At 39.8% G+C, this 288,358-nt stretch overlaps 7 protein-coding genes and 1 long non-coding RNA gene across 11 annotated transcripts in view; 4 read left to right on the plus strand and 4 right to left on the minus strand.

Annotated features, from left to right (window-relative positions):
• Positions 1-2,088, plus strand: part of PGRMC2 (progesterone receptor membrane component 2) — a 7,353-nt gene extending 5,265 nt beyond the window's left edge. Inside the window, exon 3 of the mRNA XM_075199923.1 lies at positions 664-2,088. Within this exon, the coding sequence (XP_075056024.1) occupies positions 664-761 (98 nt within the window). The 3' untranslated portion in view covers positions 762-2,088. The remainder of the gene's footprint in view (positions 1-663) is intronic.
• Positions 2,089-12,323: 10,235 nt separating this feature from the next.
• LARP1B (La ribonucleoprotein 1B) lies at positions 12,324-58,453 on the minus strand. The gene is made up of 20 exons (XM_075199933.1): positions 58,197-58,453; positions 57,329-57,768; positions 49,292-49,344; positions 45,833-45,892; positions 40,808-40,952; positions 40,090-40,230; positions 36,807-36,944; positions 35,197-35,356; positions 34,926-35,070; positions 30,852-31,026; positions 30,450-30,622; positions 25,254-25,613; positions 23,876-24,002; positions 22,983-23,113; positions 22,612-22,718; positions 20,507-20,667; positions 17,524-17,668; positions 15,251-15,360; positions 15,041-15,168; positions 12,324-13,769 (listed from the first exon to the last, which is right to left on the minus strand). The coding sequence occupies exons 2-20, from the start codon at positions 57,624-57,626 to the stop codon at positions 13,650-13,652; spliced, it is 2,877 nt and encodes a 958-aa protein (XP_075056034.1). The 5' UTR covers positions 57,627-57,768; positions 58,197-58,453; the 3' UTR covers positions 12,324-13,649.
• A 12,178-nt stretch (positions 58,454-70,631) lies between these two features.
• Positions 70,632-93,563, minus strand: ABHD18 (abhydrolase domain containing 18). Its single transcript, XM_075199983.1, has 13 exons — positions 93,380-93,563; positions 86,047-86,153; positions 84,677-84,761; positions 83,067-83,167; positions 80,802-80,880; positions 79,276-79,362; positions 78,734-78,759; positions 77,364-77,502; positions 76,188-76,277; positions 75,895-75,996; positions 73,220-73,553; positions 71,329-71,491; positions 70,632-70,731 (listed from the first exon to the last, which is right to left on the minus strand). The coding sequence occupies exons 2-13, from the start codon at positions 86,136-86,138 to the stop codon at positions 70,680-70,682; spliced, it is 1,350 nt and encodes a 449-aa protein (XP_075056084.1). The 5' UTR covers positions 86,139-86,153; positions 93,380-93,563; the 3' UTR covers positions 70,632-70,679.
• Positions 93,564-93,569: 6 nt separating this feature from the next.
• MFSD8 (major facilitator superfamily domain containing 8) lies at positions 93,570-114,710 on the plus strand. 4 transcript variants are annotated; one of them, XM_075199954.1, is made up of 13 exons: positions 93,570-93,660; positions 94,606-94,724; positions 97,573-97,658; positions 98,121-98,164; positions 98,755-98,995; positions 99,150-99,263; positions 99,354-99,498; positions 102,012-102,070; positions 102,939-103,044; positions 103,720-103,854; positions 104,090-104,193; positions 109,737-109,972; positions 112,889-114,710. In XM_075199954.1, the coding sequence occupies exons 2-13, from the start codon at positions 94,666-94,668 to the stop codon at positions 113,087-113,089; spliced, it is 1,530 nt and encodes a 509-aa protein (XP_075056055.1). In that variant the 5' UTR covers positions 93,570-93,660; positions 94,606-94,665; the 3' UTR covers positions 113,090-114,710. The 4 variants fall into 4 exon arrangements, with proteins under 4 accessions (XP_075056055.1, XP_075056063.1, XP_075056071.1 ...); XM_075199962.1 differs by lacking the exon at positions 93,570-93,660 and adding an exon at positions 93,873-94,037; XM_075199970.1 differs by lacking the exon at positions 93,570-93,660 and adding an exon at positions 93,873-94,015.
• A 7,236-nt stretch (positions 114,711-121,946) lies between these two features.
• PLK4 (polo like kinase 4) lies at positions 121,947-138,307 on the minus strand. The gene is made up of 16 exons (XM_075199997.1): positions 138,092-138,307; positions 137,297-137,392; positions 137,088-137,183; positions 136,886-137,000; positions 135,659-136,682; positions 132,985-133,082; positions 131,938-132,254; positions 131,707-131,811; positions 130,989-131,091; positions 129,538-129,687; positions 128,385-128,518; positions 127,846-127,937; positions 125,681-125,828; positions 124,988-125,113; positions 124,205-124,311; positions 121,947-123,806 (listed from the first exon to the last, which is right to left on the minus strand). The coding sequence occupies exons 1-16, from the start codon at positions 138,119-138,121 to the stop codon at positions 123,707-123,709; spliced, it is 2,841 nt and encodes a 946-aa protein (XP_075056098.1). The 5' UTR covers positions 138,122-138,307; the 3' UTR covers positions 121,947-123,706.
• A 23,118-nt stretch (positions 138,308-161,425) lies between these two features.
• On the plus strand, positions 161,426-163,376 carry LOC142105639 (uncharacterized). The gene is made up of 3 exons (XR_012679712.1): positions 161,426-161,476; positions 162,892-163,009; positions 163,305-163,376. It is a non-coding gene; the product is annotated as an uncharacterized LOC142105639 (long non-coding RNA).
• A 5,708-nt stretch (positions 163,377-169,084) lies between these two features.
• On the plus strand, positions 169,085-186,972 carry LOC142138316 (cilia- and flagella-associated protein 337-like). The gene is made up of 14 exons (XM_075194942.1): positions 169,085-169,188; positions 176,297-176,391; positions 176,495-176,549; positions 176,634-176,679; positions 177,679-177,741; positions 178,146-178,308; positions 178,743-178,832; positions 178,949-179,007; positions 180,672-180,813; positions 181,255-181,294; positions 181,454-181,542; positions 183,320-183,468; positions 186,064-186,122; positions 186,426-186,972. The coding sequence occupies exons 1-14, from the start codon at positions 169,085-169,087 to the stop codon at positions 186,586-186,588; spliced, it is 1,317 nt and encodes a 438-aa protein (XP_075051043.1). The 3' UTR covers positions 186,589-186,972.
• A 15,833-nt stretch (positions 186,973-202,805) lies between these two features.
• On the minus strand, positions 202,806-251,337 carry INTU (inturned planar cell polarity protein). Its single transcript, XM_075200040.1, has 16 exons — positions 250,971-251,337; positions 240,898-241,463; positions 238,956-239,041; positions 235,962-236,165; positions 229,768-229,886; positions 224,391-224,480; positions 220,235-220,312; positions 219,776-219,965; positions 211,985-212,038; positions 211,840-211,902; positions 211,093-211,311; positions 209,527-210,030; positions 209,178-209,278; positions 204,438-204,627; positions 203,881-204,026; positions 202,806-203,223 (listed from the first exon to the last, which is right to left on the minus strand). The coding sequence occupies exons 1-16, from the start codon at positions 251,075-251,077 to the stop codon at positions 203,112-203,114; spliced, it is 2,829 nt and encodes a 942-aa protein (XP_075056141.1). The 5' UTR covers positions 251,078-251,337; the 3' UTR covers positions 202,806-203,111.
• Between the last annotated feature and the right edge of the window lie 37,021 nt (positions 251,338-288,358).

Raw genomic sequence — 288,358 nt, forward strand, 5'->3', positions numbered from 1 at the left:
GCCATTACAGGAACTGTACATGTGTGTGGTCACATGCAATAATGATTCATTATTTGTTTATAGAATGTGCTTTTAGTTGTCCCCTGTCTTGATAGAAGATAAGACCTGCCAAATTCACTGCCCTTTCCTCAAGAAGGATTCTAGCGGTAGCTTGAATGCTAATGGAAAGAATAGAATTTCAAATTGATATTGCTGAGAAGCTTTATGACAAGGAGCTTGTTAATGAATGGATAGGGTCCATTTTCATGGATTTTGGTTTAGCCCACAAAAATGTCTGCAATAAATTATGTTCTGTTTTATTAAAAAAAGTCTGAAGAAACATTTGTTCATTTAAAGAAACACTAAACCTAAAATACAGGTTGCCTTGTATAAGCGTTCCTAGTAGCATTTATTTATATATATATATATATATATATATATATATATATATATATATATATATATATATAATATGTTTGTTTAGTATTTTAGCAATTTTCTCTGGTTTTTTTTTTGTTTGTTCGCCTTTTCTGTAAAGAAAATAGAATGTATATCTGCATGTCTTTGGTAGATCAAACATTGCTGTAATGTGGAAACATAATTCCCATCCCATAAACTATTTTTTTCTCTTTTGTGCAGTATCTAGCAACAGTACAATTTTTAAATTTTAATTTCTATTAACAGAAAAGTATGAATATGTTGGGCGGTTACTGAAACCAGGAGAAGAGCCATCTGAATATACAGATGAGGAAGATGTTCGAGATCATTCAAAACAGGAGTGAACTTTGTTAGCAACCAAAGTCGGGGCCTTTCAGAAACTGTAACCTGTTATTTCCCAACAAGAAACACAGACCTTTTTGGTGGAACATGTGCTCAACACTATTGTCCAGATTTTGTACAAAGAAATAAGAAAATGTAATAATATCTCAAAGGAAGATTTTAATATTAGGCATTCTGATCCTTACTGCCAACCTTTTCGCACTCGCCGTTCCCCATCAAGGAGTTTCTGGTTCAGTATAATGAACCATGGTCCAGAAATACCGTTTTGTGAAAAACGTGTGTATAGCTATACCTGTTTTTTTTTTGTCAGTAATTTCAGACGTATTTAAAACTGTCAGTTGCTCCTTAATTCCTTTTGTGGTCTGTAAATGTAGCCAGGCATTACCATGCCATGGTGCTAGCAGGCAGATAATTAGATCCATTACAGAGGAGCCTTGACACTATGAAGTGTGTGCTGTCCCCAAGCTATTTAGAAATGTTCTGTTTTTCCTTTCGCAACATTGATCAGTCTGCACTACTTAAACCAATATTTGTATGTCAAGTCCACAAATTGTTTCGTATGTACATTTTCACTAGCAAAGCCAGGTATTGCCATCTCATTTTTTTGCTGAAAGACGTTCAGGTGAATCAAGGTTACATTTATTGTTTTTTTTATTTTTAGGGGTGGATGGGGTTAATTTCTCTTTTCCACTGTCAAATTGTTGGACACTTCAATAACAGCAGCTGTTGGCCTGGTTATATTTGTGGGAGGGAGGGAGTATAAATCCACTTCTATTAAAGGCAGCCTTTCCAGCAAATGGTAGGATAATGTTTAATCTGCACTCCTCATGAAATCAATTTGAACCACTTTGCTGCTGCAGAGGCCTCTACCACATTGATAAAGTGCATCACAGTCTTCTGCAGCAGCACAGCTGTTCTCTATGTGCCTTACTTCTTCTAAAGACTTGAATTGCTTTAAGGGAAAAAAAAACCCATTATGTATTAGTTCAAGGTCACTGCAAGCAGCTTTGATACTGAAGTTGATGTTGTGTATTGACTGGAAAACCTTGATGTCATTCTGTGTAAATAGAATGGAAAAAAAGGAATCTTCAGTATTACTGCTATATATATGTTTAATATACATAAAGGTAGCATTGTAATTGGCAAAAGCACCCCTCATACCCCGGCACTGCTTTATTTTGCTCAGAAAAGAAGTTCAGTCTACATGTTTATGTGGAGTAGTTAGTATGTCTGGGAGAGTGTATGGAGATGTGAGAGATGTGAGCGGTGTTTTCTGAGGAAACTGTAAATATGGGTACCATTTTAATAAAGCATGTACATTAAACCAAATTAGTACTTTTTCTATCATGTCATTGTAAGTTTGTAATAGCGACCTGGTAAATTATAATGACTAGATTGGCACTTGTAAAGTACATGTTAACACTAGATAAACTACACAGGACTGAGGATATGTACTTAGTCACAAGTAAATGTGTTTTGGTTGGCTTATGGAGAAAATATTGCATATTGTATATGTTCCAAACATCTGTACAGATAGAAAACCTTTATATTGGCTTAAGATTGAGTCCAGGTGCCATCTAACAATCTGCTGAAGCAGTGGTGCTCCCTAGCTGATCAATACCTTGCTGATAAATGAACTCTACAAGTGGTGAAAGGGAAGAAAAACACAAGCAGTTGAAAAGTTAATTTGCATTCACTTTAGATAACTAATGCAGGCTGCTCTTGAAACAATGACTTGTGTCTCAAAATTTTTCAGTGTTTGGCCTCAAAACCAAGCAAGTTTTTGAAGAATGATCTTTTACCTGTAGATCTCAACAGTGGAATCCTACATGTGATCCAGCAACATATCCCAAATTCTGACTGTACAGATCTGTAATTTAGCTAGCTCTGTGTGTGAAACAAGTTTGGCCTGTTTGTAATATTTATAACTTGTGAAGGAAAATTCCTTGTCTAGCCACTTACTAATGGGCTGTTTTAAACAGCTGTTTTGGATATTCTATATCATAAGCAGCCATTAAAATTGGTGGCTATGCTTTATTGAGCAAGCTGCTGTACCTGGACCACCACTGTCAATGACATCCTGAGGGCTGGTCTTTCGACCAGGAACTATTTTATCCAGTTCCTGGTCTGTTCACAACCTAAAGTTTTCGAAAATTAACTATTAGGGTCTTTGACAACTCTTCATACGACATGCTGTTCAACACCCTGTCTGATGCAAAGATATCTCCTGCATGACAGGAAAAAAATGTATACAGTACCACTGGTCATTAAGAGGTTAACATATGAGTATAGTCATTATTTATAAAATAATAAAATGTACTATGGCTTTGTGTACTGAAGTAAATTACAATGGGAAAAACATAGTGCATGTTTTTCCAGCACACTATAAATCTGTGATTCGGTAAGCTAGTTGTTTGAAATAAAATGTTGTTTAAGTAGTAGACCACTGATGAGGCAAGATCTCCAAGCTAACACGAGTGTATTGGTCTGATCAGGCAAGGTGGAGGATATAAAAGCGTATGATAAATTAGATTATGAAAAGTTAAGGAAATTTAACATGTACTATATTTGGGAGTTGATATGTGAGTCAGGGGTCAATCTCTTGGTTATTAAAATGTATAATTAGGATGCAAGATAACTTTCACCCAACACAAAAGCACATTGACCATACTATAACCTGATGATGTAAAGAGTAAAAGCAACACATTATGCTATGCAACAATTGTCAGTTGAATAATCTCCACATCAGGAGAATAACAGTTGTTTAAAACAGTTTTACTCAGCGGTTGCAGTAGGTTGAAATTGTAATGCAGTAAATAATTCTGGATTCCAGAAAAAAAGGGGTAAAAGTGTCGTGACAACAGTCAGGACGTCACTTCCGAGTCCTTCGTCCCAATGGCTGGAATGCTTCTGTAATGAGCTCTATGTTCCGAACTCTGGGCTAGCCACGCGTGTGCGCAAAACTAGTTAATTAGGGGCTTATTAGGGTGTTCCCTGCCCCTGAACACTATTGGCCAGCTTCTGTATTTAAGGCAGGGAGGGCTTAGCCGGTTTGCTGGTTATAGCTTCTGAATTCCTGTTGCTGACCTGCTCGTGTGTACTGTGTGCCCTGTTCTCTGGCTTTGACCTATCGTTGTGACCTCTTACTTGTTATTGGACCTGTTTCTTGGATTCTCCTGTTTGCCTCCCGCCCTGATCTAATTGCCTGTCCTATCTGCTACGGATACCCTGACCTCGGCCTGCCTTCTGACTATCCGATACCATCCGGATTTCCTCCATCTTCCATCTGTTTTGGTGTTGCTTATAAACTTAAACTACATTAGAGTTAGGACCTGGGGGCATCCGAGTACCTGTGAGCACATCAAGCTACCATAAGTTCTGTAAGTTTATGACAAGACCCGCCAGCATTACAAAAAGAAACAATCTTTACAAAAAGATACAATAAAGGTAAGCAATTCTAGCACCTGGCTGTGGTGAAACAAGGTATTTTTTATCACCCTAACCAGGCTGTCCCTCATTTCTCACAAAATGTGGATTATAGCATGTACTTTTCATAGCCCTTGCTTTTGTTCCCCAGTTCAACAGAGAACAACTGCAGTGTCTAATTACATGTGGATAAGGGAACATTGTAGCTCATTGTAAATATGTATATTGTTTATTGTATCTTGTTGATATTGTATGGAAGCTGTTAGTTATTGTCCTGAAAGTGAAGCCAGGTGGGTTATGGGTAAATATCTGATTTCAGGATACAGGTGAGGGTTAAGGCCAATTAGTATCCATTGTTCTCAACATGATTAGTTCAGACATTCTCTTCTGTGGAAGTACAGCTCCTCTCCAGTCCCCCTCCAACCCCCTGATACAGCAACCACCAATGGTTAAGAAGGATAGACCCAGGAGTTTGCCCAGGGAGAGAAAAACACTGGAAATTAGACCGTAGATATAAGGAGCCAGTTCAGGGGGAAAGGATATGCATTCTGGGACTGGAAGCTGCAGGGTGGCTGGTTTTAGAGCTACCATTCTCTACCAGTGAAATACATTGGCAGATCGTCAAGTCCGGACAGCCAGGTGACTGTAACTCATTAAGCTAGTGGGGTAAGGGATGGATAATGTGGTGAACCTGCCTGGCATTTATTTACTGTGTGTATATAATAATCTAGTGATTGTTTTTTGTTGCAATAAAAAGTGCTTAAGAACATATCTACACCTATCAGTAAATTGTATAATCCTACATATAAAGCCAAGAGCAATGTGGGGTACACATTTAAAACTGTTGGGGTGGGTTGCTAAAACTAGGGAAAGAATGGTCCACAGATGCTATCGGGTGAAATAGAAAGGAGCCTTTACTGTCTAGAACGAACTCCTGCCTCCATGAAGTATGAGACCTCCAATGTCTCCATTTCAAAACTAAATTTGATTTTAACAACCATTATTTGGATAGTAGGAGGAGAGGGGGTATTTCCAGAGATGTACAATCGCTGCCCTGGCGGGAATAACAATGTGTCCTATAAGGCTTTGGTATATGTTCTGGATATAAGTGAAAGAGGGCCACAGATGGGGAGGGGGACAGTAACTTGTATGCCAGGGCAAAATCGTCCGCCCAACATGGTTGAAAAACAGGGCAAAACCAAAATACATGGAAAATATCTCCCATGCCACCACAGTTATGTCAGCAGGCCAGATTTTGTGCAGTCTAGCCGGTGTAAGTTAGAGGTAATACAACAGTTTGTACAACATTTCCAAATGGTTAGCTCATTTGTACATCATGTGTAGGTTAGTAAAAATAGTTTCCCATTGGGATGGGGGTAGAGAAATATTAAGATCCTCCCAAACCAAGTGGGAAAGTCCGACAAAAGGGTCAAGTGTTGGTACCAGAAAGAATGCCGCCGTTATTGTTACCCTTGGTCAATTTAACATAGAGCAGTGGAGGGGGCAAACAAACAGGACAATTGTGGTGAAGGAGGTCATTGAGCCAATGGCGCAATTGCAGGTATTTATAAAAATCTGTTGAAGGTATGTGGAAATTCTCCTGCAGTTGTGCAAAGGAGCAAAGACCCTCAGTGAAAATATTGGTGAGAATGGTAATTCCCCTGATGACCCACTGGGATATGTTAAGATCAGAGATAAGTTTAGCTAGGCCGGGTAAGGAGAGATTTCTAGTTTTGGGACTAAAATCTTTAGAAAATCCAAGTGTCCTGTCCCATACTCATAGGGTATCTAGGGTGGTGGATGGGGTGTTTAGAAATTTAGGCCTGTAAGTTTTGGGAAGCCACATCAACTCTGCAATAGTTAAGGAGGGAATCGGGGCCCGTTCCAAATCAACCCAGGGCTTACAATGGGCTGAAAGCACCCAGTTTCTGATCTGGGGAAAAATACATGTCTGCTGATATTTGAACAAACAGGGCAAGGGCTTCCAGTCGCTTGGACAAGGTCAGGCCTTCCAGATATATTTGATCATGAGCGAATGAAGGGTGAAGAGAGAAACTGAAATAGGCCAAATATCGGGTTAGAGTGTTTGCCGCATAGGACAGAAATCGTCAGCAGCCACCCACATCTGTATAACAAAAGAAAATGGGAAAATTAAACTGTGTGAACACAGATCATCTGGGCAATCAGCAAACGAGCTCGGGGGTCTCTCCCTGAACTAATAGCAGTAACTGCATATCTGGTAGTTTCACTTTGTTGGGAAATATAGATAGAAGTTGAACAAGGGAATCAAGCATTCTATAGTGACATGAACCATAGCACTTAAATATTAAAAAAACACCCAACACAAGAATATATCCATAACAGTATAGACAACATAATACTCATTGAGGAACTAATAAGAAAACTATCAACATTAATGGTAGTGGAGAAACAGACATCTCTAAACCATGTTTCGGTAGCTGGTGAGGAAGGATCATCCTGATATCCAAACTCATCAAACCATGTCTTTGTAGTCCTTGCTTTGTGCACTGGGGCACAGTCATGTTGGAATAGAAAAGGACCTTCCCCAAACTGTTGCCACAAAGTTGGAAGCATAGCATTGTCCAAAATGACTTGGTATGTTGAAGCATTAAGATTGCCCTTTACTGGAGATAGGGGGCCTAGCCCAAACCTAGAAAAACAGCCCTATACTATTATCCCTCCTCCACCAGGCAGGTAACGTTCTCCTTGCATCAGCCAACCAAGACTCGCTCATCTGACTGCCAAACAGAGAAGAGCGAGACGTCACTCCAGAGAAGATATTTCCACTGCTGCACAGTCCAGTGTCAGTGTGCTTTACACTACTCCATCCGATGCTTGGCATTGTTTCTTGTGATGCGAGACTTGCATGCAGCTGCTCAGCCATGGAAACCCATTCCATTAAGCTCCCACCGCACAGTTTTTATGCTTACAAATAATGGCAGTGGAAATTCGGAGATCTTCATCTTTTACGCACCATGCGCCTTAGAAGTCGTTGACTCCACTTTGTGATTTTATGTGGTATTCCGCTACGTGGCTGAGTTGCTGTTGTTCCTAAATGCTTCCTAATAATATAATTTACAGTTGACTATGGAATATCCAGCAGGGATGAAATTTCATGAACCGTCTTATTGCAAAGGTGGCATCTTATCACAGTACTATGCTTGAAGTCACTGAGCTCTTCAGAACCCATTTTGTAGTACAAATGTTTGCAAATGAAGACTGGATCGGTGCTTGATTTTATACACCTCTGGTAACGGGTATGATTCAAACACCTCAATGCAATAATTAACAGGTGTGGCCAAATACTTTTGTCCATATAGAGTATTATTTTCCATCTAAAACTGGCTGAATGTTTCATTTTTCTTTCTTTCTCTAAACACATCTATTTACATTATATTCACCAACTATCAATTCACAGTATTCTAAACTAATGGGGATATGGGTTACCTCAATGAATAGATCTACAGAACAGAAAGTAAATGCTGTAATACACTCACTGCTTCTCTGCGGAGAGGTCAGTCAATGCACCATCTGCTAGTTCTAGCTCATAAGTTTAATGAAAGTGGCCTGTTTACACATGCAACGCATACAGTGGACAGCAACCCAGAGCTTAGAATGAGATTGCTGGTGCGGGAGATCATTTATTGAATTAAAAAGCTTAAATGAACTTGCTAACAATTTTGGAAAATACAAAAATAGAAAATGATAAAAAAAAAAAATGAAAAAACAAAAACAAAACCCCCCCCAAATTGGAGTGATCTTGGAACCAATTGTTTCCAATGTCGCCATACACAAACACACATTTGTACCTTTATTCAGGAGCATTGTGTTGTCTGCTCCATTTTTAGTGTCCAGCGCAGGAAGAACACAAATACAAGTACCTATCAACCACAACATGTCAAAACACTTATTTGACATGCTGTCATTAGTGCTTAAATTTGTAGCTTTCATACGCCAGTTGATATAAAGCCTGAAAGAGGTACAGCTAGTTTCTAGACAAGTGATTGAAGCAGCTACAGTACTTGCAGATGAACTGAAAAAACAAGTATTCAGCATTAGCTGTGGGAATGATGAAAGTAAAGGAAATAACCTTTTTCAGAAAATCTAAAGAAGTTATTCTTACAAACACCTCCTGAGGATGGACAGCGTTTAATTTATACCAAAAAAAAAAAAAAAATGTATGCAAAGTCCATACATTGAAAAAACATACTGAATAAATCTGGGTCTCGGTCATGTGCATGAATCAGAGAAACTGAATAATGAGAAGAATGTAAGAGCATTCACTGATGCTGCTGAACGTCTAGCTAAGGTGACGTATATACGGGCATTGAAGAGTAAGTAACTTCACCTTGAATCAGAGAAGCTTTGTGTCATGTTTTATTAACGCATATCAAAGCTGCACTGCATCATAGAGTTCTATAGTGTTTTTAGGAGTCATACAAGTCCATACATTTTACTTCGTGTTAATCATTGTAAACACTGCAGCCAAAGCAGCGGCGGATTGGGAAGTTAAAGTGGCCCTGGAAAAAATTCTTGAAGTGGCCTCATGTGGACGGGTCCAAATCAACTGTAGGTAGGGCCAACACAAAAGTAGGCGGGATTTAGAACTACTGGAATTCAGTTGCAGTAACATCTAGGTAAAGCCTGGAAGTGATGACTTAATACAGTGGGTCATTGCTAAAGCAATGCAGGGAAAAAGCTGCCAGTCCTGTTATGCAAATACATGAATCCTTTTACATTATCTGCAACTGATTTATGTCTGTGCTCAAACTTCTTTAGTTGCCTACTAACACATCCTTCCAATATTCCCTTCATAGAAACATATCTGACTTTGTTTAATAAGTTTAACTATTATGAAACATGTTGGCAGAATCCTATTTGATCAATCTGCCAGAGCAGCATATGAGTACCTCCACGCACTATTGCATCTTCACGGACGACATGAGAAGCAAACTACCAGTCATATATCTCTCTTTAATATATAAAAATGTGTACCTTGTATTTTTTTAAAAAAAATAATACTTATATTAAATGGCTATCCAGTATGATCACCACAAGGTGAAATGCTTCAAGCATCTACAAGAAAACACTTATTTTGTAACAATTGTGTATGAGCTCTAAATGTGTCCAGTGATTGGTGGTGGTTTGATTTAATAACAGTGCAGTGGGGTTGGCAGACAATGGTATAAGTGAAGGGGAGAGCTATTCCAAGGGTTTGCTGGTGATAAAGTAAGTGCAAAGGAGGCAGGATCAATGATATTGTCAGTGCAATTGCAGCAGACCATATGTTCAACAAAGGGATCTGAGAATGGACCAGTGCAAGGTAGAAGGCGGGCAATCAAATCAATGCAAGAACAACTAAAGTATTGCTAGAGCTGGAATAAGGCTCTGGGCAGTCTTGGTGGCTATCATTTAAGAAAAATACACAGGTCAAACGGTGTACACTACTGTTAGTTGCACGCAGCTCTGCCTTCACGAGCAGTACAGTGTGTAGCGGGACATATCTCCCAACTGTCCTTGTTGTCAGATCAAATCCTGACTTAGCGAGACAGTCACCCAAATTCAGGACTGCCCCACCAGATTCAGGACAGTTGGCAGACTGTCCTGCTCTCTCCTACCTGTTCTTGTCACTGTCACCACCAGTGGCTGCTGGTTTCTTTAGATCAGTTGCTGCTTGTCTGGATCCTGGAATGTTGGAGGCCCTATGTGGCATTTAATCAATAGCATCCACATTTAATAATTAGGCCTTGCCCCAGCCCAAACATTAAATTAATAGTATACACATCTAATAAATAAACCTATTTCCTTCCTTCCAAACAGCCCCAGCAACAAATTAATAGCATTTACATTTAATACAACCATTTCCCAGAAAAATCCCCGGCATTAAAAAAATTAATATTCACATTTAATAAATAGCCCCCCCAGCTCAGCCCCACATTCAATTATTAGTCCGAAACCACCCCAGCATTAAAGGTTCCTTCACCCCCTATTAATTTAATAGGCCCCGGTATTAAATTAAATTGTACCACCAATAAATTAAATTACCCCATCACCCCACAAACAATAGCACCCATTAAATAATTAGTCCCAACCTAAACTCCACCTTTAAATTAATAGCCTACTTCCCACCTATGTGCTATTAAGACAGCCCCCTCCCTTCCCTCATATCACACAATATATTAAAACCCTCCCATTCCACACTTTAGCAACCCCACATTTACATTGTTCAGACTCCTCTCTCTCACACATGAGACTGCAGCTGTCATGTGACACATCCCATGTGACCTCTGTATGGAGACTGCAGCCAGCCACAAAGGGGAGAGACAGATCAACAGACGGATCCGCGGCCACATTAAGGTTGTTGGCTGGTACCGGAGCAGGGGCCAGCCGCCTAGTACCACACTGCGACCCCCCCACGGGCATCCAATTGGGGGAAGGTGGGCGCTTCACATCATTTTTTTTATTACTATTTTTTTATTTTTTTTAAAACCTCTTAAAAAAAGATACCAGTCGTCTTCCTGAGGCCATCAGCCTACGGGGAAAAGTCCCAGTAGTTTACATGGCCAATCCCCCCCCCCCCTGCCGAGACAGTCAAAATTGGTGCAAAATAAAAGCTTTTTAGGAAGTGGGTATATTAGTTTAAATTATGTTTTAGCGCCCTAATCAGAGAACATTTATTAAGTTTTGCTTATGTGCATAAAACATACTTTGACCGCTCGATTTTAATACCTGAACTTGCACCTGTTTCATCTGAGTCAACAAATCTCCTGGTATCTTCCTGTCCCTGAGGTCTCTTCTTACCATTTCATTTGTGTTCCTTTTCCCACTATTTTAAAAAAAAAAATTGAAAAAAAAAAGAAAAAGTGGTATTCTGGAGCAGCGATTCTTAAACCTGGTCCTCATGCCCTAACAGTGCAGGTTTTCCGTATCGCATTGCTTTAGCACATGTGTATTCATTACGGACTGACACATTGTAACAGATCCACGGGTTGTATAATTATTTTCCTTGTCACCTGGAAAACCTGCACTGCTAAGGGTCCCAAAGACTGGTTTGAGTAACTCTGTTCTAGAGGAGTAGTATTGTCCTTTATAAATCTCTGACCCACTTTCATATCTATAATTGGGGGTAGTTTATTTATAGAAGAGCCCAGGGGAGGGCTGGCAAATTTTAGCCCGGGGGGCAAGACTCTATTAGAAACATTTTAAAGGCAAAATAATGCAGGTGGCCTGTCGACCCAGCCCAAGGTAGCCCACTATGGGACCGGCCTGGGGGACAGATGGCCCCCCAAGCCCAGCCTGCCCCTGGCAGAGCCCCATTGTCTCTTGGTTATGTGGCAGTTCTGTATTAGTTGCAGTGGCCAGGGCTAGCTATTGAGCCTCTGTACCCAAAAATTACTTTTAGATCCCTATAACTAGTACGGTTAACAGTTTCTTAGTATATTATCAGAGCTCCTGAATGTATAGGGCTCTTTAGGCGGTCTTTTTTTTTTCAGTATCAGTTTGCTATAATTCCTTTTTTGCTACTTAAAACAAATCCAGAAACTATGTATCAGAATAACACTTTCTGCTTATGAACTGATCACCGCTGTTTTTTGTTCAACCAAGCTGTTTATCAATGGGGTCTGTTTACTATAATTTTATGCATTTGTTTCAAACATTTATATGAGCAGGTTATAGCATTATAATGCCTTCAGTGTTCATACTGTAGCTTAGAAATGTTATATTATAAGTTATGTTTTAAATTCATTTCAAACAAACATCAAGCTTCTACCAATAGATGTGACAATATCGTCTCTGTTTAAGAGGGATTTTTCCCTTAAGCTTTAAAGTTGAATATGTAATATTCCTATTCCATTGACTCCCGATACAGCGATTAGAATTTATAGCATTATATTTAACAATCTGCTGTGGGTTTCTTCTTTCTATTTAAATACTTTGATACCTTCTCATGTTCTCTTTTCTTTTATGGCAAATTTTTCAGTGGTGGAATTATTAATTGGAAATATGCACAATACAATGGAAAACCTGAAGCCTGTAGGTTCTTGCATATACAACTAGTCATTTACAGGAACCTATCACTGTCACACTGTGTGAAAAAAAGAAACAAACAAATTGCATAAAAATATAGGTTTTATTTTTATAAAAAGAAAAAAATGCAACAATTTCACACAACTTTATTGCAAAGCAATAAAATACTAAGTTGTATTATGCTTTATATACAGGTATAATAGAAATAAATTACTTTTGCATAATTTTTGGGAGTTTGGCTAAAAATATAAATGAGGAATTCCGCAGACTGCTGTACTTACCTGCTGCCCCGATTGAAAGCCCAGAGTTTGTGTGTAAATTTTACACAATGCAGATACTAAAATGTGCATCAAGTCAACACCAAGAAAGAAATTTCAAACAAACCACATTGTTAACATTGGTTAAAAAGGACTACAAATAAAGTTACTTGTCCTTAACGGTATCACATTTTTTAACAGCATAGTTTACGAGCAAGATTTATGGGGACAGAAATCTGTATGCCGTCAAAAGGAAAAACATTTATTTATCGACAGCTGGCTGTACAAGATTAAAATAATACTGAATAACATTAAAGGAAAAACGTGTCTTGCTATTGATAACTTTTTCCATTACTGAAAAGAAGAAAAAAATAGAAATCTGCTGCTCACAAGATATAGTTCATGGAGACAAATAACTTTTTTTCTAAAACAGGAAATAAACAGTAGGAAACAAATTGCTCTTTAGTCAAAATACATATTTGCAAGTAATTCTGATGGCAAAGCAAGATCATTAAACATGTAGTAATAAGGAACAACACAATTAAGACATTTAGATGAAACTATTTGATGAAATGAACAAGCATGTTGTATATTTACTCTCATCAGCATCATGCATAAAGCAATGTTTTAATAAAAGTCTACCAAAATCTAATCAGGTTTCTACATGTAACTACTTCTTGAAATGCCAAAAATAAGCAAAAACCTACCATTACCAAAACCTTTTTTTTTTCCTTTCTTTTTACAATTAAACACACAAGTTGGTAATGAATAGCTGAAAATAGTACTAATATGGCTTGTTTAAAAAAAATGCTTCAAAGCACCTGCACAGCATCCCAATACTTGCACATTCTACAAACCATCTCTTACCGGTGCCTTCATAATAAAATCACTTTCTCACAAAACAAATCAATACATCATATCAGAACTGAAATAACTTTCTTAAAACTTCATTGTGTCAACAGAAGTAATGCGTTACTGGTCTGTGTCTTGCTAATAAAGCCACCGCTCTTGCCTCTGAGATGCCTTAAACTGAAATACTGCTGCATAATCTGTTATCCTGGGCATATCTCAGGTACCCTGCCAATAGTTCGTATAGATGGCATTGTTGTCACAGCTTTTGAGATGGTAATCCGTGCGGCTCTGAGCATAGCTAGCAGCTTAGTGTTTAGATGCAAGGCTGGTCTTGGAGGAGCCGGTGCGGTGTTTTCGACGGCCAGTATCTTCATCTGCAGAATTAGATGGATGTCTGCGCCGTGCCGATTCTTCAGCTATTGGAGGCTGTAATGAATTCAGATCACAGTACGTGAGACAAATCGATTACAACAGCAGGCCAATTTAGAATTGAGATGAATGTTTTTCTACTCAAGGTCTCTCCATGCTATTTTCCCGAATTACATGACTTAAGTGTAGTTTCATAACCCCGCCTACGGAGCTATAATGCCTCTCTCTAAACGGTTGGCAAGCAGCCAAAAGAACTTGGAGTAAATAGTCACCAAGGTTGTGGTTTTTGCCAAAACTCCAAAAAGAACTATAAGAAATAATTCCCGGAAACTGTCAAAAATAAATTAAAATCAAGAACCTTAGGGTTAACATACTTTACTGCTTTATAAAAAACAAACAAAAAAACAAAAAAAAACAAAAACGCTCCTCCAGACAGCACTGAAGACATCTGAAATTGTAAACTGATGGGAGGGAACATAGTGAGAGATAAGTGTACTAGACAATGCAGTCAGAAGCAAGGCAGAGTGCCTGAGTATGCAGATTTCTAACTACATACAGCCTACAGCCTAACGCTAAATCAGAGCAGTAGAAATAACAATCCATGATTTGTCATTCTGAATGAGGCTAGGCAGATGTCAAACAGAGGCACTATCAATTTAGATAATGGTACAAGCAATAGAAAAATACACCAAAAAGTAACTGGACAAGGCTATATTATTTTTTTTGTGTGAAAAAATACTTTTGGGTGGATCATGCAAGTCCCAGCTCAAAACATAACCTGTGCTACTGTGATCTCCTAGAGGCAAAGACGGATATTGCAAAACTGGTGAAAGTGGTTTTAGGGCCAACACTTATTCTCACACCTGTAACTTCAGTCTGCTGCTCCCAACCTAATCATCCCCTGCTTATTAACCCTACATAGTGCCTAATCCAGGATCTTTTCTCCTCACAGTTTAACTTCTGAGAAGCAGCTTCCAGGAAAGCTGGTAGCAGTAGCTGGGTTGTCATATGAAAAAGCTTGTGAGCTAATGTCTGGGAGTACTTGTACAGATTCTCCACAAGTGTCTCTAAGCTAAAAATATAAGTTTATATTTCTAATAAATTGTTGCAGGAGAGGAATTGTCAGCATATTGGTGCAAGTCTCTTAGTATTGCCTGTTTGCTACCTTTCAGTCAAGCCACCCATAGTCCGATCCTGCTGCACAAACAGAGAATCATGGAAGGGGCCAAGTGGGACATTATCCAGCTGACTCTCAGTTAGAGAGACCGGCTTTTATGTGGATTGTTATATGCAGTTATAGGGGTAGTTCAGTTCTCTCTCTTTCTTACATCAACTCTGAAGTCTTCCAGTCTTTTGAATTTGCTCAGGTGGTTCTGTAAGATAGGGTCTACAGTCATGTTTTTTGATTGTGAATATTTAAGATAGGCCCAAAATTTCTCCAGTCCATACAGCTGGCCTAAGAACAAACAAGACAGATTTAGAACACATCCGGAATCAATAGATCAGAGATAGATACATTTTATTTATTTATTTTTTACCGGTTTGATAATCTTTCAGAGTTTCTTCTTGAAAATCCTTGAAGATGTCTGGCCTGAATTTCTTTTCCAATCCATAGCTGAAAAACCTGAAGAGGCACTCCAGTCCATATCTGTGTGACCAAAATAGGTGCAGGAATGATTATGTCCATAATAAACTGTACAGAATGTCCACAAAAGTGGAGTACAAGATAACTTCCTGTTTTGACATAGATTCACATTATAATAATACATATGAAATATGTACATAAACACAATGTGGTTTGTGTGTTTTTACTTGTGTTTGAAACTCATTTCAAACACCAGTGTGTACAAAGCCTTATGGAGAAAAAAAAATATACCAACTACTATATATATACCCAAGTGGGTTCTGTTGCATTAAACTGCGGACTTGTAGCGGCCTGGAGGTCATCCTCTACCCACACCTCTTTACCAGGAAACTTACCTCACACTATGCTCCAGATTAATTTATTCCCACAGACTTTTTTTTTCTCTTCTGCACTGACTAAACAAATGGCAGTTGCCATCCTCATCTGTAGCCAAGTCCCTTTTACTGTTGAGCATTGTAATCTGATCCTGAAGGTATGATTTTTAATTAACTGGTTTCTGCCTTTACCCCTAACACCAGCCAGCTCTCCCATCTTGTTTTGCTGTTTAAACAAATAAATAAATATCCATTTTTTCCCATTTTCAATAACAAGGAAGTTCACCTTTTATTCTGCTCCTCATCGGGTCTTTCCCGTATCGACTTCGTCTTCGTGGGTTCCAAATATTCCCCCAGGGTTTTTCATAATGATATTGTACTGTTTTCACGCACTGACCCATGCAGTCAATCTAATATTCCTAGATACTTTGTATTCTCCTCCTTCTCGTTCCTCTTGGGAAACTAAACGAGACTATGTTACTTAACCCTTCTGCGTGCTCCGAAACAGTCAAGGGTCTTACCGAGTACTTTACCATTAACTCTACTCCTGACAATTTCTCTTTTGCTCTCAGGGATGCCCATAATTTTATGTCTATCTCTGCGGTTAAAGGACATCAGGAATGCAAGTGGATTAAAAATTTGGAATCCCAAATCCGTTCCACTCGTGCCCTCCATCAGACGACCTCCTCAGAGGAATCCCTAAAGCTCTTGATGTCCCTGAGGAGTCAACTCAATGCGATCCTCTCAGTGAAAGCGGCTAAGGCCATTAAAGTGGCTGAACCAAAGGTTTTATGAGAAAAGTGATAAATCTGACACCTATTGGCCACTAGATTCAGTCAACGTTGAATGCGTAACGCCATCGCATCCCTTACAACTTTGCAAGGCCCTCTCACTTTTGATCCTCATAAACAACTTGGACAAAGTGTTTTTTTATAGCAGCAGTGTACCCATCTATGCTACACGATAAAAGGGTAGAAAAGACCTGGAATGCTTCCAGGAACAGAATGAATATTGCCTAATTGAGTGGTCACCACAGTCATCAGGCATCAATCCAATTGAGTGTGATGTGTGGGATGAGAGACCATCACCACCTAATTTGTAATAACTATTGGAACATAAGGAAATATTAGAGTGGACAAGGGTCGGCATCCCTGTGCTGGAGGTTTGACCCCTTGTTGATCACACTTGGAGAAGAATTCAGTCTGTTCTGAAGACAACTGCGGGAGCAATTTACAACTCAGTAGAGACTACTTGTGGATCTGTGTACCCTTATAAAAGGGTTAAAGATTGTGATGCCTTAACCTGACAAGAGATCCTAATATCCCTCTACTTTGGGCACACTAATGCATAGGACATAAGTAACACACTTATCAATTTGAAGGTCCAATCTCTCCTACACTCTCCACGCCGTTTCAGCCCATGTATCTATTAGCCTCCCACAACAGAGAACTTGATTTGCAAATTGGCTGCAATGTACCCAAGTCCTGTCTCCTGCTCGTCATAGTGCTGCTTCAGGCAGCTGATGGTTCATGTACAATGTATCGCTAGCGATCACGCAGGGACCATTGTATCGATGCCCTGAATTAACACGATGATGAGAGCATCAGGTTGGGACAACATGGGGCTTGCTGCATAATCATCTGTACAATGCTGATAAATAGGTTTGAAGGGGTTTGCGCTTTAAATGATTCAATATAAAAGTGGAAATATCTGCACTATGCCATTATATTCCCCTGGTATTGGACATGCCATATAAATTGATATTAAACAGAAACAGGACAGGGTGGAGCATCTGTTCTTAGGTATGGCTTTATCTCCTATGTGAGGTGGTAATAATGGCTGCATTGGTTACCTGTAATTTTCTTTGGCCTCTTCCACAGCGAGCTGTTTAAACTCCTCATACATTTTCTTGTTGAAATGATCTCTGAGAAAAAAGGACCAGAAACGGAACAGTGTGTTCATCTCTGGGGACTGTCCAATTCCCAATCTTTTTCTCTCTAGCAGAAAAAGAAAAACAAGAGTCAGACAAAACACAAATACCAAGTTTCTTCATGCGATACTCATTAGTAGAAGATTATTTTTAATTTTGCTTTCTGTGACCGCTATACAGTTCAATGTAAAAATAAGTAATTGACACCTGGGGGTAAATGTATGAAAGTTCGATTTCTGCAAGTCGCTGGAAATCGGCAACTTTGCAGCTAAAATTTAAAGGGGCGATGCATTCAACACTGTTGACCACTCTCTGCTCATACAAACGGTACAATCCCTAGGTCTTGAAGGCACTGTCCTATCCTGGTTCTCATCCTACCTATCTAATCGCTCTTCCAGTGTTAATTTCTCTGGAACAACCTCCACTCCGCTTCCTTTATCAGTTGGAGTACCACAAGGCTCCGTCATAGGTCCTCTGCTATTCTCTATCTACACCACTTCTCTTGGAAAACTAATAAGCTCCTTTGGATTTCAGTATCATCTCTATGCAGAGATACACAAATTCTTCTATCCTCTCCTGATCTCTCACCATCTGTGTTATTTCGCGTTCCTGTCTTTCTGCCTTTTCATCTGGATGTCTTCTCGCCAACTCAAACTTAATCTTTCAAAAACAGAATTAATAATATTCCCACCAAACAATAGAAGCTTCCTGCCTGACATTTCTATTTCTGTTGACAACATGACCATAAATCCCACCCCACAAGCTCGCTGCCTAGGTGTAATCCTTGACTCGCAACTATCCTTTGTCCCCACATCAACTCTGTATATACATCATGCTGCATACATCTACAAAACATTTCCAGAATACATATCTCACACAAGACACTGCAAAAACTTTAATTCATGTACTCATCATCTCCCGCATCGACTATTATAATTCCCTCCTTACTGGTCTTACCAAAATCAGACTTATGCCCCTACAATCTATTTTGCACACAGCGGCTAGATTGATTTTCCTTGCAAATCATTTTTTGTCTGCTGAGTCACTCTGTCAGTCTCTACATTGGTTGCCTGTTTTTCAATGAATCAAATCTAAAATTAATATAAAATTATTCTACCAACTGTATATACAAGGCCATCAACAAAATTGCACCGACATACATATCTTCACTTGTCTCAAAATATCTCCCAACTCAACACCTCTGTTCTGCGCCTCTCTTCCACTCTCATCACTTCCTCCCATTCTCGGTTACAGGACTTTTTTCGGGCTGCACCCACTTTATGGAATTCACTCCCTTGCACCACAAGATTTTCCTCTAGTCTTCAAACCTTCAAGCGTTCTCTGAACTACCTCTTCAGACAAGTTTATAATATTCCTCTACCACCCACTTAATCTCCCTAGGTTACTCTATTACCATCCGCTACACAGGTAACACAAGACAACAACACCTCTGACCAACATAGTTGTGTGACTGAACATACAGCCCACTCAATACTTTGTAACCTTTGCATTCTAGCTGGACAAATATTCAATATGATGTAGAACTTACCCTTGTGTATCAAACCATTGTCCCATAGATTGTAAGCTTGCGAGCAAGGCCCCCTTACCTCTGTCTGTATGTATTACCCAGTATTGTTTTATTACTGTTTGTTCCTAATTGTAAAGCGCTACGGAATCTGCTGGCGCTATATAAAAAATGTTGATGACAATGATGATGCGGTGGCTGTGCTGATAATTATTAAAGGTTATCATTTAGTGTCAAAGTTAACATTAGGTTCTACAAATCCATGATCCAAGAATTAAGGTTTGGTAAAACAGAACAATATCGAAGGATAACATGAACTGATGAGATTATGCATGATTTCGCTGGTCAACCATAAAATACCAATTTACACTACTCAGTGGAAACTCCTTCATTTGTCCACTAGAGGGAGAGAAAGTCCCAGGTTTATGGGTTGTAATAACTAGAAGATGTACTCACAGAGTAGAATATTTCTGTTCATCCCTTTAGATTATTTGTCCTCCCGCTCATATACCCCTCTGCGGACATTTTACTCATTGGTCTGCACAATAAATTACCTTGCAGCATTACACAGCTCCTAAAAATATGTATTTGCTAAAATTGTGCTGCATTATCCCCGATTACCTGAACCTAGGTTGGCTCTGTAGCCTTAGTCAAAATAATCGAGTTCTATTTTTCTTTGCAGAATTGTGTCTAACACTAGTTTCAGAAGTAAAGATAGTTGTATAGCACTAGTATTTAGTAACAGACTATGATTTAGGTAGCAAGCAGAACACTCTATGATAAACCGTTTCTCCACCTGGCCATATCAATAAACTATGGAACCTTTAGGAAGAGAGGATCACAAAATATGGATTATATGCACGATCCTATAGAATTCAAGGTGAGGCTGCTCTATTCCCATGTGCCAATAACCATACCTTTGTGAAAATGTATGAGCCAGCAGTTTAGAAATACACAAATTACTATTTCCTATAGGCTGCAATGGCTGAAACCAGGGGGTTGTGAGCACCAAGACCAATCACAAGCCCCTCAAGATGATGAGCTTTATTGCTTTGCTAGTTCTGTATTACAGAACCATCAAAGCCCTCAGAAAAACAGAGCTGCAGAGAGCAGTCCAAGGGGCTACATCTAGGGGAAGCTGGTACGTCAGGAAAATATTTCCATAGGTGGTTGTGCAGCTTTTTAAGGAAGGACCAATGATTCAAAGCACAAAATATTTAAATTTTAACTTTACCTTAATTAGGGAGAAAAAGTTGTGTGTTCGCATTTACTAAAAAGTCATATCAGCATCTCTAGTCTCAATCCTTTCTCAGTCCATTCTGAAAAGAGGCACAGAGATTAGATCTACTCCTGGTCCCAAGTAACGTATTATGAACATACCATTTAAGCACCTTCGTCGATATTTATAGTACACTTGCTGCGTAAATCCATTTTCTTTTAACAATTCATGAGAAGGGTGCTGAAACTTGGGTAGAGAATGAGGGGTGCACCCATAGCTTCCGACAAGTGGGGTGCCATCTGAAGGAGAAGCATTTGAACTGCTGAAATAGAAAACCCAAGTTACATAAGCTTATAATAAGTCTGTGTGTTTTAATATTCTGTCCAAGAAAGGAGAAAGCCTGCAGTCTAGCCTAAGCAAAGCCTAAAGCTATTGTATCATTTTACAGATATGGAATTACTCCATTACAGGAATTTCACATTTAAAGGGACAGAATCATGTTTTATCTTAATTTTTTACAATAGAGTAAGAGAATTTTTACAACACAAAATGATCTAGTCTAAATGTAAGTAGAAGCACAGAAAATACAAGAAAAAGAAATGGTAATACAAGGACAGTCTACTAACCAGAAATATATCAAATATACCATGTCAAAACACTCGCCTGGTTCTGGGTATACAGTGCCGTAGATTAGAAATGTAATAGCTTGATATTTGACTGTAGTCTAACCAGGCCCCAAGATATTACATCTTCTATACAAGCGTAAGGGAATGTCTTGTACTCCATGCTCCACTCCTATAAGCAATGTTAATAGGGAACCTGGGAGAGTGTCTAATAAAATATGAGTCTCTCGTCTATAATATTTTATGGAATGTGGCAGTAAGGTGGTCATGTTTCAACCAACTCCTCACAGTTATTCACTTGGCTGCTGACAATATATGCAGAATTATTTTTCTTGCAAGGGCTCTATGGGGCTGATTCAATCCACTCATGAGTTTAGGGTAAACGAGATGTGCAGCACATGGCTCACAAGACATTGTGTTCTGACAGGTGGGAATTAAGGGAACAATGTAACTTATGCTGGAGTATTGGAAAAGTAGCTAGCTTTTAACATCCTTTTCATGATTTAGCATGAGTTTTTACAAAGGTTTCTACATTGAACAGCCGGCGCCTCCTTGCATTACTCCCTTAAGAGCAGGATTATTATTATCGGCCTTGAAACTGATGTCATTTTCGGGTGCCGGTATGATCATTTATCTGGTATGTTGCAGGTCTGTTTTTCATACATTCGGTCTTCCCAGTCTGCCGTCAACGACAGCTTCGGACTTGTTGGGGAAAGTGTTGTCGTCATCACGCTAAGGTGATCTTTTTTCTTGTTAACAAACCTCCAATAATTATGCATCTGCCATCAGTGTCCTGGATTATATTAATCACTATATACGGATCATCTTTCTCAAGAATATAGCTACTAAAGTGGGAAAATTTAGATTCTTGGATCATTATAATATCTGCAGCCAATTGGTAACAAAGGAAAGCAGTTCATGTCAAGTGGACTATGTTCTACTTAATTGAGTTGATGTGTACAAGTAGTACAATATGCTGGGTCTCTCTCACCTGGCAGTGCAGGCTCTCTTTGCATTATTTATATGATCACTTGAAAAGTCAGATTCACTCACATGTTTCAGAAAGTAAAGACATAGTGCTTCAAATGAAGATCTTACATCTATTTATCTTCTCATCCAGGTATTCCATGAGAGAAGCCACAGATGTATGATCACTAGCAATCTCTACCTCCTTAAGGAAAACGCTGTTAGCTAAAATAAGCTTAGCATGCTTGGTCTCCATCTGTTTTAATGCAGAGAGTTGGCATGCGATTCGAAAGGTCATGTTTGACCTTTTGGAACTGAGGTAAGTTCATAGAAGAAATCTGGAAACATCAGGAAGAAAGGGAGGACTGGAGAGAATAGCAGAACAAAATGAACGGAGAGACACTCAATACACTCTGTAACCAATGCACTAGTTGCCATACTACTGAAGTTAGTGTTCGGATAGATAGCTCTTGCAAGTTTGTATTCAGTCATTTTAAAGCACGTGATAGTATCCTACAATGAGATCGAAAAAACTAAAAACTGTCCATTTAATATTTGTGTGTTATTGATTTTTTTTTTTTTTTTTTTTTTTTTTTATCATTGTGTCTAAGTCTATTGTATTTCTCCAGATCATTTAGCAGTAGTCAGTCAATCTCATTATACATATATCATTTTACCTAACAGATGAGGTTCGTGGCCTGTGATCCCTGGAATCCATTACCCAACCAACATGACATTCAAAAGGTGGATTTGAGCTGTGACGGGTCTTTCTCTTTCTTGGAGTCTAGAATATAATAACACATATCCGATTATATGACACAATAGGCCATGCTTAGTTGGAGACCCCAGATTAATATTAACCACATTAACTGCTGTGTACAGTTGAACATTATCCTTCAAGTCATGAGGTCATAGTGCCTAAGCAATGGTGTGTAAACAATAAAAAAAAAGGTTGGTGGTTAATGGACTAATTCTACTTAACAAAAAACAAACAAAAAAACTAATTTTTATAAAATCACATTAAATGAAAAGCGCTAGTACACTTCACCTGGGCATCAATAGATTGGGCTTCTTTCACCACAGGGTAAAACCTTGGTGTTTTGGTGGGATTTTGCACACGAGGTGTACGTGGAGTTTTGGGTACTCTAGAAGGGTAGGAGACCGGCGATTCTGGAACATCTGTAGGGGTAAGAAATTGCATTTAGATCATATGGCACTTAAAACATGCAAATTTTATCTTGTGTATGTCTAATACATGGTTTGTAAAAAGACCCAAAAAGTATCTTCCACTGCTTTGTGCTACTAGACTTTGACACCTTTTACAAAAAATCTTAAAAGCAGCAATGCAGTACGATAAATAAAACTCATCCTGCTCACACATTATTACTTCTACAAATGCAGAACAGGTCTAGTAGTTTTGGTGAATATTGCCAGTTCTTAACAGACCATAAATATGCGACTTCTGAATGTTTAAAAACGATATTCACTTAAGTGATAATAGCAATTAACTCCAAAAAGACATCAAAGGATGACGAAGAATGTATACCCAATAAATGTTTTGTCCATGTTAAAGTAATGGCAAAACACATAGTTAACTACACAATGTCAACCAGTGTCATGATATTGAAACAGAAAACCATGGTGTATGAAGTTTGGATAGACTATAAAAAAAAATCATCAAGTTCTCTTTTTAATGCCACTTATGGTCAAAACCCCACATTTTACATCTGCAGTCATAAAGGAAAAAGAAATAATATAAAGTGGGATGTGATAAAGCACATAAAAGCTGAATATATGCATAAGTGCAGCAAGCAAGTATCCGTATACGTCTCTGTATGAAGAACTGTTAGATAAAACGTTTGTTAAATAAAATTGTATACATGTATAGAATACAAAAATGAAATGAAATAAAAGTAGCATGAAAGCTACATAATAAAATACCTTGAACAAAAGTGGGTATATTTGGTGGGGACTGCACAAGATTTGGTTCCATTGCTGCTTCTGGTGCAAGACTGTCAAACTCTTCTTTACTGATGAGATTCAGTTTTCTGAAGTTTTCTATTTCTTGCTGAGAGGTGAAAAATAGTTATCAATTTGTATTTACATCTACAAGTAGTCCAAACTTTAGCAATCCATATATTTCTACTACATTTTTCATTAAATTAGAGTCTTATTATACATAGCCAGTTGTCTGCATAGAAAATTAAACTATAAATTAAATAAAAGAACTAGAGTATTAAAAGAGGTATATGGTAAAGTGCAAATTCTGGGTGTTTGGTCCAACCAAACACCTAAAGCTAAGTGTCACTTGGGGATACCACTTGTCCCATTCCCTAAATTAATCTGCACCCAAGTTATCTACTTAGCTTGATTATTTGTAGCAGAAAAAAAAGGAAGCACCTTTTGATACATAACCAAACACAAAAAGGTATGTATGTTAGACCCCAGAACCATTTTTACATATATAAATTATTACATCCCAACAGCGGTACAAATGATGGGGGTTAGTGAATACTTATCAGTTATCAGATTATTATAAAAGCAAGGATATTGTATTTTTATTTAGAGGCCAATGATAGAGCGCTTCAAAAGAAGTTAAATTTCTAGATGCATCATCCTTGGAGAGAGATTTGATAAAATACTTTACATAATCAAAAGGGACTTATATACTCTAGTTCATATCTTTCTTTTAAGTTAGCACATCTGAAACCATCCCAGGTGATCTCTTTCCAGCATTTATGCCTAGAATCAAGACTACATATTAATGCTTCCAATGAAAGCCATTTTAGAACTTGTATAAAAGGGAAAACCATGCCACCAACAGGACAGATAATAGTGTCTAATGTCAGGAAAGTCTCTTCCTCGGTTTGTCAATGGATAGTGGCAGATAAGCCTTCTTTGGCCAAATTGAAGCACTTTCAAGCGCATGGTCTCAAAGAAATTCTTAATAAGCTATTAAATGACCATGAGCATTTTTAAAAAAGAAAAAAAACCAAAAAACACATGTTGATCTGGATGTAGCAGTTGGTAGTACCAATAACTATGCCACGTCTTTATACAGGTAAATCCTCAAAAAATTAACATTAAGAATACTTGAGCATAAAACTGAAAAAGCGCTACGGTCAGCACATTATATCTACAATGCTTTCACAGAGCAGTGTTATCAATGTAAAATGCAGCCATGTATTCTAAAAAAATTATATAAAAACTGTTATAAACTGTATTCTATTAAGTATTGGGAGCAAGTTTATCTTGTTATTGGCTATACAGCGTGATGTGAGATGTTCCAGCTGTCCCAGAGTAGTTGAGTGCTCCATACCTTTGTTGCTAGATGATCCTGTTCCCCTTCTTCCATCCACAGGTCCTGCTCATAATAATAAAGACCATCATTGATAACCTTGGCAAGTTCAGAAGTTATTTTGGCTCGAGACTCGTGGTTTCCTGTGCGATCACCCCCAGGATGTTTTTTTAGGTGAGGAGGAGTCTGCATTACAATAAGTATTTTGTTGAGATCTTGATCATCGATTTCATAATCGGAGTCCTCATCAGACCAGTCCGTGAAGTTGTTCTTGCGACCCTGTAGATGCTGAATCTCTTCATCAAACATGAAATCTAATTCTTCTTGTTCAACTTCTTCGGTTGCTATGGATTTGGTTGTCACTTGAGAAATTTCAACTTCCTGCATACAACAGGTATAAATAGTTGCAGAAAATATTATACTTTAGTTCTACTTTCAATAATCTAAGTGGAACTAAAGTACTACAACATGTCTGTAGTAGAGCTGTAGTCCCATATTACACACAATTCTAATTTTATCACTACAAATCACAACCAACATAACAGAAAAGATTGCATCTCAAAAAACATTTCACAATGTAGAAATACACCACTTGATCAGTACTTTATCAGTTTGGCCAGTAAAAAAAAGGGCATAAATGCCAAGGAGAATACTAATGCAAAAAAAATATATATAAGAAAATGTGGAAAGTACTTTTCATCCAAATAAGAAGATGTGACGAAATGAGTTTGATAACACATTAACCAGCCTATGGATGTGGATTATAGCATGTACTTTTTATAGCTCTTGCTTTTGATCCCCAGGTCAACAGAGTACAACTGCAGTGTCTAATTACATGTGGATAAGGGGACATTGTAGCCAGGGGCAGATTGGGCAAAGGCCGCCTTGTAAAACACTTTTTTTTTTTTCTAATTTCTTTTTCCTGGAGTGGGGCGGCACAGGGTGCGAGTACTAGGGGGCGATCAAAAACATTGGTGGTCAGTAGACAGCAACAGGCAGCCAATCGCTAGGTTGCCTGTTGCTGTATGGGGTGCCAGAGTACTATGCGGTCGACAGGAAGTCTCACATCACTTCCTGTCTGCCCGATGATAGGCTGGCCAGAGCAACTAAAGGTAAGCAAGTGAGCAGGAGTGGTGGGGGCTGCCTATACCAAACTATAGGTAGGGAGGTGGGGGCTGCCTATACCAAACTATAGGGAGGGAGGTGGGGGCTGCTATAATGTGTGAGGGAAAAGGGGTGTATGTTGCTATAATCTGTGAGTGAGTGGAGGGCCTTAATATATTGTGTGATATGAGGGAAAGAAGGGGGTAGATTTAATAGCACTTCGGTGAGAGGTATACTTAATATAATGGTGGTGTTTAGGTGGGGGCTAATTATTTAATGGGCGCTATTTTATTTGTGGGATGATGGTGGGTCAATTTAATTTATTGGTGTGGCCTATTAAATGAAGATGGGGTGACAGGACCTTTAATTTAATGCTGGGGTGGTTTTGGGCCATTAATTGAATGTGGGGCTGAGTTTACAAAAGAGGGCTATTTATTAAATGTGAATATTATTTAATGCCTGGGATGGCTGTGGGAAATGGTTATATTAAACGTAAATGGATTAATATATTGCTGGGGCTGTTTGGAGGGAGGGAAATAGGTTTATTAAATGGGAATACTATTACTTTTATGTCAGGGTTGGTTGGAGGGAAATAGATCCATTTGTCAAATGTGAGTACTATTATTTTAATGTGTGGATTGGAGGGAGGCCTAATTATTAAATGTTGGTGCTATTGATTTAATGCCATGGCTGGTTGGAATTTTCTAAATTTCATTTACACATTTTTTTTCCCAAATATGGCCTCCAGACAAGCAGCAACTGATCTAAGCAGCCACAGGTGTTGACAAGAACAGGTAGGAGAGAGCAGGACAGTCTGCCAACTGTCCTGAATCTGGTAGGACAGTCCGGAATTTGGCCGACTGTCTTGCCTAGTCAGGATTTGATCCGACAACAAGGACAGTTGGGAGATATGTTCTGCTTCACACTGTACTGCTAGTGAAGGCAGAGCTGCATGCAACTAACAGTAGTGAACACCGTTTTGCCTGTGTATTTGTCCAAAATGTATCTAAAATGATAACCAGCAATCACTTGGCCCATTTAGGGCTCATACACAAATGTTACAAAAGAAGTGTTTTCTTGCAGATGCTTGCAAAATTTCACCCTTGTGGTGATCACACTGGATAGCCATTTATTATAAGGATTATTTTTAATGCCTTTTTTGAAACACACAGTACACACATTCATATATTATATATAGAGAAATTTGACTGTTAGTTTGCATCTCAGGACGCCAGGGAAAGATGCAACAGTGCGGTGAGATAATCATATGCTGCTCTGGCAGACTGATCAAATACAATTGTGCCAACATGTTTCATAGTAGTTAAACTTATTAAAAAAAAAAAAAAAGTCAGATATGTTTCTTTGAAGGGAATTTTTGGAAGGATGTGTTAGTAGGCAACGAAACAAAAAACAGTCACAAATCATCCAAAAGGATTCATGTATTTTTACAGCACAGGACTGGCAGCTTTTTCCCTGCATTGCTTTAGAGATGACCCACTGTCTTAAGTAATCACATCCAGGTTTTCCTAAATGTTACTACAACCAAATTCCAGTAGTTCTAAATCTTTTGTGTTGGCCCCACCTCCAGTTGACTTGGTCCCACCCACATGAGACCACTTTAAAAATTATTTACAGGGCCACTTTAAGTTCCCAATCGCCCCTGATTGTAACTCATTGTAAATATGTATATTGTTTATTGTATATTATTGATATTGCAGTGAAGCTGTTATTCATTGTCCTTAAAGCGAAGCCAGGTGGGTTATGTGTAAGGATCAGGTTGCAGGATACAGGTGAGGGGGAAAACCAAGTATCCATTGTTCCTCCACAGGACTAGTCCAGACAGTATGTCTGCAACCAAGCAGGGATCTTTTGTGGAAGCACAGCTCATGTACATTCCCCCTCCAACCCCCTAGTCCAGAACTCACCAATGTTTAAGAAGGAGAAACCCAGGGGGTTGCCCAGGGAGGGAAAAACATTATGAAAATTTGACCATAGAAATAAGGAGCCACTCCAGTGGGGGAAGAGATGTTCATTCTGTGATTTGATTCCTGGAAGGTGCAAGATCTGGTGTTGAGCTGCCATTCTCTACCAGTGAAATACACCGGCAGATCCATGGGTCATCAAGTCAGGACAGCCAGGTGACTAACTCCTTAAACTAGCGGTGTAAGGGACAGAAAGCATGGTGAACCTGCCTGGCATTTATTTACTGTGTTTATATAATATTGTAGCGATTGTTTTTAATATGATAAATGTATTTACTTTCTAACTGCATTTGCCTGAGCGACTATACGAACCTTAGAAGGTACTGGGGTAGGCTTTCCTGGCATAGTCAGGCACCCCTAGGTGGCCAGCCAGTGTGAAGTGGGTATAATTGGGCCAGAAAATCCGGTATTTCACAGTAGACAATGCTATCAAACAGGACTACAAACACTTATCTGCCATAACACTAGGAGCATAGGTGCCTTGTGTATAACAAAGCCTGGCAGTTGTATTCTATACTTGAGAATGGAACAAGCTTGTTTGTTTTAAACCTACTTTGTGTTTCTTAAAATTGATATTTTTATTTTTCGTTTAGTTGTTTGAGTAGTAAATTTGGATAAAAAAAGCCGCCAATAAAACAAAAGAAGAGATCCATCATCCACGGGGTCACTCGGTAGAAATATTTGACCTGATAAATTAGGTCACAAGCATGAGACTTTAACCATATCTTGACATTGCTCTACTCCACCGTTACCTCCCACAGCTCCAGAAGCTTAATAGATATCTAACAGGTCAAATCTAGAGCTGCAATAGCGCAGCATTAGAAAAACTCAGCCTCTCTACTTCTTTCTTAAATCATATTCAAAATTCTGAGAAGCTATGACATGGAAACCATTGGGTTCAAATACTCAACATCAGCATCTTCTACCCTGATAAGTGGAATCCATGGAATGTCTTCTATGCAGACCATCTGTTCCCATCACACTCCCGCACATCAGCTTACTGAGAATTCCTGCACTGTTGCTTGTCAAATTGTTATGCTCATATTTGTCTTCTCAAAGAGGTTAATGTTATACTTAATATAATTTTGCCTCCCCTCCCAAATTCCTCCCCGCATGTTAATGTATTGTAAACATGGAACCGAAGGGTACAGTGATAGACTACTGACGCAGCATCAGAAGTTGAAATTAGGCACTCCTGTGCAAATCAATTAAAATTGCTAATTGTTCAAGTGTTTGTGTATACCGGGACCTAGGCACCATTTCTGTGCAAATTCATCAGACTACAATCATATTGTTAGTAAGGATTTAATGGTGATGTGACCAAGGCTAAGAGAAGAATTCTGCTTGTATGTCCAGTGAATCTGCATTAAGCTGCCTGCTTCCATTGAAAATGAAAATTTAAAATGTGTATATTGTTAGTGAGACTGTATCTAGTTGAGAACACTGGCTATCAGTAGTCTTATTGCTTAGACTTCTAGATTTAGGTGATGTATTGCAAAAGGTAGTTATTAATAGCCAGTTATCCATGTCACTGCAGTTCATCCTTATGATGGATGAACCACTCCACATTTCCTCAAAGCGACATAAATTGTCCAGGACATCTTACAGAGACTATGGTGTCAGCATCACCACCTGAACCATGAATCTGAAGAGTACTGCCTGCAATATTAGGACTGAAAATTGAGGGGGGGGGGGGGGATTCCGGTTTCCCATTTTTGGCTATTTGAGTTTTAGCAGCTGCAAGGATATGGGATATTAGTTTTCAGTTTGGGTATTCATGTCTTGTGGTGGACGAGAGTGTAAGAATATCCAGGGACCTTTAGATTTTGGTTGTTCTGATAATGAGGACAAGTCCACCATATGGAAGAAGAGTGCCCATGTGGCTACGGTTTCATCTAACATGAACATTTAAAAAAACTATTTCAAAGGATTTTTTTAGGCACCCCATTTCCTTAATGGCAACACCAAGAGAATTAAGTGCCAAGCACATCATTTACTACAGCAGTTATTTGCCTACATTGCTAAATCCATACATAAGTCTTTCAGGGCAGTGGTATCATTTTAACCTCGTATCTGACTTCAACAAGCAAGTTACTCACTACCTAGTCAGGTAACTCTTCCGCAAGTTTACCTTTGGTTTTACAGGGGATGCTCGATGTCTTTTCTTAACTTCTATCCATGGCTCAGAATCCAGGGATGGTAAACTTGTCGATAAGCTTTTTGACATAGTTTGTAAATTGCTTGGCTCTTTACTTTCATCCTGATACAGAGGACTTCCCTTCCTTGGCGAATTAGGAGCAGATCCTAACAAAAAGGAGATTACAAATAAAAATGTCTGAAATATGGAAACAAAAGCCGTTTATATAAACACAATCTAAATAATTTCTTTGTCTACTACACGATGAAGAATGAACTTATTTAAAGCTTCTTCTACAGTCATCTCCTATTACTTCACGAGGACTGGATTAAGGCCAATAACATATTTCCCCAAAAACGTATTAGTGCTTTGTAAAGCTAAATATAAATACAGTACCAGTGTGATAGACCTTCATTTTTCCAGGTATAAACTCAGGACAGTTGATCAATCTAGTAAAGTCCGTCCGTTTCAAGTCTTGAGCTGGAAAAGCAGCAATAGGCCAAATTTCTGGATTAATTTTTCTTCTTATTTTATGGTCTATTATTTCTATTTCTGCACTGTCCTTTAAAGCCTAAAAAAGAAAATCAAATATAAATTTAATAAAGCAGAGACATAAGTAATGCGAGATAATACATTTTACAAAACAGTAAAAAATGTAATTCAGAGTAATGGCTGTTCAACAACTAAGTGGACAAAGGAGGATTCCTCATTGTGTAATGTTCTGACAGCAGAAGCGATATTGATCAAAGTATTTTATGGTGTGTCTGCTTTCACTCATGTCACTTCTGGAACATGCAACATTAAGGAGTCGTTTAGCATCAACCACCCCTCTTTTACATGGCGATCCTAGCATCAAGAACACTGGAGGACTCTAGAACTGCCTAGTCAAAGATCCCCTGTCGAGTACTGATCCTGTTACCATTGTGTGAGGCTACAGCAGGTTTGAAAGTACCTGTTGCACAAACAATATGTATTAGGACTTTTAAACTTAGTAAAGTTACTGGAAATGCAGTTTAGGGCATCTGAAAAACTGCCACTCTGCTACCAGTATATTGAGTGGGGCACAGTATGCTGAAAGAAATATTCTTTTTTTATTGTCAAAAGTAGTAAAAACAACAATAGTGAACCATGTCTAATCTTACTGTTTAATAGCATATAACAACATTTCCCACATTCCACTACAATACAATGTATCTCATTACAAAGTAATATTTGCAAACCGACCATTATACAATTTGCTGTATTACCGATGTCACATAACAAATATTTTAGATGTCTCCTGAAGTGCTACAGTTGAATAGAACTATATTACATTCTCTGTACATCCCCTACACACATGCATTCTATGCCACTGATAGTCTGAGCAGCCATGTTGCACAATACAGTCAGCACATTCATCCACTCACAGATACGTGGGAGCAGGGAAGGCAGCCCAAATACTGCTGGTACCCGCCATCCGCCATGGTCCAGATCCACTGGACCATGGCGGATGGACCCACTGACAACACAGCACAAAATGGAAGCAAAATACCGCTAGAAGTGTCTCAATTCCCACTGGACCACTCCTAGGGCAGTGCATAAAGTAGTAAAATTTGTGACATCTCTTAGAGAGTCACATGTTAGTGAATTGTCTACAAAAATTGCCCAACTTCACCCACATTATGCACTACAGCAGTGTCGCACTTACAGAGCGTAAACCAGTGCGTACATAGTTTATCAAGCGGAATCACACCTCCAGTCATGGCAAAAAAAAAAAAAAATGATGTGGAGAAAAATCAGTCATATTGTGCTTTGGAAGCTTATTACAGCATGCCCAAAGATAGCTAGTTTACATGCACAACACTATGGCTTTTCTGATCTTTTAACATGGGGTAGGTTTTTACAAATCATTTTAAAAAATACACTGTAATGAACCAGGATATTAAAGCTGGAGCTAATGTGATAATCCTGGTCTCTTAGGGTTCTCAGTTCATACAGGCAAGACAAATAGGAAATATTACTTTTATTACAGAGTCTAGTACTATAATATAGAGAATAGCAAAAATAGATTGGAAGGTGAGTCACCAATCTTTTAAATCAGACGCTTAGACCACAATGCATGAAACTGCCAATTTGGAAAAAGCCTCAACTTCAATGTCCCAGCTGCTCTGCCCTCTATCAACAGGATAGGACTCCTGACCAGGTCTCCTTGCTCCAGCAAGCTTACCAAGGTGTCAGGGATTGTGGGTCTACCAATGGAGTCAGCACCAACTCTACAGAATGGCTGAACCTGGCAGAAGCTGGTGCTCCAACACCAGTGTCCTGGTACAAAGCATCAGCAGTAGCACACCTAGGGTTTCCCAGACACCCCCCATGCTTTTTCAGCTCTGATGGGCTTCCTGTTTGAGAGGAGGGGTCATAAGGGATGCAACTTGCATATCTGTATACTACATACCGGACTGTGCCAGATTTACCCACAACCCACCTAGCTCCATTTAAGAAAGACAGATACAAATAACCAACATTAGCATAACTGGCCATAACATTGCAACATCATACATAGAGTATGAATTCCAACTTCTGCCTCAGTAATCAACAGTAGCACAAATACACAAAGAGTACAGAGAAAGGGTGTCTAGGAGCTGTAGTCCATGATAGGGAGTGCGACAACTCGATCTCATCAGATACACGTTTCACAAAAAGTACCCACCCCCCAAAAGTTACAAGTATTTGCATTCTAACACAAAAACCATCTGCTTGTCTTAAAAAACACCCTCTGCACTAAATTATGATTTCCCACAAACAAGTTTACAAACACGGATAGTAATCCCAGATGGTCCTGCATCAATATGCCAAATCTCATCTTAATATCTCAGATACTTTGAGATCTAGACCCACCAAAACCATGCCTTGTCTCATAAAATGTATATGGGAGAATGGGCCTTATTAGACTTTGTGGTTAGATTTTAATAGGTTGTGCTCTTACACCAAGCCTAAGATAATAATTATAGTAACTTTCCACACTATGGGGTAGATGAGGATTGCGCATTATTACAGTTACTATGGTAATTTCTCGCAGTTCTATGAGCCGCAAGCAAAAATCTGGAGAATTTACTATAGTAATGGTAATGATGCACAGCCTCGTTGTTCTAGAGAACAACGCTGCTAATTGATTGTGTGTACATCCAAATATCACATACATTAGCTTGGAGAAATGTATTGGAATCTCTTTGTTGCTGACCTACTAGATGGTTAGATCTGAACAAACGTTGTAAAATAATAACCTGGATCACAGATATTTTGTGGGAATTTTAACCAGAGGCTTGTTAGGTGCATATATATTTAACAATATATAATTATGCAGCCACCAGTCAGGGAATGTTCCATTTTAACTTTATAGCTCCTCCCCAAAATAATGATATTGTGAAAAGGCTGCTAAAGTTATTATCATTAATTGATATACACAGGTTAAAATAATAGTAAGAAATGGCTTATTCTGGGAGCCAGATAAGAATTTCCGTGAAAATATTCACGCAAGCCCTATCTTTTATATCTATTAATCTGTTTAGGTACTTTCTCCCTTACAGAATTATTTTCATGACCCCCCCACCAATCTGTTTACAGTCTGTCAATATCATTCTTAAAGTCTGCTTGAATTCAGTATTTTTTTTTTTTAAAAAGTGGTTAGCACTTCTGCCTTACAGCACTGGGGTCATGAGTTCAATCCCCGACCAAGGCCTTATCTGTGAGGAGTTTGTATGTTTTCCCCATGTTTGCGTGGGTTTCCTCCGGGTGCTCCGGTTTCCTCCCACACTCCAAAAACATACTAGTAGGTTAATTGGCTGCTAACAAATTGACCCTGGTGTGTGTGTGTGTGTGTGTGTGTGTGTGTGTGTGTGTGTGTGTGTGTGTGTGTGTGTGTGTGTGTGTGTTAGGGAAATTAGACTAAGCCCCAATGGGGCAGGGACTGATGTGAGAGTTCTCTGTACAGCGCTGCGGAATTAGTGGCACTATATAAATAAATGGTGATGATGATGATATTAAATCTCAGAGCTTCATCAGTAAGAACGTTATTTTGTGTCTGTCTGCTTTCTTTTAGCCCATCTCTGTGGCATCCCTTTCATAATCTTTAAACACTCTCTGAAAACCCATCTATTACTCCCACCTATACTACTCACACTAATGCACCCTCACAACTGTCCCAATCTCCACTCTGGAAGAGGGCACAGCTGAGACAGGAGGGGAGTGTGGCTCACTTAGAATGTAAGCCCTCATGAGCAGTGCCCTCCTACCCTTTCATGTCTACCTTGTGTGTTCCTGTTTTATGTATGTCCTGTTTTCCCTACTGTCCAGCAGAGCATTGTGGCACCTTATAATAATAATTCTCATGGGTGTAAAATAACCGGAAAAGCAAATAGCCAGGTGCTAGATCGTTTCATAAAGGAAATATAGTAATATACGTGGTGTACATTAGTGATCAGTAGACATTACCTCACAAATCAGATTGATATCTGTAGTCAGAGACTGCACTCGATGGAAGCCTGCAATCAAAGAAAGGGGTAAAAATCCTTCAACGTCCATTTTTCTTCTGAGAAAGAAATCTCTTTCCAGGTTTTCCAAACTGAAGTAATATTCACTACAAGGGAATAGTGATATGTTAGTGAGTGTTCAGGTCATACATTACACATACTATATATTTAAATCACAATACAGAGGTCACAACAGAAAGCCACCATAACACATCATACAAGATTATACTTACATCTGACGCTTAATGTATCCTTTCAATAGCTTTTCTTCCACAGGATACACCTGCACCCCAGTTCCACTGTCATAATAATACATCATATTGGTACTATTTTCAGGAAGCTTAGTCTGGAAGGATTCAGTACTTGTACTGTGTTCACGACTACCATAGTGAGCTTTTGCAAAGAAAAAGAGAAAAAAAAAAAAAAAAACATTCAAGTTAGATCAGGAATAAATAAACCCCAAATAACATGGAATTTGTGATTTCAACTGACAGGGCATGTGCACCAGCCTGTTGGATGATCTTGTTACATTCTGCATCTACTAGATTTCTCTGTGTTACATTAGTATTTCTAAAAGGGAATCTCTCCTTTACCAATACATATGGAATAATGGAATACGCACAGTGCAGTAGGATGCTCCAGTAAAATATATTACATTTTGAATTTTAAGCTTTTAAAAAATGCTTTTACAAATAAAGTCAACATGGCAAGATAAACTTCTCCATCTTATTTTTATCTCTCATGTAACTGATGGCATAGAGAAAGTGTTAGTGGTAGGTAAATGTTGGTAATTTAGTACATGTATAGATGCTTTAAGTACTTCCATTCTTATAATCCAATATTAAAATAGGTTATGAAATACTAACTAAAATCACATTGAAAAGAAACTCATGAGCAATGGTAGATAGGGAATGTATTAATCATCATCAACATTCATTTATATAGCACCAGCAAATCCCGTAACGCTTTACAATTAGGAACAAACAGTAATAAAACGATACTGGATAATACAGAAAGAGGGGTAAGAAGGCCCTGCTTGCAAGCTTACAATCTATAAATCATTAAAACATGGAAACTGAATATGGAATTTTAGTGCAGCAAATCTTAAAATGTTAATATGTAGAGCATAGCACATTGACTTGAAAGTGGACAGGAAACATTCAAAGTTCAAGAATAATGTAGATGCAGTTGAAGAGGAATGCGTTTTCTTAAGATTTTAATAAAATTGGTATAATGAGCGCTAGTGTAGAAAGAATGACCTCTGACAATATTAAGGGCCAACTTAAATTAACAATAAAATGTCAAGCACATCATAATACCCCTCCCCCCACCGAACCTATACTTGTGAGACTGGCATGCCTGCAAGGTAATAGAAATGCTTTACAAAGGCTTTTGATAGAGGGAAGGGAACACAGGGAAGGGAAAAGTGACACAGACTCGCTCTGCTTGCTTTGATCCTGCATCTAGTACTATTAGGTCAGTATCCTAAAGAAGTGGGCTATGGCCACAGATTTTTTTAATTGAGGGGAAGGGATACAAATTACTCAACCATAAGGTACTCACAGTGAAAAGTCAGTAAGACTGAACAAGGAATCTTTACCTTCATATATCAAAATATTTGGTTCGAAATGTCCTTTAAAAGGGTAGCCTTTACTGAAACGTACTAGATGACAATTTGGTATCAACCTTCTCTCTTTTTTCCATTATATACAATTTATGTCCGTATTTATTATAAAGATGTCATTTTCAAGTTTCCTCTGTATCATTTTGTAATATACTGTATACATTTATATAAAACACCCCAAAGAAAAAAGAACAAACAAAAAACCAAAACACAACATACTGTGATAGCTTCCTCTCCCCCGGCCTCTTCCTCTGCCTCTGCCTCTCCCTCTGGAATGGCCTCTAGATCCTTCTCTTATACTGCTGGACTCACTTCTTGTGCTTGAGACTTCATCCCGGTCACCATCTCGTCGCCAACCTGTGTAAAACACATGATAATCGGAAGCTAGAATATAAAATATGCTTTATATATTTAATGGTAAAATATGTCAAATAGAGTAAACTAATAACCCATATATAAACTTACAATGGTATCTTACATCAAAAAAATAATAACTTATATAGAGAAGACATGCTCAACATGTGTGTTGGGACCCCAAGTGGTATCCCAGAATCTGTTTTTTTCTGTTCTCTGAATGCTAGATATACAATTCATTCTATTACAGACCAGCTCTCTTGGGATCACAAAACAAAGGCACACAGACACACTGCATCCTAGCTTTAAAAAAAAAACAAAAAACAAAAAAAAGTACAGTTGGACCATGTGTTAAAAAGAGAACTGGTGCATTTTCCGCTCATTCATCCATGGGGATATTGTAACACTGGGGTATAGAGTGCAGTGACATGAGCTTGGGGGACTTGTATGTCTGTCTATGTAACTTCTGTACTTTTTAATATGATTGCTTTATATTTTTTCATTGGTATTTTACTTGAATGTCAGCCCTGCAACACCTGTTGTCTGGTGTGACTTTCCAGTTAGGCAAGCACACCAGAAGGAACTTACTGGGGTGCTGGTTTTCTGTGGGCTCTTCTTTTCCTCTGGCCCAGGTCTTTTGCAGCTCCACATCCTCCTAGATTGTGCAACTGCACCTGTCTTCTCTTTATCCTATTTTTTTTTTTTTAAGCCTGGGAAGGGAAGTACATCCAAAGCCAAGTCTGGAGGTGGCACAGTGGCAAAGCTTTTTGCCTGCACCAGATGTCACTACAAATCTCCATGCTCCCAGTCTGGGCAGATGTCCTGTGAGCAACTGAAGCGGAAGATTAGCGGCCACACTCACTTATGAATACACCCAAGTCTCTGGTCAAAGTTATTTAAAAGTTCGCACCTCACTGCGTGTGTGCCCTAAGTAGCAGAGCAGGAATGCTCCCTTCTCTGCCCCTCCCATGGCAGCCTCTGGGAGTGCAGTTTTGGTCCCCTGTGCCTGGGACTATAATTTCAGCCTCGGTAGTCTCGGCACGATGCTCCCTGGCTTTGGAATTGGGATGCGAATGTAGAGTCCAAGAGGACCTTGCAGTCTCTTTCACACTCTGCGGAGGTTCTGTTTGGTCCTGAACTAGATAAAATCATTTTCCCCCTGTGGCATGGGAAGAGTTCCTTTCTTCCAGTTAATGACCCTATGTCAAAAAGCCTAAAGTATCACTATCATCTCTACGGGGAGTACTGCAAAGAGGAATACATGTTTGGGCAGGTAGGCATCCAGCTGCCAAGTCCTCTAACAAGCAGTCACCATGAAGGGCAGGCTGCCTCCTGGGATGCCCATGGTGGGAGCCTATCAGCTTCTATTCTGGGACCAGTGGATCAATTCCACCACAGACACCTGAGTGAGAGGCATTGCAAGACCAGGGATACATCATAGATATCCTGTAGTACCCACCCAGGCACTTTTTCATCACTTCATACTGGAAACATAGCAAAAAATTTGGCTCTAAGGAAAGCCATTCAACCCCTGATTTCTGTGGGAGTAGCTATTTTTGTTCCAGAACAGCAGACAGGATTGGGTTTTTGCTCAAATTTCTTCCTAGTCCAGAAACCGAACTACTCCTTTCGGCCTATTCTGAACCTAAAATCCTTAAATCTTCAGTTATTGGTAAACAGGTTCAAGATGGAGTCCTCAAAGTGGTCATCAACTCCATGGAACAGGGCAAGTTCATGATGTCCATGGACATCAAGAACACGTACTTGCATGTTCCAAACTGGAAAGTACACCAATGGTTTCTCAGACTTGCGGTTCAGTCCCATCATTATCAGTTTCAGACAAGTGGCGGATCCAGGGGGAGGGGGGGGGGGGGAGGGATGGGGGGGCAATCACCCTCCCTAGCAGGGGCTTGCTGCCGACGGCTGCACACTATGTGCAGGTCTGTTTGGCAGTGACAGGCAGGGACAGTGTGCTGCCCGGCCGCTCTTATTGTGTTTTAAACACAACGTAGTTAAGATCACTTCTTCGACAGGTGGGCTACTTGCTATTGTGTGACCAGTGCTTTGTAGTAACAAAATTGCCATTCAGATGCATCCAACTTCTATAGCAAACGAATGTGTTTGGGCAAGGTAAAAGTTGCTATGAATAAATGACACATTTTCTATGAAATCACTGCCATATAGAACCATTTGTCCACCCTAAATGTAAAACCCCAGCAGCTGTTGTGCAGCTTCAAAGTGTGGTTCCTGAATAGCAAACTGACATCTAAAGCTATGGCTGCATCCAGCAGCTTGTGTGTCAGGAACTTGAAAGTTACATTGCATGCAAGGTGACAGTACGTAGCGCGTTAAAGTGCTGGGCTCCCAAGGGCTGAAACGGGTGGGTGCTCAAAGTTCGCGAGTATAGCTAGGGCCAGTGGAAGCACCTTGGATGTTCAGATACCACCTCCTTCTCAGGAGACTCCACCTGTTTCTTACCTTATGTGGGACAGGTTTGAAGGTGGCTCTTCAGCGTTATAGGCGTCCCTAAACCTTGGCACCATAGAAGCCTGCCTAAGAATGGTTGCACTGGCCTTGTGTGTAATTAGCCTATCAGACGGATCAGTTCCGTTTTGAGGGTACACTCACCAAGTAATCTCAGTGTAGGGGTACTTAGCAAGTTTCAGGGTCAGCAATCCCGAAAAAATTATACATACTACAAAATTTATATAGATTTTGTAGAATCAATTATTCTAGCCGTGCGATTAGCGGAAAATCACAGATGTGTCTAACAATTATGGAAATTTAGACACAAAACTACCACTACAAATAAGATCATTTGAAATATTGTTATGCTGTCAAAGCATGAATAAGTGTTTTTACTTTGCATATGGTGATACACATTACAAATTGGTTATTTCTGCAATTATATTGCATAAAAAGTCCCTGGAAGGAGAGCATTTTTTTTTTTTTACCAATGTATTTCTACACCTCTCTAATGACAGATGTCCATCAGTGAAAGAGTAACAATTTTTCGCTGGTTTATTTGACTTTCCCTTTGTCTTTATCACATGCTTACCTTTGAGATAAATCAATGAAACGGATATTATGCAAGTGCATACACATGCTCTGATTACTCACTATTTTACAAGTGACATACTCTACTCACTGTGAATATAACGTCCTTGTTTGGCATTTCTGGATTTATTGGTTTCAGGTGGGGCCTGTAATTCCATAGGAGAGCTGGGGTTTTTCTCGTTATCTTCTTTCTTGTCTTCCAGGTGTAGTGGAACCCATTTCTGTTTAACAACTACAAAATTAATAGAAAAGCAGTTAGCTATGCTGGATGGTTTACTGGCGTCTTCAACTTTGTATATTTGTCAAGGTAGAAACCTGCTGATTTCTGTAGTTTTCATAAAGGTAATGCTGTAACAGATACAGTATAACAGATGTCAATTTTAACTTCATTAATTGTAATTCTTTAAATGTAGCGTAGAATTAGCCGCTGACTGTGGTGGTCTAGTGGAATTAAAAAAAAAACAACAAAACAAACAAAGCCATTTTAACCTTAACACTAAAGTTAAAAACATTAACAATATATAATGCAGTTACATATCATATTAATTAAGTTGAATGTTTTTTCTTAGTAGCATACTATCTTAGCATTATTTACCCACACTAAAGTTTAGTGTAGGAATGCAGAATATCAAAAGCAGAGTATGGAAGCAGCTCAGAAAAACAGAAGCAACCCAGGATTGACCGCATACATTTAAACTATTGAGGGAAGTATCATCCTGCAAAGCACCAGATTGACCAATAAAATTCATTATTAAAAGAGCAAAAATCCATGCTGGATTTCCTCTAGCCTCTGTCATAGTAATGCACACCTTTTTTCTTTTCAGCTGCAGTCTGGACATCCACCTCACGATTCTCTTTGCTTTCATGGTCATCTTTCCACACCGTCTTATCATTACTCTTCTCCTTTATAGCTGGTGTGTTTTTGTTTGGAAGATTGCTAAAAATTTGTTGGCACTGTAATATATAAACATACAAAAAGTTGACCAAATGCCTAGCAAACTTCTTTGAGAAGTCCAGGTAAGAGAACAATTTCAATTTATAGGTCCCGGTGGATTAACTTTTATCCAGGGCCAATATTATGCCAAAAGTATACTAGTTTTCGTTTCCAAATTGGACTGAGATAATCCCTTCGATGACATTTTGACATCCAATCCTCCTCATAAACGGACGATCTCTTTACATTATAATTTCCTAAGAAACCTTCAACATCACACCACAATCAAGACAGGCCTTAACCAATGGTCATTACACATTCCAGAATTAAATGGTGACATACTAATTAAAACCTTGAGTACTTCCATTAAACTACTCCCTGCATCCACATATGTAGAAATGTTCTCCATGGAAAATATTAAGAAACATCTATCACTCCACCATAGTCCCATAATAGATTTCTCAGATAACTCAAACTGGCCCAAGTGTGGTGGATTCTCACCTTACTTATTCCACTGTTTTTGGACATGTCCTGTAATAAAAAGCGGAATTGCCAGGAGGAGATTTACAATGGCAGAATTGGTAAACTATTTGACTTTGTATGCTGAAGCATTAAGATTGCCCTTCACTGGAGATAAGGGGCCTAGCCCAAACCCTGAAAAACAGCCCCATACCATTATCCCTACTCCACAGTTTGCATAATGCAGTCAGGCAGGTAACGTTCTCCCGGCATCCGCCAAACCCAGACTCGACCATCTGACTGCCAAACAGAAAAGCGCGATTTGTCAATCCACATAACACGTTTCCACTGCTTCACTGTTCAGTGTCTGTGTGCTTTACACCACTCCATCCAACACTTGGCATTGGTCTTTGCGATGTCAGGCTTGCATGTAGCTACTCGGCCATGGAACCCAATTCCATTAAGCTCCCACCGCATAGTTTTTGTGCTTCCATTAATGCCAGTGGAAGTTCGGAACTCTTCAGCTATCAGCAGAGAGTTTGCAACTTTTACGCACCATGCGCATTAGCAGTCGTTGACCCCGCTCTGTGATTTTACATGGTCTTCCGCTTCGTGGCGGAGTTGCTGTTGTTCCCAAATGTTTCCACTTTCTAATAAGATCACTTACAATTGACCGTGGAATATCCAGCAGGGTTGAAATTTCATGAACTGTCTTATTGCAAAGTTGACATCACAGTACCACGCTTGAAGTCACAGAGCTCTTCAGAATGACAAATTTTGTATCACAAATGTTTGCAAATAGAGACTACATCGCTAAGTGCTTGATTTTATACATATATATATCTGGTAGCGGGTCTGATTGAAACACCTCAATTCGATAATTAACAGGTGTGGCCAAATACTTTTTTCCAGTGTCAAAAGTAGTCCTATACTACTATTTGGGGCATCTTCTAGCACTTAAGCAGAGCGCACATTTAACAATAAAATATGCATGACTACTTTCTCATTTATATGCAAAAAAAGTTAGGAATCGTTCACTAAAACAAGATTTATGCATGTATTCAACGCATGTCCAGGCAGTCATTCTGTTTCCGAATGGAAAAATAATTACAGCTAATGTTATTTGTAGTCTATTGAAAATGTTATGTTGTAGGCTGGTAGTCAATATTCATGTGGTTACATGGCCTCTTAATTTGGAGCTGATAATCTGTGCAATAGGCAGGCATGTAGCCAGCCTAGTTCAACATCATTAAGGAAAGTTAAGAACACAATTAAGCAAGTTTTCTTACTCAAGTTTTCTGGACAAAACCATGCTGCAACGCAAAGGGTGCAAGTTAGTTTATTATTTTGCACATAAGTTAAATACTGGCTTTTTTTTCATATAGCACACAAACACTTGATGGCTTATGTGTACAGTGAAATTTAAAGTTGATCTAGGACATGCCCTACCCCAAATATAAATCTGCCATCACATTTTAAATTTACCTCCCCCTCCAATGCAACATTGTTTTGCCTTACTTACTTTTGCTTAACTTTCTTTAAAGAATCAGGCCCTATATGGTTAGGATAGGGCTACCATGTGTCCCAGTTTTCCCAGGACATGCCCCTTTTCTCCACTGAAAATCTTTTAACGGACAACAGTTATTTCCCCATAATTTAAACTCCTGTTAAAATCAATTAATAGGACATTTTGTAAAGGTTCTGTGGCTGGATCACGTAAAATAATTTCTTGTAGAAATTTATTTCAATTAGTGGTGCAGGCTCCTATTTATATAATTGCAAATGTACGTATTTTTTTTAAATATATTTATATGTGTTTGTATGGAAATGTGTTGATTTTGGAGACAGTACGTCATGTTTGGGTTTTGTAACTTTTCTATAGGAAGTCCCAATTAAGCATCTGAGTGAAGGGGATGTGTTTTTCTAACTGTCTGGAGACAGGTAATCTCATGTTAATTAGACCTTTTCATTGCTGAATGACCAACACGTCTGTTGATTCTGAAAGCAAAGGGGGGTGTAATTAGACTTACTGGTAGACTAACTGTGTGCAGGGCCGGATTAAGACATTATAGGCCCCTGGGCTAGGGGTACTGTGAGGCCCCCCATTTGTCAAGCAACTTATGCCCAATCCGATATTGGGGGGCCCCCCAGTAATATCGGATTTGGCATGTCTACCCCCTCACAGCCTAACCCTAATTTTTCCACCGCATCTTAAACCTAACCTCCACCTACTGCATCACAACCTAACTCTAACCTATTCCTACCTCCTTTTAGTCTAACCCCATGCTTTTACCTACTCACAGCTCCCCTATGCAACCACTAAACTGCACCCCAACTTCAAATGAATCTGCAGCCTAATCCTAACCTAGGAAGAGAATATATTCATAAAGCTCACTTGTTTTTCTGGATAACATGTCAAGTGCAATATATACAGACATTATATATATATATATATATATATAAATAATCGCTGTGTGCTTCTCCATAGACCTGGAATAAAACAGCATCTGCTGCACTGCGGTTCTCCTCCTTACTATGTCAGAGTCATCATCTTGTGTTCCCTGAGTTTGTAAGTCGCTTTTCCCCTCACTTTTCTCTCCTTCTGGTGGCTGTCACTTCTCCAAATGGCTGTCGCACCAGTCTAATTACTCTTTACCATCAGTGTTCCAAAAATGTCTGCGCTGTTTAACCTGCCCCTAACGTAATCTATCCAATATGACCAAGCTTCTATGCTTGTGCTATTTTATACATGCTATTTCACTATATATAAACTGACCATAAAATATCTGCAAACATTTTTAAAAATCCAGGGAACATTAACACACACCCTCACTGTCATTGTCACACACTTTTTTGATTAGTTACTAACTACTTACCTGTGGTGGCGCGCGCTCAGCTCCGTGATGGACGAGACATCCGTCTGGGCTGAAGTGAAGTGAGTCACGCGAGAGCCTCTGCAGTTCCCTCTGTGACAAACAGCCTCCTTATTCGCTGCCGGGTCCGCCCCTTCAGGACAAACCAAGTACGAAAGATTCCCCTACCACCCAACACCATCCCGCGCGCCGACGGGAAACAAATTAAAAGAAAATGTACTGAAAGTAAAAAACGCATGAATCAGTGTACGGATGGCCAATCCGCCCCTAGCCCCGACCCGATGAAGAAAAAGTCGGCGTTTTTTTTTTTTTTTTTTTAAATAAAGAGACCCATTTTAAAATCTTTAGGGCCCCCAGGTGCTCGAGGCCCCTGGGCTGCAGCCCAGAAAGCCCCCGGGTTAATCCGGCCCTGACTGTGTGTGTAAGACTCATGCAAGTGATCACAGTTTAACGTGAATTTTGCAAGTTAAATTGCGAGATTAAAGAAAATGTTATATACTGATGGTAAACATTAAATATCCAACCTCAGACCCTGTGCTAGCAGCAAAGTAAAGAGGTGTTAAACCCCTCTAGGCTGAGTTATGTGCAGGCTGCATGAAGCACCTGGAGTGGTAAGAGGAGCAGGAGGCTGGATTACCTCCTGCCAGTGAATCTGTATGAAAAGCGGACTGTTTGACCAGGTAATGTATCAATATTCCATCTGTACCTTTCTGGATATCACTAGTATCTCAAAATAATGTATGTAACTGCCCTTTTTAGGGCATCTTAAGTTAATAATCATCACTGTTTAAGTAACCTGCCTTGACACCTACTTACCTGCTGTGACCACAGATTAGACTAATCTAATCCATTATCCGGCTGTTCTGAGGTTGGGACACAGCATTCCAGTACGAAAGGTCTGCCTGCTAACTTGCAGCTCTGGCCAGTGTGATAGGCCAGGAGGAACCATACACAGCAATCCTGATCTAAATGAAGAGGTCCAGGTGCCCAGTGAGGAGGTAAAGCAGCAGCGAAAGGACGCGGTTCTAGATGTTGGTGTAGGAGCCTAGTGGTGGCAACAGGGTCCTCCTACTGCGAAAGAAGGGTGTATTTGAAATAAAGAAAGGGGACGATGGCAAGGCAAGCCCAGCCGTGCCCCAGCAACACAACAGACAGGGTGGCATAGGAGGTCCATCCAGTCACAGGTGCTAACAGGTTTGACCATAAAAGGAATTACAGGGTGGATTATACAACCTGGGCAAACTTCAGATGACATAGATGTCCTGGTTTCTCAATTAAATAGCCCTAGCTTGAAATAAGCAGGATACTACAGTATTGGGAAAAATAAATCAAATATTGAATAAAAATATTATGAACTACTCTAACTCCATGTTCTCAAGAGGATGGGTAGATAGATCTTTTCAAAAGAGAGATGTTCTCTCTTGCACAACAGAGTAAAATAGGGTGCAATTACTGCAAATCATATCACATTGCCTAAGCATGCAAGGATTATAGCAGATCATAATTCCTCTCCTTACAAAGATGAATGCATCATTAGGCCTTCTTGAAGGGCTTGAATATACACTTACCGCATGGTTGGCAATTTCACTTGGTGTTGGCCAGTTTGTGATGTCACTGAAGTCACTAGACTAGAGAGAATACACAACACAAGTTTATGGTCATTCTGCCCATCAGCTATTCCAATTGCATACAGAAAAGCATTCTATACATAGCCAACATACATTAAGCATAGTGGCGATTTTTCAACTGGGATAAATAACCAACAAATCTCAACTTAAAAAGGTTTAAAACATGTTCTAATAGACAGGCATTAAATGTTATTGGAGGGTGTCTCCCCAGTGATTTTACTGTAGCGATTCGTGTCACCGTTGTTAGTCCAGTGAATAAAATGCTACTGGAAAATCCAGCTTTATTGAAATTAAATTGTATTTAACAACAATATGGGGATGGGGGGGGGGGACAAAAACATAATTATGCTCTTAAATACAGGTTTGCAGATTTAAAAAAAGAAAAAACACAAGAGATCCAAATTATATTTTCATGTCTCAACTCTTCTCATCTCTCAAAACTTCATCAGGATAGGGGAAGGGGGGGGGGGGGGGGCGGGGGGGTCAGAGAGAGATCCAACTGGTCCACAGTACATACGAAAGGAATAGGAGTCCTGCAATTTCTCCATTTCCTAGTGGTAACCAGTAGTGACTCCTATTGCTTTTTAATCAGATACGAGCATTTCCACTTTTATGGTGATTTTTGAATAAAATGTTTTAAATGCACTATGGAGCACAGACCATTTTTCCCAAGGAAAGAGCAGGCTTTTGCAAGGTGAAGCTAGATTTTATATGTTTTAGTGCACGTGAAGTGAAGCGCACCATTACAAAAAACACTTATGGCCAGATGTGTCACAAGAATTCCTGGATAACAGGTGTAAGTTCTTAAATATATCCTATAGATTGCAAGCAGTGCCCTCTTACCTCTTTGCCTGTATTACCCAGTATTGTTTATTACTGTGTTTGTCCCCAATTGAAAAGCATTACAGAATTTGCTGGCACTATATAAATAAATGTTGATGATGATAAAACAAAGCTGTAGATATAAAACAGAGATTGCCAACGCTAAATACTGTGTTTTGCAAAAACTCTTTGAAGAAGAATGTTAGAGGCTGCACACTCTCCGATGGAACGCATTTGTACTTCAGCATTCACACTTGTTCTCAGAGACAGGATCACAATCTCAGTGGAAGGAGGGGGTGGAGAGTTTATGCTATGAAGGAGCATGCCGACAAGAAGGTTGTTCCAAAGCCTCTCGGCTCACTACTTCAAGGTGTCATGCGACTATGGTTATCAAAAAAGACCACTACTATGTATCTTCTCGCACTAGAGTAGTAATGTTATGTATATTAATAAAAAAATATTTATTAAAATATATTGCAATTTTAGCAATATTTTAAAATACCTTCTAAAAGTGCAGATTTTGGCAGGGCAGTCCTGATACAGGACTGTCCTGTAGTCCTGTATCAGGACTGTTATTTAGTCTCTTTTGCTTTTCCCCCCCAATTGCATGGAACACATGTTATGCAATTGTATTTGGTTTTCATTGGATTTAATAACAGTTTTTGGTCATGTTTATTACATGTGAGAACAGGTGTGTTGCAACACCAAAACGCTGGGAACCCCTGACCCTCACCTACATACAGGTGCACATTACACAGATATCTGAACAGAACATATTATATTTAGGCGCAGATGCACACTATGTGCGAAGATGGATTTGATTAGCATATATGGCTTCCTTAAATTATGAAGCCACAATTTTGTTCAAGAAGTCTAAAGGAGCAGATGGAGTAACACAATCATGCCATCTAAAGGTGCAAGAACAGCTTATGAAAAGATTACGGATTACCTTCAATAACAGCATGTGCATTGTGACTTGGAGGAGGAAGGGGGGTGAAAAAGTGGAAGGGTCATTGTGCAATAAAAGATCTGAAGAATATTTGGAAGTTTATTACTGCTGTACTGAGTCCAAGCTGAAAGATATCATTAAATGTATTAAAAAAAGTAGGAGCAGCGGTGTCAGTCCCAGGTGAAATGGTAAACACATTAGAGAAAAGTAAGAAGAGCAGGTTTGAGAGCAAAATAACTTTGACATCTGCTCTCTTTGATTTGTTTGTGGAATATGCTAATTTCAAAAAGATTATACAGAGCCCATAGGGCCCTCAACCCCAAGAGCGATTCTCAAAAGAACATTATTACTTGGTTCTGTGGTCTTAAGAAAGATTTTGTTTGGCAACTGCTAGGGGGGGGGGGGGGGGGAGCGCGGAATTCCAGGTTTTTAGGACTATCCTCCTCGAATGCTGCCACAGATATCTTGCAAGCTAATTATAATTACAGGCCTTCCTGTTCAATTTGATTGTGAATAATGATGGAAATCACACTCATTAAATCCCTTAAGTGAGGGTAAAGGTCTTCTAGCTAAACTGGGAATTGAGCTTCATTATCAAGCACCAGAAGTCTTCCTGCAGACTTGATAGAATGTGGCTCCAGGGTGGTCACATAAAGGGTCCTCTTTCAAGCAATCTCTTACAGGGCAATTTAACAACTGACACCTATTAGCCCAGTTGGACCAAATTGGTTCTTGCTGTTTGTTTCTTATATGTGATCCATGATAATAACAACCCCTCCCCACCCCCTCCTTTTGGGTGGCGATGTCACATTAGCATTGAGATGATTATACCATACCCATAGTCAGTTCTTTTCTAAAAACAGTCAAGATTTTAACACTACCTAAACATAACCTACAATTGTAATGTCCCTCACTTCTCCAATGGCCCGCACGGTGCAGGCTCTGGGACAAGTTTTATTGCCACGCCACATCAAGATCACATTTTTGCATCAAAAGTAGCTACAATTCACAATGCACAATTAGAGGCTACCATTTTCAAGTCATGGTCCTACCTTGGTCATTGGAATTCTGTAGTGGCCAAAGCTTTATAAAAACAGTCTTAAAGGATATCCTGGGGTTCCAAATCCTTTCAGACCAGAATCTCTCTTTTTTTCTTGGTAACCCAGTCCAATCCCTTACCAAGAGGGTGTGCAATATATCTGGGCTATAGTGGAAAAGTATGGGATGGGGCATAGTGGATAGTGCAGTCTATAATTCATAGTCCAGAGCAAACAGTAATACAGCAAACATTTACAGGTGAGACCAGACCCTATAGCCTTGTGAAGAAGCAAACACAGTGGTGCAGTATAGAAATCCCAAATAGAACAGAAGAAACAAAATCATGATGGGGTCTTTAAAAGCTGCAATCCCAGATATAGTAAAAGAAACACCGTATTCAGCCCCCTCCCTGCTAGGGGCTACTCAATGCAGCTAATTTTCCAGGGCTCTGTCTCACAGCCCCGCTCGAGATAAAGGTCTGTGTAACGGTCTGAGATTATTTCTTCTCCTGCTCAATAATATTCTGTATTTGTTTATCCAGTTTTTACTTAACATACTTTTTTTAATAGTAAAAAAATAAAACAAACTACCTTCTTAGGAGTAGGTTTCCCAGCACGTATAATCTTTGCAGAGAAGGGCAAACCTGAAAACAACAGATTGTATCTGATAAAACATAAACATTATAAAAAATTATCACAAAAATGTTAGCATTAGAGAGAAGACTTTTATAGGTTACTTTATATATATTTTGGGGAGCAATATAAGGGATCATGCAGTTCTTAATCCACCAATTTGATACACTGAATTTTTTTTTTGTTTGTTTTGGTTCTTAATTAAACATTTTTCACCATGAAGTGCACTTTTTTTTTGTATAATACCCTATGTAAAAGTGCGATTTATTTTTCACAGCTGTGTTAATTATGTAGATATGTAAAAACAAATTGATTATGTACCAGAAAAACTACAATTGAATAGCTGGAAGAGAAAATAATCTAGGTAAAAATAGAGATCTCAGCCGCGAGATGATGTGGTAGGACCTTCTGGGAGTTGTCCATAAACAAATGCCCTCAAACATCAATGAGCTGAAGCAGTGTTGTAAGGAGAAGTGGGTTAATATTGCTTAAACACAATGTAGGAGACTGCTAAACTAATGCAGACCACCAATAACTTCCGAGTTGTTGCTGCTAAAGGTAATTCTGCAAGCTACAAAATAGTGGGGTATAGTTACTTTTTCACACATGGCTTCTTTAGGTTGGCTTATTTTTTGTTGAATAAAGACAAATTCTGTTTTGTTGGATTTGTCACAATTTAAGGAATGGGTGAGCACTGAAACACTAACATGTCCAGTAGACTCATTGACAGCAAAATGTAAATCTTACATACTTATCTCAAGGTAATGTTAATTAATTTACAAAGAATTTTAATCATACCTCATAAAACACTGATGTGTTTTATATGTGCAAACCTATGCCAGGAGAACAAGATATAAGGAACACCTTATATACACTTTGCTTAGACTCAGTTCCCCATATTTTCAGCATAGTGGGCAGATGGAAACGCCCTGGGCACCTTAGCGTCATGCCCTTCTGAGAGCATGGCACTGGGTTATGACATCATCCAGCGCCACACCCCAAGCTCATTAGTGATATGGAAGAGCAGCAAACCCAATCCCAGGAAACTAGTTTGAAAATACAGTAAATTCTCCTCAATATTAGGAATGTAAATCAAAATTAATAGTCATGGGCAAAAGTTTTTAGAATGACACATATTGGTTTTCACAAAACTTGCTGCTTCAGTGTTTTTAGACCTTTTTGCCAGATGTTGCTATGGTATACTGAAGTAAAATTACAAGCATTTCACAATTGTCAAAGGTTTTTATTGACAATTGCATTAAGTTTATGCAGAGAGTCAATATTTGCAGTGTTGACCCTTCTTTTTGAAGGCCACTTCAATTCACCCTGGCATACTGTCAATCAATTTCTGGGCACCCATTCTTGCCTAATCAATGCTTGGAGTTTGTCAGAATTTGTGGGTTTTTGTTTGTCCACCCGCCTCTTGAGGACTAACCACAAGTTCTCAAATGGGATCAAGGTCTGGGGAGTTTCCTGGCTATGAACCAAAAATGTTGATGTTTTGATCCCTGAGCCACTTAGTTATCACTTTTACCTTACGGAAAGGTGCTTTATCATGCTGGAAAAGGCATTGTTTGTCACCAACTGTTCTTGGACGGTTGGGAGAAGTTGCTCTTGGAGGATGTTTTTGTAACATTCTTTATTCATGGCTGTGTTCTTAGGCAAAATTCTGAGTGAGCCCACTCCCTTGGCTGAGAAGCAACGCCACACATGAATGTTCTCAGGATACTTTACTGTTGGCATGACACAGGACTGATGGTAACGCTCACCTTTCCTTCTCCGGACAAGCGTTTTTTTAGATGCCTCAAACAATCTGAAAGGAGATTCATTAGACAAAATGACTTTACCCCAGTCCTCAGCAGTCCAATCCCTGTACAATTTGTAGAATATCAGTCTGTCCCCAATGTTTTTCCTGGAGAGAAGTGGCTTCTTTGCTAGCTTTCATGACACCAGGGCATCCTCCAAAAGTCTTCACCTCACTGTGTATGCAGATGCACTCCCACCTGCCTTCTGCCATTCCTGAGCAAACTCTGCACTGGTGGGGCCCGATCCACAGCTGAATCAACTTTAGGAGATGGTCCTGGCGCTTGCTGGACGTTTTTGGGTGCCCTGAAGCCTTCTTCACAACTATTGAACCTCTATCCTTGAAGTTTTTGATGATCCGATAAATGGTTGATTTAGGCGAAATCTTACTTGCAGCAATATATTTGCCTGTGAAGCCCTTTTTGTGCAAAGCAATGATGACTGCATGTGGTTCCTTGCATGTAACCATTTTGAACAGAGGAACAATGATTTCAAGAACCACCCTCCTTTTAAAGCTTCCAGTCAGTTGTTCTAACTCAATAGGCATGACAGAGTGATCTCCAGCCTTGTCCTCGTCAACACTCTCACCTGTGTTAACGAGAGAATCACTGACCTGATGTCAGCTGGTCCTTTTGTGGCAGGGTTGAAATGCAGTGGAAATGTTGTTTTTGGGATACAGTTCATTGTCATGGCAAAGAGGGACTTTGAAATTAATTGCAATTCATCTGATCAGAATGTCATGAAGAGTGGAGTATATGCAAAACTGAGGTATCAGACTTTTTGAAAAATAATACTTGTGTCATTCCAAAGCTTTTGGCCATGACTGTACATTTGGCTGGAACAACAACACTGCACAGAGCAAATTGGGAACCTGCTCGATATACGTGCGCCCCTTCAAACGTGGACTCCACCCACCTTTCAATCCAGGGATGATTCGCTTATCACAGCAGAGAATGGAGGACCTGCTAAACAAATCTCTTCTCACTTTAACCGCTCTCTCCACCCGTCACTGCCCAACTGTTTGAACAAGGTGTGCAGTGTACGGGTATACGAGGAAGTGGTAGATAAATTAAGAGAGCTACAAAGGGGAAGTTCATCCTCCATGCCAAGGGCCGCAAGCACTCAAGATAATCGAATAAATATAAAGCATGCAGGAGGGAGCTTTACTTCCTGGACACCCTAGCTGAAACGACTGGTGGGCAGAGTCCATATTGCAATCAGCACCTATATAACTTACATGTACCTCAGTTTGTATATGAGCTCAAACAGGGGAGTTGAGGCATCAGCGTGGATGGGTTTCTCCTGAAGTGTGGAGATGCAGTGCATGGAAAACCCTGCAGTTCTACTTCACTGATGATGGTACAATAGGGGAAAGCAAAATATGTACATTGAGTACTCTATATTAATACTCTACACTGTGTTAACCAACACATTTCCCATTCCCTTCCCACCACCTTTTAAATTCTCACTAATAATTCTCCTATATGCTAGATGAATGCCTGGAACAGTCATTTCCTGGATGTTCTGTGCTCTGAATCCACAAGTTGGTCAAGCACGTATCTTGCAAGAAAGAAGAAAAACAAAAACAAAAACAACCCAACAACAAAACACTTCTATGCATTACACCTGAAAGGACCGACTTCTGTAGTATGGATGTGGTTCATGTAAGCTTTATTCTAATTAGAACCAAGTTTATAGAGAAGCATGCCTAGTGTTCATATGAGGAACGAGGACTAAGGGCTAGATTTACTAAGCTGCGGGTTTGAAAAAGTGGGGATGTTGCCTATAGCAACCAATCAGATTCTAGCTTTCATTTATTTAGTACCTTCTACAAAATGATAGTTAGAATCTGATTGGTTGCTATAGGCAACATCCCCACTTTTTCAAACCCGCAGCTTAGTAAATCTAGCCCTAAGAGTCGATGGCAATAAAAGCAAGTTAAATTACTTCAGTTAGTTACTGTGTACGCGTAATAAGCAGCAATCTTTTTGTTAGCAGTACCAGACATGTTTTGCAGGATTACATTTGAGTCTAAAAAAGTGCAAACCACATGTGAAAATGCATATAAAAGGCCATGCATTTGTGTACGTGGCCAACGGATATGCAGTTCATATGCGCTGGATACAGGTCTGCGTTCAGAACTCCAGTGGTACAGAGCTTTTCATAATTTCAGTGGATGTGCATTACATGTAAACGCCCCATTAAAATTAACGTGGAAGGTAATAAATATTGTCAGTGTAGCAAACATCCTGCTCCTCACAATTTATCCTACTAGACAGTCTGGGCTAATTCACACTAAAACAAGAGGACAATGAGCATTTGTTTGCCTACTAGTATGGAAACTTACCCCAGGTTGATTTTTTTGGGGGGTGGGGGCTGGAGCCGCTCAGTAGGGGGAGGGAAGCTATGTGTCTCTGCAAAAACAGTGTGCCACACACTCCTCACTGGTTGCTGGGGCTATGGCAATGAGGAATATTGGGACCTCTGGAGTGGCAAACCCAGTGACCCAAGTATAATGGAAAGCAGTTCGTAAGACCCCTTCAATTATACTAAAGTTGCAAAATTAAAAAATAAAAGGGAAAAGAAATGGTGAAAATTGAATAGCCTATAGAACTGTATGTGGAATCCCTGATGAAGCGCTATTCATTGACAGGTGAAATGTATAGATTTGAACCTCATTTACCGATCGGAATTACTGATTCATCTAATCTACTGTATGCTCACTGGTACGACCTGTCTATTGTGCTATATTACATCTAAAGCTAGCAGTGTACATTCAGTTACACGGACTACAGGGCGTGACCATCATATGACCTATTGGCAGTTCCTGCTTCTCGCACGCTGCCGCCGAGTACATGGCAGGACACCCGTACTGCATATCGTTTCCATCGAACGAGTATGATGTTCACATCCAGAGGTTCGGGAGGTGACCCCTTTTTCAACTGAACTGGACTTTTATTAAAGAGGACCGAGGAACTTTGCCGGGGACAACATAACGATAGCCTCTATGGATAAAGAGGTAATTACCAGTTCCTATTCTACTCTCCTCGAGATCCGCAGACTCACCCAGAGTAAAAGCATTGATTTTTTTTATGAACTATCTTCTTCTGCCTGTAATATCAGTTTTCTAGTATTATACCTGGACATTTGTGAGAAATCACAAGAGACTTTTTCTCTATTTGGCCTTTTGCCTATACTGACATATGTATGCTGGATTTGTTGTGTTTTCTCGCTGCTTTTAACAGTACTTGCTTTCTGGCCAAAATCTCTTCTAATTGTTTATTAAATAATCTTAAAATGCAGATGTATTTACCTGGTTTATGCACAGTTATCTAATTGGGAATGAAGCAGCATATATCTGTTTAGTTCACACATATATACAAATCCTTCTATACCAAGCGCCTGGGAGGTTGTCTTTGTATCCGCTATACAGAATGGGTTTTATTTTCACATGTGGTTGCATGTTATGAAATGTACTAATAGTGATGTAAAAGCTGAGAAAATAAGGGGTAGAAGCATACTTGCCAACTCTCCCGGAATGTCCGGGAGACTCCCGAAATTCGGGTAGATGTCCCAGGCTCCCGGGAGAGCAGGCAAATATCCTGCAAATGGCCTCCTGCCGTCAAAATGACTCGATTTGCTGTTAATCATGTGATTTTTCTTGGCCCCTGCCACCGTGACATAAACGACATTTTTGTCGCAGGGGCGGGGCCAAAATGACGAGATTCTCCGCACCCCGCACCCCAACCACGCCCCTGCCTGGGATCTCCCGGAAGGACCTCTTAAAAGGTTGGCAAGTATGGGTAGAAGGCCTTACTACTATTGGACTTTGTGAACAAATGCACTGAACAGAGAGCACAAGGGAAGTATCATGGTCTATCATGGGAACCTGTATGAAAGTCAGCAGTTAGTGGACAGCAAAAGCAGGCTACAGCCTGCTAAAGAAGCATGTCCCTGTTCCTAATAACATTTACAAAACATATAGGGCCCACTTAACCAAAAGGTTACTACTTATCCAACATACATAAATAACAGACGGAGAATTGAGGAAACTTCCAAAAAAACGTCTGTCGTCCAAATTAACCAACAGGAGACTTCTATCCCATTCTGTCCCAATTCTGGATTCTTCACAAACCAAGGACTTAGTTGGTAATCCACTAGAGTACAGAAGTGAATAAAGGGACATTTATAAAACCAATGCAAGAGAAAAAGAACCAAATTGTCAAACCAAGAGAAGCTGCGCGATGTTACACCACTTACATGTGCATACAGATTTACTGCTTCTCCGAATATGGATTGCTACACTGTTTGCATAATGACTTTTGAAATAAATTCAGTTTGCCATAATGAACAGTCAAAAATATGGAAACAAAGAAATTGGGGAACCATTTAAAAGAAATAAACATGCTGGGTTAGAGAAAGCTTGTCTCTCTGAACAAATGCAAAGTAGTCTAGAGTCTTACAATATATTGTGCTATAAAGACAGCAAAAGAACTCATGCTACAAGAACTCAGAATGTGAAAAGATTTATTTAAGTAACATAGTAGCCCATAAACAGTGGCATGATAGTCTTTAGGAGTTTTTATTAGACAACCGATATGGAGAGCCAGAATGAATATAAAGAGTTGGTAGCAAAGATTGAAGGTTTAAAAGGGAACAAATATCAGTTGGCAGGGAAACTGGAAAACCGACATGTCTATTTGAAGAAAGTAAAGTTAGCTTCTGCCCAGGATAAAAACAAAGTAAACATCAAATTTTCAACATGTGAAAGATGATTTAAGAAAAACCAAGACACAGCAACAAGTAAAAAAGGTTAAATGTAAAGAAAACAAACAACCTATATAGCTCTTTATGGTGGTACACATATGACTGGGTTTCGGTGGTCCAGACTAAGGCAAAAATAAAATCGTAAACCATAGTCCAATTCCCCTCAAGGGGGGAGGGGGGGGGGTATCGATACAATTTACTGGATCAAATTCCATGCAAATGTCATATTAATGCAAGAAGCCCTGTATTTCATGATTTGCTAGGAAGTCTAATTGTTTCTTAAACCTACAGTATCTACCAAAACTATATCTGGCAGGAGTGCATTGCCAGAGATTAAATCTATTTTCTAGACTCTCTCACACAATGTTCTGTACGGGCCATGAAAGTGATCCTATCCCACCTTAAACATCTGTTCTGTAACTAAATCTAGCTGCAATAGTATTCCTTTTAGAGAGATGTTCCATACTCTATTAAATTAGTTGCCATTTTTCTGCATTATTTCCCTATTCCTGGACGCCCTTCCTCTGAACTGGAGACCAAAAGAACTGCATATTCAAGGTAAGGCCTCAGAGGTTGCATGAATTTTGTTGGTTAAGGATGAAAAGAAATAGGGTTTTTCACTATATATGCATTTTTTTCTATTAAAGTGTTTATCCTGCTAGGAATATGCTGGCTGAAAGTTATTACAAAATAATGGAGTGATTTCTAAGTAGCATTTGCTTGCTTGTTTTAGCTGCTAACCCCGAAGGTTAGCTGCAACAAGAAAAAAAGCATCATTACATAAACATTCAAAAAAAAAAAAAAAGTGCAAAAAGTCAGAAGTTCCAGAAAAGAGCATAAAATAGACTTGAACACTATAAAGCAACCCTGTTGTCAACAGCAATATCTACTGATGACCTACGCATTAATAAAGCATGTGCCATGCTCAGTCACCAGAACTGTGGATCCTGCTATCAACCATTTAGTAAAGGCTAAAAAGTTGACAGTTTAGTGTTAATTAGGCAATAGAGGTCTTTGAGCTTTTGTACAGGACGCAACTCGTAATATCTTATTATTAGATTATTCTTTATAATGTAGATGTTTTCATTTAAAAAAAATCAAGTTATTTATAGGAGGTGACCCTCAACTCTTGGCCGGTTGATCCCTTGCTGTGATAAGGGACATCGCTAATCACCATGGATATATTTTAAATTGTTTTTTAGATACATTTATGACCAGGACCAGGCTGGGTTGGGGGGGGGGGGGGGGGGGCAGAATGGTTTTGGAGACATGCAGGGAAATAAAAGCAATATTTTTCATATCTCCTTGCATCAAGTACATTAGTGAGGTCACATGTATTAACAGCCAGCCTGATATTAACAAGAAAGTCGCTATAGGATACCAGCTACACAGAAAAAACAGGACATGTTTATACACATTCCTTACCCGAATGTTCATGACCAAGAGATGAGAGGGTATAGTTGGCTGAGCCCATATTGGTTTTCTTGGTCCAGGGGTTCATGCTTGGAGGTGGGGCTTCAATGGGCTTACTTTGGTCACTTATGCAGCAGGCCGAAGGCTGATTAGCAGATCTCTGCTGGTCATTCTCCTTGTTACACCTCTGCCCCTGTGGTATCTGTGCTGGGGGCTTTGAAACCAGCACCATCATGTCTTCATCGCCCCCCTCTTCCATTTGCTCACAGACAGATGATACAATCGGTTGCTTGTGCACCTCCGATGACATCTCCAGAGTTCAAGGAGCCTTGTATGGTGTATATACTGAACAGTAATGTGTGGCAAGATTTATATGTATATGATTCATGCAGAAGTGTGCGACTTATATTGTAAAATGAACTAGAGTACTTCTGAACAAGCAGTGACCATGACTGAAACACAAATGTATGTTGTAAGGATGCAAAAAAAAGAGGAAAAAAAAAAAGTTTCCAATGAGTTTTACACGGTTGTAGAATTGTACATGCTAATAGTTACTTTGTAACAGTGCTGTCATTAAGCAACTGACAACTGTATATGTAGAGGTCAGGGTTGACAGCTAGATACAGTAAGAGCAGAGTGTGCAATAAAATATGTTGTGTACAAGGTGAGGTGAGCCTAGCTCAGCAGCTGCTCGGGTTACAGGAACACAAACAGGGAAGGAGGAGTAGGGTTGGCACTTACAGGGACCACTGACAGGACACAACCACCACACACAGAGCCAGCACCCCCTGACACAAACAATCGGTGAGGTGTAAATATGATCGGTACCCCCCCAGCTGTTCGTAGAGCGTTCACGACACAGCAGCGTTTATTTACTTACAACCCGTGCACGTCCCCGGAACACGCCCATTCGCTGGTGCGCGCTCAGCTTGCAAGAGAGCTGGCCTGATACGCGCATGCGCGATGAACTATTTCATGTCCACGACGGTCCTTCCAGCTGTCGGGCCATAGAGGAGTGCTGAGCGGCTGCTTTGGTCATATAGTTGTCAGTAGTGATCTACCCCTCACCATTTATCCCTACAAAATAGGGAACAAATAAACCACGCCCCCAATTCGCCGAAACAAGACCTAATCCGGGCAACCAGGCTCACTGTGTGGTCTCCACCCCTCAGTGGTCGGCGAATAGGGACAGAGGGGGTAAGGCAGTGGGGCTGGAGCCGCCCTTGTGTCACTTCTCTGACATCTTTATATCTGTCCGTGACACTGTAGAGTCGGCGGCGTTACCCCAGGACATTGCTGGCTGCAACCTCTACGTTATTTAAGGAATAGTATTATTAATAGCACTAGTCTGTACTCATATTTACTTATCATTTATTTATATAAATAGTACAATATAAAGTACACTAACTAGTCAGAAGCCAATTAAACCACCTTATTATTGGATAGAAACCCATGCAAACACAGGGAGAGCTACAAACATCACACCAATAGGTCCAAGGTTGAAATCAATCCCATCATCCCAAGGAGGCAACAAAGTTAATGCTCATGTCAGGGGTAAATGTAATTAAAGTCATACTTGCCAACTTTTCCTCGTTGGCTTCAGGGAGATCCCGGGGGAGGTTATCGTGCGGGGAAGGCTTGACGAATCACATAATTTTGGCGGGGCTGAGATGACGCAATATTTGCATCATTAAGCCCCCCCACCACTTATCTATCTCCCGGGAGCCCGGAAGGTCTCCCAGAAATGCATGAATCTCCCGGACATTCCGGGAGAGTAGGCAACTATGCGTTAAAGAAAAACAGCTAATGAATTTCTAGAGACTGAAGTGTCTTTTACATTTCTGTCTCCATTACTGAAGTCATGTTGTCTTACTTGTCAGTGTTTGATTAAATCGTGGTCTCCATGAAAATGGCCACCTCCATAGGCATCAATACATGGACATAGGACATCATTTCTGAACTGTGTCATCATGCGACAGATGGCAAAGCCAACCACGTCTTGTACTGGCTCAGCATCAGGGAGAATGCCAGACTCTTCAGGGAGTGAGGGAGATCACCCCTAGTTCAGGGAGTCTCCCTGACATTCAGGGAGAGTTGGCAAGTATGATTAAAGTGTAGGTCTTATGGCACTTTGCAAATTGCCACACGACACCATTGGTTTTCACCTCAATCTCAGGATTTACTATCTTTTGATTTGGAGAGTGACAACGCGAACCTTTGGTGATGTGCATGGTATCTGGTCGGATGGTACCAGGGTTAAAATTAAATGTACTGCAAGTGTTGGCTATAATTCTCATACAATGACGTGTTGTTGCAACCCAATTGTGAATCTGAAGACTGACAGATTAGTCTGGCTATGCGGAATTGGACTACAAGGTACCCTGCTCAGGAAAGCCTTTTAATACAGCCTGCAGTAGATTTTTTTACTACAAGTGTCCACATGCACTCCCACTTTTAAATTAAAAAAAAAAAAGCAAAACTGCAATTGATTACATTTATTTCTGCATCTTCACTAATACATGCCAAATAGTAGATGTTACACTCTTTCAAATCTACTAGGAGGATAAATAAATTAACATGTCTGTCAAGCAGCAGGCATTTTACAACCAGAGCTAGTCAGTGGCACCATATAGGTACTTGTTATAGAAATCATTATGTTAGGCATAAAGCTGAACTTGTGTACACTGGAGCCAATAGACAGAGTTGCTAGAGTGGCGCATTATCAGGGCCTGATCAACCAATAGGCTGATCAGGCTGCAGCCTGGGGGGCGCAGCGTTGCCGAGATTAATTTACTTTCTCCCTGACATCTTTTTTTTATTAAGGCAGCGATGGGGCTGGAATAATCGGGACCGCCCCTTGTCTAAAGGGGGCACCCCGACTGTCACTACTACATGACAGGCAGTCTGACAGCGATCGCTGCTAACTGCCTGTCAGTGCGGCCACGGGAGCTTCTTACTGTGGTCATGTGAGATCAGGACTTCCACACCTCAGTTGACCACAGTAAGAAGCATCCGCGGCCACACTGACAGGCAGCTAGCAGCGATCACTGACAGGCTGCCTGTCATGTATAGCACTGGAGAGGACTGCTGCCCAGGAACAACAGGTAAGTCTTAATGTCTGGGGGCAGAGGGGCTGGTAACAATGATAAAGGGGCAAGTAAAGGGGCAGGTGAAGAGGCTAATGGGACAGGTAACAATGCTAAAGGGGCAGGTGAAGAGGCTAATGGGGGCAGGTGACAATGCTAAAAGGGGGCAGGTGAAGAGGCTAAAGAAATGGTTGAGGGGGCTATTTAAAAAAAATAGAGCAGCTTTAGGGTGGGCATAATCTTTGTATTGTGTGGCGGTTATGAGGATGGTCTCTTTGGTTCTAAGGTTATTAGAATATTACATTTTAGTCAGGTTGTGCAGTTAGAGGTTTATATTTGATTATAGCTCTTTGACAACAATTGTCATATATTTTATTGCCTACATATGCCTGTGCAGCACAGGCTGTGCTATTGGGTAGTTTTTTCTGGCCACAATGGACTGTTGTGTTTTGGAGCCTAATCATTCAGGACTTGTTAACATATTCAAAACAGGACTCCAACTTTCCAGAAGCCAGCTAGAAGACAATAAAGCTGCAAGAACAGGGAACAGAGAAGAGCAAGAACAGGTAAGAGAGAATGCACAATCTGTCTAAATTTGAATCATGGTGAATTCTCCTGAATATACATATTCAGGAGTATTCCTATACGCTTATATTGGTGGGGGGGTGCTGCGACAGTAATAGCCTAGGGCGGCTGGAACCCTTAATCGGGCCCTGCGCATTATGGTTAAAAAGTGCTCACACGTGTTGAACATTGGTCAGATTACGGATACAAAACTGTTTGTTCCCAATTGTAAAGTGCTACGGAATCTGCTAGCGTTATATGAATGAAGTTGATGATGGGCCAGAAAATAATATGCATGCCGTGCACATTATCAGACCAGCATTCACATACATTGGATGCTTTTTTTTCTTGATAGATTAATGAAATGCACTGATATTATGCTTATCCATGTATTGGAATATACCACTGTGATGAAAAGTACCTTTGCGTGTACAAGCCCCTAGTTATATAAGGAAGCCAAGGACCAAGACTAAAGTCCAGGGCTTATATAGGGCCTGCATCATAGGAGCAATGCTCTTTTTAATCAATCATTAAGTACCAGTATTCAACTGGATCACATCTAATGAATAAAGCTTATGTGACCATGTCTACTTAATATTTTTCATTGAATGAAAGCAGCAGCACATCTCTACTAGGTCTTGCTAGAGACAGGGATAGGCTGCTCCTTGTCCCTGGTGGGGTGCCCTAGTGATCAAGAATTCATCCATGAATGATTTTTGAATATTGTTTTATTGTAATAATTATCTAATTAATGCTTTGTTATTACTAAGTTATATGTATTTTATGTGGCTATTCTTATATACTAAGTTGGAGATATGGCAAACTTCAACACCAGTTCCCACTGTTCTGTCTCTTTGAGCACACATGCTGTGGGGTTTAGAATATGCTGGTGAATGCTACATTTTCCTACACTTTCCAACATGGCAAGATAAATATATCCCTCTCCCCACCATGTGCATAAAGATTCTTGACAGCATAAATATCCAAATACTCCAAAAACATACTAGTAGGTTAATTGGCTGCTATAAAAAAAAATTGACCCTAGTCTCTGTTAGGAAATTTAGACTGTAAGCCCCAATGAGGCAGGGACTGATGTGAATGAGTTCTCTGTACAGCGCTGCGGAATCAGTGGCACTATATAAATAAATGGTGATGATATCCCTGCTCCATCTTATTTTTTATTTACCCTCTGCAGGGGTGAATATTCACTTGTGTGGGTTCTCTCAGCACTGCTTACCCGTCCTCTGCGGTGGCAACATCCCTTGGTGTATAAGACATGGTCACTGTGCTCTCTTAGCCCAAGCTCCAGGCATCTGTCAGGTACATTTTGTTAGCTATATCACTTGTACCAACTACAGGGCCAACTGATAGTGATGACTGACCTGCATATATGCCAGAACATGTGTATACACGTAAGAGACACTATAAAAATGCATTGTATGTACAGTACACATTAAGAAAAACTTGATTTATGTTTTTTTATGTAAAATATAACATTTAATTTAACTTTTCATACATGCGCAGCAGCTGACAAACAAAAGGTCACCATAGAAGGCAGCCATCATGCTGAAAGTAAGAGACTTTATATCCACAAGCATGGGTGAAGCCTTGTTGAAAGGCATTTCACTACCATTAATATTAAGTTGTTTTGTGGCATTTTTTCACATGTGATTGTTATAAATGATTGCCCTAAAAAAAAAAAAAAAAAAATTATATATATATATATTCATTCAGGAATAACTGAAAAGAGGATTTATGTACTTACGTTAAATCCGTTTCTCTGATTCCGTCTGGGGGACACTGCTTACCATGGGTTGTGGAGGGGAGCACGGGAGTTGGCACCTAGCTAGTTAAGTTTAGCAGACGCCTCCCCTCTACAATCCCCCTGCCCCTTCCTGTTCAGTTAATTAAAAAGCCCAAGGAGAAAAGGCCAAACAAGAACACACAGAAGAAAAGCAGAAGGGAGGGATCGCAGTGTCCCCCAGACGGAATCAGAGAAACGGATTTAACGTAAGTACATAAATCCTCTTTTCTCTTTCATCCAGTCTGGGGGACACTGCTACCATGGGGACGTTCTAAAGCAGCCCCCTAAGGGTGGGACTACTCTGAAAGCCCCGCTCGTAGAGCACTATGAGCGAAATTTGCATCCGCGGATGCAAATACATTAAACTGGTAAAATTTTGTAAAGGTGTGGACAGAGGACCAGATGGCTGCCCTGCAAAGCTGGTCTGCAGAAGCCCCATTTCTCGCTGCCCATGACGCCCCTACCGATCTGGTGGAATGGGCCGTAAGTCTCTCTGGCACAGGACGGTTAGCCTTAATGTAAGCTTGCTTAATGGTTGCCGTAATCCATCTTGCAATGGACTGTTTTGAGGCTGGCCAGCTTCTCTTATTAGCATCATAAAGAACAAACAGAGAATCTGTACGTCTAATCTGAGAAGTTCTTTTGACATAAATGCGGAGAGCCCTAACCACATCTAACTTTTCCATAGACTGTTGATCCGAATGGGAAGAAGATGAAAAGACCCGTACTACAATTTCCTGGTTCAGATGGAAAGCCGAAACTACTTTTGGAACGAAGGAAGGGAGGGTTCTTAACACCGCTCTGTCCTCGTGGAAAACCAGATATGGTTCCCGGCAAGCCAGAGCTCCTAATTCTGAAACCCTACGTGCAGATGCAATAGCTAAAAGAAAGACGACCTTACAGGTAAGACACCTAAAATCTGCCGTAGGTAATGGCTCAAAAGGAGGCCCTTTAAGCATATCCAGTACCAGGTTAAGATCCCATGGTGCTGTAGGCGGAACGTAAGAGGGCTGAATATGTAAGACTCCCTGAAGAAAGGTCCTGACGTCAGGCAAGTCCGCTAACTTCAGGTGAAAGAAAACTGAAAGCGCTGAAACCTGAACTCTTAATGAACCTAAACGGAGCCCTGCTTCCAGCCCATCCTGAAGAAAGGCCAATAAGCGAGGGAGACGAAAAGAAGATGTGTGACAGGACTTATTTTCGCACCATCTAATATATGCTCGCCAAATCCGGTGATAGATGCAAGCTATTAAGCATCCACTACACTGGGGGAAAACCCCCTAGCTCTCCAGAGGCTGGCTTCAACAGCCATGCCGTTAAACTGAGCGGAGGTAAATTCTGGTGACAGAAGGGACCTTGAAGAAGAAGGTCGTCTCGTAACGGAAGACGAAATCCCTGTCCTTCCGCCAGAGATTATGTCCGCGTACCACACTCGGCGCGGCCATGAGGGAGCTATTAGAATTACCGGCAGACCGCCTTGCCTTACCCGCCTGAGCACGCGAGGAAGCATGGAAATCGGAGGAAACAGGTTTCCCAACCTGAACTCCCATGACATCGTCATTATGTCCACTGCTAAGGGGTCTCTTGCCCTTGCGCAAAACCTGGGAACTTTCTTGTTGTGTCTGGAGGCCATGAGATCTATATCCGGAAGACCCCACCTCTGAACTAGAGACTGAAATACTTCCGGATGGAGTGACCATTCCCCCGGCATCATTTGATTTTGACTTAGGTAGTGGGCCTCCCAATTCTTTATTCCTGGAATGAATACTGCCGATATTGCTGGAACATATTGTTCTGCCCAAACCAAAATCTGAGCTGCAATTTCCATTGCAGCTGCACTCCTGGTTCCTCCCTGCCTGTTGACATATGCCACAGCCGTGGCATTGTCGGACTGAACTCTGACAGGGTGGCCCTGGAGGAGAGACTGGGCCCCCCGAAGGGCTAAAAGAATTGCCTTCAACTCCAACATGTTTATTGATAAGGCTGATTCCTGAACCGACAAAAGTCCCTGGAGCTGGAGGTGCAGGATTACCGCCCCCCAACCTTTCAGACTGGCATCTGTCGTGGCTATGATCCATGACCATGGAGCGAAGGACCTGCCCACCGACAGGTGATCCTGATTCAGCCACCACTGGAGCGATTCTCTCGCCCCCGGAGACAGCGAAATCTTCTGGAGATCCAAGTGTATGTGGGATCCTGACCATTTTCATAACAGATCCCACTGGAAGCATCGAGAATGAGCCCGGCCGAAGGGGATCGTTTCGAAGGAGGGCACCATCTTCCCAAGCAGCCGCATGCACAAACGAATTGAGGGATTGGGAGAGGACAAGACCTGAGATGTTATAGCCCGGATTGAACTGATCTTCTCCGTAAGCAGGAACACCTTCTGCCGACAGGTATCCATGATCAGCCCCAGGAAGACCATGCGTTGACACGGAACCATCTGGGATTTCTTTAAGTTTATCAGCCACCCATGGCTCTCAAGGACTGCCAAGGTGAGGGATAAGTGCTGACGTAAGCAAATCTGAGGAGGATTTGATGAGTAGATCGTCTAAATAAGGAACGACCTACACTCCCTTTAGGTGAAGACACACCGCCATGACCGCCATGATCTTCGAAGACCCTCGGAGCTGTGGAGAGGCCGAAGGGAAGGGCCCGAAACTGATAGTAGGAGAACCCCACTGTGAATCTTAGGAGAGACTGATGGTCGCTCCAAATGGGAACATGGAGGTATGCGTCCTTTATGTCTATGGAGGCCATAAACTGATTTTCCACTAAGCCGTTTATTACCGACCTCAGGGATTCCATCTGAAATCTGTCCACTCGTAAGTGCACATTGAGGCCCTTTAGGTTTAAAATGGGACCCGTCCAGCTTCTTGACCAGAAACAGATTTGAATAAACTCCCTGTCCCTTCTGGTTGTCTGGGACCCTGCAGATGACTCTTTGCGAAAGAAGAGAGGCGGCACAAGCCTGTATTGCCTGTCTTCTTGTTGGATCTCGGGGTAGAGGGGTTACAAAGAAACGATGTGGTACAGGACCCAGCAGGTCTATCATGTACCCCCTTGATATAATGCCCCGAATCCAAGGGTCTTGGGAAGACGCTGCCCATTGTTCCCAAAACAGAGACGGACGTCCCCCCACCGGCACCCCCTCCTGCAGAATAGAGTGGCCGTCAGGATGCAGGCATCTCCTGGGTCTTGGAGGCCTGGCGCATACGAGCTGCAAGCGAGGATCTACCCCTGGCAGAGGAGCCTCGAGCATTTGGTTGTCTACCTCTAAATGACTGTCCCCTAGGCAAGGAGGTCCCCCTAAAGTGCTGACGAAAGGAGCTGACACGAGAAGTCCGGCCCCTACTTGAAAATACCGGCAAAGAAGTGCTTTTGCCCCCTGTTGCCTGGGAAATCATAGTATCCAGTTCCGGGCCGAACAGACCTGCTGTTGAAAAAGGAATGGCTTCAACAGACTTTTTTGACTCCGCATCTCCTTCCCAGGATTTCAGCCATAACGTTCTTCTTGCTGAAATAGACGCAGCCTGAATTAAGGAGGACACAGACGCTGTGTTCTGGGTCGCCTCATAAAGGTACCCCCGATGCTTCTTTCAAGTGCAAAGCCAGGGGAAGTAAATCAGAGTCTTGTAAGGCCTCTGCCAGTTGGTCTGCCCATGCTTCCATGGCTCTAGCAACCCAAGCTGAAGCAAATGTGGGTCTAAAAGAAGAACCTACAGCCACAAATATAGATTACAGCTGGGATTCCACTCTGCGATCATTGGCATCCTGCAGAGTTGCTGAACCTGGGACTGGTAGCAAAGTGTGTCTGGCCAAACGGGCTACTGGAATATCCACCTTAGGAATACTCTCCCAGCGAGCCACGTCCTCCTCCTGCAATGGATACAGGGAAGAGGACCTTCTGGGAACAGAGAACCTTCTATCAGGCTGTTTCCAGGCTCCCTCTGCAATATCTCTGAGTTCTACCGAAGGGGGAAAATGGGAAGCCTTCCTTTTGGCCTTCTTAATTAGACTTCTGTCTCTAGGAGTAGGATCCTCCGGTTCTGGGAGGTCCAACGCCTGTCTCACCGCTAAAACCAAATCATCAATAAATTGGCTTTTAGAGTTCTCTTCCTGTCCCAAAGGTTAAACCTGGTCAGGATCAGAATTAATTTCCCCCTCCTCCTCTGAGAACCCCTCAGAGTCTGAAAGGACCATAAGGGTATTATCGGATCTATGCCACTTTCTTTTAGCAGGTGGGATGTTTGGGGATTCAAGTAACTGGTTCAGTTTATCCAAACCCTTTATAAATGCTGCAGACCATGCCGGTTCTGTGGGAACAGGGGCCTGGTCCGTAAGCAATGAGGAAGGTCCTGGTATAGACGTTCCCATAGAACCTGAGGTAGCGGGGAGGGCCAAAGGTGTACTAGCATTTTTAGCCACTGAGGCTGCCACATTAGATAGCAATTGATTGGATTGTAAAACCATCTGTGCTAAAGAGGAAACCGACTGTGTCAGGGAGGCCACCCAGGCCGGTTCCTCCATCAGTGGGGCTGAAATAAGCTGTGTTTGCACAGGGGGGACCCCTGCTTCGCAGACAGAGCAGAGCGCCAACGGGTCCTTCTGCCCACAAGGTAATTTTACATTACATCTTGAACATGTGAAATATTTTGCCATAGCGCCCTTTCCCTTATCTGTCATTTTTATAAAGGAAGGCACACCAAACACACAGGCTTAAGTTGTAAATTTAGCTGAGAGAGAGAGAGAACAGTGGAAAAAAAAACAAGTAATCAACTAATCTGACATAAAAGTTGTACTTGTAATTTGTTAAACAACCAAATAATATATTGGCAAGTAGGAGAACTATAATATAACCCCTACTAGCCCACTTTGCAGTCAGCAAATACAGTAAAATGTGTTTAAATAATCAGATACTTAGCCCACAGGCCAAACAGGGGAGAAGTCCAATAGCAGTGTCCTTTTCCCGGGCTTCTCCTTGGTGCCAGAAGACCGGGCTAGTCAACTTTTCTCTGGAGGGCAGGGGAGCTCTATGTCTTAGCTTTCCCCCCTCTTAATGCTGTATCTCTGTAGATTTTTAGAGGCCACCTTATAAAAATAAATAGGTGGTATATGGCAGAGTAGTGGAGACCTCAATTGAGGTCTCCGCAGCGGATTTGCACCCAGATGCCCCCTCCTATGCATGAGGGGGGATCTTGGTATGGCCCCTTTCCGATTTCTGTCCTCCGCAGAAATCCAAGATGGCCGCCGGCATTTTGTTTCTTCCAAAAACCGGCACTCCATGCCCACAGTGGCAGCGCCGGTTATCGGGGAGGCCCCAAGGGTGACAGCGGTCCGGAGAGACCACCTGTCACTCAGTATTCAGGCACCCTATTTACTCTGCCAGTGAGAGCCTCTGGCTCTCATCTGACAGAGCAGTGCCTACGCTGCTGTTCTGTGGCGTGTGTTCTCTATAATAGAACACACTCCCAGTCTGCCACCAAAAAGGAGTTCCTATAAAAAAGGAATTAAATGAAATAAAATAAAGTGAAAAAAACACTAACAGTACTAAAACACTGCCCAACTCCATGGGCACCTAAAATAAACTGAACAGGAAGGGGCAGGGGGATTGTAGAGGGGAGGGGTCTGTCAGCAGTGCTAAAGATTAACTAGCTAGGTGCCAACTCCCGTGCTCCCCTCCACAACCCATGGTAAGCAGTGTCCCCCAGACTGGATGAAAGAGAAATATGATTTCTATTTTTTGCTATGTGCTAGTATTTTTAACTGCTGTTTTCAATTATTTACATGATGTTCACTTGAGATTATCTATGAAAATGTGTTGCTTTTGCAATTCAATACTTTTCCTTTATGAGGTATTATATTAATGTACACTATCCTTGTATTTACTGTTCTATTTGCTATTAATATTTATCTTTATACACAAATAGGAACAAACAAATGATCTCAAGGTGATACTTAGGCTAATCAAGTCCTCTTTGGCAAGTGGTTCACACTACTCTGGAACTAGATTTCAGGATGCCAAATCAAAATAAACGAAGGGCTTCCCACAGGCGGTCTCTCTCCATAATTGCTTTTACTTCTACTTCATATTGACTCACGTGTACCCGTTTATACAGGTCTCATATCATATACTTAATTCTCTGCCACAGCCCTACTCCTGTCTGGTGTAATACGTCAGTTTTTCTCCAGGTTGAGCGGGAGGTTCTATACCTTCACTCAGTATTTACTGAAAACCATTCCTCTTGCATATACTTGCAACTTGCTATGGCAGCCACTGTTGCCATTTATAAGCAATTTGTCAGCTGAAGCGCTTCAGAAACTATTTACGCTAGGGTCACTAAATTATTTACGATAGGGTCACTAAGATCTTCAGTAAACAACTGTTTTCGTGGTAGAAAAGTGTGGTGTACTAAAACAACAATATCACTCAACTCCTAGAGCAGACTCTAAAAGATGTACTCTAATGTTAATGTGCTAGAACAGGGGTACCCAACCAATAAGAAAATAAGGGGGCATTCAGTTCAACACTGTGTTTCTGGAACAGTCCACAAAGACACATCGTGCCAATGTTGAGAAAGGAATCTTGACTCATTTTTCCATGCACCCCATGGAGGTAATGGCCAGCAATCGGCACAGCTGGACAATGCAGTGATGTCCAGTGACATCACGGCCAATTGAATCTCTCTCTAAAAAACAAAGAATATCTTCTAGATGCCACAAAGAGCCATGCCTCTTCAGATGCCCATCATACCCCCTCCTATGCTCATCACACCTCCCCCACTTACCACTACAGCTGAAGCCCTAGGACTCAGCAGTGCTCTCCCTCCAGAGGAAGTACACACACTACACTCATTCCTCCTCCTCCAGTATGCTGTGTGACCTTCCCTGCATTGAGCAGAGAAGGTCCCGTGATGTGGAAGTCGTCTGCTGCGTATCAATTGTTACTCTCTGCTTAAATAGCACCCCCCCTCCCCTCCCATTCCTCACCGCTGTAAGCCACATTTAAAATACAAAAGAGTCGTGGGTTAGTCACCAATGCGCAACACAAACGTAGACCACAATTTTTGAACCTACATCATGTTTACCAATACCTTAAAAGGAAATGATCATTAACACTCAAAGAAAAAAAACAACAATATACACAACAAATTCGCTGCTCCAGTTAAGCAACGCTCTGTGTTTTCTGGAACACTCCATACATTATTCCACACCTCTTTGCTAAGTGGCAGCATTGGAAATTCTCTTTGAAATAGGAACCAGGTTATTGGCTTACTGAAGACCATGATATGATATTTGAGATAAACTCAAGTGTATATATACATATAAAATTTATTTTTTTATTTATCATTTAGGCACTTTCTTGACCAGTGAAAAAAATCATGCTGATGTGACATAAAAACACGGTAAAGTATATTCTTGACAGTAAACCATTTACATTCAATGATTATATTACAGCCACGAGGTATATTTGAGTTTTACATCCTTCTTGAATCATTAAATTTTACACACCAGGCTGTTAAAGAGTTAGAAAAATGAAGTACAAAGCACTCAGTATGTTTATGAAAACAAACAAGACATGTTAAGCAGTAATTTGCCAAATCTACTTAAAAACAAAACAAAAACTTTAGCATTAAGGAAAACCCGATCACACCCTTCAAAGAAAAACCTGTTCATATAGACACACACAGACATGTGCTTTTGTATGAATCGCATTTCAAAGGCTGTGCCTAATGATCAGTGTATATTCCCTTCTTTTCAGACATCTGGAAGAGCAGCACCATACTGGAAAGTGTCATGATTTTTTAATACAAGCCCCATGAACTGTGCTTAATACAGTCAGTGTCACAAGTCTTTTAGGAGGACGGAATGGATGTAGAAACACAAAAAATACCAAAAACACAACAAATCACATAGGATACTTATGAAGAAATCGATTAAAGGCATCGTAGATTGCTTGCCTAGAAAGAAAGAAAAAAAACAAGTGAAATACTCAACACAAATAAAACAACCAACCATAAACTGGCTATTTGGGCCATAGCTTCAGGAATTAGCGCTGTGTAGCCACCTGTTAACTATCTAAAGAACCTTTATATTTTGATAGCGGTTGTAGGAAAAAAAATAGTACTTTGTTTTTAAAAATATTCGTGTCTGCCTCATCCCCAGGGCTTTATTGAGAAGCCCTCCACTCAACTGCAGCTTCCATAGCAAAAGGAGTCTGTGGTGGCGTAACAGCACCATTTCCAGTATTCCCTGGAACAGTCTTTAAGGGTTCCGAGGACATACTTCATTATGTGGAACTTGTTATATGTACTCTACACAGAGTACCGTTCTTTTACAATGTACCACAAGTGCAAAGCTTTCCGGATAACAAGTCTTATAACCGGTGTAAGATAAACGTTATGAACATAAGCAAGGCCAAATATAATATTATATAATAATATATTAATCACCAGTGTCTCAGTGATATCACTGGTCCCCTAGCATATAGCCATCAAAATGGATGCCACCTCTGTGTGAAGGTGACACAGGTTCACTTTGAGGGACCTATTCATTACCTGAAAAGCCCTTGTTTGAAGAGATAGGCACTAACATGGCCTCCATCGAGATATCGAATCTCACACCCTGGCCAAATCTCCTGGAGGCTGCGTACACCAACCCTTGGGACATAAGCATCCTCTTTGGCTTGAACAACTATTATTAAGCTTGGATCCACAGGAACTGAAAAGGAGAAACAAGACAAAATGTATTACATGAACATTGGTAAATGAGTAGAGAACAATAAATCGTCAGTGAATAGTTGAGCAAAAAAGCAGAGAATAATAATAACGGGTCTTTGTATTGGAGATGATAACATTACTAATTATTTACAAATACTTAATGCCATATAATTCAGTACATTTCACACAATCACTGATAAGAAAAAAATCATCACAATTAATCTGTTCAAATTACATAAGGAGAATCCAGAGTATGTGCAGAATATACTTATGGGGTACCCTTTACCTACACATTAAACATATATGAGCAGACAGCACATAACTTATACAATTACATTTACTGTGTCTTACAGCTATATAGTTTCTACTATATTCACTTTTTTACAAGTGTGCATGAAGTTGGCCATTTTCTGGCCAGCTGTGAATTAAGAGTATTACGATGTGAATAGCACATGTACTGGCAGGAGCATGCTCACTGTGCTGTTGATAAACATGGGTGACATCGTGAAGCAGCCAAATTTCAATATATGGGTTCTGCATGAATACATGACATTAGTGTCACAAGAACGGCCCTCAGTTTGTTTGTGCATCATAAAAGGCTTGGGCATTGTTCACATTCCCTTATCAATATTTTTACTCTGGTCTTCATATCATTTGGGATGTTTAACTGGTATTCCCAATTTATTATGCGTCTACCAGAGAGACAGTCACCTTTCCAGCAGGTTTGGTGGATAGATTCAAATATTTGAGGAAAAGAAATAGAGGTTTGTTACAGTTTATCACACTGAATTTGCAACCTGTCATTGGGACCTTTGTAAAAAAGAAAAAAAAAAAAAAAAAAAAAGATAGTGTGCAGAATGACCCACATTGGCTTTAACGAATTGGGGTCGATTTACTTAATTACCAATTTAACATAATATCTCATACATGAATAGACTCTCAAAATATGTTCAAGAAAATTAATTCTATTTTGCTCTCTTTCATTTAGCCCACTGTCCTGTTTCGGCTTGCTCTCTCAACCCTGCAATTTGAAAAGTTTAAAGCTTGAAACATGATATACTTGACAGCCCTTTTAGTTATGGTTAGGTGGTGGTTTGTTCATAGCCTTCAAAATCCTGCAATGATCTTGGATTGTATCTGATCTTTTGCCACCCTACTTTTAATGTCTTCCCCTGTATCCCTTACCTTCTCTATGAAACTGTACAGAGTGGTGTATGAAGTATTCTCACTGGTACAGATTTACCCACTATGGAGAAACCTCAGTTGACACATATTCTGACCATTCCAGTCTTATGGGAGCAAAACAGTACTGCCTGGATAGATTGGGGCTCATGCTTCGACTCTGTGGTCTAGGTAACATTACTGTGATGTGTGGCTAGGGTAGGTGGCAGAGTGTCGCGTCTGTTGCGATGTTCCTGCTTATAAAAATAACTTAATAAAAATAAATCATAATGTAAAATAATTTTCTCCTCACTGAGAATATCACTCATTATCAATGTGAGTACATAAATACTCCTGAGGCAACTCCCTCCCAAATTTCCAATATTTATGCCAACCTTTATTTAAGCCAGTTACGATAATCCTAGATTCTTCTAACTTGTACAGTGCAAAAAAAAATCAATCCAAAGTGTGTGCAGAAAGTGAGTGTAACTTTCAGTAGCATACAGTTAAGCGAGGACTATTGTTAGTATTCAGGAAATTTATGGAAGGGAGAGGGCAAGATTTATACCGGAGAAGTTGGCCACATGTGTACACTCATCCATGACTCCTTTCATAAACGAGAAGGACTCCGTCTGCAGAGATTCACTTCTCTTTGTCGCTTCTCTTTTCAGGCAGCTGTTCATACCATCAGACATTGCTTGTCCAATGTACGACTCTTTAGATTCACCTCCTAAACTCAGTCCATGGTCATTGTTACTTGAAGCTTGAAGAGGGTCAGCAGATAAGGATTCCTGGGTGCTGTTAAATCTTAGGAAACTAGTGGCAAGTTTTAGGTGGGTCAGGCTGTCAACACTTCTTGGAGAATCTTTTACAAACTCCTGTCCCATCTTGAAGGAATCATTCTAGTGGGAAGGAAAATAAAAATAAAAAAAAAAATAATACATTACATAAAGCATTGTAAGCTTGCAGGCAGGCCCCTCCCACCTCTCGGTCTGTATTACCCAGTATTGTTTTATTACGGTGTGTTACCAAAAAAGCAATACGGAATATGCTGGAGCTGGATAAATAAATGTTGATGATAATAAAGCTAACTAACTACAGTAATTCCATTCCTCTCATAAAGCTTAGCTTTACCTGTCTCTAAAAAAGTTTTTCTAACAAAGGTTCTGCCTCAATATGAGTTTTAAAGCAAATACAAATGATTACGGTACTTCGTAGAAGTATCAAGGTTTCCGTAAATTAATAGTACATAAGATGTGTGTTGAACTGCTCCTTGTGGGGAACCAATTATGTTCTGTCCTCATAACTTCCTTGTTTTATTTCAGGCGAACTACTGTTCTACTGTGGAAGTACATCAATTTATGGGATATGTATTTAGAACTTTTCTCTAACAGCACGGTGGCTAAGTGGTTAGCACTTCTGCCTTACAGCACTGGGGTCATGAGTTCAATTCCCGACCATGGCCTTATCTGTGTGGAGTTTGTATGTTCTCCCCGTGATTGCGTGGGTTGCCTCCGGGTGCTCCGGTTTCCTCCCACACTCCAAAAACATATTGGTAAATTAATTGGCTGCTAACAAATTGACCATAGTCTGTGTATATGTGTCTGTGTGTATGTTAGGGAATTTAGACTGTAAGCCCCAATGGGACAGGGACTGATGTGAGTGAGTTCTTTGTACAGTGCTGCGGAATTAGTGGCGCTATATAAATAAATGATGATGATCAACATGAAAAGTTCAAGAGCACAATTTAGATTTTAATTTTATTGTTTAAAATATCCCCAGGCCTAAAATGCAATCATATAAAAGAGCTGCTAATAAATTTCTATGGAAAATGTATCCAGAGGGGATCTATAGTAAAATTTAAAAAACTGAATTTGCAAATTCTGGTTAAACCAGCAGACTACTCCGGAGACTGCCAAGTGTCTAGATTAGTACAATGTATACCCTGAATGAGATCGATCAACCCAAGTTCTCAATCAAGTACAATATGCAGACCAGAGACTGGATATGCAGGTACACATAGGACACACTTTCAAAATCAATTATGTTTTTTGCAAGAAAAGAATCATATAACCCTGGGTTAGTAGGCTGTGAACAGCTCTGTTGTCTACAACAACTATCCAAAATGCTGTACTGTAAAAATGGTGTACTGTTGCTCCAGCAACTTGCTATGTTCATCACTCGCTCTTGCACTTACGGCTCTTAACAAATAATGAACCCATCAACAACATTGTTTGTTCAAAAGGGTTCAATCTGGTAATACACAGGTTATATCCCAGGCTTACGTTAGAAGTGGCATGGAGATGTTCTGCTCTAGAGTATACGCCCCTGCCAAGGCTTTATTCTGCATTCTAACAAAAAAAAAAATCCCCCAAGCACTATGTTGTTAGCTATTCCCAGTACAGTTTTATGGGTCCCCAATTGTAAAGCTCTATGGAATATGTTGGTGCTATATAAATAAATGATGATGATGATGAGTTTTTCTTGGGTAAAACCTTTCCATTGCATACTGAATAGAAAATATGGTGCACATCTAGTGTAGTATCGCAATATAGAATAACATGTAAAAAAAGACAATAGGTAAGAGAAAAGCAGACAAAATCCCTAAAGCCAGTCAGGTCCACACATTAAGTACAAGCGGTATTAATAGACCAGTTACCAGTAATAGAGGGCCCCACACCAAAAAAACTCTAAAAAAAACCCAAAAACCTTAAGTTTTAGTATTGGGTGGAGTTCACTATATTAAAATCAAATCTGGAGTTTTACTTACCTGGATACACTATTGTGCCCATCCATTCAATAGCTTTCCAGTACTACTTTTCTGTATACATTTTATGCTCATTTAATTCAAACAAATGTTACCTATGTCACTGAACTTGCCAATCCGAATGAAAACACTCCTGTCCATTTACAACAGACACGCAAAGAAGAATACAGCACATACCAGACAAGTAAAATATCAGATTTTACCTTAAACAAAGTAGTTTCCACCAAATACAACAGGTTACATTCTGGGTGGTGTTCTGTAAGGATTATACTATTACCCTGTGCCCTCTTTAATATTTATATTTCATTAATCTGCCTGAACTTGAGGCTCTACCCTTATTTGTATATGGGATGTATTTTGTTTTTAATTTTTTTTTTTTTTCCAAGATTGTATTATTTTGTGGACTTCTAAAGCGGAATTATATGAATCTCTCTATGATGATATTACACCTTTTCAATACAGTATAATTTACCTACCCCACAGTACTCAAGCAGATGCATTATTTCCTCCTCATATGCTGCTTGTGTGCAGTATTGCTTTTCCAGCTCTCTCCAGTTCACAGCTTTGCTTAAAACACCCTAAATCAGACAATGGACAAGGGGAGAAAAAGAAAAAAAAAACTATAAAATTACAATGTAGCTTTATTGAGGCTTCACAAATCTGGATACTTACTGCAACTTTTGTGCGCAGATGTGCCACAAATGAAGGACGTTTCAGAGATATGAAAACAATATAGAAGCAGAGATTTAGAGTAAAAAAGGACACTCACTGTTGTGAAGACCCCAGAGGCTGTTGACCAGGAAAGACATGGGACTAATGGAATTGGCTTTGGCCAGTTGGTCACTGCCAATGATGCCATCTGAAAATATACAGGAAGAAAAAATTCAAAATGCAACAAAAACCCGCGCTCCTAATTAAATCTGACATATTCTATACACAAAATGGACACAAGTGACAAACATGAAAAATTGACACTTGCCTAGTCTGTTAAATATCTGTTATTATTGGCTCACTGCAGGGGGCGAGTGGGACAACATAATCCTGTTATGTAAAGCAGGGTACTACCAATTATCTATTTCAGTCAGAGGATTATAAATTGCTGGGAAGGATAAGGGAATGAAGGCTAATTCATGTAATAATGTCTTAGGTGCTCTCTGCACAGCTATCCTCACTCAGCTGGAAGAGTGATATACAGTCAGAAATCAACAGGCGGAAGTAAAGTCCACTCATGTTTGTCACACTATCCTACTGATAACCTGGCCTTTTTTCTTTTTACCCCCCATACTTTACTTGCGCCTGTTGACTTCTGACTGTATATCACTCTTCCAGCTGGAGTGAGGATAGCTGTGCAGAGAGCACCTAAGACACACTTATATAGTCATGTGAAAAAGAAGCTTCATCCTTTTTCAAATCTAAGATTTAACATTCCAAGGGGGGATTTCAATAGACAGTGTTATTTGTGAGAATAACGCGGCCTACGCACGGTTACCGTTACTACGGTGATAGTGCACATTATTACCGTTACTACAGTAATTTCAACACTAATTTTTGTTCACAGCTCTGAGAGCCGCGTTAAAATGACTGTACTGTACTAACGGTAATAGTACGCGTGCCGCGTTATTCTCATGAGTAACGCTGTCAATTTAATTCCCCAGCAAGACATGATTAACAACCATCCTAAACAAGCTCTAAAATTTAATAATGATCTAATCTCATGTGACAAGTAATCCATAACAGATTAAACTTTTTCATTCAACAAAATGAACCCATGTGTGAAAAAGTACGTACACTATTACTACTTCCATTCCAATAAAGGTCATTTCAGCCAGGTGCTGCTAACCTAATTATTTGATCATAACAAATTACTACAAAATTATCCATTTGTTTTTTAGAATGATGGTAACGTTTGGAAGTGATAAATGTACAAAAGAAATGTCTGACTTACATGGCCCCCCATTGAAATGCCAGTCAGTCCCAGAGGACCATATCCTTCTCTCTCCAGCCAGTGCAAGAGGGCAGCAGTTTCCAGCACAAGAGCTCCACCCATCACAAACAAGTCAGAGACATTCTTTAAGCTTGACCTCCTTTTCAAACAGGTAGGAAGAGAAAACACATTGTTTGTAGTAATCCAGATAGTAAAGACTTTTCTCCTGCTCGCCTGACATATTTTCAGGATCAGTGTCCAAGTTGGACACACATTTAGGTAGCCAAATTGGATGAGATCCAGGTGTTTGACTCTCTTCCGGCTTCACAGGGGCCTGTTAGATCAGTCAGAAGATCACCATACCCACATGCTGGTGGTTGTACTCTTCCACCAACATGCATGAAAATGATCCATTCTACTACGATCAGATTATTATTGGACATTGCTGTCATTTTACAGACACATACCGCAATATCAATCCAAATGCTGGGTATTAGCTGAATTATGGAAGTGTGTCGTCAGCATTAGCTTTTTCTCATACTACGCATGAGAAACATGGGAACATGCACCACGTCTGTTAATGAGCCTATATCACCAAGACGTTCTGAGACATTGGGGAAGATTCAATTGGCTGCGATGTTCCTCAGAACATCTCAGCCGTGCATTTTTACTGGTAGTACGGTAAAAGTATGGAAACGAAACGAGGTACCTCACACAGTTTTTTTTTCTCAATTGAATCTGCCCCCTTATGTCACATATTTAAAAATGTTCTCCTAACATCATCATTCACTGCAGACATTATATTATCCCTTATGATACATTAATGGTACAAATAACATCACAATTTAGATTTACAGTTTTATATTAATGTCCCTTGCAAATTATATCCCAATTCACAGACAACAGGAACTTGCCAGCTCATATGTGTTCAAACTCAGTCCTCAAGGGTTATACCAGCAGGTCATGTTTTCAGGATTTCCGTTTGTAGAAACAGGTGGGATAATTACTGACTCAGCCAAATAGATTAACTCACCTATGAATGGTTACAGAAATCCTGAAAATATGACATGTTGGTAGCCCTTCAGGACAGAGTTTGGACACCTCTGCTTCAGAATAATGGAATAATGCATCTTATTAAAACAGAATTTTGATTAGTGAAACTGACAGAAAAAGAGGTTGCTTGTATGAGGGCTAATTCTACATTTAATCATGGACCATCAAGAGGAGTTTTTAGTCAGAAGTGGGAGGAGCCTGTTTGAAGTACCAAAGGGTGATAATAAGTTGAACACAAAAGGAACTGCTTACCTTGAGCAAAGCACCTTAAAAAAATAGACAGCAAAATAATCTTAAAAAGTAGCTTTCAGTGTAGGAAAAACTCATGAAATACTTACAGTTGGTCCTTCGGTTTTCTGCAGCCATGTAAAAAAATGGAGTCAAGGAAAGGTATTAATGTGTAGACAGAACACACAATGCAGTGAGCAGTGGCACTTTATCTAATGGTCATGATAAACTAATGGAGCAGAAAAATCACAACCTGAGCAAGCAACAGCTCACTCATTTCATAAATCAAAAACTAACTATTATAACTATTTATCTGTAATGTAACGCTCCTGGAGATTCAGGGAAAATGCTTTTTACAGGCAATCTTTAGCAGAAAGAGATAACCATTAGGTGTCACCGTACCTCACTGCAAGTAGTGACAGGCATTACACTACATAGCCTGAGCAGTCTTTGGTACTGTGAGAAGAACCCTTAGCACAGATACTTTACACCCTGTGTTACTCCAGTCTGACAGTACTTGTGCAGGTTTATGTTGTAAGATCTTAGTGGAGCGCAGACTGCACCCATACTGACTAACAGAAGGAAAGGACTAACCTATACACTTTAGCAAAACATTGTGCCACAATACAGTTTGTTAATTAAAGAAAAGGATATAATAAGGATTCTCTAACAACAGGGAAGCCATGCCGGCCTCTTTAAGCATAGGACGGGCCATTAATGTTCGCCTCCTCCAGTAATACTAAAGGGGTGGAAAAATACATGCATTATACTCAGAAAGTTAAAATAATGCATAATATTATATGAGTATTTATTATAGTTCCCCTTTACATGTGTGAACTAACATTAATCTCAAATGCTTGGCCAATGTTATCTTACTTAAAATAGTCAAATTTAGAGGTGGTATATATTAATGGCATTTCAAGTGGTAGCCCATAAGAAACCCCAGACCTCCATCATTTAAATGGATTGCTTCACATGAGTGCTGATCAGGGTGAGGGTCTTGTTGTACATTCCAATGAGCCTGGGGAGATGTTCTTGTTGTTTATAGCAACATTTCCCAATCATGAGCCTTGTTTTGTAGTGGTCCAAATTGGTTATTAGACAAATATATTTCAGCGGGACAAAAGAAACACACAAAAATATATACAATGTGACCCTCCACATTGCCCAGGTACCAGGATCGTTTTGGGGCTCCCCTCCAAAAATACAAACCCAACAACAACAAAAACATTACGTCTAGGAAAAACACAACCACAACTTCATTTAGTGAGCAATGTACAGTGAATGGGCACATGCATTCCTTAGCCTTTTGATGGTAACAGAAGAATTTATTCTATACATAGGGATCTCATTGTCATAAATTACTCTTTGGGACTACTGGTGTTAAAAAAAAGGTGGACTTGAACTTGTATGCCCAGATTAGAGGCACTATGATTAGGATGAATTAGGAGTTCATTATAATCCTCTATCTTGCCTTGACTAGAAATTATGCCCTTTTGAGCGATTCCTGTCAATGACTACTCACTTTCCTTTTAGTAGGACAGCCTGATGCAGTGAGTGTGTAATACTTCTGAGTGACAGGAAACAACATAGTTGGCAAGTATGGGCTTATGGAAACAGGTATTCTTTCCTTTTAGTATATTTGGCGTTAGGCTTTTGGCCAGGTCACAAATTTGTGTTTCGCATATCGACAGATGGAATGTCTAACTTTCTGTCAACACGAATATGGATCTGGAATCTGTAACACGAGTGAACCATTGTTTTCGGGTAATCTGGATTCCTGCTATCCAAACTCTGCTCCTCGTACGACACAAGTAAAGTCTATTGAAAAGCACTATAATGGCTGGAGCCCAGTCATTTCTTTTTTGACTTACATCTTGAAGTTCCATGTCAGGTCTACAACGATGAAAGGGCTCACAAGACACCCCACATTCGGTTTATGTCATGGCTTCCCTCACCATAGCTATTCAGCATGACACCTCAGGCTGCTTGCTGGATAGGAGAGTATTAAGTGCACACTTCAGTATTCCAGCTCTTACTAAACTACAATTACCAGAATACCAGAGTACTGAAGGACTTATATTCATAATGTTCAACAGTATACAAAAAAAATAAAAAAAAAAATAAAAAGCAACACCCGCCCTGGTGTATAAGTAAATTCACCAATGCCACACTTACATGGTCACCTGTACCAGCTAAATGGATACACACAGGCCGGTACTTGCTCTTCCATTCTTTAGGGACTATAAACTGAAATCTATGAAAACAAAGAAGTGCTCATATTAAGAAGGGGGAAGGGGATGTGGGGGGGAGGGGAATATATATCAATAGTCATTTCTCTTCTGTAAATAATCATTATTCCTTACTATTATCCATTGTGTACTATGCTGCAACATTTTACTCATCACTGTATATTAAGGAGATCATGGTACAAATTACATATAGTGGAATAAAACAGTAAGCGAGGGAGGCCATGCCCCAGTAAGTTTATAATCCAAGGGACACCATATTAAAATATCTCGAAATTACATAAAAAAAAAAAACCAAAAAAAAAAAAACCACACATTCCGGCGATCTCTATAACATTTTACATTCTTCATTTGCAGCCTCACTGCTATTATCAGGTGAAGAAGAAAAGTCACTCAGTCATTTGTCATAGTCTCCCAAGGCTAGATTTACTAAGCTGCGGGTTTGAAAAAGTGGAGATGTTGCCTATAGCAACCAATCAGATTCCAGTTATCATATAGTTAGTATATTCTACAAAATGACAGCTAGAATCGGATTGGTTGCGATAGGCAACATCTCCACTTTTTTAAACCCGCAGTATAGTAAATATACCCCCTAGTCTTATTAGTGAAGTTGCACAGGACACAAAAAGTGTTATCATTTATCTTTGCATAGTGAATTTATCTGCCTTTTACTACAGCAAATGTTTGAAAGAAATGGCACACTTAGGTATTGCAGATGAATTATCAAACCATGTGTGCTTTGTTGTTTCAGTCCACTAAAGGATCTTAATAAAGACAATATCAACATACCAAAGGTGGCCTTATATACTCTAATAAAGGTAGTGATAATTAGCAATCAGAGCTAACTTGTATGCTTGCTCTGGCTGACATCCTAGGTACCAGCATACACCCCTATTACGTAAAATCACATGACCGCAAACCCACCACTGGGAGATGTAAAAAGATAATACTACACCTCCAAACAGCACGGACAGGCTGTGGTATAGTGAATGTGGTGACTGAGTTACAAACTAAGCAGCTCTAAAAACTGACTGACTTAAGTGTATGCAAAATGCCTTCATATAAATTTAGGTGAATATAATGAAGTAAGTGAGGCTAAAAATTATTCAAATACATAAATAACTGCTAAATTGCCACAAATGAATCAGTGCTACCTAAGCAAATACGAATGCGTTTTCTGATTATTTTACTAGCCATCATTTATCTAGTACATTCTGGATAATGTTAGCTAGAATCTGATTGGTTGCTATGGGTAACACCTCCACTTTTAATTTTTAGAAGGTTTAGTAAATCTACCTCTTGGTTTGAAACTTTTTCTAAATTATGTAAATTGTTTATCTGCACTGAAGAAGGAATCAGCCTCTATTACCAATTATTTGTTTACTTCAATATATTTAATTATTTTACTATTGTGGTTGGTAGTTATGTTCATTAAAAATATTTTAAATAGAACTGATCCCACCTTCAATTTTTTGTCTGTTTTTTTTTTTTTTTTTTTTAACATTTCATTGTGTTATTAGCGGTAAAATGTTAGTTTTAAATCAATGGAGAGGTGAAAAAGAATGAAAAGTAGTGTTTAGTAAGTCTTAAAATATAAATCAATCTAAAGGGAGCCCACTGAACAAGCCCGGGAGGAAAATCCCTGATTTTTTTTATTCCATATGCATTATTCGGCCAGTTTACTTGACCAAGAGTCAAATGTTAATATTTTATAGGTTTTACTACTTAGACTCTTCTCATAATCTAAATGGCTATAAAGTATAATGCTACACCATAGACTTTATTTCAACTTTCTTTGTGTATTATATCTGTCAGAGATTTTCCATAATGCCTTAAATATTTATTGATATTTATATCAAATCCCAGTGTATGTGTAATACAACTTTCAATGTTTTGCTGTTGTATTCAAATATTTTTAATGAATATAATAAATATGTAATACTTTTTTTTTTTTTTATTTGAGAGCTTTAACCTAAAACCTTCTGATCTTTTCGTCTGCAATTGGCTTTGAAAATCAACCTGCAAGACCCAAGTTCCGTTTTCTTTATTTTGGGGACATATCTAGAGCCATATAAACATGACACCCAAGCATTAAGTTTTAGGTTACTGCATACCCAACTAGGTAGACATCTTACACATTATGGTTTTATACTGGAGGACATTTTTTACATTTTGAAGAAGTAGACAATCTCACCGTGCGATTACTGTCTCAGTGGGCATTACATCTGGCACATAGTGAGCCATGGGTGAGATAAAATGGCCATCGAGGATCTTACAATCTGTTTGTTCTTCAACCTAAATAAAAACATGAACATGTCGGTATGTTATACAGTTTGTTACAAGGTCTCATGTAACTGAACAAAGGCAATGTATTTGACCTGCCAATGCGATGTGGAATTGGTTAACCATGAGGACTGACTATCCAAGTTAGGATATCTACTGAAGATAAAAATACCTACAAGGTGGTTTAAAGAATACATCATAGTTGCCTACTCTCCCGGAATGTCCGGGAGACTCATGAATTTTTAAGAGTTCTCACGGACTCCCGAGAGAGCAGGCAAAAATCCAGGATCCAGCTGTCGCCGTTGTTGAAGATGGTGGGGGCAGGGCTAAACGCGCCATCTTGGCCCGGCTCTCTACTGCGATTGGCTAAAATTGCCTAAGATTGATAGGGGCAGAGCCTAACAGCGTACCACGCCCCCCTCGACGGACCCCCTCCCGGACAGCTGCCTTCAAAAGTAGGCAAGTATGGAATACATGTCACCTAAATACAACAACTGCACACTCAATATAAACATAAGTTACATTTACTGTGCGTTATATCTGTATTGTTTCTTCTATATTCAAATGCGTACATGCCAGCATGAAGAGATGGCCATATTCTGGACAGCTATGGATATTTAACAGCAGAGAAAACAGCCCATGTACTGGCGGCAGCATGCACACTGTGTGCCAGAGGTATATTCTGCAACATCACTGAACTGCCAGCTTTTGGTTTGCTGGCACACACTGACAGCCAAGTTAAATACCACCAAGGACACACAGAAAGGAGCAGGGAGAACAATTTCATAGCCAATGTGCTTAAAATGTTATATGATAATAACTATACATTGCAACAGGGCTTTCACTTAGGATATACTTTAATTGTTAAGATTTATCAAAACAAAATATTATAAAATCGGGATCAAGTTAGTCTGGATGAAAAAGATGATCAGAGAAATTTCATAGCTAGCAGCATTCGTAGAGGTCCCTAATAACATTCTACAAGCACTCATAGCTTAAATAAAAGCAAGATGTTTTTGAGTGTACATTTGTTTCTACATAATAATGCTGTGAAAATTTCCCAGATTATTATTTTAACTCCAACTGAGAAATTAATAGTTTGGGCACTTTACAATTTAATGGTTTTGATCAATGCTTTTGTACCAATACATTAATTTTTTTTATTATAAGATTTTTTTTTTGTCAAAAATGACAATTCCAGTCTCATTACTGCGTGTATTAGGGCTCAAACACATGGGTCTTTTAAAAGAATGCTAGTTAAGTACAATAGACAAAAACCTTTACTTTTTAACAACATGCTTCAGAAGCGTTTATTACATGCAATAAATCGGGTCTTAAATATTCCCTGCAAATGCGATTATGTATGGGTTTTGAATTGCACTGTGCTAAATGACCCAATGTGCAAAGCACCTTTTCATTTTAATGTAACTGGATAGAGCCACTCCTGAATCAACAGTGAGCAGAATGGGATCTTGCTGTTGGTGGAAGATTGAATTGGATGGACTGAAATGCCAGCCTTACCTTGTCAATGTGCACTGGGTAGTCTTTTGGCACCAGCTTCTGGCATTTTTCTCTGTTTCCAATAATTTTTCGAAACTCAAATATCCTTTGAATAGAATAAAAACTATGATTAAAAAAATATTTCAGTGTTATCTAACTGATGCTTAGGACGTAGCCTTTCCCCCCCCCTCCCCCTTATATCTGTACACTCTGTCATGCTCTTGGCTAATTTGGAGAGAAAGCACTTGGTCTACAGGGGCTTAGCCTTTGAAATCACAGATCATGATTATTATAGCACAGGGTCCCTACTGCACAGAAAAAAGGGAGCTCATTAATGTCAAAAAGCATTATGTCTTGTTTTGAAAAAGTGTAAAGATCATTGAAAATGCAACTAAACGTATTACTAAACTTAATATATTAAAGCCTATGCGTTATAGAGCTAAATAATATGCCTGAAATAGCACTCAATATATGCTTTATCTACTTTGTGAAAGTAAACATATTTCATGTTGTGCAGTGGAGCATAGCTTTTCAATGTTGCATCCATCAGGAATAGTGAGCCTTTCCGTATCCTTAATAAAGGACATGTGGAGTGTAGATATTGACAAAATCAGGCAGTGTTAGGACCAGAAATGGTATTGCCATTTTGCAGAAAAAGATGAACATTGTTTACTAGGCTATTTGAGCTTTTTGGCCCATATCTGCACCCTTTTAGCTACAAATTATGAAATGTTGGAAGAAGGATATACTTTAACATGTTTTACCAAAGTTGCTTTGAAACTAACAATTTAAAAACACATCCACTAACAGAGAGGACTTGCACATTTTTTTACATTTTAGTTGCTATAGTTATAAATTAATGGTTAAACTGTTTGATTATGTTGTATCGCTTAGTCTGCTATAAAGGCGTACAGCCTGCCAAGAATGAGTCAAAGCTGGCAGACGGAAATAGTCATTGAGAGTCTAGACCAGTGTTGGCTAACCTGTGACACTCCAGAGGGTAAACGTATGAACATGCGGGTTCTTCAACACCCGCGTGTTCAGCGACTAAATTTCAAGCGGCGCTGCATTGTAAAGGGAAACTTCCCTTTACAATGCAGCGCCGCTTGAAATTTAATCGCCGAACACGCGTGTTTTGAAGAACCCGCATGTTCATACGTTTACCCTCTGGAGTGTCACAGGTTAGCCAACACTGGTCTAGACTAATGTGTTGAAACCATTAAAAGCAGCATTTGTAGGTTACTTATTTCCACCACAATATAGCAGAAGAAAAGAACAGTTATGTTAAAAAATTTCTATTACTTAGGGTAATAAATGTATACTATGGATGATTAAGAAAACTTGCTAACTAAAAAAGGAAAAAAAGATTGCTATTTTACAACAGCTATTACCGTTTCAAGTCTTCGGGTTTTCCCCATCCTCTAATGAAAAACTTAGTCAAGAGCAACCGCCTGTAGAGAACATCCAGTTTACTCAAGCCCATTTGTACAAGTCACATCTGAAAGATAAAGGCAACGCCAAAACAACAAGCATTACAGAAAGTGTTTGCAGTAGTACTAAAGATAATTTTACAGTTTCAGACTATTCAGGATGAATTATATTTCTAATCACCTTGCAGTCTGCAACATCCAGCTAAGCACTGCACTTACATTTACAACTGCCGGAACTGTATCAATCCTTCATGCATCTGCTATATTGTTTTATACACATAGATAAAGTGTAATTATAAACTGCTAGACATAAGGGATTACACTATGTTTAATGAAGAAACAACTGAATACCCAAGCATACCAGTAGAGCTACAAAATATTAACCAACTTTAAATTGCAATACATTGCATAAATGTGTGTTCTGTTTTTCCTTCCTAATATGTAGGTATAACACACAGGACACAAAATCTCATGCAAGTTGTATTAGTAATTTAATTATTTTGTGAATAAATACACACAAATAAGAAAAAATTAAAAAAAATTATATAACTAAGCTTGTTTCATCCACCCAGTGAAACATGCAGAGCATATAGGTTGTGTTACTAGTTCATACTTAGCAACTTTGAAATGTTGGTATCCGGGAGCCTGCGGGGGAGGTGGGTGTGATGGGGGGCGGGCCTCCAAAATGCGGGTCATTTTGGACCCGCCAACCCGTGACGTCATGACGCAAATGCGTCATTTGACAGCAGGGGAAGGGCCAAACGCTGCGATTCTCCGGAAATCGCTGCATTTGGGACCTAATTCTGCCCAGTGGGCACTTCCTAGTGAACTGGGCAGATCTGGGAGATTGCAACACTCTCCCGGGAGTCCGTGAGACTCTCGCAAAATGTGGGAGTCTCCCGGACATTCCGGGAGAGTTGGCAAATATGTACTAGTTTTAACTTCATTTTATGCTTGGATTATACCAGCCAAAGTTCACATTATTACTTAATGTTAACTTTACATAAAGCAGCTAAATATAGATATAGCATCTGCGTTTTCCTAATGATCAGCACAAGTCTCTTGGTGTCTTGATATCAAGATGGCAGGAGCAGATCTTCAATAGCAAGTTTAAATGTTACAGACTTTGTAAACTTTATGCACCTGACATTTTCCTAATATTCTACAACTGCTACTATTTACACCTAATATATAAAATGCCCCAAGTAACAGCCCATTATTTTAATTATGTTTGTATCTAAATACTCACATTGTTTGGATCATTATTCAAAGTTACTTGAATGACCAAGGTGTTTTGCTCAATGGCCTTCTTACCTCTCCACTATTCTACTGGTTGTTGTTGCAGTGTTTAGGATTCACTGTTTTTGTGTAATGTGATTTGCTTATCTATTTTGATAGGTTTAAATGTATTTCTATAAGTAATACAAAGTCTCCTTGCGCCCAATTTTCAGGCTTAAATTAGACCGCACATTCAAACAAAATAAACACAAATGCAACTCAATTAATTCAATAACATACCACAAGCCAGTTTAGAATAACAAATAGGTATTAATTGAACCCACACAAACAATCATAGTTTAACAATATCCCACATATCCAATGACAACAAAATAAAAATAAACTGCACAAACACAAACATACAAGCTGAACACACGATCAATAGATTCTTCAAAAGGGAATATGACCGCTACAGAAAGAAGTGACAATGAAAGTGAAACTTGTGGATAGAGAAGCATAACTATCGACACAAACCAACAAAATATATAAATAGAAAAAAGGTTGTTGGGTTAGGGACTTTGATACATCACAATATGACAAGAACTATAAGATCAAAAGATTGAGCTGATACATTTGAATCTGCTAAAAAGTGGGGGGTGGGAAATGTACTATTGGACAAGTCATGCCTCACTCACACCAAGGCTAAACACCTTTTATGACAACTAGCTCGGACCTTTTGTGATACAAGTTCATACACTGGACCCTGACAAAAAGGCAGAAACACACCAGTAATACAAACATGTAAAACATGCAAAGCAAACTAAACCAACAATAAAATAGTAACTTTAAAAACTGGCAAGGTGTTCAAAATTTAAATAAACACAAAAAGCACAAATGTAATTTACACCATTGCATTTACACACTGTATACAATACATACGCAGAACCATTTGACCACTCATGGTCAGAATCCTTGCGCTTATGATAAAAACTCAATTGACTAAACAAATTCAAAATCTATTTATACATTTCAAAAGACATGTATGACAGTAGATCCACAAATTTCACTCATATGAGAATATGATAGACAGACCAAAAAGAAAAGGAGGGCATTCCAAGGGCTATTGTCACAACTAGTGTATCAAACTTGGAACAATAGCACCAAACAGTCTCAATATTCAGTCAAGTCCATAAATATTGGGACATTGACACAATTCTCATATTTTGGGCTCTATACACCACCACAATGGATTTGAAATGAAACAAACAAGATGTGCTTTAACTGCAGACTTTCAGCTTCAATTTGAGGGAATTTACATCCAAATCAGATGAACAGTGTAGGAATTACAACAGTTTCTATATGTGCCTCCCACTTTTTAAGGGACCAAAAGTAATGGGACAAACTAAACAATCCTACAGCAAACTTTCACTTTTTAATACTTTGTTGCGAATCCTTTGCAGTCAATTACAGCCTGAAGTCTGGAAGGCATAGACATCACCAGACGCTGGGTTTCATCCCTGGTGATGCTCTGCCAGGCCTCTACTTCAAATGTCTTCAGTTCCTGCTTGTTCTTGGGGCATTTTCCCTTCAGTTTTGTCTTCATCAAGTGAAATGCAAGCTCAATCGGATTCAGGTCAGGTGATTGACTTGGCCATTGCATAACATTCCACTTGTTAGCCTTAAAAAACTCTTTGGTTGCTTTTGCAGTATGCTTCGGGTCATTGTCCATCTGCACTGTGAAGCGCCGTCCAATGAGTTCTGAAACATTTGACTGAATATGAGCAGATAATATTGCCCGAAATTCATTCTGCTGCTTTTGTCAGCTGTCACATCATCAATAAATACAAGGGACCCAGTTCCATTGGCAGCCATACATGCCCAACGCCATGACACTACTACCACCATCATGCTTCACTGATGAGGTGATATGTTTTGGATCATGAGCAGTTCCTTTCCTTCACCATACTCTTCTCTTCCCATCACTCTGGTACAAGTCGATCTTTGTCTCATTTATCCATAGAATGTTGTTCCAGAACTGCAATGGCGTTTTTAGATGTTGTTTGCCAAACTCTAATCTGGTCTTCCTGTTTTTGTGGCTCACAAATGGTTTACATCTTGTGGTGAACCCATTATATTCACTCTTGTGAAGTCTTCTCTTGATTGTTGACTTTGACACATATACACCTACCTCCTGGAGAGTGTTCTTGATTTGGCCAACTGTTGTGAAGGGGTTTTCTTCACCAGGCAAAAAACTATTTTGTTATCCACCACAGTTGTTTTCCGTGGTTTTCCGTGTCTTTTGGTGTTGCTGAGCTCTCTGGAACATTCTTAAAAAGAAAGAATGCACCGAACAGTTGATTTGGCCACACCTAATATTTTTGCTATCTCTCTGATGGGTTTGTTTTGATTTTTCAGCCTAATGATGGCTTGTTAGACTGATAGTGACAGCTCTTTGGATCTCATATTGAGAGTCGACAGCAACAGATTCCAAAAGCAAATGTCACACCTAGAATCAACTCCAGACCTTTTACCTGCTTAATTGATGATGAAATAATGAGGGAATAGCCCACACATGTCCATGAAATAGCTTTTGAGTCGATTGTCCCATTACTTTTGGTCCCTTAAAAAGTGGGAGGCACATATAGAAACCGTTGTAATTCCTACACTGTTCACCTGATTTGGATGCAAATTAAAGCTGAAAGTCTGCAGTTAAAGCACATCTTGTTAGTTTCATTTCAAATCCATTGTGTTGGTGTATAGAGCCCAAAATATGAGAATTGTGTCGATGTCCCAATATTTATGGACTGTAGACATAGTTATGTGGAGGTGTTTTCTAAGGCAGCATCTTCTTTTTTTTTACCATTAGTAATAATATTATCATTTTTTTCTTTCAAGACGACATTGAAGATCAATAAGTAGGATCAGCGCTCCAAGATCAAAAGGGATAAGGATTTGTTGAATGTTCCACAGGTAGAGAAGCTCTTTTAGCAGCGCATCCACAGTAACAAAATAAAAAAAAAAAAAAAAAAACACTTCAAGAACACTTGACTTTTTTTTTTTTAGCTATGTGCTAAATTTAAACAACTGAAAGATATTTTGCTGGCAAGTTATCAATGGTTGTGATGATTTTTGTGCAGTTTTGCACTTTTCAGCAATGCTTACGCTTACAAATAAATGTACTTTCAAAGTAGATTACAATGTAAAGAATAAATAAACAATCCATGCAGATACACACGTGCCACTCATGAACTGCTGGGAAAGCACCCTGCAAATTCTGGACTTTACTGCATGTACTATGTGATAACTAACCGTTCACAGACAATATACAAAAGGCACACTAACCACAAAAAGACACGCAACACAATTAGAATTGTATATTTGCTAAATAAGTGGCAATACCTTAACCATTCAATAACAAAATAACACTATAGATCCTAGAGTTACTGCAAAACCACCACTCACACAATGACACAGCCACATTCTAACCTTCACATTTCACCCACATTTCTATCCCCTCCCACTGAACAGCCCCATCATAGAGTAATCCAGTTACAATTATGTGTTCAGAGCCCTGTGCAATGTGAACACAACTCTGACAGGACATTTAAGGGAAGACGATCACTATATCTATCCTATTTAAGCTGTGATTTTTACAGCAGTAATGGATCCTATAACTAGCAAAAATTTATCACAACTCATTTCATGCAATGTTCAAGATGTAAATTACAGTGTGTCTAAGGCCATCTCTTTTTTTAGTAGCACATTACAGCCAAGATTTTAACAAAAATAGTAACCAGCGGTGCGGTTTCTGTGTGTTTTCCTGGCTACCAGAACTGCTGTACAGTTACAGCAGCTCATACTAAATCAAATAGATACAAGCAACACATTGCTTATCTGTAGCCTATCCAGGAGAGTTTTCGTTCGTTTTCATTCATAAGTGTCAAGATTGTCAGAAATTATACATTACAATGGGTTACAAATATCCATTTAATATAATTAAAAGTCAATTCACAAAAGGTTGCTTAACCACAATGACATGTTAATTAAATATATTTTTGAAACATATATAACATTACTGTTACTATTAAAATTATCATTTTTCACAATTAAAGCCCTGACATATTACACAGTGCTGTACATTGAAGGAATCAGGGCACAAATGACATTGAATTACATAAAAAAGTAAAAGATAGCAAGGGCCCAATCTAAGAGGTGTGGGGAACACTTGATACATAAGATAGTGGAATAACAATTGTAGATGCTGGTGAGGAAAGTGCATGTGTGTTATGTATTCTCTACTATGTAAAAAAAACTTGGAGAGCATGTTGGCATTCTGAAAATAAAGATTATGAATGTACACATATTCCATGTTTTATACCTTGTGAATACCGTTTTAATTGCTATCTGAGTTAGCCCTAGGCATTCAGCATTCTGAGTGGTTGCAGGAGCACAGCCATAAAAAAATATGCAATCTTGTTAAACAAGCCAATCCTTCCTCATTACACTCAATTAGACTAAAAGCTGGTACACACCGTGAGATCTTGTAAGCAATCACTCTACTCAGGGCAGCTAAAAAAATAATTAAGGGGAGTCCATCTGCAGGATTAAAGAACTCCCTTCAGATAAAAAATTATTCTCAAACCACCATCCCTACACAGAGATTTTCTCAGTGATATTCCAGTCGTATGCATGTAGAGGCGGAACTAGTGAGCTGTGGGCCCCGATGCAGGGAGGCGGGACCCCATTATCTCCATGGGCTCCGATGCACTGCACCAATGGTAGTTCCGCCACTGTGTGCACATCACTAATCAGTATACACAGCAATGGGATTGACAGGTGTCTAGACCCACGGTTCTTCTGGTACTTTAATACTGTGTAATCTGATATGGCTGATAACACATTATAGTGAAAATTAACATAACATATTACAATGTATTAAATAGGCATTAGAGTTACATGGAATCACAGGGTAAATATAAATGGATAGGTGCCACTGTTATGTACCATCACATGAGAATTGATAAGTCCATTAGGTGTATTACAAACATTAGGAATGGACATCCTATGGTGCTGATGTGCAATGTAAGCATAATAGCTATCAGTAAGGGGTGGTTAAAATTTATATGGTGGGAAGTTAAATAGCAACCAGATATTTTTACTGTAAATATGGTATTAAAAACACACCTAAAAATAAAGCACAGTAATTAAAGAAACACCCTGCTGGAGGACAGATGTATCTGTAACAAAAACCAATGGATTTCACCTTTGAACACATTAAAGAAAATCTCATCCTAATGAATTGTCCACCAAATCTGTAATAGAACAACTGAAAAGAGTGTTTTTAGACCTACTAGGCACACATTTTATAGTGGCGATTTCAAACTTTCAATTAATCTATCAATTTCTGGGGACATCCCCATGAACACCACACAAAGGGCAAATTTAGAGCCTCCACTCCCACAAACTGGCTATGACATTGCATCCAAATCATTTCTTGTTTGCTCAAAATGAAACCACAAAATAAAAGCAGGAAAGCACAGAAATGTGTGTGATGCTCAACAGGAATGTGTACAAATGTAGTTATAGTGATTTAACATTGCAAAAAAAACATCAGGCAAGGGGCCATGGCTATCCATGAGCCAGTCACCTGTATGAAACATCTCTCAGTCCCTCACCTGTTACTCTATACAGAAACCAACACAGGACATTCAAAGTGCAGCTTCCACCTTGACTTCACCAAAATAGTCATATTTTATTTATATGCAAACTACAGTATACATAGCAAGCATTAGATACCCTGCTGTATTTGTATACAAATTCAACAGCCCTGCATAAAGGAATAGAATAGCAGCTTTTATTTGTATGGTAACAATTTTATCTGTAGAAGTGTTGAGATTCCTTCTATCTGTCATCTCCCTCCCGTTCCTAGTTGGTGATCACCTGCTGTGAATGGGGACAGCAGCAAACACATGACATGAGGCAGGAACTCTCAGACACTGGTCAGTGTGATGACCTGTTAGACGGTCAGGTCAGGGACACAGCAGCTGCAGTCGGTGCCCTATATACACATACTCACAGGGTGTCATGTAGGGCAGGTAGGTCGGACATGTGCCCAGGTGCCAGTAGGAGTCACCTCGGGATGGCAGCTGACTCACTGGACCGTTTCCAAGGTTGCCTGGGAGGGGTGGGCTAGGCCATGACGTCACGTGGCGCACGTACTATACCAGAGACCGCCGCTTCTAATTATCATGTACGCCTGGTATGGAGGGGGGAGTGTCACCACCGGAGTCGTTTGTGTGTGTGTGAGGCTGCGCTAGAGTCTTGCACTGCTCTATAGCCTTGAAGTACAGTATAAAGGTTAATAACCGAGCAGCATATTAATAAGTGCTATTTCTGTGGGGAGGAGCCTGGGTTGGCTCCGACAAGATGTCTGGTTGAAGTAGAGACATACAGTTAAGAGCAGTTCACAGATGCTCTACTGTGATTTTAAATGTAATGAAATATGAATCAATCATATATGGATGCGCATGAAATTATGTCTTAACTCCATGTCCGCATCTGTCGACTTGTTAATTTTAAGGGCATTATCCACAATGTCAAGAATGGGGTATTCATATTTGCCCACACTTAAGATGGCACGAGAGGGCGGAAGCTTGCAAATTTGCACGTGACCTAGCAAATTTACCCTGTTCCTCTGCTTGGAGATAGAGAGGTTGTGTGTTCATGTATTTACAGTATGTAACGATCGTTGTGTGTGGGGGTCTTCTCTCTCACACTGTAACTACGTATAGCTGCATTAGTTTATTGGTGTAAATAAATCATAGCTTTCTCAGTTTAATTTTCTACACACTTCGTTATTCTTGTTCTGTGTATAACTATTTACACTGACATGGGAAGTTGTAGATAGCAACAATTAAATGTGCAAATGAACTGAATTGATTTTGAAACCTATGCATTAAGCTGTCATCTAAGCGTTTATTTTATCGAATCACTAACTTTTCCTCTCTTTTACTTTAAAACTTATATGGTTGAACAAAAATCTGGTTGAACACCTAGTGTTGGGGTCATTTTTTGAACTGGAATTCTAAACAAATGCATTCATTGTTGTGTGTGCCGATGTTTCCTTGTGGAAAACTTAATTGCTCACTGATCTAGTTGAGCAATATTATATAATAGTTGTGCATGTATCTGCATCACTATATTAGTTTAGCCTATAAACATGGAATAGGAACACATTTAATCTGCAAGTGTGTGTGTATTTCCTTTTGCAAGATTCATTCTGATATGTTTATTGGCCATCAGTCATCCATACAGATACCCTTCATATTCATGGTGTGAATAAGCCTGTTTATTGTCTGCATCATGACTTCACTGAGTGAAGATGATGAGCGCTCAACACTCCTAAGATCTTCAGATGCTGGGTAAGATCATGAATATTTGTTAAAAGCCATTCTGTAACAAATGTTATACAGAATAAAAACTGTTTTTTTGTGGGGTAAATGTGTCTATATAAGCCATAAGAACATCTAAATTAAGTGACATCAGATTAAGGAACAATGATTTTGCATGATTTTTGTTTCATAAACTTGTGTATATAAATTTAACAATAGGTTGTATGTGATACATTCACAATACACACTCCTGCCAACCTCAGTAAATGTATGCTATTTGTTGTTTATTCTTAGAAAGAAGACATTAAGTACCCCTTATATAAGAATAACAACTATATTTCAAATAAACAACAAGCTAGATGTATGAACTTTGTATCCTCTAGAAGGGTGTTAAACACCACAGTATTCCAGCATCAGCAGCCTAACATCACTGCTATTGGGTGTCCCTGTGCCTCCCAATTTCTCTGTGTGTAGCTTCCTGCTTGCCTCCATTCCTCTCCTCACTTTATGACACTGCCCTTGTTCACGAAGCCCTAACCTGACAGAATCACATTGTGCCGCCGCCCCTGAGCCACTTACTTATCACTTTTCCCTTAAGGCAAGGTGCTCTATCATGCTGGAAAAGGCATTGTTCGTCACCAACTCTTCTTGGATGGTTGGGAGAAGTAGCTCTTGGAGGATGTTTTGGTACCATTCTTTATTCATGGTTCTTAGGCAAAATTATGAGTGAGCCCACTTCTATGGCTGACCAGAAACCCGACACATGAATAGTCTCCGGATGCTTTACTGTTGGCATGACACAGGACTGATGGTAGCGCTCAACTTTACTTCTCTGGACAAGCGTTTTTCCAGATGCCCCAAACAATCTGAAAGGGGATTCATCAGAGAAAATTACTTTACCCCATTCCTCAGCAGTCCAATCCCTGTACCTTTTGCAGAATATCACTCAGTCTCTGATGTTTTTCCTGGAGAGAAGTGGCTTCTTTGCTGGCCTTCTTGACACCAGACTATCCTCCAAAAGTCTTGCCTCATTGTGCATGCAGATGCACTCACACCTGCCTGCTGCCATTCCTGAGCAAGCTCTGCAGTGGTGGTGCCCCGATCCCACAACTGAATCAACTTTAGGAGATGGTCCTGGCGCTTGCTGGACGTTCTTCGGTGCCCTGAAGCCTTCTTCACAACTATTGAACATCTCTCCTTGAAGTTCTTGATGATCTGATAAATGGTTGATTTAGGTGCAATCTTACTAGCAGCAATATCCTTGCCTGTGAAGCCCTGTTTGTGAAAAGTAATGATGACTGCACATGTTTCCTTGCAAGTAACCATGGTTAACAGAGGAAGAACAATGAGTTCAAGTACTTCCCTCCTTTTAACTCTTCTAGTCAGTTGTTCTAACTCAATCAGCAGAACAGAGTGATCTCCAGCCTTGTCCTCATCAACACTCTCACCTGTGTTAGCGAGAGAATTACTGACCTGATGTCAGCTGGTCCTTTTGTGGCAGGGCTGAAATGCAGTGGAAATGTTGTTTTTGGGATAAAGTTCATTGTCATGGCAAAGAGGGACTCTGAAATTAATTGCAATTCATCTGATCACTCTTCTTGACATTCTGGAGTATATGCAAATTGCCATAATAAAAACTGAGTCAGCAGACTTTGTGAAAAATACTATTTGTGTCAATCTCAAAACTTTTGGCCATGACTGTACTGTGAGCATCCTGAAGATTTCCTACAGGTTATGTTCCTGCCCATTTTAAAACAGCCATAACATTCAGAAGATTAATTTTTATTACAGTAATGTTCTAAGAACCCTGTCAATTGCACCTTAAAGACTATACATAGTATAGTAAGCCATTAAATTATCTTCAATATAGAGATGCATTTTCCATCAAACTCATAATATTTTTGAATGATTCCCCCAAGAAAGGGAAAATAGTTTATTATGTGGATGGAGAATAAGTCCTTTGTTATCTTCAGACAATATTATGAGACTGTAGAAAAACTCCCACAATATTCACTGGCATCAAATCAAATAATCTTTTACCCATTGCTTAATGTTACTATGTGTATTGTTTAGTTTGTAGCATAGATCAGTCATTTTATTTGAAAGAGATTGTTTTTTGGGCTGGTATTGTTACTGAATCTGGATTATGTTCCTTAGTCAGTTATGAAGGTGAAAAGAAAACAGTCATTCAACTAGCAGCCCGTGGTACCTCCTTTACAACAGTAATGTCCCATAAATATCAAGACCTTCCCCTGTTATTAAATTATAAACTCTCAATTTCACCTTCTTTAATTGCCTCTCTTTTAGTTTCCTGAGTCCTAATTTCTATAAAAAGGTGGGGAGATACTAGCACTACCAGCCCCCCCTTACCATTTTCTTACATAACTGCTTTGCCGCTGGGCTTTTTCTTACCTGACGATAGCGAAGCACCTTTTTCCTCTCTCTTTTTAAAACACATAGACACAAAAAACCCAAAACAACAACAAGCAATTCTTGAAATCCATAGTTTACCTCTACTTTCATATATAATGTTTACAACTCCAGTAGGCTGACCGTAGGGTTTTACATCAGTCTGTGTTATTTTTGTATTATTTGTTATGATGCCTTATACTTGACTTTTGTACTATGAATCATAAGTTCGTTATGACCTCTGTGTTATTTTTGCTGTTACATTTGAAAAGATAAAAAACAATAATAAACCAACAACAACTAGCAAACCATGAGCTTGATCTAGCTTTCCAAGGCTTTATATGCTCCTGAGGGCCTATCTTAACCTAGGTTTTCCAGAAACATGATGGGGACAGTTTTAAAAACTGGTGCACAGGTAACTATGCAAAAAAGTGTTTTTGAGTCTTGTTTTGTCGTCTTTTGTTTACAGATTGCTTGTAGAGACAGAGCAGCAGCATAAAAGCAGATGGTGGTCTGTCCGAGTCATGTACCTTACAATGTTCCTCAGCAGCGTAGGTGAGTCCTCTTTAGTGCTGTAAATAAAACCAGAAATTCTATAAGCACAATGTGCACTGTGCAGCTATCCCAGACTGTACATGCAGGACTATAACCCAAACACAATTTTTTCTTGTATATGTATATCTTTCTATCTCGACAAAATAATATGTAAGGTGGGCTAAACACATAGGATCCTGGTTGTTGAGTGAATGTGTCGACCAGTGGGACTGTGCAGGGGTACAATTCGTGAGGATGACCGCCCACACAATCAGATCATGGTCATTGTCCGGCTGCTTTTTCATCTCGTTTCCATCTACATACAATTCAGAAGTCTTTTTGCCCCAACAAGCTGCAATTTCTAAAATAGCCTAATTGGTAGTAGGAATCACAGCATATATGGTCACCTTTACTGTTAAGAGATTGATATATGATTATCTAACATTTCTTTTGTTTGCTTTATTGAAATATTGTTTTCCCCAGGATTTTCTATTGTGGTGACATCTATTTGGCCATATCTACAAAAGGTTAGTTGTTCTGTGTGATTTATACTGGGGATAATTTACACAACTGCCCTATACATAGTGCAGAAACAGATGCTACCAGGTAGTAATTAAGTGGTTTTACTCTGCTCAGTGCAATAGGAATCTAGGCTACACTAGTCACTAGTTGAGCGCAGCCATTTTTACAAATAAATTGCAATTTTGTTTGTATCCTAAATACACATTAAAATCTTTATTCTTATCTTAGTTTGCTCATTTTCCTGCTAAAACTATATTTTTATCTGCGTTTTTCCTGTGCCAGAGATCTGATCTACTGCTATATTGTTTGATTATATCCTCAACAAAATGCATGTTCAAGAAATAACATTTTGTAGTTACCTGTTTTATGTTTGCTGCTAATGATATGTTTATAGGTCTGCCAAACTATGATTTATAATGCAGATAATGGTGCAAACATTTGTAGGGAGAGCATTTATAGTTAGGACTTAAACTTCCTTAGTTCTCTAGGGGTGACTGTGAGGCCTTTACCACATTACTTACTCACCTTCAGTATAAAAGGTAGAGGTCTATGTAAAATAATAATCATTTTTAAACACTTTCATCATTGTCCTCAGATTGACCCGAGTGCTGATACTGGTTTCCTCGGCTGGGTTATAGCTTCCTTCAGTTTGGGACAGATGGTTGCTTCACCCCTGTTTGGCTTGTGGTCCAATCACAGACCAAGAAGAGAACCTCTTGTTGTCTCCATTTCCATACTGGTGGCAGCCAGCTTCTTTTATGGCTATGTGCATGTGCCCGCTACACACAATAAGTATTATATGCTTATTGCCCGAGCATTAGTTGGCTTTGGATCAGGTATGTTACACGTTTGTTTTGTTTTATAGGCGCTGTATTGAAATTGAAGATTATTCTAATGAACTGTGAAATTAGTAAACATCATCAGGTAATTAAAGTAATTAAATATTCATCATTTAATTCAGTGTTTGCACTTTTTTTTATTAATCTGTAGGAAATGTTGCGGTGGTTCGATCGTATGTTGCTGGTGCCACCTCGCTATCAGAAAGGACAAGTGCAATGGCAAATATTAGTGCTTTTCAAGCTCTAGGATTTATCCTGGGTCCTGGTAGGTATATTATTAGAGGCAAGATGGCTTGGTTATAGCCCTATAATTTTGGGTAAATGCACTCAGAAGACCTTCTTCTCTATTTGTCAGCATTCCAGGCCGCCTTTACTTTGATTGGAGAACAAGGTGTGACCTTTGGAGCCATCAACCTTCAGTTGAATATGTACACTGCCCCGTCCCTCATGGGTGCTCTCCTTGGCATTTTGAACATCATTCTGATCTTTGCAGTATTCAGGTAATAACCTAATTTCCTTTGTAGCAGAACCGTCCAATGAGTGGTTCTCCAAGGGTTTCTCTGGCCCCAGCTCCATGAGATATTCTAAAGTCTCTTATAGGATATCGTTCTGTTCAGTAGCAGCACTTCAGAGACATACATTTATATCATATTCAGTATAATGAATCCGAGAATATTTTTATACCTACTGTAGTAGAAAGTTATTCGCTGGAAAAACCTGAGTATGCATTTTTACATGGTAATGAAGCATGCATGTCTCCTAAAGGACCAAGGTAGGAATATACAAGTTTAGAACAATACAGATATGTGCATGTTCTTTTTGATACTCCCCTATTATAATTCAGTGAAACAAATGAGACTGCTTGAAAAAACAGCAATATAAATATCCTATCATTTCCAGCAATGCACTATACATCTTGGTTGCCTTAGCTTAACACATTGACGTCTGCCCACCGTATGACATGGGCCATATTCCATGATGACATTTATAAACCTCACCAGTGAATGACAGATTCCCATGCAAGCAATACTAATGCAGAATGGATCTGTAGTAATCGCTGCACGAGTTACTGTTAGAATCAATTTGTAATGGATCTATTGCCACTTTAGGTGAACCCTCAAGTTCTCCTCTAATATGGAAAAAAAATATTTCTTTTTAAAGAAGAGTGTAAAATAATAAGAAAAAACATACACTTGCTTTACATCATCTACAACAAACTCTTGAGTTAAGTATGTATATTGTGTGTCCATGTATTTTTATACACACACACACACACACACATATATATATATATATATATATATATATATATATATATATATATATATATATATATAAAAAGAATTGGGGCATTTAAAGCATATTTCTCATGCACAGGGGCGGATCTAGAAAAATATTCTACCCCGGGCGATTTAGAGGGGGGGGGGATTTAGGCCCCGCCCCCTTTCTGACTTCTAAGGTTGCCAGCGGCTGCACATTATGTGCAGGTCCGCTCGGCAGTGACAGTGTACTGCCTCGCTGCTCTGATTGTGTTTTAAACACAATCAGAGCAGCCGGACAGCACACTGTCACTGCTGAACGGACCTGCACAGTGTGCAGCCGTCGGCAGCAAGCCCCTGCTAGGGGGGTCGATCGCCCCTTCCTGGATCCGCCACTGCTCATGCATCCATTGTAGTACACTGGAACCACGGGGTATAGAAGTGCGTTCAGGATCTTGGGCAATTGTGACTGAAATCTGAGTTCCTCCCTCACTGTATCCCCTAGTCAGGAGCCATTTAGTTTTTTCTAAATGTACTGGATAACTGGGGTATTTTCAGTTCAGTTCAATCTTTTAATATTTTCTTTAATTTCTTTATTTTCTTTTATGTGTATTTATTTGCCACTGACTGGTGACAGCTGCGTGGCTGGCAGGCAGCTTCACAGATTTAGGTTTCAGCCACCTCTTACTGCAGCCCCCTGTTCTCCTATAATCTGAGGGGAGAACTGGTCACTATTGCTGTAGGTAGAGACCTCACCCCCATGCAGCTGCTGCAGAATCAGCGGACCACTTTTTAGAACAGACTGCACACAGAGTATAGTAAAATGTTTGCATTCAGAGTCATGAATAAAACCCCACCAACATACATATCTTCTGTTGTCTCAAAATTATCTCCCAGCCCGTCCTCTCTGCTCTGCCAAATATCTGTGCCTCTCATGCACAATTATTACTTGTTAACATTCCTAGGGACAAGATTTGTTTTTAACGCTGCACTCAGTGGAATTTCTTTCCTTGTATAACAACACTTTTCCCTTGTCATTAAAGCTTCAATCGTTTACTGAAAACACACCTCTTCAGGGGCTTATCAAATTCCTGATCCATCTTAACTCCCCTAGGCAACTAATACCTTCTACGCATTGCACGCAAAACTTACATTATTTTCTATACTCAACCTATTGACTTCCAAAGCAACATTGCTGTATGGCTGGATCACTGGGCACTGTTTCCAGTTACAATATGTTTGGACCATAGTGCAATCTGTGGACTCATAAGCATATATTTTCCTGTAGACTGCAAGTTTGTGAGCAGGGCCCTCTTACCTCTTTGTCTGTTGGCTAATATCTAGTAAAGCACGGCAGAGTATGCTATATAAATATAATATAAAATATGTCCATGTACATTGTTATCAGGGACTTAAAGCTTATGGCTAATGCACTGAATATGTGTGACTAAGTGCATGCTATTCTCACCTTTTTGCATGCAGTACAAATATGACATATGCAAAATATGAATGTCAGAAACAGGCTAAGGGTTATATTTACTAAACTGCGGGTTTGAAAAAGTGGAGATTCTAGCTGTCCTTTTGTAGAATGTACTAAATAGATGAGAACTAAATTCTGATTGGTTGCTATAGGCAACATCTCCACTTTTTCAAACCTGCAGCTTAGTAAATATATCCCTAAGTATGATAATTTTGAAGAAAAATCTGCAGTGCCCCAACACCCAGCTTGCATTAAATGTATTTTCTTCTTACAGAGAACATCAAGTGGATGATCTGGGAAGGCACACGGGAAGTATAAACTACGAGTCTGAAGGTATTATCCATGTTAAACATAAAGAATACTTAACATACATATTAGGTTCATTGCCTCAAAATTGAATAAAGAAAAATGGTTTTGAAGAGGTTTCTGTGTTTAAATCCAATTGCTGTATTTGACCCTTAGGCTGGGAAAACAATTTAGAGGGAAATAGACTTTTTGGGCCAAATGGGGTAGTACAGGATTAGACGTGAGCCGTAGGTAACCAGCCGTGCTCCAGCCACTGCTGGGAGGTGGTTTAACCTGATTTAATATACCAGGGAAGCACACCAATTAAAGACGCCTATTTTGAAATCAGCTAGTACGGTTTTTTGTAACTTTACACCAGGGTGAAGATCCTTGTTTTGTTTTGTGACAGTCCTCCTCAGCAAATGCTTTCTCATGTCTTTGCATATGGGGAGGCCTACTTAACAAGTATCGCATCATTACCTGTTCACTCACGCATGCGCACAACTAAGTTAACTGTTACTACTCCGGGCCATTACCATTGGTGCAGCTGAGACAAGAGGTGTTTTTGTCACTGTGATAAGAAGCAATAAAATAAATTCTACTTATAGCAGCATTTAGGGAAATGTTGATAAATTTGCCTCCATATCTTTAAGGAATAAGTAAATAGGGTAAAATGGACAAAGTTATCTTCAGAGTCTTGAAAATTGTCTTTAGAGACATCTTTTCTGTCTAACATGGCTGTTATCATCAGGTGTGCATGTACTTTTTACTGACACCACAATATCGCTCAGTCAAAATTTACTGAGGGCCTCTAAAGTTTTGAGTTAAACCAAACACAGTTAAATATTAATGTACGTCATATTCTACCGTTCCCTCGGGTGTTTCCGGTCAGTTTACTACAGTTTTCTTGTTTCAGACACAAATACAGAGAAAGATAATGAGGAGAAGGTTGACCAGGTGGCAGTTGTCTCCTCAAATGTCCTCTTCTTCGTCATTTTATTCGTATTTGCCCTTTTTGAAACGTGAGTACTGGCAAAATTGTACATTTATGTAGGAAAACTAGCAAAAGTGCTGAAAATTAGTGTTGATTTGATACTGTATGTAAAATGATATGTAGTCTTGTTATCTGGGTGTGTATGATTTTCTTTTGTACAGCTACCAGCTCTGAGTTACTTCCTGTTATGGCTATCATCACCCGTTTAATGTACTTTTCTCTATTATCCATTAGAGGAAACATTGATTTTTTACATTAAAATCCTATCTGTAAGAGGTTGTCAAAAACACAAACAAAATCATTAAAATACTTAATGGTCACATTGACATATTATATTCATATCATGGCATTTCATGCAATTAACTAGGGGTACACCTTCACCCTTTCACTTTTTACATTTACCATGGAGCCTCTATCTCAGTCGGGTTATATCCAAAGAAGGTCGCCATGAACTTAAACTTTATCTCCATGCACAAAATATTCTTTTCCATGTACTAAGCCTGTGACTTTTTTGTAGTCTACTTGATAAATTTAAACAGCTGTCTTGACTGTACAATAATATTTTCATGGCATTCACAATGGCGATCACCATTCCAAAGAGATTGCTGTAAGTTGGTAGCCTTTAATTTTAGCTTTTCATGGGGGAATCATGGGGGACCTTTTGAGAGAATTGATTAATAATTGGCTATTTGTATTCCTCCAGGATCTCCACGCCGTTAACAATGGACATGTTTGCATGGACCAGGTCACAGGCGGTGCTTTACAATGGAATTATCCTAGCTGCAATTGGTTTTGAATCAGTGATTGTGTTCATTGCAGTTAAAATTCTTTCTAAAAAGTAAGTTAGTGAAATAATACTGTTATCCTCTTATGAGAATGATCAGCATATATTCAGATTGTGATGTGTTCAATGCAATACTCCATTCCCCCAAGAAGTAAAGTGAATGAATGCAATGTCACATATTGTGAGGGTGTTTTTTGTGTATTTTGAAAATTGAACGTATGCATTTTTGTAGAGAAGATGACTTTACTATTACATATCTTTACCATTCCTGTTTTGCTTTTTGATAAAGGACTGGAGAGCGTATTTTACTGCTTGGGGGACTGGCTACTATTTGGGTTGGATTCTTTATCTTATTGCCTTGGGGAAATCAATACCCTAAAATACAATGGGCAGGTAAGTAAACCTTCCAATAATTGTATATGGAAGCACAAAATGTACATTTTTCTTTCCTGCCATTGGGGAAAACTGTGACCATGATGAGGTATAGTAGGTGGACCTGGAGCTAGGGCACTTCAATAGTTAAAACTGTTCAGTGTGTAGCAGCTCCCCTATATAGCCCGTCCCAACTGGAGCTAACCTCAGTTTATTTTAGGGCCATTTGGAATAGACTGTCTTTCAATAGAGGCTCTGGCCTTATGTTTTTATTATTTTTTTCTGCCAGTGTGTTTTTTACTATTTTTAAACTCTTACTTTATTTTATTTAAAAAAAAAAAAAAAAAAAAAAAGGCTTATCTCAAGGCCACTTCCCAAGGAGTGGCTAGCCTGTGGGCTTCCTCCACTCTGGGTCCATGGGTTGAGGTGTGTAGCCTTCTCTCTGCCAGCGTTGCATCCTTCTCTTCTCTAAGTGCATGGAGCAGTGGGGTGCGTGCACGCGTCGCAAGCCTTCCCTTTTCAAAACAAGCCGTTCTTAACGAAGAGAACGACTCGTCTGGGGATGGCAGTCCCAGCAGATCTTCGTCACGGAGTGAACAGCTGAGCAATGCGACGGAATGGTGAACAACAGGGTGGAACAACTTCCGAGAAGCGCTGACAGGGAGGAGACTTTAGTAAATATGTTCTCCACCCCTGTTTGTTTAAATAAAGGCGTGCTTCTTCAGCAGAGACGCAGCTTTCGCACACTGCCCTGGGTTTCTACACTCCTGCTGACTGCCTCATCTGTTAGGTGTGAATTTAAACAAAATAGGCTATGGCACAGTTTCTTTTTGCTATTCTCTCATTGTCTTATACTTATACAAAGGTGTCTAATTAGGTGACCTGTTTGTGTATATCTTATATACAGCAGTCAGTGGTTACTGCAGTATTTTCATCTGTTAGTTGGTGGGGTCATTTTTTGTTTTGCTAGAAAAATGGATGTTTTATGTGTTTTTTTAATTTTAGCACTATGATTGAGAAAGGGATTTCCAAGACTAAAGTGCCCATTGGAAAGGCTGTGCAACATTATGTGTGTGCCTTCTGCAATTATAAATTATCTTGTGGACAGTCCGACCCAGATGCCCTGTGTGCAGCATGTGATTCAGAGTTTGGTGTTCGCTTTTCTCCTGCAACTGCATCTGCAGCCCAGGAGGACTGGCTTGGGTTAAGTCATTGGCTTCTTTCATAGCCGAACTCACTCGGGTAATGTAGAACAGAGGATAACAGAAATGGGCGCTAATGAATATCCAGAAGCTGCCAAAGATATACACGAAAGTCCACTTACTTTCAAACAATGGCTGTTATGGATGCAATAGTATAACTCACTCGGGTAATGTCTCAGACCGAAGAGGGTAAATGAATATTTTTCTCCTCTAAATGCGCCACAAATTACGCTTTCACAGCCTGCACTGTCCAATAGTGTGGCTTTCCAGGCCGAGGCTGGTCTGGTGATATCTTTAGCCGAGACTGCTCACTGTCTTCCTCATTTTATCGCCCCATACGAGGATAAGATGTAAACAACATATTTCTGAGGCTTTTTTACCTATTTTCTCTGACTCCGATCTCTCATCGGAAAAAAGAAGGGGAGTTGTTGCTTGAGTCTGAGATTGAAGACCGTTATAGTGTAGAGGATTGTTTGGGGGTTTGACAAACCTTAGATTTTGCAGAACCCAATGTAACAGCCCTTTCTAATTCTTTTCTTTTTCAAATGTCATTTTTTTTAAACATTTTCTACACATCTCCTCAGCTTTCAGAAAATTATTTCTGAGGCTTGGCAAAAACCCGATTAATAAATTCCAGATGCAAGGGAAGTTTAAATCTCTTTACCCTTTACCTTTGAAAGAATCTGTAAGGTGGTAGAATTCCCCTATTGTCCGCTTATATCACAGGGAGCAGCAGTGGTTCAGGACATTATGAACAAAAAATTAGATTTTCTCCTTAGATCCACATATTGGAGTTTATTTAGAACAATCATGTCTACGGCCTAGGTAAACCAGGCTATTCAAAAGTGGCCAGAACAGTTGGCTACCGGTCTTCTTGAGAAAATAGATCTCGAACTGGTATTTTAGTATTGACTGAGCATATTCAGGAAACTTCTGATTTTTTTTATTTATGTCAGACATCTTTGGATGTGGATTCTGTGAATTCCAGACTCTCTGCACTTATAATTGCAGCCAGGTGTACCTTGTGGTTGCGATCCTGCAGTATCCAAACGAACTCTTGAGTCTTTACCATTTGTTGGTAAAGACTAGTTCTTTGGTTCAGAACTGGAATACATTATTCAGGTTTCCACAGGGAAAAAAAGCTCTTTTTTAATTACCCGCAATAGTAAAACGAAGCAACCTAGGATTTGGTTCTTTTGTTCCTTTGAAGGAAGGAGAGCAGACTCTCTTAGAGGGCAGTATCCTCCCTCTCGACGAGGCTTTCATAGAGTCAGGGGGTCGGACAGACATGGGGCTCCTAAGCCAGTTGGCAGTTTCAGGATCAAAGGTTGGCCTCAACCTCAGATACCTGGGTCACAAGAGGCTATGTCATAGACCTTGTCAAATTCCCTTTTAACAGGTTTTTTACCACAGGCCTTCCTTGCGGTTTCAATAGACAAGCGTGCAGACACGCTATCCAGAAGCTTCTGGGGTGTAGGGTGGTAGTTCCAGTTCCACTTCAAAAAAGAGGTTTAGCTTTTTCTCCAACCTCTTTCTAGTCTCTAACCGAATGGATCAGTTCGTCCGATTTTAAATATCGAGACCCTCAACAAACAAGTTCGGGTTCTGGGTTTCAAGATGGATTCATTAAGGTCAGTAAGGGCAGTGATTGCTGGTATGGAAAAAGGGGAGTTTCTTGCATCCTTACTCACAAAAGATGCTTTCTACAGGTTCCTATATGGGAAGAGTGTTTACTTCGATTTGCATTCTATAACAAGCATTACTAGTTTCAAGGTTTACCCTTTGGCCTACCTACCGCTCCAAAGGTCTTTTAAAAAATTATGACCATTATGGCAAGTCTCCTGCATACTCAGGGAGTTAAGAGTCATACCTTATTTGGACGACCTGTTGTTAAAGGTACTATCAGAGTCTCCTCTGAGCACAGTCAGCTGACAGGTCACATTCTGGAGAGACAAGGCTAGGTTCTCAATTTCCCCAAGTCTTCCTTGATTTCAGTTCAACAGATGAGGTTTCCCGGCCTAAACTTCAACACAGTGCGTCAGAAGCTGTTCCTTCCAGAGAACAAGGTCCTTTCTGTCCCAAATAGGACCACAGCCTTATTGGCCAGACGGGAAGTGTCCCTTCTCAGCTGCATGAAATTCCTGGGGACCATGGTGTCTGTGTTTAAGACAGTACCTTTCGTACAGTTTCATTCCAGGCCATTTCATAGGGAGCTTCTTAGGAAATGGTCCAGGTCCACTGTTAACATGGACAGGCAGTTCACACGCTAGTCGTTATGTGGTGGTTGAGAAGAACAAATCTCACAAGGGGTCAGTCCTTCCAAACTTGGTAGTGGACCTTAGTCACCACGGATTCCAGTCTGTCCAGGTGGGGAGAGGTCATAGATCCTTTTTAGTTCCGGGACTCGTGTCTCTTCAGGAGTCCTTAATGCCCATCAATGTCCTGAAACTAAGAGCGATTTACAGGATGCTCTTAAGGAGTCAGAGGATCCTGGCCGGATTGCCCCTGAAAGTCCAGTCAGACAGTGCAACTGCAGTAGCATACCTGAATCATCCTGGAGAACACACAGTATGTTAGGGAATTTAGACTATAAGCTCCAATGGGGCAGGGACTGATGTGAATGAGTTCTCTGTACAGCGCTGTGGAATTAGTGGCACTATATAAAAAAATGTTGATGATGATGATGCCCTGGCCATGCATGCAGGAGACAGCATGGATCACATCCTGGGCAGAACGTCAGGTTCAGTAATATCAGCTGTGTTCAACCCAGGGTTAGAGATCTGGGAGGCAGATTACCTAAGCAGAACCAGGGTCCATCCGGGAGAATGGTCCCTTCACGAGGAGGTGTTTGCTCAGTTGGTCTTACTCTTGGGTTGGCCAAAGATAGATCTCCTGGTCTCTTGCCTGAATTTCAAGGTTCCTCAGTTCTGTGTAAGATCCTGGGACAGCAGGGTGGGGTACACGGATGCCATATTGATCTTGTGGAAGTTTTGCATGGTGTATCTGTTCCCGCAGATCCCAATGCTTCCACGGGTATTGAAAAAAAGTAAATAGAGAACCGGTAGCCACCATTTTGGTGGATCCCAATTGGCTGCGCAGAACAAGGTTTCTGACATCCCAGTAATGGCCATCAGTCCACCGTACTTCTTTAGTGCCACTCTTTAAGTCATCTGTCTTTGATGGCATGGCTACTGAAACCATGATTCTTCAGGCCAGAGGTTTTTCACATAAGGTTGTACAGACTCTGATTAAGGCAAAAAAACATCATCTTCCACAAACTACTACTATGTGTGGAAAGCTTATGTTCACCTGTGTGAAAATCACAATTTTCATACTACCCAATTTACTCTTTCCCGCTTGTTATTCTTCTTACAAGAGGGTTTGACAAGAGTCTTCGTCTTTCTTCTTTGAAGTTTAGGTTTCATGCTTCTCAATTTTCTTTCAGCGCAAGTTGGCATTGAGAGATGTGCAAACGTTTCTTCAAGGTGTTTTACATGTTCAGCCCCCCTTTGTACATACTATAGAGCCTTGGGATCTCAATGTGGTGCTCAGGGCTCTTACTAAAGAGCCTTTGGAATTGGTACATCCCCGTTATATTACCTGTAAGGTTGTGTTTTTTTCTAGCTATCTTTTCAGAGTGTTGTGTGTCTGTATTGGGAGCGTTCTGTTATAACCCACCTCAGATGTTATGTGGACCATACTGCTTCAATTCACAAGACTAATAACCTTTTTGTTTTGTATGCTGTGTACAAGCGAGGCTGGCCTGCATCTAAGCAGTCTAATGCTCGCTGGATATCAGCCACTATTTCTTTGGCTTATATTGAGGTGGCTTCACCAGTGCCGGCTGGTTTGAAGGCTCATTCATCCAGGGCAGTGGGTGCTTCGTGGGCAGCGCCTCGCGATGTTTCGGCTGTACAGTTGTGCTGGGCTGCTATGTGGTGTCTCTCCACACCTATTCTAAATGTTACAGGTTACAAGGCTTACATCTCAGGATGCTAGCTTTGAGCGTAAGGTCTTAAGCACAACTGTATCAGAGCAATCCCACCCATAAGGGCAGCTTTGGGATGTGCCCATGATCATAGTGTCCCTCAATGGCAGGAAAGAATTCAAGTTCTAAAATCTAATTTGCATATTAAAATGAAAGAGGAGGGGCCTAACGATTATATATTTTTATTTATTTTTTTAAACTTTAGTATCTTTAACCTGAACACCGAATTCAGATGGAGATCAGGATTTATATTCAGCAGAAGCCAAATCTTGCTAAAAGTCCTTTAGGAGTTGGCCAAACCCTAGATTCTGTGCATCTCTACAATATATATAGCTTATATATGTGCTGTAATGCTGACCTATTTTTGCCCACAGACATCCAGAACACAACAATTCATAACTCAAGCTACTGGGGTTCCAGCATCACAGCTTCCAGGAATGATACAGTAGAGCCAACAGGTTGTCCTGCAACGCAGTCCTGGTGTTTCTATACACCTGTCATCCACTTATCTCAGTACCTCACATCTGATATTTTGATCGGACTAGGATATCCTGTCTGTAATGTCATGTCTTATACTCTGTACTCAAAAGTCATAGGCCCTAAACCACAGGTAAGATCTGGCAGTTCTGAAACTTATGGGTTTATATCACAAATGCAGATACAATAACCTTGTGCAAATAAAACAAAGTTGCTGTAATACATACTTGATATTTAGGCAGTAGCTTTGAGCAGTTATGTAAAAATTAGAGTAACGGTCTCCATCAGATACCTGGGGGTACAGATGGCTCACATCTCACCTGTAGGAGGAAAACAAATGTTAGCCCCCTAGTTTACTTCCAGCAAGGAAGAGACAGAATTTTATGGAGGTATGGGCCCAAGCAGGTTTCTATGGGCTTCAGCTAAGTGTTATATGCAAAATATCATGCATTTAGTAGTAGGTTTACTTACTCTCTGTAAACTTCGCATATAAAGACAATACATAGTGTCTGAAAGTGGAGTCAAGATTTCCTTTTCTTATTTAGGTTATATTTTCAATGACCTCATTTAGATTTTGGAGAAAAGGAAAAAAACACACACACACACACACACACACACACACAATACGTACAGACAGTGGGGACACACGCGCGCACACACACAATACACACAGACAGTGGGGACACACACACACACACACACACAATACACACAGACAGTGGGGACACACACACACACACACACACACACACAATACGTACAGACAGTGGGGACACACGCACACACACACAATACACACAGACAGTGGGGACACGCACACACACACACACACACACACACACAATACACACAGACAGTGGGGACACACACACACACACACACACACACACACACACACACACACAATATACGTACAGACAGTGGGGACACACGCACACACACAATACACACACAGTGGGGACACACGCACACACACATAATACACACAGACAGTGGGGACACACGCACACACATAATACACACACAGTGGGGACACACGCAGACACATAATACACACAGACAGTGGGGACACACGCACACAGTGGACACACACACCTATACTACCCTACCCCTCCCCCAACTTACCTTTTTCCATCTAGGAGCTGTGGACTGGAGTCTTCATCCCCTTCACACATGGGACGGCACCAGGGTTGCCAACTCTGAAATGAAAAACAAGCAACCCTTTAGTGAAAAACAAGCCCAAAAAGAAGCCAAACTTACAAGGGACCGCCCTTTTCTAGAACACTAATTTCTACACTCAATCTCCATTTAGTAAACCTTTATAAACACAAGAGGACACATTTCTACACTGATATGGCAAAACAAGGAGCAAATGCAGTAAATTACCCTTTTGAAATGGGGGAAACTGACACGGCTGCAGATTCAATAATCATCCCCAAATACACACAGATTCTTACTAACCATAATTACACTACAGCATCGCTCGTCAAGTAAAAAAGGCTAGATCCACAACATACGTGAACTGAGTATAATGTATGCAAGGACACTGGTATGTCTGTACCAGACAGCCCCATTATATAACAGTATAAAATAGGGCACTGAAAGCAGTCGTATGACATGAGCAGCTACTGAATGGGACGGGAGGGTGTTATATAGCAGTGTTACCTGCTATAAGTGCAGCAATAGTACACACACAGCACTTATTTCAGCAGGCTGTTGCAGATCCGTCTTCCTGTGATTTATTCATTGTCCTCCTCTGACTCCGCCCACCAACAAACAAAATGCCACTTTATTGAAGGAATATCGCTGCACCTGCCCATAACAAAACATGTGATTGCCCCAATCACTAAATGTAAACCGCGTGTGACCCCTCCCCCAACTCGCGGCACCCGAGCCCCCCCCCCTTCCTCAACTAGCGGAACCCCCCATCCCCCCCGCGAGTAGGGGGAGGGGCCGGGTTTTTTTTTTGTTTGTTTGTTTGTTTTTTAAATTGCTCCTGTCCCCCCCAGCTGGGCTCCCTGAGAGCCGCTGGGCCCTAGGCAGGTGCCTAGGTTGCCTAGCTGTAAATCCGGCCCTGAATGGGGGTGTTCTTTTCTGAATGCAGGCTAGGTATCTGTATAGGTTCTACACGCAAAATGAGATATTCAAATGAAATTCAAGGAGTGGAGACGGTGGCCATAAATCCTTTTTTTTTCACTGACATGGACTTGATTTTTAAATTATTTTGGAGGTGGTGAAGAACATGCTTTTTGCACCTACTAGTCTCACGTTATGTTGGAAAGTGCATTTACAGGCGCAATTCTACAAGATTAATTTTAAAAGAATGCACTATACGTACACATAGTAAAGACAATCCTGACCTCTCTTCACTCTCATTAGTTATTTAATGCTCGAGCCTCATTAATAAGAAAAATGTAAATGTTCAAATTAGTGAAGGGGTGGTCCTAAATTCATAGTAAGTCGGACTGTGAAGTGGCATGTGCATTTCCATGTGGACCCACAATCTTGTAAAAGGTTGCATAATTATGTATGCCCTAGGTGGACAATTGAATCCTTTGTGCATAATTTTGCTACAAGACCACATTGTTTCCTAATGCTAAATGACCCTTTCTGTTTATGCTTTATGAGGATTAGTCTATCCAATGTGTAAATTAGCATACTTCTTGTAATGGTATAAGTGGTGGACCATGCTTTTGGTGGAGCATGCCTTTGGTAACAAGCATTATTTGCGAATATTGTGCATTTTTACAGCGCACCTGTTAGTAAATATTTATATTGTGGATAAAACCTGTAATTGAGAACTACAGTATGGGGAAAGTAGAAGGCTATCCTGGAGACGACATATACAAACAGTCCTTGCTGCTTACAGTATATGCTTCAGTTTCATGCTGTCCAATATAACTAAACTTACTGCTTGGCACTAAAACTGTAATGTGTTATTTCCACCTTATTACAAACTGAAATGCAAACACGGACTTCTGTATAGGTCAAATCTCTACTAAAATGTGAAGATTGTTTCCTGCTCTCACTTATTCTTTTATTTTTGTAGGGCCTATATATGGGCTGGTTAACTGCTGCCGGCAGTGCAGCCCGAACACTTGGACCTGTATTTGTCAGTGAGACCTATACACACCTGGGACCAAGATGGACCTTTAGTCTTATTTGTGGAATTGTGACAATTTCTATAATACACTTGGCAGCTGTTTACAAAAGACTTATTGCTTTTTCTGTCCGACATGGGAGAATATAAGCAAAATCACAGAGATACAAGACTTGTCTAGAGACATTGAACTGGATTTTATGATCATCTAAAAAAAAGTAATTTAAATGGTAAAATTTCCTACACTGGATTAATTTGCTGCTATTTAAGGTTTAGCCTCTGCTTCCTCCATTCCCTATAGACTTGTCCTGTAATATGGCATCATCTAATTGGGTGGGTGTGTTGAGGCTGGGCACATAATTTAAGGGATGTTGGCTCAAACATTACCAATTGTTAGATTCACACTTAAATTATATATATATTTTTTTTATCTCATAGAAACGGTTTATTTTATGTGGCCTCTTGTTCTTAACTTTTATATAGTGCCACCAATACTGAGCTCTAAGAGAATGTTTCTTTTATTAACTTACATTCTAAATTCTCTTAGAAACAAAAGTAAGGCTTCCCACAGTAATGATTTACTATATATTATTTCATATGCAATAATTCTAATGGTGGTCCTTACAGTCTATCATTACTGTTTAAATTTCATAATACAGTTAGACTGTAGTGTGCTCCCTGGATAGCAAAACCTGCTGCATTGAGAGAAAAATAAGAAGCTATCCTTCCAATAGTGCCCCTATTGGAAGGATAGCCTTTTGTTGTCCTCTTTACGTCTCAATGCAGTCTAAATTCTCTGCCACACATACCAGCATATTACTATGTTTTTGGACTGTGGGAGGAAACGAGCTCATAGGCAACATAGACTTGGATGAGGAGTGAATACAGCCCTATCTAGATGTATCCAAGCATTTACTCACACACAGGAAAGCACTTCACCCACTACTAGAAGTACAGGGCATTATGCTGATGGGGGTACACTTTCCACCTATATATACCAAAAGGGATGGCAAAATGGCTCTCCTAAGATCATCGGATGGTCTATGTTCTGTTATCCACACTGGATCGCACTCCTGTCATGAACGTGGATTGGCCAGTGATACAGGATGCTGGCTTACCACCACAAGACAGATGGAGAGTTACTTTTCTTCTGATTGCATCAAGCTCTGGCAAATCCACCAGCCTAACACTACAGATTGCCTGCTCTCACCATCAATACAATACTAGGATTGATTACATTTTAATTCCATACTCCTATCTAGGTCTGATCACTACAACATTAATAGACACAAAAGCTGGGTAAACACGTATGCAATTATTGTGTAGATCACACAATAAACAACCGTTTGGTCAGATATTGCAAGAGTGTACGCTCCCACAATCATGATTTATGGTACAAAAGCACATCACATTGTTGGATTTGGTTTTGTGAACTTCCTAAAAGTCAATATCAAGGATGAAACCGTATTGTGCAAATTTGGAAGTTTGTACGCACTCACGACCGTCTGTCCAACAATTCTTACGTTACTTCCTCCAACAGCGCTGCCTTTGTGGGCATGCATATTTAAATCTATAATGTTTTCTTCTACGTGCTGTGTTATGTATCCATACAATGTAAGCACATGGAAATACACTAGTGATTTCATAGCAAATCAATACTAAATGTTCTTCACATGCTCTATGTCATCTGTTTGTCCCTGTATGCAAGTGTATACATTAATGGTATTCAAATGTACAAATATATATTCTCAATGAAGTCTAATTTTATTACTATCGTAGTATGTGTCAATTTCTTAAATGTTTTATCTACCTGTATGTTTAGCTATTTTGTCTTAATAGATATATGTGTCGGTACATTTTTCCATTCATCCTTCCTTCAATGGAATGCAGTATACCAGTACCGTGTGCAGAAAAACAGCCTCACACAATGATGTTCCCACCACCAAACTTCACTGTTGGTATGGTGTTTTGGGGTGATGTGCAGTGCCATATCTCCTCCAAACATGGTGTGTATTATGGCATCCAAAGAGGTCAATTCTCCTTTCATCTGACCACACTATATTCTGCCCGTATTTCACAGACTTGTCCAAATGTTGTGCAGAAAACTGTAAACGAACTTCAACATATTTTTTCTTCAGCAAAGGAGTATTGCGTGGTGTGCGTGCATACAGACCATGGTGGTTGAGTGCATTGCTTATTGTTTTCTTTGAAACAATTGTACTTGCTAATTCCAGGTCTTTCTGAAGCTCTTCACAAGTGGTCCTTGGTTCTTGGACAACTCTTCTGATCATTTTTTTCACTCAATCTTGCGAGGTGCACCTGGTTGTGGCCGGTTTATGGTGAAATGATGTTCTTTCCACTTACAGATTATGGCCCCAACAGTGCTCACTGGAATATTCAGCAGTTTAGAGATCCTTCTGTAGCCAATGCCATCAGTATGTTTTTCAACAATAAGGTAGAGAAGGTCTTGAGAGAGTTCTTTGATTTTACCCATCATGAGATGTTTCCTGTGTGACACCTTTTTATAGGCCATCAGTTGTGGCTGAACCAGCTGGCAGGATTGCTTTCTAATTACTGATAGATTTCAGGTGGTGTCTGGCTTTCCATGCCTTTTTGCACCTCCCTTTCTTCATGTGTTCAATACTTTTTCTCTATGTCCTTTCACATTATTACACAAATGCCACCAAATAAACCAGAATTTTCTTTCATATTTTTTTAATTGTCTTTCAAACTTCTTCACAATATAGCATGCTCTGACTAGTCACGCCCCTCACACACAAACAATAATTTATAGCTCCCTACAAGTGCATTCCCCTGGTGGGCCCTTCATGCCCCAGTCCTACACTATATGAACTGTTCACTATAAAGATCTCAATAATCAATTCTATACAGCTTCCAGATATAGTTATTTGTCATCTCAATATAATCATTTAACAAAAGCTGTACAGATATGATAATTTCAAGTATACATGCCGTACACAGGGTATAAAATGTATTCTCTACTGTGGTCCTAGAAGTATGCCTTAAATATATATGATTATAACAGTGTGTTTTTACATTATGTACACACATACACACACACACATATCTATATAAATATATATATATATATATATATATATATATATATATATATATATAAATAAAACCATACATAAATGTTGTATAGCCCTGAGTTGTGTAGTGAGGTGCTTAACAACATGGCTACACTCTCTTCAAACAGAGAAGAGTCAATAATATCAAATGTTTGTACTATATGATTTAACTATGAGTGAATGCTATATATGATTTTACTATTATTAAACTATATTGAGAATTTAATATTTGAATCCCATCAGTATTTTCTCATACATGAGATATAAATCAAAATAATTTTTTTCAAGTTCAACAATTGTTTTTTCCACATCATTAATGTTTTCCCTCAGTGCTTTGGGATATTTCTGCAGCTTTGACATCTTTTTGGCTACACTGGTTGCATCATGAAATTTCGTCATGTCTTCTGATAAGAATGTTGAGCTAATTTCGTTTGGGTAGGTGTTGGCAAAATAAGTTCATTGTTTTTAATCTTGTCATGGAAGGGCGTCTGTTCCTATGTCCCAACAGACACTTTGCAATTTTGCCATTTTTTTCAATGTCCATGAAGATTAATTCATATTTTGCATCCACTATGGCCATAAGGATAATACTGAAGAATTCCCTTGTAGTTGTAGAAGTAGAAACCTGTTTTAGAGAATGGCATAATTCTGACATGTTTCCCATTTATGGCATTGCCGCAGTTTGGATAATTTCACATTTATTCAAATTTTTGTGTGATAAGTTGGCCTTTGTCAAATTTTGATGGGAACTGAAAAATTTAAATTTTAGTAATGTTAAATCAGTACATGCATCTATTGTTATCATACCTAATGTATATTTTTATTACACAGACATTTGCCTTCATTGAGGAAGGGTTTTATGATTTGGTGGAGACGCCTGCTCCCACCCAGTAAGTTCTGAAGCCACTCAGCAACAAGGTCAACAACCTGGCAGGAGGGGAAAGAAAAAGCCATGGGAGGCGGAAAACACAGAGGTAAATTTAACCCGGTTTTCTGCTCAAAGCGAAAGCCGGCATTGCATCTACTGTAATAACGTTATTTAAGCGCACTATTACGGTAATGTGCAGGCCGCATTACTTTTTACAGTAACGCAGCCAATTGAATTTCCCCCTTATTAGTTGAAATATTGAAAGATTAAGACTGAGACATTGATATCACAGACTGTGTCCATTTGCAAAGGGTGTGATAAAATTATCAGAAGAATACTGAATCATCAATTGTGTGTAAGTAAGATGCCAGTCAAGATTTAGTAGACAAGTTATATGCCATTATAGACATTTCTATTTTTATAGGTACTGGTGGATTCAATATATGTTTAAGAATTGTTTCAATAAACTATTTCTTTTTAATTAAATATTTTCATGAACTCATTTATACACAAATAATTGCCAATTTAGTTTTCAACACTGTAATTTGTGTTTCATGATTTAAAATATGAAAGCACACCGGCTCTTTTACAGCTGCAGGAAAGTTTACCAAAATTCTATTTCATAGCTTCTCTGATCTAGTTTATCTGCACCAGGGACAAATACATTTGTAGAAGTGTCCTTACAGTAGCCAAAAATATCAGGGTAGCAACCAGTCTCTGCTCTGCAACTATGGATCTCCTTAAAAACGTGTCCTCCTTTTGTATGAGTGAGGTGACCAGGAGCAGCAGCTCCTGGAAAGAAGTATCATTCATCCGCAGGAAATTCCTGAAGTCATCAGGATTATTCTCCCATATCTCCTGCAGCAGTGGCATATGTGAAAAGGACTCTCTCCTCAGCAACCAGTTTTTGGTCCAACAAATGCATTTTATTTTTCTCTTCTCTTGTTTATTGTTTCCAACATTGCCACATAATTTACTTTTATATACCAGACTCATTTAACAATAAAACCTACCATGTATACAGCTTTGCAAGGAGTGAACAGAACAGAACTATACACAAAACAAAGCAATGAATGGCTATGATGCTATTTCCTCTTCCTGAATGTCTGTGTTTGTTTGTATGTGGTGAGGTGCAGCCAGTTATTTAAATTAGGTGTGTGTATAGTGCTCCAGGGAAGTCAGATAGCTGTAGTGTGTGTACGGAGCCAGGATTGTTTCAGCAGATGGTCAGCAAATATGCAGCTCTCAGATCTGACAGCAAATAGTGTAGTTATGTATGCAAGAATTGGCATATTCATCAGGACTCTGTCATTGATAAAATTGTTACAGAAATCACATCTACACAAAGATTTCATAAGTATATGGTCAACTTAACAGAAAATAAGGTACAAATGTCTCAAAAGTAAACATTTGTTAGAAAAGTATGTTCATGACCATTATTTATTATTCCTATAAAAAAATTACAATGAGAGAGAGACTTCCTCTAACTGTAGATAACATGCTGTAAAATGGATTTGTTTATGAAAATGTTTGTAATTTGTGGAAAAATATTTGTTCTTAAAAAAGAGGATTTTTATACCTATGATAACTCCATTTCACCAAGTCCATAACACTGCTACCATGGGGTTGTACAAGGGTACCAGGCGTTGGCACTTACATTAAACAATTGACTATTTAACTTGTTGACAGAACTCCTCCCCTCTGCAACCCACAGTGGCTCCTCAGTGTAATTGAAAAGCCCCAAGGAAGGTGAATGAAATAAGCAAACATCAGAAGAGCTGAAGGGAGGGAACGAGTGTGCCCCTGGTGGAATCAGTGATTTATCGTAAGTATAAAAATTCTCTTCTCTCTTTCATCGAATCTGGGGGACTCTACTACTATGTGGACATTCTAAAACAGCCACTCAAGGGAGGGTACTCCAACAACCCGGTACGCAAAACACTGCAGCCAAAACGCATCAGTGGAAACGCAAAAACCAGGTAAAGGTGTGGACATAGGACAGGTGGCCGCCCATGAAAGCTGATCCACCAAAGCCCCATGCACACAGCCCAAGAGCCTCCCACAGAGCGTGTGTAACGCACAGCAATACGACTAGGCACAGGCCAATCGGCACTCACATAGGCCTGCTTGATAGTGGATGTAACACACCTGGTCTGCTTTGTAGCCAGCCAGTGTCTTTTATGGAGATCGAACAGAACAAAAAGTCAGGCCGTCGAATAGCCGAAATCTGCTCCACATAAATGTGGAGAGCACGGACAACATTCAAGAAACCGGGAGCTTTGACCCGAAGAGGCAGCTGCCTCATGGAAGAACAGAACCATAATCTCCTGCTTTAGGGGGGAACTTTGAAAGTACCTTGGGCTGGAAGGAGGAAATCATACTTAACACAGACCTATCATCATGGAAATAAGATAAAGAATGAGCCCCAAGCTCCGACACCCGCTGCATGGAAGCTATGTCAGGAACTGAAGCTCTGCAGAACCCAACGGTTTGAAGGGGGACCTTTGAAGTACTTCAAGGACAAAGATCAGGTCCCAAGGCGCCATGGGTGGTACATAAGGAGGCTGGATGTGCAGGCTACCTTGCAGGAAAGTCCACACCTCAGTCATATCCGCTATTCTCTTTTGGGAAAAAAAAAAAAAAAGATGAAACCTGTACCTTTAAACAATTGAGGCGAAGGCTAGAAAACAGGAAAGTCAAAAGATAACAGTGTGGTAAAACCCTACGCTCACACCACTTGTAATTGTGGGGTAGAGACTGGTTTCCTGGCCTGCAGAAGAGTATCCACTACTCTGTTGGACAAACCCCTGGACTGCCAGACTGGCCTCAACAGCCCTGCATTAAAGCCAGCAGAGGCAGGTCCAGGTGTTGAAACAGACCCTGCAAGAAGAGGTCGTCGCAAAGAGGCAGACACCCTGGACCAACTGCCCTGCAGAGGGCGTCTAGGTACCAAAATCAACAGGGCCAATCAGAGGCAACTAGGGTCACTGGAAGCCCTCCCTGCTCAACCTAACAGATTACCCAAGGAAACATCTGGATGGGTGGGAACAGGTATTCCAACTGGAACTGCCACCACATGTTCATGATGTCCAACGCAACTGCAAAGGGGTCTCTGGTCCTGGAGCAGAACCTGGGCACCTGGAGATTGTGGAGAGATGCCAAGAGGTCCAAATCAGGAAGACCCCACTTTTGGATCAACCATAGGAATAACTCTGGCGTCACTCAGCCGGCAGTACTGCATGTCTGCTTAGGTATTTGGTCTCCCACATCCGTAATGTAAACTGCCGATATCGCCACAACGAAGAGTCCTGGTGCCACCCTGTCAGTTGTCATGGCCATGGCATTGTCTGACTGGAGGAGGACCAGAAAACCTTGGAGTGACCAGTTTCCCCCAAAGAGCCAGCAACATGGCTCTGAGTCCTAGACGTTAACCGGCAGAGAGTTCTCGAGTCAACCAAAAACCCTGTAGGCAGTGGAGAAGCATCACAGAAGGCTGACAACAGTGGCGACTACGATTCAGGACTACAGGGCAAAGGACCTGCCCACCATAAAGTAATCCTGCACAAGCCACCAACAGGGAGAGAGACACACCATGGGTGACAATAGAAGTGATTGGGAATCAAGGTGGAAATGAGAGACCAACCACTTCTTCAAGAGGTCCCACTGAAAGAACCAGGAGCGGAACCTCCCGTACGAGAGCATCTCAAAGGTAGAGATCATCTTCCCGAACAGCCGCATGGAAGGACGATGTTTGGCCTGAACACTCCGCACTGTGATCTGGAGGAAGCACACCTTGCTCTCCAGGAGAAAGATCTTCTGTGCCTTGGCATCCAGGTTAAGGCCAAGGAATATTATGCTTTGGCAAGAAACTAGAGGATTGATAATCCGTATTGTTCCAGCACCGTGATGGTGAGGGAAAGATGGCATCTCAAGAGCTGATCCGAGACTGCCTTGCTCAATAAAGTGTCCCAGTAAGGGGTGATACTTACCCCCAGGGAGCGCAGCCAAGCGGCCATAACCATCATGATCTTCATGAAAACCCATGGTGCAGAGGAGGGGCCAAACGGAAGCGCTTAGAACTGAAAACCAGAGAAGGGACTGATGACCCTCCCAGACATGCAGGAGGCAAGCATCACAGATGTCGATGGAGGCTAGGAACTAGTTTGGCTCGAACACATTTATCACCAATCCAATTGACTCCATGCGGAATTTGTCCACCCGAAGATACAGGTTGAGAACCTTGAGAGTGAGGATAGGACGAAAGGATCAGTCTGGTTTGGGGACCAAAAAGAGGTTGGAGTAGAACCCCTGGTCCCTTTACCAGAGTGGAACCCAGCAGATTATATCCACTGAAAAAAGCAAAGTGACCGACTAGAGCATGCCTGTCCAACCTGCGGCCCTCCAGATGTTGCGAAACTACAAGCCCCAGCTTGTGTAGTTTCACAACATCTGGAGGGCCGCAGGTTGGACAGGCCTGGACTAGGGCATTTCTCGCCTTCCTTTTCAGTGTCGCGCAGAAGAGTGTGGGGCCTGACCGAGAAGATCAATCATGTAACCTCTTTGCATGATCCTCAAGATCCCTCGATCCTGGGAGGATCCCCAACAGCAGCAGGTGTTCCCCCACGAGGAGGGGAGGAATCCTGTCAGGCCACAGGATTATCAGGGAGCTTGGACTCTGGACATTTTGGGAGTGACCCCTGGCTGCAAAGGGTCTAACCTCTGGAAGACTGACCTTTGGAGGACAAACCACTGCAAAAGGTACATGGGATTTTGTGGCATTCACAGAGAGGAAGGTGCTCTTACCTCCCGTGGCTTGACAGATTTATCCAATTCCAGCCCAAAGAGGACTGAACCCGGATAGGGAAGAGCCTCCAGGGATTTCTTCGACTCTTTGGCTGCCAAGCAGCACAGATCTCTGACTGAATGAAAGAGCAAGTAAGTCATCCCCTGCCATTTCTGTCTGTTAAGATAGTATTAATAGGTCTATTTTTTCCCTTTTTAACTAGGGTCCTCAAATACTGCTTGACCGAGCTGACCTTGATTTTTTCTTTTAAGTGGGCGGGGACAGAACCTGTAGTCAATAAAATCATCTGCTCAGCCATGGAAACCCAATCCATGAAGTTCACAACTAAGTTCTTATGCAAATGTAGCTTCCAGACAGTTTGGAACACAGTAGTGAGTGCTGCAACAGAAGACATACTATTTTTTTATGCACTACATGCTTCAGCACTCTTTTGTTCCATTCTGCAAGCTTGTGTGGCCTGTTGTGGCTCCTAGACGTTAAATCGCACTTACAGTTGACGGGACCAGCTCTAGTAGGTCAGAAATTTGATGAACCTGCAAAGGTGGCACCCTATGACAGTGCCACGTTGAAAGTCACTGAGCTTTACAATACAACCCACTCTACTGTTACTGTGTGACTATGGAGATTGCATGGCTTTATGCTGGATTTTACTAGTAATGGGTATGGCTGAAACGACCAAACTCTAATTAGAAGGGGTATCCTCATACTTTTGGCCATGTACTGTACTTGGTGGACTGCACTAGGTGATGATTTAGTATGGCAAGCTTTAAACATTCAAGATGGCAAGGAGTTGGCAGTGCTGGACAATACACTCTTTAAAAGGAAGAAACAGATTATTGCCTTCTCTTATTGAAATCATTCAGGGGACTTACCAGTGAAGAATGGACAAAACCTTAATACAGGTTTCACCTATCACGCAAATTGCAGACTCTTTATCCTTTCCCTAGTGTGGAAGTAGATAAATCAGAATCCCCGCCCAAGGTGAATGCCCTTATAACATGACTGTCTAAGACAACTACAATTTATATTCCAAATGCTGCAGATCTCAGGGCGGGCAGGTATAGAAATTCAAGACCATTCTTACTTGCATATGGTTGCGCCTGGGAACTCCTAGACCCATTTATCCTCCACGTAGCAAGGCAGTGGTAAAATGCTTGGAGCAGGATTTGGAGGGTGTGCAAACCTTTAGACCCAGGTCTAATTTGCTAACCTTAATTGAACACATTCAGGATGGGTTCAGCTTTAGTGGTTCTGTGCACTATACACTCGCTTAAGGCTTGGGGGCGGATGCGGAGTCTAAGACTCTTGAGTCACTGCCTTTTTCAGAAAGGAGGAATTTAAGATTTAAAGTGGAAAACTCCTGACTGGACCCTCTACACCCTATTGACAGTGTCCCACAACAAATACAGAGAAAATTATTTAAGTACAAAAATCCTGTTTTCAATAGGATGGTGTGGACCTATTAAAACTTACAGCACACAGCTCCAACATAACCTTATACTTTTTATTTCAATCTAGTTACGAAGGACTGGAGCATTCTGTCAGAACACTTTAGCACTTAAACATTGGCTAGTATAACTTGCATACAAAAGAACATCTGCTGTTTCATACTATGGAAACTATTTAATTGAAATGAGATTTGTTAAAAAGAACTAGAGGAGCTCAAGTCACTGCATTTATTATTTACATTTCTGCAGGAACATTTCATTAGAGACTGGTTACAGCAATATATAAGTTAACAGATAAAAAAATATACTTTACATATTACAAGACATACAACATTTACTATACAAATATAGTTCTAGAGAAGTAATATCCATGATAAATGTGGCTCTAAATTATACTCTTATGTACATCTTAAGAAAGTGGAATTTAAAGACATTATTGAATTTTTTTTAATAAAAGAGCCCAAGCACCCGACGCATGGCAATAAGACTGATGTACGAGAACGGCCATCTATTGGTGGGTTAAAGAGTTCACAGGTTCGTACATCAAGTTTCTCATGAGAGGTTTGAAGAACTGGCAAAGAGCATTAAGATGGAAGAAAGGCAATGCAATTTATTCTTTATGTAATCTGGGAGTTTGTCATTTTCTCCATGTCTGCAAAACAAAAAAGGTATTTTAGGATTAAAATGAATCAATTAAAATAAAGACTTATTTCTGTACATGTGCATACTAGAAAATACTACAGAAATCTGAAGGATAGCGTCACATCAGTTTGCTTCCGCACATCAGTTTTTTTAGATTTCACATAATCAAAACTCCAGTGTCCCTTCATACAACTTTGTAAAGTGTATTCTTCCAATGTTATTCAACAAACAATGAATAAGCTGTAACATCAGAAAATAGGATGCACTAGTTGAACATTAAAAGATAATCTACATTGCCTAAAATAATGCATATGTTTTGAATTCTGCCAAACATATGAAATCACAATCTATTAAGAGACATTAGCAGCACTGGTAAAATCTAATACAAACACATACTTGCTACCTCACCTGGATACTTGTCCATTTGGTGCTGTATAAATAATAGAGGAGACTCCGGGCTGAACGACAAGCTGTGAGCCATCATTGAATTGCACCCATACTGCACCAGTGTTCAGCTGTTTATGATAAAAGTGGAAAGGTTTAGAAAATAAAAAAAAGCCATATACTGCACCAAGAGACACTCTCTCCCATAGTCAGCCATATTTTGTACCAAGATACCCCCTTTTCCAGAGTAGGCCATATAGTGCATAAAAGAACCCTCCCCCCTTTGCTGGTCTCCCAACACAAACATATTCCCAGCATCTCCACACAGTCTAGAGTTTTGGGGGTTATTTTAGTCCTGAATGTGAAACCTCTACACAGCAGGTAAGGGATGAAAGAGGATGAACTTTGATCCCAAGTACATTTAATGATTTGATGCAATTATCATGAAGCAGTGACACTGTCATCTCTATTAAGTGCACTATATATTCTTCCTTCAAAAGGGCAAGTTCGAATGTGCATCATCTGCCCAACATCAGCAGGTTTGAAATCACAGGCACAAACGCTGATGACAGAGGTGGAAGCATGCAATCCCTCTACCTGAAGAGAGAGGGATTCTTCAGCTGAAAGTAATGCTAGATAAACTGTTTCTATCAAATCAGCAACAAAATTTAGATAAGCACTTGTGTTTACAAAAAACATACTAACCTAAAGAATAGATCCTTCTAAAACCACATACACTAACTAATAGATAACTATTTCATTAATGTGAAACAAGGCATTTTCTCACTGTAAGGAATCTCTACTCACCTGAGATGCCCAGCCAACATTTTTAACAAACACAGACTTCAGGACTTGGCCAGGATCGGGAGTTTTTGAAGCATTGGAGTTAGGGCCACTCTGAGCAGAAAGTACAGATCCCTCACAGGAAAGAATCTGTTACAGGAAATAAAGAGGTAAATCCTGTGTCAATGCAAAAAAGTATATTGCATCTAGCCTCACCAATCATTATAACTACATGAAAATACTCGTCAGTAAATGCAGAAACAATTCAATTACTTATGAGTTAAGGTTGCATATAAACATCATTGTTTATTTATATGGCTCCACAGATTACTCAGTGGCTGACAATCATATACATACAACAAACATCTATTTTACTGCTAGCTAATGTCACGTTATCTTTATCCATGTTTTCTGCTTAATAGGATTACTTAGAGCAGTTCTGATGTGTAAAGGTAAAAATTTCAGTTCAAATATATATGTAACCTGAAACTGTTACATATTTGTGATTATAATGGATATCTAATATAAGCTGTCATTTTATATTCAATGGTCCTTTAATAAGTGCTTGAGGATTTTATAAAATCTTGAATCTTAACAACTCAATTGTCTCGCCCAGCATTTGAAATGCATGCTCACAGGAAAATCCATGGAACGTTTGTGATAATCATTGGTGACAATGACTGATCTGTGCACTTCTCCTGATGCTTTTTCACTTACAGAAGGACTGATGGTAGGGATCTGGTGGGAAGAGGTAGAACTGTCAAATACCCGGCTAGTAGGACTCTGGTCCTTGTGCCCACATGCTGACTCTCCAGAGGATGCAGATTGTGCTAGAGGCTTTGGTGAATCAGTGCTCGTTGATCTCCTGTAAAATATATATTTTTTTTTTTTACCCCAGGATAAACCCTGACAGATTGTTAAAAAATCAAATTAATGGTCATGCCAAAGCATTGTCTACATTAAAAAGGACATATTCTTCACTTGTCTTCATTTTTCAGATCCCGTTTGCTATAAAAGGACTTTACTCCAGTTTACCTGCCTACTTGGCTTGTTTTGTTAGATGAAAGCCACTTACAAGTACAACATGTGCAGAGAAAAAGGGATTTATTTTACCGCACCAACTACAGGATTCAATCCCAGCAATATTACATATATATTTTTAATAATAATTAGTAATTAGACATATTGCGCTGGGGTGCTACCTAGAAACATGATCGTATCATGTAAGGAAAAAAGGAGGAACAGAAGTTTTGTTTGATTAGGTGCCGTCAATCCTCTGCAATTCACCATTAAATTGAACAAGTATAATTACCCTCTTAAAACATAACTTATTGATTTATGTGTAAAAAGCGAAATATAGGATAAAATTGTGCTCATAAATAAAAACGTGATAAAATAATCTGGATGCACATCGATATTCTACCTATATGGTTTTATTTTATAGACCATATGGTATGGAGGTTTTAAATTTGGCTAACCTGCAGGTGTTAGCAAGGAGTAATCTTGTGATTAAGCAAGACAGCGAAACGCGCGTCGGCGTTACAGCTGGATGCATACGATATAATTTATATTTGGAGGATTTGGCTAATGCAGTTTATACCCCTATATACCCAGAGTTAGAAGGGGATCATTAGGCAGATAGCAATTCACACCCCATAAATCATGTATCCAGGATAGCAGAGTGCCGTTATTTCAAGCTAGATACATAGCATACCAATAGTGTGTGAGACTAGTGAACCACTAATGATATAGGAGTAGGGTAACGGTGTGGAATTTCTGCAGCAGGTTCCAATTATTATAGGAGTCAAGTGACTATCAGATCACGGCAAGTTAAATCCAATAGATATCATAGATTCATTATAATAGATCTATGGGACCGGAGGATAGATAGTAATCCACACCCTATAAATCATTGTGTCTAGGATGGCAGAGTGCCGCTATTTCAGGCTAGATATACAGGATACGTATTGTATGCGAGACAATAGAACTCCAAACTATATAGGAGTATGCAAGTGGTGTGTATTGTCTTCAGCATGTTCTAATTATTTGAGGAGTTAAGAGATTAACATATAACTTTAATTTAAATCAATAGTCAGCATAGATATGCTACAATAGATATTTGGGACTAGAAGGCATCTATATAATTACTCCTTGCTAACACCTGCAAGTTAGCCAAATTTAAAACCTCCATACCATATGGTCTATAAAATAAAACCATATAGGTAGAATATCGATGTGCATCCAGATTATTTTATAACGTTTTTATTTAGGAGCACAATTTTATCCTATATTTCGCTTTTTACACATAAATCAATAAAAGTTATGTTTTAAGAGGGTAATTATACTTGTTCAATTTAATGGTGAATTGCAGAGGATTGAGTGCACCTAATCAAACAAAACTTCTGTTCCTCCTTTTTACCTTACAAGTACAACATGTGACAAGTTAATAATTTAGAAATAATCCTATTATCGATTGAGGAATAGTCATGTTCAATTAAAAAAAATAATAAACAAATTGCTCAGTGTTCTCTTTTAAACGTTCTTGAACTCTGGCACCAAAATACAGCTAAAGCACACCTCAAAATAAGGAGCTTTGTTCTCTATAAAGATACACTGTTCTGTACACATACAAGCTTTCACTGGCAACACAGAGCAATCATACATGTCCTGTGTTCATCCAGCACTGTTTTTCAGCACTGGACTGCACAGACCAATGTATCCAAATACCAAGTGTTCCCTCTTTTTAGGTGCATTCTAGCTCCCTTTCCATACCAATAAACATACCCCGGGAACATGGACAAAGCGCATATGTGCAAGAACCCCATTACATAGGAATATTTACTGGTTAATATAATAAAACATACATCAAAAACAAATCTTACCTCCCAAATGTGATTGGAAACAATGAGATATTTTCTCCTTTTTTTTCCTCCATAGTAATTGCAGATTCCAAATTAAGACAAACCTGATGACTCTAATACAGACAGTCATAATTAGAATTAAACACTACAAGTTAAGAAATGTAAAAGTGCAACAGAAGCCTTGGTTAATGCTTGTAATTGCTATTGCATTCAATTTAATTAAAAAAAAAAAAAAAAAAGTTTACATTGGTATTAAGAAAAACAGCACACCACATAACAAGGTTGGTTGTTAACCTAATTACCATTGGTTGCTAATTAGGTTCTGCCAAGCTAAAATGCAAACCGTATATAAAAGAAGCTTTATACGTTCACATATGTAGAAACATCTCTATAATAAAACATTGGAGTGTCTAGAAAAACAGCTTCCACCACAAATCCCAGCCTCATCTCAAATAGGTTTAGCAAGATCATAAAATGTTTAAAATATATATTTTGACAGTCAGAAGTAAGTCTTTCAAATAAAGCAAACTGCATTTGAAGTTTAACATTTAATCCATTACCTCGTTGGCATGATCTACATAACACTTAATTTCATCACTCAAGCCACTTATTCTGCTCCCATCTTTCAGTATGTATGACTTTCCAGATTTCTCAATGACTCGGATTAAATTACCCATCTTGTGGATTTTCGATCCTAAATAAAATAAAAACAATATAATGCCAGGCCTTTAGGGAAAAAAACAAGTCATTGGTTGCTGATTTTGGCTTAAAATAAATAAATAAATAAATCAGGGGATCTACACTGACTGGCTTATCTGTTATATCCATATTGTATGCCTGCTGCTAGCTGCAATTTTACACAATCACTCCTAAACTAGAAATTGCATACTAGACGTAGCCATTGGCATTTTAAAAGGCGTCAAACATGCAAAGTTAGATTGGAAAATATTTATTTTAGCTCTTTTTGTTTTTGAGAGAACAGCAAAACTGTAAAATGATGCCCGTCCGGCTCTCTGCTGACAGGTGCCTCTCATACAAACGAGTGTGTTCTGATTTAAACAGAACACCCTTGTTCCTAAAACAAAGTAAAACAGTTCAAATTAAAATAAACCTAGGTTTACAGTGAAAAATATTCACTGTTAGAAAAAACAAGCCCAACTCCTTTGGGCACCAAACTTAAATTGAAGCACAGGGGGTTGGCAGGGGGAGGGGTCTGTCAGCAGCCCTAACTTAACTAGTTAGGTGCCAACTCCTACATCCCCTCACTCAACCCCATGGTAGCAGTGTCCCCCAGATGTATGAAAGAGAAAAATTGATTTAATAATCTCACTTTCTTGTAGCACGGTTTTGAAAAATACATATAGGAGAACTGCTTGCCTTGTATAGCTCTGGGCATCCATGGAATGGATTATGTTTTTAGGAGAGCTGACATAGCCTTCAGACTTTTGCCCTCAGTTTCTAAATATGCATGCGAACATTGGCACTCATTGATTCACTGAAGAGTTAGGTACCTGCTAATGCCAAAAACACATTTGTTCTGGTGGAAGGTTTACACATTATACTTTGGACATTTTACAACCGAGATATTTAAATGTTTATGGAAATCTATTTTCTCATCTAGTAACAGGGCTACGGGACCTTTTCCCCAATCATTTGTAATGTCTTCCCATCGCTTATTTGCTAGTTAAATGTGTAAAATTATATTTGACTTACCATCATAGAAACAGACTTCAACATCAGCATTGGGACAGTTCTCCATTAACATACACTTTGCATATTTAGTGTAGTAGGTAACTTTAGGCGTCTTGGTTCTTACAAGTTGTATAAATTTGGATGCATACTGGTATTTTTTCCAGTACTTTTCTATTAAAAACAAAACATAAGAAAAAAAAAAATAATAACAGTTAAAAAAAGTAATGTTATTAAAGGTCTGCAGTTTCAGCCAAACACTAATATAAAAAACATATAAATTATTAATAGACACGTGGTTGTACAAAAATTAAAAAAGTTTCACCACCTGAGTAATCTGGACTACACACAAAAAAAAAAAAGAAGAAAAACACAAACTCCAAGTTTGGCCATTTCTGCTTGCATCAACGATATTGTTAACTCACTGACACAGATTTCAAGATGGAATTAAAAATTGTCAAGTGCTGTCCCTTCCCATAGTCTAACCCTTAATATACATGCAAGATATCATAACCAACTCCATTATTATTAATAACCTAAAAAGTTATAAAGCTAGCCTGTTTCTTCTTCTATAGTGGTCAAATAAAATTCTGCCTTTTTATGAACCATGGAGCCTTGAGCTGTGCAGGTCATGGCAACATAAAAATTAACATATCTGATAAAATTGTACAGTTCATAATTACAAGCTAGCTCGGCGGTTCCCAAAGTGTGCGCCGTGGCTCCCAGAGGTGCCGTGGGCCAGCCCTAGAAAAAAAGAAAGCAAACAGAAACTTACCAATCCGCCCGGCGTTAGGACCCTGCAGCCTCCTCTCTCCCGCAGCTGTCACTGAATATCGACGTCAGTGACAGCTGCGCGAGAGAGGAGGCTGCAGGGTCCTAGCGCCGCGCGGATTGGTAAGTTTCTGTTTGCTTTCTTTTTTTCTATAGCTGGCGCGGGGCAGAGGAGGGGGACAGGGGGCAGAGGAGGAGGGTGGCAGCGTGAGAGGGGGCAGAGGAGGAGGGTGGCAGAGGAGGAAGGGGCAGAGGAGGAAGGGGGCAGCGTGCCTGGATGCAGAGGGGGCAGCGTGCCTGGATGCAGAGGGGGCAGCGTGCCTGGATGCAGAGGGGGCAGCGTGCCTGGATGCAGAGGGGGCAGCGTGCCTGGATGCAGAGGTGCATTTTTGCATACAACTAAATAAGTATTTCTGTCCTGACCTAAATACTTATTACAATTTTTTGACCCAACTACTTCTAAAACAGGACTGCTCAGTAATTATTTTGGAGGGGTGCCTTGAAAAAATTTGGAGACTCTAAGGGTGCCGCGAACTGCAAAAGTTTGGGAACCACTGAGCTAGCTCATGATTTCAAATAGAATGGAAGGCAGAGGGTAAAGTAAATATAACAATAGAATAATTTTAAATCAATCCTACTTAAGATATGGAAACAAAAATTAACAGAAACATTGTATTTTCTTTTGTTTCCCAATTTAGCTATACCTGGTAAACTGTCAAAAGTATAGCTCAACATGTTTTCAGGAGGAGACGGGGGTCTATCTGCCAAAGGAAATCCTTTGCCTTCATTTGGATGATAAACATATATCTGAAAAGAAAACATCAAATTGCATTTAACTAATTAAAATTGAAAAACAAAACAAACAAAACATATTTTGCAGTATTACTGTGTATAAATATCTCAGCTAGAAATGAAATAGTTAAATATTAATGAACACTACTCAAAAACGGCAAATAAAATCTTCATGGCTCACCATGCCATTGGATACTACAGATAAACCAATTGTCAGACAGAAGCAGGTTGGTTTAAGAAGCCTGAACTATAAGCCATGCAATAAAAGATCATGACAGGCAGATCAGGGGAATTATGGTGGCCAATGATGGAAGGATTCCTCCCTCCCCCCAAATTATTATTTTTTTCCATCGTGTAGGTTGCCAAATTAGAAAAATCTGGTAGTTTGGCACGCAGGCCGAGTTACAAGGTCACATGTGGGACTGCTGTTCGTGTGATTGATAGATGCCTGCATCCACAGTCAGTTTGTGGTTATCTGTGGACTAAATGTACAGGCACAAAAATATCCTGTTCATTTAGATTAATGACCTTTTGATGAAGAGCAAATTCATCAATTAAAATCTTACAAAAAGTCGAATGTAATTTACTTTTAAAAATTATTAGATGAAATAATTTAAAAAAAAACATTACCAAATCTCCATCACAGGATATCCGCAAGACCTCTTTCACACGTTCCCGAGAATTCTGTTCCTTTAAAAACTCCATACAAACATCTCCAGTGTCTAGAATACTAACCTACAAGAAAATGTAGTTAGTGCATCTAATAAGTAGAAGAGAAATGACTGACTGAAAAAGTGTGATACATGGAGGTAGTAAATATACAAATAGGTTCTCAGAAGATGATTAGCCAATTGTGCATACCACGGCATTCTTTGTTTTCTGCCTGATAGACTTCAGTCTTCCAGAATTTAGAGGAGGAATTATGCTTCTCAAGGAGCAGTAACCTGCAGCTTGTGGAGGGACCCTTGGTTTAAAAAGGTGTTGATTTTCTTCAGCTTTACAGTGGTCAGAATCAGGAAGTTTTCTTAGTCCTCTCTGTACACTGTCAAAGGAAGAGTCTGTGGCTTTTTTCATCTTAACGTCATTCCAGCATTGTGGAGCCTCTTGTTGTATGGCTGGCTGGCAATAGTAATTTGCACCCGAGTTACTGATAACCTCCTGAGATTTTTGTATTTGACCTGAAAATAGATATTTTTAGGATTCTGAACAATCCGAGTTGTGTGAAATCTTAGCCTTTGGCAATATTACTTCAGTCTCAGCTCCCAAGTCTTTTGCATTTGTTATTAAAGCAGTCGGTATAAAAAGCTGAAACAAGAATGATACCCAAGAGTACATCCTGAAGAACAGATACACTCCTGAATATTGAAATTAAAAAAGCTCATTATGAAAAGGCCAAACACAATTTTTTTGTAACTCTTTTTAAAAATGCCACCCAGGAAAAAGACAGTCCTAATTTTTTCTAGTAACAGACATTTTTTTTTATGCACGAGAGAAAAAAAAATAAAAATCTACTAGGTATTGTGATATTAATAAGGCCATATTAAACACCCATCTTTTTATTATTTATTCCCCTTTCAAAGAAAGTACCAGGTACTGATGTGGAGAGATAGGTTTGGCCAATTTTTCACACTCTGGAACATTCCGCCAGCAAAAAAAAAAAAGTAAAGTACCTATTGAATTTTAAAAAGCAAATGCATGCATCAGTGGCAGCAATATATAATTTGTTGTCATCACTGGATGATGTGCGCTTTAAAATAAAAAAATAAAAAAAAATAAAAAAAAATGGAAAAGGGGTGGAGGAAGGGGTTTAGGGCAGGGGTCATTAATGGGAGGGATGGCCTCACCACAGTACCCAGTTACTTAATTGTACAAACTCTGGGTAAAGATTACGACTCTACTCATACAAACCATTTAACTGCATGGCTCCAAACCACTGCTGTACAGTCTCAGCCTGGTACTTTTCATCAGACCTGACAGCAATTGTTTGAGGACGGAAGAAATCAGACCTTGAAAACAAAAAAACAAAAACAACCCAGTATGTCAAAACCACAACCATGTATAGATCTCGGTTACTCTACAGTACGATAGTATTTAAACTATAGCATGTAATTTGCCTAAAACCCTTTAAATGTGCATAATATGAGTTTTTGTAGTAGTGTGAACTTAAATATGAATTAATGACAAAGGGTTAAATGACACTTACAGACCAGAAGAATTTCCAAAAGAGAGAAACAGTTTCTGCATAACAGCTATAATTGATTCCTCTCTACTGCTCGTGCTCTGCAGTTTATGAAATTGTTTGCATTTGGTGAAACCAACTTACTACATTACACACACAAACTGGAAAAAAGGTAGTTTATTAGGAGTGCAGGACCTCTCACTTGTTACCTGTTTCCTATAAGAATTTACCACACTGAATCTAAAAACAATTTACAACTTGCGAATAATGAATTACACAGTCAAGTCCACGTTTCAAACTGTAAGAATACAAAATATTCTTCAAAGATAGTCCACTTAAGTACTCTAATAGATGGAGACAGTGATTATTCTTTTCATTACTCACACACCTGTAATATGGTGCATGTTCCTCAAGTGTCTATACTATACGATTTTACAAGCACTGTGCTTCGTCATCAGTGAACTGAATATCCTATATCAAGTATTTTGTGGACATTGGAAAATGTCACCTGTACATTGTATATTGCTATATCTCATTCAAAGACATGACTGTTCTACAGATTAGATGAGCATGACAACACTGAATTCAGTGCATATCGGAGGACGTAAGAGGAGTGAACTCTCTATCACTCATTTCATCTCCCATTGGATTAATAAGACAGTGATTCCTGTGTACATTCACTAACTTGACAGCCACTTTTTAAAACCAGCCCAAGTAATTTACCTTTTCTAAAGGTAAGTACACAGCCAGCATCATACCAATATTGTATGCAAATCGCAGCATGTACTTTAATACATTTGTCTTAAGATTACTATGGCCTGGGAACAAGCCATGATCCCAAATTTAGCCATACCAACAATGTTTCAAAAGAACATATCAATGTTTGTATTTTATAGGCACTTGTTTCACTTTTATCCATAACAAAACAATTGCAACTCTATGGGTAAGGGCAAAAAAAGCAGAAATGTGTGTCTAACAATGTTTAAAGTAAACCATTAATATGACACACAGTTAATGTGCCTAGCTCCTGCTCCATCACCCCCCCCCCCCCCCCAAAGTTGCAGTACTCCCCTGATAACCCAAAATATCCCACTTAATCTACTCATGACATAAACAAAAGTATTTCATCAGAAAAAAAATGAACATGGTAAATAAGGTAATACAGTAATAGTCACTAAAAATGAGGAGTAAAACAATTTATTGCTCTGCAAAATCATTCTCCGCCATCTAAACATTTAATAGATTGGGCATCACATATGAACATTCTAAAACATTATTTACCTGCATTAAAAGTACAGAACACCATACAGTCATGTTCAAAGAAGAAGTTGAGCAACTGACTAAGTCCCGCCATTAAATACCAGGTTTTATAACACACTTGGTCTATGAAATCTGAATGACATAAGTATCAAAGGAACGTTAACAAAATACCCCTGGGACCTGATAGCCATCTGCAGAAGATAACTCATTCCCCAATGCACAGTTAACAGCTAATTGGAACCACTGTACTACAGTCCAGAGGTACTTGCTAGTTACACCAACGCCTTCATTAGCAGGTACAAGTGGGAATATACATGTACATCCTTACAGTTCCATCTGTGTTTCAAACAATTAAAAGATTAATTGGACATTGTATACATTAACAGATCAGTTTATGTATTCCACTCCGATCAATGATTTTATATGAAAATAGCATTAAAAGGTAAAACTGTTCACAAACAAGGACATGCATGGGTGTGTGGTTCAATCATCTACAAACACATGGCCACTGGGGTGCTTTAACACTGCCATGTTAAAAGAGATTGCCACCATAACACATTTAACCTAAAATGCCCCAAAAATCAATGTATCCTATACCTGCTGCCACATCTTGGTGCCTGAGCTGAGCAACCTCTATTCTTGTTGTTAAGCTGTGTGTGTGTGTGTGGGGTGACGAGACTTGTCAGTTTACTGACTGTATCCAATGACAACCAGAGGAAGCCATGTACAGCCAAAGCAGTTGCTCAAAAACCAATGAAGATAGTCACAGGAATTGATAAGATTACTTTATAAAAATAAATATAATTGAAAAACACACGCGCCGTCAAATCAGATGCTGCCCCCTGATCTTACACACACAATCCCCAATGTGTCCACAAAATGACAAAATACATGCGCATATTGTATTTTGTCAAGATTACTTTATAGCTTATGCATCAAAAGGTAATGCCATGCTTTACAAGTGGACACAATAGCACTGTGCTTCCAAACAATATGCCCTTAAATGAAAGAACTATACAAATATATTAAAAATGTATTTAATAAATTTAATTTCTAAAACAACACAAATAGCAAAACTGCTCAATTATCTCTGCAATCCAATGAAAACAGTAAGAGGATAATGAATAAACGAATTTTACTTACTGCGATTTTTCTTTGACAGGGGGAGAAGTATGTCTGTCCAAAGAGCCATTAGTAGCTTTGTCAGAGAACATCTGAGGAATATCTCCATAGCTGTTTGCAGGAGAAGAATGGGAGGTCCTGTAGCCAGTGATCTGACCAGGTTTATTCAGTGTCTCCACAGAGTAGCACCTGTCTGCAAAGCCGTTTGGTTTACCATGAGTTTGGCTACGAGAGGTACCCGTTCTATCAGAAGAGTGAGCCCTACGGAGGTAACGAGAATGTGGCCTATCTTCACTAACAACAGCTTTCCTTCCCCTCCCTTCATAAAAATCATGTTCCTCTCTTTGAGAAATAAGAGAGCTTCCCCCTCCCACTGTCAACACATCACTTGGTTGTCTATCTTTGAAGTGAAAGACGTTCATTTTGTTGGGTAGTGGAGGACCAGATAAAATTCTTTTCTCCTGTAAGCGGCCACTAACACTGACCCCAGACGAACTTGTAAAGCCTGTAGAAATTGTAGCATGCCCGCTGTCCATGGAGTCTTCAACAGCTCCCATATCATCACAAGCAACAGAAGAATAGCCAGTCATAAATGGGTGGTCCAGTACAGATGAAAGACTTAACCGGTCTGCAGGATTTTTGCGTAGCAACTGAAAAATCAGGTCCTTCGCTTCTCTTGAAATACATTTAGGCATTTCATAATCTGCCAAAACTACCTTATTTAAAGTGTTCTTCACTGTGTCAGTATCAAAAGGAGGTCGCCCCACAAGAAAAGTAAATAACATACAACCCAAAGACCAAACATCGGATTCAAGACCATGAGCACTCCTGGTAGCAATTTCAGGGGCTATATAGTTTGGTGTGCCACACATTGTGAAGTGCTTCTCATTTGGCAACTTCAACTGAGCTGCTAATCCAAAGTCAGCAATCTTCACATTCATATCACTGGAAAGCAGGAGGTTGGAAAGGGTAAGATCCCTATGCAGAATGCCATGAGAATGCAGATACAGCATACCCTTAACAATTTGTTCCATTAAATGCAGAGCTGTAAAACAAAAACAAAGAAATATTGAAATCTATCCCAGTACTGATTTATTATTTGAAAACCTGGCATGTGGCAGCTAAAGAAATACAAACTATGTAAACTTTGTTTTAAATGGCACAATATAAATCAGGCAAACCTAAGGTTATCTGCCTTCTGGAATTTGTCATTATCATACTGTATTTGTCTGTATAGGATTTTCTCACCTTCTTTTTCAGTAAATGGTTTCTTTCTGTTCTTTAAAAAACGGTTCATCTCTCCATTGTGGCACATTTCAAGTATTAAGTATACATAATTGCTGTCTTCAAAATAATTGTAAAGCTAGATGAAAGAAACACAGGGATGTAAACTTGCCGAAAACGGTTTTTTTTTTTCTCTACAAACAACTTAAAATATATACAAACATACCTCCAAAATAGATGGATGCTTTAATTGGCAATGGATCTCTACCTCATTTCGCACCCTTTGTACCATGCCAACCTTCTGCATTGCTTTTTTGTCTATCTAAAGTGGCAAATAAAATTCTTAGGTGACCAACAATAATTAAGCAAATAGGGGTAAAAATAAATAAAGCAAATACAGACAGACACACACACACACACAAATCTTAGTCTTACCATTTTGATCGCTACCTCGATGCCAGTATTTATGGACTGTGCCCTGTAAACACAAGCAAACGAGCCTTTTCCCAGGAGGTTGAGGACTTTGAAATCCTTAAAAGCAAAAAAAAATAGAAAAATGCATTAGATCCTGAAATTTGTTAAATACCTACATTGGTAGTAATGTAAAATCCTGTGACAACAGCTCAAACTGATCAGCAAGTTCGTTTAGTGAAATCTTCATACACACAGACCAGGGCTACTAGCTGCATCAGTCCTCCATACCTCAATGCAGGTCTCTGCATGCAGTAGGGCTGTGCAGCCTCCCTCTGCCTGCTTGTCATGTCCTTCGTCTGTGGAATGGTCTTTGGAGGCAAGTTTAGGAAAAAGGAAAGTGAGGACCCTTTCCAGCATGGTAATAGTTTGGGAGGCAGCAGTGAGGATGTGCACATAGAACAGAAGATAACACACTACAGAGGATCTGGGCATAGTATGGGAAGGATCAACACATCCCGGTTCTGTTCCCGCTGCCCCAACTGACAGCAGTAGGCACAACATGACAACAACCCTCAGCTACCACAACATGACAGCAACGGCGGGGAGGGGCGTCTGCTGGGAAACACAAACATGACAGACCCCAGGGAGCATTGGCAACCTGCAGCTCGCCAGCTGTTGTGAGACTACAAACCCCAGCATGTCCTGTCAGCCAAAGTAGACTAAAACGTCTAGTTCTCGAGCTACAGGCCGCCACATCGGAGGTAGTACCTCCTCTACTTGTCAATGACTCCCATTATTACAGACACGGGTGTTTACCTCTATCCTCCCTCCTATGCTGCTCGCCATGTTTGTTCTGGTCGATCCGGGCTCGGCTCATCCTCGCGGCACTACGCGCGCCTGACTCGCGACTGCTCCAGAGGCTACGGGACCCCGGCGGCCGGGCTGGGAGCTCGCGGGCCCCGGTTCCATTCGCGCGGACCCAGTTGTTATTTGAAAAATTCCGCCCGTTACAGTCACGTGATGTGAAAGGCGGGGCCAAAGCGTTGACGTCAAAGGAAATCGCTTAGAGTCCTGGTCGTATGTCAGTGAAGGGAACAGTGATACGTAATGGTTTGGTTACAGAGAGACATGTTCTTTTTCAATAAAGTTTTGTTACTGTCACTGAATGGCAACTTGTATTTACAAACTCGCGTTCCAACCAAAGCATGGAGAACAGAGACGGAACGTTGTCACGCATTTATTCCCTGCTGGGTGCTGTACTAAGGGGCATATTAATGAAAGTAAAAAGTGTGTATTTGCTATCACTGCATCGCTGCTTTGCATATTTTTTCGTTATACTGAGCAGTCCCCATAACAGTGTATGTGCACTGCTCAGTATCGCTATTTACTAAAGTTTGATAAAAAATAAATAAAAAAAAATAAATATTTTTTTTTTAGCATATTAACGTTTGCCAGCTTATTATCATAATTGAAAAGTTTCGGTGCTGTCAGCTCTGCTCCGAAGAGCAGAGCTGGATAGCACATGTGTGGAGGGAGGGACGTACTAAAAAGAATGACCGCTTTAGTCTGCTAAAAGGAATGCCAATAGACTTCTATGATAGCAAATTGAAATTTTATGTATATTTTCAAAAATCTTATACTTTTTAAATATATCTTCCATACACTTATTGCTAAGATACTTGGTCATGTTTTACATGTGGAATGACGGACGATTACTGTGGAATGACAGCTGTTTTATGCGCCATGTCAATGCAGAAATATCAGTAAAACTTGCATTTCTCCCCAAAAAACACCCTTATTTCTCCCACATCCCCTAATCCCACACACTAATCCCTTTGCATATGCGCTCCCCCACACCTGTACCCCACCACACAAGTCTAATAATGTTGAATGTCAGACGATTACTATGTAATGACAGCTGTTTTATACGCCTTCTGAATGACACAGGAATATTTTGGAGACAATAGTCAGTATCGTAAAAGGAATAAAATACACGGAAATGCAGGTACTCACAATTCTGGAATAAGGTCCATTGTTTAAGAAGCTCTCTAGTTGGCAGCAAACCTTAAATGGTCAATATCCAGTTGAAACGTTATTACCGGTGGCCATCCAGAGAATGGTTAGATCCAAACGAAATGGTTAAGACAGACAATGATCCATGAGCAGTCTGAGCCAGGCAAAGTTCAGACCTGGCAGCCTATGAAACCAATACTAATTTGTCCAGCAGCAGCAGGATCAACCACTTTCACCAATGGTGTCTGAGACCACCGTTCCAGAGAGAAAAAAAAATAATTATGTTTAAATTTAAATAACTTTAAAAAAGTTCCTAAATGCTTTCTTACGGTTTATTTTTAAAGGTGTTTCTACAAGGTCCGACATTGAATAGCTGGATTGACCTTGTTAACGATACAGTCGGGCATGAAAGGTTCATGTATACCAGCAGGAATTTGGTGGATAAGTATGAAAGAATATGGTATAGATGGAGGATATCCCCGTATGTCACAGAGGGATTGAGAGAAGTGGAACTCTCCTGATTGAAGCTTGGGGCAGACATCCAGCCGCCTATTATGTTATTAAGATCAACGATTGTATCTTGTATTGCCAAAGCTGTACCATTATTTCACTATATCTTGGAAAAATTTATATATCTTTACTTGGAAATGTGAATGTCAATGTTTTTTTGCTTTTTCTAACTGCATGGTGTACATATACTTGACAATACTTGTATCACTGTATGGGGTATAGTTGGGGGGATAACCTACTGTATTGGGCTTTTTTTTGTTGTTTAAAGGAAAAAATGCAATAAAATTTTACCTGATTTAAAAAAAAGGTGTTTCTACATTGTACACATGTTGAGCTTAAATATCACAGAGGTAACATCATCATATTTAAGTGTCCAGTGTTACATGGTGATGTATAGATATATAATATTCGTTGTGAATTTTGATTAAATTGTAGCAGAGCACTTTTGACACTTATAGTAGGTTGGGAGCTTCTTCCTGATTGTAGAAAGACAGGCAACATGATGCCAATTTCGGCAGCGACAAAAGAGAATCATGCAGTCGTCTGGGGAGTAATTTCCTGGGCAAGCACTTTCTGCACGTGTGGACCACTGACTGCTATCCTTGTTAACGAGTGATGCCAAGTATTTCACCAGTGGTTTTTCCCTCTATCTTTACATTCATTTTGATTGTAATGAGTTCGCTGTGCATTTCATTGTATGAGTACTTGCATGACTTTAATTTTCTTTTCTTACACCTGCACTGTTTATGCTGAACTACATTTTTCTGTAACCATCTTCTAACGCGCTGACTTTCTATGGCTTCGTATTGCTCTCCATAAATAATACAAAAAGCATTTAAAACTGCGTATACACCACAATCATAGGAATTATTTTGCTGAATAGCATCTTCACATAAGTACACCTTCCATTCTTCTTGGATAAACAATATATTTGCCAACTGATGACAGGCCGCTGCAATGGACAAAAGAACATCACCATTTTCCTTGGCTCTGTTGCTTTGCTTCTTGGAATCTACTATGATGACTACCCTGGTTCTAAAAATAATGACACCAAGACACCAATGCTGGCCAGGCATCAGGGACTAGTAGAAAGTCCATGTTTAAAGCACTGTTTTGTTCTAGGTGTCCGTAGAAAAGATCAGCGCGTCCTCTTACAACACTCTGGTATACATAAGTTAGGCATGCCAGTATTTGTTCATTCAAATTTTTCTGGCATATGAAGTTCAAAATAGCTTCTTCAATAACTTCATCACAAAGCCATTCACCAGGGTCCAACGTCTTCAGAATCTCGTGGTCCATGCTACTTGGCAGCTCTGTTTCACACACTATTTCTCCTATATTCCAAGGAGATGTGTAACTTCCATTACTTTTCACTGTGACTTCCTTTATTGGTGTTGAATGTTTTGGTGCATTAATGTACTCCTTCTCCAGATCTAGGTCTATATTATCTTTTGCTATTGGTGGGCTCATCTCTGCATTTTCAAGAAGATGGGTTCCTCTTTCAAGTGTGGATCACAGAATTGAGTCTGGTGCCGGTGTACATTTGTAATTAATATCATCCATTCTTGTTTTCATGAACACGATTAACTCATGTAGTGCTTACTTTAGATAAGACCCCTTACCCAAGTGTAATATAATACCACTGACAGTCTGACCCAAGAATGTTTTTTATTAGGGACTTTTCATGACTGATGTACCTGTGCAAATTGTAGTAATGTAGTGGGGTACAGGTGTGGGGGAGCACATATGCAAAGGATTTAGCGTTTGGGATTAGGGGATGTGGGAGAAATAGGGTTGTTACCATGACAGAAAAGCAATTGTTTTGACATTTTTGCATTGACATGGCGTATAAACCAGCTGTCATTCCACAGTAATCGTCCGTCATTCCACGTTATGAGACTTTGGTGGGGTACAGGTGTGGGGAAGCACATATGCAAAGGGATTAGTGTGTAGAATTTGGGGATGTGGGAGAAATAGGGGTGTTTTTTTGGGAGAAATGCAAGTTTTTACTGATATTTCTGCATTGACATGGCGTATAAAACAGCTGTCATTCCACAGTAATCATCCGTCATTCCATGTCCTTCCACATGTAAAACATGACCAAATACCTTAGCAATAAGTGTGTAGAAGATATATTTAAGAAGTATAAGATTTGTAAAATATACATAAAATTTAAATTTGCTATCATAAAAGTCTATTGGCATTCCTTTTAGCAGACTGAAGCTGTCATTCCTTTTAATACGTCCCGTGAATGGATCACATGATCTCTCCCTGTCACTCACCGCTCTCTCTCTCTCTGCAACTGTATAGTGCAGAAATGTTTGTGCGCATGCCCGAGGTTTTCAGTCGGCACATGCGCAATGGAGTGAGAAGAGGACCCCTGTGGATCGCATACTTCTTCAGAAGTGAAGAGACAGTGGTAAGTATGTTTTCCACTTCACAGGAACAGCAATTTTTCGGAACTGCTGTTCTTGTGTTGCTTTTTTCATAAATATGAGAAATAGTTCAATCCTTATCAATGCGATAAGGATTGAAAACTATTTTTCATTTTATATGGTGGTTGAAAAATGTGCCCCCAAGAGAGGACGTTGTTTACAAGCACAAAATGTGCAAATATCTTTATGCGCCTCAGCAAATGGGTCTGAAACGTGGGGGCGTTTGCGGAAGGGAACACGTTTACTCCGGGGTTCTTTTTTTATTGAAAAAGTATATTTTGTATAAAAGTTCAAAAAACATACAATACATTACATTTAAGTGTACTGTGTTGCAGCACAGCTGAAAGCACAAAACACTGTGAAACATAATCATTCATACTTTTAGCACAATACATGACAAGAGGTACAAGATATGACATCCTACAACTACACTATACATGAGCCACTGCTCTAACCATGCATCATTTAAACAACACAATAGTTTCAAACAAGCAGTGGTTGTGAGGGGACAATAGGTGTGTGTGGGGGGGGGGGGGGGGGTGGAGTCTCAAGCCCGAAGTTTTATTGAGGACAGATACAAATAGAGGGAGGGGGGAGTGCATAATTTAAGGCAAGACATTTCAACAAAACTTCAAACACTGATGGAGGAATAGGTTGGAGGTGGAAAGGGAGGGGGTGACACAAACCCAAAGCTTTATTGAAAAACAGCCACATGGAGGGTGGGACAGCAATCAATCATCTTCCTCAGGACTGTCAATGGTGTTTTAGTCTGAGCAGGCTGTGGATCAGGTCTGCAACAGTCCTGGATGGTCATCTCCCTTTTCAAAATAAGGGAATTCCTAGCAAGCCACATATTGTCTTTAAAGCAGTTCATAAGGCACCAGGCCTCCTGGATTGCCCCAATAGTGTGAGTCCCAGGAAGTAATAAATAAAATATCTAATGGTATAAAAGGCAAGTCCTGGGCACACTGTCCTTAAGTTCGTGTTCCAAGACATCCAACAGTGCTTGTGCAGTGGGGCAGTCCCAACAAATATGCTGAGCCGTTTCCCTTCTGGTGATGCAGAAGGGGCTGTGAACATATCTGCACGGATTCGAGGAGTGCATGAATGTCCTGAGAGGCAAACCTCCTGGATAGCCATCCATGCAATGTCTTTATGTCTGTTAGTCAGCCGCTTAGAGGCCACATTTTCCAACACATGTTTTTCTGTAGCAACAGTGAGCCCTGGAACATACTCCAACATATTTAGTGCTGATGAGCTTGTGGGCAGTTTTTGGCTTCCACAAGTCTGGTTTACATCTCAAGATGGTGTCACTCACAAATTTTCCAACATCCAGGTAAAACCAAGGTGTACTCCAGTTGTAGGGGAAAGAGCTGTTCCTCTTGTCCCAACCAAGGGACCTCCATAGAGGCAGGAGGAAAAAACGAGACATGAACTTTCCAACAGAGCAAGTGTTCTTTTCAATCAAAGTCTTGTGGATACCGTTAAAAACAAAGAAGGCTCATAGCATGGTGGGGATATCAGCTAACCCTTTCCCACCTTAGAGGGGCTCCTTGTACATAACTGCTCGCTTCACTCTGTCCATTTTGTAGCCCCAGATGAAGTGGGAGACTGTTCTTGTGATGGTCTTGCTGACTGCAGCAAGAGGTGGCCAAGCTTGGGTTGTGTACTGCAGAGCGGGAAGGATCTCTCACGATTTCCAAGGTAAGACCACGGCGAGAAGATAATTGAATGAAGTGGTGGTTTATTAAGAAATAAAGGTAACACTGGTTCAAGATGCACAAGTGGTAAGAAAATGGTAAACTACAGTTCATAACAATGAGGAAGTAGTTGATTCGTTGAGAAGAGCAGTCCAATGGAAACAGTATCGATGAAGAACCAGTAGGTGTGTTCAGATGGTAAATCAGAGCAACAACAGCTGAATTACTGACAGTGGTAATTCAATAGAAATAAATATGATGAAAAACAAGCTGATCCGTTTAGATGGTAACCTAGAGCAACTGCAGATGAGTTACTGGTACAGCAACAGTTCAATAGAATCAAATGTAATGAAGAACAAGCTGATCCATTTAGATGGTAACTCAGGGCAACAGCATATGAGTTATTGATACAGCGGTAGTTCAATAGAATCAAATGTGATGAAGGACAAGCTGATCCGTGTAGATGGTAACTCAAGCAACCACAGTGGATTGCAACAACAATTCAGTAGAAACAGCAATGAAAGGCTTGGTTGATCCCTTTAAGTGGTAACAGGTGGCAGCAATTGAGTACTGATACAGCTACAGTTAAGTGTAAATAGCAGTAAAGAGGACTTAGTCGATCCGTTTAAAAAGTAACTCAGGTAACAGTAGTTGATTTAGTGATACAACAACAGTTCAATAGAAACAGCAACAATGAAGACTTAGCTGATCTGTTTAGCTGGTAGTTCAGTGCAGCAGGTGTAGGAGGTTCCTAGTGAAGTTTGGAATTACAATAGTGAAGCAGAGAAGTCCAATGAATGAAGCCGTAGAAGAGGCACTGAATGCAGCAGTGGAGACTTGATAAAGCAAAAGTTCCAACGAAGGCACCATAGATTAAACACAGCAGATCTTGAAGCAATGATGCACAGCAACCATGGGTAGGTCACACGTGGAGAGCCCAATCCTGACAAGAGTAAGTAACTTGAAGAACAGGATCAGAGCACTTGGAAATGCTGACAGGAACAGAGCACTTGGAAATGCTGACAGGAACAGAACACTTTGTAATGCTAACAGGAACAAGGATATGTACTGCTCAACTAGAGTGACCTGATAATCTGGCAAAAGCTGTTGGGAGCAGGCAGGTTTAAATAGGTCAGAAGCAGGTGAAACAACTCCCAGCGATAATGAGTCAGGGAAAAATAGTCCAAGTAGCACAGTGACCCCTTTGGTGGGCAGTGGTACTACAATTAGGATATAACATACACAACAGATCCAACAAAGTCACTGCAGTCAGGAGATGCAGAATTCAGGTCGTGACAATCTCATTGTGCAGCACTAGTATTTTCCCTTTGATGGTGAGGTCTCTGAGGCTCCACAAACCAACTTTCTGTTTGACTGTCGCCGGTCTTTCTTCCCAACACTTCAGAGCCGTCGTCTCTCCACCAATGTAAACTCCAAGAATCTTGAAGTCTGACTTGATTGTGAAGGGGAATACAGCGTAGGATTTTAAATTTATAATAAATGTATGTATGTATGTACCCCAGCATTTTGACTATACAGTATATTTTGACAGAGAATTTTACCAGGAATTTTGAGTTTGATTCCAGGAAATCCAGAATTTGAAAGTGGAAACACTGCTGGCTTCCACATGACCAGTAGACACACGCCCTGGGCCGTTGTTGTTGCTAGTGTCGGAAGCAACATCGTTCATTTCACTCACAATGTTCTATGACGTAACTGCAGAAGGTCATGAGACACTTTAGTGTTGCTTGAGCAATGCAGCTGCTGGCTATCACCCTCCCTTCCCATCTCACCAAACTGCTCATGCAGCAGCCTAACTTGAATCTTCTGGAAATCTGAGGGACTGCAATAAAGTGGATTACTGCTTTTTCTGCCACCCCCACCTTCAATTTCCTTTGCTGCAATAATGGTTAGGTTAGAGTTCATCTGCAACTACAGCAGAGCCTGGGAAATGTCAGATTCAAACTCATCTGCCTTTATACCATTAGGCTTCACATAAAAGGCCAGAACATAGCCTTTTATTCTATCTCAGTGATCACCTAGAAAGAGCAGAATCTTTTGATTAGGATCTTATGGGTGTCACATGAGTAGCGAAATTGGGAGATCTAGTCAAATATTGTAGCATCAAAAGTCATAGCATGTATATGCACCTTAGGGAATAGTACCCACACTATCTGTAAATCCATGTACCATTGTACTTGCTTCTTTAGAGTTATTTGGGATTGGGGTCCAAATATCAAGCTACAAGACCAGATTGTTTATTACAAGTGGAGTAGCAAAACAGCTGGGGTGGAATTTTGGTTATTGGGCTTCTCTAAACTTAATCTGAAAGGTCATAAAAGATGAAGGATAAAGATTGAGTTTGTATTGGAGAACTATTGTTATCTATTGTGTTACTTCTTTTTAACTTGCATTTAATTCTGTCTGGTAGTGATTTCATTAAATAATTTTCTTTTTTATTTTCTATTTTTAAATAGTTGTGGCCAAAAATATTGGCACCCTTGCATATTTTTTTTTTTTACTTTTTATTTTCAAGCCACTTGATGGGTCAATAACACATTACATGATAGACATGCAAATGAATAGTCCGACAACATGTTACAAAATGGTACAGTAAAGCAGATACACATCCTAAAATGACATTGCACTTTTTTTTAAAATAACTAACAATTTCCTCTAAAAAATAAGTTGAAATTAACTACAGAACTTGGTATTGTCAATTATTTACTTGTTAATATTACATAACCTTTGTTTTTGATTCTGAATGTAATACAGCCTTTGTTCAAAATAATTGCAAACAAGCACTTCCTATAGTCATGGATGAGCTTCATGTCCCTCTCTACTGGGAGTTTGGTCCACTCTGGTACAAACTGCTCCAGTTCTCCCAACTGCTGTTCAAAGGTGCTTTATGGGATTTAGATGTGGACTTATTGTTGGCCACTTTAGAACAGTCCAGCATCTTGACTTGAACCATTCCTGGGTGCTTTTTGTATTGAAGTGTGTGTAGGGTCATTGTTCTGCTGAAAGGTACATGACCTTTTATGTAGACCTAGCTTTCTGACACTGGGTTCAACATTGTGCTCCAGGTAATGGCCTGGTGATTTCCATATTTCATGATGCCATGCACAAGTTCAAGGCATCCACTGCCAGTAACTCCAAAACATCCCTGAACCTCCTCCATGTTAGACAGTAGGGAAGATATTATTTTCATTTTGCTTTCTGTGGATGATGTGTATCACGAACAACACTCACCTGAGCCTGCGTAATGCGTGTGTGACAAAGAGTTAACCAAAAACCACCACCTTGTCAGGCGCCGTCCCGCTGTCTCCCCAGGACGGCCGCCTGTGTCTGTGCCTGGTGCGCCTGGTTGCCTAGCAACCAGACGCGGAAGTTCCGGCCGCTCGGCGTGGCCTTTTGCGCATGCGCGTCCCATTGCTAGGCAACGGGACGCTACTCTCAAGTCCCGGCGGCAGCCAGGAATAGCGCTGCCGCCCATCAAGTTTCCTATTGGCCCCTGATACTTTATAAAGCACTTCCTGTGACCTCATCAGTGCCAGAGTATCAGGTCTTCCTGCCTCCAGCGTATTGTGTGTGTACCAGTATTCTACATTGTTCTTGACTATTCCTGTGCTGCCTGTGACCTTTTGACCTGGACCGTTTGACCTCCCCTATTTGGATTCTCCCTGTGTACTGCGCTATCTGAACGTTTTCGACCCGGCTTGTCTCACCATTCTTCTGGATATCATTGTGTACCTTGTACTACCAGAACGTTACCGACCCGGCCTGTCTGACACCTCCTTGTATCTCGCTGTTGACTTGTGTAAGGACCGCGACCTGCGTGTCCCTGCAGCGGAGTCCATACTTCCTTGCAGGGGTTCCTGGTGAATACCAGGGGCACATTAGATTCCGCACCTTCCTCCGAGTTGCGCCAACAATAGCAGGTACGCATATAGTTGTGACACACCTGGTCTGTCTAAAATGATTAAATCCTTCCCTATGTATGCCACACACTAGCTTTGCCATACCAACTATGCCACCCAGGGGCGCACGGAGCTCCGTTTCATCAGCTCTGTCCTATACAGCAGCTGCGGCGCTGTCTAAGAAGCATCCGCGGCGGTGCTGTATAGACTACAGCACCGCCGCGGACGCTTCTTTGACAGCGCCGCGGCTGCTGTATAGGACTGTGGGCACTTAGTTAGCGCAGGGGGGGTTTCTAGAGACTCAGAAACCCCCCCTGCGTGCGCCACTGCCACCATCAAGGTTTTTTTTATGAAGAGCTGACACTCTTATTTAAGAAGCCTTCGGTTCTCCCTTACAATTAATCTATCACAATTTACTTTAATGAGAGTTAACATTAACCACAATGTTCACCTCTTTTCAGTTATGTAGTGTTTTGACCAAACTGTCGCGTAAATTCGTAAGAACACAGAGACTTGAACTTATTAAGTGTAATTTAATATGGAAGCTACATCCACAATGCTTAAAACAGTTAATAAAATTACATACAAATATAATGCAATCGTTTCTTATACAATAAAAAGGATAAAACACAGAATTGATAACTCATATATAATCAAAGTTTCTGGTGGTGGGAGAAGCAAGAAAATGGGACACTCTTCAGGATCAGATTGACTCCCAAAAGTGAACAATTTTGTTAGTCACAGTGCATTTTTAAAACAGGCCCCACAGTCCCCCTTCCTGTAATGTCAGAACTAAGGTCTGTGTGAATGGAAATTAGGGTTTTATGACTCCTGTGGACACAGCTTCTAAGTCAGGTACTAAATACCCTGTCCCCACTTATTACCAGTAGGGCGTACAAGCATGATTTTACCTCCACACAACATGTCATAAGTTCCCCTTCATCTGCATACCACACATGCCCCTGGTAAGTCGGCATGTCTGAGGCTTCCCATAGAGGTGTTAGATTTCACTGTCCTGAAAGAGATATTTTCAAAGGCTTTGGTGTTTGCGATCTGCCATAAATGATACAAGGGACTACAATAGACCTAGGCTCTTATCTACCAGCATCCTCTGGGTAGTTTAACATAAACAAACACATTAATTTAAACAGCTCCTCTGAGCCATGTCACGCTATTTCTAGGAATTAATTCACAAACACATATTTGCAGATTTATATACCTAAAAATTAGCTTGCACATGACAATGTGCTTTACCAAAATGCTCCAACTTGGTTTCATCTGTCTATATTCTCCCAGAAGGAATTTGGCTTATTCAGTTGTGTTTTCGCAAACTTCAGTTAGACTTTATTATGTCTCTCTTGCAGCAGTAGACACTCCTACCATATAACCTTCTTATATTGAGTTGACACTTGAACATATTTGACAAGGTGTTTTCTCCTCCTTTCAAACAATCCTACACAGCAATCATCAATCAAGTTTTCTCTTGTGGCCATTTTCAGAGGGGTTGGCTATGGTGCCATGGGTCTTAAACCTCCTGATAACATTAACTAGGGATGTAATGGAATAGCAAGATCCAGGTCTCTGCAAAATGATTTGTATCCTTGAGATTGTCCATTCTTGGGCAGCACGGTGGCTTAGTGGTTAGCACTTCTGCCTCACAGCACTGGGGTCATAAGTTCAATTCCTGACCATGGCCTTATCTGTGTGGAGTTGGTATGTTCTCCCCGTGTTTGCGTGGGTTTCCTCCAGGTGCTCTGGTTTCCTCCCACACTCCAAAAACATACTAGTAGGTAAATTGGTTGCTATTAAAAATTGACCTTAGTCTCTCTCGGTCTGTGTGTATGTATGTTAGGGTATTTAGATTGTAAGCTCAAATGGGGCAGGGACTGATGTGAGTGAGTTCTCTGTACAGCACTGCCGAATTAGTGGCGCCATATAAATAGATGATGATGATGATGATTCTTGGCTAAAATCTTCTTTCTGACCTCCTCAGACAATTCTCTGGCTTTCTTTTCTCTATGCTCATTGACGTACACAGTGACACAAAACAGGAGAGTAAGTCATGCTCTCTATTCAAGCTTGTTTAATGAGTCTTTTTTATATTGCAGGCACCTGCTGCTCACCACAGGTGAGTTCAGTTCCAAAGTGAAAGTGATATTACCTGCTTGAAATCTAAATATTTCTAACTACTTCTAAATAGTGCCAATAATTTCCCAACTCATTTAAGGATTTCGTGGTAGAATAAACTTAATTTCAGCAATTTTCGGGAAGAAATGGGGCATTATTAGAAAAAAAAACTGCAAGGGTGCCAATATTTTTGCCCAAATATATAGAGACACACACATGCATTTTTGGTGTATTTAGACACATAATAAGTGTTGTGATTACATTTCTCAGAGCTGGCTTAACGACTACTAATACTGGGTAAACACATGCAAATAAGCAATTACACTTTTTGCCTCTCTCCAGTCAACAGATTATAATAAGAAATATCTGGCACTAAAAAAGGTCAGTGACCTCTGTAGAAAGGTATTCACATTCACTATTGTTCAACCTCTTCTTAACCCAGTGTCACTGAATGTTTCTAAATTATGTCACCATAACAACCTCTACAGGACTAATTACACAACTTTTTTAGCGCATTCAGATTGCTGCTGGCACCACACAGTACAGTTGTCCCAGGGAATACCCAGTGCTGTTCATTTCACTCTGTAAGTATTCCAACCACATAGCATGTTGTGCTTCTATCACAAGATGGATTTATTTTGTAACCTTTAGCCCAGTTTCTGATATAAATCTGTATTGTGGATATAATCTGATTACTACAGGATACAGTGGAAAGAACCTCAGTTCTTCACAAGAAGTGTAATGAATGAGCTTACATTTCTGAATGAAAGATATTAGGTCATGTAATATGCTAATATTGTTAAATAAAATCACATTTAGATAAACACCGACATTTAATAAACATAGACCATTGCTGTTCTTCAGTCCTCAGTGATGACAATTGTAATTTTTTTATATTTTCATAGCTCTAGTTTTCTTTAAAGTGTTATAATTCCAGAAAGTTATAGCATATAACATTGTCCTCTATAGCAAATTATAAGGCTATCGGAATTCCCTTGAATTTCCTTAACTTTATAAAGACATAAGGCCATAAATTAAGTGCTTTTAATCAGGACATGGAAATCCAAGCGGATGTATTATATAATTTATAGTATGGAGTACATTATACTTTAGAATACATATGCACATATAGAGTATCTAGGTAAATAAGTTTTCCTGGGAAAAATTATTCCAAATTTCCACACAGAGAAGGAAATAACTGATATTGAGCATAGTGCCTGCATAAGAAGGCTATCCACTAAACTGTCATTCAGCTGTAAATTACATTGCTGTAACTTTAACAATGGAGGAAGTATCTGCTTTTTGGACAGTGATGTTAAATCAAAAGTATATAAATGCAGTGTGAGAATTAACATCACATATACCAGTATTAATTAACTATTTAGCTGCAAGAACTCCTTCCTTCTGTGGTCTGTTACTGATCAAGTTTTCTTACTTTTACAGCAATATGGAAGTCTTTTTTTTTTTTTTTACAAAACTAACATACTAGCATTTTTTAGTCTGAATCATCTGATGTGACATGGAAACAGCTTCTCATCATGTGTTATGTGTCAGAATGGAAGCCACTGACAATTGTAGAACTCTGGGATTTGTTTGAATTTTGCCTGAGGCTAGAGTTACATGGTGATAGACAGCGACATGCGTTTCATAGTGTAAGCACTCTGAATCGCCTAACGTGTGGCGGAGAAACAGTGTTTCCCATTTAGTGCTGTGTATCTCAATGGAGCATATTACGCTTTTCTGTCTGGAAACGATTGGAATCTAAACCACTCCTGTTACACCAGACTAACCTGTGCGTGTTTAATTCAGCATTTTATATAGTTTCCAACAAGCTTGTTCAGAGAATCTCTGATGAGCTACCCTTTCTTTATAAAAACACATCCAGTAAGTAAATACACGTTGATGGGCATGCTGATCAACGTGCATAAAAACAAACACTATTAAATGCAAGACAAAACATAGCAGAGATTGCATGCAAAAAACAGCCTTACATTAGAATCAATCATTGATAGACAAGTTATTAACATTTAAATAAAAAACTGCCCTTTATTTTGAAGGAAACGTTACCTTTACATTATGTGTCTAATTTTACACTTTTATTTTTAAGATTTTATACTTATATAGTATATTATGTGTATAATCTAAGAATTGTTCTATTGTTCTTGAACATTTTTGTGCCAGAAAAGATCACCATTTTTCAATATTTTACTAGTTGAACAGTACACAGAACATTTATAACTTAACACATAAACAAAATGAGTATTATAAGACAAACAAATTTTCAATGACATATGATGGTGATTATAGCGCACTTTGGTCTACATAGAGTGCACAAATCAAGGCATGATTAGAGACACATTACCAGCATAGTGCCCTATCAAATTCTATTAATATGTTTACTATGTGCAAAACTCCCAAAATTCTGAGTTGTTAATTACCACAGTATTATTCATTTATAATGTTTTTTTTTTTTTACCTATACTACTCATTTTACCTCTACTATTATATCGTATTCTACTCATTGTATTTATTACATGTGTGACTTTTGGTGTTTTTATTACATTGGTTGCAGTGTTCCTAGAAACGCACTTTTGCACAAAGTGTAACTAGAAGGTGAAAAATGCTTCCCACCAAAAGCATAAGATTAGACAGATAGAAAAGGGTTGGAAAGCAGGAAATTACCCTCAATGTGCCTTCTCCAAACCTCAGTTTTGTATATGGTTGCAAAAGTAATGCACGTAATCTGCCCCCAGCAAGGACCTCTCCTCCCATTAGACAATGCAAGCTTTTGCACCCCCACAGGCACAGTCTTCTTGACCTTCAATACATGTTCTTACCCGTAAAACTGCTAAACTAGGAGCACGGCGCCACAAAACAGTATTAGCACTGCTAGTGTGCACTTTTGCGATTGCTAATTTGTCAATACTGTAAATGAAGCCATAAACGTGTACATAAACATTTCATGGTGATGACTTTCCAGGTAATTCTACTGACTTCAAAAATTCCACTTTAAAACATTTTCTCATACAGAAATATATATATATATATTTATATACATATATATTTCTATATATGGTGATTCACTTATTGTAAGGTTTCTTTATCAGGGTCTATGGACTCCTTGTCCATAAATGAGCCCTGGGGGTATATACATGAGCTAGTCACAAAAATCATATTTTATTCATACTTGCCCACTCTCCCAGAATGTTCGGGAGAATCTAAATTTTCCGGGTAAGACTACCGGGAGAGCAAGTTATTCTCCGGCATCCTGCCCACTTCCTAGTGAAGTGGGCAAGAGCCTCCGTGACGCGATTCTATGTGAATCGTGTCATTTCGGCCCATCCCTGCAATCTCCCGGAGGGTAAGATTAAAATTTAGGTAAGTATGATTTTATTATATATTTATATATTTCCTTGATCTCCTTTCTTATATTTTGAAGAATATCTTTGTGAAAAAAAAAAATATATATATATATATATATATATATATATATATATGTATATATATATATATATATATATATATATAAGTTAACCCGTGCATGATACTCATGCATTCTAGTCAAATCAAGCTACTTAAGGTCTTAAAAAGGTTCTTGTCATGCATTTGGACCTAGCCCAGGCCTCCTCAGGGGAAGAGCGTTAGTTCCCGACGCAAGCGGCCTTTTTAATGTGTGTTCATGAGGTAAAATTACCTCACGAAAATGAGTTTGACCCCTCAACTCGTAAATTTAGCCTTTACTACCCCTCCCACGGGGGGAAGGGGGGATGATGGAAGTTAACTGACTTGACTATTCTAATTTTTTTGTCAAATAATGTCAGTATACCAAATTTCAGGTTAATTGGATGAGCCCTTTCTGAGAAAATAGTTTTTTCCACACACACACACACACACACACACACACACACACACACACACACACACACACACACACTAACACACGCCTCTACACATGTGTGTTCATGAGGTAAAATTACCTCACGAAAATGAGTTTGAGCCCTACCAAATTTCAGCCCTTTTTGAATTTTTTTCCCCACACACACTAAGAATTTAGTAGGTCAGTGTATAACTCTGCCCAGCAGGTGGCGCTGCAACTTGTTTTTTTTTTTTCACACACACACAGACGCCACTAAGCATTTATATATTAGATATATATATATATATATATATATATATATATATATATATTTATCTATCTATATCTTGTTATGTAAATAAAATATCCTATATGTAACTAGTCCGGTACAAATATAAATGTTGCCATGGTATGTATGCTACAAATCTTTTCCCCTGATAGGAATCATCAACAGGTGTTTGGTTTGTACATATCGAATCACAGTGAATTTAAAGGTAAACATATGTAGTCCTTCCTTATCTTCATAATAAAGTGAGACCATTCAAAAGTAAAGAAAGTATTCACATGCTCTAAACTTGCAAACAACCAACATTTAAACACAGAACCATCGAGAACTGCACTAAATAATTATGAGTGCAGGTAAATCACCAACTTCTCAACTTCATAATTGTATTATAAAACGAAAATGTTAAAAAATATAACATTACCAGGCACAATACTGTATATAGGATAATGCACCTTCTAAGTAAATTACTATTCTCCACATAGGGCCAATATTTTTGTTCATAAACAACAGTCTATGCCCCTGTGGAGTTTATAATCTAATCACTCTGTCACAAGCACATCAAAGTACTCACACTAGGACCAATTTATTCAGAAGCCTATTAACCTACTAGTATGTTTTTGGACCGTGGGTGAAACCAAGAGAGAACCTGGAGGAAACCCACACAAATGTGGGGAGAGGTGAGACAGCAATGCTTACCACTGTTTCACAAAATATGGTTATTAGAAGTCACAGATTTCTGGCAGAGATTAGTGTATTATTGCGAGTGAATAGGTGTGGTGTGAGTTTTCTTTGCCAATAACTAATGATTTTTTTCCTACAGGTCGGAGACATGGAAGACAGGGGGCATCACCTGCCGCTTCATCAGCAGCAGCAAGAACATAACAATGTCTCTTTCCACCTTCCTGCAATAGTATCAGAAACACCACACAGGGAGACATTTGTCCAGATATCTCCAATGCCTGATAACACATTACTGGTGGTAGGACAAGATGGTTTAGTCTCAGTTTGGACACCAGATCTTAAGCTGAAGAAAAGTCGCTGTATACTGGTGAGTAACCTGTGCGAATCGGCCAGAGGAACGTCCTGCAGCCTTGGCCTAAAGGAACTTTAATACTACTAACTACTATGTGGATAATTTGTGTTTGAAACAGGATTTAATGCTACTATTTGCCTTGTCCACTTAGTATTAAATCACTAGAACTCAATAAAAGTTGATTTTGGGATTAAAGTCCAGATTATTTTTTGCAAATCTCTAAGGCCAATTCTGGCTAGTATTCATGTGTTGGGACCTAGAGCATCATTCACACCTAAATTAGGATGAATGGTTTCTTTTGAGATCATTCTTATCAGTATGTTCTAAAATTTGAAGGCTGCTCTTTACATTTTACAACACGGCACTACCTATTCCTCATTTTTAACTTGCTCTGCCAGTACAATTGATTTTAATGGTAATACGCTATGAATCAAAAGTGTGTGTTCATTTTCATACATTTTAACTATTTTCACAGTGTATATGTGTGAATGAGCTCGTACAGTAATGATCACCTACAAACTCCTCCATTGGCTTTCTCCCTAACCCTTCATTCATTTTTTTTAGCACATTAACAGGTACAGATTAAAGTCATTTTGCTTTATTCCTGTAGAATTAATCATTACATACCTGTTTTGTAATAGAGTTTGATTGTTACTGCAATAATTGTTTTCTCTGATCTGACACCATTTTTTATAGAAAAATAATTTGTCCAGTCTTTATAAAAGAATGTTACATACTTAAAGTTGATCCCTAAGTAACTTTAGGGACAACTTGAGCAGGTATTCAAGTAATTTAATAATATACCTGGGCCTTGTCTGTGCAGCCTTTGGGAGAAGAATGAGGACAACTCCTTTATCTCTTTAAATAACACCTTAATGTGTTTAGACTTTATATCATGTTTACAGAGGGACGTCCGTGCACTAATATTCCAATGAATAGGTATTCCAAACCTTGCAAATATTTACTGAGGACTAGCATATTTACTGAGTCACTAATATATTATGTAATATAATAAAACATGGGATCACAAACAGAGTTCTGCTGCAGTCCATGCTGTATTATACCTAGGGGTATATTTACTAAGTTGCGGGTTTGAAAAAGTGGAGATGTTGCCTATGGCAACCAATCAGATTCTAGCTGTCATTTTGTAGAATGCACTAAATTAATGACAGCTAGAATCTGATTGGTTGCTATAGGCAACATCTCCACTTTTTCAAACCCGCAGTTTAGTAAATCTAGCCCCTAGTGTCAATAGAATTCTATCCTTAAAGTGATTTCATTAACATAGTATCACCAATCTGGTGACTGATCATATCATTAATGCAGCAGTAGCCATATTGGTTACACACACTCATGTGTAAAGTGTATACAGCATTGCTCACTGTAGCAAAGGCGCACGCAGGGGGGGTTTCTGGGTGTCCAGAAACCCCCCCCCCCCTCCGCTAACGAAGTGTCCCACATAGCGGCACTGTACTATACAGCAGCCGCGGTGCTGTCAAAGAAGCGTCCGCGGTGGTGCTGTATTGTATACAGCACCGCCGCGGACGCTTCTTTGACAGCGCCGCGGCTGCTGTATAGTACAGTGCTGCCGAAACGGAGCTCTCACTTTTTTTTCTTTTTTTGGGTGGGGGGGAACCCGCCCCTAAAAATCCTGCGTGCGCCCCTGTGTAGTGTGTCGAAAACCAGGCTAAAGAGGGTGAATTGACAGTATATCCGGAGCTTGTACACATTTGGAACAATTTTCTTCAGAGAAGAACACTGTTCACCTTATACTATAGTAAAGTGTTAGTAAGCGCTTGAAATGAACATTGTGTTCCTCAGTGAACTATCAATAAAATCTACTCATACACTGTCTCTTTTATAATTACTTATATAAGACACATAAACAATTAGCTTTTGATTTAATAATGACAGTATGGTCTTTCCAGCTCTGTGCACAGTAAGAAGGAATGTTCTTATTTCGGGTAACGTGTCTTACATAAACCCTGAGTCGTAAGCAACACTTGAATTCTGTATCTGTTAGGCAATATACTGTGTATTCCACTTGTGTGTGCTCTGTGTAATAAAATAAAAGGCAACACAGTTAATGTCAGTAAAGTAACACAAACAACCAGTTACAATGTACCTACCGCTCCAGTTCTTCTAAATCTGGAAGGTGCCACAGCTTTGGCAATGACATATAAGTTACACAATATCAATGTATGTGTATGGAAGTGTATGTGGCAGTAATTCCTGTGTACATATGTATTACAGGATGAGAACAAACAGCAAAACAGGACAATGAAATGGATTTCAGATTTCACACTAATGCCTCAGTTTAACAAGCTAATTGTTGGAACATGGTAAGTATACCATACAGTAATCTGTCATGTCATTAAGGGGAGACTGATACATTAGACACTGTGACAATATTGCTCTTTACTCCTGTTTTTGTCTGCACTTATGTGGTGCATATGTAATTTACCCTAATCTGACACATTTTCGTTATATATTTTCAGGAAATCATGTACTACGTTATGACAATTTCATGTAATTTGGTAATGTTATATTAATGAATACTTGCCTTATTCCTCTGTCTGTCCATGTGCACTCAAGAATAAGGCCCCTCCCATTGGAATGGCTTCTATTCATTCTAAAAATGTGTTTATCATAAAACACCCACAGATATGGAATTACCTCAGCCTCATGTATCTCATTTCTAAATTACTGGATCAGATGTTGATGGTAATGTTAGTGTATGTCTATTTCCAGTGACAGAGAGATACGACTTTATGAAATTTCTAACTTTGAACCGTACTGCCAGATAGTGGGTTTGGACACAATGCCTCTGCACCTAGGTTACAGGTAATATTCAGTTACTTAATTCACAGTCAAAAATACTTTGTCACAATTGTTTGTATAAGAAACAAGTCTAAGTGGTATATTTACTAAAATGTGGGATTGAAAAAGTAGAGATGTTGCCTATAGCAACCAATCAGATTCTAGCTATCATTTTGTAGCATGTACTAAATAAATGACAGCTAGAATCTGATTGGTTGCTATAGGCATCATCTCCACTTTTTCAAACCCATAGTTTTGTAAATATACCCCTAAATCTGTCTATGCAGCAGCATATTGAAACTGAATTATTTTTCAAATCCTGAAATTTCAAGGAGAAAGCCATTGGATTAACACCTTTCAGTCTTAATTGTTTTTAGTCTTGCCTTGTGCTACGTGAGAATGAACTGAAAACTAGGAATTACAATAATTAATGGGTAGACTAGTTGATTTAAGTGGTAATTATACTGTTACAGTATTTACAAAACATTTAATGGAAATAAATCTTTTGTTTATGTGTAGTGTTTTGTTTTAACTAAACAATTCTATAAATGCCCAATAAAAGATAAAATGTAATTTTGTAACATCAGAATATGCGGGCATGCAATAATATATCTTTATTTACACAAATATGGCTATTTGGGTCATGTATTAAAAGAAGATCGCCCATATTCTGTTTTTTGTAACTGCCTACAGAAATTGCTTCCTTGTAGGCACCACCTTCACAGGTTTGTTGTATAAATTGTTATTTGCACAGGTAAGCACCAATATCATTTGCACAGTGGGAGGTCCTCTTTTTGCTTGTAAATGTAATAAATTATGTTCAGGTATGGTGTTCAATTACCAGTTTATAACATCATGCACCTCTTTTTGTGCCTATCACTCTGTATTTATGGGAAGCATATGGATCTCTTCAAGATATTAGCATTTTTTGCTGGGACTTCCTTGCTAAATGTGGTCCAGTATTGTCTATTCAAGGGGTGGAGATAACACTGTTACCGGCTTGTTCCCTGTGAAGTCATTTTCTGAATGCAATTTAATTCTTATATGCCTCTGGTTGTGGCTGAGATCGGGCCTTGGCCTATACTTTCAAAGCGGATTCTAAAGCACCTTCCAGGTACCCGTTGTATGGGAATGACCATTTTTAGGTGCATTTTTTACTAATATAATTATAACATTGAAATGTGACACATGTTATAAAGTTTGTGCCCATAATTCTCATAATTAATTAAAGACATTGAGCATTATTTTAGGAGAAAAAAAAAGAATGTTGAAATAAATAATTATGAAATAATGTATAATAATAATAATTCTAAAGGGTTTGGGTTTACAGTGATAGTAGGAAGTGACTTTTCACTGTTTCCACCATGCTCATACCTATCTGGACTCATGATCACACAAATATAAGACTCATTTTCCAGAGGCAGGTCCCAAAATTAGAATGTGGGTGTAGACCTATGTGTGCGCAAAGCAGGGGAGCACCTTTTATTTTGTCACTTCCACCTCTAGTTTCTACTTATTTATTTTATTTATATTTTAAATAGCACTTCGACATTTTAGTTGAGTTAGTTAACGTTAAATGTTTATTATTTGTTGATATTTATATTATTTTTTCCTATTTTAGTCTACGTGATACAGATGAGTGTGTCATTTATTTTGGTGACGAGCAGGTAAGTAATTTCTCATAATGTTTTAGTGTATTAAAATGTAACTGACGTTCTTTAAAATGGTTCTCGTTATAAAGAACAAATAACATTGTGTAGTTAGTACAATGCATACTGTCCATTGCATATATAAATAAGATGCATATATAAGAGTCAGCCGTCTTACACATCAGATTACTTTATGTATTGCCTTTAGTTGGCTCTAGCTTCTATTCTTCATAGTGTGACTATACTATGTGTAGGATTCTAGCAGGTCCTTATTGGTGGCAATCACTCCGCTTCTCTGCACCAACACAGAGAATTGTGAGACCCATTTGGACCCCAAGGAAGCAGGATAAATGAATAGTGTTATCAGGGAATGAGTAGGTTGAGGTTTGGTGGAAGGGTTTGCACTTTTAATGAAACATTCATTGACCACAAAAAAAATGTTTTAAATGTAACTCTATAAAACCAGATGTCTTTACACTCTTCAATACCTAGTCCACTAAATGAAACATAGAATGTTGCTATACGCTAAGTTATATCAATATGGCTTCTCCCATTAGAGCATTTATATATCTCAATTCAGTTCACTACTTCCTTACAAAAGAATATTTTAATAATCCAGCAATTGAATTCTTCTAGTAGATAATAATTGCTAAAAACCTTAGTACAACAAATATGATGAAGCAATACATCAAATGCTATGTAGGCTATGTAAATACTACATGCAATTTTTTTAAAGCAGTTAAGAATTCCCTTTATAATTCGCAAACTCAACAAAGGTAATTAAAGGTTAAAGATTTTCGATCTTTTGATATAAGGAACTTTAGCGTAATTATTTAACATAAGTGTTAATTCTCAATATCTTTATTAATATGTCCATTGGTGTATGTGAGTATTAGGCAATATCTAATCATTATTTGTTGTAGAGAAGAAATTGCAGTTGCCACTATAAAATAAACATTTCTGTAACAACCCTCAGTGTCTTGTTGCAGAAGCAATTTGTTGTCATCATCATCATTATCATCATCAGCTATTCAAATAGCGCCACAAATTCCGCAGTGCTGTACAGAGAACATCAGTCCATGCCCCGATAGAGCTTACAGTCTAAGTTCCCTAACATACACACACAGACCTAGAGAGACTAAGGTCAATTTAAGAGCAGTAAATTAACCTACTAGTATGTGAAGCAGGTCACGAATCCGCAGAAGGGACCCTGACCACCCAGCCGGTATCCCCAGTTGAGCATGGCTTTTTTATGAAAAATAGCAGTGATAGATTTTTTTAATGCTGCGAAATGCAGAGATAGAAAATATCTCCTATTGACGCTTTTTGTTAAATACTCTAAAAACTTATTTTAAAATCTGTTCACACACAAATATATCTTGAAAGAAGAATACATTGTACATTGTCATCAATTATTTGAATGATTGCATCATATCGTTACCTGTGTAACATTGTAAACTGCCCAATAGTTTGTCATTTTAAATATTTTGTTTTAATGGCTGAGCAAATTTATATTTTTAGCTTGTTTAACTTATTATTATAACATTATATATTATAATTTTATATATTATATAATTTAATTTTTAACAACTGTGACCAATAATGGCACACATAGTTATTACTTGCTATTGTTTGTTGTATCAACATTTCTATTTTTCTCCATACGCTGATAACCCTAAGTGGCACCAGTGAACAATATAATATATTCACTTATGACTTTTTATATTACACATGGATGGAATGATATGTCAGAAAAAAAATTATACGTACATTATTTATTAATGTGAACAATTGATATATTGCAGGGATGTGTCAACATCATTTTAATTTCACACATGGCGGAAACACTCCGGTAGGTATAGTATAAACAAATAACATAGTACCTAGATGTATATGTTCATTTGGCTCTCACTGTAAGCAGCATTTTTACTTTTATTGTTAAAAAATAGTAATAATGATAGATCAAATTATACACAAGCTAAATGTAATAATACTAAGGCTAGGTACACACTGGCACAATGATTGCACAAAAACCTCCAACCTCCGACATCCAACTGTTTGGTCAGATATCGTGTGAGTGTGTATAGTGACACGATGATCTAAAGTCATCCCAAAGTGCCGATCATCGTTTCATTTGGTTGGTCGTACTGTTTAATATTTTACCACCAATCACTGACCGATCATGTAAAGTGTATGCACTCATGCTTACGATCTTCATAGAGTTTACAGAGTTGTTTTCTTTTCAGCCGATGCTAGAGATGAATGTCCTGGTGAATAAATGTAGAGAGTACTGTAGAAGAAATAATTCATTTGTTCGTTCTGAGACAGAATGTTTCGTTTCAGAGTCACAGAAGCTAACGAAATCCGTTAGGACATGTGGATATCTATAACAAGGCCTTTTAATCAGTGTAACAATAATGAATGAATATTGTGCAGTCATTCTCTAAAGACCAGAGGACCAGATGAAGAGCACAGATCTGAAGGTCAATCGTGTCAGTGTGTATGCATGAATCGCCAGACTGATTGGACCTTCAGTCGTAGGTACAATCGTTTGAAATAACAGGTCGGTTGAAAAATTCTTCAGTGTGCACCTAGCCTAATATATCAGTGAAATTAACAAAACCACGTGCAAAATGAATTTTTATACGATCACTTTGGGGCAGATTCAATTGTCTGAGAGGTGCCGACGGACATCACCATGATGTCTAGCGTCGTGCATTGGAGCCGTACAGATTTACCGCTCATTTTCTTCTCGAATCTCTATGGGAAGTGAGGGAAAATGAGCATAGATTTGAGTAAAATGATCAAGGCGATGTGTCTTTGTGGACTGTTACGGAGACACATTGATGCACCCAATTGAATTCTTCCCCTTGAGTCAGACTTTACCAAACACTAAAAAAAAGTCCCGCTCAGCATGATGATTCATATGTACACACTATATATGTTTTACAAGATTTACCTTCAGATCTGTGCTCTTCATCTGTCATAACCATTGGCTGAAAAGATTGTGAATCTGCACACTCCATAAAGATCGATAGACACTCCGGTTGTGAGTGCATACACACTGTAGGAGAATTGTTCATCGTTGGAGAGTACACACTGATACGTATCGGGCTGAACGGTAATTTATCGTGTGATTGGTCCTATAATTTTCTAAAACCCTGTAGTGTGTACCCAGCCTTAGAGTCCCTTTAATCAAATCTATCTAAAGGAATTGTGACTAGGTTATTTCATCTCGTGCTTATACATTATGTTTATAAACAATAGGAACTGGACAAAGTGCCAAGTTGTGGATGAAATCCCCAGCATTGCAATAGAGAACATCGCAGAGCTAAACCACATTACATATATACGCTGGAAGGTGCATAATGACTGGGTTACACAGGTAAGATACCTCAACCGCCTGATGTCATATTATTATTAGACATTAAATCCTATGAGCAGCAATTACCGCTATCAGTCTCTGTGTGATGTCATCTCATGACCCCAGAATGGACAAGACATATGACTAAATGGAGACAGACCATAATTACAGTGTCATATTTTATACAGCCAATTCAATATATCTGGTATGTAATTCCTTGTAATAGTCTATAAAATGGGGGTCAGGGATGGTAAAATAGAACAATAGGCACATCATACAGAACATTGTATTGATGTCTCTCTTTGCTCATTCTCAGATCAGATATGTGCGATCAATAGAATCAATTATCTCAAGCTCCAATGATGATTACACAGCTCTAATAATAGGTATGTAAAAGACATTGGTATTATACAGTACAGACAGGTATGTCAGAATGCTGTGTCTGGGTTGGACTATATGGATAACTTTTCACACACAATCACAGCGTGTTAATGCAGCTGTGTCATGTAATGTTTATGAAACAGTATTAAGGCCACGCTGAAAATAGTGTACTTAGATAGCCCAGAACAGTGCTATTAAGTCTTATTAAATAACCAAATAAACATCTATTGGCAAAAATGTTTCTACAACCTTGTATCTCTGTACATGAAAACCCAGACCAGATGTGACTAAAAGAAATGTTTCAACCATAAGCAAAGAAATTTAAATACATATTTGTTGATGTATCTCTGTGTATTTCTTTAATGTGTGATTTTCAGAATAGTTTGCTATATGGTTTGTGTTCATTCATTCTACTTTTCACTTAAATGCGAATGACACGTAGAAAATATTCCAGAAATATACCATTTAAAATGTATTTAGATAATCAGTCATCACATAAAAAAATCTATAATTACATTAGCTGTGATGGTAGTTAATTTTTTGATCTGTTTCATGTTTAAGATCTTTCACTTTTGCTGGATTTTGGACAGGTTGTGTGGAGGGAACCAAAAACTTGCAGAAGCGCCTGAAGGACATAATGGAATCTGGCAGCGTGAAAAGCAAGCGCTCTATGATGGCTGGAAATGTTCCTCCCAAGAGAAATATCAGTGATGAATCTGTATTCAAGGTTAAAAGAGGTGTCAAAACCTTTGATTTCTCTAAGGAAGCCAAAATCCTGGTAACGGGAGGACTGGACAGGATTGTTCGTATGTGGAATCCATATGTGCCTGGGTAGGAAGTATGTTCTATGTGCTGATAGTCCTGATGAAGAGTTAGGATTTTTGTATGGCCAATTAAGCACTTAATGTGTTTGTAGTGGGCAAAAGTGCGGAAAAATGCTCTCTACTGTATATAATAGGGCAAGAGCGCTGTATGGGCAAAGCTAGCTTAGGAGAGACCAGTCGGAAGCCAAGTTAAGCATTTAGCATACAGAACATCCTCTGTCAGGTGTGCAGGAGGCACTGGGGAAACAGAGAGACTCCATATTTTAATAAAAGCACTGTGTCATAATTTAAAGTACAACCCACACATAATCTTTAAGTGCATGATTTAAATTAGGACTTTTTACTAATAGAAGGGTCTTCAACCTTTTGATTGGTTTATTGAACCCCTCCTTCCCTAGACTAATGCTCCAGCGATCCTTCTCTTTTTCTGCCCCCCTTCCATTTGCACCATATAGATGTCCCCCACATGTATCTTACTGCTGTTGAAGAGCTGGCTTAAGTCCATGACACTAGTAGAAATGAAAGCGTCAGCCTGATCACAAACTGTTTATCATTTCTACCAGTGCGTTGGACCCCATGGATTTACATCGGCCCCTTAAAACTCTTATACAGTAGTTCTAGTAGATTGGACTACAAGGGCGTAAGTATCAGTATATGTAATGATCATCTGGGGATCACTGCTCTGTGATTGAGAGAGAATGGAATATCAGGGCAGCAACTAACATAAATGGACAGATCAAGTAGGTTGGGAGATTATGCAGAGAGAGGCTATGGCTAATGGACATGGCAAAGATAGCTATAACAACCCAGTGCTAGAGTCACAACAAGTGTCAGGAATCCAGAGCAGACATTCATACAGCATAGGGTCAAAATAAAAATAGGTATGCTGGATACCAGGTGTTGATACAAACATAAACAAGTCACAGAGAGAACAAAGCTTATCGTACAAGGTTGTGTCAAGGATAACACAAGAACGATGAAGGGAAAGATCCTAACAGTGAATCCACTACTGGACAACCAGGTTGATGACCTCAGTACTCTCTTGGGCATAGAGTAGCTGTCCTCCCCTCTGGACATCACTCGGGTACTCGGATGTAACTATAACTGGATAGCACGAGAACTTCGGAACCTGAGCAGGGCATACTTGGGGGATCAGAACAAAGAGACAAGTGAGGTTAGCAACAATACCTGAAGAAAGCAAACATGGTAAACAATAGGACAGGTTAACAAGATTCATCACAGACAGACAGGATAACTGAAGCAACAGACTAAGGCTGAGTACACACTACAGGAAATTTCTCCCGATGCAATATTGTTAATGATTTTACCAAGGACTGAAAAAATAAAAGCCCCAATTCATGTGTACACACTAAACACATTTTACATGATTTGCCATCAGATCTGTGCTCTTCATCTGTCATAACCATCGGCTGAAAAGATGGTGACTCTGCACACTCCATAGAGATCTGTGGATACTGCCGGTTGTGAGTGCATACAGCACACACAGAATTGGAAATTCATAGTTCCATCGTGGAACGAGATGTTTAGTTTGGTTTAAAAATAAAATAAAATGACACAATGTGCTTTGGAATGATAATCGTTCATTGTTGGAGCCCACACACTAATGTGATATCAGGCCAATCGGACGTTTATTGTGTGATTGGACCGATAACCATCTGAAAATCCTGTAGTGTGTACCCAGCCTACAGAGCAGATGGCCACAGAATAGGATTAAGGAAGAACACAGCACGCACATTTTAAAATATGCAAAGTAAGGCAGGACACAACCTCCAGTGCACTTACAGATCTTATATACTTCAGTAGGCTGCAGAGCTCGGTAGGGTGTAGACAGAATAGGAAAATAGGGAGACAGAGATACTAAACCACTTGCTCCAATAGCCTAGAGGCACTGATATACAGAAGTATTGGGTCCAATCCCAGACACATCCATACAGTATAGACAACAGCTGCACAAATCCCTGGAGTCCTTCATTCGTATTGGTGGTAAGGGGGGTAATATGTACCCTTCTCCACCAAAGGTACAAAATCCATTTAAAAAGTCAATGCTGTTTCCTTTTGGTGTGGGTTTATATTTATCCAACTCAGACAATGTTTATTTTCTGTTTGTACCATCTGCTGCAGTTGGCCCACTGGAACACTGCGTGGACACTCCTCACCGATTACCTACTTGCAGATTGCAGATGAGAACACCAAGATTTTCTCAGTGTCTACAGATTGCACTGTGATGGTAACAGGTTTCTGTTGTCCCTTTGCACACTTTTAAAAAAACATGTTATATGAATTATAAGTGTACTGTTGTGTTTACTGATGCATTTCCAACACAACAGTTCATCATTAAGTAAATGCTAACATTCTGTTTCTCAGTCAGTTGACGTGAGCATTAGCCCAATTAGACGTCCTAAGATTATTGGCTTAGTTACATTGTAGTACCAAACATATTTAGTTTGCATGAGTACTGTATGACAGTCTGACCTCTTCATGTCACTATCATTAACAGGTATGGGACATTGAAAATCACACCTGTCTGATCAGTGTAATATCCAAAGCTAGTCAGATCAGAGGAGACATAGCCACATGTTGCTTTTCACATCATCTCAGTGCTCTCTACATAGCAACGGACTCCCTCGCTGTACTGCAGCTGCAAGAAAAGTATGTATCTGCTCAATATACCGTATCATGGCATACAATGATGACAGAATATTTAGTTATGCAATTTGTATTCACTACTTATCACTATGAATCATTGTTATTCCTTTATTGTTGTTTTCAGTAAAGTCTAATGCCAGATACGTACCTTGAAGGCATCAAAGTAAAAAGTATAGTTAGGTCTTGATTTTCCACTTCAATAAAGTTTACTTACTGCAAGTATTTCCTCCGTCCTCCACCACTGATGTTGTCACCTCCATAGCTCTTTGACATTATAATAGAAAGGGAACCTGAAAATGGGCAAAAAGCTCAAATGATGAACATAGCAAGTCAGTTATATAGAAGTTATCTATGACAATGTGTGTGTATGAATCAATCAAACTGCAACATGTAACAAGGATTTATGTTACCTAGGACACTGGGAGGCCATAAGCTCTGGCTTATGAGTAATACAGTGTAGAGAATAACGGCACTCTTGGTATAGACTAAGCTCTACTTATTTATTAAGGATCTTTGGTAGTGGTGGTTTCTAAATGTAGTTCCTTAAGTTTTTTTGTTGCTCAGACTTAAAGCCAAGGTAGTGCTTTCCTAAAACCCATATATTTCACAAGCTGAGAGGAACTAATTTTGCCTCACTTGTCCAAACAAGTGTGGAGAGAAACCCCAATTTTTATTTTATTGGACAGGTGAGAGGTGCTCTTAAATCTACTGAGCTGGTGACAGGTCTTAGTATGTCACACCTATATTCTTTAGGGGATGTTAAGCTCTTGTTATATTTATACACAAAATCTTGGTTCATCCAGAGAGGCACTTGGCAGCAAATGTGTTAGGCTGTGAACATCCACTATATTATAAGTTATTCCCATCAACACTCATGTTTTATGACGCATATATTGAATTGTATATAACCTTCTGACAACTTTAGCAAGAGATTTCAATCATAATATTGTTTTTAGAAAAGTGATTTTAATAAAAGTTTTAGTGTGAGAGAAACATTTCCATCTTTTACTACCGCTCTGAAACGTTATCATTATGACCATTACAAGCAATGTGTGAAACAAACTCACATACTGTAATATTACTTCATCATCTGTATGTGTTTTGTATTGCTCTTACAGTGCCACAAAACATGGGCTCCCATCTGTCTCCCACAATGAGCCTGTCACCAGCTGTCTGTATAACCTGCTCCATGATCAGATCATTAGCTGCTCAGAGGGTTCTGTAAGTAACACTCCTCAGCTAGTCTTAAGGGTGCTGACACCTGGCATTAATTCTCTGGATTGCAATTTATAGAAAACATTTACCTTCATTATTTTTACACTTACATTCCCTTGTGGTTTTACAGTTGAACCTCTGTATCGAAGCTGGGACGTTAGGTATATAATTTTTTTTAAGGTTTTCTTTTATTGTTTGTTTTTGGGGAATCTAGTGTTTATTATTCCTGATTTTGGTGTTTTTCAATGTTAATGGGTAAATTTATCAAGCTGTGAGTTTCTGTAAGTTTGAAAAGTGGAGATGTTGCTTATAGCAATTAATCAGATTCTAGTTATCATATATTTAGTACATTCTACAAAATGACATCTAGAATCTGATTGGTTGCTATAGGCAACATCTCTACTTTTTAAACCTGCCAGAAACTTGCAGCTTGATACATTTACCCCTAAGAGATACATTATCCCATATGAAATATTCAATGCCTACTTTTCTGTTCCTTTTATAGTGGTGTGGTTATAAGTGTGTCAGGTTGATCCCGGATCCTCCAGTACTTTTACCTTACCTTTTTGACCCAGTAGACAAATTGACAGAGTCCCTGGAGAGCATAGCACTTTACAGTATAGGGTTTCTCCCAGAGCTTGTATTTTGCATGTTTTACGAAAATCAAGAAGATTCTGTAAATGCGCAGTTATTTCTATATTTAAATCACTGTATATAAGTTCTCAACCACATTTTGTACATCATAGACCATCTGCACATCTGTCAATGTCTGCAGGTCATAAGGTGGGGCACCTTGTTGATGTTTCATGTTTTGTAAGTGTATATATATATATATATATATATATATATATATATATATATATATATATATATATATATATATAGATTAATCCTTATGTCATGCCCCCTAAAGTAGTACATTAATTATTTAACATGTTAGAATTACGCTCCTTAAAATAAAATAAATATTTTCAATCTTCAAGAATTTCCTGTGATTTTGATGTAGGATATGAAGACGTGGAATCTCCTAACAGGACAACTTATAGGTGAAGTGCGAGCCGCTCATGGGCTTTCAGCTGTTACATGCCTAGTTCTGGACTCCAGTGGTAACAGGTATGTAGTTCAATAGTTTGACTAATTCTAAGAAAAAGGAGCTGTAACCCATAGCAACCTATCAGATTCTCACTGTTCATTTTCTAAGCTACAGCTTAGTGTCAATGTTATTGGTTTTTATGAGTTACAGTGGTTTTCAGGAATGTGCACCATTAATTCTGTGATGTTCATGATACATGAGGTACTTTGAAATGATAAAAGTGAATTATCAAAGTGAGAAATAACATTTGTGTGAGCAGAAGCAGGATGGTGCGCACTATTTTGGTAACAATGAGTGAATAGCACCCATCTCAAGTATATCTAGTTAGAGAAATAAATATCTATCAACCAAGACAATAGTAAAGATGTCATGAATAACTGGAAAGTTGGAAAGTGGAAACGTAATAAATAACACTGCAATGTGAATGCTGTGCTTAAATGCTTTTATTGCTTCCAATCTAGGGATTGTACATGCTAACCTGTCATGATTTTATAGAAAAATATATACTAGTGTGTGGTCACATTGTTACCGTACAATGAATTGTACGGTGATTGTACAATGGTAATACAGGTAATTGTACAATGATTATCACACACATTGATACAAAAGTAATATCATACCCTATTAAACGTAATGGTCTTACCTTGCAATATGATCACATTTACTGATAATACAGTTAATGCTATGTGTGTGTGGCATTGAATTAGGCAAAAAATATTTTCAATGAGCTACGAGTTAAATACTGTGATTATCTCAGTTCAACCTTTTTGTAGCTCAGTACATCAAATCTATTGTATTGCTGTGTGTGTTGGATTTTCTTCCCAGAATATAAAACTCAATGAATGCATGAAGTGTAATGTGTGAAGATTGCAAAATGTAGACTTAATTTATTTGCTTATGTCGTTTCATATACACTCAATGTGAAAGTAACTAAGTATGTATCAAATGTCTACAAATCTGTATTATCCCTCAAACGATATATACAGTAATTGACTGTTGTCAAAGTGCTCACAATTTAGGCCGTTGAAATGTCATGTAATCTGCAACCTGTAATTATCCACATGCCCGCTTACAGTGTTAATTAGTGGATATATCCTCTGCAGAACAGGAACGGTTTTTCTTTAACTTTTAATCCCTCATTGAGATAAATAGTAGCCCGTATCTTCAGTTGAAGCAACCTCCTGAGACACAGAAACAATGAAACGTAAAGCTGCTTTATAATTGCTTGTTCTTCTGGACCTTGTTTAGATTAGCAAGAGAAATACTCATGGGATTGAGTGTGGCAGTAAGACCAGTGTATTTATTTGACAATTTAAGTTTTTGGTCCAGTGGACTAGTTGGTATACACTATCAGTTACTTACTCGTCATGAGTTGAGCCATTGTAACAGCATTGCCAACAGTAAGTCAGTATTGCTGACCAACTGAGGAAGATGGCTGCTGACAGGCTGAAGCTGCTCATACACAGTGATTTAGACATAGGAGGTGCAAAAATTCACTGATGATGATGATGATTAATTACAATAAATTATGTGCATATGCTACCTACCTATGCAGAGGTGGACGTATCTTGAGATGTGAATGCTCTCCATGTGGTTGGAAGTATCCTCCTCACTTGACCTCTCCCAGTGGATTGAATCTGCTACTTATCAGGATGGCCACTGTCTTGATCTTATGTCTCTTGACTATGCTCAGTTTCTGATTTCCTTAACATTCCTTTCCCCCCTCACGGATCATCACCTTATTAGCTATTTGCTCACGTCCAGTTCTTTACCTTCCCCGCTGTCAAACTCTTCCAAGCCTCCTCATACCCGCAGAAATATTAACTCTATTGATTTTCAACAGTTTTCCACCTCTCTCCAACACCTTCTCTCCCCAATTTCTACATTCTCCTCCCCTGATAGGACAGTTCCTCATTTTCACTAACCCCTAGCATCTGCCCTTGATCAAGAGGCTCCAGCGACTCTACATACGCCACACAGACTTCGTTGTCAACCATGACACACTAAGGTAATACAAAATATACAAAAACTGTCTTGCAAAGCAGAACGTCACTGGCATAAATCTTGTACCTCTAGTGATTTCATCACATATACTGGTATCTACCACTTCTAAAAAAATGCTCTGGACGCTGCAAAACAAACATACTTCCAAATTTTTTATCTATGCTCACGCTTCTAACCCCAAACGCGTTTTTAACACACTTACATATATTCTAAACCCTTCCACTCCATACCCTCTGACTACCATCAGTGCCCAGGGTCTTGCTTCCTACTTCATAAGATCCAACTTGAAATGGTATCTTCTCTCTCGACAAGCAATCAGCTCAGTTCCTTTGTAGCACCCTCTCTTCATTTGTTCCCAGATGAAGAGTAAGTTTCTACTCCCTTCTCATCTTCCTACTCTACCTCCTGTCCTCTTGATCCCATATCCTCACAAGTTGGTAGGTCCCTGTCTCCTGTGCTCATTCCACCTCTACCTAAAATCTGCAATCTCTCTCTCTCTCTCTCTCTCTACTGGTATCTTTCCATTACTATTCAAGCACGCAGTGATTGCTCCTATTCTGAAAAAACAAAATTCTGACCCAAACTCTCTGTCAAATTACCACCCCATCTTTCAGCTCCTATTCCCCTCGAGAGAGAATTGCCAACACTCGCCTCACACACTTTCTTACAGCAAACAACCTTTTGGATTCTCTTCAGTCAGGCTTTCTCTACCAACACTCCACACAGACTGCGCTGACCAAGGTTGTCAACGATTTGATCACAGCAAAAACTAAAGGCCATTACTCTCTTCTAATTCTCCTGGATTCCTCTGCTGCATTTGACCACTCTCTCCTCATACAAATGTTACAATCCCTAGGTCTTGAAAGCACTGTCATATCCTGGTTCTCATCCTACCTGGTTCTCATCCTACCTATCCTCTGCTGAGCCACTCTGTCAGTCTCTACAATGGTTGCATCTTTTTCAATGAATTCAATATAAAATTCTTCTACTAAAATACAAGGCCATCAACAAAATTGCACGGAGATACATCTCCTCACTTGTCTAAAAATATCTCCCAAATCGGCACCTCTGTTCTGCACAAGATCTGCGTCTCTCTTCCACTCTCATCACATCCTCCCATTTCCGGTAACAAGACTTTTTTCAAGCTGCACCCACTTCGTGGAATTCCCTCCCTCGCACAATAAGACTTTCCTCTTGTCTTCAAACCTTCAAGTGTTCTCTGAAAACCCACCTCTTCTGACAAGGTTACGATATTCCTCAACCACCATCTCCTCTCCCTAGGTTACCATATTGCCCCCTCTGCATCTGCCAGACAACAGGCCCCATTATCTCCATGGACCCCAGGGCATGGTACCTGCTGCACCAATGGTAGTTCTGCCACTGGATGTGTAGGTCATAGTACATGCAAAACTCTCCTATTACAAAAGCAAACTGTAAAATATGAAAATAAACAGCTAACACAAGACAGCAACCCTCTGACCAACATTGCTGTGTGACTGATCATCAGGGCCGCCGAGAGGGGGGGGGAGCGGGTACTAATTACCCGGGCCCGGCATGTCAGGGGGCCCGGCCCGGGCCCTTGCGCTGCTGATTTTTTAAAATTTTTTAATTTTTTTTTTCCAAACGTTTTTTTTCCTTTCCTTTTTTTTTTTTTTTTGGCGGGGGGGGGGGGGGGGGGCTCGGTCGTTGGTGGGGGGAGCAGGCTAGTTTAAAAAAAAAAAAAAACATACTCACCTGATCGCGGAGCCAGCATCCCTCCTCTCTGCTGCTCTGTGCTCTATTCAGACTGTCTGAATGCTGGGTGTGATGTCATCATGTCATGCCCAGCATTCAGTCAGTCTGGAGCAATGGAGCACAGAGCAGCAGAGAAGACCAAGAGAGGAGAAAAGGTAAGTGAAGGGAGGAAAACGAGGGGGGCACAGAGGGGTTAAAAAACGGGGGGGGGGGCAGCATGACAGAGGGGTTAAAAAATGAGGGGGAGCACAAGGGTTAAAAAACGGGGGGGCAGCATGACAGAGGGGTTAAAAAATGAGGGGGCACAAAGGGGTTAAAAAACGGGGGGGCAGCATGACAGAGGGGTTAAAAAATAAGGGGGGGCACAGAGGGGTTAAAAAACGGGAAAGCAGCATGTCAAAGGGGTTAAAAACGGGGAAGCAGCATGTCAGAGGGGTTAAAAAATGAGGGGGAGCACAGAGGGGTTAAAAAACGGGAAAGCAGCATGTCAGAGGGGTTAAAAATTGAGGGGGGAGCACAGAGGGGTTAAAAAACGGGAAAGCAGCATGTCAGAGGGGTTAAAAAATGAGGGGGAGCACAGAGGGGTTAAAAAATGGGAAAGCAGCATGTCAGAGGGGTTAAAAAATGAGTGGGGGCACAGAGGGGTTAAAAAACGGGAAAGCAGCATGTCAGAGGGGTTAAAAAATGAGGGGGAGCACAGAGGGGTTAAAAAATGGGAAAGCAGCATGTCAGAGGGGTTAAAAAATGAGTGGGGGCACAGAGGGGTTAAAAAATGGGAAAGCAGCATGTCAGAGGGGTTAAAAATTGAGGGGGGAGCACAGAGGGGTTAAAAAACGGGAAAGCAGCATGTCAGAGGGGTTAAAAAATGAGAGGGGCACAGATGGGTTAAAAAATGGGAAAGCAGCATGTCAGAGGGGTTAAAAATTGAGGGGGGAGCACAGAGGGGTTAAAAAATGGGAAAGCAGCATGACAGAGGGGGTGAAAAAATGAGAGGGGCACAGATGGGTTAAAAAACGGGGCAGTATGGCACAGTGGGGTTAATAAACAGGGGTCAGCATGGCACAGTGGGGTTAAAAAATGGTGGGCAGCATGACACAGTGGGGTTACAAAGGGGGGGGGGAGGCATGGCACAGTGGGATTGAAAAAGGGGGGGAGCAGCATAGTATAGTCTGATGAAGGGGAGCCAGATGAAGGGGGCAAAAACAGCATGGAGGGCACAGTGTGATCATAAGGCATGGCGATGATGAAGGGGCACATTATTGTAATATTGGAGCTGGAGGAAGGCCTAATTATTAATCGTGGGTGCTATTGATTTAACGCTGGGGCTGGCTGTAATTTTCTAAATGTAGCCATTTTTTTTTCAAAATAGGTCCTTCAACATTTCTGGATCCGGACAAGCCACAACTAAAGAAAGCAGCAGCCACAGGTGGAGAAAGTGAGAAGAACAGGTAGGAGAGAGCAGCACAGTGTGTGAAATGTTGTGATTCTAGTAGGGACAATACCAATTTTTGGTGAATGTTGTGTCCAATGTAAGGTGTAGGCCAAGACTGAACTGTTTGTGTACACACTGCATTGTTTGTATACTACCCTGTGGTGGTAGATGTCCTGAAAGTCAGGAGTGCTTAAACATATGTGACGCTCCGGCGAATTGAGAGCCTAGTGGTTTTTATGTTAGCCATGCCCCAATGGCACGTTTGCCACGCCCCCAAATGCATGACCGCACCTCCCAAAATGTTTGCACTGCCGTTTGGCTAGCCACGCCCCTGAATATATGACCATATACCTAATCTTTTTTGCGCCGCCGTAAGGCGGCGCAAAAAAATTTTGGGGCTTACTTCACTATGAGGGGGGCCCCATGAATTTGTTGTACCCGGGCCCTGAATTCTTCTTGCCAGCCCTGCTGATCATACAGCCCACGCAATGCTTTTTTACCTTTGCATTCTAGCTGGACCAATATTCAATATGATGTAGCACGTGCCCTTGTGTATCAAACTCCCATTGTCCCATAGATTGTAAGCTTGTGAGCAGGGCCCTTTGACCTCTCTGTCTGTATTTATTACCCAGTATTGTTTTATTGCTGTTTGTTCCCAATTGTAAAGCACTACGGAATTTGCTGACGCTATATAAATAAATGTTGATCATGATGATAATGACGATGAAATATACTTTTTCTTTTAATTCACTCCAATTTTGCCAACAACTCTGCATCATGGTGGCTGTGGCAAGAGCAGGATGTCAGTCAACTTGAAAATAAAGTTTAAACCCGCTTGGCATCCCCTTTTATTATTAGGATTATATCAATGTACACACTGATTTATGTTTTAAAAGTTTCATGTCATCTAAAGGAGCTATTGTCACTTGAGCACATTAAGGTCCCAAGGCCACCAGCTCCACAGTGAATGTTAGCATCGGCCACTGACCTTATTCTTGCAGGAAGTGTTGATCAGCTGGAAGCATGATTTCACCCCCAAAAGATACTGAAGAGCTTAATCAGGAGGTGGCTCGTGATGCCCAGAAACAGGGGTAATCATGCTTCATTATGTGCACAAGTGCGATACCCTTGTTTAAATCTCAGCTCAACAGACTTGCTGGAGCTCAGCATGACAGGGGGCCCATTGACTACATGAGAGATGAGGAGGAGTAGGTGACATCTCCTCTACTGAGCAGGTCCCAATCCAGAGATACTTTGATATCCGAGTACCCTACCTGTGGGAAGCCACATGACCATGGGAACCAGACAAATGTTAAAAGAGAGTTTTGCCCCACTGATAGGAGTCTTCTGTTTGTAATGTTCTGACTAGAGGTCATGGCTCCTGTTAGACTCACTTTTTGACCTGCAGAAAGCGGGGAGACATGGGACTTGGTCCCTATCTTGCTGGTAGAGGAGTGAAGATAATGACACAGCAGCACAGGACAGTGCTCAGAGAGAACAGCAACTATAACGCCTTTTAGATAGGGTTATATTCTAGGTTTAGTGTGGTGAACTCACTGGTCATTTTTTGGTAAAGTGCTGTAACCCAGTGTGTTGTGTTTGAACAATAAAGTACTCACTATTTGCCTAGATGATTTCTTACCCACAAGGGGTTACAGGCGTGTCAGACTGGTACATAAGGCTGCCTCTGGGAAAACTAGCCAAATAAAGTATAATAATAGTAATAGAAATGGTGTCAGCTCCTTAATTGCTTGTGATCGTCATGTGTAGGCCATAGGATATGCAAAACTCTCCCATTACAAAATCTAACAGTAAAATATGAAAATAATGCTTCATGCGGCATGACTTAAATTACATAATTATCTTCAGTTTTGTACTTTAAAGACAGAGATATTTAGCCGTTTAGGACATTTTTACAACTTATCCTTTTTGTCATTCCCTAATGTGTTTATTTATAGACTGTTTACCGGCAGTAGGGATGGAAGCGTGAAGCAGTGGGACTATACCTTAAATTCTGTCAGCTTAATGAAGACAATTAAACAGGAAAGCTCAGGTTAGTGGAAAACTGTCTGTTGTCTGCATCATACACTTATCCATATTGGTAAATTATATTTAACAATACAATTGTTAATGTATTTTGTGTTCACTATTCTTAGAAAGTTCAAGAGATGGAATCAGTGACCTCACTTATGCAGAGCACAATAATAATGGGTATGTGATGAATGCAATGGGGGTAAAACTGTCTCTATCTACTCTGTCAATGAACTAACCATCACACTATCTTACACCTAACAGGTATATAATACCTGTTTCCTGTGATGGACAGATCAGAATTTTCCCAGTAAGTTTACACATTTTCCCACCTCTATGCTTTTAGTCATGTTTATAATAATACTGACTATAGAAAGGTATATGTGATATGGGGCAGCACGGTGGCTAAGTGGTTAGCACTTCTGTCTTACAGCACTGGGGTCGTGAGTTCGATTCCCAGCCATGGCCTTATCTGTGAGGAGTTTGTATGTTCTCCCCGTGTTTGCGTGGGTTTCCTCCGGGTGCTCCGGTTTCCCCCCACACTCCACAAAGTACTAGTAGGTTAATTGGTTGCAAACAAATTGACCCTAGTCTATGTGTGCGTATGTTAGGGAATTTAGATTGTAAGCTCCAATGGGGCAGGGACTGATGTGAGTGAGTTCTCTGTACAGCGCTGTGGAATTAGTGGCGCTATATAAATAAATGGTGATGATGATGATGTGATTACTATGTTGCTAAAGGGCCACTAAGTGTAAAGTGCAAGTTGATACGAAATAATAATACAGAAATTACAAGCCCCTAAATTTAAAAAAATAAAATTCTCTCTCTCTTGGCTGCTATTAAATTGTTAAATTTACCTTAGTCTCCTATGGACTGTGTGTGTGCATATTAGGGAATTTAGACTGTAAGCTCCAATGAGGCAGGGACTGATGTGCGTGAGTTCGCTGCACATCGCTGTGGAATTAATGGGGCGATATAAATAGCTGATGTACAGAGAACATATCTTTCTCTGTTGCATTTAAGAACCTCATGTTTATTTCCGATATTATATTATTATCACTATTACAGTGTCTAGTACACAAATGTTTCTTATTGCAAGTAGTATATCGTTATATGTGTCTAATAGTTGCTATTGTTTGGGGAGTACTTGCCTTTTAAAGAGAAACATCCTGGTTCTTGGACTAAAACATTGATTCAATTCCTAAAGTGTGATCCTGCATTATTGTCCTACATGTCTATGCCAATTGCCAACATAAGGCAATTGATGATAGATTAGGGTTCTGCATACTGAAAACCTTCTATCTCAAAGGATCAACACGGTGCAATAATATCAGAATATGAATGCCGACAATACACTTGGAGCAACAATTTGGTAAGTGTATTGTGCCTTATATAAATTTTGCTGCAGAGATCTTTTATGAACTAGACTAAAGGGTTAAATGCGCTCTGTTGCAGAGCGAGTGGTACGCCAGTTTGCGTGGCGTATTTTGCATGAATTCACTCTTGCAAGACATGCTGGGCCTTGTGGTTACATTACTCCTGGCAAGTTGCAGGTGCCTTATCCTGGTCTTATCTCTTCTTCACCTTTTATACATATAGTACTTCCAGTATGGCACCTTCCATGCATGAATGTGGGCATATTTGCAGATAGGAAAATTAATACAGGAGAGAACAAATTATTTAACCAATAGTTTCAATAACAACAATCTTCTCTAAGATACAAACCTGTAGATTTTATAGACCGTAGATATATGTTTTGTGTGTTTTAATATGCAGAGGAATGAACATGAAAAAGGGAAACTCTGCCTGGCTTCATCCACATCGAATCTTGTGGCTACATGTAATTACAACGGTGAGGTCCTTGTGTGGAACCTCTTGTCTGGTGATGTGTTCTGTCATCTTACTGCTCCTGATGTAGGAGACGTGGACAGTGGAACAGGTGAGTTTAAGTGAGAACATTTCTGCAATGATGTCCTGGTGATACAGATGTTACTTTTCTCCACCTATAAAAGCACAATAGCTGGAGAGTAGGGTTGCAAACACATTAATAAAAGACACATATTAATTACACAGATTCTGTGGCCGGATGATTGTTACCACGTATGATGATTAGATGTAGACTTGAATTAATCATCTCACCTGGATTGACTACACATTTTCTGTCCTGGACAGTAGGTTAGGAATCCCTGGTATATCTAAAGGACCGGTATTATAAGATTGTTTTTATGGTACCAGTTTTTAGGAATACACATTCAGTTCAGTAATAAAAACATGTTTTGGTTTATTTACCTCTAACCTCTAAGGGTAAAGGGTTTGCGTTCTATTAATGACATGTCATTTAATGTTGTAGCTATGTTTTCCCTCCTTGTGTAGGTGATTTAATTATCAACAAAATTGTCTTCATTTGCTCGAGGATTGAAAGAAAAAATGAATCTGCTGTTTTAATTGCCAGTGGACCCAGGGGTGAGTTCTGGCTTACCAAGCCCCCAGGAATACGTATGGAAAGCATGTTTGTAAACCATTTGTTGATCAACTCTTGTGGATTATCAAGCTGCAAATATAATCTTTTTTTTCTTTAGGCAATATTACTTTCTGGAATATCATTGGTGGAGGTAAAGTCTTTGGAAGGTTTGCAGGTGTAAGTATCCTATCTGAGTTAGATCAGTGCATTTTATTACAAAATATTTTTTATTTATTAAGGTAAAATTATTCTGAATGAATGGTCTCTTGCAAGGACGACAAAGGTACTTAGAAATACAAATAAAAAAGGATTAAATTAAAATCTTCACAGGGTCCAAGCTTTAAAAAACAAGAATACAGTATTGTAAACATGAGTCCATATAGTAACATGTAGAAAATATATGGCCACCATGGTCATCTGGTGGGAAAGAGGCAGCCCTTGCCTCCCAAAGGACTTATATAACCTTTCCAATTCTCAAAGCTTGTCTAAAGCTTGCTGAGTTAGTGTATTATTAGTGTACTTACCTTACATGGCTTTATTATCTGGCAGTAAAAAATAAGTTTTTTTCAAATTTTCTAATGGTATTACTGATTATTGGGAGTATTACATGTATATGAGACCTTTTGAAAAACGTTCAGGAAGAAGAAGTGTAACCATAAACCATAACCGGAGAGCACTGCATAACACACATTAACCCCCATTCCCTACACTATAGTATATACAAAATGGTACAGCAATATAAGATATGTAGACAGAATAATCATAGTAAAAAACAATATAATAAACATTTCAAAATAGTCACCATGCAAACATGTACATCATAACAAAGCATCATTGATTAGAACATGAAAGACAGATAAGTTATGAGACAAATTGAGGCAGCTGTCACAGGCAGCAGAATTTGGGGGGAAATTAATGCTAAAAATGAAAATGTTCTAGCTATAGAATTCAGTATTGTGGATTCTACCTTGTTGGTAAATCTAATAATGATTGATAATTTTTGTCTAATAATGTACATTAGTCAGTTTGTGCACTGGGTGAAAAAGTTCATTTACCGCCTTTAGCAGCAGAATGTCCAGGTCCATCACTGATCAGAGCATAAGGGAAGTAACTACATACATAGGAGACCATAAAACTGCTATGGGGCCCAGCTTCATAGGAGGTCCTGCCAGAGAGACAACAATATGTGCCTGTAAGGGCTCCTCACAGTGTCACTGATAGTGTACTTTCCCTGTGCATTTGTCTAATGTAAATATTAAGAGATGAGTGTACATCTGCTCTATGAAGGTGTTACATACTTCACAATATTTCAAACTGGACAACGGCACAAATTAAACCATACTGCTGATCTACTCATACCATGGCCGTTACCAATGTGCCACACTGTATGCCATGCCCCTTTTACTGTTGGGGGAAAGGGTATACTTGCAGAACTAACAATTTGTCATGTCTTCTACCTAAGTCTTTTATCTTCTATCAGTGTTATTTATGTGTGGTAATCCTCCCAAAATACAAGAACCTGAGGGAATGTCCTAGAGGCAAGGCATGGGTAAGCTATCATTGGGGACAGGGCCTGAGAAGGTGAGAGAGCATGGACAGACAGCTCCTTAAATTTGTGCATAGCTGATATAGAGAGAGAACATAAAACTATACCTGACATATGTTTTTTTTTTTTTTTTTGTAGCAACAGTTGAGTAAAGAAAAGTTATAATGGTCTGAGAGTGAGCTGTGTGTGACTTCACCTTAGAAGGAACATTCGGCATGTATTGTATGTTCAAAGAGTGTTTTTATGCTAGCATTTCCAAACCCCTTACAACAGCACACTGATCTTGTCATTACAGTCACATTACAGGTCTGTGGTGAGTGACATTGCTGTCAGTGAAGATGATTCCTTTCTGTGTGCAGCTGACCAGCTATTCTATGTCTATATCTGGAATATATCACATTATGGGCTGGATGGGCCGGAGGAGCAGCCCCCTGTCTGTGAGTTGAGTTGTTGCTCCTGCACAGTATCTTGTTATGGCTTTCTGGGTTGTGGTTCCAGTTCATTAAATGTAATACAGCCAACATATGTGATTCCGTTTAATATGCTCTACTTGCATTTAAAGTGATGTTATGCTTAACTTCCAGAGGACATGGATTTCATACTTATGTTATTACAGAATAAAACAATAGCAACCCCATGTCTGAGAAATGAGAGCATGAAAAAGTCATGTTTTGTCCACAGTAAAGTATGGTTGTCCAATGAAAATGTTGAGGGTATGTGAAAGCTGTTGCTGCTTGTTAAAGGATATAACGGATAAAAAGGATATACTGTACTTTGAAAAATAAAATGGATATGCACCTAACATGTATACTAATAATGCGTTGGCAGTATTGTATCAGCTTTTATTCACTGTTTATATTCACTTTTTGTCTAAACAGTGCTGCACTGCTGGAGAGCACACCTATGTGATATTACCAGGTAAAGCCATCACTGTATCTAGTATCAGTTTATTTGGGTTTGGTGGAATACCTGCATTTACTGAGCTGTACTGTATTGTAGGACAGGAAAAACATTACGGTAAATATTTTATTTACAACTACAGTCTTAAACTTTGCTGTGTTCCTGTAATTTGTCCAGAGTGATTCCAGTGAAGAAGCACAATGTGATTGTCACTTCCTCCCAGGACTGCACTGTGAAGCTGTGGTCGATTCAGGGGGAACATATAGGTGAGAAACGAGGATTGTAAGGATAACTATATAAGCTAAATAAATCTTAAAGCTGCACTACCACCTATTACTTACATTTCCGTTCATCACTTTAAAATGGCTGCAGAATGGGGGTGTGAGTGGGAGGGCCAATGATAAGGTGCAATGTCTGTGATTGTGGCTTCTCACTGGTCCACTCGCTCACACCCTCCTCACCAATGTCCCTGAAAGCTGGAGCTCTAAGGATAACCACCATGGAGGGGGTGACACTATAATACTCTGCTCCTTCTATAGGTGATAATGCAGTTAAAACACAAACTTAGACTCCATGTAAAAGGCATTTAATCACATACATGAAAAGGATAAATGGGGAGTACACACTGATTGCCTTCTGCATTCTAAGCCATTGATAACTAGGGGCTAGCACAGGGTCCTCACTCTGAAATAAAAAACAACTCTGATAGTGGAAATACTGTGCTATAAATCTTTGCATCACTGTTTCTCCTCCTTATACTGGCCATACACAGTGCGATTTGTGCTTGGCTCTTTCCGTCAGTTCGAACAAACTAACCAACCATTGTAGCCTTTTGTGGGCTCACCATACCTGTTCATTTGATGGAGTATGACAGCAAACCATGACAGACCAAGAAGCCCATCACTGCATGTTTGGGGCTATTGCTCAATCTCAACATTGTTCGATATGGAACCTGTACAACCAGATCACTACAATTTGGCAACACACATTTGTTTAAAGTTTGTACTGGACAACCCTTTCGAAACACTTGTGGTTGTATTTAGTCCTCATGGACCTTAAACCACAGAAAATAAGGTGAAAGAACCTACATTGGTGCTTCTCAATGTTCTTCTCAAGTACCACTAGCAGGTAATGTTTGAAAGTTGTGCCTTAGTCAATGGAAATTGCAAATGTTAAGACTAATTTATCCATGTGAAATAAGAATACTTCTGAACATTGGTATAAATCACTGACAAACCGCTGCTGTCTAACAAACTGTGACAAACCCACAATAAGGTCATTGCAATCTTGCAATATTTATATATAAATCTAGGACACAGTCTTCCTTTTCAGTACATATCTCTTACCCAATCCATGGTGGACTTGGAGAGGAATGTTAGACACAATCATGATAATTTTAAGCCATACACTTATATAATTTTAGGGACCTATTTCCACATTTCATGTATCAGGATTTCAGGGACATAACTAATGTAAACTGCCTCCGTCCCTCTACTCTCCCTCTCTCCCCTGCGTTTCTCCGTCTGTCCACCCCTCCCCTTAGATTGTACGCTCCTCTGAGCAGGGCCATCTCTCCTCCTGTTTCCACCACTTCTAACTCTGCTCTCCAGCTACTTTGCCCTCCTCCTCGAGGGCCCTCCTCCCCCCTCTGGGGGTCTCCCTGTCTTCCGCGCCCTCCTTTTGGGCCCCATCATTTGCGGATACTCCTCCCGCCCTCACTAGCTGTGCATTGAGCTTACTGAGTTACTGTGCTTTATGTTTACTGTACTGTGCTGTCTCACCTTGTATTGTAATTCGTTTTTGTCCCTGTACGGCGCCACGGACACCTTGTGGCGCCCTATAAATAAAAATTAATAATAATAATAATAATAATAAACTGATGAATGTCAGTTCCAATGGCCAGGAGTGGCCATGGGAAAACCTTTGTACATGGTGGCTTCACTGACCATCCTGAGAAACCAGTGGCAGGTGTGTGTCACTCTCTCATAATGTATTGTATTGAAGCTCATTAAAATGTGTCAATACTGTGTCATTACTTTATAGGAACATTCGGACAAAATAAAACATGGTGCATTAAGACAATCAAATCCAGTGATGATAGGTCCAACAGTCAGAAACAACCATCAAATGCTCTGTGTGAATCCAAACAAGACCTGGAGGGAGAACAGGAACAGCTGCACCGAGTTTCTGAGGTAAATGCTATTAGATTTGTCAAGATGAATATGATAGATGTATTATAATAGATGTATTATGAAGAGTAAACCGAGTCATTTCACATCTTTCATGTATGATTATTGCATTGTCTTTTTATTAATATTTTACATAAATACAATACAATATACAAAATCATGAAAAACAAAACTAAAAAAAAAGTATAGAAAGCTTGTAGATGGTATAAAGCAGGCCTGTCCAACCTGCGGCCCTCCAGGTGTTGTGAAACTACACGCCCCAGCATGCTTTGCCAGTAGACAACCAGTTGATAGCTGGAAGGGCATGCTGGGACTTGTAGTTTCACAAACATCTGGAGGGCCGCAGGTTGGACAGGCCTGGTATAAAGCATATGGACATGATGTTATATAAACTAGTCATTTTGTGTATATTTGTCATGCAGTATCTTATCGATAGGACAGTTACAGCTAGGCACTCTGGGAGGCACATCTCGTAATATCCTCTTGGGATTACAATGCTTATCCAAAAGGACAAATTTCATGGAACTTTGTGAAAGAACTTCTACTAGTATTGGTGAAGCACCTATGACCTATTATTGAGAACCTTTAATAAACAAGTTACAAATATCTGGTATAAAAGTATAATTATTAGCTTATAATTACTATTGCTGTTCTTCAGTTACAGAATGAGTGTTGTTAGGCCATAGATGAAAGCTATTCTGCAATGCTGTGATTGATGACTACTATAAAAAACAAACAAACAGTCAACAGAGAGATATTCTACTGCACCAAACATCCACTATTACATTACATCCAGCATTATACTCACTTCCTTCAGTCCTATGCAATTGACTATATTCTCTGTGATCTGCTGCTCACTTATTCCACTACACTGATCCCAGCTTGACTAAATATTGAACATTTCCATCAATCCCCTATATTTTAGCTTGCACAAAACAACCAACAATCCTGAACAGTATCCAATTAGGACCGATCTTATACCCCTTTAATACTGCCGCCCCGGCAATATCCCGGGTTTTTCAAGCCGGGTTTTTGCCGGAGCTCGGAGCGTCCCAGCTCAGAAACACCATTCATACTGCACCTCGGACCCGGGAATTTCCCGGGTTGACCCCATTCATACTGCACAAGTCTGTGCCCTGGCAATTTGTGGGAGTCATCACCAGAGCAGTTTTCATTGGCTGAAAAATGAAAACTGAATTGACCTGCTAGATGCACTAGATTATTTGCACATAAATTTGTATTTATACCAACCTCTGTCTCCCTAATCAGTAAAATTGTCCCAAATCAACATATTTAATCCCACAGAAACACAACCTCATTATTTGCTTGTTAGTGTTTGGCAGACTCATTATATGCCTATCTGGTTTACATGGGATTATACATCATGGGTTTGAGGGTCAGACATGTTTTAGAGGTAGTAGCCTAGACTGTTACTAGGATTTAGGGAAGTAGTATCCATTACAGTGGACCTGTCACCTCACTAATTGTCCAATACACCCCCACACACACTGATGTGACTTGTGTGCGTCTACAAGAGAATGATTACTTTCTACACTCAGCTTTCACAGAGGTGACAAAACATGATGCTATTATCACAGCATAAATCTGAAGGATGTATTTGGTTGCCTTTAATGCAGGTACATGCATACACACTGCACACTGGGATACAACAGAAACAAAGTATACACATTAACTCAGCAATTAAACAGTTGCAAAGGCAACATTCTAGTGAATAGTTACAATTATTTACTAATGCTTTGTGTAATAAATGCAACCTGTAAAGCTTTACTTAAAAAAGTATTTGTAAGTAAAATTAGTGGTAAGAGCAATAAAATTATTTCTAAAGAACACAACATACACAACATGTACATGTAACGGCCCCTTTGGATGATGTGACTGTGTGACACCCATAGAGGAATGTGGCAAGAATGGAACCACCTCAGTGATGGGCTAATATATAGTGAAGGGACTGGAGCATTTCACTTTCCCCTTTGGTGCCAGTTGAAAAACCCGGGTTGCACCATTCATAGTGCAGGCAACCTGGGTCCGGCCCGGGAATTACCCCTCGATAAATCCCGGATTGAAGACCCGGGTTTTTAGACCCGGGATTTTTGACTTGTACCATTCATACTGCACCAAGACCCGGGTCGTTTGAGCTCGCCCCGGCAAAAACCTGGGATTTTGGTGCAGTATGAATGGGGTATGATGTTGATCAGGACTGATAGAAAATCTGACAGTGTCTGTGGTAATTGACAACTGCACTAATTGTGCCTTATAGTTCCGTTCAATGTGGTTATAGACATGATATAGGACAGAAATCCTGATGCTCAACACTCAGGCAAATCATAGGATCTGTATGTATATATATATATATATATATATATATATATAATCTATTTATTTATTTTTAAAGAAGAAACATATACTATGTGTCCCAGTCTGTTATTGAATTACATACTAAAGAGATATATATATCTATATATATCTTTAGTATGTACTCCAATATAACAGATTTGGACACAGGTAATTGACTTACTTAATTCTGGTCCATTGCATTTCAGGGCTGGAGCGAGTATTCATGTATATTTGTGTTTTCAGGTGGAGGCTACTTCACTTCTAATAGATGACAATGATATTGCAAAGGAACTAAAGGAAAGGTAATTTGTGTTTTGTATCTGTGAGAGCATTAAAGGCCTGGCCAGTTACAAGAGCAGCAGGCATTTCAGGTGTAGACATAAAATCTTAATGGGTTATCTAAAAAAAATAAAAATATATCCATTAGCAACACTAACAGAACATATTAATGTATTTATGTGGCCTACGATATATAAAAGATGTCAGTCCTTGGTAATATTCTTAATATTAACACTAGGGGGTGTTATACATAAAGAGATGATGGAAGCAATGTGTAAAACATGTCTCAGTAAAGTGGTCTAATTATTTCTTATCTCATTTACCAGATTAAAAATGTCAAGTCCAAAGCAAGTGGAGCTCCAGCAAGCAAGTGGGAAAATGAATGCGTATAAATCATTACAGATCTGTGACTTAATGTCTGTGTCAGCTACTATTCGGAAGCCAAATCCAGCCGCAGAACTGAATGACCCATACGACCTGGCGTTCTAGCTCCATCACTCCTAGGTGAACAGCAGAAACCCGGCAGTGTTATGACTTGATGCACAGTTACTGCTCAGACAAACATTTTCATAGCGATTCCTGCTGGTTATAGTGGGAGATACCTACAGATGTCATTACTGATCTCTCCTGCATCTCTCCTGCAGATGCCATTTGCAACAGCCTCAGTCACCAGGCAGTGGAACCTGTTGGAACATTTTGCTTTTGTTGTTTCAATAAGAGTCTATCATCATCCATTAGAGCAGCATATTCGTGGACAATATAACATAAAACAGAGCTATCTATTGGGGATAGATGAAGCTCTAGAATGTCACCGTTACTTACCACCAGGGGTTGAATTTACTAAAGTGTGGTTTTGCAAACCAGCACGTTTTTTGGCAATTATATGTACAGTTTGATAAACTTATTAAAAATATCATGTTTTTAATAGTAATTATTTAAAATGTCAGGTATAAAAACCTTGCAATTTAAGAACGTGCGGTTTACAAAACAAAGTGCCCGGACCTTTATTCAGTTTGCATCGGGTGCTCATTCCATCTGTTTTTCTTTGCCTTTGTAATAAGTCGGACCAAGGCAGGATGAACATGTCAGGTATTCAGGGCCGGACTGGGACTAAAAATCAGCCCTGGCATTTGAAACATACAGGCCCACCTCTGTTGGTGACGCTGCGCAGCGGCGACAGCGCAAAGCGCGTGGCCACATTATGTTGGAGGCGTGGTCGACATGGGGCATTGATATATACATAATAATAAAACATTACATTTATCAGGCCCTCCCCACCCACATCACGCCACCCCCACCCCAGAAACACATTACAACACCCTAGTCCACTGTACTTATCTACGCTTCTGACATCCATCAGGATGGAAACTTCCTGTAGAGTGAGCAGGGAAGCTCTGAGTCTCACAAGATTAATAAATCTCATGAGAGTTAGAGATCCTCGGCTTGCTCTGCAGGCTGTGTCCTGTCCGGGGACTGGGAGCAACTATCAGATTCCTACTGCTAACCAGAGCTAGAGTAAGGCTCGTGGGGAAAGGAGGGGGGGGGGGTGCACTTAAGACAGAGGGGGCTCCTATATGTAATATGGTTACTAGACACATTTTCAACAAATACACACGCAATACTGTGAGCACTACTGTTAGGTGCACACAGTTCTGCCTTCACAAGCAGTACAATGTGAAGCAGGACATACCTCCCAACTGTCCTTGCAGTCTGACCAAATCCTGACTAAGCGATACAGTCACCCACCAAATTCAGGACAGTTGGCAGACTGTCCTGCTCTCTCCTACCTGACTTGTGGATGCTGGTGTCTTTAGATCAGTTGCTGCTTGTCTGGATCCTGGAATATTGGGGGCCCTATTTGGAAAAAAAATGGGTACATGAAATTTAGAAAACTCCAAGCAGCACCGCTGTTAAATCAATATAGCACCCACGTTTTAAAATTAGGCCTCACTACAGCCCCAACATCAAAATAATAGTATTCACATTTAATAAAGAAACATATTTCCCTCCCTGCAAACAGTCCCTTCATCACCATCATACTGTGCCCCCTTATGATCGCAATGCGCCCTCCATGCTACTTTTACCCCCTTCATCACATTCTGCCATGCTGCTTTTGCCCCTCTTCATCCTCCTGTGCCTTTTATCTCCCCCTTTCTTCATCACCCAGTCCCTTTTACCCCACTTCTCCCCTTTCTTCATTCCCCTGTGGCTTTTCTCCCTGTATTCCCCTGTGGCTTTTCTCCCTTTATTCCCCTGTGGCTTTCCTCCCTTTATTCCCCTGTGGCTTTTCTCCCTTTATTCCCCTGTGGCTTTTCTCCCTGTATTCCCCAGTGGCTTTTATCCCTGTATTCCCCTGTGGCTTTCCTCCATTTATTCCCCTGTGGCTTTTCTCCCTTTATTCCCCTGTGGCTTTTCTCCCTTTGTTCCCCTGTGGCTTTTCTCCCTGTATTCCCCTGTGGCTTTTCTCCCTTTATTCCCCTGTGGCTTTTCCCCTTTATTCCCCTGTGGCTTTTCTCCCTTTATTCCCCTGTGGCTTTTCTCCCTTTATTCCCCTGTGGCTTTTCTCCCTGTATTCCCCTTTGGCTTTTCTCCCTGTATTCCCCTGTGGCTTTTCTCCCTGTGGCTTTTCTCCCTGTGGCTTTTCTCCCTTTATTCCCCTGTGGCTTTTCTCCCTGTGGCTTTTCTCCCTGTATTCCCCTGTGGCTTTTCTCCCTGTATTCCCGTGCGCCTCTCTTTGCTTCTACTCTCTTTTACTTACCTCTGTATTTCTTCTCTTTTCTGTCTTCTCTCCTTTCTTCTTTCTGCCGGGCGCCGCTCCTCACTGAATGACGGGTGTGACGTGATGACGTCACGCCCGACATTCACTGCAAACAAAGGAGGGGGTGGATGCCGGCGCCGCGATCATGTGAGTATTTGTATACTCACATGATCACGGCGTCGGAGCCGCCCGCACCCCTTCTTTTGCTAATAGAAAAAGAAAAGACTTTAAAAAAAAAAAAAATTTGATTGAGGGCGGGGGGCTGCGGCGCCGCGATCATGTGAGTATACAAATACTCACATGATCGCTGCGCAGGGTACTGGACCGGCCCACACAGCCATCGGCCCTTCTGGCAAATGCCAGAAGTGCCAGATGGCCAGTCCGGCCCTGCAGGTATTTATTATAGGTCCTTTTTTTCTTTATGGTGACCAATAAAAGGCATTATTTCATACATTATGGGGCACTATTGTATTTAATAACAGGAGCAGGGGCACTAATATTTTAAGACATATGAATAGGGGGCATTATTTTTTTATTTATCAGCATGTGTTTGTGGGGGTTAATCACTGTGATTCATGTGATGAGCATAAACAATTTTATTAGGAGGAGAATGCCATGGCCAGTGTTCGAAAAGACAGGGATAATTTTAAAATGTAATTTAGTGGTTTATAGGGATAATTTTACAAATTATGAAAAACCCCATTACCCAGCAAACCATATGACCCAGGTATTCTCAATAATAGATCCCATATCTGTATCATTAGATTACATATATTACCTGTTGACTCATCTGTATAGCAGTAATGAATGTTTTGATTCATTAGATATTCATTTGTTCAAAAAAGTAGATTAAAAAGTATCACAAAGGAAAAAAAAGGGGAAGGGGGGGTGTTACGAGCCGCGGCGGTGCCCAGCTGCCGCGACCCTCCTACCTGCGTCCCGGCCGTCGCTATGGCGACCGGGACGTCACTTCCGCCCATGACCCGGCCGTTGCCGGGGCAACGGGTGGACGCTTCTCGGTGAGAAGCCGGGCGCATGCGCTCAACATAATTACACCTGTGGGCTAATTAATCTAGGCAGGGGGCTGAGGATTATCAGAGCCAGGCTCTGATTGGCTGGGTCTACTACTTAAGGCAATGAGGTCTGCTACCTCATTGCCGGTTATAGCTTCTGTGCTCCAGTCTGCTGACCTGCTTGTTCCTGTTCCTGTATCCTGATACTGCTACTGATTTCCCGTGTATGACCCCTGGCTTTGAATTGGACTTCGCTTGTGTTTCCTGTGACCCTGATCTTCGGCTTGTTTACCGTTTCTGCTATCTGCCTGTGACCCCTGACCTCAGCTTGTTACCGATACTGTTGTCTGCTGCCGGCCCTTGACCTCTGCGTGGACCTCACTCCGCTTGCCTGGGTTCTCCCCAGCCGGTACACACTTCACGACCCTCTGTCAGTCTGCGGCCCAGTCTGTCCTCACCATCAGGGGCTCCAGTGAACACCTGATTGGCAGAGTAGATTCCGGGCTGTGTTGTGCCGGCTGGAGGGGTTCCTAACAGGGGGGCTTTGGAAGTATACAAAAGTTGTGTGGCAGAGCTGCTTCTAAAGCAGGGGTCAGGGAACTTTTTTACCTTTTACCCCCAAATATATTTAGATACGCCGACATTACCCCCTTGATTTGAAAGGAAGGAAATCATATATTATTAATTATTGTAATTGAAAATTTTATTGAATCTATTTAAAATTTCTTTGAAAGCTTCAATTTAAAAACATCAGGTTTTGGAGAAATGATGTTGCTTCATTTTTTAAACGAGAGCATCAGTATTGGGGCATTTTGATGTCAGAGCAATTTGGATACAGTCTTCTCTGCTTTGTTTTTATGTTCGTTAGAGTGGAAAATCCTTGTCCGCAAAAGTAGGTTGTTGCAAAAGGTAGCAACTTTTTGACTGCTTCCTCATGTGCAATTTTGAATGCCTTTGCAGCTGTTGACATCCCAAAATTGACAGATCTGCTTTGTTTTCAAATGCAATACGTGCTTCATTATTGCATCAAAGCTCAAGAAGTGCCTCTGCCAACCCTTGAGGCTCTTTTGGTACAACAGCAATTTCACATTTAAAGTGGTCCACAATCCAACTGACAGCATATGAATCGGCAGCATTATCCCCATAAATTTCTTTTTTACCCTGTTCCCTGACCACTGTTCTAAGGTCTCAAGTTGGCCCTGCCCAGACCGTTGTCATTATTAAACACACAGTAACCAACACTTGGAAGAAAATCTTGTGATGCAGAGCAGTTTCCACTGGAGGGCACCAAAGTACTCAGTTGTGAACATTAATCAGAAAAGGAAGAATTTGCAAATTGTGTCGAATGTTTTACACTTATGGCTGCTTTTCTGAGTTTATTTTTTATTTGGTCAACATTTCCAAACACTCTGTTAGGTAATACATGCAGTATGTGGAAATGTAAAACTAAACTCTACAAGTCAGTGGAAGATCAGTTGCTCTGTTATTAAGCCACATCTACGGTACATTTAGATGGACTGTTGTATAAATGCTCCTTGCTGCATTTCTTAAAGTAGGAGACATGTCTTCAAATAGTGTGGGGTCCCCCTAAAAAAAAGATCAGTGTGTGCCAAACATGTGAATTGTAAGTGAAACGTCTTTGCATTTTCTTACAAGTCCGGTGGAGGGCACAGGTGGGTAGGAGCACTGGTCCGGTGGAATTCACAGGTGGGTAGGAGCACTGGTCCGGTGGAATTCACAGGTGGGTGGGAGCACTGGTCTGGTGGAATTCACAGGTGGGTGGGAGCACTGGTCCGGTGGAATTCACAGGTGGGTGGGGGCACTGGTCCGGTGAAGGGCACAGGTGGGTGGGGGCACAGGTGGGTAGGGGCACTGGTCCGGGGGAGAGCACAGGTGTGCCAGTGCAAGTCGGTGGAGAGTACAATTTTGTGGGTGCAAGCCAGGGGAGAGCAGAGGTATGTAGGTGCACAAATCAGGGCTTCTCAGCCATTATACTCTAATAAAGAAAAATATATTACAGAAATGCACACATAACAGCACTATATTCATTCAGCAAATTCTTAAATAACACCAATGTCATATGAATACTAGTTTTAGTTTTCCAATATTATACAGAGGGTAAATTTTAGTTTAAAAAAAAACTACATGTGACTGCCTAAACCGAAGCTTGGCGTACAGAGAAAATTACATATCCAGTTCCACTATCATTTGCTTTTTATAGACTATAAGTGGAGAACATTGCTCATTGCCCGTTAGTACAATTACTAACCAGTAGCACAACTGGGGTAACGCTACCTATTAGTACGAAAAATGAAAATTTGAGTACAGTAACCAGCTGACATGTCCTTGTCACTGCTATTTTATACACACAGTTACATTACAGCTGGAAATGTTAAAGCAGCACAGGCTCCTTAATCATGTTTTATAGCATCACAAACTAACAAACTTAAAACAAAACCTAAAATGTTTGCAGTACTGTAATAACATATACAACACAGGGTGCGATGATACGAGCTACAGCTTCTAGGGAACATAGTATAGTATGGTGTAGCACTGCCTGTCACAACCTCCAGTAATAGTCTCATTACCTCTATCATACCAGGGATACTAAGGTCTCCATTTCTATTGAATAATGTAACCAAGAGCTTTGTTTATAGGTCCATAGCTTATCACTGCACCATATAAATACCGACACAGTTTCCTACTGTATCTCAGGGAAATAAGGAGTGCAGCAGAATGTGATCAGTAACCCTGTGGAACACTTCAGACCCACCCACTGCACAAATCGTAGTCAATTACCAGAATGCACAGAATCCACCAATAATAGGGCAGAGTCCATGAGACAAGATTTGTGATTAGCGGCTAACAGCAGGGTGGTGGCCAGAGGAAATTGTGTTCCAGCTGCCCTTTGTCTAAAATGTCATCAGACAAATATTATACTAATTGAGCATTTTCCTGCACCAAATGTCATCACATCACACTGTTGTGTAGAGATAAACTAGTCCAAAGGCTAGAGCTAATGCAGAGCTATAAACGGTCCTTCGCAGCAGTTCAGAGGGCTCAGAGCGCGCAGGGGAAGAGCATTACATCACTTCTGTTATACATTTTTACCTCCGTGAAAGAATTTTATTAGGTGTAAGAAAAGAAGTTTGACTTCAAACCCGCTAACAGCATCAGGCTATGACAGGATGGGTTGGTGACACTAGTAAGGAAACCAGCAGTGTCAGGTTTCCATGCCATAATGCCCTCGGCTCTAGTAAAAAACAAAAACAAAAAAAAAAACAGACCCATACTGAAAGCACTAGGGTTGTTCCCACACCCTAGTGCGATGGTGTAGGGGTAATGTAGTGGTTAAAATATAGATGTAAGTGTGTTGTTGTTGGTTTTTTTGCTGGAGAACTACAGGTCCCAGCTTTCCTATAGTGTTAGAGTATGCTAGCACCCATGTGGATTTAGGCGCAATGAAGTACATTGATAAAGTGTACTTCATTCACACACTGTGGGTAAAGTTTATAAGCCGACCAACCGGCATCCCACGCAGTGAGCTAATAAAGAAAGTCTCTGAGACAAGTATTTGGCAAAATTATTTTGGTCACAGCTTTATTAAACACTTCAAACTTGTATTTAGCAGACAAGCGGCGTGCAAGGCTAATAAAATTTACCACATTTTTCCAGTTCCATCTGGAAAAAATAGGGTGTGTTCTGCTTACCATGTAGGCACCGCAACAACGTCCTTCTGAGACCAGCCCCTTGGCATAAATCACCCTCCAATTGCTGAAACCCGTATTGGCCCAACCGTCGAAGCTGGAACCAGGCATGCGGCCGTCCTGGCCCTGCTGGCTCTCCCCTTTCTATGCCTTGCTCATCGCTTTCCCGCCAACCAAGGTCCTCATGACCCTGTCCATGGGGATCGAAGCCCCCCACCACTATGACCTCCTGTAACAACAACCTCCTATGCGCCTCTTGCACATTGTTAAACATATCAAATGGAACAACTTAAAGGTGCACCCCATGGTAGGAGCAGCACTGCATTCTGAGGAGATGGTGGTAGGAGCAGCACTGCGTTCCGGGAGGAGATGGTGGTAGGAGCAGCACTGCGTTCCGAGAGGAGATGGTGGTAGGACCAGCACTGCGTTCCGAGAGGAGATGGTGGTAGGACCAGCACTGCGTTCTGAAAGGAGATGGTGGTAGGAGCAGCACTGCGTCCTGAGAAGAGATGGTGGTAGGAGCAGCACTGCGTCCTGAGAAGAGATGGAGGTAGGAGCAGCACTGCGTCCTGAAAGGAGATGGTGGTAGGAGCAGCACTGCGTCCTGAGAGGAGATGGTGGTAGGAGCAGCACTGCGTCCTGAGAGGAGATGGTGGTAGGAGCAATACTGCGTTCTGAGAGGAGATGGTGGTAGGAGCAGCACTGCGTTCTGAGAGGAGATGGAGGTAGGAGCAGCACTGCGTTCTGAGAGGAGATGGAGGTAGGGGCAGCACTGCGTCCTGAGAAGAGATGGTGGTAGGAGCAGTACTGCGTCCTGAGAAGAGATGGTGGTAGGAGCAGCACTGCGTTCTGAGAGAAGATGGTGGTAGGAGCAGCACTGCGTTTTGAGGAGATGGTGGTAGGAGCAGCACTGCATTCTGGGAGGAGATGGTGGTAGGAGCAGCACTATGTTCTGTATGTTCTGGGAGATGGTGGTAGGAGCAGCACTGCATTCTGAGGAGATGGTGGTAGGACCAGCAATGCATTCTGAGAGGAGATGGTGGTAGGACCAGCACTGCATTCTGGGAGAAGATGGTGGTAGGAGCAGCACTATGTTTTGTATGTTCTGGGAGATGGTAATAGGACCAGCACTGCGTTCCGAGAGGAGATGGTGGTAGGAGCAGCACTGCGTTCTGAGAGGAGATGGAGGTAGGAGCAGCACTGCGTCCTGAAAGGAGATGGTGGTAGGAGCAGCACTGCGTCCTGAAAGGAGATGATGGTAGGAGCAGTACTGCGTTCTGAGAGAAGATGGTGGTAAGAGCAATACTGCGTTCTAAGAGGAAATGGTGGTAGGAGCAGCACTACGTCCTGAGAAGAGATGGTGGTAGGAGCAGCACTGCATCCTGAGAAGAGATGGTGGTAGCAGCACTGCATCCTGAGAAGAGATGGTGGTAGGAGCAGCACTGCATCCTGAGAAGAGATGGTGGTAGGAGCAGCACTGCATCCTGAGAAGAGATGGTGGTAGGAGCAGCACTGCATCCTGAGAAGAGATGGTGGTAGGAGCAGCACTGCATCCTGAGAAGAGATGGTGGTAGGAGCAGCACTGCATCCTGAGAAGAGATGGTGGTAGGACCAGCAATGCATTCTGAGAGGAGATGGTGGTAGGAGCAGCACTGCGCTCTGGGAAGAGATGGTGGCAGGAGTAGCACTGCATTCTGGGAGGAGATGGTGGTAGGACCAGCACTGCGTTCCGAGAGGAGATGGTGGTAGGAGCAGAACTGCGTTCTGAGAGGAGATGGTGGTAGGAGCAGAACTGCATTCTGAGGATATGGTGGTAGGACCAGCAATGCATTCTGAGAGGAGATGGTGGTAGGAGCAGCACTGCGCTCTGGGAAGAGATGGTGGTAGGAGCAGCACTGCGTTCTGAGGATATGGTGGTAGGACCAGCAATGCATTCTGAGAGGAGATGGTGGTAGGAGCAGCACTGCGCTCTGGGAAGAGATGGTGGTAGGAGCAGCACTGCGTTCTGAGAGGAGATGGTGGTAGGAGCAGAACTGCATTCTGAGGATATGGTGGTAGGACCAGCAATGCATTCTGAGAGGAGATGGTGGTAGGAGCAGCACTGCGCTCTGGGAAGAGATGGTGGTAGGAGTACTGCATTCTAAGAGGAGATGGTGGTAGGAGCAGCACTGCATTCTGAGGAGATGGTGGTAGGACCAGCACTGCAATCTGAGGAGATGGTGGTAGGACCAGCACTGCATTCTTAGAGGAGATGATGGTAGGTGCAGCACTGCGTTCTGAGAGGAGATGGTGGTAGGAGCAGCACTGCGTTCCGAGAGGAGATGGTGGTAGGACCAGCACTGCGTTCCGAGAGGAGATGGTGGTAGGACCAGCACTGCGTTCCGAGATGAGATGGTGGTAGGAGCAGCACTGCGTTCCGAGAGGAGATGGTGGTAAAAGCAATACTGCGTTCTGAGAGGAGATGGTGGTAGGAGCAGCACTGTGTTCTGAGAGGAGATGGAGGTAGGAGCAGCACTGCGTCCTGAGAGGAGATGGTGGTAAATGCAATACTGCGTTCTGAGAGGAGATGGTGGTAGGAGCAGCACTGCATTCTGTGGAGATGGTGGTAGGACCAGCAATGCATTCTGAGATGGTGGTAGGACCAGCACTGCGTTCTGAGAGGAGATGGTGGTAGGAGCAGCACTGCGTCCTGAGAAGAGATGGTGGTAAATGCAATACTGCGTTCTGAGAGGAGATGGTGGTAGGAGCAGCACTGCATTCTGTGGAGATGGTGGTAGGACCAGCAATGCATTCTGAGATGGTGGTAGGACCAGCACTGCGTTCTGAGAGGAGATGGTGGTAGGAGCAGCACTGCGTCCTGAGAAGAGATGGTGGTAGGAGCAGCACTGCATCCTGAGAAGAGATGGTGGTAGGAGCAGCACTGCATCCTGAGAGGAGATGGTGGTAGGAGCAGCACTGCATTCTGAGAGGAGATGGTGGTAGGAGCAGCACTGCGCTCTGAGAAGAGATGGTGGCAGGAGCAGCACTGCATTCTGGGAGGAGATGGTGGTAGGAGCAGCACTATGTTCTGTATGTTCTGGGAGATGGTGGTAGGAGCAGCACTGAATTCTGAGGAGATGGTGGTAGAAGCAGCACTGCATTCTGAGGAGATGGTGGTAGGAGCAGCACTGCGTTCTGAGAGGAGATGGTGGTAGGTGCAGCACTGCATTCTGAGAGGAGATGGTGGTAGGTGCAGCACTGCATTCTGAGAGGAGAAGGTGGTAGGAGCAGCACTGCGTCCTGAGAGGAGATGGTGGTAGGAGCAGCACTGCGTCCTGAGAGGAGATGGTGGTAGGAGCAGCACTGCGTCCTGAGGAGATGGTGGTAGGACCAGCAATGCATTCTGAGAGGAGATGGTGGTAGGAGCAGCACTGCATTCTGGGAGGAGATGGTGGTAGGGGCAGCACTGCGTTCTGGGAGGAGATGGTGGAAGGGGCAGCACTGCGTTCTGAGAGGAGATGGTGGTAGGAGCAGCACTGCATTCTGGGAGATGGTGGTAGGAGCAGCACTGCATTGAGAGGAGATGGTAGTAGGAGCAGCACTGCGTTCTGAGAGGAGATGGTGGTAGGAGCAGCACTATGTTCTGTATGTTCTGGGAGATGGTGGTAGGAGCAGCACTGGATTCCGAGGAGATGGTGGTAGGACCAGCACTGCGTTCTGAGAGGAGATGGTGGTAGGAGCAGCACTGCGTTCTTAGAGGAGATGGTGGTAGGAGCAGCACTGTGTTCTGAGAGGAGATGGTGGTAGGAGCAGCACTGCGTTCTGAGAGGAGATGGTGGTAGGAGCAGCACTGCATTCTGAGGAGATGGTGGTAGGAGCAGCACTGCGTTCTGAGAGTTGATGGTGGTAGGAACAGCACTGCATTCTGAGGAGATGGTGGTAGGAGCAGCACTGCGTTCTGAGAGGAGATGGTGGTAGGAGCAGCACTGCGTTCTGAGAGGAGATGGTGGTAGGAGCAGCACTGTGTTCTGAGAGGAGATGGTGGTAGGAGTAGCACTGCGTTCTGAGAGGAGATGGTGGTAGGAGCAGCACTGCATTCTGAGAGGAGATGGTATTATATGCAGGATTGTGTTCTGCGAAGAGATGGCACTGGGCATAGAGCTGTGTTCTGGGAGGAGATGCACTGGGGCTAGCGCTGTGGACTGAGAGGAGATGTTCCTGGGTGCTGTATTGCATTCTGGGAGGAGATGGCAATAGGTGGTTGCTGCAACTTTAAAGGAGATGGTAGTATGTGCAGATGGCTTCAAATGCAGGAGATGGTGGTGTGTGTAGATCAGTTATCTGGAAATATGTAGTAGTGGGTGTAAGGCTGTTTACTAGGAAATGGCAGTGTACACAGGGCCCTGAGCTGGGGGGGGGGGGGGGGGGGGGAAGGTGACAGTTGACAGTGGGCAGATATAACCCCAAATACCTGGTTCATGGGTATAACCTGTCAGACCATTACTTTTTTTTTTTTTAAATAAACAATTTCATCTAATTATGCATATCTGTCAGTTAGCCAGATACTTCTAAAAAGTAAATATTTCTGACAGAAAAAAAATCCAAGTCTATGATGAGTAACCTATTGTTCTTTCTATTCGCACAACAGGTGAAAAGTCAGATAGTCTCCATACTCTATGACAACCAACCACACCTTAGCTACAATAATATTGTTTGTCAATCCAGACAGCAATACAGAGGATCAGAACCTGTTTCCGGGGTCTCTCAAATGTCAGATATACAATAGAATATATTGACTTATTTGGTGTCCCAGAACAATGGCGCTTTGACACATGGGGCCCTTCTGCCAAAAAGGTTGAGAACCACTGCTGTAGTATGTTGCTGTGGATATCACTGTTCCAAATGTGCTTTGTGCAATGCTACTGCTCTAGTCTGTTGTGCAAGACTATTTTCAATATATCATAACATTCATTTGGTTCTGGTAGCTGAACACACAATTCCATTTGTTGTGCTCATAGATAACTACTCTCAGGACAACTACTCTCAGGACTGCTAACTTGGATACGTCTTCGTTCAGTGGTCAATAACACATTAACTATTTTTATTTGTAAAGTTGAAAATTGATAATGAAACATGGGTGTAACTATCAGGGCAGCAGCTGCCTAACCCCAGTGTGACTTGCTGTTCCAGGTCCTGCTCTCTGCCATCTCCTCAAATCACTGTGCTTAGTGGAGAATAGTGTGATGTCTGACGTCAACAGGGCGCTTAAGTGCTCCAAACATAAATTCTGCTCAGAGAGGAAGGAAAGTCTGATGTTCCCTTTCTCTGATCTGGAAGTGCCGAGTTGATCGGCAGACAAGAGGCAGCAGCTGGGTGGACCAATAAGGTAAACGAGGGGCAGGGAAGGGAGGATGTCCTTCCGGGTAGGGCACATTTTTACGATGCCCATGTCGCCGATACCAGATACGCTGACAGGAATACTCCCCGGCGCACTGGTAATACTGACAGTTTTAAACAGTGACCGGAAACCATGGCAACGTATGAAGACGACGGCAGGTAAGGATGACGTTATTTTCATGCCGCACATTATGTTTGATGTTCTTAAGCTGGTATTTTAAGGAGGCGCCACCTGTACAATGTATTAGGCGTTCTAAATAACATTGTACTGGTATTAGCGACATGTGCATCGTTTTAATGACTATCACCGGTCCCTCCCTCTGTAAAAAACAAACAAAAAAAACAACTAACTTTGGGGCCCTCTTCAAAATTTTGCTATGATTCTGTCAAATTTCTAGTTGTGCCCCCTGTGCTTAAGGTTATTTTTTCTTATTTACAACATTACAGGACTGGGTTTCAAGAAAGAATAATAATGGATAGAGGAGATGGCAGTTAAGAGTAACCAGAAAAAAGCTCACCTAAAAAAAGCCTACGGGAAAATTGCTCACGGACAAAGCGCTACAGGCATAAATGCCCACAAGAAAAAATGCTCACACAGAAAAATACCCACATATAATTATATATTACTATATATGTATATTAATTGCTATACAAAAGTGTCCTGTGTATGAAGAGGGCTCTAATGCTCGAGTGTAAATGTTTGTCAGGAAATCATGAACAGTTTGTTTTTTTTTAGAACATATTTTATTGAGAACAAAAAAAAAAAATAGAAACATTTATTAATACATTTATTTAATAATACGTTAAATAAGAAGTGTCAAATAAAAAAAAATCTGTTAAAACTCTTTATTGCAAATTTGTCAGTCTTCTTAAGTAATTTAGTTTATCTTCTACCTGCTCATATTGCTAAACAGAAGTGGCACATCATGGAGTGCCTCATATTTCCTTTTTCACCTCTAGGCGACCTGTCTGTGCAGGAATGTCAAAATTTATGGTTTTTGAATTGGGCAAATTGCCGTTTCTTCTGTGTTAAAGACGTCTTGCGAAGAAGACTGTCTGGGCATACAGGCCATTATTTAACCCTGACAAGAAAGGTCCCAAAACATTACAAGGAGTGGCACTTGCTGCTCTCATGTCTTGTCTCATTTTGCTCCTGGCAACGTTTGCCGCTGCTTTTTGAGGATGAGAGTCATGACATTGTTTTGTTGGTTCTTGAACTATGTTGCAATCTTTTGTTTTTATAATTGAATGGCACCTTAGAGAGCGATTTTGTCTGCATCTCCAAGTCACCACTCCATTGATAGTGCGAGAAGTAAGATGGTCAAACCCCAAATAAATCATAACTTTTTCTGACTTTGTGAAAACTTCATTATTTGCACTACGAAGCCCTGTGAGGGGATATAGGGTTTGCAGATCACTCAGAGTTTTTTTTCCAGAAGTCACAAAGGTTTAATTAGCCAGGAGGATCGATCACAGCATGGCACGTTGAACAGTAGTAAATGCCAACAAGAACAGCAATGAGTGACGAGACAACAGGAATGTAACAAAACTTTAAAGCATCAGCTAGCTTATAATAGGCTACTTTAAACATATTAAAACAAACATTTAAACAAAGAAGCCTCTGGCCTACAATAATTCATCTTAACTATCTACGTATATCCTCACAATATTTGTATTATTTCCAAGTATTAATGAGATGGAAACCTCTGACAATTAAGCTCTCTTCATACACAGGCCACGTTTGTATAGTAATATACTTAATCACTATATGGGGGTATTTTTCTGTGAAAGCATTTTTCTAGCAGCGTATTTATGTCAGTAGAGTTTTATCCGTGAGCAATTTTCCTGTGCGTTTTTTTCATGTAAGCTTTTTCCATAGAACCAGCAGTTAAAACAGGGCTGGGTTCTGGGTAGAAGATGGTAGCAAATACAAGGCTGTGTTTTGGAAGTAGATAATAGAGGTAAAGTGGGTGCAACTCTATGTTCCTGGAGATGATTGTAGTGGATTCAAAGCTGTATTGGAGTATATGGTACTACAGGGAAGCCTGCGTTATGATAGAATGCCATAATGTGTGCAGGGAGGGCAGTGTTGCGGGAGAATGTCGCAGTGTGTGCAGGGAGAGCAGTGTTGCGGCACAATGCCGCAATGTGTGCAGGGAGGGCAGTGTTGCGGCACAATGCCACAGTGTGTGCAGGGAGTGCAGTGTTGCGGCACAATGCCACAGTGTGTGCAGGGAGGGCAGTGTTGCGGCACAATGCCACAGTGTGTGCAGGGAGGGCAGTGTTGCGGCACAATGCCGCAATGTGAGCAGGGAGGGCAGTGTTGCGGGAGAATGCTGCAATGTGTGCAGGGAGAAATTTTAGTTTTTTATGAGAATGCATAGAATATTGTGATTCTCCTAAATACATTAAAGAAAAATTCCACCCAAAACTCAAAATAGAGTACGATATCAGCATGCATGTGAAATGTAGGAGAGTTTGCCTTTTGTTGGAATCAGTAATTTGTGGGAAAGAAAATGCCTGGTTTTACAAGACAGAAAGCCAAATAGAAATTACTATATGCAACTACTGGAACCTAACCCAATAAATATACCCTTTCCAAAAAAGGAAATATTCTCTGCTACGTTCATTTAAGAGGAAGTATATTTGTGTGTACTGTATATAAAACTGTATTTTGCTATGCTAAATTGCCTAGCCAGATTTTAGTATGGTAGATGTGGGAAAATAAGTTGTTGTGGAACAGGAGGGCCTTAGATTTGTTTGAAGCACATTTTACAGGCCTCAAAGAATTTCTGATATACAGTCATCTTTCTATTTATTAGATACCATTATCTTACTTTTGTTTGGTTCACAGTTGTACTGTTCTAGTATTTGTTTATTAGCAAAATACCTGTAATGTACAGACATTTAGCTCAACCTTGTAATTACTTTGAAGAGATTCTGTAAATATTTTGAGCAAACAAAATGGTCATATACTTCTCCCTCTAATACGGATAACTCCAGTCACGTCTCCATCTCTTCTGTAGTATATTAACTTGTATTCTTCTAACCAGTGTAGATGATCCACTTATTATTGACAGTAAAATTTAATATTTTATCCGCATAAATTCAACAAATATACTGTTTGAAATTCAGGTTTATTTTTGGAAACCAAATAATTTAATACATTGTAAATCTCTAGTAATAAGCCATAAAATCTAATGGTGGTTACAAAAACATGAGGGTCCCCTGTAGTGGTTAGACTATACAGTACACATGATATATTTCTATATCAGCATTGCATAGTATCAGTGGTCAGCGAACAATGAATGCTTTGAGAATACTCGCCAACACATTTGCACCACCAGTACCATCTCCCCTACCTTAACTCCAGGTGATGTGGTGTCCTCTACTTCTGTCTAGAACCATCATATGACTGTCTGGCGAGTCCAGGCCCATTAAGACTGGAGAGAAACTCATAGTACTAAAGATATGCCCATACTCAAAGCACTATGATCTTCACAAAAAATATATCCATAATATCAGAGTGAGCCTATAATGTTCAGCCATTTACACGAAGGTTCTGGTTGACGTAGAGAATGGCTGATGGGCAACCAAGTGCAAAGAGGAAGGTATTTTTCTACAATGCAGCTTCTATTGAGCGATGTATCAGGCAAAGGCTGCATTACATATTGTGCATTATATACTGCCCAAGGGCCTCTCTAAGCCACTAATCAGTATAGAATTTAGTCTGCCATCTTTACATCATAAGCAGCAATAAAATAACAAACATATAAAAATAAACTAATTCACTCGAGTAGAATTTCATGTATGAAAGTATTTACATAAGTGCAAATTTTTTTTTTATTTTTTTTTAAAACAATAGAAATTTCAAGTAGAAAATACATAGTAATGTTCTATATGTTTAGTCCATAAAAAATATACAAGACAAACTGTAAACATAAAAAATTTCATTACAAAATATATTGAAATATTCTTTTAAGAGAAGAAAGAAAAAAAGTCTAAATCACAGGTCACTTAAAGAAGGAATTCCGTAAAATCACATGAAACACCCGTAACAATCACAAGTACAACCATAAGGCAAAGTGTATGGATTATATTAAGTGCTGTTGAAGACATCGTACTTGCGAGACTTAAGTCTTTTGCGCAGCAGCCACATTACAGCGGCATCCCAAAGGACAGCTTAAAGGCCAGCTCAACAGCAACCTCTGTGACAGAGTCGTGGAAGCAAACGTACAACTCCTGAGGCTGAGGCTGCAGAAATAGTCTCCTGGAAGAAAGAAATGGTCGTCCTGTGAGACAGGCCAGATGCTGGGCAATGTTTCAATATCCAGCTTTAATATACTATGTGCTCACAGTAAGCGATTTGCCATGTATGCATGCTCATTGTGATGTAGTATTTTATTAACATTGCATTTTATTACACATGTCGATTCATAGGAAACACACATTTTTCCTCTTATAACAATGTGCATAGCAACCAGATCTTTTGTAGTGATCATGGTAAATTCTCTGCTACAGTTTATTAATAATCTTATATATAGGTTTTCTACCAATTGGAAATGGAGAATAAAAAAAAAAACGAACATGTACTTAGAAAAACTTTGTTTCATTATATTTAGGCTTAACCTCCTCTAGGAGTCTTTAAAACAATAAAAAGAAATTGGATAAAACAATATTTGTCTTTAGCTTTAGGAAAAATACTTAACCACAGGTGTTATGGGAGCTAGATATAAACTAGTATAATAGACAAAATAAATATTAAAATAAATCTACAAAGACAAAAAAACATGATGAGGGGGAGCAGTGCCATACTTGTATTGCAGTGGAATAACTGGAGATGTGTGGAGGGATCATACCCATTATACCACAGCGTAGAAGATTATTTACATCTGGCTTCATTAGCCATGGGTGTTTAATTTCTTACCCTATTACCCAATAGGACATTTTGGGTGGCGATTTCTTCTGGTCTGTCCAGTTTTCAGGAGAACATTCAAATAAAATACCATGTTCTTTAACTGGACCAAGTCCTGTGAATTCCCTGCACACATCGGCCTTGGAAATGCTGTGTTTCTGCAAAGTTGAAAATAAAAAGCTCTTGTTACTTTGTAAATTTAATGCATAAATACTGCTCTTAATGTGATCTTTATTTTTTTTACACTAAGTTATATAGGATAGTAGTGATAACAGGCATTTCTGTAGCAGACACTGTACTAAAGACAAACAAAAAGGCCCCTGAGTTGGTTAGTGGTGACCGCGTATAATCTATGTTCACCATGTGAGATGCAAACAATACATATTATGTCATGTTCCCCAAACTCACTATCAAATACTCCTTGTGCAGCAACAGGACTTGAGGAAAACACAATTTAAAAACATTTCATCTATATGAGGACTTTGTACAGATATAATTGCTGTATAAGCCATTTGTAACTACATCTCCAAACAGACTTGTTCAAAGTAAATGAACTGCCAGTAGCCCACCTCTTCCATGAGCGTTTGCTGAAACACAGAGCGTATAGACAGGCAGCATCGGTGGAAGTTCTTGATCAGCTGGGGGTGAATAGCACCACTGAGCTCCCCCACCTCCCTGTGTGTTGGAGAGATGAAGACTCCATGCATGCTTTCCAGGTAGATGTAGTGAAAGAGAGTGTTTTCTGGACCTGAAGTTAATCTTAAAAAGAAACAAAAACAGAAATGATGCCTCTCAATGATATACTACACAATGAAGGAATTGAGTGTAAACACTTTCATTACCAGAGGTAGTTTGCATCTTAATTACCAGTTAAATATTCACATTTTAATGCTGTCACTATCACCCAGAATAACTTTTACATTTCTTGTTCTGCCCACGTGAATTTCATATTGTTTATTTTAGGACAATTATGGTTTTTATTTTAGGACAGTTTATGGCACTTTAGAAAAGATGTATTTTTATTTGGCAGACATTAGAAATGGAAAAACAAGAAACGGTGCATGCGTGTGTGGTTTTGCCTAACATCTTTCATTGTTAGTCTTCTGCAATTAACACAACCCCAGATATCTTATAGTTTTCAAATGATTCTATTAAAGCAAACTGGTGGTAGTCTTTATATCGATAATGACAAAAGAGACATCCGTATCCAGACATGAAGACAGCAAACCTGTAATGGCCGACACAGCTGTAATACAGTCTGCTTGAAAAAAAGCACCTGCAACAATTACGATGAATGAACCTCCCGGGACGCTACAATCACATCACTTTAGAGGGCCACACTGTGATATCTTGCTGTTAAGGTGGTAATTTAAGGATCTGCTGCCTGGACAATGCTGTAGGCTTTGTAAACAGCAGACGGAATTACAGCTGTGTCGGGCATTACAGGCTTGTTGTCCTCATGTCAGGTTTGTCATTATAAATTTAAGGTACCCAACCCAAGTAAAGTGCCATACTTTCGGCCATAATACAAAAAATGTAAATGCAGATATAAGAATGGCATAAACTTTTGTTTAGAAACGGGGCAGTCAAAGGAGGCAGACATACTGGCAAAAAACGGTAGCAGTCAATAAACATAAAAAGAAGCAGCTAGTACAGAAACATTATAAACAGCATCCGTAGAATAAAACTGAACCAAATGTAAAATATACACCATATCAGCCACAACATTAAAATACCTGCCTAATGCCTAATATTGTGTAGGTTCCCTTTGTGTCAAAACAGATTGGGCTTGTCGAAGCATAGACTCCATAAGACCTCTGAAGGTGTCCTGTTGTATCTAGTACCAAGACGTTAGCAGCAGAACCTTTCAGTCCTGTAAGCTGCGGGGTGGGGTGTCCATGGCTCAGACTTGTTTTTACAGAACATCCCACAGATGCTCGGTCAGATTGAGATCTCAAGAATTTGGAAGCCAAATCAACACCTTGAACTCTGTGTCATGTTCCTCAAACCATCCTGAACACTTTTTGCAGTGTGGGAGAGTGCATTATCCTGCTGAAAGAGGCCACTGCGATCAAGGAACACCATTGCCCTGAGGGGTGTACAGTCATGGCCAAAAGTTTTGAGAATGACACAAACGTTATTTTTCACAAAGTCTGCTGCCCCGGTTTTTATGATGGCAATTTGCATATACTCCAGAATGTCATGAAGAGTGATCAGATGAATTGCAATTAATTTCAAAGTCCCTCTTTGCCATGACAATGAGCTTTGTCCCAAAAACAACATTTCCACTGCATTTCAGCCCTGCCACAAAAGGACCAGCTGACATCAGGTCAGTGATTCTCTTGTTAACACAGATGAGAATGTTGACTAGGACAAGGCTGGGGATCACTCTGTCATGCTGATTGAGTTAGAAAAACAGACTGGAAGCTTTAAAAGGCGGGTGGTGCTTGAAATCATTGTTCTTTCTCTGTTAACCATGATTATCTGCAAGGAAACATGTGCAGTTACTTTGCACAAAAAGGGCTTCACGGGCAAAGATATTGTTGCTAGTAAGATTGCACCTAAATCAACCATTTATCAAATCATCAAGAACTTGAAGGAAAGAGGTTCAATAGTTGTGAAGAAGGTTTCAGGGCGCCCAAAAACCTTTAGCAAGCACCAGGACCGTCTTCTAAAGTTGATTCAGCTGTGGGATCGGGGCACCACCAGTTCAAAGCTTGCTCAGGAATGGCAGCAGGCAGGTGCGAGTGCTTCTGCACACACTGTGATGTAAAGACTTTTGGAGGATGGCCTGGTGTCAAGAAAGCCAGCAAAGAAGCTCCAGGAAAAACATCAGGTACAGACTGATATCCTGCAAAAGGTACAGGGATTGGACTACTGAGGACTGGGGTAAAGTCAATTTCTCTGATGAATCCCCTTTCAGATTGTTTGGGGCATCTGTAAAAACGCTTGTCCAGAGAAGGAAAGGTGAGCGCTACCATCAGTCCTTAGTCATGCCAACAATAAAGCATCCTGAGACCATTCATGTGCGGGTTTGCTTCTCAGCCAAGGGAGTGGGCTCACTCAGAATTTTGCCTAAGAACACAGCCATGAATAAAGAATGGTACAAAAACATCCTCCAAGAGCAACTTCTCCCAACCATCCAAGAGCAGTTTGGTGATGAACAATGCCTTTTCCAGCATGATGGAGCACCTTGCGATAAGGCAAAATTGATAACTAAGTGGCTCGGCGATCAAAACATCAAAATTTTGGGTCCATAGCCAGGAAACTCCCCAGACCTTAATCCCATTAAGAACTTGTGGTCAATCCTCAAGAGGCGGGTGGACAAACAAAAACCCACAAATTCTGACAAACTTCAAGCATTGATTACGCAAGAATGGGCGGCCATCAGTCAGTATGTGGCCCAGAAATTGATTGACAGCATGCCAGAGCGAACTGCAGAGGTCTTCAAAGAGAAGGGTCAATACTGCAAATATTAACTCTTTGCATAAACTTAATGTAATTGTCAATAAAAGCCTTCGACACTTATGAAATGCTTGTAATTTTACTTCAGTATAACATAGCAACATCTGACAAAAAGGTCCAAAAACACTGAAGCAGCAAACTTTCCCATAAGTATTGGTTTTCACATTCTCAAAACTTTTGGCCATGACTGTACTTGGTCTGCAACAATATTAAGGTAGATGGTATGTGTCAAAGTAACATCCACATGAATGCCAGGACCCAAGGTTTCCCAGCAAAACATTGCTCAGAGCATCACACTGCCTCTGCTAGTTTACCCTCTTGCATCCTGATGCCATCTCTTCTACAGGTAAATGATGCACACACACCTGGCCGTCCACAGGATGTAAAAGAAAATGTGGTTCATTAGACCAGGCCAACTTCTACCATTGCTCCGTGGTCTAGTTCTGGCGCTCACAAGCCCACTGTAGGTGCTTTAGGCGGTGGGCAGAAGTAAGGATGGGCACCGAGTATTCCGCTGCTACGCCGCCCCATGCGCAGCAAGCGGTGTTGCACTGTGTGTTCTGACACCTTTCTATCATAGCACGCATTAACTTTTTCTGTAATTTGTGCTACAGTAACTCTTCTGTGGGTTTGGACCAGAGAGGTTAGCCTTAATTCCCACATGCATCAATGAGCTTTGGGCACCCATGACCCCATCACCAGTTGTCCTTCCATGGACTACTTTTTGTAGGTACTAATCACTGCATACTGGGAATACCCCACAAGACCTGCTATTTTGGAGATGCTCTGACCCAGTAGTCGAGTCATCACAATTTGGCCCTTGTGAAAGTCGCTCGGATCCTTACACTTGCCCATTTTTCCTGCTTTCAACACATCGAGTTCAAGAACTGACTGTTCTCTTGCTGCCTAATATATCCCAGCCCTTGAAAGGTGCCATTGTAATGAGATATTAAATGTTATTTCACTTCTCAGAGGTTTTAATGTTGTAGCTGGTATATACATTGAGGAACCAGATAAAACCATGGTGGATTTAAGTGTTTCTATGTGAATATAGGCAAATAATGAAAGGTGAATTAGTCCCCAAGCACATTTCAGTCTGGGCCCAAAATACATTTGCATTGCAGAGTTTCCCAAACCAGGAAGTTATCTATGTAAGCATGAGATGGATAAATAGGCATATTGGTGCTGAATGAAATCAGCTGTGTGTATTCTGTGGTTAGATAATGATGCTTAGTGTCTGGATGTGCCCACTGAGTTGAACTGAGAATTCACTCAATATTTATTTCAGCTTCATATGTCAGATGTCTGTTCAATGGGCAGGGCCACGCCTCAATACAGAACTCCATTTAATTTGACAATAGTTAGTGGTTGTGAAGAGTGGGAACTAATTTTCTAAAAACGTGCAATCTTTTACTCTTGAGGTTTTCATTTGTTTTTATTGTATAAATCCTGCAACTGATCTCAGATTTTTTAAATGTAATTTCCTGATTCAATAGTCCATAGTTAAAGGAGGGCTAAGAATTTTTAACTTAAGAGGTTTGCTAACAGAACATTTTCCCTTCATGGAAAGTACAAGCCTTAACTGTGATAGTCACATAAGAAAAATTAGTTTATAGTGTACAGCTGAGCTGTGGTCCATATATAACAAATATTGTGTTATTTATATAAAATTCCTAATAAAAACATTTGGATATAATGCCTAAAAATATTTATATTCAGACCATATGAAATGTGACAGTTCCGTTTATATCATTTACATGAAATTGAGAAAATTGTTCTAGAGTAAGTGCGAATGAAAAATAGTAATTTCCTGGTCCATGCATTGTAAGACATTAGTTACTCACTTCACAGTGCTGAAAAGATCTTCAGCTTCCCTCTCTGAAAGGTTCCGTCTCAGGCTCCCCAAATTAAAAGGATTTGGGAGTGTATACTTCTTCTTACTGGTCTAAAAAAAATTTACCAACAGAACATTTACAATAAAATAAAATGTGGATGAAAGGAATCTGCTAATTAAAACAAAAACTGCATATCTGATTTTACTAAAACAATGTATAGATACATACACTATAATATATATATATATATATATATATATATATATATATATATATATATATATATATATACATATATACATATATATATATACACACACACACACACACACACAGTTTGAAACCACGTTGTGTGTACCTTGAGCACATTTCCACTTCCGCCACTTCCATCTGATCCTCCAGACCCTTGGGATTCCCGTCTTCCAATTTTTCTGGTCAAGTCTGGAGTGGAATGGGGCCCAATCCCTGGGGTTTCCCCCACACCTTCACTACCATTATCTGATCCGCCACTACTCCTGGTAGGGCTTGGCCTACGTGTCCTTAAAGTGGAATGGGAATCTGGACTCGGACCTTTCCTACTTAATGCATGATTTGCTTTCTTTGGGGTTTGACGTTTATTCATCATAACAGAATTTACAACACTGTGGAACTTATCCCGCGCAGAAGGAAGAAACCAATCTGCACAGGATAAGCATGGATTCGGGGAAGCATTCAGTTTTTCCTCTATACTAGCGTCCAGCATTTCCAACTGAATAAGGGATGCCTTTAATTGATCCACATATATGTAGTCAGGTCCTGGATTTCCAACAGCTTTAGTTGTGCAGCCCCCAGCCTCTAGCAAGGTGCATAGCATGAACTGTTTCTGTAAAGAGAGTAAATGTCATAAGCAGGTTCACCTGTATAAATAATAAACAGTTGTTCCTTGACATACATGAAACTCAACCCATAGGTGTCAGTTTATTTGCTTGTGATATTCTTCCAGCTAGTTTAGAACAGTGTCCAGCAGATTAGGTAAAGATGATCAATGTTAAAGATCTTTATGTGGACTAGCTATATGACCAAAGGATATCATCATTCCTTGGGGAGAATCGTAATGTTAATAAAGATAGCAATGTCACATTAGTATTACTATGAGAATTGAGCCGTACTTGCTGATACTGCACAATATATATCCTAAACTTAGATGTAAAAATACTGCCAAAAACCATCACATTTATAGACCTCTTACATCAGTGGTTCTCATGCCGAGGAACAAATAATATTTTGAGCTAATCCACAAAACAGGGGCTGCTAGTGAGCCCAGAGGACAATGTGGAGAGGAATAGTCTATACGGCACATTAGGCTTTTTAAGCACACCATGTGTTATTTGATTTATACTTGCAGCCAGGTAACCTATTGCAATATGGAAACGAGGTGATGACGAATTGTTGAGGCACTGCGTGATCATCAAATTCACTGACATTTTGTGGATAGCACCAATATAAAAACTGGATTACCTAGATGACACAAACCATAGGATAGAAAAGGTTTTAGAGTAATATAGTAGAATATTTAGGAGACTAAAAACCAGCTATCCTACATCAATTATTTGTGCAGATTTGTTCAGTGTCATATTGATAACTCAAAAGGAGCTTATATTAGATGTCATTACCAAACTAGTAAGAGAGTAAATTTAGTCTTAATAGAATTGTTTAATCTTCAAACTAACTGAAAAATCAAAGTCACTTAAAAGTCCAAAACCCGGACACAAATGAATAGCAGTGTGTCCTCTTGTGAAAGCCTCTGCTACCGAGAGATATAGTATCAATCTTTGGCGTTTTTGTATATTAATATATTTCAAATTAATTTTAAAACATATTGATTTAGCCCTTTGTTTTACACCAATGGTTAGTAAAGTGCATAATCCTCCACCATATTCCTTACCAGACCTACGATGAGAAGGAAGTACCTGGCCTCAGGCTCATTGTACTCCTCCTTGCTTGGTGATCCACACTTCTTTAGATGATAATGGGGATACACTTCCCTCCAGACCACCAGCTGACCAATCCGCTCTGATGCCAATGTTAACAGACAATAGTGTCGGCAATACAAAACAATATCGATCAAATCTTCCTTTGGCAAGTGGTTAGCCAAGAGATAACCCTGAAATAAAGTTAAAATAGAAAAGTAACTAAAACTTCCCCTCCTCAATACAAAAAATTACAAAATGTTAAGGACAAAATTCAGCACTACACTGTCACCAATGTTGTCTCCCATGTTGATCAACCATGATAGGACTCGAAGATGAATACAGACTCACAAACATTTGCTGCCCCTGTAGTAAGCAATTATTTTTACATTTAAGGGGCAGAGGTTGAAAATTCTCTTTGGTTGTAACCTTCCCAGCAGTAACATTTTATAGCCAACTGACTGTACTGGCCATTATGAAGTAATGACAAATAGGTGAGTACATTTGAGCAAGCATTAGCTGCAGATATTTAAAAACAGCCGTTCATAATGTACGAATTATGAATGTTTGATTTATTATTCCACACACAAGAAAAAATTTTCCTATATATTCTAAGAAATCAACACAATGAGAACCCTCAATACATAACTTCTATCCAACCATTGCAAATTATTTACCATTATGTTTTGTCTTTTTACAAAGTGTCAATTCTGAAAACTTACCTTGTAAAATAGACAAGTCCCCAGAATCATATACAGACGTCTCATCTCATAGTAATCTTCAGACTGAAAGCACAATAATTGTAAATGGTAGATATCTGGCATATTCACTTTTTAAATCAGTTTTCCCAAAATCAAAACCACTTACCAGCTCTGCAAAATCAAGTGCTTCCAAATCACTCAGTACAGTGTCAATCTCTATCTGAAATGTCAAAAGGATATATTCAAGCAGCTATACACTGAAGTTGTGTGTGTTATTTAACAATGACTGTATAAGTGTCATTCAGCATTAAGTAGTAACACACGAACATTAATGGAGTCTTCTACAACAAGACAGGTATAAAAGTCTAACAAGTTGGATGTATACACTTTGAGTTGTAAAACACCCTTCTATATGAAACAATCATCCTGCCTCATATCGACACTCTGCTATTGAGGTACCCTGCTCCTTCCACTCTCTGTTAGGCTTTCCTCCCTCCCCCCTCACATCACTGCCTGTGTCACACAAGTCAACAGGTCTGTCTCCCATAATATCAGTACATTTCTCTCCTGTGCTAATGAATTTTCTATCCCCATTCATTTTAAAAGTGATGACATCATGGCTGAGCAGATGAAGACTGTATAAAATACAGTGCTTGGACCCTAGTCAAACACACACCATGAAAAGTAGTCTAGGTTGATGGCGACATAACACATACATAATAGCAGAAGAACAAGAAAGTACTTTTTTCTCACGTAGACACACATGGTATCAATAAAATAAAGAAATAGCTAGATCAGTCACTTTGGAAGAATAAAGCTCTAGTCAAATGTCCAGTCATTGCAATATATACCAATAACAGACTGCGCATCAACAGGAGGCAAAGTAGAGCAATCATGTGAAATGGCTAGGACACAGAGGTTATAGCACCACGAGTTATTTCAGCTTAGTGTTCCGTCTCATTCTAAATTATAAACTAAATAACATCAGAGCTGGCGAATTTGATCACCAAAATTAATTCTGTACTAAAGAATTACTCTGTGTTCTCCCCAGCACCTATTTCCCGGATGCTCCACCTGGCTGTTGTTTCTTGCCACTCGGCTCTTGGAGCCCAACAGAGTCCTATTTTAATATTATAATAGAATAAACCATTGTTTCTCCTATTAGAACAGGTACTATTTGAGAATTAAAGCCAGCAGTGTGGTAGATCAGTGACCACTAGACCAGTCCTGGGAGGTATGGGCAATAAGCTCCACAATATTTCAATATAGTATTACAGCTGCCACCACCTGGCTACTTCTTAATGACACCCGACTGGCAAACTGTTCTGGGGAGAAAACAAGATTACGGATGTAATGTGCTGATGATTATGTTATCATAATATACAAACACTAGAAAACAAAATTGTTCACCACTGATGCTTTCCCTTAAATGCAACATTTATGAAAAAGATTAATGAACAACTACTGTTTGGAAAACCTAGATGTGGGCAGAAACATAAAGTTAAGTTAGATTATTGTTATAGAAACCTCCTTGAACCTTTAAATCAATTTCCTCTCAGAGATTTCTACAAACAGCTGCAAAACTGTGGACTTCTCCTAGATGTAACAGTCACTTTGCAATTTTATAGAGTAATTACTTTCTAACATGAAAAACAAAAGTAAAATTATCTTTAGACAATTTTTTTGGTCAGAATAATTTAAAATAAATAAAAGATTAGTTGTTCCTATGTCTCCTAGAAAGATTATAATCTGATCTGATCTCAGAGAAATACAGCTCAACCCACTAGGTTCTTGGAAAGTTATTATTTTCCATTTCAATTACTAGAAATAAACCTATAGAATTTTGTCCTTTAAACTCCATGCTCAATGATCGTTATTGTCCATTCGAATCCCAACAGGACTCAATGGTTTTGGACCTTACAGGGGCTGAATCACCTGGAATCTCTCCATGGTCTGTTGTACCTGATTAAAGGTGTATTAAGGGAGAACCTTTGACTGTGTACCATCAGAACGGTCTACAAGAAACCCTCCGCAACTAGTTTGTTTTACAGAACTCAATGTCATTCATCTAATATCCTGGGATATTTTCCAGAGGGGTATTTGTGGGATAGGCAGAGATGTCTACATTACTGATATTATTTAATCTTATCATGCCTCTTTCCACCTAGTGATTTCATCCCTCAAAGTCAAGCCATATTGTGGAGGTTTCTCTCATATCTATGAAAGATTTTATAGACCAACTCAAAGTGTGCCAGCTACAATACCTAGATGATGACTGCAAAGATTTACCATTGCTTATATCTCTATATGTCTGTCATGCATATCATGGGTGAGATTCAATTTGGCGCAAGGAGTCTCTGGAACCTAGAGACACATCACGATGGATATTTTACAGGAATTTCAGCTCATTTTTTCTCATACCCCATAGACTTTTGCACAAAAATGAGTGGAGATTCCTACCACAATGGCTGGCAATAGACGCAGCTGAACATCGATGTTGAGCTGCACTGTGACTGGCAATACACGGAGGCCAGCAATTTAAGAGGAGCTCATATACTCTAAACCAACTTCCAAAATACTAAAATGTTTTCTGGGTCTGGGATGATTTCAGGTAAAATCCCCAAGTTGTAGATGAAGTATGTCTGCTTCCACTGGAAGTGTTGTAGGGAACACATCAAGCTGCCAGAAAGCAGGTGAAGGAGCCAAGCACATGTTTGTCATACGGGAGAGAACAATCAGTAGGATTTGTAGCTGTGTACATAGAGGAGCTTCACCATTTAGAGTTTTGTAGATCTCCTATACTACAGATATACACAAAACTTAACTGCATATATTAAACAGCCCTCAGGGTTCATTGATTTATACTACAACACCCAGGTTTCAAGTGCTTCAATTTACCAATGTGCAAACAGCAGAATAAAACAAATCAGTTTGCTGTGTATGCAACTTGCAGCTATAATAAAGGTAGTACAGCATTTTTAGAAAATAAAGTGTACTACACTATAAACCCGCGTTCGAGTGGAAAAATTCAATAATCATTGCTTGTTAATTGTGTTTGCTCCAGCCCCCTTCATGGCAGTAGTAGCTATAAGGTACATCTTTATTTGCTTAAGGCTAGAAAGAAAGAGGGTTGTAACTAAAGAATAAAAGGACACCGCTTCATCCTGTCCCCAGTGTGTTCCTCAGCATTACACACTGTAGTCTGTATTCAAGCAGTTCCATTTAACCTTATATGCTTTGATAATACAATCCCTAAGCCAGGGCCATCTTTTCCACTGGGCACGATGGGCAGATGCCCAGGGGCCCCATAGACAGGGCTCTTAAGTAAAATAAATAATCCTGCAAAAAAAATATATATACTGCAAATATATCTATATCTATCTATCCATATATCTATATGATACAAATATATAGAGGTAGGGGCCCCGCTGCACTGCTTTGCCCGGGGGCCCATAATGTTGTTAAGGTGGCCCTGCCCTAAGCCATCCTGCAAGGGTGCTGTGACTGGATCACTTATAAATAACTTATGGTATAAATTTATTTAAAGGAAATAGCACAGGGCACTTATTTAAATAATTGCCAATGCGCTTATTTTTGATATTGTGTATATTTTGATATAGGACATTCTTATTTTTGAGATAATGGAGAAAACTTGTTAGTTTTAACCTTGCTAGAGGGAATGCATGATTTCTTAGGTATATATCGGATACAGTGAGCCTTTGTTAGAAAGTCTTTAGTGTATGGTGATGTGGGGGAAATAACTTTTTGGGGGATTTATACCTTTTCTTGGAAATGTGTATTCTGCGACTGTCTGAGGAAAGTATTCATTTAAATTAGACCTTTTCACTTGCTAGATTTCCTATGTCTAAAAACAAGATGCAAGACATCACAGAATTTTTAATATATTACAGATTAGTGTAAATATTGTTAGCTTTGCAATGCATGTAAATCCATGTTTATGTAAACACATTGCATCCTGATTCTAAAAATAGCCTGTGTCCAAAGCAGTATAAAAAACACAATCTTGTACAGTGAAATGTATCATTCTGATGTTCCATCTGACCTGATCACCTGGTACTTTCAACCAGTGTGAGAGAAAATAAACATCACTTGCTTCAAAGACCTGCTTGAAATCATCTTCAATATTGCTGTATTCCTGTGACCTGCAGATTAGATCCTAAATCTAATCCATTCTCCGGCTGTTTCTGAGGTTGGACCCCGCTTTTCCGGTACCACCGCTCTGCCTGCTACCCTGCAGCTCTGGTCAGTGTGATAGGCCAGGGGGATCCATTCACAACAACCTTGGTCCATAGTAAGAGGTCCGGAGTACCACCCAGGTACACCAGCAAGGAGGTACCCCAGCAGTGAGAGTTACCCAGAAAGAACGTGGTTCCGGGCACCACAAAGGAGCCCAGTGGTGGCAGAAGGCTGCTCCTACTGCAGCAGTAGGGATGTATTTGTTAAAACGAAAGGGGACGGTGGTAAAGTAAGCCCAGACGGTTCCCAGCAACAACAGACAGCGTGGCTTAGGCAGTCCATCCTGTCACAGGTGCTCTTACCTTCTGACATTTTTTTTTTTTTAGTCTGCCCCTATGACTTCGGTCTATCCAGATAAATTGTAAGTGTACTCACTAAATATAAGGAGTGCAAAACCCTGTCTTTAGTGTTTAGTTCTTAAAACATTATCATTGAAAACATTTAATTAGGGTTCTTGGCAGCAAACATCTTTAAAGTCTCCAATCCTCCTGCCAGGGGTATGGGTGACTTATTTCAATGTATAAAAAGATCTGGCGATTCACAGCAGATGGTGCTTTTATACTGCCATATTTAATGCTTGATCAAACCATGCCTCGTGTGAACTCCAAGGGCTCTGTTAGCATATTCACACATTCTGCTGCAGGACACCACTTGAGAAGAGCCTCGATACCTCTGTACTTGCTCTTGTGGCCATGAGGTCTATTTGGGGTTCCCAGAAATTAGTCTACAATAAATTGAAAAACTTCCTGGTGAAGTTCTCATTATCTGGGCTATAACTTGTTTCTGCTGAGGAAGTCAACCATCACACTGTTCTCTTCAGCTTTTTGGATTACAGAGATTGATGGCAGGGCCGTAACTAGGGCTGTGCGACAGGGGCGACCGCCCAGGGCGCAACGCTGAAGGGGGGCGCAATTTAGGAATATTTTAGGCTAATTTGGTTAAAATTGAAGGCTTGGGGGGCGGCATTTGTCTTTCTCGCCCAGGGCGCTAGAATTTTAAGTTACGGCTCTGATTGATGGTACCTTTTTTTTTCTTCACAATGAAGAACTTTTGGTGCCCCTTTTTTGATTTGCTGGACTCACAAGTTCCCTGTTGTTTGGGTACAGATTCTTTTGAATAGAACCATCCTTCTACCAAGCAACTAATATGTCCTCTGGACTTCCCTTATTTCAATATGATGAATATTTAGACAGCTTCTTAGCGTCTCTTCACCTATATTTCTAGTATGGCCTTCTAGGTTTTGTCTAATATACCTCGTACCACTTGGGGGCTAGTTTGATCAGGTTTTCTTAAACTTGGGCCTAATGGATTGCTGAAAACTCATCCTGCTTCTCCTATTCTATGGTAACAGCTTTAAGCCCCCCTCTTTTAGCCACTGAATTATAGCATCTAGCTCATGACTGAAAAGAAACTTCCCATGAAAAGAGTAGTTATACAAATGATAGATTGGGAATCTGCGACCCAGAGCTGAAGCCATAAAACTCTTCTATCGCTATGACAAATAGTTCTTGCCTCACATAGAAAGTCTACAGACCTGTACATCTTCTTCATTGTTCTTAAGCAGAGTTAGAGAGAATGGATAAAACCTTTCTTTATTTCAGACTCTTATCCATTCAAACTCAGAGATGTAGCTGTGGAGGCCATGGATACTGCAGAGGGTAGCGATATGCAGTTTATTCAGGCCACTTTACATCTTTCTATCCAAAGGTCCCCAAGTCTCTGTTAGAAAGGCTTGCAATGGCTGCGTCAATTTTAGAATGCAAGTATCTACATCTTGCTGCTTAAAAAAGGTATATATGTTACAGACTAGCTTGCCTTTGTTTGATAGAATACATTCTTTAGTTATGTCTTCAATTATTTGATGAACATAAAGGGTCATTTACAGTTGGACGGATGTGTGTCCAAAACGTACATGTAAAATGTGTGCCGCATGAATGGCGCATTTCTGTGTTTATTTTGAGATGAACATATCTTAAGATATGTGCAACTCAAAATAGTATGTTAAATGCATCTGCATGAAGATACGTTGAAAGCACATCAAGATATGTTTTAGACATATCATGATTTACCACATTTTAGAGATGCCAATCATCAGCATCAATATAATTGAACTAAGCACCAGTGCTCATAGCCCAGACTGTTTACCACCAACACGAGGGGACAAGCAGCATGAAGTGACTCTGCAAAAGCAGCAACCAGCACCAAGCTATGACAAACTGGGCTGGTCTCACTATAACAGGGAATCCGAAAGGAGGGGTCCCCATCATAGTGGGATACCCAACCTGTTCAGCATGGGACTTAATTCCCCAAGGCCTGCAGAAAAATGTGGCTCCTCCCAAAACACCAGGCTGTTGGGTTTTGGGGTATTAAGTTTTAAAAGTAAAAAAACAGTATTTTTATATGCGACACTACTGGTCCCAGCAAGCCCTAGCAGCAAGAAACTGCTTAGGAATTCTGGCACTTGTAGAACTACCCTACCGTAAGGGTGCAGATGTGCCAGATACAAGTACATACATAAAAAAATATTCTGCAGTATCTGTGCATTACATCATAAAATATGTGTACAATACAAAGTTCAAAAGAATAGAGTCAAGCAAATATGTTGGCTTATTGTTAAATATTTACTTTTGCATGTGCAAAATGTCAGTGTAGATATGTGATGTGTTACTACCACTGGAGGGAAGGACCAAAAGGTAGAGATTTGTCTAAACCCACTAAGGTTAAATCACCATCAAGTCTAATGTCAGATTTGCCATATCTTGCCAAGAATGTGTGTGTGTGAAATGCCATCTGCAGACGCTATGTCCTTCTCAGGCCTGGGTGAGTGAAAACACAACATAGACAACAGTCTAGGGTGGGGAAATTGCAGAAGCAGCTGGTTGCCTGTTGATCCCAACCAGTGGCTTATAAGACAATATCACTTTTTAAATCTTATTTTCTATGTATCCTGTAAGGCTTGGAAGATGGTGTGAACACCATATAAACAACTCATATATAACACACACAATGGGCCCGATTCAATAAGGATCTTAAATTAAGAAGTTTCTTATTTAAGTATCCTGGACAAAACCATGTTACAATGCAAGGGGTGCAAATGAGTTTTCTGTTTTGCACATAAGTTAAATACGGACTGTTATTTCATGTAGCACACAAACTCTTAATAGCTTATTTGTACACTGAAATTTAAAGTTGATATTTGTGCTACATGAAAAGACAGTCCGTATTTAACTTATGTGCAAAACAGAAAACTCATTTGCACCCCTTGCATTGTAACATAAATAAGAAACTTCTTAAATTTAAGATCCTTAATGAATCAGGCCCAATAAATGTAATGTTTTATACAGTTGGCATGTGTTAGTTTGGAGCCAAGGGTAAGTGACACACAGCAAAACAGGCCTAGGGTCAAACATTTAAATCCAGGCCTAACAGGAATTGCACAAAGCACATAATTACTATTAATAATTTACATATTATACACATTTACCTACTGGATCCAATAGTGTCAAGCATCTCTGCATGTGGCATAATAAATAAATCACATAACCAATAAATCATAAGGAAAGACGCTACATTGATCTAAAGCCCTGTACAGTCATCTATATAAACTTATTTTATTGTAATATTGGCTAGCTCATTTAGTAAAGTTATGCAGAAAACATAATTTCACTTTACTTTTCTGTCTGAATGAAAAAAAGAGTACCTTGATATCTTCAGGTAAGGACAGCCACCGCACCCCTGGAAGGTTATCTACAATGTGGGAACTGCAGGCATCATAGAACTGAGGTCCATGGCCTGCATTTGCATTTAAGATGGACAGTCTAACTGCTCGCTGGAAAAACAGGCTAAAGAAATGATCAAGACGAGGCACATTTTCTGCTTGACAGAAGGCCCTGTAACACAAAAGGAAACCCCAAATCAAAGAAACTACACACAATGCAGTAGTGTAAGAGGAAACTTCAGTATGAAAAATGCATTTGGACAAACACCACATTGCATACAAAAAAACACTGTGGGAGGGAACCAAGAGCCAAAAGAACTGCCTTGGTAATTAAACTTAATCTCAACAGATTTAGCATTACAATATGCTTTTGCTTTTCAACACACATATACAAGGCAAAACAATTCCTCAATGGAGGCCATTTGCATTGGTTGCACCTACCTATCCAGAGTGTTATACATGAACTTTAATGTTCTAACCAGATCAGCCGTCATGTTCTTCAAATGTAGAAGAGAAACTCTGATAAAACAGCAAGAAAATGAATGAATTTGAAAGGCATATCTTCAAAACACCCTTTTTCAGAAACAACGTACTTGAAATACATATTTAAAATTACACACACTAATGTACTGCAAGTTTCCGTAACAGATTCATTGAAGATAGTTTTTATTTTCACCTGAAACCTTTACTTGTTTCTGCAGTCAAATACATAAAAAGCTCAGCCAAAGGGGCGAGATCCATAAGAGTATGTAGAGGTATTTTGTAGTAAGAGATGACAATAAATCCATGCATTTTAGGTGCTATTCCTGCTTTTTAGGCCTAAACACAATATACCATGACAAATATCTGTTTGTGGTTAGAAGTAATTTAAAGCCTTCTATAAAGTCTTTCTGGAGTATGTTAAATCAGTATTATAACAGATACGTATATATCATAGTATATTGTGCTCAAATCAGGAATAGCAACTAAGGATACAAACTGTGGCAGTGAACATGTGTCAACCCTTTGTGTGTTTTTACGGATATTAGATAGATTAAGATTGTGTAACACAGATTCAAGAACTGCTACTCTAACAACATGTAGGAAATAAGAAAATTATGTTTAGTCCACACATATGGGTTAAACCTTAATCAGCTGGGTAAAGAAAGGAAAAAGTTAAGATCCCTGGAATATAGGGGTACAAATTAGTATTCTGTTTTGCACATAAGTTAAATACTGACTGTTTTTTCATGTAGCACACAAATACTTGATAGCTTATTTGTACACTGAAATTTAAAGTTGATATTTGTGTGCTACATGAAAAAACAGTCAGTATTTAACTTATGTGCAAAACAGAATACTAATTTGTACCCCTTGCATTGTAACATGGTTTTGTCCAGGAGACTTAAATAAGAAGTTTCTTAAGTTAAGATCCTTAATGAATCAGGCCCATAGTGTGATGACTCCTTCCTTGTCTTTTTGAGTGACTTCCCAAGCTGTGTCTGAAAAACATATCCAATGAAGCACATGGGAGGGAAATATTGGGCCTGCCATGGAGTCTCAAGGCAATGAAATCAGAAAAACCTAATTTGCTTATTATGTTTTCAGACTCAATGGCAGGCCACATGTATGGTATTTACTCAAGCAATCAAATATGGGGGGAGGGAGTAATTGAGAATATCAATACTGATCAATTCATGCACATAAAAAATGATCAACTGCTCGAATAATTTTCCTGCGAGTGTCTTCACATGTCACGACATCCAGAAGATAATGTCTGGAGAATGAATGAATCAATGACCAGCCTGCAGCTTTGCAAATATCTTCTGCTGAAGCCTGTGAGCCCAAGGCCTTTCCACTGCCCTTGTGGAACGTACCCTCAATATTTCTAGCACTTCACACCCTCTTCACTTATGAGTAATCCATCTCGCATGTTTATGTAAGGAGCTTGACTTTGCTCTCGACCTTCAGGAAGTTAAAAAGATTATCTGTTTTTCTGACATCCTTTGTTCAGAAATTGCTCTGACCAGATCTAATGTATGCAAAATTTCCTCTTTTTCATTAGTTGACTTCGGACATACAATTTCTAGGTTAACATGAAACTTGGAAACTACTTTTGGTAAAGATGCAGAACTTGTTTGCAGCACCACCGAGTTCAGAAATAATTCTTTGTATCAAAGAGCCTGAAGTTCTCCCACTCTTTTAGCAGATGTAATGTTCATCAAAAATATTACTTTGAGTGTGAGACATTTGAGTAATTCTTTCTGTAAGGGTTTAAAGGGTTCTGATGTTCGAACCTTTGAAACAAAATTAAGATGTACAACGCTGCGGAATTAGTGGCGCTATATAAATAACTGATGATGATCCAAGGCTGCTACAAAAGATGCTATGCAATGGTGTATTTGTTTCTGCTTTAAATAATCTGTTTCTTAGCTACTCTGATATTAACGTGGGCCAGGAGTACACACTCAATGCCGAGACCTGTTCCTTCAATGTCCTAAGAGCAAGACTGTTCTGTAAACCTACCTGAAGAAAGTACAATATCTGAGGTATGACCTGCACCAGTATATGAATGTCAGTAATACGCTATGAAAGAAATACCCTGACTGTAGAATGCATACTTCAATTAATTTGTCAGAAATACCTGTACCATTTAACGGTGACCCCTCAAGCTCCACACCATCAAAGATAGATTGTCTGGATTTGGGTGTAAAAACTGGCCACTGATGCATAAGGGCTGTCCGAGTTGGTATAGACAATGGATGTTCTAAGAGCTTCGCCCATGCTTCTGAAAACTACGGTCTGCAAGGCCAAAATTGAGGAATTGCTATTGTTTCCACTTCTTCCCTCTTTATTCTCTTCAGTGTCCATGCAATTAGAGGAACAGGAGGGAACACATACTCCAAGGTTTTGTTAGTTAGTGCATCTATTCCCTCTTGTGAGAAGAGCAGAATCATTTTACTTTGGTGTTTTAGCTTGTTACCATAAAATCTGCTGTGTTACCCTGAACCTCTCTATTACTTGCTGAAACACTTTGCTGCTTGGTGTCCATTCTCCTGGATGGTTCTGATACAGACTTAGAAAATCTGCAACCTTGTTGTCCTTTCCAGCTATATGAAGAGCTGAGAGGGACTTCAGATTGCTTTCTGCCCATACTATGATTGTTGATATCTCTGCTCATCATGTTTGCGCTCTTGGTGCCTCTTTGTTGGTTTAGGAAACCTTCCGATTGTCTGAAAAGATTCTTCGATGTTTGTGTTGCAATTGCGGCGTGAAATATTGTATTGCACACCACACTGTTCTTGCTTTCAGGAAGTTTTCACTTACTCTCTCCTCCTTGACTCCATGCAACTTGTATTATTCTTGTGTCCCGATGAGCTCCCAAGACTTTGGAGCTTGAATCTGTCTTTGCCACAGTTCATTCTGGTTCTGAGATGGGTATTTCCCTTTCCTTTAATGTTGAATCTTGCCATTAGTCCAGAGACTTTCCAGTTCTCTGTGCAAGTCTCAAAAGGTTGATCCAAGGGTTCTGAAATGTGGTCCCATTGTTTGAGTCTAATTTTAGATCCTCATGTGCTAGCTTGCCCTTAGAAAAATATATATGGATGAGAACATTTCTAAGAGCCTACGACATTCCATCATAGAAGACTTCTATTGAAGTTGGATTAGATAAGCCAGTTGCTGCATCTTTAGGAATCTCTCTTGTGACACTGACACTTTGCCCCTTGCTGTATCTATCTGTATTTCCTCTTGCTGAAATTTATTTTCCATCTATGTCCCTTTAAAAAAAAGATAAAAAAAGAATAGAAAAAAAAGAATAGAAAAGAGAATTTACTCCGACTGTCTCTGTGAGCCGACTTTCCTATTACAATTTCATCTAGATAATGCCAACACCGCAACTCCCCGTTTCCTGAGAGCTGCCATCAGGACCACCATCCCCTTTACAAATGTTCTGGTAAATGCAGAGACCAATAGGTAGACACATAAACTGGACATGTCCCAAAATGAAGAATAAGAGGAAACGATGTTGGGATGTGAAGGTAGGCATCTTGTAAATCTAATGTCAGGAAACCACGTTTTTCACTTGTCCTAGATGACTAAAGGAATAGATTTAATGCATGTATCCACTATTTCAAGATTGTAAATTGTCCTGGATTTCTCTTTAACTTCCTTCTTCAGTAACAGATGTGCTTTCCCCACAAGTATCTACAGATTCTTCTGTCACATGCTTCTGAAACACAATAATTTAACTTTTCAGTCTTCTTTCCTTCCCCAGGCTGTGTAAGCATACGGAGAAGGAAAAATAGAAGAGACACCTGGACCTTCTGGATCCTCCTCAGGAGCCAGTAAGCCATATTCAGCACAAAATAAGAACCAAAACTGCTCTTACACTGCATTACTCAGCTTTGAAGAGACAGGAAAAAAAGACAAGAAAAGGGGTCACATTATATAGTTTCTGGTGATGTTAATCCATATGTGCGGAAAAGGAATCTTTATTTGCATCCCTACAAACAAGTTAGATTGCAGTCACAAACTTATATGTAGAAATATCAATAAAGTATATGGGTTTGCTTGTTATCCTATTAACATAAACAAAATGAAGACGTTTAACTCTCACCTGTCTGCTGGAACAGAAATCAGGAATAAATGTTCAGACTCTTTCCAGTATGAAACATGAACCAACTGCTTGTTCAAAACGAGACATGAGCTAAAAACAACAACAACAAAAATAAATTCTAACTGGTATTGAAACATGAACCATATGTATTTACCTACTTTTATAATAGTTTTAATACTGGAAGCCATTGCTTTTTTTTTTTTCAGTATTCATTTACAATGTACAAACATCATAATGGAAAATATCAGATAACAGGGAAATACAAAAAGTACATTGTGAACTCTAATACTATAAAAAGAAGCCCCTGCATGGGAAGATTCATGTTTTAATTATATATAACAAAGCGCATTACAATTTTTTTTATTAATTTATACTTATTTACTTAAAAGGTTTTTATTAAGTTTTTAGTAAAAGAATATGTAACAAACATGGCAGTTACAACAGAGTACAGTGCATAATGTAGATCCAATAAATCAGTCAGAACTGCCCATAAACAAACAATCAAAAGAGAAACAACAATAACACAAGAAACATTTAAATACACATAAGACAAAGGGCTAGATTTACTAAGCTTCGGGTTTGAAAAAGTGGGGATGTTGCCTATAGCAACCAATCAGATTCTAGCTTTCATTTATTTAGTACCTTCTACAAAATGACAGCTAAAATCTGATTGGTTGCTATAGGAAACATCCCCACTTTTTCAAACCCGCAGCTTAGTAAATCTAGCCCAAAGACTTCAATGGGGAGGAGGAGGGAGACAGACAGGGGGGTAAGAGTCGGAGACTGGCTGTATTAAACCCAATCAACCATAAAAATAAATTTTGAAAACAGGACATCTACCCTCCAGAGGGGTATACAGCATGGGAGATTTAGGTGGCAGACACAGGTCTATACTTTGAAAAGAATTCGTACCATGTGAACCATTTAACCAGGGGTGAGGAAGCCCTTGAGGTGAAGTTTCCATCTCATAGCTGTGTTGTACTTTGCTGATGATTTTGGTAAGAGATGGAACCAAAAGGGGATTTCCAGCTTTGAGCTATTGCGGCTCTGGCTGAGATGAGAATGTGCCCAGCCACATAGTGATTATGACGCTGAAGATGAGGGGGATATAGGTGTAAAAGCGCCATAGTCGGGGATGGGGATAAATCATCCTTAGTGACCTTAGTAATTAGCTGGAAAATTTCAACCCAAAGTGGTTGTAGCTTAGGACAGTTCCAAAAAACGTGTATAAGTGTACCAACTTCCCCTCAATTTCTCCAACAGTATTTGGTTTCTGACGGCCAGATTTTATGTAGTTTGTCTGGCGTGAGATACACCCTGTGAACCATTTTAATAAGCATTTCTGAATGGATAATACACTTTGATATTTTGTATATATTCTTATAGATTTTCGCCCAGACCTCTGGCGAAATATCCAAGTCAAGATCTCTCTCCCAGATCCCCTGCACCGAGAGATCTGTGCTGTACACAGGAACCATCAAGAGTCTGTACCAAACTGAGATGCCTCCCGCATGAAAAATGGGAGAGAGAGACGACATAATACCAGGGGGAGCCGGTTTCAAGGCTGGTGGGAATGAGGTTGTGAGAGTGCGCCCAATGTCTAATTTGGAGGTACTTGTAAAAGTCGCGGGCTGGGACATCATATCTCTCCTGAATTTGGGAAAGAGAGAGAAGTGAACCTCCCTCCATAAGGTCCTGCACCCGACTAGCCCCCTGCCTATTCCAAAAGTCAAGGCGCAGGTCTGGAATCAGTTGAGACAGTGCAATTATAGAAAGGGAACTAGAGGAAGGGAGATGAAATTCTGGGAGAAGAGTCAGCATCTTATCCCAGACAGAGAGAGAGAGTCTCTAACACTTCTCAGGGCTTGGGAAGGGCTTGGTCTACTTGGCTTATCTAACCATAGCAGATCTAGTAATGGGAATGGGGAAAAACTATGTTGCTCAATGTCAACCCAAGGCTTCCTTAACAGGGGAGGTGCATGCCAATCCCTAAGCTGGTCTAGGATAGCCGCAGACTGATATATTTCTAGTTTAGGGGCAGCTAGTCCACCTTTTACTTTAACTCTAAACATCTTATCTCTTGATAGTTTGGGACGTCTATTGCTCCAGATAAATCTAAATGCAATAGAATAAAAAAATTTAAGCAAAGACATAGGCACCAGATAAAGAATACAACGGAAAGTATAGTATCTTTGGAAGGAGCATCATCTTTACGGCTGCTACTCTCCCCACCCAGGAAACCTCAAAGTTAATCCAGGATTTTGTGAGTTTATCAAACAAGCCTTACAGTGGTTGGTAATTAAGTTGGATAGTCAGGTTATGGTCAGACGGTATACATATGCCTAAGTAAGTTATGGAGAGGGAACACCAATGAAATTTATATGTAGACTTAAGGAGCTTCAAAGCATCTTGTGTGAGGGCCACCCCCAAAGCTTCCAATTTGGTAGTATTAAGCTTATAATAAGATACCGCTGAGTTGTCTTGTAAAATGCGGGATAGGGCAGGTAAGGAAGACGCAGGGTTTGAAACAAACAAAAGGACATCGTCAGCAAACAAACAGATTTTATGCTGTTGAGAACCAATGACTGTCCCCACCACATTTTGATCCATTCTAACTTTAGCCACCAGGGGTTCCATAGCAAGAACAAAAATCAGGGGGGATAATGGACAGCCTTGCCTGGTACCATTGCTAATCTGAAAGGCAGAGGAGAGGAACCCATTACTGAAGACTCTAGCAGACGGAGTAGTATACAAGGTAGTTATAGCTTGAAGAAAGGAGCCCCCAAAACCAAATTTATTGAGAACAGCCATCATATACTTCCAGTGGATTCTATCGAATGCTTTTTCAGCGTCCAAAGAGAGCAACAAGAGGGGCACAGAGCCAGCTGAGTGCGTCTCTATAATGTTCAGAACTCTCCTCGTATTGTCTGGAGCCTGTCTACACAGAATGATACCTACCTGATCCATATGGATTAATTGTGGGAGGATAGGGTTTAAACGGTTAGCAATCAGCTTGGCAAAAATTTTGAGATCTAAGTTAAGGAGTGCTATAGGCCGGTAATTAGGATATTGTGTGGGGTCTTTCCCAGGCTTTGGGATGGTGATAATCTGCGCCTCTAACATTTCTGTAGGTAGGAACGTATCCTTAGTAGCCGAGTTAAATAGGCTAGTTAGTACCGGGGACAGTTCAGACCGGAAAGAGGAGTAGAAGTCTAGTATAAATCCATCGGGGCCTGGGGCCTTCCCTTTCTTCATGGATTTTATAGCAGCGTGGACGTCGTCCTCTATCCAGTCCGAACATAGTGCCTCAGCCTCCTCCGGCGGCAAGGCTGGGAGCGAAATAGAGGCCAGAAAATCATTAACAGTCTCCTGGGAGGGCTGAGTCAAGGTTACATCCGTCTTTAGATTGTATAAACTTTCATAATAAAAAGCGAACCTATTAGCTATAGAAAGAGGATTAGATATATGGATACACTGTGCGTTACAAATGGATTTGATTCTATTTATAGCATTCTTCCCACGTAGTTTACGGGCAAGTAGTTTACTAGCTCTATTCCCCAAGGTGTAGAATTTTTGGTTGAGCTTAGCTATTGCATTGTTAATTTGGAACAAAGCCATTCGTTAATTTTCCTACGGAGTAACACTAGATCAGCTTTAACTTTGGTATCCTGAGGGGAGCGTTTATGAAGAGTCTCTAACGCTGCCAGCTGTGACTCATACGAGGAGAGCACTTCGGACTGTGTTTTCCTAATTGTTTCCGCAGCCTGGATTGCCACCCCTCTCATTACTGCCTTAAGGGCACACCAATGGACATTTACTGAGGTGTCCTCAGGTTTGTTGGTCTCCAGATAGGAGTCTAAAGCTACCCGCATAACTTGATTCCCTTCCGTACTGGTTAATATATATACTCTGCTAATCTCCAGGGCCTCAAGGGCCGGTCCTTAGCAATGGTCTCCAGATGCCAAACCAGAGGAGCATGATCCGACCAGGTGATAGGTAATATTTCAATTTTCTTTATACGCTGGAGAGACCATTTGTCAGTTAATACCACATCAATTCTTGAGTAATAGTTATGGACATGGGAAAAGAACGTATAGTCCTTTTCTCCCGGATGCAGTACCCGCCACACATCATATAAATCAAATTCCGCTAACACTTGGGAGAAAGCTATTAATTTATACTTTTTAAAGCAGCATTCCAAGGGTGGGTAGGCAGAAAAAAAAAATCAAAATCAAAATCCCAGGGCTCCTTTTTCTTGAGCCATACAAAGGGGGTGCATATGAACTAAAAACAGCAGCAATCATGGAGATGGAAGCTTCTTATTGGTTCTATTGAACATGAAATGGAGGCGCATCCACTAAGGGAAAAAACTCAGTCAATGAAAACCGACCATGTAACCGGGTAGGCTACAGGCCACATCACGGTATTTGCCACCTACACATAATATAGAAATCTTAATAGGCGACATATAAAAGGTGTTTTAAGTTATTTTTAAACGCTTTATTTTGAAAGGGCACACGCAGTAAATACATGCAGTACAGGAAGAGAAACATTTTTTAGGTATATTGAGCACTTTAGCTTTTTCTACACTCACAGCTAACAGGTCTACATAAAGTTAAGTGACAGGAGCCATTTGAAACACTCCTACGTTTTAGCACTAATATGAACATCTGGACATTCTAATTGAACTCCAGAGAATTTATACAATCAAAGTTGTACCTAGTCACACTAAAGTCAGCCACTCACATTGCGATGTTCTCTAGTTGGTCCAATATTGCCGAGTGTGGGGCCCCCAAATGAGCTTGATGCCCGATAATAATCCAATCAAAATCAAATGGCTCATTATGGGATGAGAAATGCAGTTGGAAGATAGCCGCTATCGGAATGTGTGTCCGCTCATCTTCTGACCTCATTTCCCAACATGCCTAATAATCCCCTGGATATGTCAGTGTATGGCCAGAATTAAATAAAGCACATGCTCTTGATCTGGCTTGGAGAGTAAGATTCTACTGTTATTTTATAGAGAGGTGAAAACTTCCCCAATAACTCAGGCAGCTAATTTGCATGGCAATAACATAATGTTAAGTTTAAAACTAGCAAGATGATTGTTTCATAAGATAGCTGTGCTATATACTTAAATATCACACAAACAACTGCTTAATCCTAATTTAGGCATTAGGACAACACAGTCGAATCACAGTCAGGTTCCAGTATAGGCAGCTTAGAAAGAAAAAGAACTTGGTCACACACAGGATTGGAGCATGCAATTTACTTAAGAGGAATGAAAGACTGGTTAATAAACCTCCAAAATCGGAATTTAATTGCTAGGATTTGTTGTAATTTAAAAACAACGTTGAAACAAGTTTTGTTAACATACCTAATAATACATGCTCCGGTCACATTTTGCAGCATATCGCTTAGAGTTAGAAATAATCCCCTTACACTCTTCAGCTTGTGTGAGGCCTCAGACATAGGATACTGATAGAGAATTTCCTGCTGTTAAATGAACATTTGTTAGCACACTCTAAAAAATTGAGACCAATATGTTTGTTTTAAAGTCACAAAGCAAAATACTACTGTGTTTCATAATGGTGGAGACAATTACTAATGGCCAAACCTGAGAGTCTCTCAATTGTTTAGGCATAGCGTAAGGAAAGGTCATTAATGTATCTTGCAGTAGGGAGGACCATCTATCTGCACATACAGAACTATAGAAGGTCTATAATCCTTGGTTCATATCGATTATAAACCACTCTGTGAAAACGCAGAAAATATAAATAGCTTTCATTGAAATAAACTACATCACAACTATCTGCAAAGCAAACATCAGCATTTTACTACATCCTCACCATACACAAATGTAGTGGGAAATGTGTTCTACATCTAGAGAATAAGTCATTTGTTTAAAAAAAAAAAAAAAAAAAATGTTCTCTGTAAATTTAAGGAAGAAAACACTTCATACTGAAAGATGCAGTGCAGGTTTTTGTTGATCCCAGTTTACATGTATCTATTTTCTATTATATGCGGTAGTATAGATAGATACCACTTTGACATGCCTATGTTATTTCCATTTTGTCAAAATAAACCCTGCAATTGTGAACAGCATCTCTCATTCCTACTCCAAACATTTAATTTCTCTGAATGACAGTGCAGGCATCAATGTGGCTTGGACAAAAATAGTAAAGATTCAAACCAGATTTACACACTTCAAAGGCCTTTCCCACTGCATTATCCCTATAGTCTACTCTGTGTGCTCAGCATATTCCCGATGCTGTATTGAAACATTGAAGTTTAAAATTAAAACAATAAAATCAGTGGCACATGTTCTTATTCAGGAAGCCAAATTTCCATTACCCACAATCTGGTACTTGGAAGCAGTAAGATTTCCATTGCATATAGCATTCATAGCATGTGTGGTAGAAGATGCTTTTGTGTGGCTAAAAAAGCCACAATAAAAAAGTACCTTAAACTGTTTAACAAGTAAAAGTTACAATGCAATAATTTTAGGATACCTGGACACTTTTCCAGACAAGTTTAAAAAGAAAGTTGAAATTACAGAGTGCAAAATAGAGCACTTTAATTTTTTTCTTGTTAGCGAGGCATCAAATTTAGGATGATTTTGATGTGGTGTTTTTTTTTTCTTTCTATAAACAACACAAAGGGTATCCAGAACCAAACATTTGCTACTGGCTAACATGGCACAACAATTTATTTTTAGTATCTAGTATCAGGATGTATTTCGATATTTAGAAGGCAAGACGTTTTTTCACTATTCTCCCAAACAATTATATTTGCTACTCTATACTTACAAAGGTCAAACACCACTCTGAATACCTCTCTTAAACACTCTTAATGGTGTATTGGTGATAATCGCTTTGACAAAATTCAAGACCATGCCAAAAACTTTGTGAGGGAAATCTCCATTCAAACAAAAGCAAAGATTCTCTACTATATTTATTAATGGGGTTGTCAATGTGGATTCTTCTGATCTAATTTAATTAGTCCTTTCACTTTCAGTCCTATGCAACTGGTCAACATTACATCAGTCTCTTCTATAAGGAAAATAGACAGAATTCTTAACAGACATTAGGGGTAGCACAAAATATCACAAGACTGATGGAACTGAATTTACTGTTAATGTTTTGGCTAAATAATACACACACACTGCAATTTGCATGAAAATGCAGTGCTAGTTGTGATGCAGTTAATTTCAATGTGCTTAAAAGCTATTTAGATTTTCTGCATTTTCACAGAGCGATTTATAATTTGACATGTGGCTGACAGGAGGTTTCTCATGGCCTGTTCCTATGCCTAAATAACCAGCCTACAATGTTTCAGAAACTTATAAGGATTGTTGATATTTCAAATAATGCATTGATCAGTGGAGCCTTTACTTTTTATTTCCTTTGTATATCAGATTTTGCGCTAATAACCCTATGGAAGAAAACGGCTAGCATTAAACAATGAGGGTCAATGCCTTGCAACAAGTCCTGCCATGTAATAAAGTTTCATATTTCGATAATGCAATTACAAAATGACCAATAAAATAATGTTATTAGATGTTATGGCATAAGAAAAATATACTAAATTCACAACTGAAAAAGAAAAAACAAATCTAGGCAGTTTTTAAGCATATTAAATAACTACAGAACACCTAGCAGCAAAGCAAATGTCAGCATTTTACTATATCTTCACAATACAGAAAATTGGTGGAACATGTGTGTTACTAGATAATAAGTAGTTTGTTCATAAAAAAATATGAAGCGTTTTTTTTCTAAATTCAGACAAAAGTGCAATGATTTGAAATTTTGCTCCTCCCAGTTTACATGTCTGTATTTTCTATTATTTACAGTAATATAGTTACAGCTTTTATTTCATTTGACATCCCTATTGTATTTCCATTTTATCAAAATAAACACTCCACCTGTGAACTGCATATCACATTCCTGATCCAAACCTTTTATTTCTCCATAGGACTCCAGCTTCTGGATGTTTAGTCCAATGTATGCAAGACTCTGTCTGTTAATAACCTTACTGAAGGCAACGTCTAGAAACTTTTGGATGCTATTTAGTCCAATGTATTACAGATCACCATTACTGATGAGCAACAGAAGCAGGTTAAGGAGGTTATTCTTTGTATATTTAAGTTTAGGGTCTATTAATTATCAAAAGATTAAAGCGCTGAACAATCTTTCAATCTAGAGAATATAATCTGTCCATTAAAGAGTTCTTGGTATTGGAATGCAATAAGTACTCAGTCATCATAACAATATAATAAAAACTGCAATTTTGAACTCAAAGCTTGGTTATAAAATGAAATATGTAATGCTAACATTAAGAAGCATATTGGATGCTCCTTTGAGGTCACTTAGACATTGTTAAAAAATAAATGCAATTATTGGATTACCAATCAAAAACAGGTTTGTGGTTACAGAAAGTGTGGAACCTATAGTGAAGAAACTACCCTGCATAGTAATAAAAGAACATTTTAAGAGCTGAGGCACAGAGACTGAGAGCCAATAAACACAGACACGCAGAAGACCATCTGATACTATAAAATATTTTTATTTATACTCTGCACTTATTGCATACATCTGCAGAGCAGATAGCCAGCCACTATGTCATGATACTATACAGCAGTAATGGCAACCAGTAGGCATATGGGATTTATTAACAGATATACGACTAATCTCAAACTAGTGGAAAAATGTACATATGCAGGGAGCATACAGATAATTGCTGATAAAAGATTTGATAGCACTGTCTCTGCATAAAGAGAGCTGTGTTTGGTTGCAGTGTATGGTGATCATACATGCTGAAAGCTGTCTGCTTCATACCAGGATTCTGAAAGTAGAATTTTTAACCAATTTACAAAGATTACTTTAAGAATTCTACAAGTCATTTTACAGGAAAGTGAAATGAAAGAAGAGGGAGAGTAATTTATAGAAAGGGAAGCTTTCAGTGTGCTCTCAACATATAAAGCCACAAGCAAGTCACAGTAAGTCCAAATTTAGAGGAGTTCAATTTATTGGCTTGTACACATGCTTCCTCACGGTGCTGGGACCATGAGATCGATTCCACACAGTGAAGTTTGTATTTTCTTCCTGCACTTATATGGGCTTGATAAGAGTCTTCCGGTTTCCTCCCACAATCCAAAAACATATTGGTAGTTTAAATGGCTACGGACAAAATATGCGTTTGTGTGGTAGAGAATTTAGACCGTTAGCTCCAATAGGCTAGAGCAGTGGTTCCCAAACTTTCTCAGTTTGAGGCACCCTTAGGGTCACCATAATTTTTCCAAGGCACCCCTAAGCCAAAATAATTACCGGGTAGTCCCGTTTGTTAAGTAGTTGGGTCAAAATGACGCGAGATGTATTTAGACCCCTTCACCATATCACACTGTGCCCCCCTCTTTGCCATCTCACACACTGTGTCCCCCCCTCCCCTCCTTCAGCGTCTCTCTCTGTGTGTCCCCTCCCCTCCTTCAGCGTCTCTCTGTGTGTCCCCCTCCCCTCCTTCAGCGTCTCTCTCTGTGTCCCCCTCCCCTCCTTCAGCATCTGTGTGTCTCCCTCCTCTCCTTCAGCGTCTCTCTCTGTGTCCCCCCCTCCCCTCCTTCAGCATCTCTCTCTCTCTCTCCCCCCCCCCCCCCCTTCACTCTCAGTTCCTTTACTTACCTTATTCCTCATGTTCTGCTGTCTTCTTTCCTCTCTGCTGCTCACTGACACTGTCGGACGTGATGACGTCATGCCCGCCAGTCAGTGAGAACAGTGAGGAGGAGGATCCGGCGCTGGATGGTCGGTAAGTTGTTTTGTTTTGTTTTTTTAATTCCCAGGGCGATCGCGGCACCCCTGTGTCAGCGCCGCGGTTTGGGAACCGCCGGGCTAGAGACTGATGTGAATGATTAAACTTTCTCTGTAAGCACTGCATAATATAATTGGCATTATATAAATAAACTATAGTCATAATGTCAAGCTGTAACTTTTACTAATACATTGCTTTGTCTTTCTGACTGGTCTTTTTGGGAGATGCATTCATGCAAAGTACAGTTGTTTACTATTGTTGCCAGGCTAAATACATAGATTTGCTTAAATAATCAGACAGCAGCTTTATGGTGTATTACTGAGAAACAAAAATACAATAACTCCACCTGATGCTGTATAGACATAACTGAGTAGCACAGAAGGAATAGAGAAAAATAAAGCAATGCATTTAGTAAAAGTGACAAGAGGACGTGTTTAGGCAATAAAATAAAACCATCAAAGGGTGGAATACCCAGTCAAAGCTGATGCCACATGGTTACTATGAAAGTGATCAGACAGATTCTTGGCAGTAACATGTTGGAGGAGGATTCAGTATAAAGATAATTTACCCACAATGGCAGTGGTACATGACATTCCAAGAGATACACCATCCCTCCTACAGTTTCCTCATTATAATCAAGTCATGCAAATACCCAAAACACCTCCGGAAAAAGTAAAATCTTCCCAGTGTATCTCTGATGCTAATAATCACACATGACCTCTTATCCGCAAAGGTTTTTACAGTGTAGATGAATGACAGAATATGCATGATGAAGAAGGTATCTGATCAACATTCTACACAATGCCTTAATTCCTTTTCCTGTTAAGAGAAGATCAGACTTTTTTTCTCCCACAGATGATAAAGGTAGATTTATACACATTTTTATCAAACCGACTTAAGGAAACTCCATGATATTAATCAGTCGAAAAGATGGCAAAACACATACATATACACACATATAGATTGTTGGTAAGAGTTCTAATCTCCTATAGTTGGAATTAAAAGGGTTATTTACATAATATACATCAGAGTGTTGACTGCAGGAGCTCACTTAGGGATCATTAATCCCTATGACAACAGCTCTTGCCCCTTGCTTACTACACAAGAACACCTAATGGGCCAAATAATAGTGCATGCAGAAGTTTAAGAGCATTAGATTATTGTTACTCTTTAGAACCAGGAAACAGATCATGACAAACATGCCACCAACCAACTCAAGGAACAGAAGTATCTGAAAACGTACGTACGTTACAGAGAACAAGTCATTTTCAGTATAAGGGGTAGTATGTTTTTTAGGTGGCATAATTGTTACTACTGCTTACTATGTAGTTATAACAATACACCAGAGAAAACAGAGCACTTTTTATCTTGTATTACCCTGGGGCACTACACATGCCAGTGTTTGACTGACCTGTTTGAGGCTTTATAGTTAACAGGCTAGAAGTTTGTATTCTGTATGATCCATGTGCTGCACATGGTTTACAGAAATCATGTATTTTATGTAACTAACTACATGGCATTGCACTGTCCTACCACATATTGGATAGCATATAGGAAAGAGAGAGTGCTGCAACTGAATACGTGGTCATAGCACCTATATATTCAAGAATTAGGTACAAAAAAACAGTCCCATCCTTTTATAAAATCCAAAATATACTATTTCAGCAGGGGATCAATGGAGAATTGTGCTTGGCAGTTTGAGAGATGCTAGTGTAAAGCTGTTCTATATAAGCTTGAACAAAAGAACTAGGACTGTATCTAGTCACTTACCTCTTCTTTTGAAGCATCAGAGTCCAGGCTGAGTGTGAGGTACATTGCTATGTGAGGCATTCCTTGCAGCACTTGCTGGTGGTTGGCGTGCTCTTCTCCCCAGATCAGCTTTGTCAGATTATTTATGGGTGACTCTGACACACAATTTATATTTTGAGGTAGGATTTGAGCATCAAACACAGGTGTTTCAAATGTTAGCTTCACCTTTCAAAAAAAACAAACAAAAAAACAAAAACAATTAAGCAGAAAGTTTATAATGGAGTAAGAAACAAGAATATTTACTTTAAATGTGTGAGGATGTGTCAATGTGAAGAAAATATTTGTGCTTTTTCTGGCCAATGTTCAATGATTAAGGATTAAAAAGATAGCAAAGCATTGTTAGTTAATCTCCTTCAACCTACAATGTCTCTAATTCTTGTGTGGTTCTCAGACAATTATTTTTCTATGCAGAGAACTTTCATAATTAATACTGAAAGGTCCTACATTAAAACTCCCAAGGGGCTATAGTTAAAATCAGTCAGCTTTCTGGCTTGGACTGGGACAGATTCAGTAAGCAAAAGTAAATTTTGCATCAATAGAATGTTTTTTTGGAATTACAAAGTGAGATGTGTTAATAAATCTCTAACTCTTCCTGTCAATGAGACTGCTGTACTGATAGGAGGAATTTACCAGCTACAAGGCTGCTCACTATTCAACCAACAAGCTATAGGCCTAATTATTATTATCATTTATTTGTTAGGCGCCACAAGGTATCCGCAGCGCCGCACACAGTACTAACAGTAGACTATACAGGGTGAAACCATACAGAACAATGAACAAAAAGTACCAATACTTCAGAAACTCCGGCCAGTCATATGCAGTAAAGACAGAGTGGACGAACAGGTATGGAGACAGGAGGGGAGGGGGCCCTGCTCATACGAGATTACATCCTAAGGGAGGGTAAACAGACCAGGCACAAGAGGAGCCAGTTAAGGAAAGAGGAGAGAAGGGAGGACGAGCTAAAGGGAGGAGATGGGGGTGAAGTAGATGGTTGGTAGGCTTTGAGGAAGAGGTGAGTTTTGAGTGCCCGTTTGAAGGAGCACAGAGTAGGAGAGAGACGGATGGAACAAGGGAGGTCGTTCCAGAGAAGGGGGGTTGCACGGGAAAAGTCTTGGATTCTGGAGTGGGAAGAGGTGATAAGAGTGGAGGAGAGGCAGCGGTCGTTGGCTGAGCGCAGGGAGCAGGCAGGAGTGTGAATGGAGAGGAGGTTAGAGATATAAGAGGCAGTAGAGTTGGAGAGAGCCTTGTAAGTGGTGGTGAGGAGTTTGAAAAGGATTCTGTAGGGGAAGGGGAGCCAGTGTAAGGCAAGGCAGAAAGGGGAGGCAGAGGAGGAGCGGCGTGAGAGGAAGAGGAGTCTTGCCTAATAAACAGATTTAGGCACATGCCACTAGAAAAAGAGGGAATGCACTATATTTGCATCAACTAGCAATGAACACTACTCTTGGTGTACAGTGACCAGGTAATTAAACATGTGTCAGTTATACTGTGATGTAACATCCCCAAAGTCCAAGGACACAACAGAAAAATGCATGCGCTGTAAATATCAACTTTGTCAAAGACTGTCCACATTGTTAATTAGCAATAGGTCTATTTAATATATTTGGTAGAACTAGAATGATGCACCCATAAATATTGGGCTTGTTTGTTAAGATCTCGCGATATGACTGTTCTTATTTTTATGCAATATAACAACAACAACAGAACATAAACAAAGGAACAGGAAAAGATCAGGAAGGGAGGGGAGTAACAAGAGAAGGGGGGGTAAACTTTACAATATGTTAATAATAAAGCTCAAAAAAATGTACATATTTATGACAAAGGCTTAATATTATAGTTACGAGTTTGAAAATGTGGCAGGGCTAGGTATTCAGAACCAGTAGATGTACTTTGGAAGCCAATAGCCTCCATATTATAACTTCTTTGGGGGGTATTCAATTGTTAGCAAAACGGGTGAAAATCCCGCGCTCCAAAAATATTACCGTTAATACGGTAATTACTCCCTGAGCTGCAAGCTGAAATCCAGCGAGTAAATTACTGTATTAACGGTATTTACGCGCAAATTACCGTATTAACGGTAATATTTTTTCGAGCGCGGGATTTTCACCCGTCTCGCTAACAATTGAATACCCCCCTTTGAGTTGGTTAATTAGGTCTAAGACTGCAGTCCATAGGTTCTGTATTAGCAGGCAATACCAGAAAATATGAGACCTCCAACCTCACCACAGTTTCTCCAACAAAATTTATAAACATTAGGTTTTTCAGGCATCAGGTACAGTGTATGAATAATTTTGATCAACATTTCTGAATGGCCGATATGTTTGGACATCTTAAAAACATTTTAAAAAAAATCAGTTCCCAGTCTGTCTGTCAGAGAAATTTGTCCTTCCGATTCCCATTTAAGTTCAGCTGGTGATATATATAGTCTTCTAATGGGATTAAGAGAGACTTATAGCAGAAAGACATACAACCCCTGCGACTAGATATTGTTATTCTTAAACTGATAAAGGGAGGGGGAGATTTTAGGGTTGGTAGGGAGAGGTCTTGAGCTGCTTATAGCAGAGACAGAAAACCACCAAACATCATGGTATATCAAGACAATTTAGCCGAGGCAGCTGAATGATACTCATCTGTGAGAGCAGTAATATTTAACTTTCACTCGCTCATGTGTCACTGAGCTACCCGGTTTACATACACACAGTGGAACTGAAATGTTTCTCTTACATCTTATACCCTTGTATTGTAACCAATGTTTGCATTATCTCTGCACAATACAGTGGAATATAGTGGCAATTTACACAAGATAAAATAATAATGAAGAAAATCTTTTACATATTGAAAATAGTTCTCATGGGTCCAACTCTCCAAGTTTGTTCTAGGCACATACTCTTGGGAAAAATAGATTTACCATTTAAAGCCTAAATGAACAGATGGCTGAAGGGTGTTACAACAGTTTACCTGCATAGGCCCTGGTATGCAAGATAAAACCCTCTCTATGTTTTCTGTGTTGACTTCCACATCATTAACAGCAACAAGTGCATCTCCTGTTAAAATAGAAAGTTATTTGCAATTAAAAATACAAATCTGATGTGGAACGTTTGTTCAGACAAAACAAACAAACAGGAAACCAGCATAATCATTTCATTAACCTTTACTTATTTATTTGGGAGCTAATGTCAAGCAGATAGTCTATGAAATGCCTTCTGCTCTTATGTAGAAGAGGATCTTTTCTCAACAGTCGCGTTAGTCCAACTGATCTCTGGTACAGAATTTGTGAGCACCATAGTAAAATGATGTGACTATTCCCTTCAACAACAACACTGTATTTATGAAGACAACTCAATGTATTCACAGCAGTGGACAAAAAGAAAATGGTATCAGAATTTGTAAATGACCCAAAACTGAGAAAGGCGAGTTCAGTCTGAGACAGACAGTAAATAAAATAGTTTTGGTTTCTTGTATTTGGACCAGTCTCTTCACCATTTCAATGACAACTTTCTTTTATTTTATTCCTATTTTTGTTCAGTGTAGAAAGAATAAGTAACATTATATCAGGCCCCAGCAAAGTGAATGCCAAGTCAGAACATATCATACTGCAATATGCACTTTAATAAACCCAGATCATGGTCATTACTTCTTACTTTGGAAGTTCAGAGTAAAACAATGCGTTTATCAGTCACTGTAGTTGAACTTCAAAATAGGAATTTAATAATAACTTAAACTGCTGACACCTTTTTAACATCATAATTGCATTGAATTTAAAAAGGTGCAACACAATTTGCTACCGCATTATTTTTTTTTAAGCTGTCTCTGCTATGCCTAGTGCACCAAAATAGGCCTCAATACGGTAGGGCTAGATTATTGGGATGTACCGAACAAGCATGACTTTCTTTTGTGCATTTCTGAGCCCCAATGTATCACCACTGTACACTTCTGTGAGTCGCACTTGCACTGCAAATACTCCCTTTCAACCTATATTTTTAACCTAATATACCTACTGTCTCTGCTGGAGTTACAAATTACTTAATATTTATTCATTTTACCTACCAATTTAAAAATGAAGAAAAATAATATAAAATAAAACCCCACAAATTGCACTAATATCGTCTGTCTGCCACTACACAGAATATCGGTAGCGGATCTTAAACACTGCTTTGTTGTGAAATGTGGTAAAACTTACCTGCAGTCTAATTTTATAATAACGACTGGGCATATTTTCAGTGTAATTACTCTGCTACTGCTAATTAACAAATAACAAGGAAACACAAGGATTGAAGTTGTTCATTTTATTTTTTTAAATGGTGCCAGATTATTTGGGAAAATTGTGAAGGTTTTGAAGTCTGAAGGTATAGTTATATTTAACATGCTTTGTGCAGCATGTGCGCAATGAGCGTTTATGCGTGTCCTCTGACTTGTGCACTCGGTATGTGGTCACTTTGCATCTTTACAAATGTGCAATAAATATCAATACCAATAACGATTTTATAATGCCATTCTTCTGATTTTGCCATTTGTTTCAAACAGGAAATATAGAAACAGCAATGTACTTCTACTAAATGTGACACTGTTGTCAAAGACTGATTGTTTACAATGTTGAAATATAATGAATAAATATATAGGTATGGGGTAATTTGTACTGCTACTTGGTGATAATGTCATACACACAGACATGATCACCAAATGTCCTCTCTTACAGACATTGTGCGGAGCACTGCTAAACAATTTAATGAGAATCAATTGTCAGAAGTAGATGGGGAAAGACAAGGATAATTGTAACATTCTATTTTTAGGCATGGCGTCCAAAATTATGGAATAGAAATTCTCCTCCGAAAAACTCCAAAATATCAAATATTTCAGGAAACAGATCCCATAACTGTATTTAAAATGAATGTGTTCTTACCAATTAGGATTTGGCCGCATCGAACAGCTGCACTGTCTGGAATAAAACCATGAACAACAAGTTTCTCATGGGTTGTCCATTGATGGGTACTGTCAGGTCTGCTTTGCCTTTCAGTTCGCTTGCTGTTCCTTGAAGTCTGATGAACAATCCCTAGAAGTCCCTGGAGTAAGCAGAGTTTCTCATATGATACATTTTCGAGTAAATGGTTTGGATTTACATAGAGACAAGTGTCCTTGTACTGCTGATGCACAATCATTCCAAGTTTGTGGCTGGGCTGGTGCTTAAGGATGGATGTTGGCCCTGTTTGTCTATTTAATCTTGCAGATCCTTTCTTACCGTTGCGTCTATTCTTCAATAATTTTGCAAGTCTTTTAAACCGTGGCTCTGACTTCTTATCCTTCTTGACATTTTCTGAAAGAATCTCTGCTTCATTTTCACAAAATCGGACATGGTTTACACCTTGTGGATTCAGAGGTAGAAGAGCTTCTTCCTCTCCGTCACTCAATTCAAGATAAAACAGTTCTCCGTTCCTTTGCACACTTTCCAGCCACTCAGGCTCCAGGTCACTGGAAGAGAAAGTGTCACAAAACCCATAACTTTTATAGTTCGTGGAAAGACATTGCATTCTACACAATACAAACACAGCTGCTAGGTCTGAAGGTCCACACTGTAGTGTCATATAGCATTATCATGACGCTAAAAGAGATAGAAAGTCTACCTAGAAAATGATGCAGACATTGTGCAACAATTGGGAGTAGATTTACGATATGATTGGAAGCCTTGTGAGTTAGTCAGCTATACAGAAAGTATTTGCAATTTTGTACCTGATCATTCTACAATACAAATTAGTAACAAGAAGTACCATTTACGTAAGTGTAAATGACAATTCAACTGCAATAAGATTGTTGAGTGAAAGTGTGAAATACAGGTGCCATATGCTGAAAGCTTAGGTAAAGTGCCATGCTTTATAGAATACAGACAAGCTGAGACCATGGGCTAAAGTTGCCATTTTCATGCACTGTAAATTAGGATTTAGTCACCCATAAATTCCCTGCCTGAGAACGGCTGGCTTTTCACTCCTGTGTACACAGAATTTAATTTCATCCTTGTACAGTCAATTTGGGGCCTCTGCCACTCAACACTTTCTCAATACTCACTTCATGGATAGCAGAGGAATTAAACCGCATGAAGATCAGGGTTACTTTTTTTTTTTTTTTTTAAATAAACCATGGGAATGGAAAACAGATGCCCCCACCAGAGACAAAAACAGCTCATAAGCATTTTAGTATTCAACCACTGCTAAAGCAGCATTTACACAGCACAACCTCATTCATTTGTGGCTTTCAGATTGGAGACTGAATAAACAAGCATATCCACAAGGGCTGGGGTATTCTTTTGAAATGTTCAACATGAATGACATCTTTCTAATTCTACTGCAGCTTTCTCTTTTACAATCAGTGGACAGGACCTTACTTGTGTGCTTAGGGCACAAAGACTTGCTATATTCAGGGTTTTATTCTACTAAGTTTCTCAAGTTAGACCCTTTTCCATCACAAACAGCTTAAACACTGAAAAACGCTTTGATATTCAGAAGATCACAAAACAGAGAAACAGAAGATAGAAGCCTATTTTTTAGTATTGTTTAATAAGAAAGGGACCATATATATACATTATATATATATATATATATATATACACACACACACACACACCAAGATGTGAGGTCTATTACTTACTACCATACACTGTATCAGATACCTTAAGGAATGATACCGAAATAATCCTAGAGATGTCCAAAAGGTCAACTCATAAACAACCATTCATTATTATTGCTATATAGATATATAGCACCACCATGTTACGCAGCGCTGTACAATTAGAGAATTTACAATCTAATTTCCCTACCTGAAGTGCATACACACGCAGGGGCCGATTTCATCAGACACCTATTAACCAGTAGGCATTTGGGCTGTAGGCCAACATAGAAACATGTGGAGGAAACATATACTATATGGACAAAAGTCTTTGGACGCTTTACCATTACACCGACGGGGACTGTAATGACATTGTATTCAAATACATACACTTAAATATGGAGTTGATCCCTCTTTTGCAGAAAGAGCAGCTTTCATTCTTCTTGGAAGGCGTTCCACAAGATGTTGGAGTGTTTCTGTGGGAATTTGTGCCCATTCATTTTACAGAGCACTTATGAGGTCAGGCACCGATGTTGGACGGGAAGGCCTGGCTCACAATCTCCATTCCAGTTCATCGTAAAGGTGTTCGATGGGGTTGAGGTCAGGGCTCTGTGTGGGACAGTAAAGTTCTTCCACCCCAAACTCATTAAACCATGTCTTTGTAGTGCTTGCTTTGTGCACTGGGGCACAGCCATGTTGGAATAAAGAAGGGCCTTCCCCAAACTGTTGCCACAAAGTTGGAAGCATAGTATTGTCCAAAATAACTTTGTATGCTGAAGCATTAAGATTGCCCTTCATTGGAGATAAGAGGCCTAGACCAAACCCTGAAAATCAGCCCTATACCATTATCCCTCCTCCACCAAACTTCACAGTTGGCATAATGCAGTCAGACAGGTAATGTTCTCCCGGCATCCACCAAACCCAGACAAGCCCATCTGGCTGCCAAACAGAGAAGCGCGATTCGTCACTCCACATCAGCATGTTTTTGCACCTTACCTCTGGCTTTTGTCAGAATTATATGTAGACGTATATACGTCTATGTGACCGCCCTTTTCCTCTCTCACTCCAGTCACAATCAAAACCAAGTGCAGATACATGAAACTACACGTTGTATGTTATATGGACATACAGTGTCAATATTTGCAGATTTTACACTATGCAAACAGGCATATTTACAACTCAGCAACTGACCTACGTGCTTTGCGTTCCCTTAATTGCAGAAAATGTTGGTAAGAACCAAGACCTTTATGCCCTCACCTGAAGGTCCTGTATCCAAGAATTATTTCTACATACCCTAAGTCCACTCTCTGTCACTAGTTCCTAGTGAATTGATAGGCTGTATGCATGAATATTAGTTCAACCATGAAATGACTGCATGCTGTATATGTAAATAATGGATCCATTTTAATTTCACATGTATTAATGTGCACAACAAACATCATAAAAAAGCTGTGCATGGTTGGCAACGTTGTAATCAAAGCAACATTTCTGAAAGGCAAGTAGCATTACCAACTGTAGAGCTTTTATAACTAGGGGCCATTAAATGATCTACATATCAAAGAATGATACGACAGAAGTCAACTGGATCAACCATGGGGGGGTTTAGAAGTCTGGGTGGCAGATGACCATTTTGCCTTTGTGTGCATATTATAACCACATTAACAGGGATCTATAAGATTATGACAGCTTGGTGAAAACAGAGAGGCAGGATTGTCCCATATGTGGCAATCATGTTTGCTCATTAAATGCTCTTTTACTTCCCAGGGTACACACTATAATATTGTATCCTAATGAATGGCTGATTGATATTTGTAGTTGATGTGGTTCAAATCCGGCAATGTTTTACAGTAGGCTTGATAAAACGTAACACAAGCAGCATTGCATGTTATATTGGCAAAAATGACCAAATGTCACTGACCAGAATGACTCTAAAAAAGGCGCTATATCAATAACAGCAGCACTTTTCTTAACCAGGTCATGAGACTGAAGAACAGATTAACAATATTCCAGAAAGGCAAATCATTGATTGAACAATGCATTTCAGTGATTACGGAACAAGCTCATCTGGCGTCAGAGTAACTACACCACTTCTGGACTCACAAAGCAGGTCAAGGGATCCTCCCCACAAAAGGACCAAGAGTCTGGTTACTTCTAAAGTGGAAGTAACCTGTGGTTAATTAGCGGTAGCACCTTTAGTTGCTGACTGCAATGCTCCCCTGCCTACTGTGCCTCCTCTGTGATAGATAAAAAGGAAAAATGGTTAACACAGACAGCAATGCAATAAAACAGGTACATTTGCAGGGCGGAAGGGTGCTATCCAATCCAGCAAACAAAGAGACCCAGCATCCACTGGGTGGAAAATATATAAAGAAGCCCAAGACCCTCCCGGTGGATCTTATTGGCTGGGAATGCAGGAGACTTAACCCCGAATGGGTAAGTGAATGACACTTGCACAATAACAGGAGTTTAAGTGCATTTTGCGCATGGTCTCTCGACATAATCAGTCTATACAGTTCTCCAACGCTATCACGTAAATCATCAGCCATCATACATGTATTCTTTGCCAGGGCAAATACTTTGCTCTTAATTTTTCAGAATGTGGACTTTCAATTGCATTGTCAAGACATGTCTTGGGCAACCAAGTCTGAATCAATGCAAGTATTATACATACTTACTTGTGTGGGAAGAGCAACTATTTTCCTATCTGAACTGTCTGTTTTACATATGTATATTACACTTCACTAATAGAATATATGGAATGCATATAAATAATATTTATATACATTTCATATTTAAATACATGGGTCTTGGGGACCACATCCGCTGCAAGTCTCAGTCAGTCCCGTTTACCGCAGGGTTGTGCAAGGCGAGGGTTCCAATCCAACCACCACTGCATCCTCATATAACCTACGTGCCCTGTCCCCCGAACCACAGGCACCTCAGACTCCAAACACCACCGGCATTCCGGCATCAGACCAAGAGTACAAGCCCATTAAGGATGGCCAGAACCAACCGTACCTGGTCAGATACTACACTTGAGCTTAGCCAAAAGGATGAATCAAGATTGACATTTTAGTCTCAAACTGGACATGGTAACTGGATGTAGATATGCATGGCACATATATCAGAGCACCCTTGTTTAATCCATAAGGGCATACTTATGGCACAGATCTACCTTACTTGTAGCATACAAGTAAAACAAGATTTTTGAAAGCTCTGCTCATGGCTACCAATGAATGCTCTGCCCTTCGAGAAGTGCATGGTACTAGTCTTTGAAGTTTTTAGTATGGGTGCAAGCCACCTTCGTCTATTTACTTTATAAATGTCTAACTGTATTCATTCATACCACTGTCCAACCAATTAACATGCCGGTTACTGTAGCTTCACTATCTATGATGAATTCCCTGTAAAATTCAAAACATATTGTGTACATAATCTTTGAAGTTTTGTAGTATGGGAGCAGACCACCTTCATCTATCATAAAAAAAAATTACTTAGCGCTTTACAATTTGGTATCTTGTCTAAATATCTACTGATGCCTTTGTCCATCGAATTATATTTTTATCTCTTGCAACTTAAAAACTCTATATAATAAAAATTCTATTTGCAGCTTAATTTAGCTAATTAAATAAATTTCTTATCCTTACACACCCAATACACTGCACTCAACCCTTCATTGTATGATCCACAAGGTCAGCATTACTTCCCACATCTACTATAATCGTAGCATAAACAACCACTTAAGTAAAGCAAGGTATGTGAAAGCTCCGCTCTTGGCTAACACTGAATGCTCTGCCCATCGAGAAGTGCATAGCAATAGACTTCATTGTGTATGCGCATGCAGTGTGACCGCCCGAAACCCGGAAGAGTGTCCTGTTGCCTAGACAGCGAGGAGAGACAGGCGTGTGTCCCCAGCCCCTAGAGGAAGTACGGAGACGGTGCCAGACATGTTTATAGTGCTAGGAGTTGTTAATTTATTATTTATTTTGGGACTTTATATTGCATATACGCATGTGCATATCCTGCACTGTGTTCTGTGTGACACGGCAAGTATTGTTTAGGCAGGGCGCACTTATACCCAGATTCAAATGGAAAGGTATCTTGAATTCCACTTGGATTTGAATACAGTCGGAACTACGGTCAAGTTCAGTGCTCATTTTTTAAATTCAAGTTGCGTGCAGGCATGAACATGAATCAGGCCCATTGTGATTTGTAGATGGCATAGCTATTTAACTCATTGCATATGTGTATCCAACGCCTCGGGATTATTAGTAAAGCTGTAAACACCGAAGTGTAGACCCACTTTACACTATGTACCCAAACACTTTTTCATGCATCTTCTTTTGCTTAACTGTAAAACTGCTTGTAAGCCAATGTTTCTTAACGCCAGTCCTCACACCTCCCCCCAACAGCCATGTTTTGAGGATTTTTGCTCGTTGATACAGGTGGGATAATTACTGACCCAGCCAAATAAATTAACTTACTTGTGCATGGTTAAAGAAATCCTGAAAACATGACATGTTGGGGATATGCGAGGACTAGAGTTAAGAAACACTGTTGTAAACCCTCCAGTACCTGTCTGTGACCCTCACCTTTCCTAAAACCTCTATAGCTTCTTTTACATTATTCATCCTAGTTTTTTTTTTGCAATAGTGTTTTCAGTAGACAAAATGAAAATGCATGCAGCACAAAGGGACTAGTAGTTATTCACATGCCATAATACAATGTACTGTCAGGAGTGTAGTATCATAGCAGAATACTGTGATTTAAGGACAGTTTATTGTTCAAAGCTTACATCTTGGTCTCTTACACCACAATCACCTTGACATTGTACAGCTAACAATGTTTCTATGGCAATAATGAGCTACTATCAACTTACTTTTTTCTTGTAACTGATGAGTAATTTAATATCGAACAATTACATTCCAAGTCCGAAGCAAGATGAACACTGCAGTGAATTTCTAGACAGATATGTTCAAATTGTCAGCTGAGAAACACTTTGTACGATACTAGCAAAATAATTTTGCAAATGAAGTCGCTTTCTATTAGCAGTGTACTACAACATCCATCATTGAGTACTTAATGCAGACAGAATATTTAAGGCAACCTTCTTTATAGTGGGTGGATATCACCAAATGGTGTCTACTTTAGTGAAAATAAACACTAATGCATATAACCTTCACCTGTCAGGGATAGATGAGCTTTGTGTGCTGAAGAGTGAACATTAGTAATCTTAGAGTAAAAAAACAAAGCACATCCTTCATCAACATTTATTTACATAGTGTCAGCAAATTCCGTAGCTCTTTACAATTGGACCCTTAGCCCAGATACTAAATTGAAGCAACTCTATGGCTTAATTTTTGTTAAACAGATATTACAAATCAATTTATATCACCAAAAGTGAGAATTAATAATTTAATGTCACTGTAGCAGTGAACTGGCTGAGAGTAACCAGGTTAGATTACATTCATAATATACAGTTAGCAGTAACTCAATACAGAAAACTATGGTGCTGTCAAACCTACTATTGTTGCCATTATATTTGCAAAGTAAAGCAGCCACTGCTCTTACTCAGGAGCAACAGGTCCAAATTTATATTAACACTAATGAAACTGCATTTCTATCTCATAAGTATCAGAAAGCATTAAGCAGTATATAAAGCATGTATTAAAATGTACCTGTGGCTATCCAAGTGTTATCAAACTACAAGCACCATAATGCTTTGCCAATCGATAGCTGGTAAGGCATGATAAGAATTGTATTTTCCCAACACCTGGAGAAACCAAGCTTGGCCAGGCCTGACATACACACAGTGGAGACAGGCATTTTGTAGGTTACACTAAATAAATAAAATAAGTTATAATACATATACACACATACAGTCTCAGATTAGGCTGAATATTGGTTTAGCCCACAAATGGCCACTTCCAATGTGTTTGTGGAGAGGTACACTGTAAGGTGGACTATGCCACACAAAACTACACTAACATTGGAAATACAAGTCAGTCATACTAGAAGACATTTTGGAGAATAATTAAACAGGGATGTATGTAGCTGCTGCTATCACCTTTACACTATTACAATATATAAAGGGGGGGTGTCAGACAGTGCCCTGTGCAATGCGTGTGCAGCCCAAGCAACTAGCTAGGCATATGCAACTGATCCATAAATCAAATGTGACATTTCATCCACTTGCTCCTGGTAACCATTAAACACACAAATATCATCCATTCAACACGAAGGGGTATATTTACTTAACTGCGGGTTTGAAAAAGTGGAGCTGTTGCCAATAGCAACCAGATTCTAGCTATCATTTATTTATTGCATTCTACAAAATGATAGCTAGACTGGTTGCTATAGGCATCACCACCACTTTTCAAACCCGTTGGAAACTCGCAGTTTGACACATTTATTCCTGTAATTTTGTAGAATGTACTAAATAACTAGGGTCTGATTGACTTCTATAGGCAACATCTCCATTTTTTTCAAACCTGCAGTTTAATAAATATACCCCCAAAACAAATAGTATAATACCAAACTTTAATTAAAAGTGCCTGTCTAACTTCCTTGAGCAAATTATAATTTAAATATCAGGCTTGACACAGTAAAAGAGGGACATTCAATTAAGATGGCAGATGCGGTTATGTACGGCTACACACTTCCTGTTACCGCAACATCATAGATTTCTCTTCGTACTCCATAGGGTTTTGAAGGGAAATCCGTGATGTTGCGTACCGTATTAGCACTTTGTGCATAACCACGATCTGCCGTCTTAATTAAATACACCGCTAAGAGGTAGATTTATTAAGCCTATAAAGGAAGGTTACCTACAGCAATCAGATTATAGTAATTATTTACTAGAATGTACTTGGCTACACCTTCACTTTTCCTTTCTTGAAGGTTTGATAAATCTACTCCCAGGGGGCTGGTTTAGTTATGTGCAAATTTTTCCAGAATTTGCAGTCGATCAAACCATGTTTGTGCCAATGCAGACTTTTATTGTATGTAGGGCTAATACTGCATACTCTTGTCTGTGGTGGACACAAACTGTCTGGCTTTATTTTAACACATTAGCCTTTATCCCCACCCCAGCTATAAACCAGGATGTGCATTTTTTACAACCCCTCTCCTGCATCACAAAATGTTTTTTCCGTGTGCAAATTTTGCACCCAGTAGCTGGATTTGCTCCCAATTCTAAATTTGCACCATAATCCTTATTTTAGCAGGATTGGGAGAAGGCGCTTTAGAGAAAGGTTACCAAGTCCAATTTAGCTTGGCATTCACACTTTATACAAAATGTGATTGTTTCACTAAACCTATACAATGTCAGAGCTGCTGACATGGCATTTGAGGGTGAAAGAATCCCAATGTTTTGGTTTTTTTTAGGAGAACCCAAACTTAACTCATCACCAGGCATTGGGCACTCTAGACCACAGATACAAAATACTGCATGGGTGTATAATTTTTTATTTTTCCCTGTAGCATAAACTGATAAATAACTATCTCATGAACAATACAGAGTACAATAGGGAGGGAAACAAGCAGTATAGTTCTGGCACTTAAGAAGAAGTCTGCCAAGGGAACAATGGTTAAAATTGGTTAATACAGATACTTAGAAAATTATACTGTACAAGTCAATAAAGTACAGTTAGATGGCATGTATAATAAATAATGATTATGATGGCTGAATTATTTTTATCTTGCAATAGTCAATTTTTAAGCTACTGAAATAATTAACCTAAGGAGCAAGTATATCAACAAGAGACAAATAAAATATATTCATGTGTTTTACTGAACAAAAACTATATACATATCTATACTGCTTTATGTCCAATTCTTTTGCTACAGGTATCCAACTTAGGAGTATGTTGCTTATCAATTGCATTACTGGGGCAGTGCAGATACCTGTATGATACTTTTGCAGTCTCCTACTGGAATGACACAGTAGCATGACCAGTGAGATCCCACCAAGCATAACGGACATTCTATAGTTTATCATTTAAGATTTGTCTTAGATCAGCATCCTTGAGGCCACTGTCTATTATGCCTATGGTTGCTGCTGTGTGTAAAAGAGGAGAGGAAAATAGTCCTTTACACTATACTTTTTAAGATAGCTACAGTGGAAAGTCAAAGTAGAACTGGAAAATATATTTTACTCTCGTTTGTCATACTTCCACTCAGACCCTAATGCAACTGAATAACTGAAAATGATGTTAAAGTCTGCATTTAACATACTAACACAACAGGAACATGGAACTAGAATCTTACCCTTCATTTATCTTATTTTTGTTGCCTAGATTTGGGTAACACATTCTAGAATCATCTATGCAATACTGAACATGACCTTTAAACAATGATGTTATTACTGGGATTTCTCACCTGGAGCAGCAGCTGCTGCAGTCAGTGTAAGATGATGAGCGGCTATCCCATCCTCCTTCTTCCTCCTCATCCTTCTCATGGGGGATCCTGTCCCTCTCCACATCCATGACTCTTGTAACAAGCAGTGTGCACACCGCCTACCTCATACTACACACCTGTACAGTATTACACAGCGCACACACAACAGACTACACAGTAAGATACATACTGACAACGTCAACACTCACACATACAAAGCAATGTAGATATGGCTATGTGCACAAATCATGTCAACAAACTATAAAACAACACACACACTACACCACAAACGTAACGTACAAAGCGTTTGTAGCAACAGTTACAGGTGAGTGGGTAACTTTGCCTCTCTCTGAACTGTAGAATCAGCGATTGGTCTATTGCAACATGTGACATGTGAGTGCAGTGGCTTCTGGTAGATGTAGTTCCATGGCTGCTACATCTTGGTGGAGCCTGGCAGTGTGATAAACTACATCTCCCAGAGGTCTTTAACACAATACGTTTCTTGAGAGTTCACATTTTGCACCTGCATTGCTCTGTTAGACAGATATGGTTGTTCGAATAACAGTCTACAGTACAAGGTAATTTAATACAAATGCAAAGAATGGAAAAAACAAAGTAACTGGATAACAAATATCCATTTATAATGGTGAATAAAAAAATAGGATTTATGTTATATAAGATGAGCTTTCGGTTTCACTTTCTATAAAGCAAAAAAAAAATATTTTAATATATTTGACATTGAAAAACATATTTATTTAAATTATAAAGCATTTTTCTTTTGTTTACTATCACTCTCCTGAGATGACAGTAGCGAAATGAGGATATCGTCGGTACTTGGGATAGGGAAATTTCCTGTTTGTCACGGAGATAAAACTTTTCTTCTTTTCATAAATATGCCCCCAATGAGTGATATTTATTAAACCAGTGCTGCTAAAATAAATTGCTTAATTTTTTTACAATAACAAAGAAAAGGCACAAAGTAGCATAACATTTTTTTTTTTTTTTTTTAAAAAGGCAATGGACTGTGTACATTCTACACAAGTATGCAAAAATACATGCAACAGTACATTTGGCATGGTACCAGTGTCGAAGCCGTATAATTGGATGGACGAAAGTATATTGGTTAATATTGTTTTACCGTGCGATTGCAATCAGTACGCCACATAACACATGGCACGGCGCGATCGCATGATAAAATACGCACGCATAGACTCGCACTCTCACATTCAGTTATTTATATATTTCATATTTATAATGGTTCCATTCCACAGTGATTTATGAGCAGATGGTATGTAGTTTATAGTTATATATATTAAGGTTATATGTACACTTTAGTGATATTTAAGGTTCAGGTTACAGGAAACATGTCATGTTTAGTATCATTTTAATCCCCTATTCATCCACAGTTGTCCGGTTCATTCGCCGAAGGGATTGCACATTGCATACTCTAGTTAGCGATGTTAGGGAATAAATGTTTAAAAAATTACTGACTGTGTATTGTAAACTAGACTAGCTTAAACTGGTTTCTGGGCGGGAGAATCATCTGGAATGTTGACCCCCACCCTTGGAGGGGGTTGTTAGAACTGGCCTATGACCTGCATTACACTGGACCCTCCTGAAGCCTGGACCTATAGAAACAAGCCACATCATCTGTATTGTTTCTCTGTAACACTGAGTGTACATAATACAGCTTTGCTGGGACCAGGTGCAGTCAGCTCTGACCACAGTCTTCTGGACTGAAGTACTGTAGCTGGTACCAGCGGAGCGCATCGAGAGCGCGGTGGTATGTATGTATTTGGTATCGGCTGTACTGTATTATAATTATGTATTGAACTGATAAATCTTTTGCTTCTGCTAAATAAATTTTTTGTGCTTTGGAAACACAAGAAATCGCTTAGACAATGCTTATTGGAAAACGATAAAATTACTTTAATACCAGTAATATACAAAAGTGTGTCAGAAATGTAGTATGTCATTATTGTAATCTGCTAAGATGATAGAAGAATCATAAACATTATAGTTCAAATTGTGATTAAAGTAGTAAGAAAAAACAAAAATAACCATCTTCAATCTGTAATTCCACAGCACTCTATTCTAGCAGATACTGTAACTCATTTTAAATAGAATTGGAGATTCCAATAAAATATAACCCACTTAAAAATATAAAAAAAGGGAAAGCAACGTGCAACATTAGCAGACTATTTCCTCTTTCCAGCTAGTGCCTGGGAATTTAGGATTTCAATTTGATATGTTGAATCTTAAGGTTTTAGCAAAATTTTAATCTTGTTCAATACCAGTAGGATTCATCTGAATCAAATCCTGTATTTGGTGCATGATTAATCTTAATGTATGGTTCCATATCAGTAATAGATGTAGAAGGAAAACCATTGTTTAGCTGTGTTTAAATCAAAGCTGCACGCCCAGGTAGGGTCCAAGGGTGCCCGTAGCAGAACCCTGGGAGCTGCTTAATGTAATGCAACCGTTTTTCTAGAAGTTTTGAAGTGTATCTCAAAGCCTCACCCTAAAATTGGTATTGGGCGATGCTGTGAATGATGGCTGAACAAGAAGAAGCCGTATTCACTGAGATTGTGGCTTTTTATCATACACAACCCTCTCCACAGCCATTTTAAAGTGGTGAGCATAAATAACTATAATGGCTACTTGGGCGTGCAGATAGAAATACCCTCACTCTGCCCTACTCCTCCCCTGAGCTTGTGCAAACTTATGTTCCTCTTGTGGCTGATTCCTGTGATTCTGACCCGAACCATTCAAGACCTCTATCCTGCCTGTCATTTTGGTATTCACTCTGGATCATTTTTTTGCTGACCCCGTTTGTCCTTACCTTCCCTCCTGATCTTCGTTTTGGCACTACACTTTCTGTCCGTGTCCATGTACTAGTCCCGACTATATTGAGCAATCCCTTATTTTCAGCTGTCACCAGCTCATCACACATGGAAGCAAGTCAGACTGGTAAAACTGCCAGCAGCGAAGCTCAGAAGCTGCCTGCGGGGGTCCATGGTGAATTCCGGGTACTTGTTAGATTCAGCATCTCTGTTTCTGCCAGCGCTAATCTAGATTGGTGAAAAAGAATCCACTAAATCCGCTAGAATCTTGACATACATTAGTGTTCTTTGGAAGTTCTTTCATGTACTCTGTAATGGGAGAAATAGCTAGCCATGCATATTCAGATACAAGCCAACAAATCTTGCTTCATTTTGGCTTTTGAAAAGAAGTGTCTACTTAGACGTCACGGGGCTGCAGCATGAGAGAGTAGGTTTCCCCTTCAAAGTAGAAAAGTTCACTGACCCACGTATTTTGGTTTTGGTTTTGGATCTGCATTAAGTTTGTGTTTTGGCAAAAACCGCCCTTGCGTGTTTCAGTTTTGGTTCTGTATTTTTTAGAAAAAATGGCTAAAATATGCTATAATCACATAATTTTGCTCTTTTTTTGTTCTTACATTATTATTAAACTCAATAACACTAATTTCCAGTCAATTTTGACCACCTCACAGGTCACAATATTATTTTCATCCACTTTCGTACAAAGACTGCTGGATACTAAGCGACAGAGCAACAACATAAACACACGGCAGTTCATAGCACATCTAGGAAACATTGCCACATAGCAGTGGCAGAAAAGAAAAGTGGTGCAAGATGGAATTGCCCATGGGATTATGTAAGATATTGAAAAGGACATGTACATTTTAACAAAGCAAGTGTTAGGAACCCCTCCAGCTGGTACAACAAAACCCGGAGTCTGCTCTGAAAGCCTGGTGTTCACTGGAGCCCCTAGTGGTGGGGACAGACTTGGCCGCAGACAACAGAGGGTCGTGAATTGTGCACCGGCTGGGGAGAACCCAGGAAAGTGGAGAGAAGTCCATTCAAGGGTCGAGGGCCGGCAGCAGACAGCGAATCCAAATAACAGGCCAAGGTCAGAGGTCACAGGCACGGTAGCAAGGTCCGAGATACAGGCAAGAAGGGTCAGGGTCACGAGCAAACGGGCAGGGTCCAAATCCAAGCAAGAGGTCATACACGAGAGGACAATCAGAGGTTAAACACCAACAGGGCTCAGAAGCAGGAAGCAGAACTGTGAGCAGAACGCTATAACCGGCTGTGAGGCTCAGTCCTCACTGCCTTAAGTAGCACTAGGAACCAATCAGGACTAGGTCTAAAAGTAGCCACAGGTTTTGCCTAATGGCAGGAGTGCAAATGGCCAATAGGAATGCAGTGTCCCACTGCACAGTAACTACTAATGTGTCCTGTACAGCTGATAATAAATAGTCATGATTGGCTAAACTGCCTGTAGTGCGCGCACCCGGCTGTAAATCAGCTGGCCGGGTACGCGGCAGAGAATGCCTTGCGCCCTGGCTGTTGCCCAGACAACCGGGACGCCGAAACCGGAAGTGACGTCCCGGTCGCCATAGTGACGGCCAGGACGCCAGCAAGAAGGTAAGGAGAGTCGCGGCGGTGCCCGCGATTACTAATAGCAAGCACTCCAATGACAAGGAGTGCCACTTTTGTGGCAGAAGTGCTTGGTTTGTTTGGGCCCCCACAAAATAAGCTACTAATAGCTTAGCTGCCTTAAGCCCAACAGTGCTGTAAATTAACTCTACATTATTAAGCCATGTCTACTCGTACTGCATCTTTAATCTCCTTCTCCTCTTTGGATACCTCCCTCTCATCCCTGAGGAACTGCCAAAACTGTATAGACACAGGAATGGATATTACAACTGGAGTGGCATTACATCTGCTTCAGACAGACTGTGACACGGAACATGTGGGCAGTATGGAATCCGTCATCTTGGAATACGCTGCATTGAACAGAGATTTAAACCAATATATAGATGCAGTTGAGGAAACCGTACTTAAATTAAAACATAACCACCGGATGAGATCCCAGATTTAAGAGAGCTTGTACATGAGAGATACACTGTGCTTCAGAAAAATTATACAGAGAAGGCCCTGAGGCAGGATGATAAATATGTCCTGTTTAAAGAACAGCTAACACAATTGGAGATGGTGAATCCAGTGAAAAACAAAGTATGTGGTCACTCGTACGAGAGAGAAATGCAATTGAAAAGATGATTGAAAACAAACTTCAGCACTTATAGCACATGTAGGTAACATTGGCACACAGTGGTAGCTGAAGGAAAAGTGGTGCAGGATGGAATTGTCCTTGGCACCCTCCCACCCTTATAATGGATCTTAAAAAGGGCATGCACACTTTAACAGAAGTCACTGTAACATAAATGTCAAAAACAAATGTAAAAAAAAAGAAGCTTTTACCTTTTTAAAGAAAAAATACATCTTTAATAAAGGTGAAACTTTACTGTAGGAAAACATAAAATTGCCAAAATGTCATTTTACCCAAGTATTAATAAGCATTCCAGCATCAGCTAGCTTTCTTCTCTCAGCTAGATCCCAGCACCTGCAATCTACATTGACATTGTACTCACCCTCATCAGTGTGTACATCATCATCACTCAATACTGATTAATCCTGGCTGGAATCAACCATTACAGAAGTCTCTGCACTTTGATCTACATGCCAGTAAAGGCCTTCCTGGTGGAATTTGTAGTTCATTTTACGACAGAGCTGTCACAATTTTTGGGCAATTCTTTTAGACCAGACCAAATGTCAAAATGTTCTGCTGAATTATCTGCATCATCCTTGGGTCTCTTAGAAAAGCTTAGTTTTTTCCTAGTAGCAGTAGCTTGAGAAACTGAAGGAGGGGATGCCATCGTGTCAGGTACCACTTCAGCTGTCAACAGGAGCTCATTGCATCTCTTGTGATCTGGGACAGTGGGAAATAAAGGGAAGACATAGCTCTTAAACCTACTATCAAGCATAGTCGCCAAAATGTAGTCAGACTCTTCGATCCTGGCGAAACAATTAAAGTACTTCATCTACAAGTCCGACATACTTAGCGTAATTGCTTTGTTTTATCTCCTTCAATTTTTCAAGGTGCTTTTCCAAAGGTCTAATTAAGGGAATCACTTTGCTCAAGCTATCTGTGTCTGCACTCAGTTCACAGGTGAATACTTCAATTTGTTTCAGCACCTTGCACAACACGAAAAGTATTCTCCACTGCGCTGTACTAAAATACATTCCTCCTCCTTTCCCAATGTGATGACTTGTGGAGTAAGCATGGATGGTTTATCGCTGTTCCTCCACCCCCACAAGCATATAAAGTGTGGAATTCCATCTTGTTACCATCTCTTCTTTCAGCTGGTGGCAGGGCAAAATAAATTGTTCTTGCAGCTGTTGCAATTTCCTACATGCTGTTGCAGAATGCCGAAAATGTCCTGACATTTTTCGGGCCACAGACAGCATTACAACGGGGAGAATTCCATCACATTCCCTGTTTTGATCACACAATCAACTTGGTGGTACTAAGCTTTTTAAAAAATGACAGTGACATGCAGGGAATGCTGTCTGTGTCCAGAAATTATTCAGGTCATTTTTCGGCATTCTGCACCAGCATGTAGGAGATTACAGCTGCTGCAAGAAGAATCGAATTTGAGGGGGAATGTACTTTAGTCCAGCGCAGTGGAGAATACTCCAAGCTGCTGAAATCACTCTAAGTAGTCACCTACGAAGTGAGTTCAGGCACTATCAGCTTGAGTCGAATGATTCCCCTAATTACTCTTTTGGAAATGCAGCTAGAGAAATTGAAGGAGGAGATGAAACTAAGCAATTCCGCTAACTATGTAGGACTTGTAGATCAAGTACTTTATTCACTTCGCCTGGATCCAAGAATTATCAACATCTTGAAATCAGATCACTACATTTTGGCAACTGTGCATGTTCTTTTCTTTCATTCAAGCTTACCCAGATCGCAGGAGATGCAATGAGCTCCTGGTCAGCAAGCTGACAGCTCAACTGGTACATGGCACAACGACTCATCCTCTCTCCGTTTCTTTGGCAACTGTTGCTAGGAAAAAACTTAGCTTTCCCAAGACACCCAGTGGGGATGCAGATGAGTCAGCACAACATTTTGACATTTGATCTGGTGTAAAAGAATTGCCCAAAAATTGTGACAGCTCTGTCGTAAAATGAACTACAAATTCCATGGGAAAGGCCATTTTCTGCATTTAGATCAAAGTACAGAGACTTCTGTAATGGTGGATTCCACCCAGGAGGAATTAATATTGTGTGAGGGTGATGTACACACTGATGAGGGTGAGGATGATGACCGTGTAGATTGCAGGTGCTGGGATCTAGATGAGAGAAGGGAGCTAACTGATGCTGGTATGCTTGGTAATATTTTGAGTAGAATGGCATGTTGGCAATTTTTTCTACAGTAAACTTTCACCTTTATTAGAGGGGTGTTTTTTTTTCTTTAAAAAGCTACAAGCTTTTTTTTTTACATTTTTGTTTCCCTGACTTAAAACCGCTATGCACTTAAACATAGGCTTTAGCACATGACGTAGAGGGATTAGTATCATCATGACTGAAACGAGAGTGACAAGAACAATGTGTCTGTAGTCTGGAGAGTAACAAGAACACTGCTACCACTGTTTCTGTCTGTCCAACGGCACTGAGACTGGAGTGTGACAAGAACAATGTTACTGAAGACTGGAGAGTGACAATCACTCTGCCACCCCTCCTGTTTTTGTATGAGCTATGGCACAGTAAAATGTGACTGGAGACTTTTAAAAACACTGCCAGCCCTATTATTTCTATTTCAGCAATAACAATTCGCATGAAGCAATGGCACATAGACTATAGACTGGCAACAACACTGGGACCTCTCCTGTTTCTGTGTGAGCTATAACTCAGTAGAATGTCACTGGAGACTTTTAAGAAAACTGCCACCCCTTCTATTTCTGTTTTAGATATGATGCTGCCCAACTGCACTAGAGACTGCCAAGAACCGTGCTACCCCTTCTGTGTCTCTCTGTGAAATGGCGCTGGATCGCCGTGGAGGGCGATACTTATAGAATCCAAAACTCGCAAGATCTGACGATGAAACGATGACGTTGTGCTTCTTCTATTTCACTTCCGAGGGCGCGCAAAAGTACCAAGCCGGCTCGGCTCGATACTCGGATAGGCGAAGTTCAGGTGGGCTCGGTTCTCGGAAAACCGAGTCCGAGCATCTCTATTTTAAAGTTATATGTTTTATTTTAGCACTATAGAGGGAAAACACACAGAGGATGTGATTTTCCTTCTTGATTCTGCTAATGCACAAACCATATCCATACCAGACAACTTTCCAATTGGAAATTTGGACAAATTAGATCTAATGCAATTAAAATATGACCACATAAATGAGGACTGTAACGTTAGATATATATTTCTTGAGCTGGAAAAGCATCATCTGTTGAGGGAAAATTAACATCTCATTTTGATTTCTGATCTGTGCATATGGAAAAATGCCCTATCCAGTGGAATTAGATGACCTAAACCAAGGGGTAAATGTATCAAGCTGAGAGTTTTCTGGCGGGTTTGAAAAGTGGAGAAGTTGCCTATAGCAACCAATCAGATTCTAGCTGTCATTTTGTAGAATGTACTAAATAAATGATAGCTAGAATCTGATTGGTTTTTCAAACCTGCCTGAAAACTCTCAGCTTGATACATTTACCCCCAAATGTGCTAACACATTTACCTGAAAATGCAATTGGTTTTCATATTTTTGATTGAAAAAAGGAAAATTCATGTTGACTGTCTTATTTTGACTAAATATTGTAAAATGTTTTATACTCAGACCATGACACAGTAGATTTTTTATACTGCACAACAAGAGAGATTTACAAAAGCAAACATTCCCAGTGTTTGGTCAGATATATATCAGAACTTTTTATGAGGGACCACAATGAAAGATCTTCTGCCAAAATATTTTAATATATACAAGAAGAAATATCTCCTCTAACAAGTAATTTTATCTCTATAGACTTTAAAGCTCATGGGGAATATAGAAGGAGAATTAATGTCAAACGAAGATTTCCTCCCTAAAGAAGTCATTTCCCTCCTCTAAGTAGTAGTGAGCCCTCCATGCTTTTGAAAACTATGGGCAGAAGGTACATTTTCAAAGACTGTCAAAGAGGACAGTGCAGTGGGCTCTATCTACGCAGCTGCTGGCCAATCAGGTGCCACTTTCACTACACCTTTCATTTTTTTAAAAAAAAACCAGAATGTAAGGAATCCCAATCAGCTATACGTTGGCACAAATCGCTGCAAAGCAAGCTGAAACACTAATTTAGACTATTATTGGCAGATTGATTAAATGATTTATCACCTTAGTTTTTTGTGTTCTGTTTGTTAGGACAGCTGGAATCCTGGGAAAAACAGTATGTCTCAAAGGAAATAGGCAGCGCAATTAGTGGCGCTATATATATATAAATGGTGATGATGATGGTGATGAATTGTAATTCTTGTTGATGTGAGACCAAAGAGCAAATCCAGGTGCAGTGACACAATTTGGGGCTAATTAACAAGTACTGTTGGCTTATCACTGAAATTCAGTCAGATACTTATGCCATTTCTAAAAGTTTAGACAAGGAAGAAGTTAACTTCTTAGGAGAGTGAAAAAAAGACATTGCAAGCGACATAAATGTGTAAAGACATTTGTGGTGTATCAAGTGGCTTGTAAAATATAATGCAATCAATGCGTGTAAAGCATGATTCTAAGTCGACAACAAAGACAGTCAATCACCCTATTAAAGATCATTAAGTAGAGTAGATGTCTAAAGCACTTTATATAGGATGGTTAAGCCAAACAGTTTTGTTATCATCTTATATTACAGTATTTCTCCTACAGCTATAGACATTTACATTTATTTTATGCACTTGTTTCATTTTTCTTATACCATTTTGCCAGGTATTAAGGGTCATGTAGGAAAGTGCAAACATGAACAATGACATTACAATTGCTGTTTTGTGACCAGGCCCGGAGCTAGGTCTGAGTGCCTGTCCCCGATCCCCACTGCTTCTTATCTTAGCATGTGGGAGGTATACTGTACTCCTCACAGTGATAGTGTGGCCCTTGGCTGTTTCCAAATATTTTAATGAGTTTTGAGGGGTGGATAGGACCCATTTACTGTGGCGTTTCCTGGTTGGCAGGCAACCACAGAATTACGTTCTACACTATGGAAATGATAACTCATACTTGCCAACTTTGGTAAGTTGGCCTCCAGGAGATCTGGGTGGAGGTGGGCCTGTGGGGGCAGGGTACGGTGAATCTCATCATTTAGCCCGGTCCCTAAACTGTCATCACAATTTCTAGTCCAGTGGTTCCCAAACTGGGTGCCGTGGCTCCCTGGGGTGCCCCGGCAACCTCCCTAGGGTGCCGTGGCCAGGGCTGGTGGTAAGCAAGGCGGGTGACTACTTGGTAATAATTTTGGCTTAGGGGTGCCTTGAAAACATTATGGAGACCCTAAGGGTGCCTCGAACTAAGAAAGTTTGGGATCCACTGTTCTAGTCTATTAGAGCAGGGGGGCGGGGCCACAATGATGTGTGAATCGCGCTCGCCACTTAACTAATGAAGTGGCTTGGAACTGGGAGGTTGCCCTGCTCTCCCAGAAATCCGGGAGTCTCCCGAACATTTCGAGAGAGTAGGCAACTATGTGATAACTATCTCAATTGACATTGCTGTTCAATAGCATTAAAGTGTTATCAGGACCTGTATTTGTCATTGCCAGAACTTGTAATAAGTTACAGTAGTTGTCCTGTAAATATATTTTTGTTAGCTTACATTCATCCTTTGTTTTCATTGAGACATCTTTTACCATTCAGGTGAACACAATTTATGAGAACACAAATACTTATGTAACACAATATTTACACACAAAAGTGACACATGGGGGTAAATTTATCAAGCTGCGTGTTTGAAAAAGTGGAGATGTTGCCTATAGCAACCAATCAGATTCTAGCTATCATTTAGAATGTATTAAATACATGACAACTAGAATCTGATTGGTTGTTATAGGCAACATCTCCACTTTTCAAACCCACAGCTTGATAAGTTTACCTCATGCTGTAAAAAAAAAAACAGGCCAGATATCCATTCATTGTCATTATTAATTTAAGCCATAACTGAGCCTGGAACGAGCAGCATTTTGTGAGAAAAATCAAACCATTGAATTTAATTAATGGCGTCATCCTAAAGTAATAGCATGTGGGACATTGAAGTGATGTTTTGACTTTTTCCACCATGCACATTTCTAACTGGACACACAATACTGCAAAAGTAAATGCAGACTGATTTACAGGGGCAATTAAAAAAAAATGAAAGTGAGCATGAACCTTTGTATGTGAGAAAAAATAATATGCCTATTTGCACAAATAGAAATTGCTTGATATTTTTACTGTTCCCACAATGTGCATTTCTAGACATATCCACAAACCCGAAAAGCTAGGCACAGATTCCAAAGTACCTGAAATAGGCGTACACATTGAGAAGGTTTGCAGGCCCGCACTTTTTATGGGTCATAAATGACCCTTAATGTCTCTGTTTCCATGCTTTATTTCCAGTGTAATGAACAAGTGCACTCATTGAAGTATAATAAATTCAGTTACCATGCTTTGTCTAAGATATGTAGCAGACCTGTGACATGAATTACTACTTGTATAATCACCCTATCCAATTTTTGCAGTTCAACTGCAGAAATCCCCACTCCTGTTGTGTCTTATAGCTGTTGCCAATAATCTATAATAAACCAGTTTACACACTATGGCAATTATAATGCAAGTGACTTTACTGTTCAATAGTATTTAAGTTTTGATAGGACCTGTCTTAGTGATTATCAGTAGTTTTAATAAGTTACCGTAGTTTTCCTATAAATGGAGTTTTGTTTAATAATTAGCATCTATCACATTACACATATAGTTAATTTAATACAGACATTTCTTCAAACAGTATTTTAGCTTTGACAGGCACTTTAGTAACAGAATGTACCATGAGACCTGGGAAATGTGATAAAATGACCCTGACCTGGAGGGCAATCATCTGCCAAGACATCTCTGTTTGTATCATACACAACAAAAACATTCATTTACTGCACTATATAAGTAAGAAAGCAAAACACAAAATGATCTGGTGAAAAGTTTGATAACCACAGGTAAAATAAGAAGTATAAAAAGTTAGAGTAATGATATGAGCTGTATAATAATGATAACATGATCTACCTACCTCGACTTCAAGCACATATTCATACCTCTAACGAGGCAGACAAAGCTGGTGCCTTCTCTAACTTACCTATGTAACAAGATGCTTTGCACAGAGTCCAGGTCATCTAGGTTCTTACTGACAGCTCGTGGGATGATGTGACTGCCAACGTTAAACATGGTCCTTTGGAGCTTGTCTCATACTATAGATGAGGAGAAGGCGTTTTTATTTCATACTCATCCCGTAGGTGTCTTATTGATGGATGCAGTGAATACTTGGCAAGCTCACATTATCAAGCAGATGCTACAAATATAAAAGTTTTGGAACTGGATTTCTTTCATCCTTCTGTAATGCAGCCCCCTGTGTGCCCCATCCTTAAATCTGGCTCCAGCAAAAGAGTGAGTGGCCACAGTCAAGCAGAAGTCCCATGTCCCCTCCTACTTTAGGGACACTGTGCTGTGTTAGCAGCACGGTAAACTCTGCCATCCTCTCTCCTGTCTCCCAGCAGCTCATAGCTGTGATCTTACTAAAGCCTCAGCCCTCCCTCTCCCCATTCATCCCACAGACGCCTGGCAGCTGAGAAAAAGACCAGTGAAGACTGGGAGACTAGTACAGCAGTAAAAAGTCAGGTATAAACAAGCATGTCTCCTTACTGAGTTATATCTGGTATTAGCCATACCCATCTTATTAGCAGTATGGTCAGTGTGATCAGAATTAAATCTAGGATCACTGTTCTCAACAGTTTATGTCTCATTACTATATTTTAGAAATAACACTTTAGATAAACAGTTCTGTACTCTTACATCCAGTGGTGGAAGTGGCCAGTGTAGAGTGGATGCCATACAGCCACTTCTACTGTTTTCATTGTAAAACTATCAAATTCCATTCCCATACATTCCCATTACATTTTTCATACTGCCACTTTGAAATTTCCACTTTGACCACGGCTTACATCTCCAAAATACTCCATAAATATCCACTAATTTCAGGATAAATATAAAAATATTTGGTAAAAGTTAACAAAAAATGTTTTATGATCTAACATCAGTACTCCTAAGGGCATAATGTCAGTCAGTCTCATGTCAGCATTATAAGTTAATGCATGCCATATGCTGCTGCACTATTTATATATACATTATGCAAATAGTGAACAGTATGGGAGTCTTTCTGAAACACAAATAAGTAAGGAACAGAGAATTGTAGACAGTAATTAGACTTCTGTGTAACTTTGCAGAATTATATAACTCTCACTTCTCTGTGGCATTATTCCTCTAGTGTCTGAGCTCTACGCTCACAAAGCCTCCTTAACTTGTAATCTTGTTCTTTAGAAAGTCTCATATGATCCTGAATGAAATCTGAAGTATTCCCAGAGGAATGTAACCTTTAACCTTTCCAAATAAAATGTGCTTAAAATCTAATTGTGAAGTGTGATCATTTTCTCAGAATGTTTTGTGCTGAAAAACAAGTAACACCAACTGCTCACCCTGTCACACTGCACACTAGCAGAAGCCTGCTTCTTACATTACTAATAGTGCTTACCAGCCCGGGGCTTTGATAAACAGGAAAAATCCCTAAATCTGGCAGAAACAGGTGTTCTATGGGGGTTTCTCCTATTAATATATAGACCCCTTAATGTTTTTAACTCTAAGCTATACTTGCCAAATGTCCAGGAGACTCCCAAAATAGCGGGTGATCTCCTGGGATCCGAGGAGAGTCTGGTAATTTCCCTGAAGCCGAGCTTTACAGAGACGCATGGACAGAAGTCCGCATGATGATGCCATTCACATCATCACCAACCCCCCCAAATTGACAGAACATTGGGGAGAAGAGTAAGTAACTACATGTGTGTACTAGAAAGCGGCGGACAATTTCTTGTAGCACATCAACTCCTGGTAAATAAAACTTATTTTGGGGATAGAAGGGAGGTTTAGGGGGCGACTGTGTGTGTGTGTGTGTGTGTGTGTGTGTGTGTATGTGTATATATATATATATATATATATATATATATATATATATAACAACAATAGGTATAAAATGGCGCTATTTACCACAGCGTGAGCACCACTTATATAGGTCTCAACTGTTAGTAGTATATACACTAGAAAAGTCCAAAATATGGAGTTAGTCCCGAAACTACACATAGCTCATTTAAGAGAGGCGGCCTCAAAGAACCTGCGACCAGATGGTTAGTCCAGATGAATAGGATTACTGCAACAGAAAAAACAGGTAGGGCGCCCCAATGTGTATTGTCAGATGTGAAAATGGGAAAAAGGGTATTAAGGTGCGTACCGTAAAGATATAATCAATGGTTGATTGGGATAGGTGGAGGATCCTCTTCCAAGGCTATACCTCCAAATCAGAATTTCACAAGGCCGCAGTATTTCTCGGATCAAAGAATCATGTCAGACCGAACACACAAATCCTCTGTCAGAAAACCTCATTATCACATTTCAGGGCAGCTGATTACAGGGGAGCTGCTGTCTGTGTATATAGATAATACATGTATGTATGTATGTATTATCTATATACACAGACAGCAGCTCCCCTGTAATCAGCTGCCCTATAATGTGATAGCGAGGTTTTCTGACAGAGGATTTGTGTGGTCAGTCTGACATGATTCTTTGATCAGAGAAATACTGCGGCCTTGTGAAATTCTGATTTAGAGGTATAACCTTGGAAGAGGATCCTCCACCTATCCCAATCAACCATTGATTATATCTTTATGGTACGCAGCTTAATACCTTTTTTCCCATTTTCACATCTGATAATACACATTGGGGCGCCCTACCTGTTTTTTCTGTTGCATATATATATATATATGTATATATATATATATATATATATATATGTATGTGTATATATCCCTAAAATACCGAATGGTATGAAAGGCAAGTTCTGGTCACACTGTCCTTATATTCATGTTTCAAGGCATCCAACAGTGCCTGTGCAGTGGGGCAGTCCCAAAAAATACGCTGTGCTGTTTCTCTTCTGGTGATGCAGAAGGGGCAGTGGACATATCGCACAGGTTCTGGGAGTGCATGAATGTCCTGAGAAGCAGATTCCCCTGGATAGCCATCCATGCAATGTCTTTGTGTCTATTAGTCAGCCTCTTAGAGGCCACATTCTCCGACATGTGTTTTGTTGTTGCAGCAGGGAGCCCTGGAACAGGCTCCATAATGTCTTTAGCTCTGATGAGCTTGTGGACAGTTTTTGGCTTCCACAAGTCTGGTTTAAGTCCCTCCAGATGGTGCTCCCTCACAAATTGTCCAACAAAAACCAAGGTGTAGTACAGTTGTAAGGGAAGGAGTTGTCCCATTTGTCCCAACCAAGGGTCCTCCAAAGAGGCCAGAGGAAAAAGCAAGACATGGACTTCCCAGCAGAGCAAATGTTCTTTTCAATAAGAGTTCTGCGGATGCAGTTGCAGACAAAGAAGGCGCGCAGCATGGTGGGGATATCCAAGATCACTTTCCCACCTTTGAGGGTCTCCTTGTACATGACCGCCCAGGCAAAAGATCAAGGAGCACAGGCAAGCAAACGTAGTCAGATATCCAGGCAAGGTCGGCAACAATAATCAGAATCCAATGGATAACAGAGAGCAAGGGATACAGCAGGCTAGTATGCAGCAAAGCAGGAACTATAACCAGCAGTGAGCCCCAGTCCTCTCTGCCTTAAATACTATGATGGTCAAATCAGAAAGGAGGAGGACAGGGCTTATAATCAGCCTCAGGAGGCAGCTGATTAATTACTAGCTGGGAACTAGCATAGGTCATATCACAACCAGGAACATGTATTAATGACAAATATAATCATGCGAGAGCTCCCCCTGGAGTTGGAGGAAGTCCCTACAACCTCCAAAAATATAACAGTGCATTGAAACTAATGTACGCGCTCGGCTGCTACCTTACGCCAGGATGCGGTGTACCGCCGCGGCTCGTAACAAACTGATTTCATGATCCAAGGACAATTCCATCTTCCACCACTTTTCTTTTCTGCCCCTGCTGTGTGCCAATGTGTCCTAGATGTGCTAGGAACTGCCGTGCGTTTCAATCATTGCTCTGTCGCTTACCATCCAGCGAGGTCGCTGCAGTATTGGTCCAAAAGTGTATGAAAATAATAGTGTGACCTGTGAGGTGGTCAAAACTGACTGCAAATTACTTGAAATTAGTGTTAGTGAGGTTAATAATAATAATAATAATAATAATAATAATAATAATAATGTAGGATCAACAAAACAAGAAAATTATGTGATTTTAGCATAGTTTAGCAATTTTTCTAAAAAAATCCAGATCCAAAACCAAGATCAAAACACGGGGGTCAGTGAGCATCTCTAATATATATATATATATATATATATATATATATATATATATATATATATGTATATAGATGTATATATATATATATATATATATATATATATATAGATGTATTGGCACGGTTCACAGCAGGGAATATGGTTCTAGGGTTTGTCATTCAGAAATACAGGAACCGGCAAAGGGAATCTGTGAGCTGAGATCTGTAGAATAGTCACACTGAAAAGGTGAGCTGAGATGCTGGCAAGGATGGTAGACTCTGTGAGCTGATATCCAGGAAAGATCAGAGCTGAGCCAGACATACAGAGATACAGGAACCGGTAGGAGTGCTCAATGAGCTGAGATCTGTAGATTGGTCACACTGAACAGCGGAGCTGAGATGCTGGAAAAGATGGTAACTCTGTGAGTTGATATCCAGGAATGAGCAGAGCTGAGTTAGTCATGCAGAGATACAGGAACAGGTAACAGAGCTCTGTGAGCTGAGAACTGTAGATTAGACACACTGGAGCAGTTGAGGCGCTTGAAAGGATGGTATCTCTGTGAGTTGTGTTATGAGCGTCTAGTTGCTGTCCAATAACGATTGTCCACAAAGCAGTCACAAATCATATGATTTGTGACTGCTTTGGTTTATATATCATCTACACCCATTATTAGACCAATCTGATTTTTAGCACTGCAAATTGTCTTTTTTTATAGTTTTGTTTAGGTTGTTGGCAGCTACCATTTTGCAGCAGCTTGATCTTTTGGTCGTATTTTTTTTGTTTATTATTTAATATTTGTAAGAGCCATATCAAGGGTGGTTGTGTTGGTGTTTTGGAACATTAATTGAAATGACTATATCCAATTATCTGACTTCGACAGCTCCACCCTTTGATAGTGTAAGAAACTATCACCTAATCATGTTCTCAATGTCAGGATTGTAATGCAGTTCTTCATAGGTCCCTCACCACCATTACAGTCTCATTTTCCGTGTTTGCCTCAGTAGACCGCTTTCCACACTTCCAAGTAGTAGGAACACATCGGACACATAAGCCAATTACTAGGATGACACCAAGTATAAGGATAATGAGCTTACCTATACTAGCAACCATTTCCTGTACCCACTCTCCTAAACCAGAGAACCGTTTTGCAGGATTCAACCATGAGAACCATCCTGCCACCTTTTCTCCAATATCATATAATGAAGAATTATGGTTCCTCCGAAATTCCCATTTCAGTTGCAGAATTTCATCCATTTTCCGGTCTATGACTTCCTTGGGGTCATCAGTATTATTGGTGATGTATGTACAACACTTGACACCAAACTGGTTGGCCAAAGTCACACAATATCTACCAGTAATAGATGTGAGATAATTCAACACCAACTCCTTTTTATAAGCCTATAGCTCTCTGCCGTATACCTGAATGTGTCATCATACATCTCGGTGATATTGTCTATCAATTTAGCTAGATCCTGCGTATACTTAAAATTTAAAGTTCCCTGAGCGATCCTGGTGGGATCTATAGCAGCCATAACCTGGAAACCAGTGGTTTCACTAATCAATTTTGTAGCTATGGGTTCTTCACCAGGAATCATGTTTCATTTGCCACGATGTTCATTCTGTGTTTGTATGTATGGTGGTGATGTAGTCCTATGGATATCCATCATTTCATCATGTGTTTACCTAAAAAGCACAGACCCTTGGAACTCGGAGTCAACCAGGAATAAGCCTTTCTCCCACAAGCATAGTACAAATCATCTGGGAGGACATAAGGTACAGTACGGTCATTGATGGTATCGCACAAAATTTTGACAAAACTACCCATGCCTAGTGTCTCCATTTGTTTGAGACAAGTGTCACATGGATAACATTTTTACAATAACCTATAGGGACTTTTCCAATGGATACTTTCTTATGTCTGTTGACACGTCCTATTCTATGATGCCCATCAACATTCCTGCCTATTGGTGACCTTGAGAGTCTCCCCTCTATACTAGTGTGGCGAGCCATTGTCTGATCAGGTAGGTCAGCTTCCCAATTCTCCAGTCTTTTTACCTGTGAGATATCCAGACACAGCAAAGACCAATCTAATGAGCATTGGCAAAGCTTCAGACTAGGGGACCTAGTGATATTGTATCTCCCTTCTATGGACCTCCCTCCCCGTAATTAGAGGACCTCAGAGATATTTAGTGGGAACAGCACTAATCCTATGTTATGTTGTCCCTGAGGCACATGAGAGCACACCCAGCACTCAGTTTGCTTTAAGTCCTTACCCACCAAGGAGTGATAATCCTCCAGAGGATGTCCGCTTATGTCCAGATTACTGTTGGACTGGCATCGCTGGATGCACTTCTCTTCAACTAGGGAGTCTCAGTAATTACAAATACAATATTAATCAGACAATAGCCCCTCACACTGTCTACGAGTTCCAGAGCTAGCAGACCTTTTCATAACCCCTGGACTGAGCTTGAAATGGGCTGTACTGTTGGTTCTATCAACCTTTCCTCCAACACCATTTTATCAGTATCACTACCAGATCCTGTCGCTGTCACCCATCCTTCACAAAAATAGGGTGTTCTACAGAAAATGAAAACAAGAAAAATCCTGGAACAAAAGAAAAACAAAAATCGCCACTCCATTGCTGGGATGATAGTCTGGGCAACGTCCTTGGCTCAGGTGTCTTAACGGCAGGCTTTAGGTCTCCCGGAACAGGTTTACGAGTGACAGATCAGTGTCGTTGGTCTCAGCTTTGTCTCGTACTTTCTCCGGACTACTGACTTTCCTGCAGTAAGTGGAATGGACCCAATTGTCTCTTTCTGCAACCTTCAAAGATGTGGTACTGGTCATCAACACTTGGTACGGGCCTTCCCAACGGTCTGTTAAACAACCTGAGCTTAAGAAATTGCGGATCATAACATATTCCCCAGGTTCAACATCATGACAATTCATTTCTGGCATATCAGGTGGCAGCATTTTCAGCTTTTGTTATTGTTGTTTTAGCTGTCTGCTCATTTTTATGAGATATTGCACAGTCACTTCATTATTACACTTCAAATCGTCCTTTGGACTTATGATCAAATGACGTTGTCTGCCAATCTCAAAGGGGGACAGATTAAGAGGAGGTCTGGGAGTGGTTCTGATGTTATGGAGGACTAGTGGCAAAGCTTGTGGTCGGTAAGGAATATGAAGTCTGCTATATATTCCCATGAGTTTTCACATGTTCTGAAAGATATCACCGGTAAAGTGGGTACCCCATCACTTTCTATGTTTCTAGGGATACCGTATCTACACACAAACTCCTGAACAATTTTCTTTGCAGTAAAGACAGCAGTATTAGTGGCTGCTGGATATGCTTCTACCAAACTGGATAACACATCAGTACACACTAACACATATTTTAAATTCCTGCAAGGTGGTAATTGGATATAGTCAATTTGTAATTTGCAAGATTCCTTTCTACTAATACAGAAACGAAGATTGACATTTTTTCCTTGAAAAGGTAATTAGTCCAAATGGAAATTACTTCTAAGTTATGCAAATAGGCAGCTACACTGATATTTAATATATCCACAACTCTGATGAATTAACTACTATCAGCTAGAAATATCAATATACACAACATTTTTTCCCCCAGCACACTGCTATAGCCAGCAACAGATCTGCCATTTCTACTGTAGATAAAAATGCAAAAGTCTTTGTTGCACACATTTGCAAATGTATGTTTAAGCCATCCGCCACGCCAAGGCGCTTTTGCTAATAGGATGGTCCTACTCTAAACAATGAGAGTCCCATATATTTGGGCCATACATATGTATTTTTAAATTGAGAGCCAACTTACCAAAAAGGTACCCCAGAAGCCTCCAAACAGCAATTCAGTGCCAGTACTCCCTCTCAGCTACTGACACCAACATGCCTCTCAGACAAATACAAAAGTGGAAGCTGCTCAAATCAATTTATAGGCCATAACAGGTGCTTGAAAGGGTGGGGTTTTTGTGTGCACCCACAGTATGCCAATGTGTATTTAACACCCCAAAAATTGGCATACTCCCCACCATAAATGAGGCACAATTCATTCTAAGTCTAACCAGCTAATGTGAGAGCAACCATCTTATAGTTAAAAGTCCAAATGTTTTAATATTATAATATTATTACTAGCGAAATATAAATCAGAAAAATAGACTTCTTAATGTAAAGTGAATGTGACCAAGAGACTGCAAGCCAATCACTATGAAGCTAAGCGTCCTGGCTCATAGAGCTTGTCTTGCAGCAGCCTTCCAAATTTCCAGAATGATGCAATATATAAAAGCACACCCCTAAACATATCAGCTTTACTGATTTTCAGTAAATTTATTATCAGCTGGAAAGCAGTTTTATGAGGGTATTACAGTATTAAACTAGAGAAACTGAGATACTAAAACTAGTGGTTTAAAATGTTTTTATATATGGATTGTCCCACTCGTCTTTAGCACTGAAGGAGTTAATATAGATTTTAATTTATTTTTTCATTACAAAAAATGAACCATTTCAACTTGTAGTTGTTAAGAGTGTCATAAGTTGATATTTTGTTTAAGTAGTCATAAATATAATAAAGCGCCTTATGTAAATTTACTTAAAACACTTTTGTACCTTTATCATTTGTATTTCCACTAGTTTGAAACCTTCTACTAGTTAGGCATGGGGCAGTCCCATGTAAAAATTTCCCTATTGTCTCCCAAGTCTTTCTATTGGCTGTGACAGGAATGTCATTCAAAACCATAACACTTTCAGTGCCAAAATATCCTTGTATTTATGTTTACACAGCACAGTATAAGTAATATGAGAGACATACAGATCTTTTGCTAACAAACTGAACCCCAGCCCCCCTCCACCTTCCCAGGTCAAGTGATAACTTTCATGATTAAGGGCTCGTTCACACCTATCCACTGTTATTGTATTATTCATACTTACCAACTTTACAATGTTGGTATCCGGGAGCCTGCAAGGGAGGTGGGCGTCATGGGGGGCGGGCCTCCAAAATCGACGTCATTTTGGACCCGCCCCCGTGATGGCATGACGCAAAATGCGTCATTTGACAGTGGGGGGCGGAGCCAAATGCCGCGATTCACCAGGAATCGCAGCGTTTGTGACCTAATTCTGCCCACTTCACTAGGAAGTGGGCAGATCCGGGATTTTGCCACACTCGCCCGGGAGTCCGGGAGACTCTCTCAAAATGCGGGAGTCTCCCGGACATTCCGGGAGAGTTGGCAAGTATGGTATTATTCAGCTAATAGCTAATGTCTGAAAACCTAATTAAAAATAACATGAATGGTGGTTTGTTATAGGCTCATTACCATCGTTGTGGTCTAAACTTTGAATGCCATTCAACATTTTAAAAACCTCTATTGCCTTTATTTCTGTATGTGGTCCACTATTGCTGAATCATTCAGTTAGCACATACAACCAACAAAATCCATGACAAAAGCCACAAACAAACCAATAACAGATGTATAAAGTAGCAGAATCGAAACCTAAGCAAAACACTTGTCAACTCTTTTGAAGTTGTATTACATTATCGATATTTGATGATTTAAATAGTGGTCTATGATGTCTTGATTAAGCAGGTTACTTCAATCAATGTGTTCAATATCTGTGCTCCTATGTTAGCCTATCAGAGGGATTTCCAAATCACAAATGCAGCTAAAGTTCGGATTGCTAGTGATTGGAAGAAAGCTTCCATGGAATATGTGATAAGTCTCCTCCATGATACAGTTTCCGCTTTTCATAAAGTTTGGGGCTTGTGGTACTCCTATAATAACAGCGACATGCCTGGCATTCTCTAATCCACCTGTGCTCTCTCCTTCGTCTGTATCTGTATCTACTCACCTTTGGGACTTCCCACTTTTACTCTGGACTACACTATATCCTCTACTTCCTTTTCCCCCTCCTCTTGCCTACCTCTCCTTCATTTTATCTGGATACGGTGGATCCCTGAGCGGGACACCCCCCCCCTCACCGTCGTTCCCTTACCTTTCATCCCCCTAGGAAAATAAAAAAATCCAGCACTCCACTTTCCCATATTCCCCAACTTATAGTTTTGTTTTTTTTTCCAGCTTATGTCTTTAATATAAACAGCACTCATTGACTTGTATTGTTATTATCTGCTGTTACAAATAAAATGTTAAAATAAATAAATAGTGGTCTATGCAAATCGTTCACAGTAACATTAGAACCGTGCTAAGAAAAGGCATTAAGAGCATTTCAAGTGTTTGACATTAAAGATATGTTACAATAGGCCAAAGTGCAACTAATTACATTTACTTTTGAAACGTGAAGATATATAATTACATATAATTTCTTTCTTTAGTGAAGTACTGAATTATTGAGCACATATATTTATTTGAAATTGTGTGCTTATTTACAGATTAGTATAATTAGTCCTTCCATAGCCTACTGGCAGATCTACTCTATACTTCCAGTTATTACTTGCAGTTTCACAAAGTCAGCAATACATGACCCGTCACTACAAATTATATGTATATGATGAATAAATAATTAAAATTCCTTCTTTGACTGGCAAGGAATTCACATTGATCTTGGTAAAGGAAAGTACAGTAGAAGGAAAGTACAGTAGAAACATAGATTTGTTAGCTATTATATGAATTACTGATTTGTCAGAGCTCAGTATTAATCTAATGCTCTTTGCAAAAATTGTTTATAATTGCAATTGTACCATAGTTTTCAGATGTATGTAAATGTTAACTTATTGTAATGTGATATATAAAAATGAAATCTCCCAGGGAGCTCCAACACAATTTTCAGCTGCCCAATCACACTAAATAGGACTCCAACTAGTCCAAAAAATTTAACTTTATACAAAGATGATGGATACCTATATGCTATAAAATGTCAGAAAGTCAATCTACAAGAATAGTCAAAGAGCTATCATCCAATATTCAAACAGTAGAATATTCTCTTCTAGTTTTCTTCATACTTTCAAACTGAAAGATATTTTCATATAAAATGACAACATATAGTGAAGTATGTCACAAATATCCAATATTTGATAAACCACACTCCCCGTGTAAACATCACACTTCATCACACTCCGTGCAATAGTGTAAAAGACCTCATCCCACCTCTAGTGGTAATACGCTTACAATAATCGTTTTCTTGGGTTTGACTTTACTGCTGCTCCTCCTACAATATATATATTATGGAAAAGGGGGTAGTATACCGTGGTCTGATAAGCATAACAGAACTGGTTCCCCAGGGAAAGGTACAGACAGGGTTAAGGATCCTGCTGTTACCTTAAAACCGGATTTTACTCACAGGTGCACAACATGGATGTGATTGCGGAGGTGTGTTTGTTGACAATGGAAGGTTTGTGGGATCCGGTGGGCGTGGCTTCTGACGCTGAATAGCAGCCGGACGATAGTTAGGCCTGGTAGGTTTAGTTTGTGTCAGGAAGCCGTGGAACATTTGATGATTGTGTTACAATGTTGTTGTGACAAAAAAAAACAGTAACTGAGCAGCACAGTGGCTTAGTGGTTAGTACTTCTGCTTCACAGCACTGGGGTCATGAGTTTGATTTCCGACCATGGTCTTATCTGTGTGGAGTTTGTATGTTCTCTCTGTGTTTGCATGGGTTTTCTCCGGGTGCTCCGGTTTCCTCCCACACTCCAAAAGAAAAACATACTGGTAGGTTAATTGGCTGCTATTAAATTGCCCTTAGTCTCTCTTGGTCTGTGTGTGTGTAAGGGGATTTAGATTGTAAGCTCCAATGGGGCATAGACTGATGTGAATGTGTTCTCTGTACAGCGCAGCGGAATTAGTGGCGCTATAAAAATAAATAGATGATGATGATGATGATGAACTGGTTAAGAAGACTGGAGTAAGGAGTCACTCATTTGGTAATAAGAAAGGTGCAATCGTGGGATCTGAAAGGACAGCCAAAACACAGCTGTCAACCCAGCCATCCAGACAACAAAGCTAAGTTTGATAAACAGTATATAATATTTTTTTATTTTTTTTTAAATGTTTTTTTGTTGTTGTTTGTTTTCCCCTTTACCTTTTCTTTTGATGCTCCTTGTCAGGAATTGGCTGGTCGGTGCATGTTAAAGGAGGCACAGATTTGCTATCCCACTGGCTTAAACAGCAAAATGGAGGAAATTCTCAGAGTTTTAACTAAAATGGCCGCCACACAGCAGGCCCAGCAGGGCCAAATGTTAACCATCGCTGAGGCCCAGGTGTAGAGTAACCGACAGTTATGGGCGAAGCACAGTCAGCTCTGACAGTGCGCACCAGCCTGCTGTCCTGGAAAAGTTGAAATCCTCGGACAACGTCAAGGCGTTTCTGTTGTCATTTGAAAGGATGGCCACTCAGCTTTGTGAAATCAGGAACTAAAGAGATGGGTTCTACAGTCGGCCCCTCAGTCATTTGAGGACCGGTATTACACTGTCAAAAATATGACTCGGACAGCCGAGAAAGCAGCATCAGAGACTAGAACAGACTGCAAGGTGACCCCAGTGAGGTGCTTTGAGTGTGGCGAGGAGAGACACTTCCGGAGGCATTGTCCAAATCATCCAGAACCAATGGATTGTTCGGTGGTTCAACTAGGCCACAGATTTTCTGCTTGTTTTACCATGTCTTCATCCACGGGGAGCCCACTGCTGTTCCGGGTGACAGTCCTGATATAGCAACAGGTGATGTTAATGTTGGTGGATTCAGGTAGTGAAATCATTTTGGTATCTAGCATTGTGGTTCCAGAGGGGCTGTCAACCTGGCTATCGGCAGTGAAAGTCCTATGCATTCACGTGGTCACCGAGGAATATGACAGTGTCTGCCTTCCCATTACTGTGAAGGGACAAACAATGCAAGTGGTAGCATCAATAGCCCCAAGACTGCCATACCCCCTTACTCTAGGGCGAGACTTTCCCCTGTTCCAGGAAATTATAGTGGACCGGATCAGTCAGGACATGCCGTCAACTGAGTTCACTGGCCGGACATCCGACCCTACTTGATTCTGTCTTCCATGCCCTGAAACTGGAGATAAACACCAAGAAGCTGAAGTACCTGGAGCCTGGATGCCACGCTTTGGCTGTAACTAGGCTGGCTTTGCATTACAGAAGATGGAAGAGAAAAGTCCTGGCTGAAGAAAGTTGGAAGGAAACAGTAACCTTGCCAGCGGGTGGAGAAGATTGGTCACCAATATCCAGGACTATATCACTTCAGGAATTTTGTGAGGGATCAACTTAATGATAGTGCTTTGGAAAATACTTATAAATAAGTGGTGTAAGTGAATGGAATATGGAAGGCTGAGGGACCTAAACTGCTATTTAGGATAGCGGTGGAACAGGAGAAAATAGTTCATCAACTCTTAATGCCACAGTCACACGTCCCTTTGGCATTGACAAAAGCACAAACTATCTTTTGGTAGGCATTTGGGAGAGGAGAAGACTCTAAATCGGGTGCTTCTGAGGTTTTACTGGATGGGAATCCACATGGCAGGAAAGACATACTGTCAAGGCTGCCCAGTATGCCAGCGGACTGCCCCCAAACCAGACTATCGAGCTCCACTGGTACCTTTCCCTATAATTCCAGTTCCATTCGAGTGAATTGTCATGGACTTAATGGGTCCTTTGGAGAAGTCTGCCTGAGGGCATCAATATGTATTGGTAGTTCTTGATTATGCTAAATGAGGCAATTCCGCTACAGAATATGCAGAATATTAAATCAAGTACTATTGCAAAAGAGTTACTATTAATTTGAGTGAGTTCCCTGTACAGTGCTGCGGAAATAGTGGCGCTATATAAATAATGGTAATAATAATAAAAATAATAATAATGGGAGACCCGAAGAGATGCCGGGGATTTTTAAACCAATGTTTGATACATTTTGAATGCAACTGGATCCTTCACCTCTGAACGCATTAAGATTGCGTTTATTATCTCCCTGCTCTCCAGTCAGGCTTTGGCATGTGCCTCTCCCCCATGGCAGCGCAACGATCCTTTGCTGAAGAATGCCTCATCTTTTATCGAAGCCTTCCGCAAAATTTTCGATGAGCCTCGTCGAGTTTCCTCTGCTACCTTCAGTCTCTTGAATTCACGCCAGGGTACCCAGACCGTGGGTCAATATGCAATTCAGTTTCGCACTTTGGCCTCTGAATTGAATTGGAATGATGAGGCGCTGGTGGCAACCTTTTGGCAGGGCCTGGCAGACCACATAAAGGATGAGTTGGTCTCCCGTGGGCTCCCAGCAGACCTTGATTCCTTAATCTCTGCAATAGAATCGACCTACGCTTCCGGGAACAAGAGAGATCGACTGGCAAATGTTTCCTACTACGTTTGGCCCCTCGCTTTCAGAATCTGGTGCCTCCCGATGAGCCCATGCAGATTGGACGGTCCCGTCTCTCTCCTAAAGATAGTGAGAGGTGCTTCAAACAGAACCTCTATCTTTACTTCGGGGAAGCAGGCCACCTAATTTATGTCTGCCCTAAGAGGTCGGGAAATGCCTCCTGCTAGCCGGTAACAGGGAGGCTGATCTAGGAGTAAAGTTCACTACTCCCTATACTCCTGCGGGTTTCAGATCCCTACTTTTCGCCAGGAGGGGTGGGTCTAACATCAACCCACAGTCTTCTTATAGGGCAGTATCATTATTCAAACAGGTGCACACCCAATAACTTTAATTTATTTCCATTCTCATTTGAAATTGTCATTTTTGCAAATATTCCTCCACAAATCATAAAATACATGTAAAATGTTATTATACAATCTATGTTATAAATATGGATAATAACAAACACAAAGTATATGATGCCTGCACCTGTCAATTAAAGCTGGGTACACACTACAGAAATTTCGACCAACTTTTTATGCCGAGAGATTTTACATGCGACCGATGGTCCGATCGCTCGGTCCATGGACTGCATACACACTAGCCTTGTTTAGGACAATAAAGGGAAGAGCGGACGTCCCTTTAGCAACTTTTTACAGCCATGTTGTCGTGAGCAATGATTTTAATTTCGTACACACTGCAGTGACATTTGCGGGAAATGTAACGAGATACCAGAGACATTAGCATAAAGGGGCAGAGCTTTCACTATAGTTAACTCCCAAAACAGCATAAAAACAGAAGGCTACACTGTCTCTTCATTCATTCCTATTTGTAAACCTACAATGGCTACAGTAGTACAAGAACAAGCAACTGCACTTCTCCTGCTTGCTGTGGCAAGAAGAATGCTGGTACGGAACCAAAGAGAAAGAAGGAGAAAGAGTAGATCTTGTTGGAGCAAAGATTGGTTCAAGAGGAGAGACACGTTCTCTCATATGCCCCTGCTACAGGAGACACGGGACAACAACCCAGATGATTTCAAGAATTTTCTTCGTATGAATGATTTAACTTTTCAGGAACTGCTTTAACTAGTAACTCCTCTCATCCAGAGGGAGAACACCCATTTAAGGAGACCCATACCGCCAGAGCAAAGACTGGTGGCAACACTAAGATTTTTGGCAACAGGGAGAACACTTTCAGATCTTAAATACAGTACGGCTATTTCACCTCAAGCTCTTGGCATGACAATACCTCACACCTATGATGCTATTATCGAAGTTCTCAGTGACCAGTATATGAAGGTTGGTGAAAAGCAATAGTATTTATTGTAAACATAGCGGGTTTATTAGCATACATATTACCATATATAACATTGTAAAATTACATTTAACTTGGAACGTGCAATGCATAAATTATTTGGACCAGAGCAACAGTTTATAATTGTTGGTAGTGCAAAATATTGCTTGTGTCCATACCAGATGTGTCCCCTGCGTAATGTGGCATCCTTCCTGATGCTAATGGCGTGGATGTCATACAAGGTTGAGACATTACGCTTTGTCCACCCATGGTACCATGCTGTAACTGTGCTGTCTGAAATGTGTATGCTTGTTTGTGTCTGTGGTTAGTTGTGGAAATAAATGTGTCCGGCCACAAATCTTCAGCGGTAGCCCTACACATGAGGTCGCACAGCAGCCGCTCCATTTCAGCTTGTATGCGCTTGCTACTACTTCTCATTTTGCTAGCTATTGTTGCTCCGAGGAAATCAATTGTGTCCTGTTCCTTTGTTTTTGTTATCAGAGTGTTAGCGCAATCAATCATCTTTTCTGCTAGTGCATCAGTTTCTTGTATTTCATTTATTCTGCGTCTCTTTCGCTTCTGATTGTTTTTTGCTGGTGTATTAGCTTGGGTCTCATCCTGGCTGTCAGCAGTTAGCTGGCTTTCATGTGCAGTGCTATTAATTGTTGTAGCATCCTGGTCTTCAACTTCCAGCAAGAGCCCATCAGACAGTAGTGCAGGCTGAAAAAGAGCAGACGAATGAGGGAATGCAATTGCATGCATGTTCAAATGTAAACTATTTACACATCTTTATGTTTCAGTTTCCATCAACAGAGGAAGACTAGAAAGTGATAGCGGAAGACTTTGAGAGACTATGGAATTTCCCAAATTGCGGTGGTGCCATTGATGGCAAACATGTCCGAATCATGTCACCATCAAACAGTGGATCTTTCTACTATAACTACAAAGGGTTTTTTAGCATTATTTTAATGGCCTTGTGGATGCGAACTATGAATTCCTATTTGTGGACATTGGAAAAAATGGAAGAGTCTCAGATGGAGGTGCATTGGAGCATACTACCTTCCATAACAAACTACAAAACAATGGCCTAAACCTTCCATCGCGGAGTAGCATAAAATATGGACTAAACTTTGTGTTTGTGGCAGATGACGGCTTTGCATTGCACAACAATGTTTTAAAACCATACCCTCAAAGAAATCTGACCATTGAAAGGCGTATATTTAATTACAGACTGTGACGTGCTTGGCGTGTAGTTGAAAATGCCTTTTGGATTCTAAGTAACAGGTTCCGAGCTTTCCATTCTACAATAAACCTGCGTTTGGACAAAGTCGACAAAGTAGTGATGGCCTGTTGTGTTCTGCATAACTTTCTGTGGCGTAAAAGCAACAGTGGATGTACCACTCAGGTCAATGTGGAAAGTAATGCCCGAGGACATGGAGGTAGCGGGCTTGACACCATTAGAGTGTGGACACTCTAAAAATAGTAGTTCATTGGCAAAATTACTACCTCTGTGGATGAACTGCTGTCTGGGGGCATGCTGGAAGTGGATGTACGTGGTGTTTCTTGGTCCCTTACAAAGTGTAACATATCAAAGTACCATAGCTTTGGCACATACACATCTTCAGCTGCAGCTCCAGATTTTTTGGCTGCTTCAACTTTATTTAATTCTTTTTTATACACAGTCCTAAGGTTCTGGATCTTGCTTTTTGCCCATTCAACAGTTGCTCTAGGGTGATATGGCAGACATGCTTTTACAAGCTCTTGCATCGCCATGTTTCGCATCATTCTGTTAGAATACTCTTTGGATTTGGCTTTCCACAAACATGGGTGAGCCCTGTAGGTCTCAATAAAATCCTTTATTAGGTCAGCATTTCTTTCGTAAGCCATTGTGTTCTGTTTGGGTATAATAAAAAGAAACCCATCTGTGCTGTACAATAAACCAATGCAAGTACACATGTATGTACCAATCAGAAATAACTTACCGTATATGTGAACGAATGTACAGCTCCGAAGAATCGTAAAATCCCTTCGTATGTAATGGTCATGAACGGGTTACAGTTATAGAAAAAAAAATCCATACACGCGGTTATTATACACGAATAGGCATCACCCACAATGCTCCATTCTCTAAACAAACGCCTATGTCTGAGTGTATAAAATTATAGAGGAGCCTGTCTGGTGCCAAGGAACGTGAGAAGATGGAGAATAAAGAGAAGGGGTTAGTGGGGGTTGAAGCAATGGAGATGGAGACGCAGTCACAAATGGTGCTGGAAGGGCCAACAAATGTTGGAAAAGTTAAGGTGGGGGATGCAAAGTCAATGAGCCCAAGAGAGATGGAGATGATGGTAAAAGTACTGGACCAGTACGACTACGACTGTCAAAAGCGAAAGTACAGAAAAGTTAATAATAGAAAGGAATTAATAATGCAAAGACTACAGCGATTACTGAAGGAAAAACTTGGAAAGAAAATAAATAAATTCCAAGTCCAGAAGAGGTGGTCGGACCTTAAAAATAAAGAGGCTAGGAGACTGGAGCGAATCCGTAGAAACATTAAAAAAACTGAGTAGCACGTGTAGTCTTGTAGTGTACCTGTTTGAAGGACTTTATGTATTTCATTCTACTGTCACATGAACCAATGCAAACGTATGATTATTGTTTTGTCAGAAGCAAGAATTAACGGTGACAAGGCCACTGTAGATACCATTGATGTAATAACACCTGTTATAAAACAAGAAAAAATAAATGTGCCAGAGGGGACCACAACACAAACTGATCTCGAGCAGTGTGCAAGGTGAGCACATTTCAGGTGTTGGAATAAAACTTGTATTAACTTTATTACAGATATAGAAGCGTAATGGTAAAACATTTATATATTTTTTGCCCATAGATACCATCGTCATAACAGATGAAAGTTCGGAAGAAGAAAAAAATGTTGCCAAGCTCAACGATTATTTTAAAGAAATGAAAAGAAATATTGCCAACATAAAGAAAAAAAATCAAAAACCTTGATAATACTTTTGATGACATGTATATGCTGTTTGCAACTGTTGTGCCACAAACCAGTAGTACCCTTTACTGTAATACTATTTTTTTTTTCACGTTTCATATTGTACTATACAAATTTTATATTATTATTTTTTTTTACCTGCAATAAAACTGTTGCATTAACACTGTGTGGTTTATTCAGAGTATTTTATAAATATTATTTAATAAAGGTTAATATGACTTTATAACTTTCATAGTTTTTAAACTTTATAAAGGTTAAATGAGAAATGATTGCCAACATAGATGCAAAGGGTAATAACACACGTGCTTTATACACGTGTAACGGTCTGCTGCCAGACAGGTGCAATACACATCTATACAAAACACAAGCCTGTGATGTGCGGATTCCGCACCACGTGGGACTGGGACAGACATCAAAAATGTACATACACACGCCCCCCAGGTCGAGGAAGTATCAGAGGATTGTCGTGGATCAGTCGGAAGTTTATACACACTATACAGCGGAAACGAGATTGGAACGAAAATATTAAACGGTACGACCAACCAAATGAGGCGACAATCGTCCATTTGGGTAGACTATTGGACGAAAACCGTGTAGTGTGTACCCAGCTTAACTCTTTTATTCAGAAAAACAACAGATACATGACTCACTGTCAAAGTATAAAACTGGGACCCCCACAGTGCACTAAAATTTCAATCACTATCAGACTAACAAATAGAGAACACTGTCCTTGGCAGTGAAGTATACATTAGGAATCGTTAATCATCAGATGCTTCTATAGTGGTATATAATACCTTACCTACTTTCCACAACTGTCAGTTCCGATATACATAATCATCATTCTAACAAATATGAAGATGGATTTCTAATGATTTGTGAATGAAAAATTAGTATAAAAGCAGTAACACACACGACCAAACACAAACCATATATAGCTGTCTATTGGCACAGCTCATTAAGGTTTTCATATTGCAATTTAATTGCAATAATAAAACTCATTCAAATGGAAAACATACTAACTGTTCATAATAGCTGACCAGTTCTAACAGGCATACTAAACATCTCCTTGGCATATAATAAAAGCACATATTCTTATTGGAGACCATCCGAATTCTAACATACAGTTAACTGTTCACATGCAGAAGCTATTACCAAGGATATTAAATATTAACCAACTACCCCAATTACCTTTGCAGGGAAAGGTTACCACATCTAAACAACTGATAAATACCTATTTCTCGAGTGTCTTTATCTTAGAACATATTTTGAAACAGTGTAACAAGGAACAATATATCAAATCTAAGTTCTTAGATAAGAGGTGTTAACAACTAGATCGTATACTGACTCACAAAAATTATGTAAATTCACAGCCCTCGTTTAATCCTACTGGAGCAAAGGTGTTTAGCATATAGATCCAATAGGTTTCTCTTTGTGATAACCTTAGTAATCAATCGGCTCATTTCTAATCCATATCAATATCCTCTATAGACTTAAATCGCAGACAGCCAGTATCCGCATTATGACAATTGAGAAAATGTTTAGGGATGCTATGAGTATGTATTTTGTGCAAAATATTTCTCATATGTTCAAGTATGCATATTTTAAGTGCTCTTTTTGGTTTTATCTATGTATTTTTTTTTACCAAACTCACATTCAATTAAATAAATCACATGGGTGATATTACAATTAATAAGTGATTTAATCTTCCTAATTTTGGTTACAGATGCATCAGAAAATGTTGCGTGATTTTTGTGCACATATTTACATGCTTTACAATGTCCCCATGGAAAGAATTTTGTAGATATGAACCAATTATTGCTCAAACTAGATACATCTTTTAAATGAGAATTGTCCAGATAAGATTTTAAAGTTCTTGGTCTTTTGAAGATAATTTGTGGTTTAACTGAAAGATAAGAAGAGAGCAATGGATCTAATTTCAGCACTTACCAGTGCTTTCCTAGAATATTTTTCATTTAATTATTTGCTGTATTGAAAGTGGTTATAAACGGACAATCTATTGATTGATTTTGTGTTACCTAGCTCTTATTTCCTATAAGTCTGTAATTCTATTCTATCTAGTCTTCTCACTATGTCCAGACTGGTCAACAGTAATTGATTAGGATACCCGCGCTCTAGAAAGTGTTCAAACAGTACTGCTACTTGTGTCTCAAACATTTCCGTAGTCTCACAATTCCTTCAGATTCTCATAAACTGTGAAGTAGGAATATTATCTTTCCATTTCTGATAGTAACAACTGGTATAGTCAATATAGCTATTGTTATCAACTTCTTTAATATACATATAGGTGTTAATTATTTGCTTCTCCATATAACTTTTTTTTTGTCCAAGACCAGATCAATAAATTCTATTTTTTCTCTGTTAGTATTTGATGTAAATTTCAATTTATAGTCATTCTCATTAATTTCAATCATAAATTCATCAAACTCAGAAGTGATACCCTCTATATCATCTATATACCTCTTGAAAAAAACAATCCTCCATATACCTCTGATTGTTATAAATGATTTGTTGTTCCCAACGACCCATGTAAATATTAGCATAACTAGGTGTGAAGGGACTGCCCATGGGAGTCCCCAGCACCTGATGGTAAAATTGGTCTAAAAAAATAATTATGTCTGAAAATGAAGTGTGTACATTCAACAATGAAGTCCTTATAGTAATCAACTTAAATTATTATCTTCCTTCAAACATAGTGTTATGTTCGTCTAGTCGCTATTCAATGAATTCACAAAGTGAAGCTAAGTATATATGCATGTACTTTCCTAGTGCCTACGAAATCTAGCTCTATTGGGCACTGTTATAGATCACGAGCAATGTGATTATCGATACTAGATTTGGAAATACTATAACCGGTAACGTCTAAAATCACAACACTAACTTGATTTTTTGATGTTTGATTGCACCCTATGGGGGATGCTTTAATTGCATATCGTACCAAGCCATCTCTTTGTCCGGCTAACTACCAATAACCAGCTGGACTTATGTGAGGAAAAGATAACATCTAAACGGTGATTCCCAATTTGGAAAATTAATACAAGTGGCTCTTTTTGTCCTTTGTTTTAGATCCAAGATCATCAAAATCTTTTTTATCCTGAAAACCCGCGGGTTAGATCCCCTGAACGGCATTGCCAGTTATATCTTATGGTATTAGATGTTATTCTATTGTGGCCAAGTATCCTGATTATGCAATAGATTAGGTCTGTTTATTATGCAATTGTCCAATACCAATGTTACTAATGTTATAAGCTTTTGAATATTATTGCTTATCCTGTTTTATATGTTGTCATTTAATAAATTGTCAACTTTTAAGTACCTGGTACATTGCACTCCTCCTTTTGTGGTTAAATTTCAATGAAAATTGTTCACTTCGAATAGTGTGGTTCCAACTCAGTGCGATTTAATAGCAAAAAGTAGCAGAGTAACAATTCAATAAAATAAGTACAACCGATTACATACGCAGGCGCTCTGGATCCAGCCTACAGTCATTCAATCCTGAAGTCTGTGGTCAAGAAAGACTATGATGGTCCCAGAACTCAGTTTATATACAGTTGGGGTTATATTGAAAACAGTAGAGATGATCTGGCATGTTTCCATTGGTTCAGGCTTCAGGACAGTCTGGTATAATGCAGGTCATTGGTCAGTTCAAACGATGCCCTCCAAGGGTGGGGGGTCAGCTCTCCAAAAGCTGCATCGTATCTTCCCAATGAAAAACTGGTTCAAACTGGTTTATTTTCATTACACACGCAATACCATTCTGATCATTAATTTCCTGTTATCCATAACTCGCATATGCAAGGTGCGATCTCTTAGCCGATAGGAACGGATCTCTGAGGATAAATAGGGAATTAGAATTATTATAATTATTATTACCATTTATTTTATATAGCGCCACTAATACCGCAGCGCTGTACAAAGAACTCACTAACATCAGTCCCTGCCCCATTGGGGCTTACAGACAAACACACAGACTAAGTTCAATTTGAAAATTGCCAATTGACTTACCAGTATGTTTTTGGAGTGTGGGAGGAAACCGGAGCACCCGGAGAAAACCCATGCAAACACAGGGAGAACATACAAACTCCTCACAGATAAGGCCATGGTCGGGAATTGAACTCATGACCCGAGTGCTGAAAGGCAGGAGTGCTAACCACTTAGCCATCGTAAATGATACCAAACATGATATGTTTCCTGTATCCTGAACCTTAGATCTCACTAAAGTGTATTTAACATTATGTTATTTAACTATAAATTCTATTAAATCTGATTATAAACAACTGTGTGTTGGAACCATTTTTTAGGTGAACTATTTACAAGTGAGTATGTAAGTGTAAACGTGTTTAGAAGTGTTCGTACGTGTTTGTGGTTAAATGCGCCCTTCCACGCAATTTGAATATTTTCAAACAAAGAATCAGATTGATGGATATTAATTTGAAATAACTACATCCAATTATTTGACTTTGACAATAGTCTTACTGCATCAACTGCATTGGACTGGGGTATTACCGTATATAAGGATTATACATTTATTGTGCACCATAGGTATTGGTAGAGGCTCGTCGTGTGTGAGATCTGCTCTGTTCACGGACATTTCATGAGCGAATGGATCAGCGTTTGTTACATGCTTTTATTACTTGATCTTATGGTACTTATATATTTGTGCTTTTAAACAAATAATTTGATAAAAGATAATGCACCATGGAAGCGCCTCCATCTGTTTAATTTTCTAGATATTTATTTATACCTGTAAAAATCGGGAGCACAAAGGAAATGACGCACAAACTATAGTCTGCTGGATTTGAAGATATCGTTAGAAAGAGCAAGTGACTACGGACATTACTAAGTACTTTTTTTTGTATACTTCATATGCATTTGACTAGATTATGCTAACAATAAAGTATGCAGTTGGGGAAGACTAACAGCTTCCGTTAATAATCCGAGAAAATTTGTCCTTCAACACACACCTAAGCCACGGTTTAGAGAACTATGAACACAGAGATATGCAGTATTTGAAGCACAGTTTGATCATATAATCATAGAGACAATGTGATACATCCTGATTTCTTTATACATATGTGAAGATTGAAAGTCCATTGACCGTGCTTTATAGATTATATACTTTGATGTATCTACATGACCGTCATCGGCAGTGAGAGCAGTAAGAGAAGTCCTCCAGTGTGTGTGTGTGTGTGTGTGTACTTGCATTCATACTACCGGCGACTTTGTACACCAAGCAAGTAAAGACACAGTCGAATCCGTCTGCTGCTGAAGGTAAAGCGGGGACAATGAAGCATGACAGAGCCCACCTGTAGCTCCGACTTTAGCCCAGAGAGCAGTGGAGATGAGTATGCCCCTGACACTTCGGAGGAGAGCGGTTCAGACACCATTGGTGATGCCCCGTTGCCCACCAGCGCAAAAGAGTGCAGGTACCCAGAGATGAGTTCTATGTACAACCATTCCTGACCCTCTGCTAGCCTTGTTTTTAACACTGAGGGTCAGAGAGACGATGCAGTGTCTGTCCAAATGCTACCCAGAAACAGTGATGGCTCCAGGGCGTATAACAAAGAGCAGTGCTGTCTGTACTGTGAGAAGCCCCTCTTAAAAATTGCCCGCCATATGGAATATGTTCACCGCAATGAGACTGAAGTAGCCTGGGCCCTGAAATTCCCCAACCACTCGAAAAGGTGCATGCAAATGGCACATCTTCGCAATAGGGGCAACTTTGCACACAATGCTGAGGCATTGAGGACAGGCCAAGGCGTTCTGGTCCCGTGCAAATTTCCAGACAATGAGATGCTGAAGGCTTCATGCACTGTGTAGCCTGCCAGGGTTTGTTTGCAAGGAAATAACTGTAGCGACACATGAGGAGATTTAAGCTAAACCGAAGGGGCAACAAGCTCACACCTGGCAAGAACAGAGTCCTGTCACTGTGCGCCTTTGCTCAGCCTGTTCCACCTGACATCAGAGATGGCTTTTGGAAGCTCTTTAGTGACATGACCCAAGATGAAGTCTTACTCGCAGTCAAAAATGATCGATGCATCATGCAGATAGTACAGCATCTGTTCAACCAGGTCGGATCAGATGTTGGCAGGCACGAGTACATATGTCAGAAGCTTAGGAAAATGGGCAGGCTACTGCTACAGGCCAGAAGAGCTTCCCCTTTGGAGAGAATGGAAGACTTTACCGCCTCATCTGCATGTAGTAGACGCTGTGAAGCTGGTAGCTGGCTATGACGAGGAGACAGGTACATTTAAGACGCCCTCGCTGGCATTTAAAATTGGGCACAACCTGCAAAAGATTGCAAGCATTGTGGAGTGCCGAGCCATGATGGAAAGCTGCACT

This window comes from Mixophyes fleayi, chromosome 1, assembly GCF_038048845.1.
Source record: "Mixophyes fleayi isolate aMixFle1 chromosome 1, aMixFle1.hap1, whole genome shotgun sequence".
Classification (NCBI taxonomy): Eukaryota; Metazoa; Chordata; class Amphibia; order Anura; family Limnodynastidae; genus Mixophyes; species Mixophyes fleayi.

Excerpts from the sequence above, each read along its gene's own strand:
- LARP1B (XM_075199933.1), bottom strand. The coding sequence starts at position 57,626 with ATGTCATCGGAGGTGCACAAGCAACCGATTGTATCATCTGTCTGTGAG. Across the intron at positions 49,345-57,328 it reads TCTTGGTCATGAACATTCGG|GTTTGCCCTTCTCTGCAAAG; the intron begins GTAAGGAATGTG and ends TGTTGTTTTCAG. Across the intron at positions 31,027-34,925 it reads ATATCAATCTGATTTGTGAG|GCTTTAAAGGACAGTGCAGA; the intron begins GTAATGTCTACT and ends TTTCTTTTTTAG.
- ABHD18 (XM_075199983.1), bottom strand. The coding sequence starts at position 86,138 with ATGGGCTTGAGTAAACTGGATGTTCTCTACAGGCGGTTGCTCTTGACT. Across the intron at positions 80,881-83,066 it reads ACTGAGACAGTAATCGCACG|ATTTCAGTTTATAGTCCCTA; the intron begins GTGAGATTGTCT and ends TTGTTTTCATAG. Across the intron at positions 75,997-76,187 it reads CCTCTGGGGTCTTCACAACA|GGTGTTTTAAGCAAAGCTGT; the intron begins GTGAGTGTCCTT and ends TGTCTGATTTAG.
- MFSD8 (XM_075199954.1), top strand. The coding sequence starts at position 94,666 with ATGACTTCACTGAGTGAAGATGATGAGCGCTCAACACTCCTAAGATCT. Across the intron at positions 98,165-98,754 it reads TTTGGCCATATCTACAAAAG|ATTGACCCGAGTGCTGATAC; the intron begins GTTAGTTGTTCT and ends CATTGTCCTCAG. Across the intron at positions 98,996-99,149 it reads ATTAGTTGGCTTTGGATCAG|GAAATGTTGCGGTGGTTCGA; the intron begins GTATGTTACACG and ends ATTAATCTGTAG.
- PLK4 (XM_075199997.1), bottom strand. The coding sequence starts at position 138,121 with ATGGCGAGCAGCATAGGAGGGAGGATAGAG. Across the intron at positions 131,092-131,706 it reads TATCCTGTGATGGAGATTTG|ATATATGTTTATCATCCAAA; the intron begins GTAATGTTTTTT and ends TTTTCTTTTCAG. Across the intron at positions 124,312-124,987 it reads ATGTTGGCTGGGCATCTCAG|CTGAACACTGGTGCAGTATG; the intron begins GTGAGTAGAGAT and ends TATCATAAACAG.
- LOC142138316 (XM_075194942.1), top strand. The coding sequence starts at position 169,085 with ATGAAGACGTGGAATCTCCTAACAGGACAACTTATAGGTGAAGTGCGA. Across the intron at positions 178,309-178,742 it reads AGACGTGGACAGTGGAACAG|GTGATTTAATTATCAACAAA; the intron begins GTGAGTTTAAGT and ends CTCCTTGTGTAG. Across the intron at positions 178,833-178,948 it reads AATTGCCAGTGGACCCAGGG|GCAATATTACTTTCTGGAAT; the intron begins GTGAGTTCTGGC and ends TTTTTTCTTTAG.
- INTU (XM_075200040.1), bottom strand. The coding sequence starts at position 251,077 with ATGGATGTGGAGAGGGACAGGATCCCCCATGAGAAGGATGAGGAGGAA. Across the intron at positions 224,481-229,767 it reads ACCGGAGCATGTATTATTAG|CTCATGTCTCGTTTTGAACA; the intron begins GTATGTTAACAA and ends TGTTGTTTTTAG. Across the intron at positions 204,027-204,437 it reads AGCAAACGCTCATGGAAGAG|AAACACAGCATTTCCAAGGC; the intron begins GTGGGCTACTGG and ends TCAACTTTGCAG.